Source organism: Callionymus lyra, chromosome 11, assembly GCF_982586985.1.
Source record: "Callionymus lyra chromosome 11, fCalLyr1.hap1.1, whole genome shotgun sequence".
Classification (NCBI taxonomy): Eukaryota; Metazoa; Chordata; class Actinopteri; order Syngnathiformes; family Callionymidae; genus Callionymus; species Callionymus lyra.
The window spans coordinates 12,469,212-12,713,274 of NC_141828.1; the positions used below are offsets into that span (position 1 = coordinate 12,469,212).

The window sequence follows — 244,063 nt, forward strand, 5'->3', positions numbered from 1 at the left end:
TATTTGGGTACAGTGTTCCCACCGTTTATCATGGAGGACATACATTCCAGGACATCCTGCAATAAGTGAAAATCCACAAAGAAGCGCTACTTGTGAGGGTTATGAAGAAGTTTCACGAAGCAGTGTCATCATTTTCAGAGTCCACTAGATGGCGGTCTCTGCACTATTTTCCTTTCTTTTCAACAACTTCCACCTACTGACCTCTGAACAACATGACACTGCTTCATGAAGCTTCATCAGCCCATCACTAATGTTTGGTATTCCACATAAACCTTTGAGAAACTTTCAGAAGCAAACACAACGGAATAGGTAGGAAGCATCTGACAGTGATATACTATATACAGTGATATAGTGATGTACTACTCAGTACATAGGATACATACATGGCATTTTATATGTACAGTACATGGCACATCCCGTAATCATACGATCAAAGCATCCTGAATAGTTAAAGATACAAACATCCCCCAAAGAAAATCTATGAAAGTGGTGAAGCCTTATAGATTAAGTGCAATACAGCGAGGGAACACTGTACTAGTGGATCTGAACTGTTGTTGCGAGAGCTTTGCCTTCTGGCTCAGCTCTTTATCCACACAAACAACAATCACTATGGACCATCTGACAATCTTATCCTTCAACGGTTCTTCCTTATATTGCGCTTTACACAAAGTAAGTGAGTAAGTAATTTGTATTTAAAGAGCGCTTTTCCAGACCACGGTCACAAAGTGCTTAAACAATCGAAACAATACTCAATAAAATATATACTTTAAAAGGTCAAGATAACACTTAGACAAGCACAGGAGTCTCAGAAAATCAAGGAAAAGCCTGCACGAATAAAAGTGTCTTGAGATGTTTCTTGAAGGACTCAGTAAATCCATCAAGCGCAGAGAGAGAGGAAGGTAATCCATTCACACACACTGATGGGAGTAGGCCGCAATGCAACACACCAGTTCAACCTCAGAATCAATCAGCATTCATTTTCGAAATTCATGTACACAATCGTTTCCACAGCTGGAATTGATCCTGCAACTCTACACATGAGTTATGAACACGTGCCCAAAGATACCATTTCAGACCTAAAACCATGGTCTTAGATTCAGGCGACAATTATTTTATACAACAACAGTAGTGGACGATTCATAGCACATGAAAAAAGTAAACAGAACTTAAATACATCTTATTTTTACACGATACATACATTATTGGTCGTCCTTGACAACAACGTGTGTTGTCTTTGCTGGAGGCGTTAAATTATACATATTATGCAAGTGTGCAGTAAATGTATAGATTATCTTCAACACTCAGCAGCCATACAATCGAGATTATCGACGGCAGTACTTTGTGGTAACTAACGCAGAGATAATGGGCTGCCGTCTATGACCATGGCGTGTACTTCTCATGAATAATGATCGGCCACTCGCACGGGCTTAAGCGAGCTAATCAGGTCTGTGGACCACTGGGGGGCTGTCGGTGCCGTGGACCCTGAGCTGCATCGATCTCAGCCCGGCAGCTGTGAGAATTGATACAGAGGCCGGTGTCAGTGCAGAGGATCAAAGCCACACTGATGTGCATGTGTCAGCTCAGGCGGGGATTATTGCGCCTTTAACAGAATAACAAAATAAAAAATCGAAGGACCAGAACAACTGCAGGCGTTTGTCTCTTTTCTATCTCCGGTATTATCAGGTATTGGACGGACTGGCTACAGATATGACTTATTGCAGGGGTGTGAGGATTTCAAACATGTTTTTAATGTCTCGCTTTCAACTATAGGAATCTATTTTCTTGTGTCGTTCACCAGATTTAACACAACAAAAAAGCATTCATCTGCTTCTCCATCTTTAATCAAATTCCCTGTCGTTTGTGGAAAGATTTCAGTTTCAAGAAAATATATTCAGGATCTGGTTCTTAGTGTAATTTATCAGTTTTATCTTGCCCTTTAAAGTATATACTTTGTTGATTGTTTAAGCGCTTTGTGACCCTGGTCTGGAAAAGCGCTATATAAATAAAAATGACTTACTTACTTATATTTTCTTCATCCAAAAAAAAAATTCCACCATTAGACTTGTTTCTGCTAAACACAAACTTAGATAAAGACTTGTTCTATTATTTCGGCAACAGTTTCTCTTGTTCAATAAAAGAGAGACATTACAGTTGAGTAGTAGGAGGTATTTGTGTGTCTAAGTGTGTCTTTTCTGACCATAAAAATACATGTTTTGCTCCCTATAACTCTAAAAAAGAATGTTTTAGTAATAAAAAATAATCCCAAACCTTAGTCAACATGAGCGTGAGTAAAAATTGACCCAAATTTGAATTTTTGGGTGAACTATCACTTAACATAAGCTTATAAAGGTGAAATAAATATAGATATTTAATATATTGTGGGTCACCTTAAATTACTTGCCGGATCAGATTCGGCCCCTGTGTCTTAAGTTTTAAAAATCCACTTCATATGGATACTGAGACATATTCAAAAAACGAGATGAAAGTCTAGACATCCAGGTGAGTTCAAGAAAAAAAAAAGTCTATTTTTATCCTGGTGTAAAAATAAACGCTCCTAAATAAGTTGGGATGAGAGGATAGGCTGCTGCAGCTGGATCAACCTCCTTGGGAGGATCTCAGCTCCACACTCTGGAGGACGACTGCAGACCTTCAAGTACCAGAACCGGACCCGGAATTCGAAGACTTTGACCGGGTCAAAGTGTGACAGCTTTTCTGCGGCAGAAAGACACTCACCTCTGGCGGACATGCCGGGTAGGTGGTCGCTGTGGCGGAGGGTCCTTCAGCCGAGCGGGTTATGGTTGGATGGACGCATGAACTCGTGGACTTTGAAGTTTTCCATTTATTGTCAGCAGGCAGACCACGAGCTGGAGTGTTCGTGTGTGTGTGTGTGTGTGTGTGCAGGAGGCAGCACTTTCCATCCACAGGGCGTGTCCTGGAACACACAGCATCCCTCGTTAGATACAAGTTTTTTTGGGGCTGAACCTGAAATTTGAAGCGAGTTGATCAGGCTGGTAATAATCGACGATTAATAGGGAATTAAGATGTCGATCGGTGTTGGGTTTTTATTTTTAAGTCGCGCGTCACAACGTCTGCAATATTTCTTTAGGTGGTCACTGTATTCGTGTACCTCAGAGGTCCACCCCTATCTGCCATAGCTGGTACTGCATCGACTCAACGTGCCCCGATTATTGATAATATTAATCTCGCTTTTGGATATTGATTTTATTGTCCATAAATTCAAATAATGTATTATTTATACAAGTATAATCTGCGGTGATATTAGTAGCATTTTGCATTTAAGTACAAAAAACTATTCCAGCATATTGTTAATAATATTGGATAACTTTCGTTTTAAGATATTTAAAAATAGATAACTATTGATATTTAAATGTTTTTAGGTTAAAAAACGTTTAAAGTTATAATTTGTTCCCGTTTTGTTTTAACTAGTAAATTTTCCAAGCCAGGTTCATTTAAATTTATTATAAGTCATATTTTTTGCTCAATTATTAATATTCTTCAAATCCCTTAAGAATAGGGTTAAGCATTATACATTACAATCCCAGCATTTATTATTATTATTAATAATAACAATAATCAATATTCATATTTCTTGCTAATTTTTGTCAGACCACCATCTGGTGGTCTCTGAAAATAATGACACTGCTTCAGGAAGCTTCGTCAGACCATCACTATGAATCAGTTGCTACAAAAAGGAAATTATTTAAAATCCTGTACAAATATATGTTTAATCAAAAGGTCTACATACGGCTCATGGATATGTCTTTATTTAACTTACTGTATGGAACTACAGGGATCTAAAACCACAACGGATAAATTACATATCAATGAGTAATACGAATTATAAACAAAGATTTAGAACAAAATAAACTGTAATATTATGATCATGATTCCTAATTTTAAAAACATTCATATATTTAAGTTAATTGGCTTGTTTTATTATAGAGCAAAAACATTTTAAAGCAAAAAATAAGCTTAAAAATGAAAAGAAGATGTTTTTTATTTAAAGGTGCTCAGCTGTGTCAAACAACATACTGTATTTCTTATGTTGAAACATTATGTCATTTATATTTGAAATTAAAATGATGGAAAATATGTAGTTATGTGCAGGAATGTGTTTGTATTTAATATAAAGCAAGACTGAATGTAAAACGAAATTAACAAACTGACCTGAAAATACTATTGCAAAATCTAAGACATTGTGTCAAACAACACACATATCTACTTTAATTAAAACAAGTTGTCTTTAATGGGTTTTGTAGTCATACTTATAACAGCAGTAGTATTTGTAGTCGTTGTTTTTCTTAATTTTTTATAATTGCAAACTTTAAAAATCTCATTATCAAACTAATATTATTTTGTCATTAATACTGCTTGCAAGTAAGCTGTTGTTAATTTTTCCAACTGGTTTTTAGTGTGTTTTAGGGCCATTGGGTCATCTTGACACTGAGATGACACAAGGATTGTTTTTTCTGCTCTGTTTTACCTAATACTTTCTTTTTTACTGATTTATCAGTATACTTCAAATTATGGATGTGATGGTCTGGAGCACGGGAGGGTAAAACAACGACTTAAAATAGGGCTAAAGAAAATAGGGTGAATGTAATAAGTTATCATTTTTTCTGAATAATAAATACACTGTGAGAAAAAAAGTTAAGGGTGTGTGGCTCAGGTGCAAAGGAGGCGAAAGGGAAAAAATCATAAATTGAAACTGGGCTGAAATAAATTGGAACTTTAGTAAATTTGGGAGGATGTGATAAATGAAAGTTAATGCAATACACAGGGAAGTGGATTGCATGTTTTAAATGTGAAGGGAATTTTTGAGAAATACCAAAATCTTTGTCATTACTCACTTACTTACATTATAACCGTTGAGCTGGAGCGCCCCCTGCTGGACAGTCCGGGCGCTGTTTGGCGAATGAAGTGCCACCGTGTCCAGGGGTAGAAAGTGAGGAGGAGAGAGAGAAGGAGAAGGAGGAGGAAGAGGAATACTATCCTTGTTTACAGTGGAGCTGCTCGGCCTGTGACCAACGTGTCAGGAGTGTTTACGACTCTCGCTGATTCTTCTGTTCCAAGGGTCGCTGCATGAAAGCTCCAATCTGGATCGAGGCGGCAACAACAGGAAGACGAGGATAGAGGAATTCTCTCGCTCTTCTCGGGAGAAAATTGTCCAGTCCAAGAACAAAATGTTCTCCAAATTCGCGAATATCATCCAACACGCGGTGGAAGCGGTGAGTTTTTCAACCTGTTTTTGGAACCAGATCTTAAAAGAAACGCGTTTGTTCGTCCGAGACGTCGCAGGTTCTCAAGACAACACAGCATAACGTCAGCATAAGATATGCTAACGGCTAGCATGCTAACAACTAGCATGCTATCAACCCTGGAAATGTTGATCTATATCTACGTTTTCTGATCGTTGGTCGAACACAACCAGTTCTCTACAACTTATAACACATTTATGTAATGTTGTAAACGATTAATAATCAAAAGTTGACAATAACGTATCTTCTCTAGTGGCAGTTTCGCAAGACTTGCTAGTTAGCTGCTAACATTAGCTTAGCCAACGCTGTTGTTAGCAGCCTCGCACAGCTGGAACTTGCCACAACAAACAAACAACGTAGGCTAGTGTTGTCACGCATACATGTTCATTTTAAAGTTTGCGTTTAGAGTTGACATTGAAGATAAACCGCAGGTCTGCTTTTTTGGAACCCGTTTTCCCTAAATAGTTTCTCGCAGAAGTTGTAGAACAGGAAACATTGACTTCAGGCGCAGAATAAACGTTGTTATCTAGAACAAACCATCTATTATCAACAAGTATTGGATTTTAAAAGGAGTGACTAAAGTTTCGCATTGGGTGGTATACCTTAGTTGAAGGTACATTTATTTATGATGCTGTTGGGATGTGTGTCAACAGGTATAATCTTTTGTGTAAATAAAAACATGTATTTAGGAACAGTGTTGACTGATGGAACGTGAACACAGTAGGTATTTCATGAGTGTACCTCTGCGACAATCGACTTAAAAGTGCAACTTCCTGTTAAGGAATTATTTTTTTTAGGTCATACGACACTTATGTGACGTTTCTTTCTTTTTTCAGCTTGCTCCATCGCTGCCTCTTCAGGAGGACTTTGTCTATCACTGGAAGGCTATCACACATTATTACATCGAGGCTTCAGGTAAGGATGCATTTTCTGCCACAAAAAGAAAGATGTATATTAGTTTGATCAGGTTTTTATGATGCTAAATCTTACACGGCTGCACAATTTTGTCTGCACTTGGTGAAAACGTGTCTGAAAAAAATGCACATGGAAGCCGATGTTCTGTGTGGCTATTATCAGTGTCATGTCGAAGATATTTCTAAAGTGGGTGTTGTGTCAGATACTTTAAATATGGATTATTCCAAAATCAATGTAAATAAAACGAGCCGCAGATAGTACTCCCTCAGATGGACATTATAATACAAAACGTTTTTTGGAACCGTTTGTGATCACTTACATATCTTCATTGACAGATGACAAAGCCCCCGTCACCGACACAAACATCCCCTCCCACCTGGACCAGATGCTGGACATCTTGACCCAGGAGGAAGAAGAGCGGGAAACTGGGGAGACTGGTCCGTGTATGGAGTATCTGCTGCATCACAAAATCCTGGAGACTCTCTTCACTTTGGGCAAAGCAGATGTAAGTCAGTCAGCTGTGTGCCTGTAAAGGAGAAAGGGAAGTCATATAGAGTGGACACCTTATATTTTATTCACATATTTTCTCTTCCTTTTAAGTCGATTTATTTCAAGTAACGATGAAGGGGAATATTTAGTTAATTTGTTCTTTTTTTAATTTCAAACCAATCTATATAAAAGGAGCTTTTTTTTTACTAGTTCTGAAGTCGTACAAATGAATGCCAACACCTTTTAAAACCTTTGTATATCCACATAAAACAACAAAACACTACCAAAATTCACAAATAATTAATTCACAACTCATCGGGTTAAGCTGTATACGAAGAAGCAATAGTTCTATGTACCGTCTTAGAAGTTTGTAATCACAATTTGTAATGCTATTCATCGAAACTGATAATATAAATGAAATGCATTTCAACGTCTGTGTATTGTTTTTCCATTAGTGTCCTCCTGGGATGAAGCAGCAGGTTCTCACATTCTACACAAAGCTGCTAGCTCATATCCGACAACCTCTCCTGCCACACATTAATGTCCACAGGCCAGTGCAGGTAAAGCCTTTTTTTTTAGTAGTTTTAATCTTGGTTTTTCGACTCATACAGTCTGCTTCTTTGTAGAAACTGGTCCGTCTATGTGGAGATGTGCTGGCCGCTCCGACAGAAAACGAGGAGATTCAGTTCCTGTGTATCGTCTGTGCCAAACTAAAACAGGACCCATATCTAGTTAACTTCTTCCTGGAGGTCAGTTGACAGCTCAAATATTTCAATAGACGGAAAGAGCGAGTCTGAATGAGTCGTTTCTGTTGCAGACTAAATCGAAAAAGCCGGAAACAAGTCGTCCTCCGAGGGGACAGGGCGTAGCGGACGACGTGTTAACACCTGACACGGGTCAGTCTGGATCAGGGATCGACAGAGCAGAGCAACCACAAGCTGCTGCTGCTGCCGCCGCTACTCCCACCAGTCCAAGCAGCAACAACAATAACAGCAACTATAATCTGGTCACTTCCCTGCTCAACCTCACAAAGAGTCCAGTGAGTGAAACACATGCAGAGACTTAGCGTCAACTAATGCTTTAAGCACATGACTAAGAATTCATACGTGCTCTTTATCTCCACCTCAGGATGGCAGGATTGTTGTGAAGGCGTGCGAGGGTCTGATGCTGCTGGTCAGTTTGCCTGAGCCTGCAGCTGCTAAATGTCTGACTGAAAACACGGAGCTCTGTCAGCTGCTGACGGACCGACTGGTCAGCTTCTATAAAGCTCTTCCACAGTCCATGGACCCTTTAGACATCGAGACAGTGGAGTCCGTCAACTGGGGGTAATTCTTTGTTTTGTGAAAACATATTCTTCATCAACGCCTATTTTAACCCATTCATGCACTGTTTCTACTGAGGGATAGATATTGAAGTGTTCCCGTAGATCCTTATAAAGTCTGAAAAGGCATTACATTCATGAATCTAAAATTGAAGCCTTAATTTTTAGTTAAATACATTTTTCCAAAGTTTGATTTTATGTTGGTTTCTACTCTAAAAATATTTTGGGAAAAAACAGATATAACAAAACAGTGAAGGCTTTTTTTTCCGGGACTACTTCACTGTAGCAAATACAAATAGATGAATATTTTTGGGCAACATAGGGAAGGTGAGAATTAGTTGTTCAACAAACATATTTCTTCATGACTGAGAGCGAAGTAATGCAACGTATATAAGAGGCACAGAGTATTTTTATGCTGATAATCTTTCGAAATTAACATGATTCAAGAAAACTATATTTGTGTTAAAATAAACATTTGTCCTTAATTTCAAACAATATTAAAAGAGTATTTCAAAGACTTGAATTTAACTTGTCTTAAGCTGAAGGAACCCTGTGTTAAAAAGGGGTTGAAGGACTATAATCGTATGATATGACATATTTTTTACAGTTTTTTGTTGACATGTCACTTAAAACAATAGAATAACAAATCTATTTTTTCCCATTAAGAGTAATAACCGCACTTGTTCACTTATATCTAATTGACTTTTGTGGCCAACTGAATTTGTGGCAGACTAAGAATGAAATCAGTTTCTATCCGAGACGTAAATGTGGCTCTACAAAGCAAAACGCATAAAGATGTGTGGTTCAGTCTCTCAGGTACGCCTGTGTCTCCTTCACGGTGACCTAAATACATTTACTTACCACAGATGTGCAGAGATCATTAACGTTGTCATCGCCGCTGCTGCTGCTGCAGGCGATCATCAGCTGTGACCTTTGAAGAGAAAAGTCAAAACAATATTTTTTACTTGTCATCGGTGTCACATAAGAAAAATTAGGCAACTGGTGGTTTTTAATGAATAATTTTAAGCCTGACATCCTCTATTCCACTGACCTATTTACATACTCTCAGCATGTCTCAAAGTGTTCGGAGACCCCTCTGAGGATTTGACACCGAAGTGCAGAACCTATAGAATTAATTAAATCACAACACTCTGAAATAATGTACTTGCTTTCCGCACTATAGAGCTCACCTTAATATAAGCAGCAGCAACTACATTTAAAAAGTGAAGAAAATGGATCTTATAGCTCTCTGTGTTGTAAAATTGAATTTTTTTAAATATTAAACAAATGCATTGGTCCTTTTCAGGTTCCAGCAATCTGCTTTTATTAACTGCCAAATTTAGTCAGTTGTTTACGCTGCCGTCTCCAAGGTTCTCTTTTATACAATAGCCAGTGCAATCGCCCATTACTGCATTACATGCACTTCTCAGTTGTTTTTTTTCATCATGATGCTCTTATACTATTGTCTCACTCTGTGAATTTCTACTTCTGTCTCGCTCTTTGCTTCCTGCTAAAGCGCCTCTATTGTGTGGAAAAAAGTATTGGTTCCGAGATTTATTTTCCCATCTGTGTTCCAGGCTGGATGTATATAATCTGAAGGAGGATGCTGCCGTGTTCACCGGGAAGCGAGCGCTCATCTCCTTCTTGTCTTGGCTGGACTACTTTGACCAACTCATCAAAGAAGCCCATAAGGTCCGGACCATCTCTGACTGGCTGCGTTATGACACATTACTGACAGCCTTGATTGATCTGATGAAAGGAGCTAAACCACACAGTTTTTGTTCTCCTGTCTTTTCAGACGGCGGCTTCGGTTCTAGCCAAAGCTGTCAGAGAGAGATTCTTTGTTCCCGTGATGGAGCCACAGCTAATGCAGACGTAAGTGCCGTCAGGACTCGTCAATCAATCAGCGTCTCCCCTGTCAGCCAGTCGTTGACTGACGGGTGACGCCGGCGGGGCGTGGCTACTTGCAGGTCCGAGGTGGGGATCTTGACCTCCACGGCGCTGCTGAACAGGATTATCAAGCAGGTGACGTCAGAGGCTTTGCTGCGGGAGACGGTTTACTTCCTGCTGGGAGAAGAGAAGAGCTCGGAAAGTCCGACCACCGTCGCCCAGAACCCCCTCAGACACCGACTCATCGAGCACTGCGACCACCTGTCAGACGAGGTCTCTGTCACACTCTTTCGACTGTCCAATCACGAGTCAGATCTGAAAGTAGAATTCTTGGGGGAAAAAAAAGGTTGTTTTTAGTTCTCCCGTGAGCATTCCTTCCTTTTAAGTATTCCCTCTGAGGATAAAAAGAGATCGTTCAAAGACCATATGTGGGTATCTGACATCAAGTCATGAGATTAAACAAACCGTAATCACAACCCAAACCTACAGGATTAATTTTCGCTTTGATGTCTTACCTTCTCTGGCCCTTGAGCAAATCGCTTGACTGGAATCTACCGCCTCCTCTCCGTCCACAGATCAGCATCATGACCCTGAGGCTCTTCGAGCAGCTGATCCAGAAGCCCGAGGAGCACATCCTGCACAGTCTGGTTCTGCGGAACCTGGTGGAGAGAAACTACCTGGAGAACAAGCCGCAGGAGGAGCGGGAGCCGCTGGAGAACGGGCAGCCCCATGACGCCGTGTAAGGAGCCGCCGCAACAGTCCTGATCTAGACGCCGAGAACACACGAATACGTGGCAATAAAATGAATGCATCGACTATTTGTGTGTTTATTTAGGACCAAGATCCTTTTTTGTGTGGTGGTTTTAGGATCTGGATTAAACTTTTGAATTTAACTGGATTTTACTTGTCGGGTAAAAAATATGAAATGAATCAATGCCACGTTTTTAGTCAAAATAACAATTTGATAACAAACTATGTCACTATAAATGTTATTAAAGATAGTTATACGAGATAAAGAAGTAAAACATTTAATTAAAAGGGCAATTTTGAAATGATTATGACATCAAAAAATGTAAAAAATACAGTGTATTTATGTTGGTCAAAAAACATGGACGCTCATGTTGTCGTCTCTTCACATCACAGAGACCTGGAGGAGGATCCGCTATTTGGGGACGAGCTCTCTCCAGAGACTAAACTGTCGGGCTCCGACTGGCTCAGCTCGTCTCCACCAGAGAGTCCAGACCACATGAAGTCTGATGGCAAAACTGAAGTCCACAAGATTGTCAACAGGTGTCTTATCTTGTGTCGAGCGTGAGGTCGTAGTTGTCGCTCACACATCTGCTACTGTCTCCCAGTTTCCTGTGTCTGGTGCCAGATGACGCCAAATCCTCGTATCAGGTGGAGGGGACGGGCTACGACACCTACCTCAGAGACGCACACAGACAGGTGAGCTGAGGGGGTTCCTCTTCTGGTTCCTCTCTGGGGGGGTCACACACACTGATGGGTCTCGCTCCAGTTCAGGGACTTCTGCGGGGTCTGCCAGCGCTGGGACTGGAGAGGGACTCCCAAGCCGTTTGAAAAGTGCGACCTGGATCTGCCGTTCTTCGAAGGCCACTTCCTTAAAGTCCTTTTCGACAGGATGGGCAGAATCCTCGATCAGGTTGGTTCATGACCTGCCAAGTTAATTTTGGCTCATCAGATGTTTATGCTTGTGTTTAAGATAAGATAAGGAACAGAGATCAAGATCGTCAACAATTATACAGAGACAGAAAAGACGAGAAAAACTGACATTTAAGAGAAACAAACTTAACTTGACCCTCCACGATTTTCAATATCGAAATCAGACTCTTACTTCCTGTCACAGACGATTCGAAAATATACAGTTTAAGTAAAGATTAATGAGTTTGACAGGACTGGTCTACAATAGGGGAGTCAACGACTACACGTGTAATCGCCTAAACCTATAAATCATTACTGTTTAGAAAATCAATATCCGTTTACATGTTGTTGTTTTTCCTCCTTGTCTGTATTCATTTGCTGACCAATGAGGCGTGTGTGTTTTTGTCATGTGATGAGGCACTGAGGAGACTGTCGTCAAAGACTTTCTTGACAAGCTTTTGTGAACAACTGTTAAAAGATACGACAATTGTTGACTTATACATTATTATACAGGCTTTTAACTTTTAGTAAGTTATTTAATAAATCTACTTGGGCTTTCGTAGTATTTCTACAGAGGGTGTATTACTGTTGTGCCTTGAATAGTAATACTACACTGACTTGCTGGCTAATACTATGAGAATCGCAGTATCGACGAGAATCTACGAGTAATACTAAAGTGACTAGTTACCCTACAGTGACTCGCAGTGTGTTACTGTGGATCCTCGCGGAGTAATACTTCAAGAGTCGCCTAATAATACTGCGATGATTGGTGGAGCAATACTACTGTGTATTATATGGAGTCTTGCAGAGTAATGCTACAGTGACTTGAGGAGTAATACTGCGTTGATTTCAGTGGCTTCAAGGTTTACATTTCAACCTTTCACAGCAACATCTTGAGAATGGGAAAAAATTAAAGCATTTTAAGTGCTTAACTTAAATACGGTAAAATAAGTTTTGTAATGTAGCCGTTATGTTGGTTGTAATCAAGTACTTATTTGAAGTGGCTCTACAAGAATACACATTATTTTGTCTAACAACTACTACAAGGGCTTTGTTATGCGTGTGATTAGCAGGTTTTAAAATGAGACAGAACCCTGGTGGTTATAAAGTCCAACTGCATGTAACCGATTACACAACGGTTACAAGCCTCGACTACACATGTAGACTAGAGGTGTCAATGTTTACAATATCATTCTACAATACTTGAATTTGGATCAAAGTATTGAAATGCAACATTTTTCAGAAGCAATTTTGTCTGAAAACATTTTTAAATCTCTCCTGCGCAGCCGTACGACGTCAACCTGCAGGTGACGGCCGTCCTCTCCAAACTGTCCTTGCTGCCGCACCCGCACCTGCACGAGTACCTGCTGGACCCGTACATCAACCTGGCGCCGGGCTGCAGGTCCTTGTTCTCGGTCATCGTCAGGGTGAGAATTCTTCGGACTGACGCCGTGAACTTTTAGAATTAATCTGAAACAATAATGATGGTTGCGTGTTCAGGTGGTCGGGAACCCCATGTTGAGGATCCGGAGAATCTCCGACTTCACCCCCAAACTGTTGCTGGTGAGGAAGAGACTCTTGGGTCTGGAGCCGGAAGGGATCAAGTACGTATCTCGTGAGCCGTGGCCTCGGTCACGCCCTGAACTCACCGGCACCGTGTTCTTCCACAGCGTGGATCACGTGACTCTGCTGGAAGGCGTCATCGTCCTGGAGGAGTTCTGCAAGGAGCTCGCCGCCATCGCTTTCGTCAAGTTCCACGCCACCGCCTCGTCCTCGCCGTAGCCCTCACGCCGCTCTTCCATCTGGACGCCCCGGGTGGGGTCGGCAGAGGGCGGGGGCGCCCCGTGGTCGACCGGACTTCACCGCCAGGATCTTGGCTCCTTCACTCAAGGTCGTGAGCGGGGCCCGAGAGCAGCCACTGCCCACAGTCGGCCGGATCTAAACCGACCTCTGTCACTGCCCCCTCTGAACCCCCTCACCCCCCAACACACTTCCTCAGTCCGTCTTTCACCAGCGAGAACATCCCGAGACCATCGTGTCCACGTGAGTATTTATTTTCATCGCCGTCAGTTACACACGAGACTCGCCGTTACCTGGAAAAATCACCACGTGAAGCGTCGACAACGCTTTTCTTTTTAGTGGAAACGTATTTATTTGTCCTTTTTAAAACAGAACAATGTTCCGCCTTCACGCCCCGTTTCTCCGTCGCCCCCCAAAAGACATGTGTCCGTATGTGAACTTGCACATAAACTCGCTGCACTTGTTACATTTGAGATCGTGGGACATTTTCTCAAGAGTGTTTTGACAGCGGCGCCGTTTGAATGATTCCTTTTTAAGTTCTTTAATTCAGTGACTTTAATTGTGGGTTTGATTGCAGTCGGATGAGTGTGTTTTTATGTGCGTTTTTCCCTTTTCGCCTCCATTTTGTCACGTATGCAACGACTTTGCACATTCGTCTTCATCCGTGTTCATAATGTAAATAGATGCAACAAAAAAGCTTTTTGTTTCTCCAAATATTTTTCTTCCACAAACCAAAACTAGGGTGTAAGATTTTGACGAGGATGTCAATCATATGTTCGTTGTCGACGATAGAAACTCACTACCTGCTGTGAACGAGAGAACGTTAGTAAACATCTTTACTATCCTCGGCCTCGAAGATCATCAGGTCGTCTCTACTTTAGGGCCGTTTGTCTTTTATTTTCTACCTTTTTCTCAAGAATTGATTCGTTTCCTCTTCATGCTGCTTCTCAAGTCTGACCGGCGTTCGTTTCTAAACGTTGCCTCCGGATGTTGCCTTTCGTTTCCGAATCTGTTCTTCGTGAAATCATAATGTTTTGCAGTTTTTTTTTTCCTTTCTCGATGGTTTGCATGAGCTCCGGTGACTAGTGGTGCCTTTTATCATCATTTTTAAAATCGCTAAATATCACATTTTACAAGTAAAAAAAAGAAAAAAAGACTCACCAGACTCTCCTGGTCCTCGATCTTGAGCCTCGACTGAAGTGAGAGAAAGTTACAGAAAAAAAAAAAGCTTGTTGCCAATTTATATGGTTCCTCAGCTGCGACCAATCACTGCTGCTTCTTCGTCTCAGTAATAGATGAGCTTCTTTGTTTCGTGTGCAATTCAGACATTTTGTTTCCCAAAAAAAAAGAAAAATAGGTGCATGATGTTCACACTCACCTGTGGAGGTTTATTTATTCTTCATTACCGCTGGTATTCCGATGTGTGGGTTAAAGTTCACCCCCCCCCCCAAAAAAAGAAGTAAAGGAAGTCAGTCTTTCTTTGAACACTGTTTAATCCCATTTTTATTACAAAAAAATGTCAATAAAGCAGAAAATACACCATCTGTGAGTTCATGGATTCAATCTTTTTCGGATCAAATGAATGAATCCGTCGCTAAATTATCTGGATTGTTTTTCGGGTGAAATGAGGTTTTCTAGAGGCACGACGGTGCAGAAAAGAACGTGTGATTCCCATCAAACTAACGCACAAACCCAAAGATGAACAGGTGATTTCATTTTGTTGTTTTTTTTCAAGCTTGGGGTTCGACTCGTCATCGAGTCAAATTGCTGACTCAGCATTTTGGCTGTTGCTTTCATCATGTTTCGCATGTTCCCTTTGGTGGGATCGTGTCCGTTTCTGGTCACAATCCCTTGAATTATCAACGCAAAACAGTAGTGATGGTCTGATGAAGCTTCATGAAGCAGTGTCATTACTTTCAGAGTCCACTAGATGGCGGTCTCTGCACAACTTCCCTTTAGTTCTAATGAAACGTATAAAACTTCACGTCGTTTTTAAACTGATGGCGCCACCTACTGACCTCTAAACAACATGACACTGTTTCGTGAAGCTTCATCAAACCATCACTACCCGTATGACTCGACATTGATTCTTCACAAGGGAATCTTAGGATGAACCGAAAATAACACGACTTGCTGTTCTGAATAAAAACATCTAGAAAAGTTGTTTTAACTTGTTAAAGGTAGTGATGGTTTGATGAAGCTTCATGAAACAGTGTCATTGTTTTCAGAGTCCACTAGATGGTGGTCTCTGCACTATTTTCCTTTGTTATGAACAACTGTTTCAATCACATCATTTTTAAACTGGTGGCGCCACCTACTGACCTCTAAACAACATGACACTGCTTCATGAAGCTTCATCAGACCATCACTAGTTAAAAGTACATCGAGCGTCGTGTTTAAGTTACAAACGTAGGACTTCACGCGTCTAGCAAAATTAAATACAACTTGATCGGCGAAGACGTCGTCTCACAACATAATATTCAAGTCAGGTTCACCTCGTTTACGTGAGACATGTTTTTATTTTAAGGCCGTCGCACAAGACGCAAGTTGTTTCACTTAAAAATGAGAAAAAATTTGGCAAGTTTTAGGGAAAATTCTGAATATTGGCGTCATTTGAAATGACTTGTGCGGTAGCCACGTTTGTTGCTAACAGTTAGCATGACTAGCAGCGAAGAACTGTTAGCAAATCATGTCCTGAACGACAATCTCACGGCAAAGTTTTTTTTAAAGATGATAATTAGTTTTTCGGTAAAGAGAATTTTTCTCCACAGGATCCTGTAAAGGAGTGTCGCTGATTAAACGTTGCTAACGATTAGCATCATTAGCATCGTAAAACACAACAGGTCGACTTTTAAAAAAAAATTACTGCGATGAACATTCGCTTCCGAAAAATAAAAACTGGCTCATAATTGATCCGAAAATTCCCTTTTATGTCGTCCAGCATTCGTCAGACATGAAGAGTCAAGTGTCGCTTTTTCCACGGTGTCGTCACCCTGGTAACGGTGTGTTCGTTTATTGTACATCATTCTGGACTTAACGCAAATTCATTTTTCGCGGACATACAAAAAAAAAAAAAAAACACTACGTAGAAAAACACCAACATGCTGTTTACACAAAACTACTCGTCCTAAAAAATACACTTTTTTTTCTTTTTTTTTACTCCAAAATAAAAGTATGTACAGCTCCGACTCTGGACGGCTGCCTATCTGCAAACCTGTGATATGCAAACACGCGCCTGCTCGGCTCACACTGGAACATTCAGACTCGTGTCTCTTTGGCTGGTGTGAAGCTCCGGCACTTTTACAGTGTGTTTGTTAAAAATCAACAAAAAATAAAATGAAAAACACACACCAAGAGAAGAAAACAACAAAAAAAAACACCACCTAACAGCATAGAAAAGTTTCCACTGACAGCGATGAATATCCTATGCAGTCGAGAATATATATATTTATATATATATTTATTTATATAGTAAAACATCCTGTATAAAGGTCAGACACACGATTGCCCTTGATTGTGTGTAGTTACAGTTGTGCGACGTCTGTAGGAAGGCATCAATAAATAGTCAGTCTGTAGGGTCGGCCTCGGTCAGTCGTTCTTGGAGGTCTGTGCTGCGTCCAGATTGACCACCTGAAGCTCCGTCAGGTTACTGCTGCTGCCGCTCGACTGCGGACCAATCACCATCTGGGAGACGAGAGGCAGGAAGTCAGACGGAGAACTTCCTGCGACGGTTAAACGATGACCAGCAAACGTCACCACATGCTGGTTATGAAGTTACATCAGCGGCTGATGTTAAAGGTTTTTAAAAACTACACACAACGTTTGTTTTGTTAGGAGCAGATCAATAAACACTTAATAATGTTTCTTTATTTCAAAATAAAAGTCAGTAGTTAGTTTTTATAGTTTTTACTTTTGAAAAAGTTTTTAAATTTACAATTGACATACAAATACAGTTTGTTCATGTTGGGGTTGAAATTACACTTCTGACCACTAGATGGCAGTAGTCATCAAGTCCTTCGCCGTTAACAAATTAAAATCGTAAAATACTGCGAGATCCCAGTTATGACTGAGGACGAGAGGATACAGTCGACTCCAGCTGCTTTTAAAGCTGATGTTAGTTATTTTATGGTTTATATTCCAGTGTGTATACAAATTAAAACGGCTTGTTTAAAAATATATATATACATTATCAAATATACAATGACATGCAAATATTAACAAGGTTTGTTCAGTCGTATGTTGAAACTATACTTCTATTAAAGGTGGTACGTTCTCAGCCGCTAAATCAAATATTGAATATTCATCCAGAGATCCTAGCAATGGCTGAGGACGAGAGGATACAGTCGACTCCAGCCGCTTTTAAAGCTAATGTTTGGAAATATTTTGATTTCAAAACAAAAGCAGTTACGACTTCCTCAAGAGTCATGTAGTCTGTAAATTCTGCAACACCAGTGTCAAGTACTCGACAATACTACAAATATATACTCGTTACTACAGTATCGCAATTTATCGTATTAGTTGTCCATGAGTTGAAATTCTTTGTAACGGCCCTGATTTTTTTAAATCATTAAATTACTTTTACTTTTTGAGTGAAAACTATCCTGAGACAGTAAACGTGACTTTCATGCACATGTGCAGTTAAACCTCTGGTGTCGATCACTTGACACGACCTCCCAAACAAAATGGCGGCAGGTCGCGACCTCGGGTGCATTAGTGTCTCGCGTGACATGCTGGTTGCAGAGGGAATATGAGAGTTTCACTTGTAAAATGCAGATCTTGCCGTACTGGGTGAAGCTGCACCGCCGTGACGGGGATCTGCACCGTGCCGGGGGGTGCAGTGAGGAACACCTGAGGGACGGCACCTGAGAACGAAGTGGGGGTTTTGTGAGTCCAGGTTCCAGAACCAAACGGACGTCGTGCTTCATTCGTACCCGAGTCCTGGGCCTGGGGGTGAGACACCTGCATGGCCGACGTGCCCTGGAAGGCGTTGAGCACGGCGAGGCCTCCGTCGGCGAGCGTGGGCGTGGAGGCGTACATCACGGCGTGGGAGCTGGGGTACATCATGTGACCCGACACGGACGTCGGCATGGACGAGGTGACGATGGTGGCCGGGAGACTCACGGTGGCTGAGGGCGAGAGGAGGGACGGGGGAGTGAGTGACGAGTGGTGGCCAGCAGAGGGCGCCCGCATCACTTGTATTCACCTGCTGTCGTTCTCAGCGTTTAACGAAAGATTCTCATTTAATTAAATAACAAATCAATTGTTTTTATCGAAATAAAGACATTTTTATGACCGAACTACATTGAAGAGTTTGAGAAAATGTTTTCTTTTTAACTAATTATCGTTACTAACTAATCGGTTTGTTTTAGACAAAATGTATTTATAACAGGTTTCTTATGAAACGCATAGGAAATTATATACTATAAACTAAATATATTATTTATATTAATTATGGCATTTTATTTAACCAAGATTGTGATTATGATCCAGTATTTCTTTATTTTAAGTCAATTGATGGAATAAAAATGTCACAAACACATGGAACAATATAACAAAACATAATAAATATCCCTCAAATTAGATCTAAATGAAAAATAAATGACTCAATGCTCGACTCAACAAAAACGTAAACTTGTTGTTTCTCCAGTTATTAACTAGTCATTGAAAATAAATAACACTTTGCCAAGAGTAAAGTTTTAGCCATGCCAACATATTACATACATTTTTATAATTTCTTGCACTTTAAATAGAACCAAAAATATAAATTAAAGCACCGTCTCTCTCCGCTTTTGTTTTTTAAAACACAAGGTTGAATTTTAATTAATGATAATTTCGCTTTAAATAAAATTAAAAAAAACCCCCCACAGTTTAGCCATAGTTTTAAATAAATGAATGTGCTCCATTAATTTTTTTTTAGTTTATTAGGGTAACTACAAATAGAATAATACTTAAGTTAACGTTTTAATTCATTTTTTAATAAAGTTATTCTAGCAAAAATTAATCAACATACATTTAACTTCACACTTTTGATGTGTTTTAAAAGTTAAAAGATGGAACTAAACATTTTCTTCTTAGACAGTCGCAGTGGTCAGTGGTCATCAAACCATTAGCTCACGCTATAAATGAATCTCCGGCAATTTGACTTGATCTCGTCTGCCATCACAAATTAAATCGGCGATCATTTAATTTCTGTGCTCTGTGGCGCCCCCCTGCGGCTTCAACTAAAAAAAAAAACGGTAACAGGTGGGACGTACTGGTGGAGTTGCTGGACGAGTGCGACATCTCCGGGCTGCTGTCGCTGCTGGACTGGGTGTTTTGATGGACTTGGATGGCCTGCAACTGCTGCTGCACACCTGCTCCTGCACACACACACACACGGGTTAAACATCACACACACACACACACAGTCGTGGCGATGGTGAGTCGAGATGTTTTTAGTAAAAGCGAGAGGGTGAGGGAGGGTGAGGCGGGGGTGCAGGCGGGGTCACCTGTGAGGGAGACAGCGGCGGGGAAGCGGAAGACAGCCGGCTGGCCCTGCTGAAGCTGGGGGCCGCTGGTCAGCGCCTGAGCGTGCGGGCCCTGCAGGGCCAGAGAGTGATGCTGCAGCTGGCTGAGAGGAATGGTGGGAGTGCCGGGGGGGAGAGCGCTGCCTGCTGGAGAGAGAGAGGCAAACACACAGAGACAGGCGAGGACGTGAGAATAGATGCAGGGAGAAAGTGCAAGAAAAAAAAAAAAAAAAACGGCTTCATTTGGCCGAAGAGGAAGAAAAAAAAAAAAACGAAGCTAATAAGCGACAGCGGTGGCAGCGAGAAGGACCTGCTGGAAGGGAGGACACGTCAAATATCCGATTTACACTTTGAGAAAAGAAAAATATATTCCTTGTTATAGCAAATATTCAGTATTGCATTCCTAGTCACGTGATTACTAGTGATGGTCTGGTGAAGCTTCATGAAACAGTGTCATGTTGTTCAGAGGTCAGTAGGTGGCGCCATCAGTTTAAAAATGATGTTTCATTAGAACAGTTGTTCAAAACAAAAGGAAAATAGTGCAGAGACCGCCATCTAGTGGACTCTGAAGATAATGACGCTGCTTCATGAAGCTTCATCAGACTTGTATCAAGGAAAATATTAATCTTAATTTTAATTCATTTTTAAAGTGAATATTCATATTTCATTATTTAATAGTGATGGTCTGATGAAGCTTCATGAAGCATTGTCATGTTGTTTAGAGGTCAGTAGGTGGCGCCAGCAGTTTAAAAACGATATTTCATTAGAACAGTTGTTCAAAACTAAAGGAAAACAGTGCAGACACCGCCATCTGGTGGACTCTGAATATAATGACCCTGCTTCATGAAGCTTCAGCAGACCATCACTAGTGAATACCTCTGCCAAGGAGGTCATCGAAAAAAAAAAAAATGCAGTTATTTAGAATTCATACGAATTTGGTTGGAGTTTCATTTGGATTAATAAAAGTTTTGTCACTTTCAACCGCTTTTCTCAAGCATTCACATTTATGGCTAATGGCATTTTCTTGCAATTTTTGCAATGCATGATGGGTGCTCAGATTTCAAAAGTATAATGGTTCAAAGTACAGTTGTATCCTTAAAATATCTACTTGAATAAACTGAGTTAAACACAAGTTTTAACTGCTGTGGACTGTAAACGTTTTGTTTATTTTGTCAAATCTTGATAATCATTAAGAGTTTGTCGATTTTATTTTGAAATCCAATTAAAAGTGAATCATTTTCTGGGTTCTCTTCATTTCTCAGAGAAAACAAAAACGTGAAACGACCTGGTCGCGTGGAAAAACAAAGCATCAACCAGGATCTGTTCAGAGGCAGAAGACGACCCGGAGTCACACCCTCACATTTGCTCGGACGGACACAGTTGCTGCAGCATTTCTCTGCACGGACGGCGTGGGAGGGTTTGTTGATGCACCTGCTGCCGCCGGCCAGACAGGTGGTGAGGGGGAGGGAAGGGGGAGGAGCTACGGGGGACAGACGGAGCGAGGGATCGACGGAGGGAGAGAAGACGTCATGACTGTCGCTTCTTCGGAAGAACAGAAGTCGAAACAATCTCTTTGATCCGAGGATTAGGAATAGTTATTGTTGATGAAGCTTCATGAAGCAGTGTCATTATTCTCAGAGTCCACTAGATGGCGGCACTATTTCACTTTGTTTTGAACAACTGTTCTAATGAAACATCAAATCATTTTTGAACCGACAGCGCCACCTACTGACCTCTAAACAACATGACACCGTTTCATGAAGCTTCATAAACCATCACTACAGTAACTTAATTTATTATACCTACACAAAGGAGGTCATGTGACCATCAAACGTGGCATTAAAATCCCTTAAACTTAAAGCTCCAACAACTCTTCTTCGCCTACTTCCCAAAATCTTGATAATCATTAAGAGTTTGTTCATTTTAATTCCCCCCAAAAAAGAAAAATCTAATTAAAAATTAATCATTCTATGGGTTCTCTTCATGTTTCAGTAAAAACAAAAAGGAGGTCATGTGATCAAACTTGGCATTGAAATCCCCTAAACTTAGAGCTGCAACAACTCTTCTTCGCCTACTTTTTCCCCCACATTGCAGTCCATAGCTACGGCTCAAGGATTCTTTTTCAATTCAAATCAATATTGAGATTTTATTGTACGCGGTTTTCAGTTGTAAAAGCTACGATAATAACAATAAAAAATAATTTCGCCGACTCTCCAATAGGTGGCGGTAGAAACAATCAAAAAAACATGTTTTTTTGACTCTAGAAAATGAAAATGTAAATAAATAAAATCACAATACTTAATAAAAACATTAATTCCTACCTGGAAATTAAAGATATTTTAAATCCTAATAATATTAAAATGTAGCTAAAAGTCTAAACCATTTGAATTCTAGTGGAACACGGAGCAGTGAAGGATTTAATCCGCCTCCATGTTTTCACTCCTACTTCATTAAAACCTAATCAACGATGAATAAGAACATTTATCCTCCACCGGGGGGAGCTTCTGTACCTCAGGGGTTCCTCCGGAGAGACGTCTGCTCGTCGAAAAAAAAAAGGTCACGAGGAACTCATCGTACGGTCTTATAATTCGGGCACAAATCATTCATGGAATATTTATTGGCTAATTACCAGCCGTGTTTCTCGGGCCGCGGTTTATTGTCTCTCGTGTAATTATGCGACGACGACGCCTCGCAGCCTGAAGAGCCGTCGAGAGGGTCTGAGGTCGAGTCTCATTCACGTCGTAATCAGATGGAAGAGAAGCAGCGACACGACTGTAACGAACACAAACGGAAGAGACGTCGACGAGGAAGCTGAGGCCGGAGAGGACGTGGATCACGTGGGAATTGAACCGACAACAAAGACGTCTACCTTTTATTCTTTTGTAATCACTTTCTCTCATAATGTGTTCCCAGTGAGCAAAGATCTATGTTAGGGAGAGAGGCGGGGGACACCCTGGACAGCACTTCATATATCAATATAAAAATATTTGAGAAGTTTGAATTGTGAAAGTACAAAACAGGGCCAAAATAATAATTTTCTTGAAATGAAAAAAAAACTAAAAAATATATAGACATATGGATAATTTTACACACTTATCCCCCGAATGGAATCATGCAAAAATAAATAAATGAAAAGAAAAAAAAAAGAACCAAAAATAAGCCGCTTTAAAAAACAAAAAGTCAGAAAACCAGTAATCCTGATCCCCTTTACTGAAAGATGTCTTATTCCAGCTCCTCTAAAAAAAGAAAGAAAATCACCAAAAAACGTTAAGGTTTAAAGACCTTAAACAAAAACCAAAAATATATGCAAAAGAACTAAAGGAAAAAGAAGTAAATGTTAAGCCCTAAAAACAAAAAACTCGCAATCCTCCCCCCTTTATTGAAAAACATTCTCAATTTCTAAAAAAAACTAATAAAAAACTAAAAATAAAACAATAAACAAGCACAAAAAACCTTCAGTCCTTATGTTTCTTCATGCCCCGCCCCCTTTAAACAAACAAAAAACCCCCACAAGAAAAAATGGTCCTAAATAACAAAAATGTAGTAAACTTGTAATCCCTGCCCCCATTTATTGAAAAATGTCTCCCCTTTAAAAATGAAAAAATTTGAACCCCACCCCAAAAAAGTGAAGCCCAAGAAACCCCCCCAAAATAAAGATGTATACAGGTAGTAACAGCGGCCTTTTTTATTGAAATTATTTTTTAAAGTAAAAACCTGTTTGACTTTGAATCCTTCACTCCCCAAACAAAATAAAACTTGTGAACATATTAAAAATTGCCATAAAATAAAATGTAAAATTATAAGGTCAATAAAGGGTCACTTGACACATGGAATGACAAACGATGGCGGAGGAACGACCTGCAGAATCACAGGCTCACCGACAGCAGTTCTTACCGGGCATGAACGTGAATCCACCGGGCAGCTGCATCACCCCCGTGGGAGCGCTGGTGGTCTTCAGGACGGTCCCGTTGGCGCAGACGTTGCCCGGCGCCATGTAGCTGGTCATGGGGAACGAGGCGCCGCTGCTCACCTGCATGGTGGTGGAGGTGGTCGGCACGGTGGACTGGGCGCTGCTGGTGCTGCCCGGCACGCTGGCCACCGTGAACGTGGGTTTCAGGGCGTCCTGTCGAAACCAAAAGAGGATTAATGAGAGCGGACGGGAACCTCGCTGACCCCACCCGAGGTCACCGCAGGGACCCCCTGAAACAACACGTTTAATTGGGCTTCTCCTTTATTTTTCCTTTTGTGAGAAAGCGGCTCGATGCGTTCAAAGTATTTACGGTCGCTTCGGAGTCGAGGAGGCGAACGGAGGCTCCGACCTTCTAATGGCTTCAACATGGTCTCGGCTCTGGCCTGAGAAAATCCTGCCCCTTTATTTACGGAGTCTTGCTCCGAAAAACAGATCGTGCCAGGTCGGTGTCCCAGCTAGCCAGGGTCACATAAACCAACAATTTCTTTTTTGGAATTAACGTTTTTAACCCTTGTGTCGTCTCCAAGTCAAGGTCAACACAAGGGATACCTCAAACAAATTTAACACAACGCTAAATCACCATTATATCAACTCAACTAATTTTTCTTTCCTTCATTTATTCCTTTTGCATTTATTTTGCATTTATTATATCTTTTAAAATAACAAATTCATTTGAGTAAAAAGCATATTCTGTACAAAAGTCATGGCATAACTATACTTAAATAAACGTTAATATCACGATCAAATCTCTTACTTCCATTTTATTTACGCGTTCTAATATGGCGATTTTTCTTCATCCCACGTTTCCTAAGTGTGGACGGACTTCTCACAACAGTCCATAATGAGGGCCCTTGGGAGACGTAATTTCCCAGCCTGCATCATGTGCATACACTTAGCTAGCAGCTAGCATGCTAACCTGTTGCCCAAGTGAAATAAGCACTAAAGGAAATAAAAGATTTTCTCATTGTAAGACTCATATTAAGACATTTTTTCTAGTGATGTAAACAGGACGACTTAAAACGCATGAAGAATAGATTGAATTGTTGCAGTACATGTCGGGACCTGCTTCTTCCGAGAGGCTCGTTAATAAAATACGATTCATAATCATGACAGTTGTTCGATCACAAGACGACAAGCGAAAACGACACAATCCTTCTGCACCAACACCTGAATAAAATCCTGCATCATCAGCGGTCTCCGTCCGAGTTACTATGACAACTTGGACGAGTCTCGCATGACGCCCGTCGACCATAAAAGCCTGTGAAACGCGTTGATATGATCAAATGAGGTGTGCCACTCTGTAGCGTCATTGAAGAGCAGAACGTGCGAGTGGGCCGTGTGATGGTGGGCGACGGTGGGCGACGCCGGGGGGGCGCCGGCCCATTAGTTTCCTCCCACCTTCACATCATGACAAAACACTAATGAGTCGACATGAATAGGGTGGTGTGGCTGAAAAGGCCACAGCGGGAGGCGAGGACCATCTAATGGTGCCTTCAGCTCATTTCATTACCGCGGTCAGTTTAATGACCGGAGAACACAGTTGACTCGATGCGTCAGTGGAATAAAGATGGACGGGAAAGAAAAGCCTGTTTGTACCGACAACAAAAAGTGTGTAATTGAAGAATACGATACATTAACACCTAGTGCTAATAACCGGTCACACGCGGTTGCTGCCTCCGTTCAAACACCTTCTAATACCATTACAACAAAGCCCTTCCGGTAGTTATCAGCGGAAAAGAATCGACAGCGTTCCTTATAAACATTATGCATCGATTCTGGTTTTCTTTATTGACCTTTTTACGTGGTACAAGGTGCTCAAAGATCTGTCAAAAAATGTGGGTAAACTACAAAGTATTACTCTTCAAGTCTTCGTAGTATCACTCAGCACGGGTCCATAGTAATACATCTCAACCACTCTATATTTATTTTTTTAATTTTAAATGTATTAAACCTTATACAAGTACAATAATCACATAAGTATGCATACAATTGTTTATAAAAAATCATTAGTAAAAGCTCCGGAGTGGTCAGAGTCTCAAAACTTTATTGACACCACAATCTAAAGACGCATCACATGAACAATAAACAAACGTCTCAGTGGTGAAAAAAGAACCCGGAGAAGAGAAAGAAAAATGTGTAAACGGTAATTGATTTTGTCAAACATTTATGATACGTTATCGGTTCAACACATGTAGACGTTGACACGATACCATCGAACCATCTATGGGTGCTGAACTGTACAGACCAACTCAAAGATACAACTTCTTCAGTGTCATTTATTTTCGTTTCCCAGTGATTTTCTTTTTTATTTGAGGGGACTTTCCCAGTCGAACTCTCCGGGGACGAGGCCCAGTTTAGCAAACATCTGATTGGTCAGTGGAGGATTGAACTATTTCACAGAGAGCAGGGGAAGTGGAGAAGTCGGTCATCGTGAGACTTGTTAGTTTTTATCGGTGACCGATTACAGGGAACGAGAAGGAGGAACAACAATCGTCAACTTCCAGAAGATCTGATGCAAACTAAAAGGTACAACAACAGTTGCATTATCTAATGTGGCCCCTTTGGGAGCGTGATGTTCCGCCCCCTGTCCTTCTATAAACTCTATTACCTTCCCTTCTGCTGTCCTCAAGAAATCGATATGGAAAAACCGCAGACATGTTTTTTTTTCCTTGATAATGATCCAAAAACAAGCAGCAAAGACAGCGATTCTCCGCGGAGGCCAATGTTTGCCTGAAGTTAAACAGCAGCTGAAGAGCGACGGACATTGACCGGACGACTCCGGAGTGTTTCTGCCTCACAGGTTTCATCACAACAGACCTTCTTAACCCAAGGTTGTTTTTTTGTTTTTTTATCTTTATAAATCAACAAGACCGAACGTGATCGGAGATGAAAGAGATTTTCGGGGTGATACGAGCGTCTTCTCCCGGAGCAGGAAGCGAAACACGGTCGACAACCTCTCGGTGGCGTTGGCTTCGACACCCTCGGTGGAGTGTGAGCGACGCCTAGGTTCAGGAGAGCGAGCGTGCAAACAGCTGAAGGTACCGACAGCTGCTGGGAAACCTGAGAGACATCTGAGAGAGAGGGGGGTTCAACCCCTTCCCCGGAGTCAGCGGAGGCGACAACCACGCCACCTGAAGCCAGAGACACAATGACTAAAAAAAACGCACAAGATGCGACACTTTACTATGGATTTGAGGCGTTAAAAAAAAACACGAGACAGAGTCGTGGGCTGAGAGTCTATGACAGAAAATATATTTTATTTAATGAATATTAAGGGCTAGTTTAAGCAAAGAGCAGCCCAGTGGTTGGAGTAAATGAAGATAAACGATCCTTTTCAACCACCGACTTCACATCTTCACACAAGAAACACAGTATTAATATGAATTACAAATTATGCCAAGCAGCCTGTAGCAAGCAACTTGATAATTATACACCTTTTTTTTTTTCTTGAGTCTGTGTCGACAGTAGCAATTTTGTAGTCATTATTTTATTAAATCTGTATCTATACAGGGTTGTGTATCGTATTATTGAAGAACACCGGGTCAAAGCAAAACACCAATTTGATCGCTGGCTTGTAGGCACATGTCAGTCATTCGACTTGAAAAATGAAAGTTAGCCAAGATACTTGCCGAAGACTACAAAAAAAAAGATACTTTTTTATGACTCAATCAAATGTTCTTGCTCAAGTCTTTTTTTTGCTTTGTTATAATAAGATATGACAGTGGTTGGTTCAATACGATGCGTTTGAACGAGTTTAAAGAAAACATTTCGAAAGGAAAATCTCTACCAGTATAAACTTGGATTACATACACGTGTTAAAAAAAACACGCAACAATGAAACTTTTCAAAGAAATCATCCGCACAAACCATAATCTTTCAGTTGTATAACTTTGTTAAAAACAGTTGCAATCCCAGATGGAAGCCTTCTCTCCCTCTGTTGCTATGAATTCTTCCACAGTCTCTGAAATTTTAAACTACTTTTGGAGTTGATTCCAAGTTCAACCGGCTGCCAGTTTGAAATCCCTTTAAATTGACAGTAATAGTAGATATAAGGAGGCTACATGATATACACTTAACCAACTAGTCAACCTGCTGCTGTGGCGAGGAGGGTATTTGGCTAGTGCTACATCCAAAGTCCACATAATGGTGAGACGACAAGGTTCTGGATCAAGTGCATAGCAAGTACTTCAAAAAGATTTAGTAAAAAAAACATTAAAAGACGTCCCAATAGTAATACCGCTTGGAAAAGAAAGGTAAAAAAAAAATGGCACAATTCAGTCATTACTTTGGCAATAAAACCAGGTGATTCGTCAACAACTCAACCGCCCCCCCGCTGTGACCTAGATAGGGAAGCTACCACTGACCCACTGTTTTGTTTGACCAGCTCACAGTCCAACTGCCTCGTCTATAAACAGTCCTGGCTCTTACTTCCCCGTCATGGCACTTCATAGTAAACACTCTCGGGCTGAAGCCGCATTAATGAATAAAGCCCGTCTCGTTTCCTCCCAGAGCCACCTCCAGCTCTCCAGAACACTGTGATACCGTGTAGGTCTCACACTTGTTGCCAAAACTTCGGGGCCCTTTGTGGAGTGTGTGTCCCCCCCCCAGTGTGCAGCGGCCCTCGAAGGGAAACGCATTCAACTGGTGAGATAAGACTTCTAGGGGGACGTGAAGTTCACAAGAAAATAGGCGGAATCTACTGCTTTTTAGATTACAGTCAGTTAAATTCTTGCAGACGTTCATTTCTGCCACACTGTACAGATCGTAAAACCAGTAAGTAAACAGTTATTAAAAGAAGAAATGCAGCCAGTTGGATGTATATGAAGGTCAGTGTTGGAAAAGCAAGATATAGGAATATTACACTAGTCTCCAAAATGGACGTCTTCATGATGGAAATGACTGTACACTCGGATAATAGCCAATCCCGATGATCTTTTTGAGACGAGTACGTCGATAACATCGATCGCCTTTTCCTCCGAGAAAGATCGTCAAGTCACCTGGAGTTAATGACAACAATTCTGGAGGACACTTTCGTCCGGCCATCATGTGTTCACGGAATTGGCCAACTATCCTACATTATGTGCCATTTGGAGGATTGACTATCGTACAGATGGTCAAACCATCATAAGTCAATAAAATAATTATAGTAAACCTGATAATAATGGTGTAGAAATAAGTCCCGCTTCTTGGATCATCAGAATTTATTTGTCCGTCTGTTGGAAAAATATCTATTAAAAAACGGACCAGCAGCGATACTTTAACTTTCTCTTAAGAGGTGAGTACTGTTCCAAATATGACTCTTAGAAACATGGAGTAGCTACTTAAGTAAGTAATTTGTATTTATATAGTGCTTTTCAAGACCAGGGTCACAAAGTGCTTAAACAAAACAAAATTCAATAAAATATATACTTTAAAGGTCAAGATAATACTGAGAATAACACAGGAGTTCCAGAAAATCAAGGAAAATCCTGCACAAAAAAAAAAGTCTTCAGATGTTTCTTGAAGGAGTCAGTTGATCATCAAGCACAAAGAGAGAGGAAGGTGGTTCGGAAGATTTAGAAAATACTGTAACCTTTACTCTTCTCACCACCGGCGCTTGTGATCCTAGACGTTGTTCAGAACTTGCAGTTAAACCCATCATACACTTAAACAGAGTCAACGTTGATAAAGTGTCAAGAAAGAGCTTGAGCAACTCTTCTTCGCCTACTGTCAACCCATCGTTTTAATACCTAAATTTAATGCGGAATATTGTTGAAAGCCTTTCGAATCATTCTTAAAGATTTCAACATCTCTGCAGACACAATGGTTTTTATTCCTTCACCTCCTCCGGTAGTAACAAGACCCGATCTCACAAATAAAACAAAATAATAAAAAAAAAAATCAAGGTTGTTTTTGAAGAATGCAACCGTGAAGCCCGTGTAGCTCTCAAAAGCACAACCTTAGCTTAATAAATCTATATATGGCGAGGTCCTTCACGGACAGATGATGAGATCCAGGACCCCGGGAAGTGTGAATAATTAAAAGGGGAAACACTTGAGAGACAAATCCTGTTCGCGAGTGATCCATTTTGGTTTGGAATCGAGGGGCGACAACTGTTGCCGGGTCCAGGCGTTGAGTTGGAGAAGCATTGTGTCGTGAGCCGGCGGCCCGGCCCTCTCTCTCTCCTAATCTCCCATTTGCTGGCTCCCATCTCCCCCGTCTGTCACCCCGCCAGCAACATGGTATTCTCAGCTCCATTTGGGACTGCTAAAAAAGGCAAGGCAGCCCAAGTGGAGGAGGTGCAGCCAATGGCGGCTGACCTGTCCAGTTGCTCGCTGTAAAATACAGAAGGGGGGGGGGGGGGGGGGGGGGGGGGGGGGTTGACATAACATAACTTTTCCTCCCCCCTCTACGCCAGGGTGCTCTTCCCCTTCTCTCTCGACCGACTCCCTCACAGACTCAAAACACCAAGAGTGCATATGACAGAATCACAAAAACCTCGAACCATTATTTTCGCATGTCGAAAAATATTTCAGGAAAAGTTTACGCGCGTCGTTTAACCAACGCTTAATAAAGAGAAAATGTCGAGTGGGAGGCGGAAACAAAACTCTTGGGAGCTTTTGTCGTGGCCGAAATTGCAGTGAAGAGCGCGGCGATAAATGTCGGCGTGATTTCAACAGCCTCGGTTCAAGAGAAGAAACAAAGGGGGATGAGGAAGTGGAGGGGATGGAGAGAGGGAGGGAGTAAAAAAAAAAGCCCTCTAGAAATAAGGGAGAAACCATTTAACACATCAGTGGTGAGAAGAAGGAAAACTCCGATGTGAGTTTTTTCCTCCAGATTTGGAGCGTTACTATAGCTACACGTTGACGGGGAAACATCATTTCACACATGAATCGACAGGTGGACGCGAGTAATTGATGAGTCATCAAAACATCGGCGGGGCTAAGACGTGACGGAGAACAGGTGGAAAAAATGTGTCGATTATAGCGAGGGTGTTAAAATGTTCAATCTGCCGTGTCACGTGATGACATCAGCGGGAAAAAAAAGAAGAAAAAAGGGATGATATTGAATTCCTGGCCACGAGAATAAATGTGTGAAGGCGCCAACTCCGGTTGCCATGGTGACGTGAAGAGCTCCCCACCATCCAAAGGTATCTCTCTTGTTGCAACTTCATACGGCGTAAGCTCTTGTTGCTTCATGTCTCTGTCGTCCGGTAACTTTTGTATTTAGACATTTTATTAGGTTAGGTCTTTAGTTAGTCACAGTCTAAATTAAAAAGCTGTTAATTTATGTGAAATTCTTAATTGAAATTTAATAGAATTTTATTTGAAATGTTTTAAAAATGGGCAAACTTAAAGTTCCGTTTGATGTTGTGCCATTTAGTCATTTCATTTCGGTTGCTTATATGCATGTGTTCTAATAAAGTCAAGTGAAATGAGCTCCTTGGCAGAGGTGTGCAACGTTTCAGTGCTTTTGCGGATTCATTATCATCATCATCATCATTTTCTACTGGAATATGTTGATCTAGATCATTTGGTTTTCAAAGGGTGGTATGTATTGCCTGAGCTTTATATATTTCTTATTTAATATAAAAAAATGTTATCATTTCATTTGGGAAAATGGTATTTTTTAATATATAATAATATAACACATTTAATTTAAGGAAAATTAACAGTAAACAATGATATAAAACATAAACCTGATTTATTACCGTTGATAATTTGTAAATGCAAACATTTTTTAACCAAGTGTATTAATTATACAACATATAATTTGATTGGTTTTCTGGAACTCCTGTTATGTTATCAGTTTTATCTTGACCTTTAAAGTATATACTTTATTGAATATTGTTTTGATTGTTTAAGCTTTGTGACCCTGGTCTGGAAAAGCGCTATACAAATAAAAATGACTTGATTACTATATGTTTGAATCCAAAATGTATTTGTTGGTAGTTAATTTATTGATTAATAAAAAGAGTAAGTCTGAAAAAAGATTTCAAACAACTCGTCTTAATCTCTTGAAGTTTTTGTGTAAACGGAGAGTAAATGGACAACCTTTAGCTCCCGTGTGATCGGTCACACATGCATCATCATCTTTGCTCTGCGGCATTATTTTACGAGCGACAATCCGTCCTCGCTCACTTATCTTGTGTTTTTTCTCCCGCTACTCATTCCTGGCCGAACTGTTTAGACTAGTGTGTTCCGTCTGTGTGACATGCTGTTCTCCACGAGTCGAGGAGCTGCAGAGATGCTGGGCTTTTTGCACGCCACAGTCGAGACCGTCGCCACACATCGTTCTCGCTCGGAGCTGCAGGTTCCACCTGTGAGACGCTCTCCCGAAAAAAAAATTAAAAAAAATCCAGCGCCGCACAAGGGGGTCAAGAGGTCATTGAACAGAAACCTAAATAGATGTCATATGAAACGGGGCATAAATTATCTCAAAGTAGCTCAAATGCTGCCCAACTGGCTTCCACGTCCAGAGCCTTCGCCGGACGAGTGGGGGTCTGGCGGGGGGTGGGGGGGGGGATCACAGGACTCGGAGACAGCTGCAGCTTATAAGGAATGTAAGGGGCCTCAGCCGAGGCAGCAAGCAGGGAAACCGGACCATATATGGAGACGGAGGCTGAATCTAAATTTTATCAATGAGCAGAAGCGGCTTCGCATCCACAGGTTCATCGCTCGCCCTCGAACACAGCGCCGCGCACAAACTGTGAGCAACACCCGGTGGGTTGAGCGTCTACAGAGGTCGAGTGAACTCTCTGAACAATGGGGGACGACGGTCGGGTCTGCAGGCTCACGACCTCTTCACCTTCAGTACGATAAAATCACGATATTGGACGACTGGTCCAAGATCTTCTTTTCTTACATTTAATCAAAGTGTTCCATTGAATATCTGGGTGCACACGATAAGAGTGTAGTACACATACTGTAATGTCCTTGGTAGATTATTGAAAGACAATTATCATGCTAACCAAACCTCCTTATGAGTCTTAAAGTTTGCTTTCAATCACAGTAGAATGAATATAATTTGTACAGTAACATGTTTCGATTTAGAGATTACATGTTGGTGTGAAGCAACATTATTTCCATGCAATATCAAGGAATAATCATAAACGTGAAAAGAAAACTACAACTGGAACAAGGTTTAAAAAATAAAAAAAAAGTTGGCAAAGTTTTGTGTGGAAGTTCTGCCAGGGAGAAATCATAAATATGCAGAGTGAAAACTTTACTTTTAAGTGGTTTCACTGTTTGGTGAGACTTTTTCTGCACAAGGCACAGCAAATTTAAATATTTTATACTCTAAAAAAAATTTGGTTCGCAAAACTCCTTAGTAAACAAGTGATTTAGCCTACTCCCATCAGTATGTGTGAATGGTTGTCAAAGCGCTTTGTGACCCTGGTCTAGAAAGGCGCTATATAAATAGAGATTATTATTATTATTATTATTATTATTATTATTTATTCAAAAGGCAGATACATGTCAACACGAAACAGAAGTTAGTGGGAGGCACTCATTACTGAGCCCACCTTACTTAAGGTGCCAAACGAGTAAAGTACCAGGATTCTATTCTGCACATGGCTCTATATGACTGGGCGACAAAGCTTTATTGATGCCGTTAGAGGGACGTTAGGAGGGATGGAGCCTCATATGCAATGATGAGTTTGCAAGTTTAAATAAATGTTGTTAATTTTAAACAAGGGAAAAAAGTAATGGTCACTACTTTGCTCATTTAGAACGTAACCCCCGCAGTAAACGGGGGGCCACAGTACTGGTTTATGACACAACAGTTCCATGTTTAAGGACTTCCTCTCCCTTCTTTTCAGTAGTAAATGTTTACAATTTGATGATGCTCAGGATAACCATCTGGTTCCAGGGATCCTTTAAAGGACTTTTAACACCTTATAAAGCCGTTTCTTTTAGGTTTAATGCTAAAAAAACAAAAATTATATTTACAATTAAGTGTAATTATTTCAATATTCTTTTTAAGAGTCATTTTGATTAAAATATAGATACACAAAAGCAATATTTTTTCGGGGATCCACGTACGACTAGTTACTACCTTCATCTCGATGCTTGAGAGAGAAAATGATCCGTTCTCAACAGCAGCATCCATCAAAATCAATTGATAACAAAAAGGGAATAGAAGCTCCTGCTGTCGGGAAGAAAGGATCAGGAAAAAAAGGAAAAGATGATTCAGGTCAGCGTGTTCTTAACGTCAGCATTAGAAGCTTTGGGTTGTTGTACGAAAAAGTGGGAAAAAAAAATCGATTTAATCGACAGAGAAACAAATGGTGAAGAAAAAAAAAAGAAAAGAAAACCTTCTCCAGAGATGATTTACTTCTACTGAGGGACCTCTTGCGTGAAACACGAGACAAGAGACAAACGACAGAGTCAGTCGTGGAACGGTCGACTTGTTTCTCGCACTAACACAAACCAGACCCGCGGTGATTTACGAGACTCTCCTGGATAAAAGGTCAGAAAGGTAAAGTGAATCTTCTTTTTTTCACGATCGCATCTCGACACGATCGCTCGTCTTCATCTGCGTAGGAGTGTGTAGACTTTTGAAACGGGTCGCACACACACACACACACACACACACACACACACACCAGTTTACATCTTCTCGGTAAACTTGAAAACCCTCTGGCAAGGGTTTTAGACACGGTTCGGCCTTTTTTTGCTTGTTATTCCGACGATTCATGTTCCCCTTGGAAACCACTGTTGCTGAGTCACAGAGATTTCACGCCGAGCACAGACTCAGAGGAGAAGAAAAGAAGAAGAAGAAGAAGAAGAAAAACCACTCGGACTCACCTTGGTGTCGCCCATGCTCTCGGACTCGGACACCTGGTACGTGAGGTCCGTCTCCTCGAAGCCGGTGGCGCTCATGCGCTGGTCGGTGGAGGGGTCCGAGCGCGGCGGGGAGTCCGGCGAGTTGAGGCAGGTCTGGATCAGGGCCTTGCCGGTCTCGCTGGTGATCATGGGCTGGAGTTTGCGCGTGGCAAAGGTGTAGACGTGACCCGTTTCACTGGCCACCAGTAACAGAACCTGGGTTCCCGTCAGAGTGGAGAGTTCGTACGCCTGAAAAAAAACGAGGAAAAAAAAAAAAAGGTTTTAAAAATCAGTTTTTTGATAGAACTGGGAAAAAGAAAAGATGCCAAACCTAGAGTTTAACAAGTTCCTCTTCGAACCATTTTTATTCCGAATTGTTTGACTGCTTTATTTTGTCCAGCAACAAACCACAGAAACATCTCTGGAAACTAAATGTACTGATGCTGCAGACTGTGACTCATAAGACTCTAAACACCTGCTGCCATTACATTGTGAACCATTTTATTTATTTAATGAACAATAAGAAATGACTAGACAACTAAATTAAGACACAAAAATTCCAAAAATAAAGATTTCAATCAAGTCGAAGAAACATCAATTATACTAACAAATAATTTGCAATAAAAAGGCACATACATCTGCCAAGGAGCTGAATTCATACATCTTTATATAAACACAGCAAACACAGATCAATATAAATAAGTGTAAAAAGTGAATTCAGTGAGAAACGTACGCCATCGACAGGTTTTTGAGTCCGAGTGATGATACACACGGTGATGAGGCAACACAACAGTATCTTAGAGACTCAAACTACGAGTGTAGAAGTTGTCATGTGTCGCACAACAGACACACACAAGATAAGAAAGGCTTCCAAGAATAGACGGCGTGATAAAGTGCAACAGATTGCAGAGTGTGCACAGGAAGTGGTCACCGAAGCCAACGTGTGAAACACACCCCCTTTGTGTCGTCGGACAACTACACACTGTCACACACATGCCGAGGCTGCGCTCGCCGTGAACCCCTGAGAAAGTCTTCGACGAGTCATCGCTGATGTGGAGGATGCATCCGACGCTGTGAAGGCTTCGCAACAACAGCTTTACCTCGGTCAACACAAGGAACTCCTCGAGTTGTTACACAACACAACACTCACACACACAGCTCTCGTCCATCGTGACGACTTCATCCACAATCGGCTGCACAATGAAAGACTGTTTTGTCGGGAAGCTTGTCTTTTGTTAGTGTTAACAATTGAATTTATCCTCCTTCCACACAAATCAATCACAAGAAGCAGAACGTTTACAAGACAAGTGAGGCAAAAAAAAAGAGCTGAGCCATTAGCCAGAGGCTGCAGCTTCACCATTATCTTCAGGAAACATGTGATTTGAAGTTACTTGTGTAAAAAAAAGGTTCATAAGGTTTGTCTGAAAAATAAAAAAAAAACACAAGTTACATTCTGTCATTATTAATTTGGGAGCAAAATGATGTCAAATATAACAGACGAAGTTATGTTCTGTGGTACATGTGTGGTGGACATGATGGGCTTTTCCAAGCGTCAGGATTGGTGCCATTATGGTATATTTATTACCATTTTATTCATCATTATGTTCATATATTTGTATTATTCAGTTGACTATTATCGATGACTGTTTTGTTATTATTTTTAATGTGTGCAGTGTGTGTTTTAATATAATGTGAATGCATGCTAAATAGTTTGGTGAACTGCTGCGACTAATTTAATGTGGGAAGAATAAAAGGCGTTTCAATCCATCAAATTATTGTAAAAGTCTAGACGACAACATCACTGAAGCCAATTAACTGAATTTGGTATTTAATGACATTAAGTTACAAGTGATTAAGCGACTATTTAACCGAATGTCACAGACTTCCAGCTGGAAAGACCACACTGTGACGTGAACGTTTGAGTAAACATTGGTTCGTATTTTAGAATTAAACAATGCGTCATATCTGATGATATCATCTCCAGTGTGAAAGTTGATATCACTTCACTTGACTTTCAACATCACGGACGAGAAGATTTCTTGCTCAGAAAATGAGGAAAAATTTGCAAAAAATCCACTGGAGATGTTGGACTGTTTGAACGATCGTGTCCTTGTTTTAAGGGGCAATTCATTTGAAATAAAATAAGTAAATAAATACAAAAAACATTATAGATGCTCTTGAGCAGAAGTCTCTCAGACTGGCACTGCCATTTTTTTCTCACGAGAATATAAATTTCTGCGACAAAAGTTGCATAAAAACTGCGATAAATTTATCAAAAGGAATGATTGGGACGAGGTCAAAAAAAAGTTGCAAATCTGTGAGGTTTTTCAAACATCTCCTACTCTGGCATACATTCATGTAGAAACACCATTAACTTTAAAATGTAGATAAAAGTCCAAATTATCAACGTGAGTTTTGACTCCTTTATAGCTTTAATAGTTTTTTCCGTCAAAGCGCAAAGCGAACAGCCCACTCATGATTTCCCGGCGGGGAATTGTCTAGATTAAATTATTGTATTGATAGTTTATGGTTTAAAATCAAATGAAAGCTGTACGACTTCATCAAGAGTCATGTGGTCTGGGAATTCTGCAACAACAGAGTCAAGTACTAGACAATACTACGAATATATCCTTTTTACTACAGTCACGCAATATATGTACTGTATCGTGATACTTCATATCGCCAGATTCTTGACAATACATCATCTGGACACAACAAAGTGGGTCAGATTTAACACAAAAACACCGTTTACAGTAAAAATAATAAAAGGACCATTATCCAACACTTCAACAAACAACTGTTCGCACCAACATGAAAATGAATTTGACCCTCAAACCTGGACTTAAGTCACAACAGAGTCAAGTACTAGACAATACAACGAATATATCCTTTTTACTACAGTCACGCAATATATGTACCGTTGTCCCTGTATCGTGATACTTATCATATCGCCAGATTCTTGTCGATAAATCATCTGGACACAACATAGTGGGCCAGATTTAACACAAAAACACTGTTTACAGTAAAAATAATAAAAGGACCATTATCCAACACTTCAACAAACGACTGTTCGCACCAACATGAAAATGAATTTGACCCTGAAACCTGGACTTACTACCAATAAAGCCACATTTTGGTCCGGACTCACAAGCTGTTGCTTCGTTGTTCAAACAGACTGGATGCATTTTATCTTCACACGTTCACTACAAAACACATTTTTATCCTCGTTTTCAAAGTATAAACGTCAGTTTGGCGAGACAACCCGGTCGCACTCATGGCTACGTTTAAAAAACAAAGCCGTGTAGAATGCTATGAAAACAAAAGGCGAGAATACAGCTCTGAACTTGAACTGCAAGTAAGGAAGTAAGTAATATTTGTAGAGCGCTTTTCCAGACCAGGGTCACAAAGCGCTTAAACAATCAAAACAATGCCCAATAAAATATATACTTAAAAGATCAAGACACCACCGAGACAAACACAGGAGTCACAGAGAATCAAGGAAAAGCCTGCATGAATAAAAGTGTCTTAAGATGTTTCTTGAAAGAGTCAGTAGATCCATCAACCAAAGTTAGACATATTTACTCCGTCATTCAACAACATCACATGACACCCAGTTTCATTTTTAAATTAGCTTTTTGTCTGTTAAAAATTACACGACTTGAAAAAGTAAAGTTCCTTCATGTCTCTGGAACACACCGGTCATATGTTCAAGATGCTACACAAACACACCGTCAGCTCGACCGGCGCATTAATGCAGCTGCAGAGAATTAAGCCTCCCAGTTATCCGTCAGCGTCCTCCTCCACCTCGTGCCATAATGAGCTCCACCGTGGCCGTCGTAAAGCGAGGCCAACATCCAGGACGCCGGCTAATTTGTCATCGCAAATGTGCGAGGTGGTTAACAAACGTTTGATGAGTTGCCCGCCGCCGGCCTCGGTGTGGCGAGTGTTCGCTGGACGGACAAACCTGCTCCCGTATAATTAGAGCCAATATTTGTCTGAGCCATCGTCGTCCAGCTCCGGCTCAGGAGGTCGAAGCCCGAGATCCCAAAAGAGCGAAACTGGAAGTGGTTAGCGGTCCTCCAGGAGTCTGACCCGCGAGGATGAGAAATCCTGGCGAGTTCTTGGCGAGTGGAATAATGGATTCAGACATTAATCATCCGCGACTGAATCATCAATCAAGCGGGAACAGAGAGAGACTCGCGTCCTGTGCTGGAGTCGGTGCTTGAACTGATGTCAAATGGAGATAAATCTACATATTTTACTGCCTGACATGAGACCTGTAGCCCCGACATTGTTTGAATGATCAGGGACGGATAAAAGTGACTTAAATGTACCTATTAGAGGTGTGTAATGGCAAGAATCGGGCGATATGATTTGCGTCACGAGACATACTATATATGCAGTACTGTAGGAACAAGGATATATTTGTGGTGTTGTCCAGTACTTGACTCTGGTGTTGCAGAATTTACAGACACTTGACGAAGTCGTGACTGTTTTCATTTTGTTTCTAAACCAAAATATGTCCAAACATCAGCTTTAAAAGTGTCCTCAAGTGCAGTCTAGTTCACTGGGATTGTGCAGGATTTTATTGATCCTTTCGCAACAGAGGACTTAATGAACAAATCTAGTGTATATATACATGTTTATTGAAATATTTCAAATTAAATAATTGATTTTACACACACTTCTTTGGAATATAATCCGTGAAATAAATCTGATAAGACCGAAAAATTAAATACAGTGCTGTTGAATATCGATACGGTATCATGAAAGACAATATTGCGGTGTATGGATATTTTACGACACCCCTAGTTCTTAACAGCTCACAGTAAAACACTCATGAGTTTATAAAGCAACAGTGAAATGCCTTGACAACCGACTGTAGAGCGGTAGGAAGAAGAGGCGTCACTTACAGATATCGATCTGCACAAAAGCACCTTCTACTACAGACCAAGACGGAATAAAAGCCCCAAATCAACATTACACTGGCCAAGCATGTCTACATTACAACGTTTTTTTTTTAACAAAAAAGGGAGCAAAAAGAACTTAATTTCAAGAACACAAACAAAAAAATGGAACCAAAAAGACAATAAAAAGTGTAGTCGTCATGATTTTGGAGTGAAAAAAGGATGAACGACTTTAATGGACAAACTTCTCGTTTCATTAGAGCAAGAAAATATATTTAAACTCAACTTTTAGTATGGAGCCTAGTTGTCCTGGTGACTGACGGTTAATCTAGTACACAGTTGATCAACAGTCAATCCTCATGATGGCAGCACTTGTATCATATTTGAATGAAGGCAAGTGATATTTCAACAAGCATGGCAGTTTAAATTACCATTTTAGAACAAGTCACTTATTAAAATGCATTAATGTTTTCACGGATAATAGGCAGAAATGGGCTAGTGATGTCTCTAAAAACATTGATGCATCTCGAGAGGATTGTGGTTTCAAATCAAATGTGGTCTTGACAGTTTAAGTGGCCGATATCTTGGTGAAAACGCAACAACGAATATTATAAGCTTCTCTCAAACATCACGAATCTAAAGCAACTTTTATAGTCAAATGACACCACAGGCTACACACAAACTTCTTTTAATCGTTGTGGTTCGATGCAGCTATAAAAGATTATGATCTGATTATGATGTTTGAACTCCATCATGACTTCCACATAGTCCACATGTTGGGTTCACCTCCACTTTATTCTCCTCCTACAAGGAGGTTAGGATTTCCCCTGTGTTGTGTTGTAAATAGCATAAACATCTGGAAATTTGACATTTATTTAAAGGATTTGTCAATAACATAGACGGTGTTATTGCAAATAAAGCTTTATAGTGTGATTCCAATGTCACTGGTAGTAAGTAAGTAAGTCATTTTTATTTGTGGTTTAGATACCGCACCGTTTTCCTTATTGACTTCATATTTTTGAACGCCTCCGTGCAAATGTATGCAGAGGGAAAGTTTAAACCGAATAAATGTGTTCTCCAAAAACATAAAAAGCCAACCTATAACTCTACTAATAGGGCTTAGAAGGTAAGAGTCAGGGGGCAGCCAAGCAGCGTCTCAGCAGCGGGGGGGCGAGAATCTGCATTGTTTAGCCGTTTAAAAGTGTCCAAACGAAAGTGTTAATGTGTTAAAAACAAGTTGACTTTCTCATTTCAGTGTGAAAAAAAGGGTGCGATGGTGTAGCGCCACATAAAGACGTGAACGATAATAAAATCGTTTTAGTGAATCTTGTCCCTCTGATGAACTTATCAAGCGCTCCTTATTGAAAGACACATGTGTAAAAGAGAGAGAGAAAACTATACATGTCTACGTTTACAACACGCTTCAAGAAAGTCGATGATGATCAGCCGATCTCCAGTTAACCCGACACAACGACGACCAGTCGATCGAGTTACCAAAACACCACCGAACCGACATCTTTTTTTTTTCTAACAACAGCATCCACTCGTCAATCCACGGTGACGGCCGACAACCGTGTAGGCAACATCTCCATCAGCGTGCCAAATAGAGTTGCCAAGAGCCTACACAAAAGACACCTCAGTTTCCACGACAACCGTCAAGGCAACATTCTTGCAACAACAACCAAAAAAAAAAGAAGAAAAAGTGTCGACGAACAGAAAAACACAGAAATAAATAAAAAGTGACAGAAACTTGCTCTCGGAGCAATTAAAGTGAAGCCAAACAGTGACGATGAAGTTCATAACCTTCTAGCGACACCAAGTTATTGCACCGGGGGGGGGTCGAGACGGCGAGAGTGACGACGCCGATCCCGCCAACCCGAACTCTCGGGTTCAGTCAGCTGTTGGCACCGGCGAGCGGCGGCTGTGAACAAACACAAGACCTGCTGTGGCGGCGCGAAGGTGTGTGTGAGTGTGTTTGTGTGTGTGAGTGACACAGCCTCGTGGCTCGTCCAGGAAGTGTGTGTGTGAAGAAGCTGTGTGATAGTTGGGGGGTGGGGTGGGGGGGTCATAAATAGACTCGTCACTTTGCTATTCTTAGATCATGTCATGACTTCCTCACGACGAGTGATTCAGTTGTATTCCGGAGAGAAGCGGAGGAGCTAGAGCGCGGGGTCACGTCAGGTCAAAGAGGTCACGTCGACGACAACAACCTCTTCATTAGCTGAAGTCATTAGTAGGTAGTAGCACTTGGAACTTTGGTTTCATCCCACACTAAATAACAAAACATACAGACAATTAAAGCTTCTTTTTTTTTCCATCTGTCTTTGTGTGTACTGTGATGGACAGCCTTTCCAGGCCCTACCTCTCACCCCGAGTAGCTGGGACAGACTCTTGAAAACGCAAGGATGACAATAATTTGACATTCTCTACAGAGTTTGTTTGTAGTTTAAAATGTGGATAACATGATATATTTGTGTATCTCTAGCTAGACAGTTTTTTTGGTCAGAAAAAAATAGATTTGTAAATGTATATTAATAAATTACATAAAACATTGTCGTTTGTGTTTTAAAACAGCAATGTTTCAAACAATATCCAAACATTTCTTGGAGAATGTAATAAACCCCTGAGTGGATATTTAGATGTATCATGTTAATGAACACTTTTGTTGGGTCAAGTACCCGGAATCTTACATTAAAGATGGATTTAAATATTTAAAACTCTGCAACGAAAGGTCATTTTTCAAGAAACTGGATTTAATTTTTTTTTTTTTTTTTAAATCTGAACGGGAATATCAGACGCATAAAAAATAAGGATGGACAAATGGGAACACTTTACACCTAGAGGTCCAAGAAGACACACATGCAAGTATACATGTCAAGGTGTAGGAAAACATTACTACACTAAAATATTGCGATATTCAAGTGTATAAATATTTAACAGCCCTGCATCAATTTTGATGGCATTTGTTCAGTATTGTGTTGCAATTAAAACCCTCCTTCAAGTTGGCAGTAGTTATCAAGTCCTAGAGGTACAATGGAATCCAGACGTTGACTGAGGACGAGAGGATACAGACAAACTTTGGATTTAAGTTCTATTAATTCAACCAAAAGAGTGGAACAATGACAAGATGTTACTGAGACTCATTGTCCCCTAAAAATCGCTCTAAAAATCATGCAAATATATCGTGATCGGAGTATTTCGTATCAAAGCGTAGGATAAGTGTTTCGCTACGGCAATAACTGCATGTACGATGCGTAAATAAACTGTTTTTGTAATGTTTCCAATTTCTGCATTATTCATTCTCGGCATCATTAATATTCAGGAATGTTTTGTTATTGAATTATTCGAATAAAGTGAGTGTCGCAAGGTTCGCAACTTAACTTTGATCAACACAAGTTGCTTCATTGACTTAATCGTTTGGTTGACATATTCTCACCAACGACATTACTTGATGAAAAAACATTCTAGTCACAGTGGGGTTTTTTTGGGCAGCAATTAAAATTCAAAGTCAGCTGAAAAACCACAGGTGCCTGAAGCAGGTTTTATTTTAATTCCGTGTTGACTAAACTTGCGTCACACATTCCACTTTAATGACACATTATTGGCTCACGGGTGAGCAAACGTTCATCCAACTCAACTGGAAAACAAGAAAACTGATAAGTGACAAAAAGCAGCGAAGGTCAGATCGATTCGTCGCTTCTGAATCTACTGGAAATTATTACTTATTCATTTTATTTCTGTATGAAATCACCAGACCTGGGCAAAGTGCCCTCGTAATGTCAAAGTATGATGACGTATAAATGGTTGTAATGCATTAACAAATGTATTTATTATTCATTTACAGTTCAACATAACACTCATTTACTTTTTGTGTGTAATTTTTCGAGTATATAATCATCCCTCAAAACATTTTTTTTATAAGTGAGTTGAAGAAATATTTGGAAAAAAGTCATATATACAAAAAATAAAATTTAAGCTTATTTTACTTTATAAAAGTCACATCCTAATGACCAATGTCCTTTTTTTTAGAGATTTTTTCATCTTTCTTTTTGCTTGACGGGCCCTAACAACATTCACATAATTGAATGTGGCCCCTTGAAGAATTATAATTGCCCACCCCTGATATAGTAAGGTAAGGTAAGGTAGAACTTTATTGATCCAAATTGTTGTTTTTTTCCAATAGCCACAGCAATTTTTCCTAAAATATAAATCAAAATAAAATAAGAACAAGAACAAAGAGAAATAAAGAGAGAGTGGAACTTTACCAAAGCGAAAACAACAAAAAAATGGAGATTTATACTATGTGTAAATGTCATTTTCATTGTAAAAAACAAAATAATGTTCAGGAACCGGTATCGGTCGTGGATGTATCGGTATCAGAACCGGTAAATGTTTATCAATCGATATTCAGCCCCAACTAAGACAGTTTCTAAGAGAAGATGAGAGGAAGAACTTGTCACTGCTGGAGTTTGCAAAGTTGCCAAACTTAACATACTGTATATCCCCAGATTGTCATGATTCCCCCCCAAAAAAACTCACCTTCTTCATGATGCCGGTCTTCCTCTTGCTGAAGGTGGTGTATCGTCTCAACTTGTTGTCAATAAATTCCATCTTGATCTTGACGCGCCCGCGGGTCTTCTTGCCGGGCTTGGCCCCGGCCACCCCGCCGGGCACCATCCCGTACGCCCCGGGGGCCACGCCGACCACATCCGGCCCACCGACCACCACCGCCTCCATCTCGCCTCGCTCCCGCTTCACGCCTCGCCTGTTGCTGTTGTCCCCCGTGAGCGAACCCCCCACCGGGTCCTCCTCGTCCCCCGAGTCCGAGTCGTTCTCGGAGCCGCTGAAGTGATGCGAATCCGAACCGTCGAACCGGTGGTGGTGGTGGTGGTGGTGGGGCAGCACCACGCCACTGTTCAAGCCCACCATGTTGCCCCCCTGGACGGCGGGGTTCGGGTTCATGACGGACCCGGTCCCGGTCCCGGACCTCACGCCTCTCTGTCGCCCGCCTTCAGCACCAGCAGCGACGACCCCCTGGAGAACTTGCCCCGCGCGGATCAACACGGGACGGATCCCGCCGCCGACAACGTGTCTCCCGGATCCGTTTCCTGGTGGTACCGACCCGACCTGGCTCGGTAACATCCTACGGCGCTACTGGTTCTTTTTTTAAAAACGCCAGCCACGCTTTTTTTTGTATCTTTTACACTAAAAAAAACAAAACAAACTCGAGTAAACATGCGGGTCTGAAGCAGGAAATGAAACCCGGGGTCATGGACCTGGAGGTTCGGGAGCTCCAGGGGGAAAAAAAGAGCGAGAGAAACTTTAAAGTGTCGCCGGACTCTGCGCCCTCCAGCCCCGCCACTATTTTCCAAAACTCCCTGCACTTTCTCAAAAAGGAAAACGCGAATCACACCCCCCCTACGAAATAATATCCTTCCGCTCCACCATATAGCGCCGCGCTTCCGCAACGCACACCACCAAAACACTCACCGCCACCATCAAATCGATTACACATCAACCTTAACCATAACCCGATTAATTTAACCGACTCGATTAATTAACCCCAATCGATTCGATTCGCGATACGTCGTTCATGTAGGGGCGGAGGGATCTGACCGTAAAGGATCTCGCTTCCTCCATATAAAGCGATACGACGCTTCCTTATATGGCGCGGTCGCTCCTTATTTGGTGAGTCACAGCGTCGCCTATCGATTGGCGGAACGTTATCTGAGCGCTGCGGTCATTGGCGGAACTAACTCGCTTCATTAGAATAAATACCAAAATGGTTGCGCTACCGACAACGTCACCGTGAACGGAGCCTCGAGACGCTCAAGTTTATTTATTTGGATGAAGAAGAAAACACGTCGTTGTGTTTAAAAAAAAAAAAAAAAGACGCAACACGTGTTTAGTGTTTTGCTCAACATTTTGTTATAAAAAGTGGTTTAAATGTAAAATAAACTCGCCTGTCGATCCTCAAATAACGTTTGGTGTTTGAAATAAGTGGTTTTTAATAAACATGAAATACTTTTCACAGGCTGATCAACCAATTATTCGGATGCTTTTATTTTAAAATTATATGTTGTGTACTTGCTCTGACGCAAACAACCGCACCCACGTGCTGCTCCAGGCAGGTTAAAACAAATACTGAAACATCACGAGTTTTCTCTCTCAATAATTGGTGGAAACTGACAGTTTGTTTTTTTAATTGATATAAAAAATATCCACAAACTACCTCAGTTAGTTAAAAACGGAGATAGAAGACTGGACTTCTTAAGGTTCAGGCTGCTGCCCCCGCGACATAACGGCAGGTGATAAAATGTAAAAACATTGAAATGAAACTAATTTGTGCTGTTAGTCATTTTAATGCCCGCTTTTGAATAAAAGGTTTATTAACATCAACTGCCTTTTTTGAAAGATTGAGAAATACCACCACCTAGTGGCCGATAATAGAAAGTGATGTTTTCAGGTCTCGCACGTCCTTTCATACCAGCTTTAAAATATATTGATAAAAAAATACCGCCTGCCACTCTGCCAAGGAACTAAACAATACATAACAAAAATAAAACTAATAATGGTTGAAGAATCAGATTGGCTGGTAGCAAACAATCAATAAAAAAAAAGGTTGTTTACCTTACAGGATTTGAACCGACACCCCAGGGGTTTGACCACTTGGTCAGCAGTTGCATTGGATCTGCAGCATTCCAGACTCCTTTATGTATTAAAACCAGAAGTTATATACATGTCGCTAGAATATTTTAGTGTGTGTTGTTTCATAAATATAGATTTTCAACAGTAAGAATCCATATATAAAATATAGAATAAAAAAAAGTTTGATGCAGATTTAATGCAATTGGTAACAAAGTGGTTTAACCCATGAGGTGCAAGTTTGAGTCCCATAAGGGAACTTTGTTTTATTATTTATTTGCTAAATAAAGTAAAAACTGTCTTTGCAGTTTATCTTCCAGAGCTGATTCAACTACATTACTTCTTCTATACGTCAACTTCATGTTGTCGTCCATTGATAAAAAAAAAAAAAATCACCCACGTCGATATGTACTTATTTCCTCTTCGCTCATACCTCGGATTATTTACCAAAACCTGAATCACACCTTGTTCTCTCGCAGGCGTCAGTCGACGCTCGAGACCAGACTTGTCAAAAGATGCCCTGAAGTGGAAATATCTGTCTGATTATCGCATTGTGTGGTTAAGCTTGTCTGGAGTCTTCGGAATTAAAAAAATCCAAACCAAATGTTTATTTAACCACCTGAGGACGTGATGTTCCACCACTGAACAAACAGAGGAGTTAAAAACACTGTGACTTTATTGACAGCAGGATGTATACTTTATAATCCGTGAGTACTGAAGCAGAGTAAAAAAGGTCTAGAAGTCCATAAAAACACTAAAACCACATAAAAAAAACACACATTCGATTAGATGAAAAAAAAAAAAAGGAACATTTTTTTTAGGTAATCCTTCATTTGCCAGGCACTTTAATTGACCAGCTACTGACCACTGCCGCCCTTCAGAGAAGTACCATTTTGTTAAGAAAACAAAAATTACAAAAATTAAATAAAAAAGGGGGCGCAGAGTCCTTCTAACAACGAGGATGGTTTCCTTTAAGTGAAGTTAGTGCATGGCTTCTACGTATGTACACGGTCCAACATGCAGCATTGCACAGTAGAAAACATCAGGTGAGAAGCTGTGATTGGACCTCAGACTACAAGTTTCCTGACCAAGGTTGTGACTGAAAAGCACCTTGAAGTAAAAAAAAGAAAGAAATACAGAAAAAAAGCAACACAAAGACTTCTAATGTTCATTGGAGTGGCGAAGTCTTTGAACACACTCGTGTAACAGTTGACCCTGGACGAAAAAAAAATTGCGGCGAGGGATCCCCAGTGCGCACGCACACACACACAAGCTGAGAAAGTGTGAGTGTGTGTGTGGCGGTGAGGCCCGGAGGGGGGTCTCTCCAGGTGGGTCGATCACATGTTAAGGCAAAACTTCAGGAGTGTGTCCGTGACGGAGAAGTTCTCGCACCCTCGTATTGAAATGCATATTTTTTCTTTTTCTGTAAAATGTCTTCGACCGTCGTCCCTGAAATGTGCTCCAGCTTTCCGCCTGCGCCTCAGACTTTGCTGTCCGACGGAAGCTCGCCCAGCTTCTGGACGATGTCCCCGAAGGAGGGCCGCTCTTTGAGGCTCGGGGCCCAGCAGCTGACCATGAGCTTGGCCATCTTGGACGGGCATCCGTCCGGAATGGGGAGCTTCAGCTTCCCCGACTGCAGACCTGGAAGAGCCGGACGACAACAAAAAAGAGGGGTTAATGCGAGGAGAAGTAACATTAGAAAAGGACCAAGAACGCAGCCTTGGGGTTCTCCACATGGAGACAATTAACATTAAATACAATCAATTTTAAAATGTCTTTATTTATATAAATGTGTTTGTGAGTGGTGTATATATATATATATATATATATATATATACACAGTATATATATACACACACACACACATGTATATACATGTACATACATGAACATACATATAAATATATATATACACATACATACATAAAGACACCATATATATTATCATATTTTATATTTATCGTAACATGCAAGACTTTAATTTATTAAAATTTTTGTGTGTCAATAAAGCTTCCGACCACTAGATGGCCTCAGTCATGCCCACCGCAGCTAAACAAACCGTTAAATCCCGAAAGATCCCGGGCGATACCTGAGTACAGGAGGATACAGTTGACTCCAGCAGCTTTTAAAGTTGATGTTTGGACATATTTTACATTGACTTTATTTGACTGTATTGATTTTAAAAAGGCTAAAGGGACAATTAAATCCTGGCAATGACTGAGGACGAGAGGATACAGAATGCCACAGCAGCTTTTAAAGCTAATGTTGGGACATATTTTGGTTTAAAAACAAAAGCAGTTAAAACTTCGTCAAGAGTCACGTGGTCTGTGAATTCTACAACACTAGAGTACTCGAAAATACTACAAATATATCCTTGCTACTACAGTATCACGATATATCGCAATACATAGTATGGTTGCCCCTGTATCGTGATACTTATCGTATCACCAGATACTTGCCAATACACACCCCCTCGTGGTAACTTGTGACCTCGTGGTGACTTGTAAAACGTGTTGTTCGACTCTCACCCCAGGTAGCTGGGATAGGCTCAACTACTCCTACAGGAAGTGAAAACTGAACTTCCTCCGTCCTCACCTTCCAGCACTTCGTTGTCGCTCAGCTTGGTGTACGGCATCTCGCCGAAACTGAACACCTCCCACATCAGCACCCCGAAGGCCCAGACGTCCGACTTGGTGGAGTAGTCGTCCTCGAAGACCGACTCCGACGGGAGCCAGCGCAGCGGGATCCACGCCTGCCTGTAGTGATAGTACTCGCTGCAGAAGAAGAAGAAGAAGCATGAGAGCAACGTCGTGACTTCCTGTCTCGACTCACGGCTCGTACCTGTTGTAGACGTCCTTGCTGAGGCTGAGCGAGGACACTTTGACGCGCCGGTGTCCGCTGATCAGGCAGTTGCGGGCGGCCAGGTCTTTGTGGACGAAGCGGTGATTGGAAAGATGCTCCATCCCACGAGCCACCTGAGCGCAGATGGAAACCTGCGGAGGCGAGACGAACCCGGTCAGACCGACGTCCTGAAACGACGGCAGGACGTCCATCAAACTTACTTTGGTCTTGGTGCTGATTGGCTGCGGTTTGACCTTGTCGTCTTTGTTTTTGGAAATTCTCAGGAACTGTTTCAAGTCTCCCTGGAAACAACCAGCGAAAAAACAAGATTATTAGCAGAAGGAGTGTGCATGGACCATGATGTTTTTTTTGTTTTTTTAATATCAGTTAAATTTAAATTAAAGACATAATAGAACTAATATTGAACAAAAAACAAAACAATCAATTACAGATTAAGGGCCGATTTTACTCAAATGTATATTTTAACATAAAAATAATCCTGACTTTCAAGTCCACCAAAAGATCCACGACTCCCATCATGCCCATTAAAACAATTTGACAAAATACAGCTTGCTTTGTTTGGATGGTACCACTTGCAGCCATTAAAAAAAAAGGTATATAAAAACGTATTTGTCATGCATTAAATGTTTTTTCCTTAAAAAAATGTGATTAAAAAAATGAAATAATTCCAGTTAAGGTGTTGTCTTTAGATTCATTAATGTCGTGCCTTTTAAGATTCTTCAAGTTGAACCCTGTTTGTGAAATATAAAAATCTTAATGACACATTTCTTTCTTACCTTTTGGATTTTTAATAAATATAATTGATATATATGGCTGTGTTTTACTCAAATTTAGAATTTTAACTTCGTCTATTATATCTATACTTTTCCTTAGTGATGGTCTGATGAAGCTTCATGAAACAGTGTCATGTTGTTTAGAGGTCAGTAGGTGGCGCCATCAGTTTAAAAATGTGATGTGATGTTTCATTAGAACAGTTGTTCAAAACAAAGGAAAGTAGTGCAGACACCGCCATCTAGTGGACTCTGAAAATAATGACACTGCTTCATGAAGCTTCATCAAACCATCACTACTTTTTTATGCTTTTTAAACCGTAAGGATACATTAATGGAAGAATCACAACTTGTTTTGTGTCTTTGATAAAACTGTGGCGCTCACCAGGTCATAGTACTCCAGGATCATGTAGTTGGGCTCGGCCTCCCGGCACAGGCCCAGCAGCCGGGCGATGTTGGGGTGACTCAGTTTGGCGAACATCTCCGCCTCCCGACGGAAGTCCAGCTGCAGCTGCTCGTCTCTGGTCTGCAGGCTCTTCACCAAAACCACCGTCTCCTCCTCGCGCTCCTCCATCCCCTTAGCTTTGGACAGCAGCACGTCGCCAAACTCGCCTTTCCCTGAAATAGAAAGAGTTAGAGGAAGAAAAAAAAAAGCAGAGGTTTTTTTCCGACTCGTTGTCGCCACCTAGCGTCGTGATGGTCTGCAGGTTCGCTCGAGGGAAGTGGAGCTTGTCGCTGTTGATGTTGCTGTTGCGCTTTTCGCTGGTTGCCACGGTGCCCATGTTGGTGAGAGCGACTTCCTCCTGGAGCTCAGTGGTGGGGTGGCCGTTCTGCTGGGGGGGTCCTCCTGAGAAGAAAACATACATTTGTCATCACCCATTAACCCCTTTATGACCTCAGATATCGAGAGGTCAGATTTAAGTTTAGATTTTATGGCGATAGTATTGTTCAAATGTGCTACGAGTGATTACGTATGGCTGTTTTTAAATTTATTTTTTAACAGTATACGACACTAACAGCGTTTCGATCAATATAATAAACAACACTTCAAATAGTCTTTCGACGCAGCGCTGTCTCTTTGTCTCACTACCTCCCAGTGAACTAATCGGGGGGGGGGGGGGGGGGGGGCTTTGGCAGACTTCAACTGGCCCCCAAGAAGACATGGTCAAAATCAATAGTTTCAAGTTTCTTTAAAAAAATTCCTGCTGTCAATAAAGTGTTTTTAACTCCTTTGTTTGTTTTGTTTGTTTAGTTGCAGAAAATCACATCTTCAGGTGGTTAAATATTTGGTTTAGATTTTTTTTTTATTCTGAATACTGAATACTACTTATTATTTATAATAGTTCATGACTATTTATTTTATATTTAAGTATTTATTTGTTATTAAAATCATTTTAATTACTTATATTTAAACAAAGGCTGAATCTCACTTTGATGTTTAATTACCATATCTTTAGCAGTTTCTTTTATAAACACTATTCACCTTAATCATATTATCTTTAATATTTTAAACGAAATATATTTGAATATATATTTGGAGAATCAAATGTCCGCTTTTTTTTTGTTTTACAGAAACCATGTAATCAGTGCAACGTTTATATTCTAAACGCAGAGACTTTATTAACTAAAAGTCAGATTATAGTGAGAAGCGGATGCAGGTTTCAGAGTCAACGCTAGATGGCGGCAGATTCATCTTTCAGCGCTGGTCGTCCTCACCGTTCAGGAACTCCATCTCCGGCTCCTCGCCCTCCTGGCCCTTCGGCCTCTTGCCGTGGCACCTCTTCTTACAGTAGAACATGAGTCCCAGCACCACGATGATGTAGGCCACGGCCGCTCCCACCGACAGCCCGATGGTCTGGATCATCTTGTACGGAGCCTTGTCCAGATCGTCCTCCACGATCAGGGCCGGCTTATCTGCGGGCGACGATTAACCCTTGAGTTGATTGATGAAGGTCACAGAGGTCACGTAGGCTAAACGTCCCTGCTTTATTAGGGCCGGTCGCCATGGTAACGGGGAAAAAAAAAAAACACTTCTGAAGGAGTCTCAGGAACTCGAGTGTAATTTCAAGCTTCAGGTGGCACAAGTTTCAATCACCGTCGCCATGGTGACGGCGTGGTTATTAACGACACGTGGTGACGGACGACGGGGGACTCACCGACCACGTACAGCTGAGCCACGCGGTCTTTGATGCTGCAGCTGTTCCCCGCCACGCAGGTGTACCTGCCCGTGTCGTCCGTGGTCACGTCGGAGATGATCAGGGAACCGTTCGGCATCTTGTGGAACCTGAACGACGCAAAAGACGGTCAAATATGACTCAAAATATGTATTTTTTTGCTAGTTTTTGAACCTTTCGCTCTTGCTGATGTCCAGCGTCTTGTCCTTGACCATCCAGTGGATGTGCGGCTCGGGGTTGCCGGTGGCCTGGCAGTGGAGGACGGCCGTGTGACCCTGGTACACCGTGGTGTTCTCCGGCTCCACCTTGAATCGGATGTAGACTAAAAGAGACAAACGTTCAGTGACACCGAGTGACGCTTCCTGAAAAAAAAAAGTCTGCAGTTTCATACCTGCCACCGTCAGCGCCACCAGCGCCCGGATCTCGCCCTGCAGGTTGGAGGCGACGCAGGTGTAGTTCCCGGCGTCGCTGCGCGTGACTTTGGTGAAGTGAAGCTGACCGTTCCTCTGCTCCACGTGTGGCGGTAGCTCTCCTCCGTCTGTAGGGGGCGACAAAAAGCACGATCAAATTCGGCTTTTTTTTCCAGTTTGAACTTCTTGTTACAAACTTTTACAACGATGTAGCCTTTAAACACAACTAAAAATTGCCACATTACTAATTAATTTAGAATAAATAAAGTGAAATATTTTAAACAAATAGTAGATTTAAGTAAGTAAGTAAGTAATTTGTATTTATATAGCGCTTTTCCAGACCAGGGTCACAAAGCGCTTAAACAATCAAAATATAATTCAATAAAAATATATACTTTTAAAGTCAAGATAATACTGAGAACAAAACAGGAGTTCCAGAAAATCAAGGAAAAGCCTGAACAAATAAAAACGTCTAAAAGATTTTTCTTGAAGGAGTCAGTAGATTCATTCAATTTAAGACACTTAAGTCATATTTCTAATTTAACTGAAAACAACACTGAATAATATACAATGTATTCTTCTTGACATAATTATACCCGTTTTTCTTCAATTTTATTTAATTTCAAGTTTTTCCATCATATAAATTACTTTTTTTGTCCAAACTTTTGGATTGACCAGCCTTTCACACTATATAAAGTGAACTATGAAATCCTGGAAACGTTTGTTGATCTATTTTTTAGTTTGTTCTGCTATCAAAGACGAAGAAGGAAAGACAAATTATGACTACTCGGAATGTGTATCGGCAAGAATCTGGAAATACGCATCACGCTGCGGGGGCAACGATGCGATATATTGTGATACTGTACTAACAAGTATATAGTTGTAGTACTGTCGAGTACTTGACTCTGGTGTTGCAGAATTTACAGACCACATTACTCTTGATGAAGTCGTAACTGCTTTTGTTTTGAAACCAAAATATGTCCAAACATCAGCTTTAAAAGCTGCTGCGGCATTCTGTATCCTCTTGTCCTCAGTCATTGCCAGGATTGAATTGACCCTTTAGCTTTTTTAAATCAATACAGTGAAAACACAGCATTGAAAAAAAACCAATTGCAATATTCAAGCATATCGATATTTTCAACCATATAACCTCCTTGGAGGAGGTGACTATTTCTCTGCGCACCTGCTTTGACCCAGCGGATGGTGGGACTCTCTCGTCCTTTCGCCGAGCACTGGATGACGATCTCCTTATCCAGCTCCAGGCACTGGGCGGGCTGGGGGGTGGGAGTGAACTTGAGCTTCTCTGAAAGTCAAAACAACAACTCATGATTACTCACACACACACACACACACACACACACACCAAGTATCATTCTTACTAATCACACTCCAGGTAAAAGATGTTCAAGACTCACCGAGCACGATGACCCGGGCCTGCCCGGAGAGTCGCCCCCCTTCCGTCCTGGTCTCACAGGCGTACATCTGTCCATCGTACACCTCCACGTTGTTGATCCTCAGCGTGCCGTTCGGGAAGAGCTTGAAGCGCGAGTCCTCTGGCGTGATCTGGTTGAAGTTGCGGATCCAGGTGACCTCTGGTTCCGGGTTGGCCCGAGCCTGACAGTGCAGGAAACCCGGTTTCCCTTCCTCCAGCCGGCTGTCCAGGGGTCTTGTCACCCAGACAGGGGGCGCTGCAGCACGACAGGGGTCAGTAAATGATCAAGGTGACCATGAATGTCTCTGGACTTACTGGCGATGGTGCAGGTGAGTTCCTGAGTCCTGCGCCCGGCCTTGTTCTGAGCCACGCAGGTGTAGACCCCCGAGTCCCCCGACTCCGTCGGGTTGAAGACCAGATAGAGACCGTCCTGGTAGACCCGGCCCTCGGCGGGGATCCTCTGACCCGCCTTTTCCCACCACACCTCGGGCTCGGGCCTCCCCCTCGGGGGGCGACAGGACACCCGCTGCTGCGTGTCCGCGCTGAAGACCTCCTGCATCCTGGGCAGCATGTCGTCGATCTCTGAGGACGTCCATGCAAGAGAGACCACGAGGGTCAGTCGAACCATAAAGTGACATCATAACCTTCAACTGTCAGTAGTGTTGGAGTCAGCTACGACCAGATTTGAGTGAAAGCGAGGTCTGGCGAGGGGGCGGGGGGCTACATAGTTAAACTGGTCCTTAAATACTGAATTGTACTGTGACACAATCCCCGATAATGCCTGCAGAGATTAGCATCAGATTAAGGGAATTAAGGTATTTAAGTGGAGCTGTGGGTTAAAACTGCACAGCCAGTCACAGTTGAAGGGAGTTTAGAATTGTGGTGAGATCTCAGCCTTGAGCTCGGATATCGGACTCGCATGCACTTTCACTTTCACCGACGTATGAATGTATTTGTAAGAGCCTGATGGAGGAGTTGAATCGAGGCGGCAGTAGATGAATCGATGTGACCTTTTCCCAGATGGATGAGCTTTAACTGTCGAGGTACTAATGAACGTGATTTACATTTACGTGAGAACAAAACTTTTATATTAAACTGACAGTAATTTTCACTTGGTTTAATATTGTAAATACTACTTTGTCAATATTTGTTTTTATTAAATACCTTCTTGTTTAACAGGACAGTTCAATTAAAAACATATTAATATTCATTTTCTAATTATTATACATATAAATATTTGATTGTTCTTCCTAAATTTGTTTTTTTTCTGTTGATTTTCTGCAATTATTCAGATACATTTTTTATTTAAATGTATTTGCGTGTATGTGTATTTAACCTTCTATTTATATTAGGAAAAAATTATAATTCGTCCTCTGTGTTTATTTTAAATATTATTTATCATAAATTACATTATATTTAACCTTTTATTTATATTAGAAGGTTAAATTAAAATGAGTCCTTTGTGGTAATTTTATTTAAAATATTATTTATCTTAAATTATATAATATTCTGCATTTATTCAGATTAGAAGGTTAAATTACCATTCGTCCTTTGTGTTTATTTTTTTTTCAAATATTTATCATACATTGTTTTTAACGATAAGAAACAATACGTTTAAAAATAAACCAATATTTCCCTTTTTTTAACCTAATGGATATTAATACAAACCCATGGCTTGGGGGTCAAGTCCAGCCCACCAAGTCAATTTAAGTGGCCCATATTATTATTCCTGTTGATACTGTGATCAATAAAGACGTCAGTGTTTAAGATAAGATAAGTAACAGATATAATGAATGCCAACAATTATAAAGAATCTTCCAATAACAACTAACCTGACGAATTTCAAGGTAAATTAAGACAGTTTAGCTGCTCGTCTGATTGAGTTTTACACCCTTATTTAAGACCTAAACCATTTTATTTTGTGTGAACATTGTAAGTTCTCGCCGTCATTGCCTGGGTTCCTTGGGAGCACTCTGGTTTCCTCCCATAGTCCCAAAAATAATTGACTTTTGAGTCTTATTTAGTCAAAAAACAGTCCAGTATTGTATTAGCAGCCTTGACTTCTTGTTCTTAAGTTTCTCTTAAAGTGTTTTCCTCCTCGTTTATTCTTTCCATCTCACGATTGGCCGTTGCCCTTCATTGCCAACGGGAGAGAAGATTGTCTTGATTGAAATCACACTCTCACACACACACACACACTCACACACACTCACACTCTGGCAGCTGTAACAGCATTCCACAATCTCATTATCACGCAGCGCGTCGGCTATTAGCCTGGCGGAGGTAAACAAGCTAACAGCTGGACTGCTGATGGAGGTAACATGGACGGGAAGCGGGAGGCGGGTGAGGGTGAGGGTGAGGGTGAGGGCAGCTGGTCCAGGCGTCGACGACGAAGGAATGTGTTTGTCGAAGGGTGAGGTGTGGACGTGAAAGATCCAGCAGGAGGAGGAACATGTCGCTTAAACAACTCCAACAATTGTGTTTGTGTCCGTCTGTGTTTACCTGCGATCAGGAGAGACGCCTCCTGCGCGACCTGCGACCCCGTCTGGCTGCGACCCACGCACTTGTACTTCCCCGTGTTTCTGGGTTTGACTTGAGTGATGAGCAGAGAGCCGTTGGAGAGCAGGAAGACCCTGTGGAGGGGAAACATCAGTGAGTAAACTAAGGAGCGGTTCTGGCTCCGTCTGGAAGAAAGAAAGAGTTCTGTGACAGTGATGCATGAGATTAGAAATAATCTGATCTTCAAATCAGCTCCAGGGAAGAGGAATGAGTCGATTAATATCTTGTAACTGTCATTTACAGACATCAGAGGTTGCATAAGAGTCTCAGTTGGAGAGCAAGATGAAGATATTAGATAGTATTGTCAAAGTAAACAAAAAGTAAAATATATTACAATAATACTTTTTAAACAGTACGAAACATTCGAAAAAAAGTACATCTTCCTTTATTTTTTTCATATTAAATGTTATATTTTACATTACTTTCACATATATATAGTTTTTTAATCCGTTAGAATGGCAACACTTTTTTATTTTTAGTCAGTATTTGATATTTTATTTCATTAATGTTATCGAAAAAAATATGTTGTACGTATATTTGCCTGTAATGTAATTAATTTATTATATACATATATATTCCACTGTTCATATTCCATGTGTTTTTATTAACTATATATGATATTATGCATTCATTTAGTACCAAATGGGTTTTATATAAATAAATTGTTGACATGTATGAATAAAATAAATGCTGAACTCTTAAGTTGAATATGGACATTCAATATATAGTTTTATAAAATTTTAATTTAAAAAAAAAGTAACTTATTAAAAATTGAGACACACACTTGAAAGCTTATTACTTACATACTAAGGAGGCCTCATTTCATTGGATTATTTTCGAAAGGTATAAAGCAATAAACATAAAAATCCAATACAAGCATAAAAAAAATACATCATTCAAATGTTTTGATTCCCTTCAAACATCTTCTGAAGCCAGACTATTGTTCCACAGGTTAAATTCCTGAAGAGTTTCCTTGTGAATATGCACCTCTGGAGAGAAGCCAATTTCCAACCTACTCTCATCTGGAGCTGCGAGCTCGTCTGCCGAGCGACTTCATCCCCCCAAAAATAAAAAGGGTTTTCCTTCGCAGCGAGTGTGTTTACAGAGATGCAGACAACGATTGTTTCTACTTCTGGAGTCTGTTGGGCTCACGGGGGGAAGAATTGATTCTGTCTACGAGAATAGCCTTGAGATGGACTGTAGACTTCCCTCCTAACATGGGGGGGTGTTGATGAACAATCGCAGGCAAACACTCGGGGAATATCATCACGTGTGAGCCTCTTTTTTTTTTATTCACCCCAAGTTTAAACAATAAAACATCAAGAAAGAAAAAAAATGCTGAATCGGCAACTGTTTATGTTTGGCCCCCGACTTAAATCACATTTGGCTTCATATTTAAACACAACAGCTTTTTTCCCCTGACTCCATTAAATACATCTATAACCATGAGGTGCTGTGACCTTTGACCCCACGCGTTATTATCCTGTTTTTTTTACGGCGTCTTTGCCGAGAAGCCCGATCGTAGCCGGAGGGTCATTTCCGGCCCCGACGCTCGCCATCGTCCTGTGATTGGACGTGAAGTGCGCAGAGAAAAGTTTACAGCTCTCTGTTTCGTAATAACCTTTCTGTAATGTGCAATTCATCTCGAGCCGGAGCAGTAATGGGGCGCGGTGGAGAAGGTTCCGGCTCAGTGGGTTCCAGGGAATTGTGTGCGGCAAACACAAGAGCTGCTTGAAAAAAATAACAGCAGAGACGCCTCGTCGGGTCTGATCACCGTAGAATGATTTGGGGTTAAATCATCTTGAAACTGTCGCTCGACCTTTATCGTTAAAGCAGGTTTTAAACGGGTGTACGAGCAGACGAGCTCCACAGGTGAGTCACCTGCATGTGAACGTCTGTGACGAAAACCGATTCCTGCGTTAACAGAGTTTAATGACACGGTAATTATGAGTCACCGTAATGAGATTCATTCATGATCTACAACTTATTCGCTGTATGCCCCGGAGGGGACTGGAATGTATCCAGCAACCCGCTAGGTGAGGCGCATTGGGACACCCTGGACAGGCAGCCAGACACATGAATAATAGGGAAATTAAATGTATGTATAAGAAATGTATGAATGCTCCTTAAAGAACAAACAAAAAAAATAAAATGAAACTAAAATTTTGAATCAACAAGTTCATTAGCCTGAGAAGCTACAACAATATTTTTAGCTAAAAGATGCTAACAAATGAACATACATACACTTAAATAAGCTAATGTTTACATAAAGCGTCTTCTGATATGAAGACATTAAGGAGTTGAGGATAATATTTAACTGCTCTTGAAGCCAAATAATAATAATATGCTTGTTCTTATAGACTTTAGAAGCTAAAGCTAAAATCTATCAGATTCATTCATTTGTTAAAGAAGCTAGAGCGTATATGCATTAGCTTGAAAACCTCAAGTTTATATTCATTGGCTTTTGGCACTAAAATTAACAATAACTTAATTCAATACAATAATTCACTTCAGAAACTATAGTTTCTAAGTTTGTAAAGCTCAAGTTATTATTCAGTACATTGTGAAGCTAATGTTAAAAATATTTAGCTTTAGGAGATATAGTTTCTTAGATTGTAAAGCTAAAGTTAATATTCATTAGCTTGTAGTGCTAATGTTAACAATAATTAGCTTTAGGAGATATAGTTTCTAAGATTGTAAAGCTAAAGTTAATATTCATTAGCTGGTGAAGCTAATGCTAAAATTATGAAGTTTTAGGAGCTATAGTTTCTAAGATTGTAAAGCTCAAGTTATAATTCATTAGCTTGTGGAGCTAAATCTAACATGAATTAGCTTTATGATCTATAGTTCCCAGGATGAAGTATACATGAATTAGCTGGTAAAGCTAATGTTAATATTAAATAGCTTCAGGAGCTATAGTTCCCAAAGTTAAAAGCTAAAGCAAATATCTATTAGCCTAAATTAATATGCAAAGATACAGCACTTTAAGCTGATTTCATAGTTTGTTAATGTTGGATTTATTTAGATTTGTACATGTTTTTGTCTCTGCTCTCAGATCACCTGACTCAAACTCAAGTTCTTCCAGGAATCCCCGATATCTAAATTCTACTAGCTTCGCCATTTCAGCGTCTCCTCCTCGTACACGACTAAGAATATTAACAGATTGAAAGAAACAGAACCGCCATCATTACCTCGACTTGTTCAGCAGCAGTTCGTTCTCGTGGTACCACTCCAGCGTGGGCGGCGGCTCGGCGGTGAACTGGCAGTGGAAGACCGCCTCCTCGTTCTTCAGAACCACCTGGTCCTCGGGAGCCACCACGGACCGGGGGAAGCTCTTATCTGCGAGGAGACGAAACATGTGTGAGATTCGCATCTGAAGGCATCGGACCATCAAGTCCCATCTGTGTTATTATTAAAATCCGCCAACAGCCGAGTCGGACCCGGCAGCTACTCAGGTGCTGGAGTGTTGTCAACACCTACGGCGACCGGGCCCGGACTTAATGAGGTCAGTGAACATGTGACTCCGTATTATGAGATCAATCGCCTGGAAGAGGAGATTTGCTTCATTTACGTCATAATAAACAAAAATATATAATTCAAAATACAGATGGTTGAATGAGCTTTTTTTTTTCAAATAAATCTGCTGAAAGAATTCCTCAACTTTGCTCTGACCTCACTTATCCCACAAGCCTCTGTTTGGACCAACCTGCCAAAATGTGAGATTTGTTGCACGGGGGAGACGTAATTACACATTGTAGGACATTGTTAAATCTAAAACCCAGAGACACTGAGCTCAACGGAGAACTTGAAAATTCCCCTTAATCCAGCTTTATGCTTTCAATCGAGAGGGGGGGGGGGGGGCGTGTCGCAGGTGCCAACGGCAGTCCCGGGGATTTGGTTTCTGCTCGGACGGGGGGGGAACAATCGGCCCACCCAGCGAGTAAACTTATATGTTGCGTCTGTGAAAACCAGCCTAAATCTGTCAACTTTTTAAGAAAAAGAAAAAAGAAAAAGGAATTCTTATGGACGTGCAGAAGTGTAACTGGAAACGGGGTAATTATCCATTCTTCTTACACCAGGTGCTAAACTTGTGTTTGAGTTGCAGGTGGATAATTAGGGAGAATGTCGGCGTCAGGTTTCTCACACCGACCTGAGCGGCGGCCACCGGACCCCCCCGCCCCCCCGAAGAGAGTCCAGACGCAGACATGGCAGAATTACATTTGAAACTTGAAATGTATATTAAGTATTCCAGCTTTCACCAGGGGATTACAGAAGCATTCCCACGTTTACATACTGTGAGCTGGTCAGTTACTTTGAGTCTCACCTGGATTGTCATGGCTAACCACAAAATAAAAATATATTCCTACTTTCATGTAGGACAGGGTTCCCTCAGGGGCCACATTATATACTGTTGTAAGGGGCCGTCAAGCCAATAGAAAGAAGGGAGAAAAAAATAATAATACATTTAAAAAAAAAGAAAATTGAAGTCTATATGTCATGACATTTTAACAACAAAAGCAAAAAATATAAATAAAAAAATACATAAATTCAATATATAGCATTTCTTTTAAAAACATATTTCATTTTGAGATAAAGCAAATACTCGCAATAAGGGCCAATAAACAATAATTCATAAAGGTGTTGTTATATGTTGAAATGATGATAAAAATAAAACACAAAATAATATTATCTTCCAAAGTAATTTATACAGGATTATACTTCCTGTCTTCATGTCCAAATAAGGGCTGCATAAAGACAGTGAAAGGGCCCGATTGGGTCCTGGGCTGCACTTTGTCCTGGTCTGAATGTTAAAAGGGGCCGTCAAGCCCATAAGAAATAGGAACAAAAACTAAAGAAATAAATCTTAACCTAAATTTGATAAAAGGCGTGTTTTTACTTCAATTAAGTTCAATGTGATTAAAAGGAAAAAACAAATAAATAAAATAATGTTATATTTTGAAATGTATAATAAAAATAAATTGGTTTAAAAATGGTTAGCCATCAAAATCATTTCTACCTGATCATACGTCACCTCTATAGGTCTGCATAAAATACAGTTGAAGGGCTGCACGTTGGCCAGGTACGGACTAGGACCTCATTTATCTGGTCAGGACCTAAACTCTTGGACCACGGTTGAGAGAAAAAATGGACAGGTCCTTTGGACTTCCTTTTAGTTCAGCTACTTTTACACCACCTATTAACGCATGGGTCTCAAACTTGTACTGTAAAGCGTTATTCTGTGGCCCTTTAACGAGTTTCCATGAGAATACTCATAAACACATTTAATGATGGTATTATATTCACCGAATTGAAGATAAAAGTTGTAAAAAATAAATCATATAGAGTTTGTGTCTCACTTTCACTAGTTTAAAGGTTTATTTTTGGTGTATACTGGACGTCTTGATGTGTCAAAAGTGACAGGCTTAGGTTAAAAAAAGCAATTTTCTCAAAACGCAAAACCTTTCAGACAGTAATAATCAATAAAAAAAAAAACTAAAAATAGACGAAAGCGGAATAAATTCCAAATGAAGGTCAACAAAAAGCCATAAAATATTAAACAAAATATAAATAAAATCTGAATCAAAGACATGCAGACATGCCTCTGGGCCCCCCTGTTGACTGTGAGTCATCATGACCAACACTTACTTGTGAACAATTGTATCTTTCAAATTACCCACTTATCTTTTCTTTCTTACACATCACTGTCAAAGAAGGAATCCTTCATCTTAGCGAATGCTTCCCAAGGCAAGTTGCAGCCGCACAAATGCATCAGCGTCGTGCAAAGAAGCCGCCGCTGTGACACTAATGGCTGAAAGGAAACGACGGCGTACAAAAGGGAGGCGATACGACGGTTCACTTAGCTCAGGAAGCTTTTATGTCGGGAAGCAGGTTTGGAGTCATTTAACTTATAACATTATCCACTTCACTCTCACTTCCTGCTCTCTGGACCATTACTGACTCAGGTTTTTCCTCTCATCCATCATCTCATTATGAAAGGTGAGGGAAACATCACGCGGGGCGATAGTAAATAAACATATCGACCCGAACTCACCGATGATGTTGAGAGTGAAGTTGCTGTTGCTGCAGACGTGGCCGGCGGCGTTCTTGGCGCAGCAGTAGTAGAGGCCGTTGTCGTCCAGGCTGGCGCTCTTGAAGGTGATGGTGCGCTCCTTGTTGTTGATCTGATGGCTCTTTTCCGTCAGTTTGACGCCGTCTTTGAACCACTGACACGTTGGTCTGACGAAACAGAGATAATATTTGGGAGATTAGAAGTTGGACTGAAGTTTTTTTTTCAGGACCCTGAGGCATAGAAACCATTCTACCTGTTGGTCCTTTATCTTGAGCCTGTTTAATATAAACAACCCACTTCTGACACTTTGGCAGCCAATGCAGATTTTTAAGGATCGGGGAAATGCGAGTTCTTCTACTAGAGCGGGTCAGAATTCTCGCTGCAGAGTTTTGTATTAACTGCAGGCTAGACAGCTCCTTCTTGTTTATACACGAAAATAAACTGTTACAATAGTCTAAATGAGAAGACACAAACACATTTTTCTCAGTTGAATGAAACAGTTTTGGTCAGTTTTTTGCAGTGTTGTACTAGAGACATGTCTTTGTCAAATACCACACTTAGGTTTCTCCTTAGGGACGAATCCAAACAGAGACCTGGGAACTTGAGCTTCGAGCTTCCTGGTGTAATAGTACATAACCCCACCTAGTGACCGCCGTCAGTTCTCAAGGTAGCGTACCTTTGGTCGAATACCCGTTTGGCTTAACTCAATGATCATATAGTTGGTTGATAGTTATAATATATATTTGATTTATTTTTAACTTTAAAACAAAAAAGGTTGAGGCTCAATGAGTTATCAGTTATCAGGGAGGCGGCGCACCAGCGTCTCAGTGGGAGGGTGATGATCAGTATTTCTCGGAAGTTTAAACATGCCACATCTGAGTGATAACGGAATCAAAATAAGGGAGTAGACCACCTAGTCTCCTTGCAAATGAGGCATCAGAGACAAAATCGCTAAAATCCACCAATGTTTATTGAGATTTTCCCCCGGCTCGTCTTAACCCTAGTCCACTCAACTCGAGTGCTGCGTTCTCTCCAGCACGGTAGGTTGTACCGGATCACATTTGTAGTACCTGTTCTTCTCTGGCTCCAAGTGAGCCGAGCTGGCACTAAAAATGTGACGCCAACTGCTGGCCAATGATTGGTCAGTGAGTGAATAAAAACAGGGCTAAGTCCAAAATCATGCACTTCTGCACTTACGCTTCGTATTTTGAGTGAACAAGTGCGTCCCAATTAGCAGTGTGCGAAAATGTAGTGCGCAATGAGCCCTAAATTGGCGCACTTACATGGCCAGAAAGTAGAGTGTGGATCGATGGACACTTCCCACCCTCAATGATCGCCATTTTAGTGACGTAGATGACGCTAAACTGAAGGTACGCATCTTCAGAGCAGATACCGGTGTAAATGTCTCAAGAAAACACAAATTTTACCACAAAACAACAAAAATAAGACAATGAAAACCAACTTAATAACTTGTTTAAATTGCTGAAAAGCGCTGTCAAGTTTTGGCAATAGTGTTACAACTTCCAGTTGCGATCTGCATTACAAAGTAGTAGAAGAAGAAGTTGTCGGGTCATTTCCGGTAAGTTTGTAGCGACAGTGTTTGATTTGAGACAGTACTATGCTTTCGAAATTTCGCACTGGCCAAGTACTAAAATATCTTAATGTGTACTATAAACCAGTGCACTGGGAGAAGTGCGTGATTTGAGACACAGCCCAGGACTCCCAACACATAAACAAACCAGCTACTAAAAAATTTAAATTCGTCGGCCCCAAAAATGGGTCCATGGTCAAGATCCAGACCTTTTCGTGCCTAGCAGGAGTTGGACTGGATTTTGTATGTGACAAAAAGACGATTGTGATGACGAGTAGAGCTGGAACTGGGTAGTGGAAAAGTGATCCATGTTCTTGGACAGTTGTTAGGGACAGAAATGAATAACAAGCTTAATATAGAAGAAAAAATAAAAATGATATAACTAGGAGAAATAATATTGAGTTATTTAATTTAATTTATCAACTTTGCTGTGAAGCAAGAAGCCATCTTATTGGGAGGCCGGTCCAAGCACACTTGATCCAATACTAACAGCTATTGTTGATGATGTTCCAGCATGTTGTCACCAAGATGTTCCCCCCCCCTCACTTCTGAGCTTGTAAAGTGAAGAATCACACTCAGACCTTTGACCTTTTTTTTTCTCCTAGGTCGAGAGGGAGTACTCACCGCGGGTGTCCGTCAATGTGACAGCGCAGTGTGACCGGCTCCAGGCTCTCGATCTCGGCCTCCGACGCCGGCTCCTTCAGCGTCACGCCACCGGTCTCCAACCCTGCGTGGGGAGGGAAAAAACAGGAAGTGAGTTCGAGCGAAGACCGAAAAGAAGAGTTGAGGAGAAAGACGCAAGGGGAAAAAAATGGGAGTTAAGTGGATTCCTGTCATTTGTCTTGTCACTGGAGACGTGATGGAAGCAGGCCGGCGGGGATGATGCTAATGGCTGCAGCCGAGATAAAGGCAGAGACGAGCACTTTGACTCGGGAGGAAAGATGACGGAACAGGATATGACAGAACTCTGGGTTCATTTTCTTCACCCAGAGCACTTAATAGAAAGATCTCTGTTGGATACTGACATTTAGAGATGAAAGATAAGACAAATAAATCCCATTTACCTCGTAAAAAAAAGAAGAAAAGTGTGGTGCAGCATCAGAAACAACAACAGAGATACAGCCTTGTATATTGAGTATCGTGAAGCTGATCAATGCTGGTAAAAAGGAAGGCAAACATGTGCAAGTATCACACAGTCACGAGGAAATATGTAGCTAATGGTTGGGGCTTTTACTATAAATGTGTTTCCCAAGGCACAGCATGGGACATACATCAACCACACAGGCTGTAAAAATAACTGTAAATCAATCACACAGTCTTGTAAGAACACAGTCATACCACTCCCCCCCCCCCTCCCTCATTGGCATTCTTTCGACACAATCGAAAGTGGAAGAAATATGTTTCACGATGCAGACGTATGTAATCAATCCCGTCATAAAGAAGCTGCAGCGGGTGGCGCTCGGTTTTTATTTCACAGTAAATTTTATATACGAGGCGGAAATGTGTTTGAAATGAAGGAAGTTTCATCGTGTTGTTGCAAGTTGGTGGATTGAGAATTAAACCACTAAGTTTGGAAGTCATTTGTTTTTGTTCTCATCATTGGCAAATGCCCAAACATGCATAGATAACAATTATTTTTAGAACACAAGGGTAAAGATGGAGGGAAACTACTGTATCTATGAAACTTGGTTACAATCCAACTGCTTTTTAATGTTGCATTGATCCAAGAGGAATGTAAAGCTTTTTATCTTCTCCCATAAAGCTAGTTCATCAATGATTGGGAGGATTAAGCATCTCTACGATACAGATCTTGATCCAATATACTGTAAAGTCAAAATGTAACATGTCGACTGATTCGGTCGGATTTTGAGTCGATTTCAATACAATATTGGGACGTCGTTGACAATATTGCTAAGAAATCAAATGCGTAGAAAGATGTAACCATTGACCATCGACATGGTTATTCTATATTCAGGCCCCTTTTATTGGTCGACCCCGATTCTTACCTTCTCCCAGTGACCCTCGTCTCGCTCAGAGTGTTGATTGCCGATGACTATTTTGACTTGCACTCCCTTGTCAAATAAAATTGCTACGCAATCCTGCTACAAAACATATCAAGACCCAACTTGTCGTTACCCCCTCAGGGTTGTCGCATGATCACTTTGGAAACTGTAACTATACCAACCCCTAGCAACGTCACATCAGGCTGTCAAGGTTGGTATGAAAGACCTAGAACTTCAACAAAAAGGCATTTGACCCAACATAGGAGGACAGAAAAAATCCCTGGAGAAATTGTGGGTCACTTTAAGTAAGTCCCACAGTTGTCACTGTTGCCTGCAGGAATCTCCGAGGTTTCTCCACACACAGAGGATCACAGCAAACTAATGATCAGTTGCGTGATGACACATCGCTCCTGGAGCTGACATGGAAAGACTCTCCGGCCCGACAGTGAGAGTACGTTTGTTTGTGTTATGCACCGGCGTTTACGAGACATTCCCTCTGACTGAGAGTCCTATGGCCGCCGGCTGAATGGCGTTGCTTGTATCATCCATGAAATATGCATGGCATCAACCTGAGACAGCGGTGGAGATGGGGGGGGAAGCAGCGCCTGTGTGAGGTCAGAGGGGGCGCCCGAGGAAGACCTGTCACAACGGATTCCCGGAGAAACTTGGCAGAGATCCGACGCTGGTGGGGTGGGGGGGGTTGCTTTACGGGGAAAAAACCATCACACAACTCTGGTAACCGGGCACTGGGTCCCTCGTGCTTGTATCCCCAAATGGGCCAGACTGAGCTCATTAGCCGGCTCTGAACACACAGACCCCCCCCCCCAGCTCGAAAACATGTGTGTGCAAGAAACAAGTGTTAGATCGTGGGGGGGGTGAACATCGAAGTCCAGATGATGCCGCCGCAGACAGGAAGCCCCTCGGAGCATCGGCGAGGCAGGTATTATTGACGGTTATTTATGCAGATGACCTCAGTCAAGGTCGTTCCAGTCGAAAACATCATCCCGAGCGCAGAGTAGAAACAAGAACGAGAGGATGAAGACCGAACGGGGTCCTCGAGGCCAGACGGACACCGAGGACGGACCAGATGGGAAGATGAGTCACTTGACGGCCGCGATGTTGAATTAAAGGGCATCGAGCGACGACGTTAAGAAGTTATACTTATGTCGTGAGTCAGAGCTGGTGTGTGTGGACGAGATGATCTCGTGAGGTGTGACGGTGAATCATCAACGACGACTCTCTCGGGAAGGATCAGGGACAGAAACCGGGACTTATTATGATCCAACGGAAAACTTAAAAAAAACATTTTTTTATAGAAAATATAACCATATTATATGATATTTTTTCAATTGATTGACCTTTAAAAACCCAGCAAACAAAGATAATTCTTTAAGTATAGTGATCAATATAATAATAAATTGAAAATGTCTTTATTTGCCGAAACAAGGAGCCCAATTAATAACCCAAAAAGTATTTCCCCAAGGGATCAATGAAGTTCTATTTATCAATGATAATTTTAAGTACATGTGTGGGCTAGTATTATTTGTATTTAAATGCAGTAACAATGCAAATGTACCGGAATCTCCTTATCTTTGTTAGCAAAATAGGGAAATGTTTTTCTTACAAATTTGAAAGATTGCATGAAAGTCAATTTAATCGGCGAATCTTGTGGAAGCTCTTTTGCGCCGTTGCCAATTATCACATGTTTTTTTTTGTTTTTTTTTAAACAAGACAAAGGCTCTTTTTGGATCGTTCCCATTTTACCTGCCAACTTTATAAAAGCAGTTTGGTGGGAGACAGTTACAAACTCACATGGCAGGTCACCAAGGCTTAGGTACGTGTTCAAGAATTTCAATAAATAGCTAGTCTTGACGGTTCCAATTAATTGAATAATTAGTAAAAAAAAATCGAAAGTAAAAAAAAAGCCAAAACTTAAAAAACAAAACGTGCCTAAACAAAAGGCATATCAATCGAAAGTGACATTTAATTTTTATTCCACTCTGTAAGCATGCTAGCTAGTAGTTATATTGAGGTATGATTTCCCAAAATGCGACTAAATCTCAAATAACTCGAGACATGTCGGTTGATACGACTTTTGTGAATCCCAGAATCCTATAACCGTCAGCCTGTAGCGCAGGATGAGCAGGAAGTCGGGAGCAGATAAAGAGACAATGGTGAGAAAACGCAAACAATTGACGCACCTCTTGACCTCTGTGAACCCCGTGTCGGACAATGACCGCTCGCGACACTTGTGACAGGCGCTCCACTGTCCTGGACCAGCGCCGGACTCGCTCCGTCGTGTTAAAACCAATTTAGAGAATTAATGTGGTCCCAGTTTGACCTCGATTTCCCGACAGTCGCACATTCCTTTTCTCACCCGACCTTAATACACAGTTCAAGTTTCTGCAGCTGTCCTCGAGACACAGGGGCTTCTTTAATAAACGTGACAGATACTTACCCATAATCCCCCTTAGATTGTACGATAAAGCACTTAATTGTGGAGTTTAATTTTATATTGGAGGCTCTACAGGAAGTTCGCTGGACTAGGAAACATTATTATATTCACGGGAGGAAGTTGTAAAACAGATGCTTACACGAGTCTCGCTTAACAGAACAATCCCGTGTGCGTGATTCTTTCACTCAACGAGCTGATTTGTTGCTATGGAGACACGGATATAAACCAGGCAGTGGTTTTCATCATGGATACAGCTTGAGGGTTTCGTCAGCTGTGAGCTTTCAACGGGCGACGCCGATGAAGACAGAAGAAGAACAGCTGACGGAGGCTCGTCAGACATTGACCATGAGAGTCTAACTGTGGTTTGAGAACTTCCTGCAGGATAAATTGAGGTTGAACATAAGCTGTGAGACGTGTTTAAGGAGTTTCATGTTTCTGAGATCAACGTGTGCTCAACAGTTACATGGATATTTTTAAAATAAGCAACAAATGTAATACAAATAAAGCCTCATATATATATATATATATATATATATATATATACTCCATAATAAGTATTTTAATACCAAAACATTGAACGAAAAAGTTCAAAAAATATAAATATCGCTGTCATTTTAAAGGTGTAATTAAATGATCAACTTATACAAATTATAATGTATTTTCAATCAATGTAAAACGTAAGGTATACATTATGAATATCAAATTGAATCCATTTTTAAATAACATTATATAATTGTAAAGTCATGTGACATTCTAAAAATACTATATTATATTATTATAAATAATAAATTATCAAAACTCTGTTTGCCACAAATGTAATAAAAAAATAAAGCATCAAGTATTTTTATTTAAAAAAATTGAACCAATACCTTTCAAGAATATACATCTCCATAAAAATGATATTATAATGTATTTTCAATCAATATAAAACCTTAGGTAAAAATTAAAGTTTTTAAATTGGATAAATTATATTACAAAAATAATTCCCCTTAAAAATCATCAAAACTATGCCACTAATTTAATATATACTCTGAAGATGCTGTACGTTTACAATCAAAATAAAATATAAATCTCCTTGTCATTAAAAAATTATTTATTTCAATTATAATATATATTTAATCAATATACAACTTTAGGTAGAAATTATAATTGTCAAACTGTGTAAATCAATAAATAAAGTTTATAATTTTTAAATAACCAAATGATATTAAAAAACAAATCTTCTTTATTTGAAGGGCAACACTAATAGAGGAATGGATGAGTCCCTGAGTCTATTAGTTTGTTTGATTCTGAGTTCGGGGGCAGGAGTGAAGTGAAAAGATGATATTCCATGTTCAACTTTTTATCCTTTGTCTTTGTCATTTATACAAATGAATAACTTTAAAAAAAAAAAGCTAAATCCTCCAATTGATGACCTGACATAACCATGATTTAATTTTTCAAAGATAAGATAATCTAACGCTCTTAACGTCGGAGGATGCGACAAGAAGAGGCCTAAAATAAAAAAAGGGTCACTCAAATTATTCAGCGCTAACAAACATGCAGCGGACAATAGCCTGAGCCCGACGCCCTGCGCTGGACGCCGTGGAGACCCACTGACCAGCAATGACAAAGGGATAAGGCAGTAGGGTGAGGGGGGGGTTTAAACCTCTATTAGTGCAAACAGAGGGGGGATAATTACTCAGAATAACTCTGGACTGGCAGGGATCGCCCACCCACCATTGTGATCCAGATAAATTAACTCTCTCCGGGTGTAAGACAGCAGGGGGGGGGGGGGGTGTATAGCAATATACTCCCATACAGTGGATGTACAGTGGAACTCATAAATCCCTCCTCCTTCTTCTCCATCAACCTACATTTGTACGAGGCACGCCAACTGGCACACACATGACTGGACGCACATACGAGATTAAAGCCCGAGGGGCTGGTTTTTGCTCTGAAGCTGCTTTATCGCCTGTTAAATGTATGTTGGGGAAACACGAGCACATCTGTCACAACACGGTGTAAAAGCCGTACAAAGGATGACCCGCCGTGATGCGAGGCTTACGTACACGTGGTCCTCAGATACAGGATGACGAACGACTTGTCGGCCATGTTTAGAGAAGAAGTTCCGAAACAGCTCATCGTGGAACTTACTAATCGGGAACAGACTGAAACCAAGAATTCTGTCAAAACTCATTTTCTGTCGATTAAGGCAGAACAACATCTAGATTAGACGTGACAGGATGAAGTTAAATGTGATATTTTATGAAATAAACAAGTCCCACATAAGACGGTTGAAGCTCTGTCACTGTTGACTTTTGCATACTTCCTGCATCTTGGATCCCATTAAAAGCTTGTGTTTTCTAGACCAGGGGTACCCCAGGATTTTTTGCACCAAGGACCCGTTTAATGTGGGTATTATATTCACGGAGCGACCTTCAGATAAAAATGGCAAAAATAAATAGTATTTAGAGTTTGGGTTTCACTCGTTTTCACTAGATTACAGGTTTATTTTTTGGAGAAAACTTGACTAAAACCACAGGCTAATGTTACCTTAAAGATAATGCTATACATTTTTTTCTCGATAAAACACATTTCAGACAGTAATAATAATAAAAAAAAAATGAATGTTCATTTTTTTCCTAGGGGCCTGTAACAAATGTCTCAATGACTGGTACTGGTACCGGTTCACATCCGTCAGTGGTTCCAAGACCTTGTGACCCGGGTTCCATTTATGACCCCTTGACAGAGTATATGTGGCCCTCATTAGGTCGGAGCTAGAACTACTGAATGGATCACTAAGAAATGTTTATGATCCCTAGGTAGTAAATATTGACATTCATGAAATAAGAAAGTAATGTGTTTTGTGTACGACTTGTATATGTTGGCAATTTAAACTCAACTAATAACCTAAGAGAAATGCTTGTAAATAACCAGCTAAAGAAATGACCTAAAGCTTTTGACAGCTTCTACACCAGGGTAAGAATCAGGCGACACGATACATCTCATGATACAGAGGAAACATCACGATATATATAAAACATTAAAAAAAGACAATATTTTCCAAGTATAAACCACAATAAAACGACGATAAAAAAGAAATACGGTTTGAATTCAAAATAATTTATAAATGAATAAAGTGCTTTTGATCATCGATACGCTATCATTAAATAAATGGGTAAGTGTATCGATATTTTCCAACACGACTCAAGTTCAAACCCACTTGGCTCCTTCCGTTTAGAAACTCAAAATCCCCTATAATAAGTTAACCGGGGTGAATGTTAACGACCCGACGAGAACATCGGTTCAATCGAGGTCACAAACTTTGCGGCAAACTTGAAATTCACGTCCGACATGTCGGTGGTTGCTTCTATCTGTGTCGACATGTCAGCCGAGGTTTTTATTGATGCGCGAGAGCACATGTCGTTTTAACTAGACGGATAACATTTCACTTATGATGGAGTGTTTCTGGAGTTTTAAAAACACATTTTACAAGTTCAGAACCTTCAACGTAATTTTATTATAGATTCTCAAAGTGTGCATCCACGAGGTTTTGTAGTGTTTTTCATCGTCTTACTCCTCCCTCAGTTCTACGGATCATTCGCTTCGTACTTAAAGTAAAGGATTAGTGTATTCTCCGCTTGTTTAACAATATTAATGAAAACTTTTTAACTCTTATATCGTCAGTGTCTCAAATAATCCAGTTGATTGTCGATGTTGTCAAACTTTCTTTGTGAAGTGTGTTTGCTCAGGAAATCTCTGCCTTCTTCGCTAAACCATTTTGGTTAGTTGAGTTTGTACAAATGTTCTTAGTCGATTTTATTTTTCGCTTTATTTTGCCGAAATTGGTCGTCTCTGGGCTTGAAAAACTATTGTCCATCAGGATAAAAAACTAATTTCAGATGTATATTTGGGCTTTGGTTGAGAAAATAGTGACAATTTCCACATAGTAATATGTCTGGGTTTTCTTTGCGATGTAAACTGTGACTTCCAGCGAATACTTTCAAGAAACGACATCTGATTTATAAGACTCTCTTCCCATCACTGCCATCGACAAGGCGTGACAACAAATTTGGGGTAAAAATTTGACTTCACGTCATCTTCAACTTGGCATTCCTGCTCACAGAATCATAAGACAGATACAGACCGAGTTTGCTACTAGGAGGTCTGTTTTTTTGGTAATAAGCCTGTGAACAACAACACCACCACAAAGGGGGTGTGGGGGGTGGGGGGAACCTCCCGGGTCTAAACTGCGAGGCGGGGGTCGGTGATGTGCTCCAGATGGCGACAGTTTCTTAAACATGACAAAATCTGGCAGATTGTTTGGAAGGACTTCTCAACAAGTCCCACCTCAGGGCCAGATACAACACAAAGCAACTCAATTCTACTCCACGTCAAAACAGTGACTTCCTGGTTCTCTGAAGAGGAAACCGAATTAAAAACGGGGTCGTCCTCTACAGGGAGACACAAGTCTACATCTCTTGGAAGAGAAGGGGGCCAGAAGTCTGCCATGAATTAAAAAGAAAGGGGCGTTAATCTAAATGATTATAAAGCTCGGAGGTGAACTGCTGGCGCTCTGTAATTCCCGGACAAAAGAGCTTTTGAAAGTATCTGGGAAAAAGAGAGAGTAACAAAGAAGAAAAGAAAAAAAATGATACATGCAACAAGAAACACATGCTTGGTGGCACATGGATCCCGTTTCCTTTGGAGAGGAAGCCACAAAGAACAAGGAGGAAACATTCCTGCGAATCAATCCGACCGTCACTGGAGACGACTCATTATGAAACCCTGTCAGCTGGCAATTTGAAAAATCGGGTTTTAAGGAAAAAAAAACAAAAAACACTCACACTTGATGTTGAAGGAAGCGTTGGTGGAGCGGAGCTCCTCCCCCGTGGCCGGGTTCCGGGCCACGCACTCGAAGTTCCCGGCGTCCAGGAGCCGATCCACGGCGGTGAACTTGAGGTTGCCGCCCTCCTGGAAGCGCCGCTCGGCGGGTTCCAGCCGCCGGCCGTCGTGGAGCCACTCGTAGGCGATCTGAGCCGGGTCGCTGACCTCGCAGCGGAGCATGGCGCTGCGCCCGTGCAATGCATCCTGGGACTTGGGCTCTTTGGTGAACTGGATGGCGTCGGCGTGGACGGTCAGAGCTGCCGGCGCAAGGAAGAGAAAGGAAACAACAAAAAAGGATTAGAATGCGGCGTCTGTTAACGTTTTACAGCTTTTTTTTTCTTTTTTTTCCGTTCATTAGCGTCTTGGCGACCACTTAGTCCCGGAGAGGTATGCGATGTTTGGACAATGCGAGAGAGCCGTGAATTATTTTGTCGTAAAATTAGAAGAGCGACGGGCGGAGAGGAAGTTTTTGTGAGGCTGTGAAGTCTGTGGGTGATCTCACACACGCTTTAACTCACCGACGTCACGTTTCCCAGATAAGACGTGACGTGTTGCTCATGCGACTTAAATCTTTTATTTCCTCTCGTGATGCGGAGCGCAGGGTCAAGTTTTCTGCTCCATTTCACACACATGCACAAACACAGAATTCACTTTTTACCCATCTATTCATCTTGCAGTGCTTTTACGAGCTGAGGTTGTGGGAGCGGCAGTCGCAGAAAACATGCCCTCAACCCCAAAAAAACTCCAGCTATACTGGAGAGGAGAAGCCAGGGATGCCAACCTAAAGACAAGAGTCTCTACATGGTCTGTCCCGACTCTCGTCCAGAGAGCAACATTTTAAACTTGAGGCCCAAATCCAGCCTTGAAATACCTCAAAAAACATTTTGTTATCGTGACCCAGGGGTTACTTACTGGCCATTAAAAATCTTAAATGTCTAAAACGAATCCAACATTTACGTTCTTTAAACTGAGAAAAACATCCAGTGGGACATCCAGACTGAAAAAGATCAACCTCTCTCATCGTGGACATCTATGCTATTACTCTTAATTCTCTCACCGATGACTGAGCTCCTCACCATCAAATCTAAAGGTGCAATCATTAGTAACATGTCGTTCAATTACTTCTGACCAGCCTCCTTTTAAGTCAATCTCATGGAGGGTCTAATGTTAGAGGAAGGTCAAAAATGGCGGATGACGGATCAAATTTTTCAACTTGATAAAACTGTGACCCGGCACCACGATTGGGTTGCATCCCCTGTTCCCATAGTGTTGTGCAACATGTTGCATGTAATATCACGATCGAGCTAAGATCTTTGCCTTTTAGCTCAGCTCTTTGTCAACCATTGCAGACTAATTTAATTTTTGGATGAGTAGTTGCTGGGAAAAGATAAGGAGTTTTACATTCTGCTTGTCACTTTAAACTAGTGATGGTCTGAAGCTTCATGAAGCAGTGTCATTATTTTCTGAATCCACTAGATGGCGGTCTCTGGACCGTTTTCCTTTGTTTTCAACTGTTCTAAGGAAACATCACATCATTTTTAAACTGAGGGCATCACCTACTGACCTCTAAACAACATGACACTGCTTCACAAAGCTTCATCAGAAAATCAATACTTAACATATATAAACAATGCCTCTTTTCTTTTGGTTTGTGATTACAAAAGTTATAAAATAATGAAGGAACATCAGAGGTAAAAATACCAGGTAAAAGGTAGACAACCAATGACGATGGTGGACGACAGAGAAGACCATCGAGCTGCGTTAAGGTGGATTCACTTGCTGTGCAAAACAAAAGAAGAAAACGCAAGAGTCTAGAAAAGACTTTTCACTTTTCGCCCCAGGACGAGCTCCACCGTTCACCTGCGACACAACCTTATCACACCTGGTGTCAGGTCCTGTTGTGATAAGGAGCGGTCCAGCGCCAGAGCAAGAATAAACACACCTCCGTGTGTACGGAGAGATCAGTTGGGATGCCAAGTGACAAGACGGATCTTTCACTACGGTTAAATCAGAGAGCTTGTCGAAGACGAGTCGACGTAATCCCTTCATCTCTCTGTTCAACAGGATCTCCTTTATTGTGCAGGTGGCTGCAGCTGGACCGAGGAAAAAAGATGCAAAGGTCTTCATGTTTGTTATGAAGTGTCAATCATTCATGATTTTTTAATAATGATGACACTAAACTTGTGTGTGCACCTATAGCATGATGTAGGTCAGTGCCAGCTTTCAAACTCACGGGTCTACTCGGCTGTCTTGTGTGTGAAAACACCTTATCTTCTGGTGCCGTGGCAGGCAGCCACTCGTCCCGAAAGTCTCCCCCTCGCACTCCGACACAAAGCAATAACAGATGCATCCAAATACAAAAAAAAAAAGCGTTGACTGCATTCCTCTGGGCGACGGCGTCTTTCGGAGAAGCTTGCAATATCGCTGGACCGGAACGTCTCGAAAAGGAAAGCTGGCACGCTCGCCGGCTTCCCAGCTGTGAACTTGGCACAGACGTGGCAAACCTGATGGATTTTTTTCTCCCTTTTTTCCGCTGGAGATAAATCATAGGTTTCTTTACAGATGGATCAAAAACCACAGCTTGTGTTTGGACCATTTGGAAGACGTGTGAACAGAACTTCACTCACTTAATCATAGATTTATCGTTTGACCGAAGACTGTCGGCTTCAAACATTATTTCTCAATTTTCCAATCAAAGTAACTCACACTTCTATTAATAGAAACATGAGCCACAAGCTTTTTTTTCCCCTGTGTTTAGGGATGTTACGATTGCTCGTAATAATGGCTATTACCGTGGAAAGTACAACGATAATTATCCCGAATAGTGTCAAACAAAAGTCAAGCATGACGTCGAGAATGAAATTCCACGTGTTGTTACTTTTCAGTGCGACGGAATGAAGTAATTTCTTTCCATCACCTCAGGTAAAACCATTCAATTCTTTCTGCCAAAGTTCGACTAATTTAACATGTGTTTCACAGTAAGTTGACACATTTACGTCAATCATCGCCTTATCATCGTCGAATTATTGGATAATAAATGCAAGTCAATTTCCATCAACTGTTTCAAGAGTAAAACTATATATAAAGTCAACTATTCTTTCTTATGATAATAGTATCGAAGTTATTGTTTCTAAGTCAGTTCTGGCAAATAAACAAATGTAAAAAAAATGGATTTTATTTCCTATTCTTAAACATTTCGCCCAGGATTCATTCAGGTCAGAGACCCTAAATGACCCTGACCGTTGCATCGGTTTCCCGCGGAACTGAGCGACATCAGAGAGGAGCCACCGGCGGGTTGCGATATCACCAAATCAACAAGACATAGAAGTACAAATTGAAAACTTTACAGAACGTGACACTGATTGATCGAAGTGCGCATTTAAGAAATGCTTGATTTATACAATAAAAAATGATAAATTATCGCACATGTTTTCGATATGCATATCGCACGTACCAATCCCACGATATCGATATTTTTTAGATATATCGTGCAGGCGTTTAGAATCTTTGTGAGTGAAAAAGTACCAACATCGTGACAGATTAGGTGACACCATGCATGTGTCACAGTTTACCGTCCAACTACTGCACTGTCGTCATCCCAGTCGACAAGTTTCTTGGCCTCACACTATACAAACGGTCCCTCTCGAGACACCTCAGCTGTATTTACAGCGGCGAGGGAGAAACCACGGAGCCGCGACGTCTCGCACAACGCTTGAAGAAGCTGTCGGACGACCTTTTTACGACAAAACCAACGAGCTGGAAAATCAAACGGCGGAGATGAAGAGCGTCTTTTGTCAACAAAGAGAGCAGCGTGGCAGATATCTGACAAGCTATCTTGTTTTGAGTTCCTCAGAAGTACAGAGGAGGCTTTGTATACGGCAGCTCTCCGTCCTGATGGATTGATTTAGAGAGTGAAGTGCCAACATGACGTGATCTACAGATGGTATCAGTGGATGAATAACAGAGAGTAAAACTCCATTAAAATACCTACAATGAAGAAAGTCATTATGATTTTATATTCTAAAGGTCAGCCCAGGGGAAACATGTTGACCTTCTAGCTAGTATTTAAATAGATAGATGAGATAGTACAGTACAGTATTACCAATGATGTAGAAATAGTTATTTATTACGAGCCATGCTGAATTAATTTGACTGAAAATAAAAATCAATAATTCATCTTGGAACATAATTTTCTTTTACCTTTTATTTTGAGTTCCTGTATTTAATTACCCATACATATACCAACATAATTTTTTCAATGATCCTTTATCTCATCTACCCTCAAACATTGTAATTAAGTGCATTTATGTACACATATTGCAAAAAGTGGTTTCAAATTTAAATTTTATTCTAATGATGACTCTTCATGTATTTTTCATCACATCGAGACCATTTTTCTACCTTCGTTCATTTCTTTTATGACAGTCTCAGGGTTGTTTTGTGTCCCAGCAGGACATTGAATTGGCCACACCTCCTTTTAAGTGGATAAAATACGACTTCCGAGGCTCAGAAGCAGCACTTCAGTTGAAGTCCGACTGAAGAGTTGAGACGTTTACACACATCGATATCGAAAAGGGAAAGCCAGGAAATGACAAACACTGTAATGCATCTCCTCATCAAATATTAAAAGTTGTATTTTGCAAACTCTTATTTGCAGAGGTATTCTAACAGCTCCAGATAGTGAGCGTGGAGGTTGGGTTCGTGGGGGGGGGGGGGGGGGGGACTGCTGAGAGGGCTGGAATGTCTCCACAGAGGGAATCTCCCCTTCAACTTCATGCTCAGACGACCCCATTAAGCCCGGCTCGGCTGTCAGGGATGTCAGGTGGAAGACGCCTGAAAGTCGGCGTGACAGCCAGAACTCCCTCTAACGGGATCTTCACCACCAACCCCCCCCCCAAACACACCCACGTCTCTCTTTCACGACCGCTGGTCCAGTGGGGTCGACATATATATTTGAATAAAAAGAAAGAAGAGAACGACATTTTAATGACATTTCTTACAGTTGAACCACCCAAGGATTTTATTTTATATGTTTTTCGGTCCCTTGGTCTACCAGGGCTGAAGATTACAGAGATTTACATAAACATCTTTAATGATTGTGTGGATGCATCTCTTTGCAATTTTAATTTAAAATAAGATTCCAAAGGTGCCGCAGAATGGCTGCCTCGGTGCTTGGCTCCGTTTTTCTATTGCTTATTTTGTACGTTATCGTACTTCATTTATTAAAATTCTGTACTGACACCAGAAAAAAAAACCTATGCGTTTACAACAATGACAATAAGAGTTTCAGAATAATGAATAAAGCGTTCAAATATTTAAAACATGCCATTGACTTATCAATTTCAAACTAGTTGAAAGTAAAATTAAAATAATTACGTATATGTGATTCTGAAGTTAAAAAAAAAGAAACTTATAAGAACAAGTAAAGTCAAAATAGACCAGACAAACTTATCTTAACATATAATTAAATAAATAACTTAACTATAAGAAAAATATCTCCATTAAAGTTTTACTGGCAAGCTCTGTGAAACTTACAATTAAAATTAAATCTGTGGTAAGTATGATACGAAAAGTGTTTTTTGAAAAATAATTTTAAGCTGAAGTGACACTTTTTGTCAGAATTGCCTAAAATACAAGCAAAATTAAGAAAATTTAGGGCTAAAAATACATAATAAATACAGTAAAGAATTACATTTTTAATGAATACTTGTGCATCTTATTCAATATTACTTTTAAAATACATAAATGTTCTCAAACATAAAGCTGCCGTTCAGAAGCTTTAAATAAAAGTTTCAAACCTACATAAAAAAGAATCTCTAAAATGCTAATTTGTATTTGTTTTAACACTTCAACTAAGAGAAGATCCCCACATCAAAGAGATCACTATCTCATTTATGAGGATCCCTCATTCAGGATCGAGTGTCTCGGGCCACGTTATCTCCGAGACCTCCCCTAAATTAGTGGCTTCGGGGCGATGACAACAAGAGATTCCCAAAGGGGCCCCGGGTCTGACAGAAGGTAAAGACGATGACACCCATGCATTCACAGACACAAACAGCAACACCCACAAACACTTGGCACCGGCCACGCCCTGCCGTGACATCTCAAATGGCCCCCCGTGTGTGTTGAACCGGCCCCTGGAGTGACCGGGACAGCTGCTGTGGAATGTTTCGAGGTGACGGACGGCTGCTGACGGACGGGAGTGGATGTCAACGTCACGAAGATGGACACGTTTAAATCTATGATTTGCAAGTTTCTCCCCTCGATCGATGAGGAACATCAGTGATTTTTGCATTTTCAGATGCTTGTTTTTTAACATGACCCAATTATACCGAGTATTTCTCCTCAAGACACAGACATCAAAGCAGCAGCAGGGGAACGATTAAAAGTTGCTCTGATCGGATCAATTATTTAAGTACAGCGATCCTAAAAAAAAAGAAAAAAAGAAAGAAATTCAGGTCTTGGTGGAACGTCTCACTTTGTTTACGACCCTCAGGGGGTCAGACAGCTGCCAGGAAGTCACTGCGATACATTTTTCAAGACGTTTGCAGGAGGCGCTCTGCCTGTCTCGCTGCATCATCAACTCAATCCTCCAGATGAGGAAGAAAGATGTGGAAAGAAAATTAACAATTTAACTCATTTAACCACCAAAAAGAGGAAATGAGTACAATTGGGAGCAAAAAAGCAGCATGGATTAAATTAACAAAACACAAATCAAACTTTCGTATCTTTTTTGACAGGGCGAGTATAAAACAGAGAATCATTGTAACTTTAAAAATAAGAAATATCTTCATACGTATGTAATGTCTCTCTTGTAAATAAGCCTCGACAGGCGAACTAGTTCAGAAGAAAATTGAAGATTTCTATATGTTTAAGATTGTTTGTAGAAGAAGCTAAAAGGCTAACATGCTTCAAAGACAGGACACTGGATTTTTGTTTTGAATTAGTTTTTTGGGTAAAGAGAATTGAGATCAGTTCATGACCGTCATTTAAATTTGTGCCTTTAATTCTAAAACACACAGATTACTCTGAAACTAATCGCAAAGTCAACATCTGGGTGAGTAGAACATTTTAAAAAATGGAATTTTGGAGAACTATTGCTTATTAATACTAAGATTTTTGTGTAAATACAAGATATACTGTACTTTTAACAACATTTTTGTACTTGCTATTTTTGCCGTTTCTCCAAGCGCCCTCATAATTGTGAAAGTATAACATGCAGTCCTTGAGGATATGTAGAGGATATGTAGCAAACCCTGGGTTTGGAAAGATTCTGAATGATATAACTAATGCAGGGTTAGTTTAGTAGCCCACATTGCTGTTACTGAATAAAGCTATATATTCACAATGATCTACCAATGTCCAGATTCCAAAGTCAATGTAACAATAATCTTCATGTTCTGGTCATGTTTACCTCTTATGCCTCACCAGCACATACATCTTGGAATCATTAATAAGAAGCCCCGACCCCCAAGTAAGCAGATGTTTCAGGCCCAAGATATATTTAAGCAAATAGTTTGATGGACAAATTTAACAACCAAGTTTACTGTAACCTTAATGTATTATCAAGAACTTGATAAACGAATGGTGAGTTTTGAATGTTGTAAAGTCAACCAGAATATCAACAGCACTACGGACATTATGTATATCACTTTTTTTATAAGAATCTACTTAAATAAATAACAAAGTGCTTGTATATAATCATCTATATTTCCTCTACTGCTTACACTAGAAGAGCATCATGATTGAAACGCTTCAGTGAATTAGTCTCGTCAACAGACTCCCCGGGCGAAAGAGATCATGTCAGGACTGTCAGAAACTAAATGGCCGGCTGATAATCAGGAATGCAGATCGCTGCACCTACACGTGCGTCCTGAATAGAAACATGTCAACAGTTACAGGCATCGAGTGAAATATGTTGAATACGTTTCTCAGTTTTTCTGGAGGCTGATGGCCTTTTTCTTTATTAAATTGTCATTTTGTGAACTTGTGGAGATGTGGACTTGGTTCTGAAGAAAATTGATCTTTGCATTTTTTGGTCTTTTAAGAATCTTTCTTTACAGGAACTTTAGAGTTTAAGGGCACATTCCTAATTCATGAACTAGCAACTAAATCTCATATTCCTTGAATAATTTGAGCTCCTTCTCTACGTTTTTGGATAAACCCCCAGGATCTAGCATCGTATCGTTTTATGAACGCAAACGCTGACACCAAAATAAATGGTGATTATTAATCTGAAGGTTCATTTTTATTTTTTTATTTCAAAACAAACAAGCAGGAATGATAGACACTGGTAGACACAGACTAAAGTACTAGTTTATTTAATTAATCTATCCAAGTGAGCGTTTCCACCATAAGTTTAAGTGAAAATATTGATATTAATCTGAACTTTTTTCCATGCGTTTTCAATTCACAATTGATTCAGTGAAGAGGAATAGTGGCTCAGGAATTCAGGAAGAACTATTCAATCTCTCAGTCTCCATTTATTCAGTACACAAAAGCTTTTTTTCTACCACAATCGATCTTAAAGATACTTTCCAGCGTCCATCATTCATCGCCATGTGTGTCTTAACACCGAAAGTAACAGTTGTGTGGAAAATTAATAGTTTCTGGAAAGAGGAAAAAAGGTTCCTACAGTGTGTAAGCAGCTTTTGTAGACTATACAAGTGTGTATTTGCAGACGCATCAATCCACATGTTGGAAGAAGAAATCCTGTTATCTCCATTCTCTGTTGTGTTTCCAGGCCAAGATGTCAGCAAGATAAATTAGACAAGGAATGATGGGTAAAGTCATGGGAAACACTCCATCCCTGACGGGGCTTTCACGGCCTGTCAGGAACTGACAGAGATTTTTTTTTGTGAGTGTGTGCTTTTGTGTGTGTGTGTGTGTGTGTTTTGCTTTAGTCGCTTCTGCTGGCTGGTTTCTTGAAAATTGGTTGGCAGAAGATTTTCCGGCGCAGGGGAGGGAAATATACTTAGGGGGGTCAGGGAAGGCTTGATATTTTTGGTTTTCATGAGTCGAATCTCATGTGCTTACCGTCAACACTGAATTTTTATTAAAGTGGGTTTTTTCTTGCCTCAGCAGGTCTGGTCAGTATTCCTAACAATGGAGAGTTGTCAGCAGCACTTTGGTTTCTCCGGAGTCGAAACACGCAGCCCAGTCACCGGAGCGTGAAGATGATCGGCTTCCAAACAAAGAGGTCAGTCGTCCTTATTTATCTCGACAGCGAAGACGTTAAACGGGACACAGTCGGAGCAGGTACAATGTCTCAGTCGAGGCCATTGTGACAAGAGCGACAGTTTGCCTCGCCGCGGACCGATCTCATTATTGACCTCTCGGGGCCTTTGTCGACTTAACAAGCTTTGTTCGAGTAATTAATGAGGAAGATGGAAGGAAGCACTTACTTTAAATGGATTATTTTGTGCAACAGCGCTGAAAATATTTGATTTCCGTGGACATCAGACAAAGACTTAATTCTTCAGAAACCGGAGAACATTATTAAGTCATTATAAAGCGTGCAACTTAAGCACCTCGCGTTTTTTTTGGATAGCTTCATCTTAACTTAAACGTCTGCGTGTCAGATATATTCACACATCGACGAAGAGATGCGTGACTGGAAGGTCACACGGGTTCAAATGTTACAATTTTTCCACACAGTCTTGCAGCATCCAGAAAACACGCACAATTTGGGGACAGTTCTGAAAACTGGGAAAAAAAATGTCTGGCTCAATTTAATAAAACATTATTTCTGACAATCTAAATCGTTTGTTGTCATTTTGTCAGACGACAAAAAATTGCCAACCGTCCTGGGAAGTGTGAAAAGGCCAAGATGCCTTTCCTAGCCCCTTTCATATGGATGCAAAAGTCCAGAGACAAGTAGGTCAACCACGTTATTCCGCAATCGGGTCTGGGTCTTAGTCATGGGGAGTGTTTTCACATCTTACCAGTTTTCTCTAATAACGCCAAGCTACGTCTTGGGCATGCGATGATCATTTCATCTGGAATACCCCATGACTGGAGAGCCGTCAGAAAAGCTGAAAAGTAGTCTGTGATTGAAAGAAAACACATGTGAATCTAATTACTATGAAGATCTAAATTAAAAGACAATTCTATACTCCTTTCTACCGGCTCGTCTAAGCCTTTCTCTACACGTTTTTTTTTGTTGCATTTCCGCCCCCGACACGCCACGTTGAAGCAAATACTACTTCTAGTATCTGATCCTCTCCGGTGTCCAAGACCCTGTTCTTACTAAGCCTATCTTAACCGGTTGAATAGACTAGAGGTGCTTAACCGCTTGAAATAAGTATGAACGCAAATCAACCGTTTTTTTAAGGGTTTTAACCACTTGAGCAAAAACCACCTTGGTGTGAACACAAGGAACGCATCGAGGTCAGCCACAGACTTCGGCGTAGCTGGATATGTCAAGAGTGTAATGAAAGCAAGAGGTGTTAGCCGGTTGACTTTTCAACTGGTTACGATAGGCTTAGTACGAACGGGGTAAAAGCGAGCCGGCTGTTGGCCACCGATTGGTCAGAGGGTGGCGTCATTAAAGAAAAAAAAATGCAAGAAGTAGGAGTACGGTATAAATTGGTCCAAAAAGTTGTTAAGTGGTCAATGGACAAGGTCCAGACCTTTTTTGTGTCTGGCAAATAAAGCAATGCCTCCAAGTTTTGGGGCGCCAAGATGGCCCAGCCGACCTCGATTAGGTAACAGGGCCAGTAGAAACACAATAGAGTCGAGTAGAGTAGAGTAGGTCTGGACCCGTGTAGTGGAAATGCCCCACTGAAATACAATTTAATTCCGTCCAAGAATGAGCCAATACCACTCTCCATTTCTTACTTATAAACAACAAATCACACATTTCTTATCCTGATATGAAACCACTGAATAATACTGCCGGGTTCACTGCTCTACAGTCTTCATCATCTGCACCCCTTCAACTTGTAGATGTATTGAATAAAAGATTATACCCTTCCAATCCAACTTCTCTGGAAAATACATAGGATGTCATTCCAGTTCTTCTAATTGAAACAACCTCTTTCATGGAAGCAATTTGTCCGTCACACGACCGTCGATGCTTCAGCCACTTTTATTGTACTGCAGTAATTGTACGGAGCTGAGCAGCGGAATTAGAAAGGGGCTCATTAAATCACACCGGAGATCACTATCTTCTTTTTTTTTTCCCCCTCTTCTTTTCTTCATTTCGACGCTGACAGCAGGGAACAAGTGCCGAACCAACAGCACAAAGGTCCTCCCATCGGAAGGGAACATCGTCATGGCAACAGAACTACCTCTCCAGGTGGACTAGGCCGAGATGTCACTTTGCATTCCGCCTTCCATAGTAACGGGTTTGCTCCAGTGAGGTTGACGGAGGAACTACAGATGTGTGTCGGAGAGGCTCTTGAACAGCTCGACAATTTTAAAAATCTAGTCATGGTGTGGCGTGAACTTGCGTCAGCAGGGATGCTTTAATAAGCTCACAGGAAAGTGGTCCAAAAGCATCAAAGTGGAAGGCGTGCCACGCCCAGAGTGTACTTTAATTGGCCGACCCTTCCTGGCCATTACTGCCTCATTTCACATGCTACGACTCCATTGGAAACAAGGGGGATATAAGAGGACCTCCATCACGTCCCCAACAGGGAAAACATTCATCACCATTACATCCTGAAGCTTAAATAAAACCCGCACACAAACACGGGCATTTTGTACTCAAACATTTGACTGAACTGCTTTTGAATTATTCATGTCTACTACATGTACTTTTGCCCATAATGAGTCTCTAAAGACACCTGGCTTCTTTACCACCGGACAAGAATACTAGTAGGAAAGATGTTAATACAGGTTAGCTTGGATAAAGGTGGGTATCTCTTAACATCATTTTTAAAAAAGACAATAAAATAGCAGATTTTGCCTCCGTTTCATGAACACCTAAATGTCAAAATGTATTTAAATAAACCAAAGCTTAGAATTGATTATGCATGTTTCAAAGTTAACACAAATCACACAATAATTTCTCCATATCTAAAAACATACCATCTAGGATTATAGATTGACATCCAAAATTCTCCTCTCCATTTCTTTTTTATTAAGATGTCAGGAATTAACTAGTAAATAGCTTGACAAAATATTTTCTAAAACATTAAATACAATATACAACATCTTATTTTATTAACAATGTCTGTCACAATGTCAGTAATGTTTATAAATAAATTGGTTTATTTTGTAGTCCATTACGGTATTTTAATCAATTTAATCAATTTAATAGTGGGGCTGCTTGTTATAGGAAAATGTATTTACAGATTATATGCATTTTGGTAATTTAAAACATATATATTTTGGAAATTGAATGGCTCTTTGTGACCCACTTGACAAATACTAGAACCCACATTTGATTATGACCTGTATATTATCAAAGTATTTAAAGGTATATTATCATTTTATACTTTAGTGCGTCTTCATTTTATTCAAATTTGTATTTATCAATTCATTTGTTCTTTATTTGACAGCTTTTTTAAGATGATCCATATGAAAATATGTCCTATAATAGAAGAACACTAAACTTTCAGACATGGTTCAGTTTCTTATACAAGTCAACCCCAATCTCACCAAGAGAGAAGTTTATTTTTCCTGTCTTTAGGCGAGTCAAAATAAAACAAATAACATATCGTGGTTAATGGTAATTCCCCGATCGTTACAAATGAAAAGACTTCATGTTGTGACTTTCATTTGTTGTGATGTCAAATCAAGAAGCCACGGTGGTTTTCAAATCTGTGATGAAATGAGACGACGATTGTTGTGACACGTTTCACCGCAGAAATGAAACAAAATCCCCAAAAAAAGGCTTCAATCCAGGAACGGCATCGTGGCAGCTCGCCGTCAAAAAAACCCCTCTTTCTTCTTCTTCTTATTCATTGAGCTGTTGCCGCGGCACGATGATCTACTCTTGACAGTACATGAAGAAGCCTTTTCAGGGCACGATGAGCTGCGTCGCTCATCAGCCTCCCCTTCCTCCCCCCTTTTGTCTCTCCACACCCGGCTTCATAACTGTCAAACAGTATCTAAAATAGAGACGAGTGTTCATGGCCGGCTCTTCACATTTTCAACACCCACTCATAAAAAAGGCTGACGGTTGAAACCAAGCCAGACTCGAGCTGAGATTGAGAGGAGCAGACGCCGACAACGGGGGGGGGGGGGGTAGTCTTAGACATAGAGCGGACTTTAAATAAAAATAGTAGTAAAACAATTCTTGTGCGAGATATACAACAGTTCAAAGCTGGTGTAGCCGTCGCCAGACATGCCGAATGTGGCTGCAATTATTAGATTAGGGGCAGATTCCTTTGCTTCAGGTAAAGCAGGTTTTCTGTGCGAGTCTGTGGTCCTGGGATCTAATCCAGTAATTAGACCACTTCGGAGGGAAAAGTGAAAAAAAAAAGCCGGAGCATAAAAGCGTCCTTTTATCCAACAAAAGACATGAAAGCCCCACACAGACTGTGTACTCGAGGAGTTACTAAAACTAACCGTCGAAATGGCAACATCAGCAGAAATTATTATTGGACGACATAGCTTCAAACATCTGGGGTCACACTTGACAATGTTTTCCAGCCTGACGTGCCAAAGATGGAGGATTAAGTTCCAGTTTGAGGCCCCGGTCCAGAACACAAGAGCCTGATAGATGTTGCAGATGTAAGAGCGAGTTTGTTTAGAGTGGGAGTCGCAGAACCAAGGGGGGCGGGAGGGGGGTTCAATCTTTCCTCGCAGGCGCCGAGAAAAAAAAAAAAGAGCAAAAAAGGCAACGAAGCAGATAAAACTGATGGGAAAGTAAATATTTCCGAGCTTGTCAAGACGAAAAGTCTTGAGAGGCCAACTACATTTCGGGGGTGAGAGCATTATAGAGTGGACAATGAGCCTCCAGAGTGACAGGAAGCTGCTTTTCGCATCAGTGGTAGTAATAAATGATGTTCTCTTGCTGGGTTTGGCAGCAGATGAGTCTTTGGCCGCCGCCGCCGAGGCTCTGTTCTCCACGGGCACTTTGGCCGAGTCCAGACTTCTTGACTTCTCGAACGAGGCACATTGCCACGGCGGATGTGAGTTATTAACGTGCCGTTGACGGGGACGACAAAAGGTGAAGAGCGACTGTAGAGAGCACCAGGAGACGGTCGGCGGCCGCCGCGCACGCCAGATCGCGCCCGCACTGAATCTGAGTAATTACGTCGGGGTCGAAGGTTAATCACAGGGCACATGTGGGTCGAATCATACGGCTTTCAGAACCAATGCTTCCCGTTGAGTTTAACTCAAACACTGGCGGTCTTTGTGTATTACAGCTCAAAACGCTGTTCACGCTGAAAGGAAGTACGATCAATATCTAGTGAATGCCTTGAAAACAAAGATGTTTTTTTTTCCCCCTTCTTCAAATGAAAGACACTTTTAAATGTGTGTTAGTCTCGTCACACAACAAGCCAAAAATATTCAGCGGCAACATTTCTACAGTTGAGAACTGGACCTCAGGACAGGAAGTGGAAATCAAATGTAATATCAATCTTTGTTTATTAAATGAAAGCTAATTTTGGCATAAAGCATCTCTGTGTTTTTTTCCCCACTATAAGAGCGATTTTTAAAATCAAGCATTCCAAAGTTCCTTCAGATAACTTAACAGTCAAATGAATGTATTTATTTGATAAAGAGGCGTCGGGAAATCTTGCACCAAAAGCTAGATCTTTTAACGTATCTTTTTATCACTTATTTCATCAGAATATTTAGGTTTTAGTTGGAATCTTGACTGCTACAAATACACCAACAAGAGTGTTTATCTCCTTTAGAAGCTTAAGAATAGAAGAACCATATATCCATCACAATCTGGTTCTCTGCTGCAACCACAATAGCATAGACGTGAATTAAAATCTGTGATAAACGTCATTATCCTCCCACTTCAATAGAAAACTGTACGTTTACAAGTAGCTGAGGTGTTGCAATTTCATTTTTTTCAATTTATCTATTGTCTAGTTTAAGACAAATTATGAAGAAGCCTTTACACAAAAGGTAAACGTCTTGTCGTCAACCTGCCGACAGTAAATATGGTACTTAAGAGTCATTTTGATTTGATAATAGCTCCAGCAGAGGCTCTGCTACACGCATTCATTTAACCGCCAAGAGAACGGAAAACTAGTTCACGTCACAGTCCAATTCAAGGTCGATCTTGTTTCCAGGCAGCGACATCCACGACAGGCTGCAATTATGACGAGCTTGAAAATAGATTCGCAGTCGTCACGGCTTCAATGAGACAAATTACCACGATTAGAAAAAAAGTGGAAGACTTGATGAAAAGACCGAGGATGATGTTTGTTGCTCAAAAGCTGAAACACTTCGGCGAGTCTCCGGAGAACAATATGGATTACATTAGACCACAATATCGCACAACTTTGGTCTCTGGTTCACTATAAAATTATCATTTTAAAGAACATTAGCGGCCATTTGAGTTCAAGCATTTAGGAAAATGAAACAACACGATCAGAGTTTTAATAAGAATATCCTTTATGGAATTCATTCTAAGTCAATAGAACAAATATTATATGCAGTTGTCAAAACCGAAATACATTCAATGCGTTTTAACTCAATGACTTGTTTGGATTTAATCCTCATTAGTTTTTACAATACAATTCTCCTTGAACGACAAAGGAGTTCTGAATTCTGTACGAAAATACTTTAAGATTGTTGCGATTTTTTTTCTTTTTACTGGCATCTACTGATTTAATTATTGACTTCCTGTTTTCTACACCACATGAAAACTGCCTTGATGCCCCAATAAAGATTGTTTTTGTCCCGTGTATTGTCAAACTACACAGTAGACATGTAAAAAAAACAACATTTCTTTCAGGTAGTTTGTGTTTTTTAAAGGGTAGATAGTGTGAAAAGTTCTGAGAAATCATTTTCTTACCCTGATCTGTGCATTATTTGAGGGGAAAAACTTAAAAGCCTTCCAGGAGAGACTTGAAGACCCCTTATACTAGACAAGGATAAGATACCTTAAAAATCCAAATTTTACCTTAGAATGAAGATCCAACAAGGAGAGAATCAACCATTGACAGAGAAAAACCCCCAGTGAAATGTGTACTCAATGTATTATTTGGCAGAAGTACTTCAACATCCTGGCATTGGGTTTATAATCATCCTCGCAAACAGAATGTTTTTCCTTTGATACGCGGGCCAGGTACAAAAAAAAACAACTACAGCTTCACACAAACACATGGGAGACATGTGTGGTCCAGTGTCCTCTCCCACCGTCTCTCAACATCACCCACGCACAAATATGTGTTGACACTGGCAGAGGGGAATCAAACACACCAGGTAGCGGCGGTTGCCAGTACCATTCAGCTCTGTGACTTTGGAATCCTCTCACCGAGGCGGCTTAGTGTGCTCACGGCGGCGAGCGCAGAAATAGTTCTGGACCAAAGGTCTTCTGCGATTTTTCAGTACGAGTGTTGTTTTGCAGTTTCGAAGATAAAACGAGCTGCGATGGCGTCGCAGTCCCGTTGTCGATATAATAATAATAGCCTGATGAGTTCCTTTCTAAACACTTCCTCTCGCATGTAATTGTTATCAGACGAGGACAGACGGCATCTGTTCTGAAGAACAGACGCAGGAACACAAGGAATTAATCACACGCTTCTCCGGCAAATGTGTCGTCTAAATTTCATCAAAGGCATTTCGTGATGAGAGACTTTAAAGTGAGATATTCCAACAGCTCTTCCTTGTGTGTAGCCTGCAGATGAAGCACCAAATGATTTTCATTAGAATGCAGTGTCTTTTAATTAAGGACGGCACTCATTGTTGTGGTGTTTGCAGGGACCAGCAGGTGGTCCTTTAGCACAGCTATGAGGGGAACAAGAGGGAGTTGGGTGGGGTGGGGGGGTAACCCACTTCTCTACTCTTTAGTTCGTCATACGACAAAATTCATTCACGACCAAAAAGCCGTTAGAACCATTTACACACCACTTTCAAGACACGTTGTATCGTCCAAGATCATTACCTCTCTGTGTCCTAATCTTCAGTTTCTTATGAGGAAAAGTTAAACCAATTCCGTAATGTCCAAAAAATTTTTATGTATGTATAAGTTACAGTACAGATTGGAATCCAGTAGGATCTGGAATTGGAATTCCAATATGTACTAGTAAGGATTGGAATCCTGCTACTGAACTGGGATCTTAAAATTGACACGACATAGGGTTAGATTACATCCAAATTTCTCCTATGAGAATTGTAGACTGTCCTGGTAGAATTCCCATTTGTCCTTGGACGAATTCCAATATTCAGATCCAAATACAGTAGTAGGATTCCAATCTTTTCTCGGATAGAATTCACTAGTAAAATCTGAAATCCACATAGGACAGATTGGAATTCCAATATTCAGATCCCAGTTCAGCAGTAGGATTACCTACTAGTAGAGATTGGAATTCTCTAATAGTAGGATCTGGAATCCTACTGGATTCAAATCTGTACTTTGACATACAAATTCCATGTACGTATACTGGCGAATAAAGCTGATCTTGAATCTTGACAAATACGCACTTTCAATTTAGGAAGTTCAAATCAAAGTCCTTTAACTAAAAATCTGACCAAAGACTTCCAGCAAGACCCTAGTTCAGGATGTAGATACATGAAGACACACACATTCTGTTAGAAACAACTACAATAACTCGACCATTATGTCTTGTCTTGATAGTCATTAGAATCCATCAGAAATCGGCAAGTCAAGCAAGAGAATGGTAAATATTTCAAAACACGGGTAAAAAAAACCCGTCCCAGTATCCAAAACAAATAGAAGAGTACCTCAGCATAGTATTCGGTTTTGTACCCGACCTTCTATCTTTCTCTAACACTACATTCTTTAGTGCTGAAGCTTGTAATCAGTAATCAGCTTGTATCAGTTTCTTCTACTGTTTTTTTTTAATGCCACCAGTGGCTGGTGACATTTGCAACAGCTTTCATTATTTAAATGACAAGCATCTAAACAGGAAGAGGAGCGTCGATGAGGAGTTGATGCAGATTGACTGATTACCTTATTTGCATTTCCATCGCAGTAGAGCTGCCGTTACTTTAAATAGCAAAGGCGTCTATGTAAACATATTTCTAGAAATTGTCGTTTCTGCCATAACTAGTTGCATTATGTGGAGGTTGATGTAGCGAAATTCTAAGAGACAAAGCAAAAATAATAATGAAAGACAACAGGAACGATCCATTCGGATCATCCATTGGTTCCCAAAATAGTTTCCAAATTCCTTTAGTTGCCCAGTCTGCCCTGCTTCACTCCAGCCACTGTTGTGGAGCCACCATCACAAAAACCACTTACCGACGGCGTTACCTGGCAACACGCGGCACTTGTCGTGTTTTTCAACCCCCTTCAGAGTCGACCGAACAAGTGTTTATTTTTCGGCTTCGGCGAATGCATTACACCTCGATCGGAGCGGCGTCATGTTCAACGTATTGTTGGAACACAGTTTCTCGGATTAGACAGGAAATTAGATGTTTTATTTATACTAACGCTGGAATGCCAAAAGCTCCGAAAAAGCTGACGGTGGTGCAGAGAGATTGAGACAGAAAAGGCGACTGAAGCAATAGTTCTGGGTTTGACGTGAAACGTAACAAGCTACACAGACGTTAGAATTATTAAAAAAAATATCATTCTAGATTCTATTCAACAGTTTGTCCACTTCCCAGTTTACCAATAAACTTGATGGATGCATTTTATTAGTACATTTATTGTTTTTTTACACATAAATTGATGGATGGATAGAACTTTATTGATCCCTTAATGACGCAACTAGGGCTGCACGATATTGGAAATAAGTGCGATATTCAATATTTTGGTGTCGTCAAATCAATAATTAATCCCACCTCCTTGTAGACGCACAAGAACAGTTTATAAATTACAAGACGCTAACAACTTACGGCGAAGACGGACAGGTTTACACTTGTTTTGGAAGTTCCACGATCTTATAAAAACGCTATAAGATGAGTGAGACGAGATGTAAAGAACTTACAATATGTTGCTTTAGCAAAGGTGGTTGAAAGAGATGAGTGACTGGATCACTAGTGTTTGAGTAGCGCTCATAAGTTAGCCTTACTTCCGTGTATATACTGAGCCGCACTACCCGAGAATAGACACGTCGTTGACGTAAACAACAACAAGACATAGAAGTACAAATTGACAACTTTACAGAACGTGAGACTGATTGTTCAAAGTGCGCATTTAAGAAATGCTTGACGTGCTTATGTTTTTCGATATGCATATTATCGCGATATCGATATTTTTCCAATATATATTGCAGCCCTAAACGCAACCAATCTTTTCTAGAATAAAAGGTTTAGACCCAGTTAACAAATAAAAAGCCATTTAAATACCATAAATGTACACCATGTACAGGTATGCTTTGAAGTAGAAGCTTAGCGATGTTAGGACTCAGAGCAATATTCTGATTATGGATTGCTCACGAGTTGCATTACATGCGAAAATTACTACAAAATTGAAACGTTATTTACCAGGTAATGGATGATTCGGAGGATGTTACTTTTATAACCGTGTTCATCAATAATAAACACATGTATGCAAGTAAGTAATTTATATTTATAGAGCGCTTTTCTAGACCAGGATCACAAAGCGGTTAAACAATCAAAAAAATACTCCAAAAATATATACTAAAAAGATAAAGATAACACCGAGAAAAACACAGGTGTCCCAGAAAATCAGGGAAAAAGATGAAAGTACAACACGTCTTATTTAAGCAGGAGAAAGTTATTTAAGATCAGAACTTGGCATCACTGGAAAAAAAAAAGTTGACGACCCCTACTGTACGGTTTTATTTCATTCCGTGTTAAGCCTCAGGTAGGATGTTTAAGGCCCGTCTGGAACGCATCACAGGCATCATGAAAGCACCACTTTTAGTCCGGCTTGTCTGGTTTGTGTAAAGATTTTTTTTTTTTCTCAAAACTCTTTAAAGATCAAGCAGCCAAAAAATATATACTCAGTACATCTGATGATTATAAAGCCACAAAGAAAGTCATGAGGTTTTTTGTCTTGGATCTCCATTCATCTTAGGACAAAAAGACAGAATCCTTTGGCTGAACTCAAACAATAATTTTAATTTGCATAATCCCAGTGTTAATTTGTCAGAGCACTCGAAACACCATCGCTTTTGGTTTCCCGTCGCCTACAAGTAAACAGCATTTGTGAGGCGTCGATGCTTGACTGACAGGTTGCCCCCTCGCCCTCTGAGCGAACTGTCAATCACACTCGAGGGGACGAGACTCCTCACAACAGGAGGTGGCGCGGCCCCCTGAGACGTCACAAAATTGCACCTCCACAAAACACACAAAAAGTCACAGACACACAACTGACGCGCACACAATAACGTGTACTACCGCCGCCACTAATTGGCTCGCATGGCTGTGTGGGAAATACCGACTGGGTGAGGGGCAGCGGTTGCTGGTGCCATCGCTCTCTCGAAAAAGGTGAAGAGGCGCAAGAATCGTGTGCATGTGTGCGTCGTGGTGGACTCACACACTGTGTTGTCCCTCAGCTGACAGCCAATTACCTGAAGCCAAATCCCCCTTTTTTTTCTGCCAGAAAAGCCCCTTTTTCGTACGCGTTATTGAACAATGCAGTTTCCTGTTTAGCTTACAAATTTCCTCGGAGACTGAAGGGATAGCCGTTGTGATTAAAATTCTTTCAGAAGCCACGCTGGCGTCCCCTGACTTTTGACGAGGAAATAACTGTGTGTGGTAGAATTCACGATGGAATAAAAAAAAGCTCCTTTACTTGTTCAATTCAGGTCAAGGGACCGGATTGGTTGGCGTTATGGTCTATAATTCCAATATTTCTCCACGGGGGGAACTTCAAATATGAATCTTGTCAAGACGAGGATGATGAGACCGAGCCATGTGTCTTGCCATGTGTGTGATATGAATCCTTTTTTTTTAAAGGGCGACAATCGAGAATAGCCAATTGTAAGTAAGTAAGAAAGTCATTTTTATTTATATAGTACTTTTCCAGACCAGGGTCACAAAGCGCTTAAACAATCAAAACAATATTCAATAAAGTATATACTTTAAAGGTCAAGATAAAACTGATAAAACAGGAGTTCCAAAAAAAATCAAGGAAAAGCCTGAACAAATAAAAACATCATAAGACGTTTCTTAAAGGAGTCAGTAGACTCCATCAAGCGCAAAGAGAGAGGAATTGTCTTCGGTAAGCTAGGACGCTAGCAAGGACAGAAGCCAGATATTCATCATATATAATTTTTAAGAGACTCCTCAAAGAGGACGGTGGTATCGTCTACCATCTCTGTGTTTCATCCTGACGAATATAGAAAGTTCAAACACATGGAACGCTTTAATACGCTTCCTTTATGTTGGTGGAGTAAGTGATGCATCAAACGCATCAAAATTCACAAAAGCTGCTTTTGTTTGGAAACATTTGCATCCGTTTTTCATTCACCAGACAAGCTATGAATACGATTAGTCCACAGAAAAAAAAGGCAGGAGACATTATTTTTCGAGAACATGCTTAAAACAACATGTCAGAATCGTTTCATGGGATTGTGTTTTTCGCCTGAAAAGAGGTAGAAAATCTCTTACCTTTGTGCGGGAAAAGTAGAGTGGTCACATCGGCGAAGACATGAGGAGAAAGAGATGGAGAACAAGAGAGTTAGCCAGAGGCTCAGCAGATGTAACAAGCTAAAAGCCAAAGTGCATTATCCCCTTTTAAAATGACCTTTCAGTCTTGAAACGTTTTTTTTTTTCTTCCATCCCTTCAACAACAGGATGCCTTCTAGCATAGTTCATGGAGCAATCGATAAAGTCAGGTACCAGACTACCTATTGATTTTATATACTACGATTCCCGAAAAATCAACCCGTGGAGGATTTATGGGGGCATCCTCAGCTGTGCTATGAGAGTTGGTTAGAGTACTGTCAAAAGGTGGTGCTCCAGGGTACCACCGACTGAGAGGAGGCCAGGAAATAGGTTGTGCCTTATGAAAAGTAAGTTTACCAAAAAATAGTCGCCTTTTAAATGTCTGTTACGGAGCGCTTAAAGAAGCAGGAAAAGGTCGCCACCGTCTCAACTGCACAATCTTTCGCTACCAAGGGAGACCCCTTTTGCTCTCCTGCCAACCTGCCGAACCTTTAGCGACAAGCTCAGAACTCATTGCTCTATTGCCTGTAAAATAGACACAGTGGCCTATTTATAAGAGGATTAGGCAAAGAAAGGAAGCCAGCAGGAGGCTGTTCTGTCTCAGCCAATCCTCCTGGCCTGAGGGGGGCCGAAGCCATTACAAGCTCAATATATGTAACCTGACGTGATCTGCGCCTCAACTAAGTTTGTCCACATTTAATGACATCATGTGTACGTTTCGCAGAGACAAAGGCTTATAGGAAGGTAACTGTATCTTTCTGCGTTCGAGCTGCTGGGCAGTGAAGTCATACGGATGGACTTGTGAACTGCATTAAGACTGAAGTCTGGGTTATTTACCTCAGCCGAGCAAACACACAAAATGGTGAAGAAAACAATCTATTTTAGAATTTGTAAACACCGACCTTTGGGCTGCTCAACCCTTTAGAAGACGAAACAACAATTAAAAAAAAATCCATCTCACCCCAGAATTTCGATTTCAATAATGTCTAACAAATCCTCCCTCTTAATAAAGGTGTAAAACTATATCTGGCTGTTGGACGAGGGGCTGAAACACCCCCTCCTCCCTTCAGAGTATCAGTAGCACAAAGAGCAGATCCTCCCTTCTAGTGACCGCTGCCTTCAGACCAAGGTGATTTAACGATTTTCCCGGGGTATCAGAGTTCGTCGGTAAGATAACCTGGGTTTATAATTGAGTCTCTACTTTAAAACAACAGCTGTGGTTCAACATAACTGATCAGGTGACACTGCTTATAAATGCATGCCACGTTCTACCCCTCATTCCCAAATCCTTGAGTATCCATACATTAAAAACCACGTTGGACATACTAAATAATAAAGCAAATAAAAAGCATAAATCCACACTTCAACTGATAAACTTCCAAGAAAACTTCCTGCCTAAACATCAACACATAATTTCAATATACCTGCCATCAGTCGGCATATTCACAAATAAAAATGCAGACTCTTATTGAAGAGTTTACTGTCGTCGTCTTGTTGCCGTTAATAAAAGTACACATTGTCCCTAGAAACCTGTCTGGAGTAGCAACGGTAGTTAAGCAATTTCTGATGCCAAAAAAAACAAATGCAGAATCCCGTCTGTACTTTCATGAAATCACACTGTGGCAGTAGTTGAACATTGGAGCAGTTGAGTGAACACAGGCCATAAGAAGTGATGACCTAACTTGTTATTTATAGCACTTTTGTTACAACATTTGATTCGACTGATTGTAAAACACCATAGTTTAGCGTTCATTGTTTTTCGTGACTCAAGTGGGAACAAGTTACTTTATATGCCAAATATTAATAAAAAAAACGTGCACATTTTAGGCATAACCCGGACCCATTTCAGAGTTCATGTTGCAGGGTTAAACAACTGTGGCGATGGAGTTGAATGGCTGGGGTGAGGGATGGACTGCGGTGCGGAATAATGTACCGACTTCTAACTCATTTCGGGCCAGTACGTACGCGTCGGGATGGGAGTGAAGAAGGAAGGTAAAGCACTAAAGCCGGGAATCGATCGTTCCTTGTAGGCTTCTACACATAAAACTGTTTGTTACCATTGTTCACGTTTGACGCGATATTGATCCGACACTCAAAGCTGCTCCGGGTCTTGTCTGAGGAGGATCCAGACATGCCCTCTTCAGGAACCGATAAGCTTACATGAGAAGGGGTTGTGAGCAGCATTGTAAATAGAAAAGGAGCCGTTCGGATGGCACTTCCAACGGTGGATAAATCTTGATTTACAAGAGGTAAAAATCATCATTTTGTCATCCATTAAGATGGTAGATGGGTAACAATTCCAGTCGACAGAGAAGCATCTTCACACAGACAGGGTATTTCCTTCAGGCATTTCCATGGCAACAAACGGCAGGACGGCGATTCTCTGAGGAGTGCATAAACTCCCCCAAGGGTCAAAGGTCAATTAAGGGTAATTTATTTGCGCCGTGTGAGGTGATGATCCTGCTATCTTCAAGCCGCCTTCTGCTATCCTTCTTGAAAGCAAAAATAATAAATGCCCAGTCTCCTGAAACTGACAGCGTTTTTAAAATATGTAAAATGCTAATATTTTTTGATGAAATGGTGATTTCTGCCCGAAAAGCAAATTAAAAATATTTTCTGTGAACAGTGTGACCCAATTATTCACAAAAGAATCTCCATGCCTTTAACTCCTAGGTTGATGGCAGCAATTAAAGGATGATCTTCCTCGGGAAGAAACGTTTTGATGACCCGAATAAGCCTGCACGCAAGTTAGTGACCCCCCTGGGCCATTTCCGTGCAGAATCTTAAGTAATATCGAGTTCCAGTATTGGCCCAACCAGACGGTATTCTTGCAGGGTTGAAAGGCGATGGGTGTCACTAAGGGCCAACGGTGAGAAGGTCCGATGCCACTTGAATGTTTAAGAATGTTTGACAAAGCTGCTGCACTGAATTGACCTAAGCCCCTGGGCCAAGCGGGCCGGAGTAAGATCCACTCAGGAGGTTAACAGTCCCCCCCATGCCTTATTAAACTGCTGCACTTAAGTGCACAAGGAAGGGAATCAAAACAGGCACAAACATTTCTGTAAAACGCACAATGTGATCCATTGGCATCGGGAGATACTATACCACTAATCAGGCAAATGACATTTACTGAAGAGTTATTTAGATGCTATCGATGGCATGGCTCTTTGTACCGACGGGGATTAGCGCCACCATGCCCAGCGTTGAATGGCGTCTTTGTGGCAGAGGTCTTTTTTCGCAGAATGCTTGAGAGGTTCAGATGCCTGGGTGGAAGGGTGTCAGTTATCAGGGATCCTGCCATGCCTTGGTAATCTCTGGCGCAGCAGAGTTCCTGAACCTTAGCCAGCAGGTCCTACGCAAGCCTCTAGAGTTCCCTCAAAAATAAAAAGGGACAATGATAGGTATTCAGAGGGAGGGTGGGGGTGTGGGCATTGGAGCGTCATCTACTTGAGAGCAGAGGAAGGGCAAGGTGAAGAGCCAGGGTACTGGCAAGTGTGCCACGATCACTACTTGGATGTTTGTTCCCGTTTTATACGTTATTTAATCTGTCTAGTTTCACTTTCTAGTCCTATTGCATTTTCTACGTACAAGTTGTTGGCAAAGCTCGCTTGTTTGAATCAGAAAGAAATAACCGACAACAGATGCCGCAGCAAATCATCTAGAATTTGTAACGTCAAGGATACCAAATGTCGCTAAATTTAAAAGGTCACCTAATGTAAAAACCTAACTCTCCTGACTTATTCACATTTTGCAAATGTTGAAGTTGTCCTCTTCAAAATGCAGTAGGTCATTCATCATGATGTTGCCCCGTTTTGAAGTTATTACTTAATAAAGTTGTCTCCCGTCTGAAATCTCGCTTAACGATATTACGGTTTAAATTAAACATTCTGACGTCACTCTGGTGAAGGTGTCCTCCCCTAGAAGCTCTTGATCGGTTAAGTAACTACATGTTAATCGGGATACAAAATAAATATTTATGTGTTGAGAGTTACTTCTGCCTTAAGGTGTGTTTGTAATGTGTACATTAGGCAGCAAACCTTATTATTATTATTATTATTTTCACTTTGCCTTCGTGAAGCTAAAAAAAAAGAGACATTATATAGAGACATAATAATTAAAAAATTCTGTAAATACCAATAAAGCCAATTCCTTAGATGTGTATTAGAACCAGTGTATTGATTTACCTTGACCTACTTTGTTTAAAAAAAATAATATTTTGGTGTCCGAACACAAGGCAAAGAACCCCATTTGAGTGTGCCACACATTTCCTCCCAAGTAACAGCTTAATCGGTTTTGTGCCAACAATATCCAATTGTGTTGTGAAGTTGCTGGTACACTGGTTCCTAAAGAAGAAGTGGGTCAGAGAAATATAGTGCCATATGTTCCTCAACCATCAGCAGTCTTTCACTCGTCAGAATTCTCTCTGATGCTTCAATTAAATGCGGTGAAAAGGGGAAAATATTTGCAACGCGGTTGAAAAACGTTCTCAGAAGTGTGCAGAAGAGGGTGAGTGAGGAGCGACAAGCTTCAGCTAAATGAAGTGATGATTCATTGATATGTTAAATTAATTTGGAGGCTGTCAGATTCCTTTTCACAGGGGAGTGTGAAGCGAGAGAGGGGCGCTTCCTCCCTCCCTTTTTACTTCCACCGAGCAACGCCTGGTCTTCCTCAACATAGCCTGGCCTTTCTTTCCACCTCATTGGGAAGCAGACATGCAACAAGCCCGTCGTAAATGCTCGGCTGCAGGACTTCACAGAGCACCGTGTCATTGCCTCCCTCTGGTCAAGCATTGTTCTTGAAACTAGGTTTTTTACTGTCTGGTCTTAAACTTTCTGATACTTCCTTGGTCTTGACACAGGCTGGACGTAATACAACACTATATTTTTAATATAGATTTTTATGCGTGTATGTAATGGGGATTTGATTTGAATCTCACGCTACATATATTATCATTTGATGATATGTGCTAGTTCTTGCCATTTCTTACATTATGTTGTCTCAAATAATCCATCTTCAGTCGCCCTTAGATATTAAACACAAGGGATGTTGATCTTTATAGTAAGGCGTGTTCCCTCTGGCGTACATCCGATTGTTTTTCGCAGTTCCGGGAAATGAAATTTGGGCCATGAGCCAATAACCATGTAGTAGAACGCACAACAAACTAGTAAAAAAAAAAAAAGCAGTACTTATTAAATCACTGTGCCACATGGGTCAAACTGTATTAGTCCCAAAAGCAACAGGAAAAAATGGATGTCTTACTTACTGAGTGAACATCGGGGACGCGACACGGTTGGTCAATATGTGGCGTCCCAACAACAACGATCGCCCCTGGACAACACATTCTTTTTACCACCACTGTGGCGTGCGGCCGCTAACGGCTCCGTCTCATCGCGGCGCTTTTGTACGATGCGTCTTTTTCAAAGGAGACGCCGAGATGAAAGAAGTCGAGTTAATTGCCTCGGCAACAATAGGAAAACCTCCCAGCGAGGACGTCCCATTTCCCCCCGGCAATTAGGGCTCACTTTCCGACAGGTACTTACGAACGAGACGCGGGGGTCACAAAAACCGTGATGGAGCCGAGGCACGAACGCAAACAGTTTTTAACCTATACAGCAATATTATCGACATATATGACAACCTACAGCATTTTAAAGTGACGTCATGACGTTTAGGAACGACCATTATAGTTAAAAAGTAGACCGTCATGAGTTGGGGTTCAGAGACGTGGGTGTTCTCACACAACCATACCATTTCCAAGCAGGATTCCATGCCAGTTCTGGTGAGACCGTGCACTCACTGTCAAACAGGCTTAAAGCTTGGTATGGATGGTTGGATCACATGCGCTTAAAGCTTCCGTCTTGTGTTGGGACCCCCCTTTTTTTGAGTTACATTCATGACTCTGACCTATAGAAACAATGAACTTAAACGGGGCCCATTCTCCGCCGTGTAATGATCTTCATTCTGTGGCTTCTGCTTTCATGAAGTGAAGGTAGTTTCGTGCTTCCATTGCTTCTTTGTTAGACAAGCAAGAGGACAACATATATCAGATGGGGCTCTCCTTTATCTTGTCTCCATGGGAACAGTACATGTTTCGCTATTTATAAGCATTGTGTTTCACCACGAAAACAGATATAAGGTTAAGATATAAAGTAGAAAAGGATGGTAGTTAAACGACAAAGACAATAAAAAGAAGAGCCACCTACAGGTGAAGCCAGTGAGAAAACCAAGGTTACATTTCCTTGATAGTTACTGGGAAGTTTCTTAATAAATATAGAAATAATAAATGTGCAACTAGATAATACTTACTATAATGTCTCTGCAATAGAAATTTTACTTGAAATAAAACAGCACATTTTTGGTAGATATGTAATCTGGGGACAAATAAAGCAATAAAACATCTCATGAATCCTTGAAAAAAGATCATATCTTCCTATAGCAAGGCAAATAATAAATATTAGATATAGTATAATAAAAGTACATCATTTTAGTTCAAAGCATTTCTGGTAACTGCCACCATGAGTCAGATTTTCAGATCATTGTGGGACAGTGTTCAACCCCCACTATGAAAAAAGCTGGACCAATAATTACATGGGAAGATCTTTGCTACCGAATAAACACAGTGAGAGCGCAGACAGTGAGCTTTTTTTTTGTGACGATTAAAGCAGAATAATTAGATCTAACTACATCCTGTTTTACACTCCTGCGGGTTACGCACGCCAAGACCGAACGAACGTTTAGCTTTTTCCCAGCATTGAAGCCAGGGGCAGGAAAGGGGATAAGGAGGGGTTAAGTCTTCTAAAATATGGATGTTTGAAATACGCTTGTACACACATGGATGCAGACACGGTTTGTTGCCCGAGATTAAACTAAGAAGGACTTGAGTGACAAAACCACCTATTATGGGCTCATTTGTATGTACATCACTGCCTCCCCTTTGTAGAGGAGTAAGATGTGTTGAGGCGTGCTCTTCTTTTGCACAATAAAAGAGTGACAGTTCTGCTAAACCCACCTCCCCAACCCCCCCACTCCTCTGCTGGCTCTTGAATGAGCTTTCAACAGAGCTGGTTAAAACCCTGGTCAGCATTGACGACCAGCTCCTTCAGACTGTACAGGAGACGGTACCGGAGTTGTTGGCCAGAATGCTTACCAAGTGCTTTGGTTCAGGAAACAGAACCTGGTTTGTCATCATGTTTTTGAAACGATCCATTACTAGTGAAGCAAGATAGACTACCTGAACCCTAATGTTAGGAGGACATCATTACAGATATCGATGTACATTATGAATATTTAAACCATTTATAAAAGGCCACTCAGGCTTGAAGTATTGTTAGCCAAGACTGTATACTCACTGCAGCGGAGAAGGGACTTCTGTGTTGTCTTGACCTTTAAAGGTCATATATTTTTTTAAAGGTCATATATTTTATTGATTATTGTTTTGATCGTTGAAAGCGCTTTGTGACCCTCGTCTGGAAAAGCGCTCTACAAATATAAATTACTTACTTACTAATATGTCTTTTAAAAAAGCATCTAAAATATTGGAAAAAAAGACGACAAACTAAAATTAAAAGTAAGTTTTACGTTGAGAAAAGAGTGCATCGTTTTCCGCTAACGTCAGTCATGACTATTATTGTATTGACTCGCAAATTATTGACCGTTCGTTAACACAAGTACATTTAAAACTTTGTGAACACTACGGGGTCCCGGTTCTCACGTCTGTAGAAGCTACCAGGTTTTGGCTAGTTTGAAAATTAACCAATTGGTCACCATCTTTGTCATGTGATCCGCCAAATAAGTCCAAGTTAACCGGATCAATCCAGCTGTCAATTTAAAACAGCCGATTAGGCTTTTTTTTTCAAATGTGTCTTGGCCCACTAGGGATTGTCCGGTACTCCCGTTTCCCACGAGTCAAATGTGACTCGTTCGAAAAAGCTAAACCTCATCATTGGTTCATGTTTCAAAATATATATTTTTAACCTACTCGTCATATTTGTGTTTTCATTTGGTTAACATATACAGTTGTGGTCAAAAGTTGACATGCACTTATAAAGAACATAATGTCATGGCTCTCGAGTTTCCAGTTATTTCTAGAACTCTGATTTTTCTCTGATGGAGCGATTGAAACAGATTCTTTGTCACAAAAAACATTCATGAAAAAAAAGATTTGATTTAAAACTAAACACATGGAGAAGCCCCGAGTAATCAATTCCAAATTTTTCCTGTGTAGTCGGGGACAAGATAAAGTACTGGTCTTTTTTTTTTCTACCAATTTCCTTCTACTTACTGGAAACCCTCAGTGAATAACGGCACAACTGTGGAGCTGGAGGACTCATGTTGACCCCCCGTTGGTCTCGGCGCCTGATCAAAGTCTCCTGAAACTGTGTATTCCGCAGACATCCTGAGTAATATTAACAAGCCTTTGGAAACCACACTCCCACTGGTTTGGAATGTCTGGAGCGTTCTCATGCCACAGGTTAATAGAGAGGAAAAAAACATCCTCGGAGAGCAAGTCTGCCAACTCCTGGAGTATTTTTTCCCAAACAATGACGACGACGCATCCGGCATGTGATTAGTCAAGACGCAAACCAAAGTCAGTACATGTACATGCAAGCAGGACGGCCAGAGCGGTGACCCCATTCAAACCCCTCTCCAGTTATCCATCACAGATACTGTAGCTCCGACAACATCCATCACAGCTTCAGGCGTGGTACCAGTGTAACCGCGAGTTTCTCTTCCTTGTGATTTTTATCTGACCGTTTGTGGTTAACTTGTAAAAAAAAAAAAAAGGAGAGACGGTACAGCTGCAGACACAGCAGGGATGAAGAAACGTGCCGGAGGGATCTCGGGAAGTGAGATGCACGACCCGGAGAACCGGTGCCGAGCGGGCAGACTTCACGCTGTGGGCAAATGCCCGAATGGTACCACCTGGCACAAGACAACACAAGCACCTGGACACGCTGGGTGCAGATGAAAAAGATAAACAGGAAGAAATGTTGAAGACATGAGGTCACTGTAACTCTGAGTATTAAATAAAAGGTGGAAGAAGGAATGTTTGACAAGATCGAGACAGCCGGTGATGACGTGGACCGTGAAATAAATAGACAAACCATCCGCTCGAATAATCGTTTCACACTTCAACTGGAAGCCGCGCATTCATGAACACTTATTTCCAGCCTGGCAGAGAAACATTTGCGACACACTCAATCTGTCGCCGAGCATGTGTGTGGTTGGAGAAAAGCTTGGGCAGCATTTATTTTTTCATCGAAATCTGCAATCTGGGTAGAAAATCTGTTGAACAATAGCCAAGAGACATTCGTTTTTTAAGCCACGATGCATCCGTAAGAACACAATATTTCGTCCCTTTATCTAAGATTATTTCACGTTTTAAAAGGCTTGCAGCAATTCTTTACAATTCTGACTAAATTTTAAATATTTACCGGGTACTTGTGTTGAACTACAATCCAAAAAGACTGGATAAATAAAACTTAAATTTGGATTATTAAGATTAAAATGGATAAACTTTCAACCTTCTTGTTCCTCTATGTCAAGCTTCAAAGAAAGACAAAAAAAAAAAAAGATAAATTAAATACAAGTTACCTTTAACATCGTCTCCTCTCTGTAATTTGTGCCACATGTTTGATTGATCACTTAAATTGGGACTTTACCGCTCGTGTTAAGAACAATAAAACTCCATCTTAAAAGAAAAGGGAATTTTCTGCTTCCCAGCATTAAAAGGTTCTACCCTGTAAGTTGGATGAACCACAGATCAAAATCTTGTCACCCGTGTTGAAATCCAGGGGCCGTTTATAGGTTGTGTGTTGACAGAAAAGTCTTTGCAGACGATGTACCAACTAGAACCATGGGTTATGATTATAAACTATTGTCATTTTTGGGAACTTTTGAATCCCCCCTTAAAAGAGACCCCGCGGCACCTTTCGGTGAAATAAATCTTCCCCCTGGTCCCGCCTCTTCCTCTGAGAGTCTGAGCCTTTAAGAAGATGATAGTGGCAGGAGGGGGGCTCACATTACCAGAAAAAAAAGCATGACCCTCCGTCAGAAAGGAGACACTTTCCAAAATGGGTCTACCATTCATCACTGGAAACCTGTTTTTCTGCCCGACGCCTGACTCACCCAGCCTTGCTCAAAAGGTACCGGACAAAGAGGATCAGCACAGTTTTGGTTTACAGTTACAATACACTTCGCTGAACACAACATTGTACCTTTATTATTTTTAAATAAAAGTTTTACTTCATTGGTCACAAGGGTATTTCCCGAAAGATTCACATATATTCCCAAGCAACAGGGGTGGAATTAACTAGATTAACTAGAGCTTTTAAAGTATATATTTTATTGGGTTGTTTTGATGGTTTAAGCGCTTTGTGACCCTGGTATGGAAACTGCTCTACAAATATAAATGACTTACTTATTCAATTCAAATACCGTCAAAGTGCGGCCCAGGTGCCGGATGAAGACTTTTGACTGCATTTAAACAAACATTAATGAAAGTTATGACAAATATTAATTCGTAGTATGTCTTCTTTTGATCCATGTTGTTTAAACTTCCCTTGCACTTGTTCTTTTTATTGCACTTTGTTCTCGTTTTTATGAATCTATCTTTTATGTCCAGATGGATTAATAAGGTTTATCCATCACCGTCAAAATAAATGTATGGAAAATGCTTAATATATTTTAAAATTGAGCTTTTCGTCACTTGATTGTTTCTTTGCCTTTTTATCCTTTTCTTAACCTCCTCTTTCTTTTGGCACCTAACATCTGGGCATCATTGGGAAATATAGTTGTCCACCTCTACCATAATGTATTATTCTCCTTCTCAGCATTTCTTCTTCTCCTTTTTTTCCCTGGCATCTCCATCATTCTTGGCCCAACACAGTCTCTCTTCTCCATGTTTCCATAATACTTGGCCATCCTTATTTTGCCTCCAAACTTCTCGACATGACACAATATATTCTTGTTTATCTTTGGTCTTCTACTGAATCCCAATGACGACCTTAGTAACTTAACCATTGTTCCTTAATCCACACTCTTTAACCAACACCTCAGACTTCCCTCAGAAATGTAGAAAAACAGAAAACGGCATTATTGTTTCAGATAAAGGCTAAACCTTGAAAATAAATTCTTTCAAACTAAACTCTTCTACAACCTTAGATTGATGCACTTGTTGACCACAAGCGTCCATTACGCCGTACAAAAGGTATGCAAGGTGACACAGTCTGTGTTTGAGTTTCTCGCAAACAAAGCTAGGTTGTGAGAAGACCCTGAGCGGCGCCGACTCATCTCGGAGTTCATTAACTTTAAAAGAGATAAACTGTATTTTTCCTGAGAAACTTTACAACAAAGGGATCCGACAACCTCGAGAGTTCTAAACATCACGGCGGTGAATCTTTGTCCGAGTAAACAGACGACGAAAAAAGAGCCGAGTCTGTTTGGAGACAAGTGACAATTTGTCAGGATTTAGAGCCTTGTAAAATACACAACCCGTCTGCGAACGGCTAAATTGCAGTTTCCTGTGTGAAATTGCGGAGGGAGGGGATGTGTAATCAGATAATAGGCGCATAAGGAGATTTGCCTTGTTTAAGGGGTGAGAGGTCGTATCATACAGAAGGGCCAGTGTTCCAGCGCCGTGGGTTAAAACATGTGTCCTGACATTCGATCATAAAAGGCCCATTTTGGCTCGGGTCAACTCGGCACCCCCGCTGGGTCTGTTATTAACGCGCAGACAAAGAGGCACTTTCAGCCACCTTTACTTTTAGAGGTATGCAGGTACGCCCAAGATCCACATCAGCAATCAATCCTGAACTTCACCTTCAACTTGCACTTTAACAAAGAGAAACGTACGGCAGCTCAAAGCCAGAAAGTGACGAGACAAAAGAGGTTTTAGTAAGTAATGTGAACGTATCTACATTTGTGCAGTCATGGAGTTTTTACAACGGTGACGGTTACACATTAAATACAAACATAAGTGTCATGTTTGGAAGCCAATTTTATTTTCTAGTTAAGCACATACTGGCCCGCCATAGTCCACTGCCATACACCTTGGTCGACTTAAGTTGTAACCAAATATACTCATGTAAAAAACATGACAATGTAAAGAATGCAAGATGCAGCACAGAAGAATAAAAACAAACTTTTACTGAATAAAAACTATGCAAAAATAATTTATAAAGAGACTTTATAAAATTTTCTTTAAAGAGCAACTAATGTGTTGATTTAAGTGCCTCATAAATAGATGTTAAGGTAAGGTAAAACTTTATTGATGTTGGACTCTATTGTATCATCAGTAGGTGTCTGTTTGTACAAAACTATCTTTAATTGAAATATTTATATTAGAAAATTATCTTAAGCCCTGCCCACTGTAAACACTGTTTTTTTGCAGATTAAATCTCGATTAACCATAACCACGCCCAATCTGCTGTGATTGGTCAAACATTTGACTTGTTGTAAAAACAAAGTGGGGCATGATTACAGCTGACTGGAGGATAAGTTCAGCCATGATTTATCATAATGAACTGCACTCTCATAACCCTTTATTCGCAGAGATTTCAGAAGGGGGAGAACTTTATAAAGTTACAACTTCAAACCATGGTCATGATGAGAGACTTTAAACATTTAAAACACATGAGCCAGAGTCAAGAGAGTTGGGTTTTTAACGTTAGTTACCCTTCAATAAAGCGTAATCGACATCAGATTGACTGCGGCAAATTCAATAATGTAGCAATTATGGTGCATTCCAATTGCATTTGAACAAATAAAATGAACAGAATATAATTTTACATAACGAAATTGACCAAATACATTTAGTGCACCAGTGGCTGTAATTGAAACACAGTTTTATTGTATCCATAAGGAGACAACAATAGAATAAGAAAACTATTTTTTCAGTAAATAGTTATCGTAATGTTAAAACAAAAGAAAACACCAATACTGTCCCACTCCTACAGACACCAACCAACAGCTCCTTCCATTTATCCTCATAGCCTTGAGTGTGACAAATCATTTCATCCTGAGAACTCATAACTCTTCTCCATACTGTTCCCTTAGTTCAGTTAAAAGTGTGCCGGGGTACGTTTGATCACCGACATATGTACGGCGGTCAGACCAGTGCAGAGCGGCCGCTTTCATCAGTGGATTCACAGAGAAAATCCAATCAACATCACAGGATCTGGCTCGAAAAAAAAAGAGGTCAGATGTGGGGAAAGACCCGTCCCTCAATTTCTCTACGAGACATTTCTGTGTTCTAAACACCGTCTTTCTTCACATGTGCTTTCTCTTAGCGACTTAATGAAATTAGCCTCCCTCACAGCTTTAATGAGCAGAGGTTTTTTTTTTGCTGGCGGACACTTCTCGAGCTCAAGTAAACGAGAACAAATGTGGTTGCGGGAAATCTCGGAATAAATCAAACTCAAGCACCTTTTGAGCTCGTGGGAAAGTGAACTGAGAGACGACGTACAAATGGATGCTTGGTGCGGCCCTGACCTATAACCATTCACCAGACCTTTTTAAAGCTGACATGGTTCTACTGGGAGAGTCAAACTCATCTTCAGTGGCTGAAAAATGGCTTTTCCAGTCTGGTGTGAATCAGGTTAGAGTCCATCTGTACCGAAACCTGAGAAGGTCTTTTGGGGGCTGACCTCAGATCCTCCTCAGTAGACCACCCTCCCCCCTTCTTGTTGTCTGATGTCCCCCAGCTGTGGGGAGGACCAACACTCTCAAGCGAATATCTTTGTTTCATCTCCTTCATGGATGAACGCCCAGAGCTTGGGAACTAAAAAAAAACATCCACTGAGGAACACTGGATATAGTACATTAGTATCACGTCTATCATGTCTTGTTTTTGGGTTTCACATTAATCAAAGGCATTGATGATTTTATTTTTATTTTATTTATCTTTAATTCTGTGAGTTTGAGGCAAACTAATCTGACAACTTGGGGACAAATCTGGCCCCACAGTTGTATGTGGCTATCAAGAGTTGAAAATAAATATATATATTTATATATATAAAACTGAAAAAATAAAAAGTTTTGATAAAGGATGAGAAGTAAAATTGTGTTTTTTGTGTTCATGGTGGAGGAAGAAAACTGAGCTTGGATTGTTTGTTTATGTTCAAGAAAGTATATAATAATGATTTTAAAGTTTAAAGGGAGGTGAAGAAGAGATTGCTAACAGGGTGGAATAAAATGATATCAGTCTCAGTTTGAATCTTAAATGCTTATTCTAGCATAAAGCACTTGTGGTTTGTGTCACAACACATACATTGTTGTATTTTAAAACGCACTCGGTTTTAAAATGAAAGTTTTATTACTACATCTTCCTTCCCATCTTTTATTTACTTCCCTTCCATCTGAATCCATTTTCCAGATTCATTTCAACCTTTAGCTTAACTGTTTAATAAGTAAAGATGCTAAACACTGAAATCCTTGTGTGCATCGGCCTGCTTTGGAACTGTCCAGCTTAAAATACTATTCAATTCATTTTTAGACATTTTAACATGGATTTTCATCCCTTTCATCTGCATAAAAGAGGGTTTGTGTTCTGGGCCTCGAGTTCAAGACTCAACTAGTATTTTTAGAATAGTAGGTGATAAAGATAGAAAATGTTTTCATTGGCTGTGACTAGAAAGTAAACATTCATAAATAAGTATATCAAAGAAACCTGTAGAAATGTTTAAAGACCGAGTTGGACCAAGTATTTTGGAAACAGAAACAAAAAGGAGTCAGATGAGGTTCATGGATATTTAAAGAGCTGCATGTCGAGGAGAAGTGTGATAAGAAAAGATATGACCTTATAGTTTGTGTTTTCAACAATTTAGGTCACAATAATCACATTGAAGTAAGGAAGGCTTGAAAAAGAAAAAGTGTTTAAGAGAAATTGTTGCCAAGAAAAGCTCTGAGTGCACTAAATACTTTCCTTCCCTCCATAAACTTTAACACAAACACTTAACTTCCAAAGTAAATCTGCCATTTACCAAAAAACAAGGGAAAAAAACTACTTCCCAGATGGCAATGGAAGACATTTCCTTCAGAAACAAAGTCGATTTGAGTGCATTTACAGAGGGGTTTGGGGTGCAAGAGCTCCGAGAGAACTGCATCGCTTTCGTGGAGTTTGAACTCCCTCTCGGCATGTTCGTGAAAGACTCTTCGCCGTTTCCTTGCACCAGGGTAGTCGCTCATGTTTAATGCCTTTTGAAGAGGCCCAGCGTTTTAGTAAGAGTGCCAGAAAGTGAGATCAAACAGCAGAGTAGGGCTGCGGGACATCCCTACTTTACTCGGGATAGAAAAAAAAAACTTGTCGGCTTTGTTTATTTTGTGAGTGCGATCACATGACGCATGACATTTTTCCTTTGAGAACCACGAAATAAAAGACACTCTTCTTGGAGTTTGACACTTATTTCCGCTCGATTCCTTCCACATGTGACGGCGGATTTTTAACGTTCTCAGCCCAGGAGAAGATGCTCGAGATGCTCAAAGGGTTTTCGACGAAAAGGAATGACGAGTGCGGATCCAAAGGGTAGAGAAGTGAACGCCGGGGCTCATGTGTCACCTGACCTCATTTTCAAATGAACCCACGAGGTAGCGGAGGAGGCAGAGGTGTACCTTTCACTCGGGTCTTTTCTCCGCTTCCTCTGAAATGACAGAAGAGGAGGACGAACACAAAGGCAACGCAAGACGTTTGCCTGGAAACCATCCGCAGGGACTTGAAAGAGCGGCGGTGAAGTCACGGAGCAGGAACGCACAAGTGGTCATCGAGACTTTCTTTTTTTTCACGACCAAACATGAAGATGAACTTGAAAACAACAACAAACATGTTGTGGTAGTAATGGAGTCATTACAAAAACAACCAAGTAAAAGAACATTGACTGTTACAGCTCTCGAGTTTCATCATTTTGACTGGAACATGCTTCATGTATTAAAAAAACATTACATCATATTTGGAGAAACTATATAGACATGAAGTGTCATTTTAGGCACTAGAAAATGTAATTGACTTGTTGAGTAAGCAGATATCTTGAGTTTAGTTACAGAGCTATAACAAATACTCAAGAGAAAACTACAATTCACTTCATAATGTATGGCCAACGGGTTTTCTTTCACATATAGACAGTTTCAGTAAATAAAATGAATACATTTTTTTTAAATGGACACTGTAGCCTCAAGGCAACTTCTTCAAGTTTTTAATGACAGAAATATGGCGTGAAGAGGATTTTAAGACATATACCAAGTATCAAATGAAAGAAAACAACAGTAGTTTCGCTTAAAAGCTTTTATCTTATATCCATATTTGTACTTAATATTGAAATATATTGTTGCAAACTGCAGTCAGAAATGGAAAAACTCCCCACAACCACGTTAGTTATGGTGACAACAAAACATTTAAGTCCTATGATGCCTTTCTACACATGGCTTTGTCTAGTGACAGCCGATTGGTCACCAAATAATACAATATTTAAATCCTACGTCTATGTTGCAATGTCAAAAACGGTCGACAGCAATTTTTGGTTTTCCAAAAATCAAATAAAGGAAGTCAAATTTAACTTTAAGTTAAACATGAAATGGCTTATCCTTAGCAGATTTATTTTAATGCATTGGTTTATTGAAACGTAACCCCTGCAATAAACACAATGTAAGTAAGTAGTGTAAAGTACATCATTGGTGGTAGCTTATCATTTCCAAAAATATTAGCGCCAGGTGCACACAATTTTCACTTCATCAAAATTCCCCACATGTTCACGCCAAAAAAGAATTCCAGAGGCAGAAAATGTGAACTATGTGACGCAGGACCCACACCTGCATCACAGGAAAGGCCTCGTCTGTCGACGGCTGTTGTTTCGGACCCTGAGGGAGACCCCTCATCTGACCACCCACAAACACAGCCAGGAAGAGAAGACCTTGACTCTTCCTAACCTGGATGAGGAAACTGATCCGAGGGTGAAGAAGATCACCAAGAGGGAGATCCTTCATCCCCCGTGACGCTGCACCGGGAGGAAGTCACCACAAAAGAAAGATCTACTTCCTGTTACTATGTGGCAGCTGGTGGGTTCGGTTTGGGGGGGGGACCATTGTGGATTGTCAGACACAACAATTTGATGTCCTTCGTCGCTCAGGCAGATAAGGACAGGAAACACAGCGCTGGACTCGCTCTCCGACTGCACCGGCACAGTGGAGCCATTGTGAGGGAAATATTGTGTTTGTCCACATTTGGAATCAATTTGAAGTTTGGTTGAACCACAGCGCTGACTGAGGGGGGGTCTGAAGAACGAGTCCATATCATGTCAGGAGGAACTTTATCTGAACCTGAATGACATCTTTAGCTTTGCTGTCGCTTTATTAAGGACAAAATAATGTTAATAAAAAATAAACATTGAATATGTCCATTCCATTTTAATTCAATGATTCATTTTTTACCACTTGAGTGTTTTTTTTTTTTTAATCGTTTATTCTTTATTTCGTTTTTTCCTTCATTGACATCTGGTTTAAGTGGGTCTAGAAATAAGTAACCAAGCAACAACTGAAGCTCCACCAAGAGCCTCTCACAAATGACAAAGCTCCTCACCTCTAAACCCGGGTCCATCAAAAATGTTTCTTATGGCTCAGCCAAGACTGGACAGTGCATACCTCTGCCAAGGAGCCAAATTTTTACTGATTGTTAAAAGACAAAAATATTAGAAATTATATTTAAATCGATTTAACCCAGAGATACAGTAAGTCACTGCATTTTCTGAAAATTCCTTTAATATAGCATTTTGTTTTCATTCAAGTCATTTTCCAGGATAGACAGAAACAAACAGTCCATCTAACCTCTCTGAAGAAGGTACAATAAGTTAGTTTTATTAAAGACAAAGAAACAAATGACTTGTATAAGGTAGATTTCATACGAGAAAGATAATTTGTAAGGATCACAATGAGTCCAGTTTCTTCGTCAAAATAAGCTTCTACCTCGACGCAAGGCCAGGAGAAACGGGTCGATACCGAAAGAAGTGGGTTTGTCAGAAAGGTCAGCAGCCTCAGACGGTCTTCTGAGAGCTCCACTTCATGATTCACAGGAGCGAGTGGAACTGAAATGCGTAGAATAACAAAAAACACAAAAAGCCTCCTCTTTTTCTTTTTTTTTTAACCCCAAACACCTTGTAGGAAAAGATTTAGGGTTTAGATGTGAATGCTTCAAAAGGGAACCGTGGCTATGAACCTCGTCTGCCGTGCCATCCCACTGAAGTCTGGCTTGAAAGAGGGATACGCATGAGGTTCAGATGGAGGACAGCCGAGAGGAGGCCGGGGGTTTAAAGGGAATCACTCAGATGGCACAGTTTGTGAAGCTGCAGTGATCGAGCTAAAGGGAGCAGACGGAGGTGAAATTAAGTGCAAATAGAGCCGCTTGAAAAAAAAAAAAAACTGTATTGGAAACACAGCGATTCCCCTGCTGCTGTAACTACCGTCAGGTAATTACTGTCGACTAATGTAGAACGACGACGATGACCACAGTCGACAAGACACGCGTGCGAGTAAACAAGCTCCAGGGACGGCGTAGTCAGTGAATCATTAACGGCCTCTAAAAAAAACAAACCATCCGATGAAATTCAATCGTCTCAAATCATTAAAAAAAAAAAAATCCATATCCCAAAGGTGTCGGCTTCCATATCCAGAGATTATGGGCTTCAATCATCGCCTCGTTTGTGCAGATAGAGATATCAGATTTTACAGACGACAGCTGCGGCGTAGCGGAACAAACATGACACATGTGGCCGTTCTGACTGCAGCTGTGATTGTCATCGACACCGACCAGGCATCCCAGAAAAAAAAATTGAAATTGAACTGTGCTCGGACCAGGAGATCGCCCGCAAAAAATACCTAGTCAGGATTTTTTTATAATCCTATAACACTATGAAGGGACTTTGTTTTTAACCTGGTGATTTATTTTATGAGGAATTTAGTGGACCTTTCCAGTGACTACTTTTTGTTTGGGGTTGAACGATGATTTACATGTTCAGACTCAAAAGAAAAACTTTAAAGCCGCTATTCTCGAGACTTAATTGATGATCTTGTCAGCGCCTAACAGTTGTGATGCTCATTTGAAAAGGCTTAGAAGTTTATTTTCTCTAGGAAACGCCATCAGATAAACAGCTCATTACGGTTCCCCCCCCGAGCACTCCTGTAATTGGAAAACACAAACCAAGGAACAAAAACAATCATCAAATGTGTAGAAGTTCATGCTGTCTTATGAGTACGAAAGGTTCTGAACTTTCAAAGCCATTAAACAAGAAGAAAAGATTTCCAACGATGGCTTGTTGCAGAGATTTGTTCATTATGAAACAAAGCGGGACGTTGAAGTCCAGATAAAAGGTTGTTTCCACATTGTTGTTGTAAGGGATGTAGAGTTCATCGGCCAGATAACCATCTGAGAAATGATCACGATATTCCTACCAGGCTATCTTCAAGGTCCATCTCTGGGGGGGACTATAGAAAAGTTACGACTATTGCGTAACTTTGTTAATGTTCTTTTTTTAAATGCTCTTCGCAATATTCTTCCGCTGGCCTACTATTTTTAATGTTAACCTTATTCAGGAAACATTCCATAGACATTCAAAAGTACCACTTGTCGTCACAAAAGGTTGTGATATTGGGTTGTTGATCATTTATAGACACAAATATTTCCAGAAAAACATGCACATTAGTTAAAAAAACAACAACTGGACATTCCACTCATCAACTCACAAATGAAAGTACGATTTTTATTGAAAATAAAACAATGATTTGGAATATAAAATCGTCATCTTAGTTTACTTATTCATTTCTTTATGAGAGTTCTTGTTTAAGTTTAAAAACTGATAGTTTTCTGTTAATTAAAATCCCAGAAAAGGGTTACGATAATGTTGAATAACAGCAGATTTCAAAGTTGTGATCAACACATTTCATCTGTATATACAATTATATGAGTAAAGCAGTCGTAATATACAGGCCCACACAAGACCAGAACCAGGAGTAAAACGCTGCAGAGACACGACTTTAAAACACAGGGAACATCAAGCCAAACAAACTCCTCAATCAACAACCGGGTCAACAAAGGTCAGTCGTGGGCTGCTGACCCCCCCCCCGTTTTTATCCGGAGACGCAAGTCGAGTCCAAGACCGGGTTCTGGTTTTTAACTCATTCAGCCTGTTTAAAATCCTGCAGGGTGGCGGGTCGGAGGGTCTGATTGAGAGCTGCCGAGTGTCACGATGCCTGTGGCCCCGTTGCTATGATGAGTTCATTCAGCCTCGGGGCACAAAGAGTTAATGGCGGCTCGGATTATGCAACGGCATGCCAGACGGCTTTCTCTTCTTCTGCTGCTGCTGCCGTCCTTTTCTTTCCCTCCGCCTCCTTCCCCGAGCGGGCCGACGCTAAATTAGGCATTCCTGCACGTTTTAGATCAGATGCTTCTGAACAGAGCGGCGAAGCTTGGCTGGCTGTGGCGTCGTCGCGGGGGAACAAAAACAGGCTTTTCTTGTGTCCCTGAGAAAAAAGGGCCTCACACCTGCCCTGCAGGGAACAGCAGTCGCTTCGGATTCAATGGAGGCGAAGATATCTTTATCGAGCATGTATAAATACTGTTAAATTATAAATCACAGCTGGGCTTTTTGAGAAGTCTTCGTACAGTAGGTCGCCAAACCTTTCTCTGAAATGGATTGTTTTTTTTTTAAAGAGGCCATTGTTTAACTGTTGAGCCGAAATTCAAACAGGACAGACAAGAAAACAAATGTCAAGTACATCATAAAACACATCACGATAACAATCACGCCTGATAAGTTTATTTCAAATCAATTTTTCAACAGTTTGTAGGCCATTTTTTACTATCAACACATCATGACCTGCGTCGAGACCATCAATACAACATAGACGTGTGTCAATATATGTTGAAGATATTTGTATAAGATATATTCATATTACGGAGTAATAGAAGTAGAAAATCAAACATGTATAAATGGACAAGAACCAGTATGTAAGTAAGTAAGTCAATTATATTTGTAGAGCGCTTTTCCAAACCAGGGTCAACAAAGCGATTTAACAATCAAAACTTAATAAAATATATACTTAAAAGATCAAGATAACACAGAGAACAACACAGTACGATTCCAATCGGGGAAGTCCAACCACCAGTTTATTTAACGTTTTTTAAAGTTTAAGTAGAAGAACCTCCTTATTCTTTAGGAAAAATGGATTGTTTGAGACAGTATCACCATTTTATATTCAACCATCAAGTCCATACTGTATATTCTATCGACAGTTTATCAGATTTAAAATAAAAGCACCTAAAAGAAACATTTTTTTGGTACAAAAGAAGAATTTTCTTCAAGTAAAACCAACATGTCGTCAGCATACAAGTACATAAAGTCATGTTTCTAGAAAAAGACTTTCATTTTATCATGTATTTTTATTATTCATATGCCACCCAGTCACAAAACTAGAAAGACCGGTTCTGGTCCATTGCCCTGTGGTCGGGGTCCACTGATTTGTAGAATGTAAAGCGGCATAATTTCACTTTGGCAATACCGAGCGTTGGTCTTTTTTGATGACTGGAGCATAACCAGGGGTAATTGAAAACATGGTGGGAAGACAGAAAATGCACTCAAGAGTTGAGTGAAAAACAAAAAGTCAAAGAGGCTGTTGTGGGTTTCGGGGTCTCACGCTGGCTCCCTTTTCATCCTCCGAAAAACCAGAAGGGGAGACGAGAGTCGTGCATGCGAGTCGGTAAACAACACAGATCCTTCCAGACGAGACCGGCGGCCGCACGAGCTCGAGAAGGGAAACCGGTTGGAATAGTGAGGATCTCTACAAAAGGATCCCAATCACGACCACAAGAGTACCGGAGCCAGCGTGGAACCGCACAACAACACCGGAGCCAAGGAGACATGCACACCCTCGCACCGGGGTCATTAGACGCCGTAATCATGGTTCAGAGCGAGGGGCTCGGTTTTCAAACCTTATTTATGTGGCTTTATTGATCCGGACCAGTCGAGGGGAAAGGAAGAGACGCGAGGTGGGCTTGTTGTCTCGGAACGGAAAACAGGTTTTGATAGAATTCTAAATATTGCCACGATCAATAAGGCTTAGCTGACAATGATTGCAGGAAAATGAAGAAAACATTTGTGATTATTTGTTCAGAACATTCAATCATTCATTCATTTTCTGCCGCTTTATCCCTTATGGGGGTGACGGGGGGAGACTGGAGCCTATCCCAGTTTCATTAGGCGAAAAGAACTTTATCTCAATCACACAAGGGCCAAACAGCAATCAGAGCCTAAGTGTGTCAACTGTTGTAGTGCATTTTGGGACAATTTTATGAAAAATGAAATTACGTTGATAGAATTCTAAATAGTACCGCAACAAATAAGGCTTTAGCTGACAATGACTGCAGGAAAACATTTGTGATTATTGGTTCAGAACATTTATTCATTCATTCATTTTCTACCGCTTTATCCCTTATGGGGGTCACAAGGGGGAGACTGGAGCCTATCCCAGTTTCATAGGGCGAAAGGCAGGGGATACACTGGACAGGACGCCAGTCTGGCACAAAGCTGTTCACAACATGTTTTTCTAATAAAATCCAAAAGTGAACGAGGATTCCACAGACAGTACCGTGCGTTTTTTTCCCCAATTTGGAGAACTGGCCCCCGAAAACCACTTAAATCAACCCAAACCACTTAAACCAAGTTCATTCTCAAAGATAGCGGACCTGGATGGATTTCGGGGTCATGGCCTGGAGGACGTGGCTGCCAAGAAGAAAAAAAAGGGGGGAAGACAAGAGGGCGCATCCATTTCCAAATGACAAGAAACCTAAATCTGCCAGAGCGGGGGCAGCCATGATTGCACCGACCGAGCCGGTTGCAAGAAGATCCTCCTCGGGGAGGGGAGAACGCCGCATACCAGCCCGTGTGAAAAAACTGGACCCTCAAGTTCAAAAGGTTTCGCCCAATCCTGAATAAACAAAGTCTGATAAATGAGCAGAAAGAAGAGCCGGAGAAAAGGGAGAAAGAGAGAGAGAGAGAGAGAGAGAACTCCTTACCCGTCTCTTCACTTCCACTGGAAGTTTGGGAAGCGCACATGAGAACCACTTTGGATTATTCGGGGTCTATTCAGGAGGGTTTTCGCTGCCCCGGGCTTTGTTTTGTTGTCACGCTCGCGCTCTTCAAGTGCAGCAGCCTCGGCGGCCGAGCTCGGGCCGGTCATTATAGTGACCGCCTTCCCCGCGAGATGCACTCTGACGCAACCACTTACATCATCTCTGAAAAGAACTTTATCTCAATCACACAAGGGCCAAAATAGAAATCAGAGCCTAAATGTGTCGACTGTTGTAGTGCAATTTGGGACTTGACACCATTATTCAAAAAATGAAATTACGTTTAAGACTGGGTGAGACTGTGTTAAGCAATGCAAATCCCTTAAAACTATACAAGTATCTATCAGTACCAAGTACAGTATATTCTAGAAACCAATAGTACATTCTTGATTTCTTGAAAGATATTGCAAAGATGATGCTACAGGGATCATTTAAACTTTGAAAAGAAAAACACTAGACCACAGGGTTAAGTTTTAAAAGTAAGTTTTTGAGATGTTATGAACATTAAATCCATGCAAAGAAAAAAAAGGGGCTTTTATGAAGAACAAAATACTTTTCTGGGCATCATTCTTGAGAAAAATACTACTGCCATTTTAGCCATGTTTTGTACGTCCATCTTGAGGAGGAATACAAGGAGAGGAAAATATCTGAATTATGCGGTTTTGTGTGAACAATGTAAACATTTAAATCATCCAAAAATCCACTTCCGTTTCTTGGAGTTGGTTCAACGGGACGGCTCAATGTAAACCTCCTGCATTTAGCTACAAACTCGGGGTATCAGAAGAGGATCAGAGGCAGGACGAAGGCAGAAAATTCAATTTTAGCGTGATTCAAGAATTGAAGGAGCAAGGAAAAAAAATGGGGGAATATCATCATTTGAATACAAAACTACATTCCATTTTAAGAAAGGATGTGTGTCTGCATTGTATATATTAACATGTTGAACATTCATGTTTTGTACCTGCAGAAAATTACTTAAAGTGCAAAAGCAATTCTGTCTCTACAGTCTTCACACAAGATTCATAAGTCTCTGGAATTGCAATTTTAGTGAAATATGTGCGAGAAGGCATTTGATATATTTGGTCGAACTCCTTTAAAAGTTTCAAAAAGCCATCATTTCATTCTGAATTGAATAAAAGAGTGCATTTTTTCAATATAATGCGTAGCAGCGGTTAGCACTTTGAATTTTTTTTTTTTATATACAGAGCGACAGAAGCAACTGATTCATTCATAGTAGTTTGTGAGGTTGTCTTTCACTTTCCCATCTTTACCAGAATCTCCTGTGCAGTTGTCGACTGATATATGATGCATAAAGGTCCTGTGGTGGTTCTTAAGGTTTCTGTGTAGATTCGCAGCGTTGCCCCCCCGACAGAGAACATGTGTTTGGGGGATTCGTCGTCTCTATTGAAACAGAAATAATTCCAACTCCCTGAGGTACCTTGTCTTCTTGGTACAAGTTTCTGTCTTCAGCCATGTTTGTTTACTACACACGCCCTCCGAGTGTGTGCTGGTTCTGGCCAATGGCGAAGCTGCATCTAGGGACCACGTGCACTTAAGGTCGCGCCTGATTGGTCGAAGTGCGCATCTTAGAAATGCTTGATTTATACAATAAATAAATCGTACATGTTTCCGATATGCATATCGCACGTGCCAACGTCACGATATCGATATATTGCTCAGCCTTAATTTATTTAAATCTTAAATAAAGACTTTCCAACGCAAGAAAAATGGCCTCCATTCAGTGAACCAGAACAAGCTTAGACCGAGGCTACGATGCATCCAACAAAAGCAAAAACAATGAGATCATGATGAAGCATATTTAAAAAAAAACAATACAGCCAAAAGTTTGTATACTTGGAATACCATAGTAAGGTACTGTGTACCACAAGATTGAATTTTTGTGTGTTCAAGCTTTCGTCTCCCATCACAGCTGGAACTACTCACTCATGTTTCAGTCAATATTTCACATTCTTTGTTCCCTTTGTTATTCTGTGTTCGCACCATTTAAAAAGCTATTTGCAAAAGAGACGGGGGGACACGGGGGGGTCGGATCGGCCAATCAGAAGTATGCGTCTGAGCAGGTTGATGGATGGTGGCCTCGATGGTCAAACATGGCAACGATAGACGCGAGACTCGAGGCAGAAAAAGAGATTTAAAACAATAATATTCAGATGATCCAGCTTGAAGATAAAGTTTAACACGAGCCACATTGTGAGATTTCCTGCCTGGACGTCAGCTCCGGTGAATTATGGACGTGCGAGAGAGAAGCCGATGTGTTGACGGACCGTGAAGAAAAAAAAAGAACTTCAAAGATGAAGGTTTTGCAAGGACATGAGTGAGCGAGGGATGTTACATAAACATCTCAAACGCATCTCCTCGATAACCAAAGTTTCTTTCACGAGACGTCAGCGCCTGAAGGTGAAGGAGACGAGATGGAGAGAGTGAGTGAACGACGACTAAAAAAAAAAAAAAAGAAAATCTAACAGAGTCTCATCCACGAGCTGCTTTAAACAGTCGACGTTTTCAGAAAAATAAAAAAGATCCCGGTCAATATTTATCCGGCAGATTTCGCGGCCGCTTCGACAAACACGGCATGTTTGGTGTGGAAAATGAAAACCTCCTTTATTTAAAACCGTCTTTTTCCCCCCAAATACGACCCGTGAAGGAAGAAAGGCCCGGCTGTAGCGACACTACCTGCATCTCATAAACACAAAACCCACAAACCCGCCCGGCGTCTCTCGCACAGAGGAAAGCATTCATACGAAAAAGTGGGCACCGTGGTGAGGAGACAGAAAAAGGGGGTTGCCAGACACACTTCGGCCATTTCCCCCCCAAAGGTGCGAGAGAAATCGTAGAGATTTTTTTTAAAAAATGGACTCGGTTACAGCTCCGGAAGGTCAATGATGCTGATCTGTTGCGGGATAAGAACCCATTCCTCAAACACCCCCAAAAGAGGACGTTCGAACGGATTTTACACCCGGATCTCCCCTGCCAAGGCGGGGGGTCGTGAACTTTGTGCAAGAGAGGAGGGGGGGCGAGAGCATGTTTCAGTCAAAACAGAACGACTGCATGTATAGAAACATTCATAGATGGCGTCTGGAGAAAAAAGAATTTAAGGCAGGATGAGATTCAACTGTTCAAAATAAAAATGGCGGACGATGCACGAGGATCGGGAAGTGTAGTATCGGTGACGCGTGATGGCGTGGAAACTCTTTTGTTCGCCATCGTGTCTGGCAACGCGTTTTTTTAACGTTAACACGAGCAAAACTGATACTTTATATATACTATACTGAATATACTAGTTTCACTGTGATACTGTGTGAAAAGTATGAAGTATTTGGTTGAACACGTATCGTGTGACGACCTGGTTTTGACCCGAATTGTATCGACTTTTTTTGACACATAAATGTGCTTTTTATGTTTAATTATTGTCCTCGGGAGACACGTACATTCTAAGATAAGATATTCCTTTATAATTCACACATTGGACATTAAGAAACACTTAAAGATGAGGAATTAAAATGTTTAAATGAAACATTAGTTTGTAAAAATGTATACAGTACATGTGTGTAAAGGCAAATACTCATTTTTTTATCCTTTTATTTTCAAATAATATACTCATAATTAATATATACATCTAAAATCGTAAATAAAAATGGATTCATCAGGAATAAGCACTGAATTCACCTCAATATTTTCAAAATATTATAATTTATGAATGAAAACTGGACGTAACGAAGTATATATAATAGTTTTGAATAAGAACTGATGTTCCCAGTCAAAGTGGGGGTCTACAGGGGGGAAGGGGGGACACCCACCCACCCATCCCCCTGCCATTAAAACCCAAAACAAAAATCACACTTAACTCATAAAACTACTTCTATGATGTTAGATTTATTTATTTTTGTTTGCGCTTTTCACTCATATTTACGGTCACGCACTGATGCTGCAAAAGTGTCCTGGAGCGTCTACTAGAGAAGTTACAGTAATGGAAGACATGTGTAAAAGTGAACCGACCTTGGATCAGGAGCAAACAGGCGATGAGTGGAGCTGGTTGTTGGTTCGAAACCCCGCGGTTCCTCCACCGTGTCTCCGGTAGATCCATGACGGCTCCTCGGTGCTCGTGTCCCGGGTCCAAAAAAAAAACAACACCCGGGTGCCTCGTGCGAGCGGTACAGGTAAGAAAAAAAGTCGTCACCTGTTTGGACCTTCGGAACCCGCGGGTTCGGGTGTGTTTATAGTTCTCGGGCCGGGGCGGAACAAATGTGCTCGGCTGGAGTTTGACGGATAAAACCCGCCGAAAGTTTCTTTTTTTTTGTAGTTTTTTGTAGCTTCCTGTTTGAGTTGTTCTAGTGGCGCGAGAGGAGGCGCAGAGAGGTTCGGTTCATGGCAGCCCCTCGGGATGTGAACCTGGTCCGGAACCACCGCGGCACCGGTTCTTCTCTCCAGACTGACTGACGAGAGAGTTGAGGCTCGTGCGCTCTTGTTTCCTCCCACTGCTGCTCCCGCTGGAGCGGTCAAGTTAGCGGGAACCATGGCAGCGCTTCCTGGTTTTCCACAATAAAATCAGAGATCGCGTTAAAAAAAAAAAAAAGCAACTGGTGCGCAAAAAAAATTGCAGGTACACGCAGTGTTGCCACTGTTGCTATGAAAAAGTAATCTGATTACTCACTTAAAAAAGTAGGTCCTTTATTTTATTATCTTATTTTATTTATTGCTGTGTTTTTTCTCTTTCTCTCTCTCTCTATATATATTGATTGTTTAAGTGCTTAAAAAGTAAAGTAGGTCCTTTATTTTATTATTTTATTATCTTATTTATTGTTGAGTTTTTCCTGGTGTAATCTTGATCTTTTTTGGTACATCTATATCTATCTATACATATTGATTGTTTAAGCGCTTAAAAAATAAAGTAGGTCCTTTATTTTATTTTACTAGTCTATTTTATTTTATTTATTGCTACGTTTTTCGGTGTTATCTTGATCTTTTTAGTATATATACAAATTAATAATACATATTATACGAGAATTTAAACACACATTTTCCAAAATAAATGTGTTTAAAAACTTGAAAGTAAAACAATTTAGCGTTTCTTCGACTTCAAATAACAAATAAAGATGGTATTTCTTGATTTAACATGAGGTTTTGTTTTGACACATGCGACTATTTCGATTGAACTGACAAAAACTTTCCTTTTCATTGCATTAATTTTTGGCTGAAATAATTTGACGAAGAATAAATAAGTTGTGTTATAAGATAACCAGGTGCAATGTTGCATAAAATATATGAAAACAAAAAGGAAATGTAATGAACTTTTATTTTTTAACTAATAATAAAAGCATGGACATTTATAACTTCCGTATATTAATTGGTATCTTCAGTTTAAATTAAAGTGATAAAGATACAAATCATTACCGTAATATTCTTGAAAATTGTATTAAATGATCTCACCATGTGACCATCGTGACCAAATACAAGTTATATTTTGGCTTCTATTTTTTATTTTAACCCTTCACTTACATTTCTTTTGCACGATTCAATAAGGATGTTTCAAATTGACACTTTAAAATGGGGAATTTATCTATTGATTAGTAGGTGCGCCAACGAGTGACAAGTAGCCAGAATTTTATTTTGAAAATACCAACGCACTCACCTGATATGAGCGACTCCAGGCAGTACAGGGTTGTCATGCGGGATACAACACTGCCCTCTACCGGTAAACATTTCACATTGAGGATAGTTATTTTGGTAATTAAACAAATATTACAGAACACACAGATTCAGGACAGCGAACGTTGAGAATAGAATATTTTTATTTTTCAATCAAGTTTGATATTATATGTACAGACGTTGGATCGATCTAGATTTTCTACAATTTAAAAACATCACCAGAGGATTGAAAGAGAGAAGAAAAAAAAAGATTCCAGTTCTTGATGAAAATCGATCTGCAAAAAGCTTTGAATCCCTGATGATTTTTCTTGGCACTTCAGGAGGAACAAGATTCAGTTTAAGAGCCGACAGTTCAATCATTTCTTAGTTCCATACGTCACTGGTTTGGCAAAGTTTGCAGCGTTAAAAATTAGCAGCGGGGAAAAAAAAAACACATCAAGGTTCAGAAGGTTAATCAGTAGCATTTTGTTTCACCCTGTACCCCAAAATATTCTTCCCCCGAAAATCTCACCAGGCGAACGATCAACCGATAAAAAATAGAAACTAAGAAAAATAACTTTCTACGTTTAGGGAGAAACAATTTTACAAATATAAACATTAAAAAGGAGGACGATGGCACGAGGAGTGATCGATCACGGCAACAAAACCTCAAAAGAGTTTTGGATTATTATTGCGATATTTACAAAAAAAAAAGCGTCAAGTACGACAACTTTGGGTTCAAGTCTTTGGGGGGGGAGGGCGGACAATCTTTGGGTCGGATGCGGGAGTGTGTTCAGTTTCCAGAGTAGAGGTCGACGGTGCTGGAGCTCATGCCTCGGCTCTCCCTCAAGTTCCCGCTCCTGCGACCCTGGAGGAATAGAAAAAAAAATACGATTTCGATGAGAATCGGTTTAATTTTCTTCAGACGTTCGTGTGGCTTCACTCGCCTGGTAGGGGTCGTCGCTGGTCTTGTTGAGATAGTTCAAGGAAGCAGCTCTTTTCATACTGAGGGAAGCGAAAAGATTCAGTCACTAATGGGTTTCAATGAGTCGGTTTAGAGAGTTTAAAGTCTCACTTGGTGCTGCGAGGTTCTGGAGGTCCGTTGCCCTGAAGTTTCTTCACCAGCAGCTCGCTGCTGCGACGCAGGACGTCCCGGAGCTTCCCGAGGGAGCCGCTGCGCTGGAGCGCGCCGCTGCCGTCCTGAGGACGAGCGAACACTTCAACACCTCATCCCACACTTTACACTGAAAACTATAGGAGAGTCGGATTTACGACACATTTTTAACCGTTCATTTCAATGAAACTAAATCTTCATTAAGCATTGAAAAAACGTTCATCACTTCCAAAAAGCTCAAATTCAATTTTATTTGTATTAAGAACGTTACATAAAAAATGTAATTACCAAAGATATCAGCTTGGAAATGTGAATAAGTAAGAAAAAATAAAAAAAATACGGATCATATTTCTGGCATTTTCAGTTGACGAGTGTTAATAAATTAAACTATTTAAACATCTTCAGTGAGGCACAAGATAAGAGTTGAAACTAGTGATGAAGCTTCGTGAAGCAGTGTCATGTTGTTTAGCGGTCAGTAGGTGGCGCCATCAGTTTAAAAAATGACGTGAAGAGTTGTTCAAAACAAAGGAAAATAGCACAGAGACCACCATCTAGTGGACTCTGAAAATAATGACACTGCTTCATGAAGCTTCATCAAACCATCAATAATAAAACACTTGAATACAACATGACTTGTGTTGGCACATGGACACATGTTCAGAGCAGACTCTCATCAAGTACCTTCAACCATCCATACTTACTTTGAATGTGTTTTTATATCCACTTCTTGCATGAATAAACGTTCAGTGTAGATAAATACTTTTTGGGAAAATTGGTAATTAAAATGTACATCGTACATATTCACCGTTCCTCACCTCAGTGGTCCACATTTTATTGATGATTGACCAGAGAAACATCTAAGCCTTCGTACCTGCAGATTTGTTTTTATTTATCTATGATAAAGCAACGCAGTGCGACCTTGTCACCAGCAGGGGGAGCAACCAGCCTAAAGAATAATCACTTACTAAATTCATTCATTAATTCATTTTCTACCGCTTTATCCCTTAGCGGGGTCGCGGGGAGACTGGAGCCTATCCCAGTATCATAGGGCGAGAGGCAGGGGACACCCTGGACAGGACGCCAGTCTGTCACAGGGCACACAAAGACAGACAACCATTCACACACACTTTCATACCTACGGACAATTTCCCAAAGTTCTGAATCAACCATGACAGATTTATTTCTCATACCTGGCACTACCCAAGGAATTTTATATGATACGATATTTTGTAAGTTACGCGTTAAGTATTTTAATGTGTTTTATCATCTTCACGTGAACGGATGCCTCGCAGATTCCGAAAACTGACCCGGAAGCTGCTAAGATAGGCCAAACATCTTTGGAGGTATTTCGACTTTTAAAAGGCAGTAACTTGCTAAAGATTTAAGCTACAGAGATTCAATTTAGTTTCTCAATGCATTTACTAATAATAAGGGAGAAGTTAGCGCTAAACTATCTTTAGCCTTTGTGGACAAACAAGTCCAAAAATGAAAGATCAAATTAGTCCAGACAGAGAAGTTCATGAAGGTGATTTTGAGCCTAAGAAGATCCCTGTAGGACCCCCGTACCACCCGTGAGAGGGTAACCAAGCCGACTCAAGTGCCCTTTTAATGGATGTAGAAACTCCTGCCGGGACAGATGGGACGCCTCGGTAAAAAACAAACAAATGAAGAACAACAGACGTCACAAATGAAAAACTTTATTTGAGAATACCAACAAGTGTTGATCACAATGCATAATGGTAGAGATAATGCAGTTCTACTAATCTAAGATGGTGCTTATAGACCACTCACGTACGTGAACTCAAGTCAACACTATATATGTCGCGCGTAGACGAGTCAATAAATAGGCATTCCACTAACACAACATTATTGTGATGAACACGTCGTATTTTTGTTCGCTGTCGAGCATCTGGGGCTGAAGAGGAATGAAGAGTCAAGGCAGGTAAAGCGGAGCGAGAAGCTGTACACTTTAAATACACTAAAGCCCACTGAACTAGACCACTGTACGCTCATTATTAGTCGCCAACCTTCTCCAGAAACCACCAGGTGTGTAGTGAGGTGCGCCTGTTACGGCTGTGTGTGTGCGTGTGCGTGAGAAACTGTACCACACACTACGCTACTTGCTTTGAGGAAGAAAAAAAAAAAAACGCTTCCAATCCGACACCTGTGGCGTTTCAAAATCATGCTCGATAGAAAGACGTAGACGAGTCTTCTTTCTTTAAATAGAAGCTCGATCAAGCCGAGGACGCGGGAGAGAGCGGCGTCCTTCAGGATCGCCATGGCGACCGTCGGGACCGTCATACGTGCATGGCCTTAGTTAAAAAATAACACTGCCTCAATATTCAGCCATAAATGAATGAATAAAAAAATGTAAACAAATCATACAAAAAAAACACATATAAAAACCGCAATGTTGCTTAAAACTATGAAACAATGCAGAACACGCCACGACGGATGCTCTCGCAGTTTTTAAGTCGAGTTACCAACAGTACCTAATGACAACAGAGGCGTTTGATCTCAGGAAAAAAAAAAAAAGGCTAAATACAGGCACTGGGTTTGAAGCCCGCGGTAAAGACGTGTTTTGTAGTTGAATGGTGAAGGCAACAGAGAGACCTAAGTGACGACGATGAATTACTTGACTAGAGAAATCAGTTGCTACACTCACATGGACGTGAAATGTATCTTTTCAACTGTCACAGGCAGGTTCAGACTTTCATTTCAACACTTCTCTCCTTCAGTCCAGTGGTCTCCAACCACCAGGCAAAGAAAGTAAATATAATGTATATCCTGTATTGATCATTACTCTCTTTATTACTTAAATTAACTTATTAAAAGACTGGATTTTCTTCGCTCGTTTCTCTTGACATGTGAAGATGCTCGTTTCAGGTATTTGAAAAATAAGCCTACATAGTAGCAAAACAAATATAGGGTCCATCTTGTTGAAGAGACACTACTTGAGAGCTTGGTTTGCTTTTATTTTTCCAGTTGTTCCATTTTTATCTGCCACACCCTAAATGCCAGTCCAGGAAAATAATGCAACCATTAAAATCTGTCTGCAGTTGAGGACACCTACTTTATTCCATGTCACGTTCCAAACATTAATGACAAGACAATAAGAAATATTTTATGAATTCAACTGCACATGTCGACTTGATCCTTACATTCTACACTCTACCAACCAGTTTGTGAGACAGTATCCGTATAAATAATAAACAATTTGTAATTTTTGTGTCTCTGAAAGGCAATTTATTTTAACCAAGGACCAGATCTTCTCAAATGCGTCATGCTAGTCTCGGTCTGACGACACGTTGCTCAAAAATACTACAGGTGTTATTGTCTTCCATCACCTCTAGATGGGAGCAAAAAAACAAGCCCAACGCTCCTGATTCACCGTTATTTTATCTTTACGTCATCCTGTCTTGAACTTGGAACATAAATGTCTCCAATGATCGAACCAGAAGCAGTCACTTCGTCGACAACATTATTTGTTTTTACAATCCAAACAGTCCATGTGAACGCAGCAACTTAAAAACCCCAAAAACTCTTCCCCCTAAACCTTCTTCCCCCGAAACAGATCTACGATGCATCTACATTTGTGTGCGCGTGAACGATGAGTGTCTTCCTCGGGTCGACCGACGACGACGTTTTTTAAAGAGGGTGTAAAGATCTACAAACTGGTGTCGAGTTAGTGGAGCGGAAAAAGAGGAAGATAGAGAGAGAGAATCACACTGAATGGAAGAGCGAGAAGATCAGAAGACCAAACGTCCCGGGCAGCTTTCACTTGAAGAGGGAACAGAGAGGAAGGACGTCCTCTGCCAGCAGGAGCAGCTGATTTGATGTGACAGAGGAAAACCAGAGGGAACGACTACAACACATCCGACTGAGATTTTGTTTGGGAAGGAGAGAAGGATGGAGGAATAATCTTGATGGCTTAGGCCTGATGAAAGAGAGAGAACAGACAAAACAGACAATAACACATATTGTAAGATTAAGAGTGTTGAATCTCAGTGTATCCCCATAACAGACTAAACTTCTTCTAACCATGTTTAGAAATAAACTGCTGTACTTTTCAATTTTCAATTAATTAAATTGGTATACAGGGTATCTGCAGGTTATAACACATGTTAAGTGCAAGTTAATAAGACTAAATATATTTGAATTGATGTCCTATAAAATGTAGACATGTGCAGAATGTGATTTTGACCTAATCGTGCCTTAGAAGATATACTTTTACACAAAGTTATACTTCCATAATCCATTTATGTTATCAATTGAAAAAAATGTGACTGTATTGTTTGAATTTTCTGTGAATATTGTCAGTAGAACTCCAACTATTATTTTAAAGATGCTCTTCACTACACTTATTTGTCTTGGACAGTGTGGGTCTATGTGAGCCCTAGACTGCTTTAAAACAGTGGGTTACAGACAGTGTTTTCATATGAAGTTCTACTCCTAGGCTAAGAAGAAGAAGAAACTACAAAAAAAAAAAAAAAAAAATTGATCTTGTTTTGTAAACAAATGCAAAAGTTGTATATGTCAAGATATCTTTCACGACATTGGATTAAACCGCACTGACACTGTAGGGTGACAACAACAGTGCATACATTCTACTGTCTACACTGGAAGCGCTTGTTATATTACCCAGAGTACTTCCCATTTATACCGCTATTTTTCTTATTGAAATGAAAGTACATTTTAGCCTAGAACTCTAAAAGGAAAATATTATAATCCCAACCCTCAGTCAACATGAGGGTGAGTAGAAAATGAGTTCAAATTTTAAATATAACATGCACTTATATTTACATGCAGGGTCTTGTTTATATTTGATAATGATATTCGTTATAAATATGTAAACCTGCACGATGAAGATTGTGACATTGTTATTCCGAGTCAGTGAATCAGTAATTCACATCTACTAAAGTGTTAACTTTCATCGTGACAATTAAAAGCGATGCATATAAAGGAGATGTTGGTGTGCGAGCACTGTGCTGGCAGATACCCTGTTACCAGCTGCTATAATAAGAGAGCCAATGACGCAGTTACAACGACTCTGTGACTCGGCTGTTTCCTCTCTGGGTACCAGAAATACTGAATCACCCAGCAACAGCACAGTTCCCGATCCACAGGCCACCGCAGTGAATATATTGTTTCTATATAGAACATCTTCTACACTATCATTCTCCTAGACTGTGTTGTTCAACCCACTTCATCACAGCCCACCCAACTTTGTCATGTGAAAGGTCAAGAGGGAAGGGTACAATCCACGGAGTCAAGAGAGGAAATCTGATTGGTTGTCATGGCAAGAGGAATCATCAAGGTTAGTGAGGAGGAGCAGGACGACATGGAAGCATGTTGATGTGCGAGGCAAAGGCAGGCGTTCAAGCACATGTGATCATGCGTGTTCGACGACACCGAGGCACGTACAGTACGATGAAGCAAACTTGTATGATAAAAATGCATTCAGATGATGAGATTACAAATGAAATATGGAAGAAATCCAAGAGGAAATATCTGCATGAGTTTCAAGGGAGGTTTAAAAAGGATAAACAACTCTATTTACCAAGTTAGAAACTGAAAACTACTGTTCAAATGACCAAACATTAAAAGCAAAAGAGCCTTAGTACTAAATTCCCACATGTTTTTCCCCTCCATGGTATTACCACTAAAGTAACGCCCAACAATCAATTGCATGCCATCACATGTTTCAAGACACACAGATGAACACACATGCTGCTGCGTTTTGCACGGTTATATTTACGGCGTTATGGGTTACAACATATGAGGAGCGAAGCGATCACAATCACACATGGAGACGAGGACATCCACAAAACTACTACTTGAAGGGTTTCTTATCCAGGACTTTTGAGTCGTGTGCGACCAATATTTAACTTGTTATTAAAATGTTATCTGTACAAATAAAACAAGTCTGTCCAAATAAATAAATTAAAATAATATAAATAATTAAATGACTTAATGTAAACTGTGTTTTTGATTGTAAAGCTTCAAATACAATGGGATATTTAATTAATCAGTGCTTACAGGATTTAAAAAAAGTTCTGGGTGTACTGACTGGTAGATTGTGATGAATGCTTATGTCTACAGTGTGACCTACACACCCTCAGCATACACAACTTCCCTGTTTGATTATATAACTATTCACGGCCACTGTGAGGTTTTAAGACTCCAGATAAAGGTCAAAACAGAAGGTCAAGGCTGACAAAGCTCTTAGCTTTACATACATATGGCTTGTGACTGCATCTCTGTTCACAGTCTAACTTGAACTTGACAACTGTAATCATCATCCTCAAGATGGTTTCCAAGCTAACTCTTAGAGGTAATGATATAGTAGCGTGAATGTGAGGCACGCAGACAGCACACATGGTACATTAGTTTGCATGTCTGGATCCTGCAGGCTGGCATTGCTGCATGCATGAGCAGGTCGGGGCTGAAGAAGGGTGTGGTGGAAAAAGGCACAAGCGGAGACTTGGCATGCCAGCTAGCACAGTGCTGCAGTTGAAGTTATATAATGGTCCGACAGAGAACGCCACTGCTGTCGGCCTCTCTTCAAATATATACTTCAGATTAAACCTTTTGAACCTAAGGAGTTTTTCAAAAGTACTTTGCGTCAATAACTCAATTAAAAATATAGATAAATCTGCCTTTTAATTTAATATTAACTATATTGATTGAATATGAATTGAACATCAATGATGGCTAGCATGCCTAAGGATGCGCTTGTGCCTTGTGTAGCTCTGCTGCATGTATGCAGAAGCATTGCAGGGAAACACACTCACATATTAAAAGAAAAAAAACAGTCACGCTTGCAAAAAAAAAGCGAGATGCTGAAAAAAAAAACACTGTCCATGTGCCAAGACAATAAATCAGCTTCCAGAAATTTAGCTGCATCACAGACAGAGCAAGGACAGAAAAACAAAAATCTATATTATATTGAATTTTTAAACCCAATTATTTCAAGAAAACTGAGTAAGTATTGACTCGAGCTTTCAAATTTAGCAGCAGGGCAAAAGGTTTTTTGGTATGACTTAAAAGTTACAAAAAAAAACACTTTTACTTCCCCTTCTGTCAAACTACTACCATAAAACATGATATAATAAAAACCTGCTGCTCTGATTATCAGCTGAACATACTTTTGTTTTACGACTTAAGTGGTCGTTAACCAAACATTTGTCGAAAACAGCTGAGTCACACTGCCTCATAGGATAGACTATCGCTGCAAACACTCCCGCCCTTGCTCGTTCCGTGATGCTGATTTTTAGGTCAACCACTGTGGATTTGTACTCACCCCGTTCCACTCCACGCCCATACTCACTTCCTCGCCGGTCTCGGAGCCGCTTTCGTACTTAACACTGGACAGGCTGTCGCGGCTCCTTCGCCTGTCGCCGTCTGTATCCTTCAAGATCTCCACCACGCGGGTCTGGTGAATTGGGTCGATGCCCTAATGGGGGAGAAGCCAAAACATATTAGTAACTAGCAGTGACAGATGAAGAGAAACTAGCCGAGTGTCATGGGTAAGCGTGCACGTTTGATGGGAATGTTAAGGTGAATCCATGTTGAGGAGTAATATCACAAAAAAAAGAACTTAAAGACACGGTGCATGACTGTGAGATGGTAGTGATGTTAGTGAGAATTAATTCTAGCTACAGAGACAAAACACTTACTGTGTTGCTCTGGATCCAAAGCAATGTAGAGAGAGAGGGGGAGAAGATACCATCAGATTGGACTCTGGTATATATTTCAATATTTCGGGAGATATATCTGCACGATCACGCTGCTAAGTGGAGTCGGAAATAGAGCTGACCTGCTTGCGTGACCTGACGGCGCACTCCTCCAGAGTCTCAGCGGCTTCCAGTTTGCCCTGGCGGCGGTAGAGGGCGCCCAAGTTCCTCAGGGTGGTGTTCACTGTAGGGCTAAAGGATGAAAAAGTAGGTGAATAAGTTACAATTTCAAACGCTTATCATCAACCAGCAAGTCAGGTAAATGTATAGAACCGCCATGTTGTAAACTCAAAGCCAGGGGGCCAAATCTGATTGGAATTTTTAAGTGTCTTAAAATCAAAGTATATGAATCTTCCTATGGATCATGGTGACCTTTAAAGAGATGTCAGTGTCTGAGATAAGATAAGGAACAGAGAATATGGATGTCAATAATTAATACAGAGACTTCCATTAACAGTAAAAGTGGTGTTGAGACTATTTCATGGATTGATTCCAATGTTTGGTGAAGAAAAACAAGATTAGAAATAGGATAGATCAACTCCGAGAACGAATAAAAACAAATCTGTCCAATAGTTCTTGTTAAAGGCAGTTTAGTGAGTAAAAATATAAAGTTAATTTAGCTCACAACTAAGACTGTGAGACGAAAAACTGCTTCGTATTCCCAGTTACAAGACAGTTTGATAAATACACATTTTGTTCACCCCATGATTAAAGGTGCTTAAAATATTTGTGGTCGAGTTTGACTTGATTCAAGATCGAAGAGATGGATCCTGTCCTTCATTTTCTCTCACCTGTTCACTTTGCAGGCCTTGTACCAGCCGCCATACTCTCCGTAGGGCGTGTTGTCTCTGTGTTTGCCCTGGAAGTAATAAGGGAGAAAGAGGTGAGAAGGGAGGTGCTGCTTCAAAACTGGTTTAACTACTGTGTTTACTTAAAACCAATATTCCTCCCCAGGGAGTCATTTTGTTCGAGAAGAAGAAGCGTGACTATCACCTTTCACTTTCCGGGACAGTTTTCAGATCAATAATCTCACCCATCAATCTCACTCATCTCATAATTTATTCATCGCACCCAGTACGAGTTTCACTTTGTTCAAGATGGCGACATAAAAACACCACTCACCTTGCTCATCTCCTCCCTCTCCTCTGCATGCATCCAGATGGGCTTGTTTTCAGCTGCAGACAAACACATAGCAGAGCATTGTTCCACGAGCATCACAACAGGAAAACAACAAAACACTTGATCTCTGGGGGGTTTATTCTATCCTTGGAAACGTTTTTTTCCATCGAGCAGAGGAGGCCGACCTCCCCGGAGGGAGAGAGAATATGTTGATTTTGCCTTTTGCTAACATCACAGAGCGTTTGAGTCACTCTTTCAAATACTCTCGGAGACACAAAACAACACAGGAAGGTTGAACTGGAAAGAATAATGGTTATTTATTTAGATAAAATAAACATTTTATTCAAATAGCAGCAGGTACATATGTACATATTTTCTACAGATAATGTACCTTTGTGAATCATCAGAATCATCAAGAGTTATTTAATAGTTGCAGAATATTGCAAAATCTTAGAAGCAATTTAATAACAGAAACTCCAACCACCAAAACAAAGTTAGACCAAAAAAACATTTTCTTCTGGACACTCCGCAGATCGCCGCCATCATTCTTAATTTAGTTTTGACACGATCAAAGTTGCTTTTTTTTTCAAAGAAATTGTGTCTGAATGATGGTGGTTGCCCCAGTGCTTAGGACATGATCCAGTTACAGACTCAGCTTGCTGGAGACAAACGTAGGTTAACGGTGGAGGGAAAAATAATAGGTGGAAAAGAATCCTTACCATCAACGGATCCAAACTCCTTCTCATGAGCTCGGGTCAGAATTTCTTTATACAGAATTTCTGCTTCCTTGTATTTCCCTTGTTTGAGAAAGCATGAGGCCTTAAGAAGAGAGAAGAGGATTAGCGGTAGAATAGCACTAGAGAGCAGAACTTAATAAATATGTTTTTCTCTACTTTTTGAGCGATATTTTACGAAAACCATAATAACACAACTTCCCAATTGAACTTCTATAGTGAATTTCCTTAAATTTAATATTTCCATCAACATATTGTTCAATATCCTTCCTAATATTTTCTTGACTGTCTCACCAGATTGTTCTTTGTTTTGGCCACGTTGGGATCATCAGGACCAAGTCTGCATTCATAGATCTCCAGAGCCCGGCAGTAGTAGTACTCCACCTCCTCGTATTTGCCTTGATTCTGACACAGCAGAGCCAGGTTGTTCAGCTGCTTGGCCACGTCTGGGTGGTCTTTCCCCAGGACCTGGAAGGATAAATAAACAAGTCACCTTAAAAAAAAAAAAAAAAAGTTCTCTGGTATACGCTTACACTAAACAGTCTCACTGTGCTAATGCATTCATTCAATGAAATAAAATCTTGATCGATATCAGAACAGTGAGCTTTTAGAAAAGACTCCCACCATGTGCAGTGCGGTAGAGTTTCTCTCCTGGGATTCATGTGATCCACTTAAAGCTGTGATCTCAATTATACTCTCTAATTGTGCGCTGACCTCCGCGGGAAACATCACATTCGACGGAACAATTTGATCTATTGTCTAAATATAGACGCAGCGGATCCATTGGTGACATTTGTGAACCATTGTTCGAAAGACTTTTGTCTATTGAAACCGTCGTCCGGGGATGTGACCCACCTTCTCTCTGATCTCCAGAGCCCTCTTGCACAGCGGCTCAGCCTCCTTGTACTTGCCCCTCTTTCCATACAGCACAGCCAGGTTGTTCAGTGTCGCCGCCACCTGGAAAAAAAAGTTAAATCAAAATGCAATTTACTGAATGGGCAGTTTAGAATCACAAGAGTGATCACAAGTGCCGCCCATCGCCGTTCATCAAAAACCCCAATTGAATTAGACGTCCAAAGTGAATTACAGTCTGAAAAGCCATGTTCCTGAATCATTACTCATGGTGGAGTTGGTTTGTGTAAGAGGTAAACTGCGGAGCTGTGCAGATCGCAACAACAACTCATGACTTCTGTTCAGAGAAAACATTGGTTAAGCCATAGTTGTACATTTTAACGCAGCTTAACTAGCGATCTAGGGTTTAAATTTATTCATGTAAACACTGCAGTGCTTTTTGTCTGTGGCAACACAATTTAATCATGATACTCGAGCCACCAAATGGCAGATTTTTGAACCCAATCTTTACACATGAATAATAGATGAAAAGACGATGACTGAGTCTTACAGCTGGATGGTCTTTGCCGAGAGTTTTCTCCCGGATAGACAGAGCGTCATTGAGAAGATGAGCAGCCTCTTTGTACTTATTTTGATCCCTAAAACAAAAGACAAAAACAAGGCTTAGAACATTTGTCATTTGATCACAGTATTGAGTGTTTTGTCTTCACCTGTACACCAAAGCCAGGATGTTGAGCATGGTGGCCACATCAGGATGGTCATGTCCAGAAGTCTTCTCCAGGTCCTCCAGGGCCTGTTTGCAGAGGGGCACGGCTACTTCGTACCTTCCCTGCGAAGCGTACTGGATCACCAGGTTGTGCAGAGTTCTCAGCCGGGCTGGGATCTCGTAGCCCCCTTGCTGAGCTGCTGCCACTGCTGCACTGTTGTGTTGGTGCTGCACTGTAGGGACAGTGAGGAAAATCCATATAGTTTAGTAAGTGACTGGAAGGAATCGATTGTTCATAACTGAGCTAACATTTAATTGGACCATATTTCAAACTCAAGGCTTGCGAGCCAACCAAGTTAGTTAACTACGGCAACACGTTTTGATAATTTGGGAAAAAGAAAATCAAGATTAAATAGTAACCATAGCTTGTGAACTCATCAAAGGCGTATCTAAAAAGGTATCTAATGCTAAAATTGTGGACCTTTGCAAAGGTGAGTTTGAATCGTAAATGGTGCAGAACTACACTTCTTTTGAGGGCAAATGGAAAAGATGGTGGTTTACGACTTACTTCCTTGTCCATGTTCCTCCTCATCATTGGGGAAAAGATCATCAAGAGAGTCTTTTGAGGTTTCCTTATCTTTTTCCTCCTGCTGAGAGATAATTCCACTTTGTTTACGTTATGATCTCAAGACAAGACATTCAATTAAAAGAGTAGAGATGCGTTTCTCTCGGTTTTCTGATAACCAGGGATGGGAAATTACTCTGTGGTACTTACAGTGGGTGAGATGTCCTCGTCATATTTCTTGAGCTGGTTCATGAACTCCAAGTGTTTCTTCTCTTCCTCCAGCTGAGCAACATTCTGCTCACTCTTCTGCAGTTTCTGCTGGGTGTTGGCCAACTCGTCCCGCAGCCACTGGTTCTCCTGGCAGAGCCTCCTCACCTGGGCGCGCAGCTTCTGCTTCTCTGACTCCACAGCATTCAGGTGGTTGGACAGCGCCATCATAACCTTGAATGGAGACAACTTGTTTTAACACGATACAAAAATCACTTCCTACTAGCGAAGCAGAAGCTTTAAAAAAGGTATTTTTCCAATGAGTCACAATCATCACACCAGTAATGCTTGAAAAAAAAATGGAAGTTGTGCAAAAACCACCCCAGAGTTCCAACAAAAACAGTGAAGCCACGTTACCTGAGCTTCGCCGAGACCCAGCTCAATCATCTCCACCGACTTGCGCAGCAGGTTGGATTTCTCGTGCACCAAGTTGGCCTCCTCATCCTTCTTTAAGCACTTGATGGTTTCCAACAGGCTGTGGAGGATGGAGTTGTGCTCATTCTTAAGCGCCTCTAGGCCCTGGATCACCAGCTTTGTATTGGAGATGATTTCTTCTTGAGTGAGCTTCTCAAGCTTCTCTTCTCGAGGGTAAACCATTGTGGACATTGTTTCTGGAGCTCAGGGAAACCTGAAACGAGTAAAAGGAAAATATGTTTAAAAAAGAAGCTAAAATTAAAGGCAAATCTCTACAACATTCATCGTCTTGTTTTAATGTAAATGCTTCATACTAAGTATTCTCTAGTTTCTTATATGAATTATCAGGTTGTTTATTTCTACTACATAGTCACTATAACACATACAGATGGTAGAATTACTAGTGTTGCTTGGCAGCAGTCATGGTGATCTAATGATTAGATAGTTCCAGTAATGAATTGATTTTCTGTTCTAAATGACATCAAGATACTGCAGTATGATGAAAGCTCTGTGTTGATACAAGACATTTCAAAAACCAGATGATAAGCCTGAAAAAGATCACTTGATTGACAGAGACATTTCATATCTATTCCAGGGAGATACTACTGCAGGTGCTGGACTTGTGTCAGTTCCCCTATACACCATTTGTGATTCACTGAGCAACAATGTTTTGTTGTCATCAAACAAGTATAACAACAAGCTCTGCCTTCTTTTAAATGTGATCCAAGCTGTGATGAGTAATAAACATTAAAATAGGGGGTAAACTATCAGCAATGAGTTTGATGAAAATTGACAAAATACACAATTTATTTTTTATAAATGTATAAAAATGCAAACCAGACCCGGGTCGTGGGCAGACTGGAGCCTATCCCAGTACCCATGCAAAGCAAATTATTTTATATTAGGCACCACAACCTTTACCTGTCCCCCAATTTCATTCCCTTCTATTATTGACAAGTGTTCAGAATCATCTAGTATCGACACATGTGGGCCAAAATTAACTTCGACGTTCGACTTTAAAATTAATATTAGATAAGTGGAATCAATAATTGCCTCTTTTGAGTCAGCGCAGTGAGATCATGCTAAAAAAAACAATGGCCATTGGGGTTTAGTATTAAATTATGTCTAATGTCTGTTCTATTTGGGACCAAGTTAAACAGAAACTATTAAGCAAAGTACCAAATCAACAACAATGAATCTGAAAATGTTTCCCCCTTTTTATTTTATAAAAAAGAAAATCCAACGGTTACCGCTATCAAGTCTGATTTTCAGTGCCTCATCACAGACACTGTGATTTGATTTGTCAATGAAAAAGCTCTGATCCAGACTTCATGGGCTGTTGTTTGAAGATAAGAGTAAAAGAAGATCAAGCTCAAGTGAATCCTTTCAAGCAGACATATCTGCAACAGATTCACTTTGGTAAAACACTTTTTTTCCTTCAATACGAAGTGTATGAAAGACAATATTAAGAGCAACAGGCAGTGAGTAAAGGAAACCCCTGTTTAAATTGAGAACCATAACGTTCTACATCTCTCGTGCTCTTTAGCCTAAACAACAATCACAACAGTAACCTCAGGACAAGTTTAATAAAGAAACATATCTTCTCTGGCTCAAAAGTTAAGACGCAGTATTGTAAGGGTTGAGGCATGTGACATTCAGGACATAAACAACCCTAAGGGATAAACAGACTTGTCCGCCTCTAAATCTACAGTTGCTTTGTTTGTAACGATGCGTCACAACCCTCTACTTACACTTGGTCTGTTTCCGATTAGTGTATTTTCGAAATAACTAGACAACAGAAATGGTTTAACACAATAAAAAAAATTGTGTACACCATTTAATTTAAGGCGTATTGAATTCCGGACAACATTGTAAAAGATTTAACAAGCAACCTTCTAGTCAATGTTTACTTTAGAGAGTTTACTAAACCAGAAAATGTAACCTCAGCGTGGTTCATCAATGTATCATGGTTAGAAGGAGAGGTCGAAACAACATCCATCCATAAAGGTCCTTGAAAATACGCCCAAATTATTCCAAATCGATTCGTCCTCAGAAAAAAACCTTTTGGTCTCAAATAGAATTACCAGAGAGGAATGAAGAATGAAAACAAAGAAAAATACAGAGCTTCCAGCAGGAGGATGATGATCTTCCCAGACGTTCAAAACCACCCAGCAGTGCAAAGAGCAGCAAAGAGAGAGACTGGCCCCGCCCACAGAAGGAGGAGAGAGATGTATGGCCAAGGAGAGCAGGTTGGATGGGGGAGGGAGATGCAGCTTCTTTCAATGAACTCAATGACTTGATGCCAAAAAGCCTTAACAAGGATTTGATTCGAATGATATCATCATCATATGAGAGAATTGCTACTGTATCGTTTGTGGATTACCATAATATTGATCCAAGGCATTTGCCCAGGGATGACTAAAACATTTACTGTGAAAAATGCAACTGACTCAGCATATCTGATCAGCCACGAAAGCTGCACCACTACTTTTGTGACTTTCACCTAGAAAATAAAAAGCAATTAAGAGAGAAACTGATTGGCCTCGATCGTATTCTTTTGATTATCAGTTCAAGACGTTGTAGTCAATTCAATGTACAACCATGTCAACAACAATTATGACATGCAGTTACATCATATCTCTCTTCCAGTATGACCAGACCCTATATTTTACTGTCAGACGGTGTCTTATCTTTCTTTGACACCAGTAAAATAGTAGCCTGACCTATGTAGACACGTTACTTGTATTGAATTTAATGAAAAGGATAAACATGATATTAAATATTAAAGATCATACTGGCAAACTCAAATTAATCATATCACATTCTCCCAATTTAAACGTGACTCATCAAGCATTAGAATTCCTCAAAATGTATTTATTTTTATTTAACTTATGTTTTACTTTGTAGGTTATTTCTCACAGATTGTTTTATTTTATTGTCCGCCCAGGTTTGACGAAAGTATTCAGTTAACCAAGATTACCAGAGCAATCATATGACTCTGGTATGCAAGATGATCAAAGGTCAAAAACATTGCAGTCAAGTAAAACAGTGCAAGTCCGAGAAAACAAACAAGATGTAATTGACATTATGCTTTAAATAACTTCATCCAATTGTCATCTGTATCAATCATGTCAATCCGTAGGGGTTACAAATAAACCACCAGAGTATAAAAGTGATTTTCCTAGTTTGACACTTTCAATGAGGGATATAGTTCAGTTTTTGCAGTAAAAATAAAGTAATGATTTATGAGCTGAAGATCAACAAAAAACATGTTTTACCTAAAGTAAGAATATAACTAGTTAACTTTGAGTGTTGGATTGGTTTTACGAATTTGTAAATAGCCATGCTAATCTTCTTTTCTGAGGAAAAGCTGAGCTGTATTTAAAAGTACTGACTGAAGGCATGCATACCAGAAGAATGGCGTGCTAGTGTTCCTGCTCAACAATACATGGTCATTGTAAAACAGGATCGTAAGAAGTAGACAAAAGGTTATATTAAATTGACAATTAACTCAGTGATGCCATAAACTGTAGGTGTTACAAGAAAACGGCAAACCTAATTTTAGATTAGTTGATTTAAATCCCAATGTAAAGCATATGAGCATATAAGAGCATATAAGCAGATGAAGGCAACTGTTACATTTTTATGTCATTTCAGAGATGACAAAAATTAGGACTTAAATAAAATAAAACTCTTATTAAATGTCCTGTTTTGCTTCATTTTTTCTCCCAGACAACATTTTAACGCACTAATCTATACTATTCTTCTAGTATAGTAAACATTATAATCCATGTCAACAAGACCCACTAGTGACATCTAAATAATGATAAAATATTTTCTACGATCCTAAAATAACGGTTTGAGAAACATTCAATATACAAAATTTCAAAAGCAACACAGCCTTTGATATTAATTCAAAACATGTTGCAACGTTGATCAATAATCTCTTGTTTTTGTCTATGGAAGACTGCGCACAAATGTCTATAAATAAAGATGGTTCTCAACCAAATCTAACTGGTCTTTGTTTAATGATTTGCTCTAAATAACCGGCACTATGTCATCTATTTATGCCTGAAGAGTTTGGATCGTAGCTAATTGTTAAACGAGGGGAATTTTTGAAAGAAACCCATCCTTCACATCAACATCCGACACAAAGAGGAGGCAGCATTCAGGGAGGGTGTGGCAGGACTTGTGGAAACCAGGAGGGAAGGAGTCCAGAGAGCAGTCATCCATTACATCACGATGACCAGAACTCTATAAAAAAAGCTAGACATGAAGCTTTTTATTTATTCTTGGAAACATTGCATCTGTCAAACTTATGACACCTGTTTGTTTAGAGATTTCAGTTTGTTTTCCTTCAGTGCACTTCCCCGTGATGACGTTGGATGGAAGCAAAACAACTGTTTAATTCAATATGATAAAGAAATATACGGTATTAAAACACGAAATTTCCGAACTTAATTTTAGAAATGAGACTTTAGGGTGGAGTTTAAAACCACAGCGTCATTCATTGAATGAGTATATAACCTTCATTGCCTCAATATCAATTGGATTATTATTGTCTGCATTCACCAGTGTCGCCCGAAGAGAACATGTTCTGTTTGAAAAATAAATATTGAGCCACATCGATATGCAGTTTCTTCCGCCTGACCGACGAGCTAGCTCCAGCTAACCCGTTAGCATCACCACTCCCTGTTTGTTGTCAGCCTCGTCTTTTAAAAAAAAAACTTGAGCTTTCAATTCTGATATTGTTTTTTTGGAAAACTATCTTATAATTACCACAAGAAATACACACACAATGCCGTTATTGATAAATATTGAAAATGCAATCGCTTACCGAGAGCTAGGACTGACGGCTAGTTCAGCCCCTTTAAATCCAAAATGTCTGCGGCACCGCAGGATTCTCCCGTCAGCCACTGCGGCAAGCTATGGGATGACGTCATGTTTTGTTTTCGTTGGACAAAAGTTGTTCATGACTTTTTGTTTAAACTTTTTTTTGGTGATTATTTTACCTCTTTACGAAATAAAAAGAAACTTGATGAATTAATGACCATTTTTAAAGTGGTTTTAAATATCGCCGTTTTGAGACATTTCTTCAAAGTCTGTTCAAATATTTTATTTCTATCAGTTACACAATGATTCAGAGTAATTTTCTAATCGGTGTACTTTTATTTCGTGACTCTGCCGAGGAACCTTGTGGATGTTATCAAAAGAAAAAACATTAAAATTACCTTCATTGGTATGGATTTTAAAATCAAAAGACAAAGATCATTTAAGGAGCAACAGCACCTTCTACTGGGAAAGGTCGACATTACATATCAATCACACCATAAACTTTTATTGCCAGTGTTGTAAACACAACATGGGATTTTGTATGTGGTGTCAGTACAGAATGAAATAATACAACACATAAAATAAGCAACAGAAAAAAACAGAATCAAGCACCATTATCAAATAATCTGACAATGTATTTAAATTTTCAATTAATTTAGAAGTCAATTATTAATCAAATATTTCCCCATTTGGTCATTGTCCCTAAATTCCAAATCCCCGTAGATCAGTGAGTCCATCAGCCGGGTGTGGTGGCGCACACCTGTAATCCAGGTGACTGGGAGGCTGAGACTGGAGGATGGTTTGAGTTCAGGAGATCTGAGCTGCAGTGGACTGTGTTGATCAGGTGTCCACACTAAGGTCCGTGTCCATATGGTGCTTCTGGGGGAGCTCAGAACCAGCAGGTGGTCTAAGGAGGGGTGCACCGGCCCAGGTCGGAAACGGAGCAGGTCAAAGCCCCCGCGCTGATCAGTAGTGGGATCACACCTGTGAGCAGACACTGTAGTGCAGCCTGAGTGACACAGCAAGACTTCATCTTTTCACTCTCTCTGCTGACTTTAATATCACAAACTCATGTTTGTTTCTTCACTGATCAACATTCATTTATTCATCTTACATTATAATCCCAACAAACCCATTATTGTCATCACTGTAACACTGACCCCTCCTGTACAGGTGCAGTATTACAATTACTCACACAGACAAACAATAAAGACATTCATTTATTTCATTTTTTAAATGGATTAGAATGTAATGACTATGAAATAAGCTGATTATAAATATGTAAACAAAAAGTAAAAATACATTAAAACAGTTCATTATTAAAATGTTAATTTAATAATTATTAACATATAATCACTGTTTTTATTTGAGTTAAACATGTAGTAAAATGATCAATTGTTTTCTGATCTACTGCTCAAGTCTTGACATTATGAGTGACACAGAGACTTTATCTTTTCAATTTCTCTGGATCATCACTAACTTTATCTGATCACGTCAGAGAAGATGCTTCTTACCTCTCTTCTTCCTTCTGTCAAAATCAAACAGTGCACGACTATTTCACGAGCAACAGCGCCTTCTCCTGGACAACGCAAAGTTTAGATAGTTATAAAGTGTAATCTTGTGACGTTGAATGTTGCAAATATGTTGCTTTTTTGCCTTTTATAACATCAAGACTTGAGCAATCGATAAGAAAAAAAGTAAAACTTTTAAGTGGACTAAAACTTAGTTACTTGTGGTAAAATAAATATAATTAATTTAACGTTTTCTACATATGGTGAATTCTTTTTAATGATTTCATTACTTTTTATTTACATATTAAGAATCAACTAATTGAATAGTCAATACATTTTAATCTTTGAAAAAGAGAAAACAAATTAATGTGTTTATTAATAGTTTGCTGGTGTGAGTCATCGTAATACCGTACCTGTCCAGGTGGGGTCAGTGTTACATCGATGACAATAATGAGTTTGTTGATATTATAATGTAAGATTAATAAATGTTGATCAGTGAAGAAACAAACATGAGTTTGTGATATTAAAGTCAGCAGAGAGAGAGAAAAGATGAAGTATTGCTGTGTCACTCAGGCTGCACTACAGTGTCTGCTCACAGGTGTGATCCCACTACTGATCAGCACGGGGGCTTTGACCTGCTCCGTTTCCGACCTGGGCCGGTGCACCCCTCCTTAGACCACCTGCTGGTTCTGAGCTCCCCCAGAAGCACCATATGGACACGGACCTTAGTGTGGACACCTGATCAACACAGTCCACTGCAGCTCAGATCTCCTGAACTCAAACCATCCTCCAGTCTCAGCCTCCCAGTCACCTGGATTACAGGTGTGAGCCACCACACCCGGCTGATGGACTCACTGATCTGATGGTGTTTGTAACTCAGGGTTCATGACGTTGCTGTTCATATTTGGATCCTGAGGACAGCATTCATTTGAAAAAAATGTTCATTTTTTTATTATCGATCAATTCTTGAGTTCACTTTCAGACACGTACAATACATTTTAAATTTTAAAATAAATTCAATATTGTATGTTTTTTTTCCACTTAGAGATCAATTCAGTTTTAATTAACTATCTTCGTCTGTCTGTCTATCAGCTGCTGTATTCAGATCTTCTGGGATTTAGAATCGAGTGAACAACAGATCATATATATTTATTTATTAATTTCAAAATTCTTACATTTGAAATGTTCCATACTTCTCTCTGGACATTTGAATCTTAATAAATACTTTTACCAATACATAATAAATAAATGTACAATTTACTAAGTTTACTAAAGATACTTTTTTTTTCAAATCAATGCCGTCCTCTGGATCCAGTGACATCATGGACCCTCAACTCCAAACAGCATCAGATCAGTGAGTCCATCAGCCGGGTGTGGTGGCGCACACCTGTAATCCAGGTGACTGGGAGGCTGAGACTGGAGGATGGTTTGAGTTCAGGAGATCTGAGCTGCAGTGGACTGTGTTGATCAGGTGTCCACACTAAGGTCCGTGTCCATATGGTGCTTCTGGGGGAGCTCAGAACCAGCAGGTGGTCTAAGGAGGGGTGCACCGGCCCAGGTCGGAAACGGAGCAGGTCAAAGCCCCCGTGCTGATCAGTAGTGGGATCACACCTGTGAGCAGACACTGTAGTGCAGCCTGAGTGACACAGCAAGACTTCATCTTTTCACTCTCTCTGCTGACTTTAATATCACAAACTCATGTTTGTTTCTTCACTGATCAACTTTCATTTATTAATCTTACATTATAATCCCAACAAACCCATTATTGTCATCACTGTAACACTGACCCCACCTGGACAGGTACAGGATTACAATTACTCACACAGACAAACAATAAAGACATTCATTTATTTCATTTTTTAAATGGACGAGAATGTAATGACTATGAAATAAGCTGATTATAAATATGTAAATAAAAAGTAAAAATACGTTAAAACAGTTCATTATTAAAATGTTAATTTAATAATTATTAACATATAATCACTGTTTTTATTTGAGTTAAACATGTAGTAAAATGATCAATTGTTTTCTGATCTACTGCTCAAGTCTTGACATTATGAGTGACACAGAGAGACTTTATCTTTTCACTTTCTCTGGATCATCACTAACTTTAGTTTATCACCTGAGAGAAGATTCTTCTTACCTCTCTTCTTCCTTCCGTCAAAATCAAACAGTGCACGACTATTTCACGAGCAACAGCGCCTCCTCCTGGACAACGCAACGTTTAGATAGTTATAAAGTGTAGTCTTGTGACGTTGAATGTTGCAAATATGTTGCTTTATGCTTTTTATAACATCAAGACTTGAGCAATCGATAAGAAAAAAAAGTAAAACTTTTAAATGGACTACAAACAGATAATTTGTTGTGGGTAAAATAATAACAATGAATTTAACATTTTCTACCTATGGTGATTTGTTTAAATGATTGTATTACTTTTTATTTACATATTAAGAATCAACTCATTTAATAGTCAATACATTTTAATCTTTGAAAAAGATAAAACAAATTAATGTGTTTATTAATAGTTTGCTGGTGTGAGTCATCATAATACCGTACCTGTCCAGGTGGTGTCAGTGTTACATCGATGACAATAATGAGTTTGTTGATATTATAATGTAAGATTAATAAATGTTGATCAGTGAAGAAACAAAGATGAGTTTGTGATATTAAAGTCAGCAGAGAGAGTGAAAAGATGAAGTCTTGCTGTGTCACTCAGGCTGCACTACAGTGTCTGCTCACAGGTGTGATCCCACTACTGATCAGCACGGGGGCTTTGACCTGCTCCGTTTCCGACCTGGGCCGGTGCACCCCTCCTTAGACCACCTGCTGGTTCTGAGCTCCCCCAGAAGCACCATATGGACACGGACCTTAGTGTGGACACCTGATCAACACAGTCCACTGCAGCTCAGATCTCCTGAACTCAAACCATCCTCCAGTCTCAGCCTCCCAGTCACCTGGATTACAGGTGTGCGCCACCACACCCGGCTGATGGACTCACTGATCTGATGCTGTTTGTAACTCAGGGTTCATGACGTCACTTCATATTTGTGTACTGAGGACAGCATTGATTTTTTAAAAAGTTAGTTTTTTTTCTTATCGATAAGTTCTTGAGTTCACTTTCAGACACTAAATAAATTCTAAATTTTAAACAATAAATTCCTTATTGTATGTTTTTTTCAACTTAGGGATCAATTCAGTTTTATTTAACTAGCTTCGTCTGTCTGTCTATCAACTGCTGTATTCAGATCTTCAGGGATTTAGAATCGAGTGAACAACAGATCATATATATTTACTTATTAATTTCAAAATTCTTACACTTCAAATGTTCCATACTTCTACTCTCTGGACATTTGAATCTTAATAAATACTTTTACAAATACATAATAAATAAATGTACAATTTACTAAGTTTACTGAAAAATACTTTTTTTTTCAGATAGTGTCCATCCTCTGGATCCATGATCATCATGGACCCTCAACGTTAAACACCATCAGATCAGTGAGTCCATCAGCAGGGTGTGGTGGCGCACACCTGTAATCCAGGTGACTGGGAGGCTGAGACTGGAGGATGGTTTGAGTTCAGGAGATCTGAGCTGCAGTGGACTTTGTTGATCAGGTGTCCACACTAAGGTCCGTGTCCATATGGTGCTTCTGGGGGAGCTCAGAACCAGCAGGTGGTCTAAGGAGGGGTGCACCGGCCCAGGTCGGAAACGGAGCAGGTCAAAGCCCCCGTGCTGATCAGTAGTGGGATCACACCTGTGAGCAGACACTGTAGTGCAGCCTGAGTGACACAGCAAGACTTCATCTTTTCACTCTCTCTGCTGACTTTAATATCACAAACTCATGTGTGTTTCTTCACTGATCAACATTCATTTATTCATCTTACATTATAATCCCAACAAACACATTATTGTCATCACTGTAACACTGACCCCACCTGGACAGGAATGGTATTACAATTACTATGTATATATAAATATTATTTTTTTAAGTAAACAATAAACATTTAGTTGCAAGAAATAAAAAAAGTCAATATAATGCGTTCTGGTGGGATCATGTATTCTAAAAACGAGATGATCGATTACTCCACTAGCCGGGTGTGTTTAAAATGTTTTATTTCTGTTACAGAAAATATTTTATTTCAGTTTGTATCTTAACTTCTTTATTACTTTAAATTTAAAGCGACCAGGATTAGTTTTGTACCAACACCGCCATCATCTGGATACAATTAGAATTGCTACCATAACACTCCATTAAAATGATTTTAAAAATATTTTTATAAAACTTTGCCTTCAGTAGCATTTATACATAATCATTAATCCAAATATATGTTCGAATAAAAGTTATTTCTCTCATTTCCTCTTGCGGTCTTCGCCGACGTCATCAGTCCGCGACACGGCGTGTTAACATTAACAGTGAAGGACGAAGGGAAAGAACTGGGATGAAATCTCTTCTTTAAGGTTTGGAATTTAACTTTCGATCGTGCCGTTTGTTTAGTGCAACATGTTTTAAAAAACAATCAAACATAGCTTTAATTATAACATTTAAATCGAGCTAAAGCCAAAGAACCGGCTCATGTTTATCCGGATGCTAAGTACAGGTTTTAAAAACATTTCCTCTGCAAACTTAAACAAATACATGCGACCATTATTCAAGTATATTTCGTGAACATTGTTTCCGGATAAACAGCTACGACTGTGTTCAACCATGTCTGTATTAGAAACAGAAAACGTTAATAGCCAGGACTGTAAACACAGCACAGGATTATGTTGTCGTGTTCACAGTATGTATTAATAAAATTCAATAAAATACCGTTTAATGTGCAATATAAATACGCCGTTATAAGTATAAATTTAATTGAAAGGACTGTACATAAAGTGTATTTTAATCTCTCCTTAATGTTAGATAAAATAGTTTAATATTTTGTATCTTTATGTAATATTATAGCAGCAAATGTGATACTTATCTCATTTGATAGCGACACAAATGTATCTGATTATCTTTTACTATAAGAAACCAACATGTTTAGTCATTAATCCAGAAACTTCCACGTTCTTCAATGTCGTTGGACAGGAAACCCCTGATGACGTTGTCGTGTCTGACCAGAGCGCTCCGCTCGCTCACCGTCTCCCAGCATGCACCTGTCCTGTCTCAGGTAAGTGGAGCAGTTGTCCGGGGCGAGAGCGTCCGTCATGCATCTTTACACCTCAACGTTTCGTGTGTTCAGGCGGTGGTGCAGTCGCAGCCGACACCGTGGGCAGGTGTGTCGGGCGCAGCCGGAGCGAGCAGAGGCTTCTTCACCACGACCCACCTGGACCAGAACAGGACGTTCTGGAATATCAGGGAGAAATACACCATCAGACCCATCGGCGTGAAGAAGACGGGCGGGAGAGATCACACAGGTCGGTTTGCTGCTGTGGATGTAGAAATAGAAATGGCACTTTGTCAATGAATTCATGTTGATTATAAGGTGTGTGTATATGTAAGAATCTAACGATACGATTTGTCTCACGATACAGGGGCAACGATAAATTGCGATACTTTAGTAACAAGCATATAACCCTAGTAGTGTCGAGTACTTGACTCTGGCATTGCAGTATTTACAAACCAGTTGACTCTTGATGAGTTTTCTTTGCTTTCATTCGTTTTATAACCAAAATATGTCCAAACATCAGTTTTAAAAGCTGCTGGAGTCCACTGTATCCTCTCGTCCTCAGTCATCGCTGGGATCTTGTGGGATTTGTTCTTTTAGCTGCATAGGATGTAACGAGGCAAAACCTAATTAAGAATTACCGTATTTACTGCACTATTAGGCGCACCGGATTATAAGACGCATAGAATAAAAGATACATTCAAACGTTTGACTGGGGTTGCGTTATGCATCCACTAGATAAAGCTGTGCTAAAGGGAATGTCAACAAAACAGTCAGATAAAGTCAAACTTTATTAAGCGTTCTGACAACTCCGTTCACTCACATGGTAACGATGTTCAAATGATGTTTAAAAGGCTTCAAGCAGCAGCGTGTGAGACAGGTGTTGTGAGCAGATAAATGTTGAGTGAGCAGCAGAGAAGTTGAGCGCGTGTATGACAGCTAGAGCGCATTGTGTACAACAACCAAGACGCACTCGCGTAAAACGGTGGCGGTAATCTTACTCCATAGACGTCCGCAATGATGTGACGTGCGCCGTGATGATGCAATGACGTAATCCCGCCCACGGCGTGTCGGCACGGTCGGCTCAGTCAGTGCAGAGTCATGAAAGTGTTTGTAAACAAGTCACCCACCAGTTAATGTTCAAATATAAGGTGCTCCGGATTATAAGGCGCACTTTTTTTGAGAAATGATAGTGCGGAAAATACGGTTAATGACTAGAAAGTTGATATTTCTCTATAAATATGGATACAGTTCTGTCGAATATTGATACAGGATAGTGAAAAGAAATGGCTATATTTAATGTCAAAAATATTTTGGCTCCTGGTGGGACTGAGTTTGACCCCACCCCCCCTGAGCTAAAGATGGATTCAGTGTGAAGTACGTTGACTAGAGTTTATCTTCAACTCCAGGAAAAATCAAAACCCACGGCATCGGCGGGGGCCACAAACAGAGATACAGGATGATCGATTTCCAACGGCTGCGCTACGAACCCCAGAAGGAGGGCCTGGACTTCGAAGAGAAGGTCGTCGAAGTGCGCTATGATCCGTGCAGGTCAGTCCAGCCGTCTCTCTCACACACACACACACACACACACATTTGAGTCGATTGCTGAAAGAGTTGATGCTGTTATGCAGGTCGGCCGACATCGCCCTCATCGCCGGGGGAAACCGTAAAAGATGGATCATAGCGACGGAGAACATGCAGGCTGGAGACGTCATCAAGACGTCTGGAACGATCGGACGCATGGCAGGTGTGAAGATGTTTTTTTTAACACTGTTAAACTGATGTCAGTTTTGTTCGATGTTCGTATCGATGAAGCGTCACACTCTTGGCGTGAGAGTCGAGCACTTTTAACCTTACACCACACGACACACTTCATTCCTCACACTTATATTTTCCAATCTATCACTCTGTATTAATGTTTTAAATGACAAAATGATCCTTTCTGAGTAAAACTGGCCAATCACAGAAGGCACCACGCAATGTCAACCAATCAGGAGCAACATAAGGCGGGTCTATCTTTCATTACAGCATCACTACTTACACATATAGAGACAAATGATCCGCCAAGCAGAACCTTTTCCTTCTGCCTTGAAAACTTTTCATTATCACAGTCATACGAGGCCAGGGGTGGGCAATTATAATTCTTCAAGGGGCCACATTCAATTCTGTGAATGTTGTAAGGGGCCGTCAAGCAAAAAGAGACGAAAAAATCCCCCCAAAAAAGACATTCGTCATTAGGATGTGACTTTTATTAAGCTAAATAAGCTGCAATTTTATTCTTGTATATATATATATATATATATATATATATATATGAGTTTCTTTCAAAGCATTTCTTCAACTAACTAAAAATGTTTTGAGGGATTAATATTTATTCATAAAATTACACACAAAAAGTAAATAAGTGTTATGTTGAAATGTAAATGAATAGTAAATACATTTGTTAATGCATTAGAACCATTTATACATGATCATACTTTGACATTAGGAGGGCCGCATAAATACTGTCAAAGGGCCGCACTTTGCCCAGGTCTGTACTAGGCCCTGTTTAAAATCCACGATTTAATATATATTTTAAAATTATTTATTAGATTTGTTTGCCATATCTATCAAAAAAAATGTCAGGTTTAAGTTTGAATGTAGAATTTTGGAGAAATGTATAATTGATATTTTAGTTGTCTTTGACAGGTTTATGACGCTACAAATCAATTATCAAATATTATTAATTATATTCATTTTAATTTAATTATATTAAATATTTTCAAATTTGAGACCAAGAAAAAAAAGTTGTTTTGATTGATAATTTTTCACCTGGTTGTCAACCAAGAAGGTATTAGATAATTTCCCGAATGAGACTCCATTTATGATTTACTATGAAAAATGTAATGGTTTTGAATAATGTCCAACAATTCCTCAACTCTGTCCCGTAGTGATTTACAATTTATCTAATTTAATTATACGTAACTGGGATCCCTGTGAACGGCACCGTCAACACCACAGAAAATCCTATGTTGCGTTTATAATACTTGCAATTAACACCATCTGATCTGATCGGCTCCAGTCTTGGCCAACGAAGGAGACGCCTACCCTCTGGGGGCTCTTCCCGTGGGATCACTGGTCAACAACCTGGAGCTCCAGCCTGGAAACGGCTCCAAATACATCAGAGCAGCAGGTCAGTAACGTGGAAATTTTTATTTCGGATGCAGTTACAACGTAGTCCAGGATTGACTTATGATCGATGTTTTCAGGAACTAGTGGAGTTCTGCTGCGCAAAGTGAACGGAGCGGCGATCGTCCAACTCCCGTCCAAACTGCAGGTTCAGGTGAGCGCACGAGTTTAATTGAAAGAGTTGTTTAAAACTTTAATGATACGTTTGTATCATATTATGAGTAAAACATGATTCGATTTAATTATTTAACTAGTGATGGTCTGATGAAGCTTCATGAAGCAGTGTCATTATTTTCAGAGTCCACTAGATGGCGGTCTCTGCACTATTTTCCTTTGTCTTGAACAACTGGTCCAATGAAACGTCACATCATTTTTAAACTGATGGCGCCACCTACTGACCTCTAAACAACATGACACTACTCCAAACATTACATTTGAAACTCGAGGGGTTGAGGAAAAAAAAAATGAAATACTGACTGTAGTCAGGGTTTAAAGGAAAGAAAAAAACATCATAGAAAATACATTTAAATGACACAGAATGATATAAAAAATACATTTGAAAAGTCTGAAGATGGTAAATTCAGGTGGATTATTATGGACAGCATATATACATATATATATATATACACACACACACACCTAACTATACCAGGTATGTCAGGTAGTTGGGTTTGAAAAGTATGAAAGAAAAGAGGAAAAAAAAACATAAATAAAAATTACATTTGAATGACTACGAATGCGATAAAAAATACGTTAATTAAAAAAAATATGAAGAGATTATTATGGGCAATGAAACGGTGTCTTTATTTTCAGAGTCCACTAGATGGCGGTCTCTGCACTATTTTTCCCTTGGTCTTGAACAACTGTTCTAATGAAACATCACATAATTTTTAAACTGATGGCGCCACCTACTGACCTCTAAACAACATGACACTACTCCAAACATTACATTTGAAACTCGAGGTTGAAAATAAAATGAAATACTGACTGTAGTCAGGGTTTAAAGGAAAGAAAAAAACATAATGGAAAATACATTAAAATTACAAAGAATGATGTAAAAAATACATTTGAAAAGTCTAAAAATTGTAAATTCAGTAAGATTATTATGGACGGCATATATACACACACACACACACACACACGCACAGCTAACTATACCAGGTATGTCAGGTAGTTGGGTTTAAAAAGTATGGGTCCAAAGAAAAGAGGAAAAAAACACACAAATATAAATTACATTTGAATGACTACGAATGAGATAAATATACGTTAATTTAGAAAAATCTGAAGATTATTATTATTATGGGCAATGAAGCACTGTCATTATTTTCAGAGTCCACTAGATGGCGGTATCTGCACTATTTTCCCTTTGTTTTGAACAACTGTTCTAATGAAACATCACATCATTTTTAAACTGATGGCGCCACCTACTGACCTCTAAACAACATGACACTGCTTCATGAAGCTTCTTCAGACCATCACTAGTTTCCAGTCAGTTTTGTAGGACGGTCTCTAAGACATTAAGACTCTGCTGGAGACCGTTAGACCTTCACTGGAGCAGCTAATCGAGCTCAGTGTTCTCACCCCCTCAGGTCCAGGAGACCTGCGTGGTCACCGTGGGCCGCGTGTCCAACATCGACCACAACAAGCGGATCATCGGGAAAGCCGGGCGGAACCGCTGGCTGGGCAAGCGGCCCTCGAGCGGCCTGTTCCAGAGGAAGGGCGGCTGGGCCGGACGCAAGATCAGACCCCTCCCCCCCATGAAGAACTTCGTCAACATCCCCTCGGTCGTCGGCAAATGAGTGACGCTGTGAATAAAATAAAAAAAGTCGCTTTCTACAGAAGATTAAAAATTTTATTTAACACAACTGCTTGTGAGAGCATGGAAAGAAAAAAACAATATAAAAATCCCAAACATATTTACAACTATAATAAAACATGCAGAGTTAACCCATAGTTTAGTGGTAGATTTAAAAATACTGTCATGTTTCTTTTTTTGTTTGTTTTTGTGTTGGTTTTTTTTAGTTGTGCAAAGACACCGGGCGGCGTTTTTTTTTTTTTTTTTTTTAAGCGTCAGGGGCGACCAGTGTTTGTCAAGCCCGGCTCGTGAAACGCCCCCCATGCTACCTCTAGATTCAGGGCAGAACAGAATGAGGTCTAATACATTGAAATACACTTTTTTTTTTCATTTTTTTTTTTAAAGAGGCCGATTCCCAGACGGCTGCGGGTTCGACATCATCTGGCAAAAAAAACAAAGTAACAGACAGCCACGATGTCCCCCCCCTCCCCCACCCCACCAAACACACCCAACGATGAGAACCCCCTCTTTAGGTAGTGGTTTCATTTCGTCGTCACTTCAACTCCAAACATTATCCCAATTTGAGCAATGTGTAAAAAGTGCATCATAAATACGAGGGCGGCGTTTATAGGTCGTTTATATTTGGCATCTAGAAATAAAGATTTGTGCTTTTTTTATTTTTATTTGAGTGGAAGGGCGAGTCTAAATGGACAAGAATACATTTTTTTTTGTATATAGATTTCTATACAGTTCTACAAAAGCCAGCCTATCAAAGCTTGTATGTCTCCACTTTAGATATAAAAAGAAGCGACAAAAACGAAGGCCCTTTTGTCTGAAGGTTTTTCCTATTGCAAAAAAAGGTTCACGTCAACACTATTCAAGGAGTACCATCAAACATGTAACGCACACACACACACACACACACACACAGGCAGTGACTCAGATGTCTGGCAAAAAAAAAAACACCTTGTCAATATTTCTACAATAGTTTTTGTTTCAAGTCGGACTTTCAAATACTGAACAACATTTTTGCTATTTTTTTCAAAAACGACAACGATGTTTAATTGTTGGTTACACTGTGAACGATCAGTCACGTTAATACTGGGGAGACACGCATACACTATATGCATCTTTTTTTTTCTTTTTTTTCCTTTTTCACGCCGGTGTGGTCGGGCTGAAGAACAAGCTTTGGCACGTCAAAGCACATCTGGGGGGGGGGGGGGGGGGGGGGGGCGAGAGGGCGGCCATGTTGAAATGAAAAGATGGCGCGAGAGAGTGGATTAGAAACGGTACTTCCTCATCACCTTCCTACACACCGTCTAAATGGATCCATGTGTTGACCTGCTCCCCGAGGAGCAACGGGGGGGTTTTGACCTTGACACAAGTGCTGAAGGTGACATGACATCAACCCCGATTTTCAAAGACGGCGTCCAGTTGGGATGGTTGACCCTTAACGTGTGATGTCGAGGTGAGAAACTGACCCCGATATGTTCAGGCGAAAGGAAGAGAAAACGCTCCAGAGACGTGGAGAAGAACCACGAGGAGCAGGAGAAGACTTTCTACGCAACTGGTGCCTTTAGTGTCCAATTCCTGAGCTCTCTTGAACTTAAGGAAAAACAATTCAAATGGTTTTAATTACATGTTTAATTTAAAATATAAATTCATTTTTCAAGTTACCATAAAAGGATTAGCCAAAAAGCCTTTCATAGAACTAGCAAATAAAATAAAAAATATATATATTTTGTTAAATCCAAACTTTTATTTACTTAATTTAATTATACTGTAACTGTTTGACCTTTTTTTTTTGCAAAGACACTGTTTCAAACACTTGCAGGAGCCAAGGTCTCAAGCCGGCTAAAAACTAGTGATGGTCTGATGAAGCTTCAGGAAGCAGTGTCATGTTTTTCAGAGGCCAGTAGAGGCAATCAGTTGAAATAGTAAGAGACCGCCATCTAGTGGACTCTGACAATAATGACACTGCTTCATGAAGCTTCATCAGACCATCACCACTAATTACCGCCTCGTTTTATGTTATTTATTTGCTCTTTTTGTTGGTCTTTCAAGCTTATTGTTACACATCTGTATCACATAGTAGGTTGAGCGACTGAAAATATATTAAATATATTTGTACTGTATTGTTAAGTGAAGTACATTTTAAACAAAATAGTGTAGTTGCTTGCTAAGCTAGTAGACAAAAGTGCCAGCAGCAGTAACTCTGAGGTGAAATTGAACCTCCATTAAACAGTTTGTTGATGGAAATTATACATTTTGGAAATATCAAATTAAATAACAAAACTATAGATTCTCATAAATATTTGAGAAAAATGTTACAACAGGGAAACATGATTTAGAATCTATTTTTGCATTTGTTATGTGGTGGTAAAAATGACGATAACTAAGGAGGAAAATACAGAATGTTTTTTAGACAACATTCATTTCTCAAAATAACATTTTCTTGCAGGATTAAACAAAAAAAAATGGCACCAGTTTTGTAGAATGACCCTCGAGGTCAAAGGTGACTTGCAGGCCAAACTAAAAATGCATGTTTACCAACAGGACAGGCCAGATTTAGAGTTCCACACGCGTGTTTCTTAATAAGGCTACCTGTCTTCCTCCTGTCGTCCCGCTGCAAGACGTTACATCTCAGGCTCCGCTCGTCAAATCTGGATGAAGTGAAGTCTGAACTGACAAACTGTTACCTGGCGACAGGTAAAAAAAAACAACATCTTAGTGACACTGATCTGACTCTTGGTGTGCAAAACTTAAATTTAAAGTTGAAGCAACATTATTAATGTATCACAGCTACATTCCTGGAGTTGTTTACCTGCTGCTTCTGAAGCAACAAGGCGATCGTTTCCCACCTGTTTAAGTAAAGGGGGCGAAGTGAGTCTGGATTCACAGCAATTGTCCACCAACACAGTCTTCAGTCTCGCACACAAACACACGGCACTGCACGTCACCACCACACGCGTCCATTGTCTATAGTCACAATAAATGTAGGATTTCACAGAAATAATAAAAAAAATGTCGACAAAAACAAAGTGCAAACACAGCTGCCGTTATAGAAATGTGGCAAATAGTTGAAAACCTCAAATAACCTCCAAGGCGGCAGCACAAATCTTACAAAATAGTACTTGTTCTGTTCGTAGTGTGTAAAAAAAAAAAAGAGAGTAGAGAGAGAGAAACAACAGCCGACGACATCGAAAAACAACAAACATGAAATTTGTGTCTTGAAAACACATTTGTGGTTGTGAGTCAGAAAGGTTTCCACAGGAAAACTATTTCTGCCCCCCCGGGGCTCGTCCTCGGACCCTCAGGAGCCTCCGGGTGAGAGACAAGTGCAGTGGAGAGTCGGGTCGGTTCCTCCGCGGAGAGGGGTCACATGGGCTTCGTGTAACCAAAGATTCCTACTGGGAAGTGCTTGACGTGTGTCGGCCACTGGGCGGCGAGCTGGAAAAACTTGACGTCGTTCCACTCCACGCCATCGATAGTGACTGGAGAAGATACGTGGAGATTAAATTAGATTAAATAGTCATTTTAAATACATTTTGAAGCCTTCTAATCTTCTAAACTTATTAACTTAATTTATAGATTAATCATTTTGTATTTAGACATAAATACTTCGCATCATATTGCATCAAAGTTTCACCTTAATGCTACATTATTTTGAAATACAAGGTTTCATTCTCATATTATCATAATAATTATTAGCATTCATCATGTAAATATATACATAAGGAGAGTAAAAAAAACTACAGATAGAAATAAGCATTTTGCTTGCATCTGCTGCAGCCATCTTTTTAATGCAACTACACATTGTCCTTTAAAATAAATTAACTAAACTAGATTAAGTAAGTAAGTAAGTAAGTAACTTTTATTTGAATAGCGCTTTTCCAGACCAGGGTCACAAAGCGCTTAAACAATCAAAACAATATTCATTAAGGAAATAAACTAAATGCAAAAACGTTTTAATTTAATTGCTAAAACACATTTTGGCTTCCTATGACACCAAAATAATACCAAGCATCAGAATTTGTTTAAACTAATTACTGTATTTTTGGTGTAAAACCGACAAAAAGTGAAGTTTATTTCCAAAAAAAACCCCGAGACGCTGGTTTAATCTTCACCAGCAGATGGCAGCAGAGCGTCGTCCGGCCTCACCTCTCAGCATCGTGTGCTGGTGCTTGGCAGTGCAGATCAACCTGCTGATCCCATCGATCACTTGGCTCTTAGAGTCCAGCTCCTTCTCCTTGGGCTTCTTGCTGAGGAAAATAACTGCGGAGGAGAAGAAGAAGTCAGAACGTCAGCGTCTTCCGCCCCCATCTGGCGCTGACGGACGGGCGAGGCCCACCTTTCTTGTTCTTCTCTTTGGTGACCACGGTCATGGCCATGCTGGGCGGCGGCGTCAGCTCCCCGCCGCAGGGCAGACGGCTGACCTGGAGCGAGCGGAAGTTGCTCTTCAGCGTGTTCTTCAGCCCCACGTCTCTCTTCTCGCCCTCCTTCTTCTTCTCGGGACCCTGCCACGTCCAGTAGTCCACCTGCAGACCCATGACCTCGCTGCCCGAACACGGAGAACTGCGAAGAACGAGGGGGTTAGCGACGATGCTAATGTGCGGGGCGAGCGTCTTAAGAGAGTCGTACCCGGCTCCGGAGAGGGCAGTGGACACCGAGGGCGACTGCGGCGGCGTGCTGCCGATCTCTTTCCCGTACGGACCAGCCGACGTGGGCGTAGTTGAGGAGAGGATGCTGGTGTTGACGCCCATCGCATCGTCCGAGTCCACTGTTGGGGGAGGGTCACACAAAGAGCTCAGACGCACTCGACTAAAACTTGTGTAAACAACTATCACGACATGAACGATCCAGATCTCTTTTCACGACCTTGACATTTCTATTGACCGTATCAGTTTCCAAACACAGAGCAGATCCAGCTCATGAGTCAAGAGTCACGCAGGCTTCTCCGCTCAACAAACTCCTGAGCAGTTCAAAAGCAGAAAAATCAAGAGCTTCCTAATGATGTACAGCATGCGTTAAGACTCTTAAATCCACTTGATACAGACAGCTGTATTGATGGGTTCACTGAGAGGGAGTGAGACATGTAATAGCGTGAGTTGAAGCTCAAACAAGTTGAAAATTGGGGGGATGTTCGTGGCAGTCAGGGATTGTCGAGGCCGCTCAGTCCCAGTTGTGCGATTAAGAAAGATGAAGGAAAAAAAGAGCACTTTGTAATGATGCAAGACACACCAAAAATAACAACTACATTGAGGCTGGAGTGATGGGTTCACTGAGAGGGAGTGAGTGGAATGAAAAAGAGCTGTATAAACAAGTTGAGTTCATCAAGTCAGAAAGTGATTTCGAATCCATTAGTTTTACTTTCAGTTCAGGGACTTGTGAGTTCCATTTTGAAAGAGATCTTGATCTCAATTGGTGTTTTTATCTGGTTAAATAAAGTTAAATATATTTTATGTCCTGTCACTGATGCCCTGCAGTGAAGTTTGAAAATCAAAAACAAAAGTGGATAATCCATTAAAACAGTAGTAAATAAACAATGACGTTCAAAAACTTTCATATCTTGTAAAAACATACAATTCACATTTTAATAATAAATCAAATAACTCAAAATCAAAACAAACCTGGCGACCACTTCATAGTTTTACATGTATTAATTAATAAATTAATCTAAAATGATGAACACAAGTGACAAATGTTCTAACAGAGGATCGACTCTTACCTGAGGTCGACAGGCTTTGTTCAACAATCCCAACTTTAACAACCTGCACAAAAGAAAACAAGCTTTAATTGTAAAGCAACACAAACGCATCTCGACGTCTTTAACCCCAGAGAGGCTGAACAGGATCCTCACCCCAATGAACGGCACAAACTTCTGGCAGGAGTCCTCGTCGGGGCTGTGAGGAGAGAGAGGGAGAGAAGCTGTGAGTGAGTCCATGTGTTAGCTCGGAACAAAGCAACACTCCAGAGGTGAAAGTCAATTATAATGGTCCTGGAGGGGGGGAGATGGCGGGTCGCAGCCTGTGCCATGTCCCTGTAGGGGGCAGAGATGGCACAGGACTGGGTCCGGTGGGTGGACACGGTGGGTCATCTTGGAAGGGGTCAGGGGGGGTCGGGGTATGATGAGATGAATGAAGGGAATCGCTCCTTACAACCAAAGTGTTCCAGATGACGGAAGGTGATCGATAAAAACAACTAGTTTAACACGATAGCAAATCTTGTTTATCTTCCGTTTCCTTCTACAGCTGCTGCTGTGTTTCTATAGAAGACAATGTTTGGAAAGACAACCCTTGAAATAATTACTAACAACAACGACAACTACTTAAAAAAAAAAGAATAAAGTGAGAACAAATATTTCTAGATTAGAAAGACGTATAGAGAAATGATCACCACCTCTACACAACTGCTTCTACAACTAAAGTTACTTATAGACACGCAATAAAGTTTTTATCTATCTATCTATCTATCTATCTATCTATCTATCTATCTATCTATCTATCTATCCATCTATCCATCTATCAAGACAATGATTAAAATAAAAGAGGTCACTAAAAAACCACAACAGCTGCTACTAATATTGATGGATTTATTTAGTATTTAGAGTTCACACATGTTTGCACCAACTAATGCAATTCCAACTGACAAGCTGTGGGAAAAAAAATTAAATCTAAAAATTTAAGTATTTTTCTTTTAATATCTTCAAATATTTTGAAAGAGAAAAACGAGACTGGAATTGAAATAGGATGAGGAAAAACATGCGTGTTTAGTTTCATCTATTAAGACTTAATTCTTGGATTCAAACTTTATAAGATTTATTTTCTTAGACCAATTGCAAATGTTGTTTTTCTAAATGTTTGTATTTTATTTTAATATTTTATTGTTTTTGTTTCAATAAAGTGTGTGTAAAATAAAATTATATTTATTTACAATAAAAAGTATAGTATTGTTATACAAATGCGTTTTTTAATTTTGTGTCATGCAATTCATCTAGATGCAGCTAGATGGCAGCAGTCCACAGTTTAAGAAACAATGAAATTATGCAAGATTCAGGCGATGACTGAGGGCGAGAGGATACAGTCAACTCCAGCAGATTTTAAAGCTGCTTTTTGGACATATATTGCTTTGAAAGAAAATTAAAGCAGTTATGACTTCGTCAAGAATCATGTCGTCTGTAAATTCTGAAAATCCAGAGTCGAAGTATACAATCGACAATACTACAAATATATGCTTGTTACTACACTATCAAAATATATATCGTTTTGTCCTAATAAACAAGCAATATTTGTTATATCTTTAAACAAGACCATCGTCTGGTTAAAATAGCTCATTATTAAGTCAAATAAGAAAAAATATCAACCTAAATTAAGACATAAACAGTTTAATTTTAGTTTTTTTTGTGGGAACACTTGCAGAAAATGAGTAGATGAATGTGACTATTATCTTTTTAGCAAATGTCTTTTTTTTCCTTTCCTGAATTGAACATCAACATTATGCCGGAATAATATAATTAGATCGCTGGATCTGTTTTGACACCAACACAACACATGCTTTTTGTGAAACGATTCCTCTCAGCCACAGTCGAGGTGAGAGGCGGAACAAAAGAGTCAACAGGGCTCCAGATTGTGATTTACCAAACATTTCACTCATCAGTCGGTGTTAAAGAGGCTTCTACAGTTAAAGTCCACCAGAAAACACAGAGATCCATTCCACTCTGCAGGGTTACTTTGAAAAGGTTGTTAGGCAGATCACGGCAACAACAACAACAACAACAGCGGAGGGGTCAGTGTTTAAGTCGCACAAACACACAGAAAAATAGACACAGGTCCAGAAGACAAGAGTGGAGTCACGGTGAGTGTGAAAAGGAAAATGTTAGACACATTAAGGAGCTCAAGCCAGATGGTGAAGAGTTTCAAAAACAAAAACAAAAAAGTTGAATTCGATACCTGATGTAAAAATCAAAATACAAACTTCTTTTCCTTGAATGCAAATAAAAAAGGGGGAAAGGGAGGAGAAGGAAGCGCAACAGTGTTAAAACGTGTCGTCTTTATATCCTGGTGACCAGCAGGACGAAGGTCATCCGGTCGCACATCAAGAGAGACACAAGCAGACGGTCGAGGGGAAACAAGCAGCACCTCTCTCTCTCCAGAACACCTTTTGTACCACACGTCCGGTCCGGACACGGGGATGCTGCATGCTCAAGAATCAAATCTTCTTCTAACATTAAAAAAAACTGCACTGAAAGTCATTCCGACACTGACATGCATATGGTGCAGCAGAAGCACACGAAACGAATGCAAAACATGATGTTGTTTTTGGTTTAGAGACGTACCTCTTCTGCTTGTACGTCAGCATGGCCTCTGAGATGGGGAACTGGTGCGAGACGTTGGCACCTGCCAGGTACTGAACGACACGTCCTGCTACATCGATGTTATCTGCGAGGAGAGAGGAAAAACGATGTGAGGATAATGAAGGGTTTTCTATTCAGTCCACGGCAGGGAAAGAGTTCATACATCTCACACCGAATTAGGCAGAAAGGGGCCACCAGAGAGAAAAAAAAAAGGTCATTAAAACCTGTGTGAAGTCGACCTTGTAGCGCACAAGATGGATCGTCTGCCGAATAAAAATACTCTTGGGCGAAATGCAATTTATAGATAGAGAGTTAGCTGGAGCAGAAAACAGGCTGTAGATGCGTGGAACGTTTGGGGAAATCTCTTCTCTTCCTCCATCCATCAGCTCGTGATCTGAAGCTCATTACTCTTCGTATCCGACTTGATCGGAACCAGAGGTGCAAGGGGGGGCGCCGTCGTACCTGAGGTGGGCCGCTCCGTCCTGCAGAACAGCTCCCTCCAAGCCGTGTCCATAAAGATGCTGTTGAACTTGCTGTCGAAAGAGGCCAGGTACTTGGCCAGCGGGTGAGAACCTGCGAGCGAGCGGTTGGTTTTAGAACAAGAAAAAAAAAAGTTCTAAAGCATATAGACGTGAGCTCACCGATCGGGATGACGAGGAAGCGGATGTAGCTGAGCCAGTCTGGTGTTTTGTTGGCGAGCTGCTCCACGAAGAACCTCAGGATGGTGCTGAGGTAGCACTGGTCGCCTGCTACTGCCACCTTCATGGTGGGGGGTGTCTGTGCGTTGCAGTTGCAGCTAAAATAGGAAAAAATAGAAAAACACTTGAGAAATTAGTAGTTTGAGGGTCTCATGCAGCCTTATGATGGTGTCCAGCCATCTTTAGAAGTCAAAGTATAACTTATTTTTATTCTGATAAAAAATAAAATAATCATCACTAATGAATTTACTCATGAATTTACAAATCGAAGCAAATAGCAGCAATATATAAATATATATACATCTTTAGAATAAAATAAAAACTGAGCACACACAAACTAAAATAAATATAACTTGCAAAATCAGTCATATCAAGATGCAAATAACAAAACTTAATGAGAGTAATACATTTAAAAATCCTCTAGTTAATTAAAATGCTTCTGGCTTCCACACAACCAATATCATTAAGCTCTACAAAAAAATACATAAAATAAACCATATATTTTCTGCTCATCAAAGCTACAAATGTTTGTGAACAATTCAGATATATTTTATGGTGTTATTTGTTTCTTATTCCTCACTGAGGATTATGTTTTAATGGCGTTCATCTGTTCGCCAACTCACTCAAAGGAAGATTTCAATGACGTTTTCGGGAAATGTCGGTAATACTTAGGTGCTGATGTGAAGCTACATGTGGATTTGTGTAGGTTTTAAAGGTTTCAACGCTTATTCACGACTTTACGTTTCGCTACCTGCTTCCCCATTGAGCTAAATGCTATCAATGACGTATAAAAAAGCATCAAATGATGACGATAAGTGAAATACTTATGTGTTAAAAGAAGATATCTGTGATTATTTAAGTCTTGTATTCACACGTTGTGATGGACGTGAGTGACTTACAATCGCTGGATGCGGGTGACGATGGTGTTGAAGGCGGCCTGGATGTCCGCCGCGGAGCAGGTGGAGACGATGGGCTGACTCTGCTCGTGGAGCAACTCGGCTACGTACTGCACAGACACACATGATCTTGAATGATCCGGTCAAATAATTGTTTCCCGCTCTTAATAAAAGGGACAAAAGCGCATCATTTGCACCTGCCGTGCGAGTAAAAACGGATCTGTGCGAAGGCAGAGAGACTGAAACACACACCTGTCCCTGCCACTCTGTGGTGTTGATGAGAATGATGCTCTCTGGCAGGCGCTCGTCTGAGATGAGGATCTGGTTCAGCTGGTCGTACACAGACTTCCTGGGCACCTTGGGGATACATCATTAGCACAGAGAGCGAGTGTGAGCCGGCGCCTCTTTCATTTGTGAAGGACAAACATGCTGCTGGAGATTTCTCCCGTGGCTGAGGCTTGTTTACCTGTGCTATGAGCCGTGAATCTGGCGAGCACTCGCTTTCCATGCTGCTGGTTCTGTCGCTCTGGGCCTTGGAATTCTGTCTGTCTTTCATGGAGGTGCTGCGTGGACGCCTCTGCAACCTGTTCTCCACTTTGCTAATGAGGAGAGGAGGAACAACAGAGGCTTCACATGCATGACCTTTCGCCCCAATAACCGGCGCATTAGTCGCCCCGGCCGTCCTTAATCCACGTGCTGTGCTCAGCTGGGTACCTGGGAGACATGTGGTTCTGGGACTCTGTCTTGCAGAGCTTGCCAACCGTGCTGGTCATTCGTTCGGTGTTGACATCCCAGCTGCTCACCTCCCCTGGCACCGGCCTGCTGTCATCGGTCTCCGGCTCCTGTGCCAAACAGAGGGGAGCCAAGGATTGAGCCGGGGGGGCTTTAGTGGACAATACCGTTGTTCATCACAACACAGGTGCTGTCATGTCACGACCCGAGAGCATCGCTTCTCTTTCACGCTCCAGCAGCTCCGGGCACCACACTCATTATTTTCATGTTAGGAGAAAAAAAATGTGGACTTTGTGTTGGCAACACAACTTTAATTCTAATAACCAACCCGTAATTGACAAGAATATTTCCATTTGCTGCAACTACACACGTGATCGATGACGTTTCATGAAGCAGCGGATTAGGTATCATGATACAGTGGCTTCAAAATCCACTAGATGGCACCCTCTGCTTAATGAGATTTGGATCAGAATAGTGATGGGTTGTTGATGCATGGGGAAGACACTGTATCATGACACTATTTTTAAAACACCACCAGACGGCACTCCAACTTTAAAAATAATGTTGGGTTTAATTAAATTTGATTAGAGCCAACTATATATATATATATATATATATATATATATATATATATATATATATATATATATATATATATAAATAAAGCAGAGAGTGTCATCTGGTGGCCTTTTAAAATGAAGACACTGCATCATTATAAAGGGTCTTCTCAACATGACTGTTTCATGAGGCCTCAGCAACACATCACTAGTTCTGAACTGCCAACCTCACATCTTTTGAGACCTTCTAAGTTCTAAAAATTACAAAATGAAGCCTCATCAACCCATCCCTAGTTTATTCCATCGAACCATTGCAAAGCAATCATTTAAACCATATCTTGAAGCACATGCAGGATGATAATAAAATCTGCTAAACAGACTCAGCTGCAGTGATGATTTCACTGAGAGGGCATGTGACTAACAGTGTGGTGTCGAAAGTTAGAACACAAGTTTATTGAGTTAGAAATTATGTTGGAGAGTGATTTTAATGTTATTTTAGAGGGAAATTCTTATGGGCAGTGTTTCTATTTTTGAGTCTCGCCCAAAATAACGCATGATTGTTCCAGTTAGAATACATCTCTAAACCAATCATATATGAAGATTAATATTAAAAAAATCTAATTTATGTATGTGTCATTTTAGAGTTCTTTCAAGGTAATAAAGTTGAAAAATCCCGTTTAATCTACAGCCATACAGATAAAATAAACCCGAGCAGGTAGATATATGTGAAATACTGTGACATTAAAAATAAATGAATAACCTGCCAGACATTTGTAGCTGAGTGTAAAAAACAAAAAAGTGCGAGGTGGTGGTGTTTGTTCAGGGGACGTGCTGTGACAGCAGAGTTACAAAGTCGTGATCTTTGAGTCGGTGGTTGGAGGTTCACTCCTGCTGCAGCTTCCACACTCACTTTGAACCGGGTTAGTGAAACGAAGCGAGACTAGGAGGGGAGTGAAGGGGGGGGGAACCAGTGGGACACCGCCAAGGTTAGACTGACCTGACAGCACGGAAGCAACAACAAACACAAACAAAGCCGTTTCTCGACGGTCATCAGTCAGGAACCAGCACGGGGTCTGGTCTAGTCTGGTCGGCTGATTTATAATGAATGACTCTGCTGTTTGCTCCGTGTGTGTTTACTTGACCTCTTTCAAAATGGATTTGACAGAAAGGAAGATGCTAACGGGAGGTAGAAATAACACTTCCGCGGGTCTGAAACGTACCCCGATGGTCGTGTCTGCGACGCCGTCGTCTTGGTAGCGGGACCCTTGAACCTTGCATCTCTCCACGGTGAGGAAGTCTCCGCTCTGGAGGCCGAAAACACAGAGAACACTTCAGTTATGCAATTCCTTGAGAAACAAAAGCTGTCAAGATGAAATGAGAAAAAACACCTGTTTATTACCTTTAACAAATTTTGTTTTAATAACTAGCATGAGACAATGAGAGAGACAAAGTTCTCCACATAATAATGAACATTTAAACAATTACTCGTGTTAGTTTTGAGAACATTTTTCAAAAAGCGAAATACTTTGTGGGTACTTTTGGGACAAAAGTCACAAAAACATAAATGGAGTTGTGTGCCACAGAGATTTTCACAATAAGGGCTTGAAAAGATTTTATTCTGAAAACCCACTTCCTTTAAATCAGGTGCAGTTTGACTTGAACTAAGTTGTGTTAAAAATAAAAATATTAAAATGTGTTTAAACTGTATATATATAGGTTATTTAAGTGTTTAAAAATCCGACACTAAATTTTTACCTTCAGTCTCTATTTCGTCATCGTGCTTCAGATGACAAAAACCTAATATATCGATCAGTGTAACTGATTTTATTGTTATAAAATAAAGTGTGATATTTGTGACACCTCGATGTCGTAATATATTTCGTCACAATTCTGTGTCGATATTTAACAGCACTGCATCATTTTTTTCTTCTTAAATGTTTTTTATTTTTTTATCCCTGAGACCCCATTTATGACTGAGAACAAGAGGATACAGTTGACTCAACAGCTTTTGATGTTTGGACATATTAGCTACTCAGGCAATACTACAAATACAGGTATATCAATTTTCCAACAGAGACGACACAGGGGCAACAATATGATATTACGATATCGTATTGTTGCCCCTGTGTCGTGATACGCATTGTATCGCCAGATTCATGTCAAAACACACCGCTATGTGTGACTATCTTAGTTAAACATGTACACTATGTTTGCCATTTAGAGCCACTTCTATTTATTTTGAGCGTAATTTAAATGTATAATATATTATTCTGTAATCTAAAAGTATTTAATGAAAGTAATCAATTCAATTGTTTGTGTATTCAATGTAAACCCGGTTGCAAATATGTCTTTTTATGTCACAACTTCTTAAAATTGAGTGTTTTCTGTGTATAATTCAGACAAATCCATTCACTTTTCTTACATAAGCTTCAGATGGAACTTTTTCCTTCACCCAAACCGACTTAATTTTTTCGTCTACGCAGGAAAGATTCTTCTCTGCTTCCCGAGCCTCTGGCCAGAGACCAAACATTCACCACCAACTTCAGTTAAATATCCTTCTTTCATGTCCTCGGATTTACACAATAGTCACTCTCACGACGTTCATTTATCTGATAAACCAATCAACTATTTCCATTTCAGAGGCTTTTTAAAATGTGAGCGGAGACATTAAGAGAGTGAAGCAGAGGACTACATCAGCCTGAAAGCCACTCAGCTGTTTTATTACGGACTGGAATGGATTCCCTGATATCTATAAACGGCTCTGTCTCACTCCACATTTCTGTGCCCTTGTTGTTTCCTATGGCCCATAAATCTGGGAGGAGGAATTCAAGGACCGCTCCGGCCTTTTTTTTTTTTTTTTTCACAGAGCTCGGGAGCATATTTAAGTCCGAGTGTGTGTTGCTGGTAGTGGAGGGGTCAGTCTGTGTCACTGCCTATAAATACTGGAGGGATGTGGGGGTGAAGAGGGTAAGGGCCACGGGGCTCTGTCCTGTTTAAGAGGAGATGGAGTTGTTGTGCTACATTTCCATCATTCCCAGAATGTTTTTCCCATGTAGTACTTGAGTCTTTGGGAATGCCCAGTCTGAGCTCCGAAAGACTGCCAGACATTGAAACTGTGCCCATGGGTTCACGCGTTGCGTAAGAGTGTTTACAAAAAAGAGGCTCTTGAGAGACAAAACAGCAGAGGTTTATGGGTAAACAGAGAGACTGGAGGGGATCACAGGGGTTTGTTGGTGATCTACTTACGGGACATGACAGCTCTCTCTGTTGGCTTTTATGGCTGTGGATGCTGCCGATCTCAGTCTGGGAACTGGAGTGAGACATCCCTTCGAAAAAAGGCCTGGAAAAAAAAAAGAAATGTGACAAAGGCAAATTAAAAAAAAAGTTTTTATATTATAAACTTCATAAAACAACTATCATGGGACTGTGGAGACAAAATGTTTTCTTTTACGCTTAAAGTAAGAAAGTCATGTCGCTGGTGAGAGGATTAGCATAATTTTATTTTTATACAGGTCGTTTTATCCCTTTTCATTATAGGCTGTTTAATCACTATGAATTGTTTTAATATCACCTATATTATTATTATCAGTTTTTGGCAATGCTATTTTTTTGTTTTCATTACAACTTTATTAAATTTACCTTTAAATCACATATGAGTATTTTGTGAAGCAACTTCAGATCCAAAGATTATTTATTAAACTTTTCAGAAGCCTTGTTTAATAAAAGAAGTGCTAACACTTTATATTAGAGAACATATAATTGCCATAATAAAACTAATTTACTTAATAATTGTGGTGATATATCGAGTTAACTCGACCCTGTGGTGGGTCTATGGTGATGTGGATAAAATGCTAAAAAGGAATCTTAAAAAAAATATAGATTATTTATGGCAATATGTGTTCCCTAACCTACAGCTTAAGTTAAATAAAATACTTTTAAATACCATTTGAAATTAAACTTAAGACAACTCTACAACCAACCAAAATGGATTTTTTAAAAGTAGGGTTTGGGACAATTTTATCGAAATGTTAATTTTAATATAAAATAAACATAAGTTTTTAGTTCACTGAAAAAGTTTCTTTAAATCCCATCGTGCCGTTTTTTTAAAAAAAAATGTACACGTTGCCTGATAAGGCTTTGAGGAAGTTCAATTCTCAATGAATTCTATTCTTTAATTCTAATCTATTAATTTTTAATACAAAATCTTACTTAAAATTAAATTACAGACATTTAATGCCAGTTGAGGCCTCATTTTTGGATTCTTTAAACGGTTTTAAGGCTACACAGGAACCCTATAAATAGGTACCAAGTGGTGAATGCAAAATCCAGATCCATTCACATGTGATCTATGGACACGAGAACATACTTGAGTTTGGGTTTGGGCGTGCTCAGGACGCTCTCGTTGTCCTCCATCTCCGGCCCGCTGTCACTCTGGTTATAAACCTCCAAACTGTCGTAGAGCAAGTCCAGGTCCTCCTCCACTTCCTGTGTCTGGTCTACAGGGTCAGAGTCCAGAACCTTGCAGCGGAACATCAGAATATTAACAGGGTTAATGTGAAAATAAAAACAGCGACGTTTTGAATGCATTAGCCCGAAAGAGACCTTTTTTAATATTACGTCTCGTCTGGTTGAGATTCAGACCAATTAAAGGCTCAGCGAGTGGTGGAGGGCAGCTGAGGCCGGAGGAGCTGGCAGGGTGTATATCATAAGAAGTGCACACAGACGGACGCTGGGACTAATCAGGTGATTAATGCCACTCCATAAGTGCAGGAGCTGGCAGGGAGCAGATAAACACGCTCGGCTTTCTCCCCTCCTGGCTACGTATTTACACAGTCCTGGCAGACGACGCCGCCTCGCCACAAGATAAGAGAGCAGAGATAAGAGATCACCTGGAGCTTCTTGACGCGTCAATCCCGGACAGGATGACCCACAGTCAGGTGAGGACGTCACTAGGCTAAAACTTTCACCCACATCTGCTGCTCAGGCGAGCGGAGACACTTTAAAAATCTTTGATGCCGACAGAGATGATAACCACTGTAGCTTCAGCTCAACATTAAATAATGAATAATTCATCCAAAATGTGTAGTCATTTCTTTATATTTATCATTTGCTTTGATTTCTGACAAGAGAACTTAAAATGAATTGTATAATTTGTATTGATGCTGTTATTGTCTCAGGTTAAAATAAACAAACTGCTGAAAAGCACTCAGAGAGTGCATACCTCCATCAATGACTGATGAAATAAAGAAGTACACCGATTAGAAATCTGGGCCAAATGCGATAAATGTGCTGACTCTAAAAAAAAACAAGCCACAACTGACGCTAACTTAACCGCAATCCAGAGTTGTTAATAGCGATTGTATCTAGCAACCGTAAATCAAAGTCCAATGACCAATCATCAAAGGAATTTATCACTGAAATGATGTTTCATTTTCGTTTCATGATCAGGGTTTAATTTTGCTTTCTGTTTTGTTTTTTTTGTTAGTGACGGATAAAACAGGAACAGGGCGGCAGTTAAAGCCACACAAGTGAAAGACAAATCTTTTTACGGAAGTGAAATAATCCGTTCCTTATCTCGTAATCAACATTTGATCATTTTTACTGAACATTTTATTAAAAATCATCGTTATTTTGAAAAGAGACAGGCATTCAGGTAGATAAGTGGCAAGAACCACATGACCTCACTGGCACTGTCAAGGCGCAACTATAATAACAGATAAAAAAAATAATCACCTAAATAAAATATGAGCCTGATTGTTTGCTCTTTTTAAATAATGAATAATTGTTGTTTTTATGTTAATAAAACAAAACAAATATCCTGATGCTTTCATATTGAATTGTACTTATCTTGCTATTTATTCTATATTATCTATTTGTCCCAACTACTCTCTCCATCATTACCTACTGCTCAACAAGAATTGCCGTCTGGTTCTCTGAAGGTTTCTGCCAAAGAATCTGCTCTTGTTGCTGCGTGTGGCAAATACATTGAAATAGTTTCTTTGAATAAAAGACTATTAACTACGTTGAAAGAAAGATATTTAGTGTGGAAATGTCTGAGTGTAAATAAATCAAGTTAAATGTGGATTCAATATATTGTGACACACTGTTGCGGTCCACGTTTTACAGCAAATCATTATCATAAGAATGCACAGCACTCAGGGCAGTGCAGCAGAAATGCACTCAGGCGGACACGTCTTGCTGCTGACCTAATCACTCGTTCTTATATAGAAACCACAATAGGCATCGGTCAAGGACAAATGGGAAAAAAACACATCTGAATAAGATAAGTATCCAATCTGCCCACATTCGTCATTTCGATTAAGTGGTACAGAACAAAAGCCTAGGAAGGATATGAATAGTCGCTAATGGCGATGTATAAATCATCCAAGAGAGCAGCTGTGATTCAACATCTGAATAATTGTCTCTGAGCCCCGTCAGAAATATAAAAGCTATTAAAATGTTTGGACAGTCGATGCCGAGATCAGGTGGTTGCCTCATTACTGAATAACTGAGGATTCGAGGATTTCGAAAAGTGAGTGCGGAAGAGAGTTCTTTTCATCGCGCCGCTCACCTCGTCTGTGACTTTGAACCTCTTCAGCAAGGCGACAAACTTCTGCTTGAAGTTGGGTTGCTGGAACAGACAGAAAGCATGCAATTAGGGGAGACGAACACATTCAAAAGAGCAGAGCCGTGGCGATTAAGTGAGTGTGACAGCTGGATTCTGGCTTATCAGTTCTCCCAGTTACTGTCCAGTGGATTATTCATTCACGGCCACTCTATGTAAAGACCATTAGAGTCAGTCCAGTGAACCCACAGTATTCATTTACATGCTCATCCACATCGTCCTAATGGCTCCTGCAAATGGAACACATTGTGTGCTTTCCCCTAAAAGCTCGGGCGACAGCAAACTTGGGTCAACTCTCACAGTTAGGTGATTAGCGGGGCAGAAACTCACTGGGCCGGAAACCCACCCTTGTCATGGACGTGGTACGGATCATTTTCCTCCTGGCTTTCTTCGGCTTCCGCACCTCGTCGTCTTCGTCGTAAAGATCCTAATAAGCAAAAAAATATTGAATACATTTCCTACATCTAAGCATGAAACTCTGTTTTCCCAAAATGACTGACCGGTCCATGAGCAGCATCATCACTGGCTTCCTGTTCTGAAGAGTAACTGTCATCGTCCTCCTCTGAATAGTTATCCATGTCTGGAGAGCGGTCTGGAAAATACAGAAAAAAAGGAAAAGAAAAATGGGATTATCATCAACCTTTTATGTAGGCCAGGGAAATCATGAATCATAAAAGTACGTCTGGACAAATTTTTAAAGGTTATTAATCCCACCGGAAATGAAAATTGCAGCGAGATAAAATCCACTTAGGAGTAAAGAAGACTAATCCTAAGCTTTACAAGAGTGGGAATTAAGCTTCTAAAATGCTCCATGCTTAACCAGACGGTTTATAGTCCAGCAAGAATTCAACTTTCTATAGATTACAACATACAGAAAGGTATACAAACTCTGTATCGGATTGAGGTCATTCATATGCACTTCATTAGGCTGTTTTTTTTAGGTGTCACTACACTACAAAAATAAATAAATAAATAAAGGAATAATAAGGTATATATTCTCATATTTGGCAATTTATTATTGATTTTAGCAAAAAGTGAATAAATCCATAAATCTTGGTAAGTTGTGATACAAATAACATTTTAAACTGAGAAGGTATTGAAGTCGTATAAATATTAGAATAAAGGAAGTAATCTACTGTTGTTGCTTGTTTTAAGCAAATGGTGCTTAATATTAGCAACTATATCTTGCTAATAAAGAGATATGTTTTCCTAAAATATGTATGATTTGCTTCTCATTATTTTTAGGTGAACTATTTAAAAATATATACATAAGTTATAAGTTTGTCACTTCAGGTTCAGATTTTACTACTCGTGTCTTTCTAGTTAAGTATTACTTTACATAGTGTAACTAAATATTAATTATTATAGCACAAATGGATGTTTTTAAACCCCGATAAATCTTGTATCTTGGATTGTTTTGAAAATCTAAACGTTCATACAGCAATATCATTATAAATATAAAATGAGACCATTTATAAAGACAAAAATAAGCAGCTTTTATATGCAGGAAAAAAATAATATTAAAGTAATATTGAAGACTCAAACACATTTTGACAAAGCTGTGGATCCCTGAATGGGAAAAGCTATTTAAGATTAAAAGCTTGACTTTGAATAATATTTTTGTAATGCAGTCAGGAGCCAGCTCAACATGGGTTCTTCCCCGATTCTTTTAGATTTTTCATTTGAGTTTCTTTTTCTTAATTCTCTCTGTGAAACACATTTTAGCCGTCGAAATTAACCTTTTGATTAACAGATAAATGAACAGTCTGACATTTAAAAACCTAATAATACATTTGAAATACATTTAAAATTTCTCTTCATATGTATTTTAAACGAATATTTGGTGAAACTATAATTTAATAAGGAAGTAAAATATGTAAATCAAAGACCTGTGTCATAGATTTACTTCAAAAGACAGGGAACAAATAAAAAAAACCCAACTATATCTGCATCAGATTATTCCAACTATTTAACCACTAATTTGATCAAAAACATAACGCGTTCCGACGCACTGTATGTTCAGTCACAGTTGAAAATACAAAAAAAACAGCTGTTTTTTCCCCACTTAACCACGAAAAAGTCATGTTTTTTTTCTTAAATTTCTGGCAATGAAGCTGCATCTGATTTCTTTCTGTTGTAGGCCCAACGACTCAAATCTCACGTGTATAATTCCGTTTGATGTTTGTTGACTCCCCATACAGTCGCGGGGACATGAGAGCATAAAACGGGATGAAATCATCAATGATTAAATGTCAACTCTGCTTGATGGAAAGAAAATTAATAAACTACATGAGCAACGGCTTATTTTCTAGCCTCAAATTAACTTGAATGTCATTTCTTCTTGAAGCTGCTCTTTTATTATACACAGCTTTAGCAGAGGACTATTTTAAAAGACTTTATAGGTATAAATAGATGCATTAAAATAACCCTGGCTTCTTTCTATGAAACATCCTGAGCAAGATCAGGTGGATATTATTAAATACGACTGTGCAGATGAGAAAGATAAACAGCCTGCTTCCCTTCAGAGTCCCACAAACTTAATACCCGCGGTGTGAGCTCATCTGTTATGTTTGAGCGACCTCTCTAATAACATCCAGAACGGTGACGGATCAGCATTGCCAGGCGAAGGCGTGGAGTCCGAGCAGGAGCACCAAATTTCCCCCACGTCCAGAATTAGAGCGGTATAAGGTATCCACCCCTACATCTGTTCGTTCCTCAAATCCACATTACAAGCATAGCCGTCGTGAGTTACAGATTCTTGGCCGCGAGCTGGTCTGGGATTGATAGACTTTATTTCATATATGGCGGGGAAATAGAAGCCATGTGGAAGGGGGGGCCGGCAGCGAGGACTGAAGTTACAGTGAGTGTGCCAGCTAGTTCCAGTGGAGGAGAGATGGACGAACACACACCTGAGGTCTTGGTTTTTCGGCCGGGCTGTCCACTGCCGTCCTCGTGGTCGATGGGCTGACTGGAGAGGGAGAAGACGCTGATCTCTGCCACTCGCACAGGTGCATCTTTCACGTTGCTATGGAGACCCAAAATCTGACCACCATCGGTTGGGTGTTGCATCACCTGGAATGTAATAGATGAAAAATAGAGATGTCATTTTAACTCTTCAAATACATTTTTTTCTCGATTATATGGCTGTAAAATGAAATATACAATAGATTTCAATATCTGTACTTATTCAACATTACTGTGAGTTATTGACTGTGTAATTATCACTGGTGACAGTTGCAGATAGAAGATCACTGGACACACTACTGTCCATCATGGATGATGACAGTCATCCTCTCAACACTGTCATCAGTGAGCAGAGAAGCAAATAGAGCACGAATGCTTCTCCCATGATGCAATACTAATAGACTTAGGGACTCATTCATTCCTCGTGCTATTACAATGTAACTGAATTTTGGGGGCAGTAGCGAGTGAAAGTATTTTGTATTGCATTTTATTTTAATCTTTGTATCCTTTTTCTTTGAGTCATTTCCTTTTGATCTATGTTCTTTATTTTGATCTATGTACTTTATACTACCAATTACTTTGTTTGCACTTTGTTATTGTTCTGTTTTTATGAAACTTGCTGGTTACGTTCCAGTTCACAAACCTAACTCTAATCTCCAGAGGGAATAATAATAATTATCAGATACTTTCGTAACTTATTTTATTTTGTTTTTGTTTTTAAACATGTATTGTTTTTCTGTGCAATGTCGGATGGTAGAAAAAAAAGATTGATGCGGTCATACTTCTCAAACAGAGAACAACAGTGGGAATTTAAAAAAATGGAACTGATAATATATCATAAACATTATATTGCCAAAGTTTCTGTGATCTTGTCTGTTAAAGGAAGGCGTTGGGTAAAATACTAATTCAGCCTCATTGCTGCATCAAACGCGGGGAAAAAAGTAGTATACTTGAAGTTCATTTTATCAAGTATAGCAAGTAAACTAAGGTATATGTACTTGTAGTATACAATAATACTAACTTTACACTTCCCCGGACTAATTTGGAACATTTTAAGTTACTTCTGTCTATACTAACAGTGTACTAGGTACTAGGTACTAGAAATACACTCAGGGTCTATAATTTAGTTCACAGAAGTGTACTTAAAGTATTATCAAAGTACACTATTCTCTATCCTACCATTGTGTTGACAAGCTTTATGCGAGTTCACTATGCCACCGTATAGATTCCCGCATTTGCACAAAGAGATTTTTTGGGCACATTTCAGATTTTGAAGCCCGTCAATTGCTTCGCAATACGAAACAGTTCAATGTTTGTATCTAACAATGACACCAAATCTCTGTATTCTACTAGCCATCACCCACTCCCATAACCCTTTGCCATAAACTTCTGGATCAACACAATAATACAGTTGTATTATACTGTACTTAGAGTACATTTCATATAGTACAAGTATACATCGGTATGCTATTTTGAAGTATAGTATGCCAAAAGTAAACTTCAAGAAAACAACTTAAATGTTAGTATAAAATAAGTACACTCATAGTACACAAGTTTTATGCTCAGCTGCCACATCTTTTTCAGACTTTATGTTGCACGGTTGATATCACTCCTAGTTTTATCCATCCATCTATCTTCCTACTACTTGGGCATTCCGAACAAGGCGCTGCTGGGTAGAAGTCTGGAATGGACTGTTTGTTTAGTAATGCTTACAGTGGAGACCTTTTGGATTCAGACCGATACTAGCCAATTCTGTATTTGGTGCAAATATCAGACTGATTTTTTTTTTTTATACTAGTGAAAAGTGACAATTTTTAAATTAAGATAAAAAAAATTGTGCTGCAGAAACGACAAGTTCAGGAGTCAAACTCGGCTGCAAACTAATCAAAAGGAGATTAAACCGACAGCTAAAAAGGCTCTGGGTTGTCTTTGACAACATTTTCTACTCCTGGTGCCATTAGACCACTACCACACTATTCAAACACTGGAGCCCTGCTAACATTCCCTGTTATGAAATCTAATGGAATCCGTTTGAAAGCCATCCAGGGAAACCTGTCCAATATAACACTTGATGAATTCCTTAACGGGGAGTAAACTCATTTGCCTAAACACAACAGGGGTGTGTTTGAGCACTGGAGGCAAAGTGCAATAAGTGACTTCTTTCGCTGCAATGCCCCGGCAGAGTCGGCATGATGGCACTTGAGGGTTCGAACTGACGTTGTAATTACAGAACAGGACCCAATAATGGCCACTCGTGCTTCATTCACTTTAAAGTGTGGGTTGTGTACAAAACCTAGCAACAAAACAAGAGTGACTGTAGGGGTGGCGGCTTAAATTGAAGAAACATATTAGACGTGTTTTATTTTTTTCAGATGCGAGTCAATCCACGACCTGCAGCTTAAGCTGAAAAGTTCAAACACCAAAAAACTCACTGGACTAATGCATTTTTAATTGACCTGAATTTGGTGCGCACAGCCATGTTTCCAATTACTCAATATCCCGCGTTACAGAGCCGGAGCATATTTGTTTTACAGAGGATTGAGAGCGAACGACCCAGAGAATGTCACAATTACCAGCATGCTCTTTCAATTTATCATTCTCAAGCTGTCAGTGAGCAGAATAACTCTTTTTGATCCGACAGCATGGCCGTCCTGCAGTCTGTTTATTTTTTATTTTTTGTGAACGTTATTTCCGATTGGACGGGACATGGAGCGGGGCCAAAAAAACAACTTAATCAGATAATACATCCACATTAAACAAATACCCACAAGAGGCCGAGTCCATTATTTCTACATGCCACAATAGAGTCATTTCAGTACACAGCATATCTCCAGATGGCTGATAATCTTGTATGGCTGTATGTGTGAAGCACATGAATCATTTAAAATGATGAAGCCCTTTCACCCTCCCCCCCTTCTCTCAGTGTAAACCAGACTTGGATGAAGAGCGACTCGCAGACCTCATGCGGCCCTTTGCCTGTATTTAAGTGCGTAGAACCCATCATTGAGCGGAACAGAAACTATTAAATCAAACTTCTTATTTTGTTTCTTAAAGGATTTGATTTTCTCTTTCTCGTTTATTGTCAATCCATCTTATCCCAGAGCTATAATTTACAATATTATATTAATTTAATAATATCCGTCTCTGAAAATAAATAAAAAACAAAGTGTGCCTCGAGGAATGTCCATTTTTTTCCACATATTTATCCCAACATCTTCACACAAATAAATACAAATAATAATAATGTGGTTCTATGATTACATAAGAATAGAAACCAGAGCAGAGCTGGAGGTTTCGTTTATGGCATCAAACTATTCTCAGATCAGCTCCACTTTACCTCCGCCATATTGATTATTCCCACAGCCAGAGTCTTGTAGCCCAGGATTGTTCGATTCTTGTAACGTTTCCTCCTCTGCAGCATTATCTGCAGTCGATTGGCGTCCCTCTTTATAAAGTGGGGGTACTGTTTGAAAGGAAAACAAGAGAGGAATTTAACAACATTTCACCCAAAAAACTATTACGTTTAGGTTATTTTTAGCCTTAACTTTTGCCAAAAGTGCATCTGCAGTGTAATACCCAACACTTTTGTTCAAATGCTTCCATGACATGGAACATTACACAACTCTGTTGGATAACGATTCCTAATCAGATCAGTTGAATGTAAGAAGAGTTCATGCTGGCAAAATAGTCATTTGACCTGTGAATTTGAAAACATTAAAAGCTAAATGTGGATTTAAATTTACTTTCAACTCTCCTAGTTAATGCTGATAGAAACGACAGTCTACCTTCATGCTCTAACAGTCGTCTTCATATACAGTATAAAAAAATATATTATTCTATTATTTTAAAAAACATTATATATTATTAGTCATATATTAAACATTTTCCCAAAGGAGACCTCCTGAGGGATCAATAAAGTTATTTCTTTCTATCTATCTATCTATCTATCTATCTATCTATCTATCTATCTATCTATATATATATGGATTAGGACCAATAACACAAATGACTGCACACATTTCCCTCTAAATGTCAGTTTGAAAATTTCCAATTTCATATTCTTTATCAATATATACATTAAATGCAGCAAGATCAAACAGATAATAGCCCGGGTTCCCAGATTCAAACAAGTAAGAAGGCTCTTAAGAAGGGGGTGTTTCCCAATATGTGTTCTTAACTGCCTTCTTAGGACAATCTTTAGATCGGGCCATAGAACCTTAGTAAGAAACTCTTAGTGAGTGTTGGCAACGCCTTCATAAAGTGGACCCTTTCAGAGTTGAACTACATCTGATTAACTGATATCTGTGAAATGCCACAGACTTGTTGATGCTTTTTAATGTGTTTTTAGCAAATCAATACACTTTATAAGTTTTATTCAGTTTACTGGAGTGAAAACTTTTAAGTATTTTCTCATTTGGTTAAAAATTCATACACCCTTGATTGCATCATTGGCGTATGATGATCCGAGCAGTAAAAATGTATTTCTTCCAGTCTCATATCCGTTTACATTTATTTATGCATAAACACAAAAGGGTGAGTTTAATGTTGCTTTACAGATTCATTAGCCCGACAAAAAATGTTTTCTTACAGTTTAGCCATAATAGTACCATTACCTCTATTATATATGCAGTTGTGTGAGGAAAACTTAAATGTGTATTTCAATAAAACATTTATTTTCTTTACTGAGCATTGTTTTATTATTTGGTAAAGTAGAGGATATACATATATATTTATATATTTCACTGACTATGTTCACTGAGCATTTGGTTGCTAAGAAAGCTGTGGGTCAGCTTGATTAAAATTGTCCTTCTTGGTGAAAGAAGCTAGAACTCTTAGACGCACATCTTTTAAAGCAATCTAAAGAGCGCTCCAAATAAGATCTTTGCACCTAAGAGCTTCTTAACCAATCTAGGAAACCCAGCCAATTTAAGTTTTGCATCAAAATAAAAACAAAGAGAGCGTCTTTGGTATGGGTACTAGGTTTCTCTATATGCGTCTTAAAAACTAAAAGCTATGTCTAAATAAATAATAAAGTTAAGAATATGCTTTTCTTAAACATCCATGCACGGAAATGAGGGAAACTCAAATCACATAATGAAGGACGACATTTCCACATCATTTCAGTTTCCTCATTCCAGATGAATTCTCTGTGGAAACGTTGCCATTTCACCCACCACTGTCTATTTTTATCTGCCTCGTCTATTTAACCTGAGGCTAAATGCTTTTTCTGACAGAGGTGTGAAACAAATAAAATAATCCTCTGCTGCTTTAGTGTACGACCGGTTTCAACTCGCTAGTAAACCGCAGCGAATGTAAACAGTATTCAATTAATCCTCGTAAAGTTTTAAGATCTCACACCAGGGTGGGAAAAAAGGATGCAAAAGAGACTGGCTGAAGATCCGAACACAATCCTGGCCCCCACGAGTAGGTGTCATATCAATGTGAGAATTCGCAGCACGACGACAAAGTGCTTGCCTGGAGTGAGAATGTGAGTTCCAGATCCGTCTCCATCAGTCCGCTGGGCGGGAGGACGTACTCATTTGATCTCAGAAGACGCTTGGAGCCCTGGAAGCAAAGTCAAACAGTTCACATTAGCACATCCATAGATTTCTGCTCGAACAAAAAAAAAAAAGTGCTAGATCTGAGAGATTTTACATTTAGGGGACAGTTCAAAGTGAATATTAATCATGCCTGATGGGAAAAGTATTATTCTGCTTAGCCAAATATCAGGGCGTTCTAGGTTGGCTTGATAGTTCCCCCGTCATTGAAATTGTCTTTTGGAAGTTGCTCGTACCACTTTACGAGAAGAATGATATACATGAGGGGTTTATTTAAATGTTATGGCTTTAGAATTAAAAAAAGAAAAGTGCTGTGAATATGTACTTCTGTCCAAGATTAGTGGGAGTTTTCAAAAGTTTAAAAAGAAGAAGAAGAAAACCCCCCACAAGTGGACGGGTTGAAGAATTAAATCAAATTTTAAATAATGATGATTTGGGGTTCCACCATTACAACTCTGATGTCTGCCTTCATTACATTTTAAAAACTTCTTTACCGCAATCTAATCATTAACTGGTTCTAACAGTAATTTAAATGCGGAAGTTGCACCCTTTATGAAAGCATATTCATTCAGTTGGTTATTAAATTATTATTATTCTTTATTGTACATTTTTTTGGATTGAAATCTTTTTTTGTAATGCAGGTGTTTTCATTCTTTGAGGCTCAATTTACCCTAATTAAACTCAGAGTATATTCTCTTTGACTAAACAAATTCATAATCTAGTCACTTATCTTATATTTAACACTGACATATTAACAGTACACAATATCAATATGAACAATAATCTACTTTTCTTTTGAAAACCCTCTAGCGGGCAACATAAGTGGAAGAGTTTGACACCTGTTGTAATGCACTTCAAAACCTGTTCCCAAATATTATGTATAACCATCATTACAGCGTTGCTAAAAAATAATCTGGATTATAATTTCGCCCGTAAATATGTAGTCATACAACAGAATTTTGAACAGCCACAGTTCGTCTTTCGTTTGGACAGGATTAGAAAATCACCTTTATGAGATGAACAATTGTAAATAAAATGTTGTTGTGATTCCTGTCAACTTTATATATTCAAACACTGATTATTGCACATTCATTGAGAGGCTAACTGCCTGAAACTGGTTCCATTACGTGCTCCACACTTGTACATTAATGCAGACACACAACTTCCTCCTCATTCTAACAACGCTAAAACATTCTGTCCTGCTGAAAAACAAGTGGAAAGGTCAGGCAGCGCGTCTGAGGACATGTAAAGAGCTGTTTTGAAAGAAGCATTTCTGGCTTGTCTTCAGCCGAGCCCTCGGTCCGGAACTGAAGTCAGTGTGTAGGAAAAACACTGATCCTCCTCAAACAAGCTCACTTTTAAGTACATTTACATTTAATGTAAGATGGTTCCTGCCCCTAATCTAGTGTGACTTGCAGCATCTCAATGAGGTATTTTGCTATATCACGCTGCAAATTGCGTATCAGTGGAAGAATGAACGACAGCAGGCGAGAGCTGGACCAGCACCGTTGACCATTATTATGGCACTTTTATTCCATGCTGCTATAATGGATTCATTCTCACAGATGCTATAACCATGTTCGAACAATGTCACGCTGCAAGCCACTCCCAAGTGGACAGGTTGGTTTTGACAGGTATTGGTGGTCAATGTCAGATGGAAGGACAAAGTAACATTAGCACACGCTTGATGTCGCTGTGAATTTAAAGTCATGCATTTCTCAACAGTTAAGAATAAATATCATTAAGTGATACGCCACAGTTAACCCGGGGATGATGGCTATCACTTCAGGCACATATCACGTTAATAACAGGCTCAAATTTTGTCCAAAATCCAAAACGGTCTGAGTGCCACAAGCGTTTGGCAGTGTTTGTACAGCGGCAACACATTGTTGATGTCTCCGGGGATCGTAATTAACGATTTATTTTTAAATTTCCATCACATAACCATAACCTCCACCCAAAAAACTCTCTCATGTCAGATTTCTGTAGGCAGAAGTGTGAAGGTGAGAACAGAAACGGCTCGTCAAGTTCTCGGTTCGCAGCTTAATGTCACCATTGGAGTGAGGGAGACCAGCATCTGTTGTGTAATATTTGGCACCTCTGTGGCTGTGGTAAAATTTCAGAACTGTGCAGAGATTAACTGAGGAATCTGAAAACGCGGCCAAAAGCATTATGGTTAAGGGCACGGGTCAAAGACGATATCTGCTACTAGTTAAATACCTCAACTACTGTATTCTTTTATTTCTTTTAAGTTAAAATCCTCGTTTTTTAGTTTGCTTCCTCTTACAAAACATGCGTTAACCTTTTTGTATCTTGATTTTTTTAGCTGTAGAAATGTAAAAGAAAATTCTTGTATGTACATGTACAAGGGTAGAAAATGGAGATAGGAATGGTGCTAGAGTTAAAGGTAAGGTAAGGTAAGGTAGAACTTTATTGATCCTCAGGAGGTCTCCTTCGGGAAATTGTTTTTTTCTAATTAGCCACAGCAAATACAGCAATTTTTCATAAAAAATAAATAAAAATAAAATAAGAACACTGTTTTAAGAGCACAAGTTTCACTGCATGTCTAAGTATCTGTTAATAATCAAAATCTCCCCATGGTCAAGATAGTCCCCATAAATGCTCGTCATCTTGGATAAAACCAGACAAATATCATTTTTTTCAATAATTAAATGTCGTTTTATAAATAATTCAAATCCCTGATCTGCTGAAAACGTCATTAACCCAATCACATTAGCAGGCAGAATAAAACATGCTGAATGTTTTTCTCCTTCTTTCTTTTCCCATCCTGCATTTCGCTCTCATGATTGTCACGGCGTCAATACCTCGGTGGAAGTTGCGTAACGATCAAAAGAAGAAGAAGAAAAGAGCCAGTAGATCTCTCTCTCTGTGCCCGACCTTGTCACTGACTGCAGCGCTACAAAGAAGCCTTGTATGTGCTCTTTCTCATGCTCAGTGGCTGCTACAATGAATCACGGCACAAAAGCTGAGCACTTTCAAACTGCCTGGCATGCATTTACAATACAGAGCTCTGGCGAGAGAAGCTTGGACTCCATGGTCTTTGCCCCCCCTCGCCCTCCCTCTCTCTCTCTCTCTCTCTGACCCCCATGCTCTCTGCTAAAAGCTTCTCCACCGTCTATCGGAGGCCAGATGGGGGAATCAGACCATGCCTGGACTTCACAGACCAGTTTGGAAATCAACTTAAAAAAGTATGAAATTGTCCGAAACTTTCTTTGCACAATGCAGCGATAACAGGACGTTTTAAAATGTCTATTTGCACAAGTGGTTATTTAGCAGTAAAGCTTGTGCTTGCAGCGAGAGTCGTAGACAAGCGTAATTGGCTCATGTCACAATTGGATTCCTTTTAGACAGAAGCAGAGATGGTCTTTCTTTGTACTGGAAACTCATCCGGGCGGACTGAAGAAAAAGCTGCGATATGAATAATCATTCCAGGCGTGACAATCGAGAAGGATAATGAAAGGCTAATGTGTACAGATTGTTGCAGAACTCCATGTGCAGCGAACTGATGGACATTTAGTGACCCGGCGGTTTCCAGGGTGAGAGCCGGGGGCCCATAGAGACGCGGCGGAACCCGCCAATCGCCGAGCCCTCGCAACACTGTCCACACGATGACTTCTGACTGAATATGCAAGCTAATGCCAATTCAATTCCAGCACCATGAATCAATGACATGCAGCAGCACGACTCTGTTGTGCCTCGTCTGAAAACAAAGCCTCTAATTCTGCCGTTGGATGCGTCAACTGCCTGTTTATCCATTCAGTGTCTCTCGATTCTGGCCAAACCTGTTGGAAATGGCATTAAATGCTCCACTTTCAGAGTTGTGGCGAACACGGCTTTGCTCTGCTGTCCTGTGGGCGTCTCAGCAGAAATGGAAGATTTCACGCCTCAGAGACGCCGCCGCTCATGGATAAAGTCACACTTGAATGACTGTGAACGCTTTCAGAATGACTTGAAAGTGGACGGGTTTGATTCCTTGGACACAAATTGTAACCGTTAATTACTCTCGAAACTATTAAACTACCATTGGCTTGGTTATTAAGTTACAGAAAAGATTCTCATACTTTATATTAAAACATTTAGCCAAATATGACACTAGAGTGATAACACAGCACTCAAGATAACTATGATAAATGTCAGCGCTTATTACTCAGTTACTGCCTTAAATTTAATTGTACAAATAATTAGCATAACACGTTTTTGTCTTTGTTTCAGTTTTGGTTTCGACCTTAGTAACCTCAATTTTGAAATTTCCTTGCATCTCTTGCTCAAACGACTAATAATAAAACTACTACATACACTTGTATTTGGTCTGTTTACACAGCAGTGGTCAAAGGAAATGGGAAAAGGGAATCAAAAGAAATGCTCGTAATAAAATAACCTGACATATATGACAACATAAATGGTTTTACAAAGGCATGGACTGTGGAAAAAATCTTCCGTCAGAGTCAAGTTGTGGAGGTCTTGGAATGGTTTAAAATTGGCTCTCTTTCTTTGGTGGTTTTTCTAGAAGAGGCCAAATACTTCCCGCTGAGTCATTTATGTGGTCCACGCGAACTTGAAATTCCCTTGTGCTATGAGTAACTGGCGTAAAGAACCATTTATATTTTTAAGACAACATAACATACTTCTCAAACTTATACTCGGAGTGGCTCCAGTTCACTGCTTGATAAATGTAGTTGTTTTTTTTTTGGCCAGCAAAACCTTGAAATGCTTAGTATGAAAGCCAGAAGGACAACCCAGGACCAGAGGGTGGTTTTAGGAATTACATTTTTTTTGTTATTTAATCTTATGTTCAACCCTCTATTATTTAAGCATTATAATACAATTATTAACAGTGGTTTTGAGACTAAACAACAGGTGTCAAGGAAACATGAGCAACCAATGCAACAAGCAAAACCCTTGTGTAGGTGTTAATACACCAGCTTAATAGTAATTCTAGCTCTTCATTTAAAGCACCTGGTTGACTTTACTCGCCGAAACGTTCAGTGCTGCTAAGACGGCTTTCTATCGTTCGGCAGGATTAGCATCATGTCTCGTATTTGTTCGGGACTTAAGTCATTGTTTCGTGCCGACCGACGACGACGAGTCGATGCAAATTTTAACCTCCGACACGACATCTAGTGAAGAACTGTTGACTAGCAGGCGATCCTACCGACCTGAATCTTCACAGCGATGGACAGCGAGTTGAGCTCCTTATCCAGCTCCTTGAGAACCACCAGCTTTTTCAGTGTGAGGCTGCACAGCCTGTCGAGAGAGAGAAAACAGAGGAAAAAGCTCAGTGATGACAATTGTAGGCAAACATTTTCAGTTATATTTAGATTTTGTCAATGAAATCAGTAAGATTAACCCCCACATTTCACTGGACGTGCGTTTGTCATATCGATGTAGCCGATCGATGACAGTTTAAAAAAGAAACAGAACCAAAATATTATTGTCACTTCCAAGTAAAATGGAAACAACATCTATCTTTGTTCTTTATTTTCAGTCATTTAGGGGACAACATTAAGGTGAGCAACTATTGGGGCGGTTTGTAAGCAACACTCTTTCTTAAGGTAAATCCCCATAAAAGCATCGATTAACCGAACAAAAGAAAGAGAATCAATTGTTGTCGAGTGTTTTTAACGTTTGTGAATTAAAACTAACATGTTGCAACCGAGGCAGCCGTGTTCTCCACAGTGACGCAATAAAACAACATATAACTTAAACTGAAAAACAACAAAGACCACTAGTTCTGAGTGAAAAGATGCACAATATCTTGCGGGTTCATGCCACTATACCAAGGTCTGACGGAGTTGAGCCAATACACAGCAGAACCGATAAGTAACGTATGTGCATCCAGTGTAATTCAGGAGTTAGGAACAGAATTTCTTGGAAAAAAGGGGCCAGTTTAGTCCATCAACCACTGTACTAATGACTGACGGGCTGTAAATGTCAGCGTCCATGTGATTCAATTATCTACCGGCAGCCCAGATACCATTCACAAAGGAGCTGAAAAGCTCCTCTGAAGCAATTGTCAAGCCAAAGCTATAATTAACAGCTGTGTCTTGGGTAAAACTGTCATCAAGGAGAGATCCATCACTCCGTAAGCGGGGCGATGTGCTGCGGAGATATTGCATCAAGGTTTGCAGTCAGCTCCGAATGCCTCAATCCTTCACCAGAATTGACGAGGCACAGATGCTCTGGACAAGCGATGGAGCAGCAAAACATCTTGGCTCAGCCCCGTTCGGCATGTTCCTACTCAATAAAAACGGTGAACACGGCCCTTCTTTTTTTTGTGACTCACCGCCATCTGCTTACCATCGAATCATAGGATGAGATCCATGTCATAGAAATGTATGTTCGGGAACACCTGAGTTATAGCAGAGGAAATGAAATCTTATCTACGCGACTTATCCGGACAATATTTATGACCTGGAGAAAATCCCTGTTTCCCTGTGATGGCTAACAACATCTCAGGAAAACCCTCAATCATAGGCAAAACATAGCTGGAGAAGGAGAAACAACGTTCTAGCCAAGTTTGCAAAAAAACTTCCTCTTGACCTACTTTCCACCTCCATCAGTCGTGCTGCATTCGAGTGCAATCACTCAGAGTCGAAAAGGGAAACAAATACACATCCAGCCACACACTTTCTGCATCATTCCCCGACTTCATTCAGGCACTCCTTTCACTGGCGTATGATTCACAAAGACTGCGATGGCAGAAGACAAAGAGCTCCGACATCACAGACTCGAGGAGTGTCACGGAATAAAGACAACATATTCTTGGCTTTTCGGCGACCGACTTTTGCTTCTGAAATGAATGCGTGAGCTTAACAACATTAGTCTCGACGACAACCATGCACATATTCACAGAAACTATTTGTGTGCAGCATTATCTCAGTTCATTATTTGCAAAGGATAACAGATCTATTTCGAGGCTGGAGTAATTAAATGTTAAACCTAGGGAAGGAGCGTCTGGACGTTGCCTTATGGTGAAGATGAGTCATCGGGAAGGAGCAGCTTTTCTGCGAGAGGGGGAAGGGAAGGATACAGAAACCCGGAGTGATGGTTGACCAGCATCTCTTTCCCGTTACTACCTCTCCTTCGCCTCGCCTGTAATTAAACTTCCTGCGAGAGCTGAAGGTGTCACCAAGGGAACCGAGACTTCACTCCGGTGAGACGGAGTGTTATAGCGGCGGATTAAAATAGAGGCCAGCATGTTCTCCAACGCGATACCGATTCGCTTCATTCCGGTAAGAGATGCTCAAAAGCCTCGGGAGAGTCACGTTACCGAAAAAGGGACCACAACAGTTTTATCTGTACAAGCGACGTGTGTGAGCAGGCGAGCGGTGAGTCTATACAGGAGTCGACCGCTCAATGAAAGGCAAAGATAACGACACACTTTCTGTCTGTGTTCGGCTGATAAGAGAGAGACTCGAGGAAAACCCTTTTTTCTTTCTATCAGCGAGTATACCTCAATGTAAACATGACATTTCCAAGCCTTTCTCAAGAGCGATGTATTCCAAACTTTGTGAATATACTGTCATGAAGCACTCCTTTTAGATTTGCCGAATACACAAATCAAAGGTATATTTTGTACAATCAGAAGATAGCTTAACAAATAAACATTTGAAAGGTACAATTTATTTGCTATACATTCATCCCCAATACCATGTATTAACGTTAAATACATTTTGTTCTTTAATTTCAAATATATTTATTTAAAAGATAGCATTCAAATTAAATTGTATAATATGTTTCAAAGTTTATGAATGTACCTTGTGTGTATATGTTTATCTTAAACAAATAGTTAAGAAAAAATAAAAAAGATTTCAAAAAATATGATGGCACAAATACGGTTCCATGGTTAAGTGACAAAATGATTGCTAGATACATAAAATATACTTTTGCGATTGTAAGGTAAGGTAAGGTAAAACTTTATTGATCCCTCAGGAGGTCTCCTTTGGGAAATTGTTTTTTACCAATAGCCAGCAATTTTTCATAAACAATAAAAAATAATACATAAAAAATAAAGTAAGAAGAACATAAAAGGATTCCAGAGGATTGGCTTAGGATGTGACTGCTTCCAACAAATAGTATCTACGCTAGTTTCCTATATGCTATTGTATACATCAAAATAAAAAAAGAAACATCCATGTGTGATGATGCGATATATTGCTTTACTGTAGGAAAAACAATATATTGTTTCCTGTAACACTTTTTCTGGCTTTTACAACAAAGACAAATATTTTCTCTAATGAAATGTGAAGGTGTTTGTAGGAAAGTGCAAAAAATGTAAACTTATATCCATTATCTGAGTTATAAATTGTAACTTTAAACATTGTTTAAAAGCCAAAATTAGTCCAAACATCAGCTTTAAAAGAAGCTGGATCCTTTTTTTTTCAGTCATTTGGCCGGTTTTGTCGTTGCCAACTAGTGGCCAGGGGTTTCATTGCAGCACACAAATTAATAAACCCTGAAATATTTAAGTGTCAATTGTAAATTAAAACATTAAATCACTGTCTTTTATACACACACTAATGAAATTAAACAATAACATAACTTTAAATTAAAATAAAACGTTATTTCAAATGTAAACAAAAAAAAAAAAAAAAAAATTGTTTTCAGCATCTTGGTAAAAACATTGCGATATATCAGTATATATTTTTTTTCTTACACCCCTAACTTTTGATACATTCTCAAAACCACGGCTGGACTGTTTTACAGCTGAACTGACACCTGATTAAATTGGTGTTGAAAGCTTGCAGGCGTTCAGCTAACCAGAACTGGCTGCTTTAGAGCTAATTAATTTATAGATTTACCATTACTCACGGCCGGATGAGACATCAAGCACCATCCTGGTCCATTAGTGCAGAAAAGTCACCATCACTGACCCTCTCTGTGCCTCAAAAGCATCAACCATGGCACACTTTTAGGCTCTCTCAGAAGGTAGACGTCATCGAGCTACCTAAGCGTTTTACCGATCCTTCGCCCGACTCATCTTCATTAGTCAAACCGTAAAGCAGATCAGTGACAGAATAAAAGGCCTGAAGGGAGCTACTGGGTTAGCAATAAAACAGCCACCGTGTTACCGAGCCGGGAAACAATCGCTCCCTGAGAGGCAGTCACGTAACTTTAACATTACCTAGCAACACAAACGTGGAGCTCTCAATAATGATGGGACTCAAAAATGGTAAATAACAAGTCTGTAGTTGTAATAATGTGATTATAAATGTAGGAATATTAGACAAATGCACAAGTAAATCAACGCATTCTCATTTTTACAGTTATATGTATCATATATAATCAATAATGGCTATTTTCAAGCAAAAAATAATCTAGTTTAGTTTTAAGGGGTTGGAAAGTCCTCAGTTTGGAGATGATATCAATCCCAAGGTGGAGTAATAAAAGTACCTTGGAGTCTTAAAAGAGGGAAGGTTTGGTCGTGGGTCGATCGGTCATTAAATAGAGCAAAAGCAAAAGACAAAGCTTTTGACTTTACTGGTCACTTTATGATCCATACTCTCATAAAGAAAAGCTTTAGACGTGAGTATTTCTCTGCTCAGTAGCTACCTAGAATGTCACTAATGTACATCCACTTTGCATTGAGAAATGCTGGTTGAGGTGCGTCATGTATCTTGTAACATCCTAGACGACTCCCAAGAGAGAGTTTTACGGTTAGTCCAATAGGGAGGAGGCCCTTGGGGAAGAACCTTGAAGTGTTGAAATCTTGTCTCTGGGAACACCTCTGTATTCCCTAAGAAGAACTGGAGAATGGTTTTGGTGAAATGTACCCCCAACTTTGAAAAAAAAAAAGCATATAGAATCCTTACAAAATCATTTTAAATTGAGACAAGTGGCAACAAGTGAGGAAGTTGACAACAGGACTAACAAATGTAATACGTTTGTCAGGAGCTTAGATTATAAAAGTCAACAATAACTGTGGAAACTTTCCATGAAAGTTTGTTTTTTATTTTAGGAGAACTTTTATGAGTCGGTGATGGAGGTGGACAAAAGTAATTTATTTTGAAATTAAAGATAAGCAAGAATGCAAACTGAGATGTTCCCCTTTGACCTTCAATGAATTTGAATTACGACATCCAACGAACTATAAATATTTTTCAGTCAATGAAAAAGCAATTGGAAGTAAAACGGAAGACAACATCAAATGGTGTTTTCAGCTTCGCATAAAGAATTCCTGACTATCAGCGCTGAACAAACAAAACCAATAATCAGGCAGCCACCTCAAACAGCAGCAGTCAAATATTTGGTTTGAGATAAGAAGCCTGTGATTGCAGGTTATACTGCGCAAGGGTGTTCTCTTATCTTCGCTGCTGCGTCCATGTCGAGTGCTGCAAACGAAGGCCTCTCACCAAAGCAAAGAATTCAAATTAAGTTGGACATGAGAAATGTGAGGCACGAGTGTGAAACTGCTGCGTGTCATTCCCCTGCTTCATCTTTCTCCTCAGTCAGCTCGCAGTGTGCTTTTGCTGGAGCCAAGTCAGAACTTCACTGGAAACCAAATCAAGAGCTGAATATAAGCCAGGTTGCTAGAGACCCACAGGTTTAACTCGGCGAATAATCCCTTGTGTTAGCCCCGCTGTGACCTTCCCCTGAGTCGGACTGGATTGGAGTCGAGTCTCAAAGAAAACTTCTGGCTTTGGACCAGACTTCAATCTCGAGGGCAGCTCTTTGGTATAATGATACTTCTATCCTGAGACATCCGTTAAGATTGATAGCCCTCTCATTTTTGCAACAAGAAAGAGGTAATGACAGTGGATGCAACATTAACAAGTGCAACTTGCAGCAATTCATTTTGGGGTTAACCGATGGTTGAGCTGAGATTTTCAGGTTTGATTTTTGTTATTGGAAGACTTTTGTTTGAGCTTCATTTTCACACACTTGCTGAAACTTGAGTTATTATTCAAATATTAAAAACACTTATTTAATAACGCCATAAAATGTAGCCCATGTAGTTTATAGTAAATATTTTCTGCGTATTGTTTTTAATTGTTTAAGCGTTTTGTGACCCTGGTCTAGAAAAGCGCTTTACAAATAACCTTTACCTACTTTCCCTCTACTAATATAACTTGTATATTGCCGTTATATATTTACAGTATAACACCACTTATGACATCAAATACTTCCTGTAGAAAAGTAATTCACTTCGAGTCGTTAAATTACCAAAGGCGAAATAAGAACACCCATATAAAATACAGCCTCAACAAAGAGATTCTTAAGTGATTCCTCTTGGTCGACACGATGTCCTCTGGTCCCATGTCCTCGCTTCACTGCCCACCATTCGAATTAAATGTGTGGCTGTTTGTGCATGGAAAAAAAAAGAAGCTTTTAGTCCTTTCAATGTATTCTTCGCTTGTACTCTGCAAGTAATGTGGTCGTGGTCTTTAACGAGAGCGTGCCTGAACACATCACAGTCTGTATATCAAGATGCAGGAGAAGAAACTCATTTTCCTTAGAGTCACCCACCGTGACAGAAGCCACAGAAGCCTGTTTCTCAAGACCAAGTTGCATAACTTCCGAATAGAAAGCACTGCAGTAGAACTTATTTTGGTTACATTTCATTCTATAGAAAAGGGCTCAGACAGTGAATAACTTTGCCAAAGAAGTAATTTTAACATGACTTGTTAAAAATACAGAATCTAATCATGTCAATAGTGAAACATTGGAAAAAATACAAATTTCACCAAACTTTAATTTAGAATGTGATATTGTGTGAATTTATAATATAATATTGTGTAAGAAAAATACGATTATTATTCCTGTACTATATGAGATCATTGATAACCCATTACACTGTTTTTTGTTGAATTTTTTTCAGACATGACCATCCAATAAAGTTTTAAAGTATTTCAAGAAGCAACATAGATAGTTGAGGATATAAAATGGACAGTGCCAGGTACATGCAGTTGTTTTGGGACCATCAAGTACATTTTTATGTATTCTTTAAAGAAAAAAGCAAGGTAAAGGTGCACCTAAAATTAAACTTGGCTGTATTTCTCATTTTAAGAAACTTGAGTTTGTAAAACCAGAGACGTCAAGAATCTTGTTATGTCAACTCGCAAAACTTGAGTAAAAACTTTACTGTTTTTATCAGAGGGCCAGTCAAAATATTGCCTATATTAAATTGGTGTGTGGGGCAAAAATGGTTGATATACATGATACACACGAATATGTTTTACAGTGCTCCTATATTTATGTATTGTAAGTATATTTTTGATTCCATTGTTTTATATCTACACTTTTCTTCTTTGTATTCCGACCGGATTGAACACTGGGCATTGGATAAAAAAACAAAAGAAACAAACATCGGAATGTTTCCTCTAATGTTAAGTTATTGGATTACCTATATCTTTTTTTTTACTTTGTAAACAAATGGAAAAACAAGCATCGTCTTTGCATATGTCATTGATTTGATTTAAAAAAAAAAAAGCAGATTCATTCTAGATTCCTACATAGGGATTAATGATGAAAAAGACTCATATAGATGTCAGCGCTTGGGATGATGAGAAGAGAAAGTGGTGCGAGGGTGACATGTAGGTGGTCGCTTTGAAGATCAAATGGAAAGAGTGAAGGTTAATCTACATCGGCAGCAGATGGAGGTTGAAGACTAAAAGGACACATTAAATAATTGCATTTATCTTTACTGTTAATTCTGCAGGTTATGTAAAATGTCATACTTTGGGACTAATAATGGACTATCTTAAGAGAATTAATACTCTCTAAAACTAGAAGTCAATGGTAGTGAATTACTAGTATATTATTAAGTTCATAACAACAAATATGGGATGTTCAGGTGCATAAAAATGTTCTAGGTTATAACCTAAAATCGGTGCTTAACGCCAAGGTTTCTTTTGGCGAGTATTAATATTTTTGATCTGAATTGAAAAAGAAGGATGTTCTTCTAAGTGTGAGGTCTCATCTGTAGGGCACTATTAATGTGGGCGGTCTGGCAGGACATCAAAAACAAGAGAAGAAGAAGAAGTGTGTCTGCAACACAAGATCTTTCAAAATAATGCTAGTGTTTGTGATAAATAGTCAAAGTGCTGACGGTTCAACTATACATCCTACAGCTTGCTCATTAACAATGTAAAGGGTCACAATTCTATCGAAACACTTTCAGGGAGACATTGAGAGCGGCTGTTGTGTCGTTTCTGCCAAGCTCGACAAATGTTTTGTTCAACTTTGTTCTCAGAGGGGATGAGGTCAGCTGTTTTGTGTTTGAATGTGCACCAGCAGCAGCGTGTTTACAGTCCAAACCGAAACCGAGCAGTCCTCGGTCGACCAAATAGTCAACACTCGATAACAGCATAACTGAAGTTACTTAAAATCAAGATCATTAAATATATACTAAATCAACACTAAAAAATACATACATTTATTACATTAATTACATTAGACTTACTTAAAGATTCCTTCTACTTTTAACACTTTTGCTTTATATCTTCGAGAATAAATAAAGGTTCACGTTGTACCTCCGGAGCTAGTGAAATATTAAAACCAAAGTTCCTGTGCCAGTATGTCAGCATTGTGTCTAGGGTCACTGGTTCTAAAGATAGAACGACTCAGAGTGATTGAAAGGTAATGACTGAGCTTTAAAATCCTATTAAGGAAGATGGTCAGTCTGACAGGTTGGATATTTCCAAAGGTCGAAGGTCGAAAAAGAAGCTGTATGAGAGTAGTAGATCATATATTTATTCATAAACTGAATTGCTGAATATTTAATAAGCCTGAGAAGCATTTGTTAGAAGCTCACACATAAATATTAATACGTTTAAATAATTTGCATTACATTGATAATTAAAGAAATACTTTTGTTGTAAAATAATAATATAAAGCAGACTGTGGTGTCATCCTAAATAATTCAAAAAAGGGAAAGGGAAGAGGAAATGACACAGGTATTGTAGAATTATCCTAACAAATATCAGGTCTTGAGCCTTTCAAGATCATTTTCCAACCAAGGTATTTATCAGGTAGCTTGAAGCATTTTGTTATTATGGAAACGCACATGCAGTGTCTTCTAAATGACCTCATATTAAAAAAAAACAGTGTCATAAGGGCCATGCACACCGTGGGAATATTGATTTGTGTTTATGCATAAAAAGTTAATGAGATTCCCTAAGAGATTAAAGCGTGCCCTGCAGAATCACACCTCCACCAAATCCTGTCTATTATTGTCAGTCTCTCCTTGGTGGATCAACAAACAATAGAACAACATACCTCTTGGCGATGCAACATATCAAACACACACACAGGCGATATCAAAGCATGCAGCATTTACAGCTCGCAAAGATTATATAAGCCCTTTTAAAACTCGGTGAACGCTATTCATCTTTCAAAAACCCAGATGGATTGTGTAAGCATGACTCTAAAAGCAAAAGGGATGAAGAGGGAGGCCTGCCAGACATCTGCACTGACCTCAAGGGATTTTACACATCTGCACATCTGGAGCCCATGAGAAGTTACAGCAAACCTGAGTTTTGATTGATTAATACAGAATTGAGGTACTTTTATCTGTCAACATTTGGCACATTAAACAAACCTTTCGCTCGCTTGCTGTAGTTGTTCTTCAAAGTATGAAAAGTAAATGAACCGCAAGACATATAGAGAAAACAACAAAGACATAGGGTTCAATCGATTTACTGCCAGACTTATTCCGCCTGCGTAGCATTCTTTCTCAGCTATAAACCACTAAATGAAATCATACATGTTCCCTTGACTACATGTCTTATCGTCCCAGAGATCAACGCTTGATCACAGATAGTATTAGAACCATGCATGCTAGTACATGTCAAAAATGAATCTTCTCTTCTCTAACAAGAAGTATTTACTTTGTCCTGGATTAAATACCAGAAAGATTGACAGTGCTGTCTGGTTATCTTTTGGTTTCTGCCAAGAATACGTCAGGTTTTTGACAATAGTTTTCTGGTCAAACTCAGATAAGATCAAATCCAAGAGAACTGGCAGGGATGCTACAACATTTAATTGAATATGTGATGTTAACAATTTATTTACTTGTGTAACTATGATGACGATTAGGGGACAAATATGAAAAGACATGCCAAGTAGTAAAAAATAAATTTTAAGTTGAACAGATAAAGGTTTTTAACTTGGTGGAAACATAAACTGCAACTTGAATGAATAATGCTTCATTAAAGGGCTAATGTCAAAATCCAACTTTCCTAACTTCAAATATTGAAGTTATTAGAGGTCCAAGATACATTTAAAAGACACTCAAATAAACTAGTTGGCCTTAATTGTACTCTGTTGAAATTGAACCAGAATAAATGGTAGAAAATCCCCCAAAACATGTAAAATTGAGTTGAGTGGCCTTTAAGAAACATTTTATTACACATGCATTCTGGGTTTACAGCGTATTGTATATGCGTTGCATTGTGGGTCTGAGAGGACTACTATTTCATCTATGCTGCATGTCTGGCACACATGTATATTTGACAATAAAATAACTTGAACTTGTATTGTTACATACTTTTGTCTGCTAACATCTTAACTGATCTGGATCATATATTTCACAGTGGAAACAGGTTGGCAGTGGAACCAGACTTATCTTTAAAACAATATATTTTCATATAAGGATTTGCCTGACTCTCTAAAAAAACATAAGGGGAAACAACCAACAACACAACGCATGAGGAGGTGCTACATTTATGACATTGTTTCAGACGACATAGACATGTAATGGGAAAGGCATGGGCGTCAGAGGTGAGATTTGACAGAGCTGATCACAACTAGAGCATGTAATTTTATGTTTTCATCATAACAGGAAAGGGATGATGCCAAGTCGAAAATGCTTTCCCAGCGCTCCCCACAGTCATCCCTGGCTTAATGTGTCGAGATGACAAATGAGTGGAGTCGGCCATCCAAAAACTGACATTGACAGTTTTTTGTGTGTATACAGCATCATTTTTTTGCAAGACATGGCACTATTTAAATAAAAGGAAATTGTGCAAAGTAAGCTAAAATCTACAAAATGTAAATCTAAAACATTCCATAATATAACGGTAGAATAATCGCCTGAGACCAATCTGTACATGACTAACGCAACCTTTCCATATAATGCACGACAGGCTTGTTCAATTTTAAAAAAAACATGCTCGTCCAATATGATTTGTGCACATGCTTGGATGCAAGAGGGGTCAGAGTGGAGCAAATCTAAGCCACATGCGAGGTTTGCATGGTAATATATATCACACTGAGCCAATATGAAGCTCATGAACTTGGAATACGCAGTGTCACAGGATAAAAATAAAAAGTTATAACCAGAAGCGGTCCTTTGTTCCCATGTAATTACTATTACAGCGCTGTGCTGCAACTGTCTTTTTTCAAAGATAGAGTCCCATGGTAATCAATATCAAACAAAGACGTGACACAATGACAGGCTGTTTTTGAGGATTAACCCCAATCTACGGCTATGGACAAAAGATATGCTTCATTAGGTGAGAACAGCCTTACATTACAGCGATAACAAACGGATTTCAATGGAATTATGTATATATGTATGTATAACAGAGTGAGCAAACTATTCACTATAACACTTTAGGAATTTATCATACTTAACAGTACATTACTCTGATACATCCGATGGAGCTTAAATGTCAATATATTTTTGGTTCAATTGTAATTAAACTGAGCCTTTAGATGTTGATGTTTTCCGCCGCATTAACGGGTTTCTACTACAGATTGTCAATAGAAAGAAGCTTTGTAGTTGACCTTGTTTGTTGACCCCCCTACACCCCCCCCCAACCCTTCTATGTTGTTGTTAAACAGTGTTAATCCTGTCACCCATCTCTGCTTTTAAACGTGATACACTCAAGCTAATACTGGTTTGTCAGCACCCCCCATAAATCTTAGGTTGAGATATATTACATTTCTGTCCCGGAAGCCGGTGTTTTTTTGTTGCCCAGTCAAGCTTACTGGAATACAACTCGCCGTGCAGGCTGTGTAGAAGGCAAAAGACCAGGAAGGGGACGAGCAGACAGTTCAGACGGCTTAATCTGTGATTAGACAACTGGGCCGGGCACGAAGCTAAATGCTATTAAAGAGTTGAAACTGTCAGCAAGTCATGCCCTCAGTTAAACTGACATTATACAAACTTCCTGAGCTACTGACCGATTGACATTTAAAAAACTGTGTGATAATAATTTAAAAAACAATCAAAATGCCTTAATTTAAATTCAGATTAACTTCATATTTTACCCAACAAAACAAAATTACAAACAAAAGGGGTATTGACAAGCGTCACTCTATTAAAGCATAAAATAATTAAAATCTTCCATTTCAGTTTAAAATATCCAGGGAACCAGAGATGATATGGAGACCTTTTTTTTTTTTTAAGATTTTAGCAGAACTAACATGCTCTCATGAATGTACCAAAATAAACATTTAAATCAGATGAATACTCATACACATTGTTAAAAAACCTGATTTTCATAATGTTTTTGGCATAACTTCTCGACATTGTATTTTGGGGTTCTCTTCTGTCTTAAAGTTACTGTATAATAACAATGAGTTATGCTCTCCAATACATTGTCAGGTGTTTTTTATCAAATCAAAGAACTTGGGAAAAAAAAAGCTAGAAATAACTTGATGGGAAATAGTTTCAAGTATCATTTCAACAGCCCTGTTTGAGCTTACTTTATCCTCCCCTCTCCGTCGAAAATCTAATTTCTTGGCTTGTGAAGTTGAGCAGAGACCCCAGTATCGACTCGCACAATGCTCTGGCTCGACTCCAGCTTTGAGGTCCAGGCAGGGGAAGAAATGTTTTCCCTTCAGGACGAATTCAATACGAGTGTGACCATCCTCTGCAAAGCTCTTAGCCAGTTTACTAAAACTTTTAATCTCCTCGGTCCACCCAGGTCAGGCCGCCTGAGTGCGGCATGTTGTTGGTCAACAAAGCGTAAAAAAAAAAAAAAATAGAGGTGGAGTTTAAGGGCAGCGTAGATTGAGCTGCAAAAGAATGTGAAACCTCCCCAAGGAAATTCCTACTCCAGGAAGGCAGGGGAAGGAAACCAAGAGATTTTTTTTGACACATTTCAGGCAGTGGGAGTGAGTACGAAAAGAAAAAAAAAAAAAAACACGACAGAAGGTGCAGATTAGTGAAACCTTGTGAACAGCTTGCTGCATGCAAAAGAGACAAGTAATGGGTGCAACAGCAATTTATTTCAGTGTCACAATTACGAGGCAGGACAAAGCGTATGAGTTTATGATTCCAAAAAGGAAGCAGGGGATTATGCCGTCAGTGTCTGTGTGCAGTATCTGATTACTCTCTGCGACGTCGGCTTTGTTTCCTGTTGTTCCGTGAAAACAGATCATTGCCGGTACCATGACACCAAATCGACCGTCTATGAAGTACTCGGTCAATCAAGGATGAGAAGACGAAGAGCACATCGAAATAAAAATGATCTACCGTGGCTCATAACAGAAGGTGGAAGAAAAAAGATTTGAACATTTAGGGTGGAATATCTGCAGAGGTCATGTCGGGACTCAAATTGACAGGAAGATAAACACCAGGGACGAGGGAAGATATGACGTTTATGGGTTTTTCTTTAATACCCGGATTACACTGAGCCCGTGAGCCACATTGGGAGACGAATTTAGCTAAATACCCTTGTATTGAGAATGAGATGAAATGTAACTACATTTACAAATCTTGCTATTCCTCTACTCTCCCAAAATAACCTAGAAAATGTTGTTGCGCAACGATACGGCACTAAACATTACCTCAATTAACGTCTACAGCTAGTGTTTGTTTTCAATGTACAATTAGGTTGGGAAGCTCAGTAACACCAATGTATTTCAAATTTATGTGAATACTATAATACAGATTTTGGTGTCATTTGATATTTTCTTTGTTTTATTTACCATCAACATGAACAATAACTCCTTTTTAGAAAGTCCTGCATGGAACATAGAAAATACATTTGATTTTTTCAAACCTAATTTCCATTTATTAAAAAAAATACTTTGTTTTTCCTGAACTTTTTGGGGAAAAACAAAGTATTTTTAGTTAGTTGTCTGTTCTGGCTTTTACAGATAAACAGTATTAAGAGAGATAAAAACTTTCAAGGCAAATATAAAATAATATTACTTGCTAGCTAGTCAAGAGAGAATTGTAGAAAAAGTACCCATGTCTGTTATGGAGTGCATATTGCTCATTATGGGGCAGTAAAGACACATTTACATTTAACTTGACTTTTATTAATGTAAGTATTAATGGATTCATATCTGAGGTAGGGAAATATTTGTCGAGAACCTTCTGAAAATGGATCGTCCTTGATGATTTGTGACCACTTCATTGAATGACCCTGTAAGACGAAAAGTCAAGTGAAACACTTTTATGGGCCTCATCAGTCGGTCGTATAATGGTATATTATCCACTGGGGTAATAAAAATAACTAAATAATTTATCACAGAATTGTAATGGACAATGCATGGTGTAAAATATTCAGTGGCTTTACACCAGCGACACCCACCCCGACAATAATTTGTTGGAATTTCTCACACCGTCTTCCCACTCTCTTTGCTGTATTACAAGAACATTCTTCTTAGCAACATATCATTTCAGTTCCACAACCAAAAACTATATGTTATACACCAGTGTACCCACGCTTTGAAAGAGGTCAGTATGTCAATGGAGCAGTTGCACATTCATAACAGACTCATCAAGTCTAATCACTCGAGGACTTTATCAAGAGGAGCGGACCCTTTACATAAGCCTTCAGAAATATAATTGGAGTGAATGGTCTGAGTACTTTTGAAGATAATTAGGTCTTGGTTATTATGTCGTAATCAAGTATTAGGGAAAAGAAAAAAAAAATCTCATTTCAGAATCTACCAAAAACCATAAAAAACAGGCCAGGATTTCCCAGCTCAATATGTCAACTGTACACAGTGAAAAGCCACATGGGTTTAAAGAACTAGTGGCCAAAAGAAACAGCTGCTTACTAAAGGGCCCAGCCCCTGAAGGAATGCCCATGCTGGGATACCTAAATCAGGCAGTGGTCTTGGCTGCATGAGCAGGACCCCTCACACCAGCCAACAGTACGCTATTTAAAAAAAAAAATGACAGAGGGCACCAGGGGGTCAGCGATAGAATCGGCAAATTACCGCATTCAAGCAACACAACATGTTGAAGAAGGGAGAGCAAGACTGGACGCGTTCGTGGACTTTTATTAAAACAAATGACGCAGGTATGTTATTCCACACTCTTGTCTCGCGCTTACACGAAGGAACTATTTTATTCAACACCCAGGACTCATTTATAATCCATTCACAGCCTTATTCATCTTTCATACGCCGTTGTATGTCAAGCACAAGTGAAAGATGTGTCTTGCACAGTAATGCTTCCATCACTTCCTTCCTCGTCAATTTGAAGCACTATGAACGAAGCGACCGATAGCGAGCGCACTGCAGCATATAACCAAGTTTGAAGATAACACGACCATACATTAGTGTCATCCTGCTGTGACGGAACGAGATAAAATCGAATTAGGGTTAAATGGAAACATAATGCTAATATGAGTCCCTGAAGGTTCCATGCAACCGTTAAATGTGTTATCGGGAATACAGAGAATTAGTTCAGGCAAGACACAGTCAGAAGCTTTGAGTAACCATTATAAAAAGTTAAATATAAAATTAAAAAATTGAGTAGTTTTATCCAATAGAGCTTTACAATAGACATGTTATTGCATGTATTACAATTCATCTTTTTTTAGTTATTGGTAGAAAAAGATCTTCAATACACCATTATCAAACCATAAATATAATTGTTTTATTATGTACATGGAATGTATAGTTGTTTTTTTTTAATTGGGTTTGTTTACTATTTCTATTACTATTTCTACTATTTGTGACATGTCTGAAATGTGCAATATAAACAAAATTATCATTGTTATTAGAAGACACACAGCAAAACAAGACCCCTATTGCACAGCAGTCTCAGAGCAGTAAAGGTTTGGGATAAAATATGAAAGCAAATCTGGATTTGGGGTGACCTGGTTTCCCCATTCTGCAGTGAGATCATTGTTTTTCTCTCTCATAGTTGGACCAAGGTGTTGACGTGCAATTTAAAATTCAAACAGGAATCAAACTATAACTGAATAACGTAGTTTTCTCAGGACATCTGAAGCCTCAGACATGGTCAAATAAACACCAACATACATTTTACTAAATTAAAAGTTTATGTTATCAGTATCTGGAGGAAAATGTAAACTAAATCTTGCTCAAATAGATCTCACATCTTCTCTCATAAAACAAGACTGTAAACATCCTTGAGAACACTTTACGGGAGTGCGCTTCTAAATCAACATTCAATCACGGGCAGATAGACAGCGAAAGAATAATTGCATAATGTTTTTCACATGCAATGTTTCGTTCACACACACACACACACACAGCAGTCAACACATGCACTGACTGGAGGAAGCAGCCCTCCCCCCTGCAGGCCCACTTCTCTCCCAGTGTGTGGAGCAGATCTAGGTCAAAGCTGATTAATGTACCCACAGCTCCCGAGAGCTCTCTGGTCAGTTGGCAGCGATGCACACAGAAAATACTACCGTTTTCAGTCAACATTGAAACATTACAACATGGTTGACTTTCAGCAAATATATGCACACGTGAGGTTGTGTCAACACACTTGCCTATACTCACAAGGTCAGATTTGTTGATAGACAGTGTCTGAACATCCCTCGTCGAAAGTTAGTATACTTGAATTTCATTTTATCGAGTATACTCAAATATAAGTGTAAGTTTAGTAAGTATACCAAGGTAAATGGTATACTTGAAGTGTACTAAAAGTATACCAATTTGATACTTATTTTATAAACCGAACTAAGTTTACTTTTGTGTATAATACTAGTGCACTAGGTATACACTCTTGAGTCTATAGTTTGGTTTACAAAATTATACTTATAGTACACTATTCTCTATACAACCGACGTACTAGGTGTATACCTCACCTCCATTCAAACGTGTGTATCTAACAATAACACTAAAAGCCAGTTTTCTGCAACCCATCCCACAATCCTTTGCACAGTTTACTTCTGGTTCACCATAATAGTATAGTAACTCAAAACAATAAATAAATAGATGCACTTAAGGTAAATTTCATACCACTAAAAAAAAAAACATATTTGTGTTTGTGACACTGGCAACTTTCGTATTCTGATGAAGTATACTTGTTGGTATACTTTAAGTATACTACTTCAATTGTATTTGTATACAGCAAGTATACTCATAGAACACTTAAATATACTTGTTTTGCTAAGGGATGCCAAACGTAAACCACAAGTATACTGCTTCAATTGTATTTGTATACAGCAAGTATACTCATAGAACACTTAATTATACTTATTTTTGCTAAGGGATGCCAAAAGTAAACCATAAGTATACTGCTTCAATTGTATTCGTATACAGAAAGTATACTCATAGAACACTCAAATATACTTAAACGTAAACTATAAGTATACAACTTAAATTGTATTTTATACAGAAAGTATACTCATAGAACACTTAAATATACTTAAACGTAAACTATAAGTATACTGCTTCGATATTAGTACATAATATGTACACTTGAATATACTTATTTTTGTTCGGGGATGTCAGAACTAAACTTTAAGTATACAGCTTCAATTTCAGTACATAATATGTATACTTATAGTACACTTGAATATACATATTTGTCTTTCTGTTGAAGGAGGCAGGTAAAGCTTCTAAAATGAGCTGCTTAACCAGAAGTGCTAGCAGCAGGATGACACTTGTATTTATAGACAGTAGTTGCTTTTTGGGTGACATGCATTCCATAAATCGATGCAAGCTCGGGCCTGTTTGGACTTTTTTTTTTGATAACCGGATTTTAAAAAGGTTAAAACACAAGCAATGACATGGTTGTTAGCAACAACTTATTCCCAAGAGCTAGTTGTCATAACGTTTGGTTGACATATAATACGTCCTAAACAACCCCAAAAAACGTAGAAATGTCAACAATATTTTGGGAGTTTGAGAATGGAAGATGACTATTTATTTATTTAAATAGTAAAAAAAAAAATGCTTTAACGTGACATTATTGTAGTGTTTTGTTTTTAAAAGGTAGCTTAGCATTAGCCACTTAGCTAGTTAGCTCCCCAGTTAGCCGAAGCGACAGACATGCAGCCAAGATCCCTGTCGCTCCGCCAGAGCGAGGGCGTTGTTTACCGGGAGAAGAAGAACAACTTTAACCGCGAGAGACAACAACAACCACCAGCACCCACCTCGGAACGCAGCTCGGAGACGATCGGTCCACCTCCCATGTCGCGAACAGATTCATGGGCACGGGCATGCTGCCGGAGCTCGATCCCAGGACCACAGCCCCGGCGAGGGCTCCGGTAGGCAGAGCCGCCGGTGCTGGTCCTCCACCCGAGCCGCCGCCGCCGCCGCCGCCGCCGATGCCTCCGACGCTGCCGCCACCGCCGCTGCTCGGGTTCAGGAAAGCGGCCCGGACGCCTCCTCGCTCTACAGCCGCCGCCATCATCACCTCCACCGCCGAGGGAGCAGCTCTAGCTAAGTGTCGGTCTAAGGCGGGTGCCGCTGCGCTCTTCCCCGACTGCTCCTCCAGACTCCCGGCTCCTCGACACCGAGCGGAGATGCTGATGGAAGGGGCGGGGCCTGTGGCTGCCGGTGGGGGGTAGCACCGCCCCGACAATATGGGGCAACTCAGTAAAGCGAACATATATATATATTTATATATAATAATAATCTAAACTAATCCGAATCTAAGACGAGGTGTTACAGCTGCGAGAAAAGACATGAGAGTGAATCTGGGAATCACAGGGTGACACTGAAGTAGTCATCGAGTGAGTCATGGCGGGACGAACCTGATCCAAAAACCTTTTATACTTTCGTCTTTAATATGGTTTAAGAAACAGTTACATTAAAGTGACTTCTTTGATTTAGGACTGACCTTAAAGTAATGCTGCTGCTATATACAGGTATATATGCGATTTATAACAACGAAGAGAACCAAACGACATAAAAGTAAAAATGAACTTGTAATTATTTCACTTTAAATACATCTATGAGATTCAGACACTTTTATTGTCAGTGTTCTAAACACAATATAGCATTTTTTTTGTGGTGGCAGTACATAATAAAATAATGCAATAACATAACACACAAAATAAGCAATAGAAACACATATATAACACAATAATAACACAACGTTCACAATAAACACGCTGAGAAAAAGTTTCTAATAATATAATAATTAAAAATAGCCTGGATAGTCATGAATACAGTTGAAACCTTCTTATTATTGGTTAAACGAGTCATATTACCTTTAGCAAAATATATATTTTTGTGTAAAATATAGAAATGAAAGAAATCCGTTGATCCAAAAAAATGGCAAAGTTTAAGCATAAACCATCCAGTCAGTAAGTATGGAGCGGAAATCTTTACTGAAGCCTGGTAACTACAACATAACTTTCCTACTCAAATTTGTAATAATATAATGTACGAATGCCCAAATACTAACTAAACCAAATAAAGTCTTTTGATTGCCAGTGTTGTAAACAACACAAAATAAAATAATGAAATAAGATAACACACAAAATAAGCAATAGAAAAAACATATATAATACAATAATAACACAACGTTCACAATAAACACACTGAGAAAATGTTTCCCCTACAACTAATAAAATGATACTTAAAAATAGCCTGGATAGTCATGAATACAGTGGAAACATTCTTATCCTGTGTTTGTCTCGGTGTTATCTTGACCTTTAAAGTATATATTTTATTGAGTATTTTGATTGTTTAAGCACTTTGTGACACTGGAAAAGCTCTATATAAATACAAATTACTTACTTACTTATAACTGGTTAAACGATTCATATTACCTGTAGCACAATATATATTTTATTGTAAAATATAGAAATGAAAGTAATCCGTTGTTCCAAAAAAAAGGGCAAATTTTAAGCATAAACTTTAACAATCCAGTCAGTAATTTATTTTTAGTATTTACAACATAACTTTCCTACTCAAATTTTGAATAATATAATGTACGTATAGAAAAATACAAACTAAACCAAATAAAGTAATTTTATTGCCAGTGTTGTAAACAACACAAATTAAAAGAATGAAATAAGATAACACACAAAATAATCAATAGAAAAACCAACACCCAGAAAATGTATAAATAATAAAAATAGTACAAAATAATGCCAAAAGTATCAATATTTAATTTAATCAGAACCACTTAAATCGTATCTTTTACTGTCTTTCCCTTTTTCGTTCTTACTGACTAACATTGGTTTTTGACGACAAATATGTATATCTGCTTTAGCTTATTTAAACATAGGAGCTTTATTCTGTTTTGTTACTAATGGAAATAATGATGAATTATTAATTAAATATCAACCCATCTTGGATATTTATGGCTCGAACAATCTTTACAAACAAGAAGCAGTCGCTCTAAGATCATTGAGTTCACATTCCGTCACCTGGTGGGAAAGAAAGTGATGAAAGCCTTTCATGTGATTAAACCCTCAGTCACTGCTGTGTTGTGAAACGGTGACGAACATTTTGTGCAGGTGACCTGACTCGACATGCTTGGAGGGTTGGGTAATATGCACGTTCGTCTAACAGGAATTAAAAAAGACTGTTTCCTTTAGAACAACATGAGGTAATGGAATGTCCCACACACTTGAACTTACAAAGAGAAAGCACTAGATAAAGGTCATTCGACAAATTAAACTATAAACAGTAAGAAGAAGATGTTTTATTTTTCTTCTCTTCAAATCCCCCTAGAGACACTAGTTTTGTGATAATTATAATACAAGTAAAAATAAAAGCATTTTGTTGCTGTTTATTGCTATTTAAAAAGGTTTTAATGGAGATAAGTGAGTAAGTAAGTAAGTCATTTATATTTGTAGAGCGCTTTTCCAGACCAGGGTCACAAAGGGCTTAAACAATCAAAACAAAACTCAATAAAATATATACTTAAAAGATCAAGATAACACAGAAAACAAGGAAACAAAGAAAATGGGTCTTAATAGAAGTGATTATGAATACTTAATTTAATCTAGGTTATAGGTTAAAAACAAACAAACAACCCAAAACATTATCCAATTAAACTGAAAACAATTAATGAGAAATGAAAAATATATGAGAAAACTCATTAAAATATTAAACAAATACAAAAAAAATATGAAATACAAAATATAAGTTATCAGCACCAAATTGGTTTACAATTGGTACATGAAATTGGATTTAATTGTATTCTCTATTACAAAGAAAAAGGCATTTTTTATAAACTGAACCGTAATAATTAGTAATACATTTAAATTGTATTATTATTTTACTTAAAATTGAAGACACATTCAGGGGGAAAAACAATCATAGCAAATAGTAAATTACAAGTAAATAGCAAAGATTATGTATAGTATATTTTGAGACTAGAACTTTAGAATGTGATTTTGAAAAATGAAATACATGTAAATGCAAATAATACTAGAAACAAAAATATATTATTTACTTTTTATTTTGTTTCTTAATCTTTGTGTCAAAAGAAATGATTAAAAGTATAACTTGGTGAGCAGCGCCATCTGGTGTTTTTATTTAAGCAAGCAACGATAACGCTATAGTCCGCTAGGTGGCGCGCTAATTTAATTTCTGTGGGAATAGCTTTGCATTCCTGTCTCGCTCACAGGTTCTCCTCTGAAGAGTTAGTAGGCGCTGATAGGATCCCATTCAGACGGCAATGATGTTTTCGTAGCACGATCACTGCAGGGAAGCAGCAACAATATCCAGCTGGCATCAGGAAATCTAAAAAGCTTCTTTCTACCTCTGAAAAAAGACATGGATCGAATTCCATCTCACATAGCAACTTGACTTAAGCAAGACAAGGTCATTGAGTACAACCGATTGAACATCATTGCCTTATAAAAAAAAGTTTATGAGTAGTTTTTTTTATATTAGAGTATAGACATGTGGTGTCTAGGGTTATAAAGTTTCTTACAACTGTAAGTAGATTCAGAAAGTTTTCCTAAAAGTTCTCCTAAATGAAGTCATTAATAATTAGAGATATGTAATGAGTTACACATTATTAATTATTATTTACGATGATTTATTACTATATTCATTTAGTCATTATTATATACATACTTTATTAAATGTATTTTTTCAATTCCATTTAACATTTGTTTCTGGCAATTGTCCTAACTTAGATCATATAGCCTCTCCTAACTAAAGGCAATTCATAGAAAAATGTGTCTAATTTCCTCTTCCGAAAAAGCTTTTTTTTAATCCAATGTTATTTGTGGATTCAAATCATGACTTGGTCCTTATTCTGTTCCTTTTTTTTTCAATGTTCTCATTCTGTATTTACTAATCATTTTCTAGAATTTTCTAATGCATTCAATTTTCATATAAATATATATATTTAAACTAGCTCACAATGGATATTTACTGTCTCATGGACATTTTATTGTTGTACATAACTTAACCTTTTCATTCAAACTATTGCATTGTTTTTTCTTTCACTGCCGTGTTTTACTTTTAAATGTTTGATATTTTTTGTGAATTCTGTTACATTTTCATGTAGATGACTTTGTGAATTAAGTCAAAAAGATGTGAAATACATGAAGAATCTTGACTTATTATTTCCATTTTTTTAATTCATTATAATTATCATTGTGATACTAATATGTAATGATGGACTGATGAAACAGTGTCATGTTGTTTAGAGGTCAGTAGGTGGCGCCATCAGTTTCAAAAAGTGATGTGATGTTTCATTAGAACAGTTATTCAAAACAAAGTAAAATAGTGCAGATACCGCCATCTAGTGGAATCAATATCAAAATATGGGTTTTAACAATATTAGAAACCACATATATACCAATGTACTTGCTTGTAGTGGGTTGATGAGGTTTCATGATACAGTGTCTAGAAGGAGGCACTGTCAGTAGTGATGGTCTGATGAAGCTTCATGAAACAGTGTCATTATTTTCAGAGTCCACCAGATGGCGGGCTCTGCACTATTTTCCTTTTGTTTTGAACAACTCTTCTAATGAAACATCACTTTTCATCATTTTTAAAACTGATGGCGCCACCTACTGACCTCTAAACAACATGACACTGCTTCATGAAACCTCATCAACCCGCACCGAGCACCTCCCTGAGTGAATTTGCTTTCAGCCCGGTGAGCTTCTATGTGAAACAGGAAAGCGTTTGATCGTGCGGGAGGTGCAGAGCTACTGGAGTCAGTTCTTCTGCACACTCCTCTGGAATACTGGAGGCGTTTTTTCTGGTGGTACCGCCGACTTTGAAGACTTCTGAACGGGATGTGGATGAGAGGAACATGGTGGTTGTCGTTGCTGGAGGAAGTGTTGAATACAGCATCCAGGAGGCTGCAGTGGGGGTGAAATGTAAGGGTGTTTGATGGGAGCTTTGAAAGGTGGGTTGGAAGTCTACTCCTACCTTGAGGGCTGAGGAGACACGGGGAAGGCGGCGGATGCTGGTGCCTAAGATTTTCCTTTCATTTTCAAGGGGAGTCTATGAGGTGATATTTCAACCACTGGGTGGCAGTGCCAGTGAATCTAGGCATTCCTATTTTCACAAGTTAAGGATGAAGAGAATCTAACGCTGAACTGATGACGAGCGATGAAGAGTCAGTCCTTGGATCTGATCCATGAGCGAAAGGAACTCGCGCATCGACGACTTCCTTCACTGCTTCAGAGAGAAACGTTTATCATTAATACAAAAACAACCTATAATATGTGAAATATCCTTCCCTGAAATATTTTTTCCCTGTAATTACATTTGTTTTTCTCATCTTTGACATTAAGACAAAAATGAGCTTTTTCCTGTCTGTGTGGATTTGAATAGCAATAAATGTCAAATCTAATAATCCTTCAGGTGTTTCTTACATGATTATTTTCAAATTGTGAGCATAATGGTTATTTCCGGAACATCTTTGTGTTTCTGTAGAAAAAATGAAGCTTTTTCAAGTCCTGCACATATTCAAACTGGTTCCTTTTAATGTTGTGCATTTAAAGCCGGTGAGTCAGGTCTTATAACATGTTCATCATTTGTTCTTTGGCACTTAAAGCCTATTCATTCCAGGTCTTCCGCAGAATGAACAAGTCCTTATGTATGAAAAACTACATGTATCAGTGACTCACTCTTCTGGATCCTGTGATGGTGAGTCCCAATGGTTCAAAAGGTTTTGCTCAAAGGAAGTTCTTCCTGTTTTTTTCTCTCTGATCTTGTATCCTAAAGCATCTTCGCTCCCTTCACAAAGGACCATCCCTTCCACATGTATGACGACTGCTTACATCAGAACTGGAGTCATTATAGCAAACCTGGTGCAACGTGCGGATCTGTGACAATATTATGTTGGTCCTTATGAAGTGAAACATTAAAGATATAATTTTAAAATGTTTCTGATGGATAACCAAACAAACCTGTTGCAATTTTTGTCATATGGTTGAAGATACTATTGTCGTGAGAATGTATAGCCACTTGAAACACTTTTTTTAAGGTTCATTTGAATTGTTTTATGCTAAAATGATATATAAAATTAATTAATTAATAATCAAACAACACATTTTATGATGACATATTCATTGAAAGCATTTAAGTTCATTATGTTTCCTATATAAAAAGCCTCAATATGTTAGATGATAAATATTGTTTCTGGCTCCACCTAGTGTCGGTACAGTGTAACACCAAAGTCGGTGCTTCTCTGTTGTGCATGTTCATATGTTTAAAACACAGCATAAACGTTCTTGTTGTGTCAGCTTGTCTTTTAATCTCCCTAGGAACTATTTCAGTACTTGATATGACCATTATATGAAAACTGTCTGGCCTCCTGCTGTAAAGAGCTTTTTTTTTCCATGACGTGCAAAAAAACATTGACCCAATACCAAGTCTAGAAATTCTGAACATAATCAGTGACAAAGTAAGCCTTGGTTGAGTCCAACTTCACTGGGAACTTGTTTTCCTCAAGGATCCTACCAAAGGTCTGGAATAATACATAATGTTAGATGTTTCGTATTGTTGTTTTTTTTCCGATATTTCTTTCTGTATTTCATCTTGACAGCACCAGGGAAACTGAAAAACTGAATTCCTCCACCCCTGTAGTCTTGGTAACACCTTATCACAACATCAAGGACAACCAGGAGCTATTTTTTTTTAAAGATTATAAAATTGATTTCTTATTCAGGTACATGTTGTTTATACGACAAAGCATTATTCCGATCTACATATCAAAGATGTACTTTCGTCACGGGGGGAAACGATGCTCAGGTATGTTAATAGGAAAAACACTATGGGGCTGCAGCCAAAGAGTTACTATTCTGGTTGAACCTAAGCCAATTCCATTTAACTGCAGTTTAAAGGCCCTCTCATTCATCACCAGAACTGTGCACACCGTCGCTGTTATGTTTCTCATTTCACACACACATATTAGACTCCACTTTCAGCTCTGAGCGATTGGTCTCCAGCGAGCAGTCAGGCACAATTTCAACGTCCTGCCTGTGTATTTGTAATCTGCTGGAAAGATTGCCACATGCCCTGATGCAGAAGAACAGATCAATCCAAGGTAAATCTCTGTCTCTGTCATAAGATCCCGGCGGTCTCATCACGCCTGAAATCACCGAGGGTCGCAGATATACGATGCAGAGCCTATTAAGGTTTTTGCAGTTCTGGCAAATTAGAGGGAGCTTTGTCTGTTGGACTGTGGCTTAAATCAATGAACAATTTCCTACTTGAATCATCTCGTCTTAGTTGTGGTTTGAATTTTGACGTAACTAATCAAACAGGAAGGAGATCATTAAACAACAGGTTCAGTCCAGATCTTAAAAGTATTTGTCTTCATGACCTCTTTTCTTCCTCTTTTCTCTGGTATGCTCTTTTTTTAAAATCTCAACTAAAAAACGAATCAATTGCTATTCCTTTGATGTGTAAAAGCAGAAAAATGATCATTGGAAAATGTGAATACCACAAAAACAGTGTGACTAGATCCCCTTCAAAATTGAAAAAAATTGATATTTTTCAAAATTAAAAAATATCTAATAAACTTGGAAGTTAATTTATTTGCCAATCTTGTTATATGCGTATATTGCAAAAGCACATTGGAAACAGTAACTATTATAACTAAAATGAATGGAATATTTCTGAATATTTAAACGATTTAAACTATTTGTATGAGATTTATTACAAATGCTAAATAGAAACACACTTTTCAAGTCACAGAACGAGACACATTTAGTCATAAAGGCGAGCTTCGTCATCTTAATCAAGACCTTTCTAATCATTTTACTTGTGAAAAAATATCCCTGTTAATGACACAAGGATTTGAATGTTAATTTCACAAGCTGAGATAGTGTAAGATTATGCAATTTGCAATTCCAGAATTTTTAGAAATGTATTTTAATTCGGGAAAAACTGTCACGGAAGTCAGCCAATGATGGAGGAAGAATTTAGCTTTGGAGAAAGAGGAAGCGATCAATGAGGTTAAAGTCAAAAGCATTACAAACCTTCTAGTTTGTTGAAATGTTGCGTTCACTTTGCAACAAATCTATAATAAAAAACACTGTTTCCATATTAACTTTTGTGATACATTTGAGTACCAAAACGGAAAATGGAATCTTTCATGAATTAGAAAGGGATTCCTTTAGCCTCTTAAATAGCACATTTGAGACAACTTTTTAACTTTTAGGATTTCAATAGGGATACTTAATTAAATTTAACAATGACACCCTCACATCTCAAGTGCGCTCAGATGAAAAAAAAAACTCTCTGAAGACCAGCTCCAGACAAGGACAAAAAAAAAGAGATAAAATCACATGCCAGATTGTTTAAAAAGTCTCAGCGTCTTAGTCCAACTTATTAATTACTTCGACTGTATCAAAACTCTCTCACACTCTGGCGCTCGAGTAGCATTCGTTCAATCACCACAGAAGGCAAGTTGTAGTGGAAACATCTTGTTGCTATTGAGCTCTGCATCCTGATAAGCAAGTGCATACCCAAAGTAGAAAGTATGCCTCTTCAAACGTCTTATCAGACAGACTCTCATGCGTTTGTCCATGAATCCCTTTGTGCTCAATAAACCTTTAACTTCCAGAAATAGCTTGAAAGACTGCACGCTTGCTGTTTGGAGAGGATAAAGGATCAGAGGCAGCCACGGGAGATAATGAACTTCTATGAAGTCAGAGTTAACCTTTGATTTTGATCTCTCAGACCATGAGCGAAGCAAAGCACACATATAACGTCTATCCTTTTCATAGTGTCGCGATTGATGTCTGCAATATGTTTCTTTCAGTTCCAATGAAAGAGATTTGACGGTTGAGGAAATACATTTTCATAAAAAATCATTTCTCCCGCAGGAATACCAAAGACCTCCAGCTTCAACCTCTGAGCGAGGAGCTGGCTTGACTGCCTCACAAAAGACAACACTGGACCAGATCCAGCACATAAATTGAAGCGTTCCCTTAAATATTAAAACTCCCATTATGTTAGAAGCAGGGGATCCACCTGCCAGCTTTACGTCTCCTCCGTTCCCCCTAATATGCTCATAGACTGTTGAGAGGAATCGTTTCTTATATACGGAGCAACAAGGGGCTCAGACGGAGGGATCTAATGAATCCTGGTAAAGTGTCTGATTATTTTTATCCATTAATTGCAAGAGCATGTTTACTCCTCTATTAACCTAGATATTCAAAATGGCAGCCCCCGGGTATGTTTGTTTACTCCTCCACAATCCTTTGAACTCAACAGAAATCACTCAACCCAAAATGTTTTTTTTTTCTGTTGTACCCTGGGACTGAGAAGGTATCTCTCTATCACAGTTTACCCCCACAGTTGTCCTTTAGAGAAACAAAACTTTTGTCCCGGAGCCACGACTTTGAACTGTGTTGCCAGGGGGAGTGAGCGACAACACTTTCTGCTGCTCTCCCTCCGTCTCCCAGGACGCATATTAGTTGCACATCATTAATTCCGGAGAAAATATTTGAAGAACATCCCATGCTTTGGTTTAACTTCCTGATGTTTTACAAATGCCTCAATGAGAAATTTGAAGTTGACAACTAACTATTTCATTTAATGATGTAAAGAACTCTCTTTAGATTTACTTTTTTGAAAATCTTTGCAATTAATTCTCAGCCGTTTTAAAATACACAACAACAGGAAGAAGGTACAAATCCTACCATGAGATTACACCAGACAACATGTTATTGGATTCACATTGACGCTTATTTATTTGAAGGTCTGTTTGCACCTATTCATCTTTGGTTTTCTTATCTTTCTGTCATTTTGTACCATCCAGCAGAAAAAAGATGCCATTAGTACAACGCCACTATCTATAACGAGACGTGTGACATTGTACAGTGCCTGACCGAGTTAGTGTTGAGTACATTGGGTAGAGTAGAGGTTGTTCATGGAAGCAAAGACATTTTTTTAAAACCATGTTGTCCCTTTTCCTTTTTTTTTCTTCTTTTTTCCTACCGTCTATTTGCGCCCCTGAAGCTGCTACATAAGCCTTCTGGTTCCAGTCCGTGGTGTCAGATCATCGTATCTTGTGCAAAATAAATTTTCTCTTTTCTTGTGATTTTCTTTTGTGCTGGATGGATGGATGGATGGATGGATGGATGGATGGATGGATGGATGGATGGATGGATGGATGGATGGGTAGGTAGGTAGGTAGGTAGGTAGGTAGGTAAGTGGGTAGGTTGGTTGGTAGGTAGGTAAGTGGGTAGGTAGGTAGGTAGGTAGGTAGGTAGGTAGGTAGGTAGGTAGGTAGGTAGGTAGGTAGGTAGGTAGGTAGGTAGGTAGGTAGGTTGGTTGGTAGGTAGGTAAGTGGGTAGGTAGGTAGGTAGGTAGGTAGGTAGGTAGGTAGGTAGGTAGGTAGGTAGGTAGGTAGGTAGGTAGGTAGGTAGGTAGGTAGGTAGGTAGGTAGGTTGGTTGGTTGGTAGGTAGGTAGGTAGGTAGGTAGGTAGGTAGGTAGGTAGGTAGGTAGGTAGGTAGGTAGGTAGGTAGGTAGGTAGACAGATAGATATAACTTTATTGGTCCCTCAGGAGGTCACCTTCGGGAAATTAGGTCTCGTAATAAAATAGTTTAGGTGAGGCTCTTATCAAGTACATTTCCCTGCCTATACCATTGAAAGTGAAAATGAGTTCTATATTAATATTAGACAAAAATAATAATTAATAATAAATAAAAGATGACAAATGACGACACTAACCAAGCTTATAATCAGAACGTATATTAATGCAAATATAGTTTATCAAAATGAAGAATTCTACAAACACATAACATGATGAATGTTGATAATTATTTGGAAACTAAAAAGGATAAATTGTAATAAACATTTGAAATCAAGTAAAATATAGCGCCCTCTATGGGCTAGACGCCACTGCCACTCTGAACGCTTGTGTTTACAGCTACGTTATTTTTGGTGTGTCTTTCAATAGACACAAGGGGGAGCCAGAAACTACATTTTCTATCTAATTCATTAACATAGTAAACATAATTAACTGACAATTATGTCCTTGTGATTTCTTCCATGAATGTTCAGATTTTGGGTTCATCTCTATATCATGTATATCCCTCACTCCTCGTCTGTTTTATTGTTTTGTATGAGTGTAAATAAATCTTAAACTTGCTTCCTGTCTACAGTCACACCGTGTGTTTGGGTTCAGTTGATTCCAATTGCCTGAGAGGAATGTTTGGATTTTATGGTTGTCCATGAGTTTGTCAATAGATTCACAGCAATTAATTAAAGCGACAGGTCACCCAAAATTCAAACTTCACTTATTTTCTCCTCTCTGCCTCATCTCAACTAAGGGTTGGGATTATTTTCAGAGTAACTGTTCCTTTTTAGAGTTATAAACTAAAATGTATGAATCCTTTATATTTTCTGTGAGCTGCAACACTCTGTTTGAATCCTCCTTAAATCCCAGTGTGACACATTCCATCATTTCTGATTTGAAACAGCTTTGTCTGTCACATACCGGGACGTCTTCCTCCTCTGGAAAGTGCTGCGTTTGCTTTTTTCGCAACACAGCGTCACAGTGTAATAATCCATGAACGAGACTTCCTGGAATCGATGGGGTTATATGAGGACAGTAAACCAGGAAGCCTTTCCCAGCTACTTATGGAGAAATCCAGGACATTTTACAATCACATCACTAGGTAAATATTCACAACCAATGTCTCTCACAATTTAGTATTTTGCAAAAAAATGTGGACAGTGGTTCAACTGAAACACGAAATGAAGGAGCCACCGAACACGTGACGCATTAAAATAACAATCCATATTAACTGTAAACAAGTTTTTTCCCCATTTAATCTTAACCTCTGGTGGGATCTGTCAAGCGTATCTTCAAAGAAATTACTACATTTAACTTTCTTGCACGAATGCCGCCTCTTAATTTATCCGTCCACACTTATTGAGCCGTGACGGGACAATGGATGGGCATCTGAGAGAAAACAGCATTTCCTCAAAGTTTGACAGGAGGTTTTCTCACTACCTCCCACACTGCGCTGTCAAAATAATACATTCATCACAACTGTCAGCTATAAAGAAAGAGTCAACAGCACGCAACTGGAATGCGTGTGCAGCCTGATAAAGTTTACATTTATTCGCTCGTCCTTGCATCGGGATGTCAGCGAGCGCTCAGATGTGACAAAGGAAGCGCCCGCGGCGTCTGCTCTGAATGTCAGCGAGATGTGCCTTGACCTCACCTTTATACATATGTTGTCACAAGTGTCTCTCGCTCCTCGGTGAGTGCTATGTCATCACAGAGAGTGTTGAGAGAAAAAACACTATATGGAAACTAGGCACTAGAAAAAAGCATTATGTTTTCTGAGAAGAAGGTTAAAGGTCATTGGAATTATTCTCTCACACTTGTGTATATTTCTTGCAGGGAATGACACCCAGCCCCCGACTTGAAACAATCAGTAGTCAACATTACCTAACACTACGTATTTCTACTAGTTCCATGCTGTGTGTATTTGTCAATTGTTGTTTTTATTTTATTTTTATTTTAACTTTGTTTTGTCAAGTCTACCTGTTCTCCAGTCACCACACACACCTGTATCCAGTTAGTCAAATTTGGAAGATAATTAATTCAGTGTTTTTGTTGTCTATATTAGCGAGAATTCTGACCTGCTCTAGTAGAAGAACTCACATTTCCCGGATCCTTAAAACTCTTCACTTGCTGCCAGTTTCTTTCAGGATCAACTTCAAAATTCTGGTTCTTCCTTTCAGATCTATTCATGGTCAGGCTCCTCCTTACATCAGTGATCTGATCCAGCCTTACACCCCAGATTGGGTTCTGAGGTCTGTGGATCAGAATCTACTGATGGTTCCTGAACACGGTTCAGGACCAGAGGAGAGAAATCCTTCCAGACTGTTGCTCCTAAGCTTTGGAACGATCTTCCTCTCTCTCTGTGTTTGATGATCTACTGACTCCTTCAAGAAACATCTTAAGATGACATTTTTATTCATGCAGGCTTTTCCTTAAATCTCTGAGACTCCTGTGTTTGTCTCGGTGGTGTCTTGGCCTTTTAAGCTTATATTTTATTGGGTATTGTTTTTATTGTTTAAGCGCTTTGTGACCCTGGTCTGGAAAAGCTTACTTACTATATCCAACATAGCTGTAAAAAGATGATTACGGTGTGTCAATGAAATATTCATGGAGTTACAGTAAGTTACTTATAGTCGAATAATGGTAACATCAAAGTTCTTACCTACCTTATTATCCTGGATTACATTTAAAAGAGCTTAGTCATGTAACTCAGAGGATTCGTGTTTGACTCATTAGCTTCATCCTATAATCCAGAAGTGTTTAGTTCCTACTACACCTCCGCTTTGAGACAGGGTAAGAAAATAAGTTGGCAAGTGCAGTGTAAGGAGGGAAATCAGCCTAATAACTGCAGAAATGATATTACTTTTACTATAGATCCACAACTGTTAATTAATGTGAATAGAAGGAAGTAGGGGAAAAAAAGCTACTTTTCAACAGTGCGTCTCCCATTTTATATAATAGCTCATATCCTTAGAACAAACTGTAAGAACTGCTTCTTCTTTAATAAGATGAGATAAGATAAATAATCCTGAAATCCCTTTAAAATGAGAAAAAAACCCACAGCTGCACATTTGTCACCGTTACAATAACTCCAGAAATATCTTCCTGCTTTATAAAGAAAAATCAAACGGATTATGGATGATTTATGACTTGCCCATTCTTGATGGTGGTAACAATCTGCTTTATCAAGCAGTGTTTAGTTCAGTGAGAGGGAGACGACAGAAATTTTGGACAACAGGTAATTCGTTGGACATGTTAAACATTGCTTGTGTTTCAAAACAATACTTGTTACCAGTTCAAAAACACTACCTTCTTTACTCGAATAAGACATTAAGGAAATAAAACTAACCTCTTAATGCTTCACCAAGACCAGTGATGTGTCCCAAATCGTGCACTTCTGCACTTACACTTAATAATTTGAGTACACAAGTGCATTCACACTGATGCAAAATGTAGTGCGGTATGTGCTCTCAATGGGTGCACTAAAACGGACAGAAAATTGAGTGTGGATCAATGGACACTGTCCACCCTTAACTGCCGCCATCTCAGTGGCGTAGATATTGCTAAACCGAAAATACGTCACTGACGACACGTCTTCGGAACAGATACTGGTGTAAACGCCTCGAGAAAACACTAATTTTACAACAAAAAATGTAACAACAACAATAGCACAATGAAGCACAACTGGATAACTTGTTTTTCCATTGGTGAAAAGTACTGTCAAGTGTCGACGATAAGGTTCCAACGGCCAGTTGTAATCAATGTTAAAAAGTAGTTAATGTTAATGTTAAAAAGCTGTCAAGTCATTTCTGGTAGGTATGTAGCAGCAGTGTTTGATTTGAGACAGTACTACCCTGTAGAAATGTGTGCACTGCTCGAGTTAGTGCCCTGTCTTACTGTAAAGCAGGGCACTTAGAGAAGTGCACAATTTAAGACACAGCATAGATCTCATTTTTTCCAGTCTGTGTTTTTCCAGTTTTAACTTTGCTCGTGCCTCTCGGATAATAAGAACTTACAATGGACTATAAAGATGTGACCCAAACAGTTCTTACTAAAGAGTGAAATCGGAAGATTCTGTATTAAACTCTCCTCATAGAGAGTAAAATTGTTGTGATTTTAAACCAAATCTGATGTCTCCTCTTTGTCTAAGTTCACAGCCTTAAGTCAGATTCATAACCTGACAACTACTCACAGTCTGGTTCAATCCTACCTTTGGAGACCAATAGATCCAAATCTAGACTTCAGCTCCTACAAGGCTAGTATGAGATCTATGATATAGGATGATGGTAGACTATGCACAGCATGGGTTAGGAGGAGGAGCTCAACTTGCACGCTTGAGACTGGTGGAGACACCCTGGACATCTCAGGGTTATCAATCAACCTCTGTGTGACTTTGGACCGTGTAAGAAAATTGGAGCCGTGGAAAAGCCACATGACGAGAACTGAACTTGCCTTACAGGAACATAACCCTTTGATTTTCCAGCTGTTTCCATCATGATGGGGAAGATCAGGTCAAGGAGGTCCAGAAGAGAGGACAGAGGATGCTAGATGAAAAAGGAGAAACATAATTAGAGGAGGAGGTTGCCAAGGGCAGAGAGGAGGAGAAGATCAAGAGGCCAATATTCGCTCCAATAGAAAAGTCTAAGAGGCTCGTCATAAGTAGCTATAATGATGCCTGTGTGAACATTTCCCTTCTTAAATTATTGAAGGATAATAAAAGGAAGCTTGCTTAAATAACTAACTGTCTTTTAATACGTTTTAAAAAAAACGCAATCGGAGAAGAATTAATTTTCAATTGAGATCAGCTCAATGGGTGAAGCCTGGGAAGCTGGATGACACACACTCCTCGAAAGCATAGCCAATTATCAAAGCCGTTTAAGCTCCGACTGAGTATGCATTTCTACAATCTGTGATCTATATTTGCTATGCTATGATCTCGTGTATGAAAAGCACGATCTAGTTCATCATCGACGCTCTTGTTTTGACCCATACATTAAAGTTTAAATCCTGACACCATTGCCTAAAAATAGCACAGTGATCCTTATCCCAGGGTTGCGATGCTGTAGGTAAGATTCCCAGCGGGGTATTTGACCTACATGTGTGTGGAGCACACGTCAATCACACGAACCTATCTCACTGTGTATTATTCATTTAAAAAAAAAAAGGTTCATCATCAGATGGCGCAGAGACTCTCTGGCTGAGGGCTCCACTCTCATCCTATCAAGTGAAACAATCTTTTTCTCGATTTTGTTTCTCGTCAAGGGGGCGCAAGTAAACATCACAATCCACCACGAAGTTCACCTCCAAGACTTTTGCAGCATTCTGTCTTGTTTACTTTTAAAACGCGGTTCCATCCCACGAGTGGCGGCCCCTCCTGAAGCCGACGCTTTAATAAAACAGACGTTAGTTTTGAGACGGTTGCAGTAATTACACGAGACAAGAGGTCATTAAGTCTGATGGGAGCGTAATGTAGAAAAAAAAAAAACATGAATACTGATGAACAATTTAGAGCGCAGTCTTAGCGCGCCGGTAAATTCAGGTCATAGCAAGCTTGGAAACATCTGCGAGCGCCGATAGGAAAAGCAGGCCTTGCTCAATTTTTTCTCAAGTTTTGGTAACAGAAGATTAAGAGTTTTATTTATATGTGGCTGCGGAGATGATTACAGGAATGACTTTCATGGCGGCAGCTCGGGGATTAGAAAAAACTTAAGTCACTGTGATGTAAAATAGTGCCGGAGAGGAGTGTTGCGACCAGATGTTATCTTTTTGTTGGTAATGACTTATCACATCTCGGGGGCTCAGATTACAGATTCATTGTCCTTCTCTTCCCTTTATTACATCTGGAGCAGCATCCTGTCCGCACACTGTCGGTTAGTCAGCCTCTTTCTCCTCAGCCTGACGCATCACAAAGCGGCTTAGTTGCCGTCACCTCAGACGACCCGGCACGCTCAGCATTTTAATAAACTCTATCAGCAATAACACATCACTGGATTTCAGCAACTAGTGACTTCAGTTATAAAGCAATGGGCAGTTTTCTTTTTCATGCAATTGTATGTAATAAGTAACAGTCTTTGAAATCAATTTGAGGAGAAAACATTATTTTATTGTACATTTTTATTAATGTTTAATATGTTGCTGAATTTTAAACAGTTATGAGTTTGTCGTGATTTTTTTTTTTTATGGTAAATCTGTGGATACTGAATAGTATCAGAGCAGATCATGTTAAAAAAGAAAGGACAAAGTGAGTTTTCAAGAAAGCCAGCGATCTCGCTGCAATGTATTTGCAATTTAGGACATTAAAGACCCAAATTATTTTTTAGAAATATAGATTTTGGCCTTTTTATTGTTTTGACTGTTTAAGCGCTTTGTGACCCTGGTCTGGAAAAGCGCTATATAAATAACAATTACTTACTTACTTCTGGTGTTAGTACAGTGTAACGGAAATGTCAAAATTATTTAGCCGTTGCTATTACACTGTGTTTTCATTTGCCTATACAATGTACAAAAGGCACTCTTTCTAGTAGTTTCTTGTTTTCTCTTCCATGTAACTTCAAAAAGTACTGTAGTACTTAGGGGCAAAAGATCTGTCTCTGACCCACTGTTTTACGGTCGCAATCTCAGACCGTTTTGAAACATTTTTGCTTTAGCAATGCCGTTTACATGGAACGTAATTTATCAAGCTTTTGCATTCAATAATTGCATCTTTATTTCTAAAGGTACTACTACATGTTATTATGGAAATTTGGACCAGTGATTGCAATCATGCTTTCACCTGATATTCCCGGCAAACTTTAAATAACCTTCATCAGAAATAGAAAATCACTTAACAAATTAGTGAATGTGGCGGACGGTGGTTAGCGTGATCACCTCACAGGAAGAAGGTTGCCCGTTCGTATCCAGGTCGAGAGGAAGCACCTCTATGTGGAATTTACCTTTCTATGTGGAATTTGTAAGTTCTCCTCGTGTTGCGTGGGTTTACTCCGGGCACTCCGGTTTCCCCCCACATTCCAAAACATGAGTTTGGAGGAAACTTGTCCATGAGAATGAGTGTGTGATAATGGTTGCCTGTCTTTGTTTGCGTTAAGACAGGACCTCAGGATTAAATGGTAAAGATAATGAATTTTGAAACTGACTTAGTGGAACATTAGAATAGATGGAATCAAGTTCAAGTGCTCAACCGTCTGTCTCATGCATTGTACAACATGGGAAATTTTCCGTCTCCGTCAAATAGAATATAGAGCACATATGATTGGCTGTTTATCTTTTAATGTCTTGATCTCAATGGAGCAGACATGTGGTAAAATAAATGCCCTTCAAAGACTTTATTTAAACCCCTCAAACCTGACTTGACCCCTGATCCCTAATGTAAAAAGGCATCTCCATCTCTCTCTCTTCTTTTTATCGTTTATTGCTTTGGTCGCCAACCTTTTCCAACTCAAGGCCCACTTTTAAGTCTCATAAACCGCTACTTTGCGGCCCACCTGCGACCCCATCAATACGAAGGCATTATAATGCGTTCTCAGACCAGAATTTTTTTTTCATTGATGATTGAACATAAAGGACTGAAATCAATAAAGGAGAAACATATTGGAAGCTACACAGTCACTAGCAGAGCATCTGTAACATGTTGCAACACCTTCAGTATTTAACATCTCGCACACACACTCGCACGCATACACACAGGCACACACACACACAAAAACAATATAATAAAATGAATATTTGAAAATGTTTAATATCCTTCTAAACTTAATAAGTTTTAACCATTAAAACATTATTATGTGTATTATTATTTTTATATAATTACATCCACCCTCCCACAAAAAAATGATACCATTTTTGGAAACAATTTTTTGGCCCACTTGCAATACCTGCAATGCCCACAGGTTGGGAATCACTGGTTTATTGAACAGTGAAACTGAAGGTGGCGCACGGTGTTTAGTGCTGGGTTCAAACCAGGATCTTTTGAAAGGTATTTTAGATTAAAAGAAATTAATTAAAAGTTGGTCACACAATTTTAAAAAAATTAAGAGAAATCCAATACTCAATATTCAGGCTTGCTTGTTTTATTTCAATCATTATCATTGAGTTTGTCTCTTCAGTTGTTTAATTGTGATGCAAATGATGCTATTAATCTTTGGTTGCGGGGAGAGAAACAAGCTGAAAAAAAGCAAATAATTGACTATGACATGAATGTAGACAAACTTGCTAAAGGCCTTTTTTTTTCAACGTCAAACTTTGTTGCTTTCCCTGGATCTCGCCTAAAGGGGAACACCAGGGGAATTAGCTGAGATTAAAATATGCTGCGTGAGCTGTCACTTTATCGTGCAGAGGCATAAATGGGATCATGTCAAAACAGAGGAGAGTTTGATTTCCCCCGTTATGCAAGCTTCCCCCCAAAAAGTCTGGGGAATGATTGCATAACTGAGAAGTGATTATAGGATTCCTTTTAAAATTGAAATGTGCGTGTCAAACGATAAATGTGTCAATGTCTGTTTGTAAACATGCTGGAAGTTTTGGTGCCGAATCAAAAACGTGTTGGTAAAGAACATTTTTTTCAGATAGACCGCGGTTCAGTGCAGGATAAATGTGTCCATCACTGTCAATAAAAAAATGAAATTAACAGCAAGAGTTTTTGGACGGGATCTAACATACAGCATCTCTCGTTCCCAAAGATCCAACAGATGCAGAATGACTTATTGATCCTGTGTCTGCTCCCTCCCTGCTGTCTGACCCTCTGTCAGCACCCCTGCCAGCACACCCTCACTGACATTTATTATTGATGGGCGCACCCCCATAATCTTTGAGGCTGGCCAACTGATCACTTCAAGTCCTCCACATGATCATCTCCTCCTGCAATTATGTTGGATTGAACTTTTGCTTAGAGGGCAAAATGGAGATTATTGATCATCGCGAGGAGTCTTGAGGAAGCATGTTGGTCTTCACTGAGCTTTAATCTCAGTATTAACAAGATTAAGCAACAGTTGTATCATGTTAAAAGCTAAGTTATTGTTATGAAGAACTAAAATGATATACTTTTATTTTGTTTCCTTTTTCCCATTTTTTTGTTCAAGCTATAGGCAGAATGGGACACACAGGGACATGGTTACCGAGTCCTGACAATAGATTTAAAGCCAGCAACACCCAACAATGTGCATCAATTCCTGTGTTGATTGGCTTTGGCTCATTTTTAAAAGGTACTGTTGGATATTCTTGGACAGCTTGTCGATCGATTTCCTTTTCTCTCCCTTGATTTTTCAAAGCCCACTTTGTTATGTGAGTGTTGAAAGCTAAGTTTTTTTGTTTTTTTTTACAGGAAGTTCTGCCTGCCAATGTTTTATTTTGCTCCAGTATGGTGACTTGTTTTTTTTTTGGGACTTTTAAATCTGTATTTACACCACCTTTTTTTCGGTTACTGCATCTTCGAGAAACATTTGAAACAAAGTAGAGTTTTCACATTAGTTTCTCTTTAGAGGACAAGTTCTACCACACATAAAACATTTATATTATTATATTTGTCTGATGACAAATAAATCTTTGTCAATCAGATTATTTAAGCTTTATTCTGTTGTGGAAAAAAGTATTTATTTGTCATTTAAAATGCAGTGACAGTGCGATGGATGGATACTAATTATTAGCTAGTTATCAGTAAAGTGTCTTCACTTAATTTCTGATGTTCACAAAAATTATTATTGTGGTCAATACTAGTTATGTTCTGAGTCCACTAGATGGCGATCTCTGCACTATTTTCCTTTGTTTTGAACAACTATTCTAATGAAACATCATTTTTAAACTGATGGCGCCACCTACTGACCTCTAAACAACATGACACTGTTTCATGAAGCTTCATCAGACCATCACTACTAAATCATCAAATATGAATATTCACTTTAGAAATGAATTACAAATTAAGATTAATGTTTTCCTTGATACAACTAGTGATGGTCTGATGAAGCTTCATGAAGCAGTGTCATTATTTTCAGAGTCCACTAGATGGCCGTATATGCACTATTTTCCTTTGTTTTGAACAACTGTTCTAATGAAACATCACATCATTTTTAAACTGAGGGCGCCACCTATTGACCTCTTAACAACATGACACTGCTTCATGTAGCTTCATCAGACCATCACTAGAGCCCTCTGAACTTGGTGTCAAAAGGATTTATATAGATAAAAGAAAGATTAGAAAGGAACCAAAACTCTAAAGAAATAATTGGCAGTTGGAAGATGTTGCTAGGTAACTCAAGCAGGCAGTGGTTAGACTTTCCAGAAGTTTCACATAAAGTCAACCAGCATTGCAAAACAATACATGAAAAGTCAAAGTTATATGTCTTGTGTGGGCTGCCTTGCCCACACTGAAATTTGAAATGACTTTTTTAATGATCGATGCTTTCTTTTTTTTCTCCTTCTTTTTGCTCTGTCAAACATGCACCCACAGTTTCAATATTACCTTAGAGATAACCAATAAGTATGTCATCATGTTCAACAGTTCACCCACTTTTTATTTACCTAATTTAAAATAGAAGCACTAAAGACACTTAAATATGCAACATTCTCCCTTTTCAATGAAACATTCTTCTCATTTATTTATCATGTCCTTTGTCTACTTAGGTACATTTGACTCATCACTCACTTGGCAACCCTTGACTGTAGTTCATGTGAATTTAATGGGTCACAAACAAACTTTTATGATTCACTCTATGTCATTCTTACGTAATCTTTCACACCAACCGCCTTCCACAAATAAAGCATCATTTCTGTGACTCATTTCAAAATAAATACTTCTTATTTTTGCAGTCTACTTTGTATTTCCCACACATATGCTCCATTTTTCATCCTCGATCCTGAGAAGGCTGTGAAGAAAACACTCCATAAATACCTGAATCGATATCAATGGGCCGGTATTAGATGTGACGCGGTTGTTTGAGGATATTTCAGTAATTGGATATTTTCCTCCCACAACACAACAGAACAATCGATGTGCAACCATCATTGCGGCGCGGTGAGACAATTTTTCATCTCTTTTCTCATTCGTGGTCTCAACAATAGAATATTCTGAAACCACCCTTGCAGAGGAAACTTTCGCTTGTACAAAGAAACAGAAACTCTTGAGTTTGACAGTGGAAATCCTCTGTGAAGTCAAATCTCGATGTGTTGCTCACCTGTTCGACGCACCCAGCTGTCTAGATGGGACGTTATCTGGCATTAGTCCTGTGAATGTTTTCCTGTCAAACTGTGGCAGGTGTTTTGGGCTCCCATTTGTTTCCCCACCCTCCGTGATATCAATGCATTTGTGCCGCATATTAAAGACGCGGCACCCGAACTGTCATAAAGATAGATACTGTCTAAGGCTATAATAGTTGCCGTGACTGCAACGCGTCAGTGTGCCCGCTCTGTACGGAGACAAATGGAAGAGCGAGGAAATTACACAAGCCTCTCCTGTGAGACTTTATGCAGAAATATTGTTCCGGGCGAAGCATTTCTTTTTGCCTGACAGTCCTGACCGATCCTTAAATCATACTGTGGAACATAGACGATTTGTTGCGGTGGTCCCTGACCACCCACTACAGGTGCCAAAAGAGGTGATTTGTGACTCTGCAAAGGTAGGATGATGCAAATTGTTTGTTCCTCCAGGAATAGAGCAGAGGCTTTGGACTGGATTACCCCTTTTAATCCACTGATTTTTGTTGACGAGGCACCATTGCTACGTCGAGCTTCTGGCCCGACACCAAGACCGTTTCAGAGTTGAGTGTTGTTGAGAGTCCTGAGAGTTAAATAGCAATGTTTTTGTTTTTATATTTGTTGCATTTTTTGCAAATTTAATTTGAATTCTGCACTGTTCTCTTGATTAAATAGGTGGAAATTAGATGGAAATTAAACCAGAACTAAAACAGTTTTTGTCTAAAGTGTTGCAGGTTGAATGTGTGCCATTGAAAGAGAGGGCGTCGGGTGGCGGGGGAATGTAAGTGTTCAGTTAAATGGTGGAAAAAGTTCAATGATTATAAAAAGGATTAAAGACGTATCACCACTCGCCGCTTATCACAGCTGTGATTTCGGATATTCCTGTGAAAAACCAGCATGCTCAGACCTTTTTTTAAATATTATAATTGGGTTGAAAATGCACAGCAATTAAAAGCGTGCTAATTTAGGGAAAACAATTCACCAGCAACACTTTCTCCTTTTCTGGGGCTTTTATTTTGTACAGTTCTTTTCTGGGTTTCCTGTGTGTTGTTGCTCTCTTGACAGTTTGTGAGAGCGGTGCTTAGCAAGATCCACGGCTGTCGACTCTAAGGGCAATTATCTGTGCTGCATTAGGAGTCTGCTCCTGGCCCGAGTCGATATCAGCGCGGTTTCTATGGTACCATCGGTAAAACGAAAAGTTGTTTGCCTAGTGAAACCAACATTACATCTTGGACGCAAACCTCCAACACACGACAGTTTTTTCCCTTTAGCGCTTTTTGTTTCCTTTGGTGAGTTCTGGATTTAATTTCTACCTTTGGTGGATCTCGCGCCTTGCAGCCACCCTTGCCTTGTTTCCTTGGACTTCTGGTTTTTAATTGGACTTGTAAAGACTGAGATATGGACTATGTGAATTTTTGACGCCATCTTGTGGACCTTTTGTGTATTTCTTCGTGTTTTGTTTGATTATTAAACTTTCTTTTGTGAACCTCCCGCCTGGTAACTTATTATCCTCCGCTTCTGAGTCATCTTGCTAACCAAACCGTCACATGTGTAACACTGTTGCATGGGATTACTCAAGTTAAATAGAAATAAATATGGAAGAACAAACAAGATCATGAGGATTTGTGATAAAGATTCTGACGGGGCACAAAATGAGGCGCAATGTCAGTAACATACGGAACTTCAGAAAGAGTTTTGAAATTTTCTCTACAGGTTAATAATACATAGTATTTATTCTTTGTCTGAGTAACTTCCTTTCAGTATCGATGTGCCTAATTTAGTCAATTGTAAAATAACTAGTCAGTATAAATCTGTTAAACATGTGTGAGGGATGTGTTCTAATGCGAGAGTGCTAGGTATCATCATTATGATATTTTTATATTATGTTGAATGTTTTTATTTAAAAAAAAAACCCTGAATGAAAATGTAACCAAAAATAAAATGTCACAAATATCTAAACTAACATCCATTATGGCACCTACTATTAGTGTAATTACCACAAGTGGGAGGGGTCAGTCCACTTATGTTTCTAATCCATCGGGATCATTATACCCGTGGGAGGAACATGAATCCAATTGAAATTTTCTTTAACCGCTTTAGAAAATTAGTCTTTTTTTTTAAGGAAGCTGTAAGTAGATCAGCTCACCCTAAATTAAAATGTCAGTAATTCTATACTAACCCTCATGTCCACTAAGGATTGGGATTCTTTTTTCAGAACAAGTCATGTCTTTTTAGAGTTACGGGCAGAAATATATGTTACTGACTTACTTGATACGACTGTCACGACCATCGCTCACCTTTTCTTTCCTCCCCCTCGTCAAAAAACACACTTAAAAACACCCAAATTCCTCCATACTGCTGCTAGACTTAATGTTCCTTTTGCATTCATGCCGAGACATGAGGAATTGTTCAGAATTCAGTTTGAAAATAAATCCATATTTCAAGCTTGTTTTCAGATACAAAGCTATCATGCATGTGCAATGTAAGACATTGGGACCTTCCTCTACTAACAAGCTTAAAATAAATGATTTAACTTTTTTTTCCTGAATAAGGGTCTCATGCCAGGGCTTTAATACAAGATGGATACTAGCCGTATATAGAAGTATTAGGATGGAGCAGGAGGACGAAGAAAAGAGCTCCGGTCATGACAGTCACATGGAAACACATGCAAATACAGAACACACTCAGAAAGGACGTGTTGTCTTTTTAAAAGTACGACGGATGATATTAGCATCTAAGAACAAAGGAATTCTGTAGCTACAAGTGTCATATCATATCATATCATCAGCGTCTTCTTTTTCCATACAGAAATAACAAGGATGATTTGTGCCTTAAAGCCATGGCTGTAGATCCTCACAGTCACTTTAAAAGCTCCATAAAAGTTGAGGGTTGTGTCATAAAAAATAAATCACATCCCTCTTTAACCTGAGTTTCCTTTTTTGAGAGAGAGTTAGTAGCCGTCCTGAATAAATGTGACATTTTGAAGGTAGCCAGAGTGACTCGTTTATTATTAAAGTCGCTCCGTTTACCGTAAATTCATACCATTTTCTGCAACTTTAACACAACAGTGACTTTTTTTACCTTTTCAAACTTATGTTTAATTGAGTTTTTTACCGGTATAAAAATACCAAAACAAACCCACAGATTGCTTCTCCCTCTCTCCCCGGACTATCTGCTCCTGGTTTCAGAAGTCTGTTGCACTTCTTCCGATGCCAAGTCTGCAAAATTTTCACCGACTGGCTGACACATCCTGGCTTCCGACAGCGAGCATCTGTAGATCAACACATCTGACACAAATGCAGGCAGGGGGTTCTGGAGGAATCATGGAAAAATACAGATCCTTTATAAGCTCAACTCACTCTGGAGGTCAAACATTCAGCAAATCTATCTTAAAAAAAGAGTATTTTTAAAAGGAGCTGTTTTTGTTTTGAGCTGACTTAGGATTTGACATGGTTGACTTTTTTGGTTAAATATTTGATAAATCCTCCATTTATCCCTCGTCTCACTTATTCCTATTCCTCTTAAGACTTCAACTCTTGCTCCTTTTAGAATTCTTCTCAGAACATCACTTTATTCCTTTAAACTAAGGCACGCTTTTTACAAACTGAGAAAATAAGCAGAGTCAGAAATGTGATAGATCTCGTAATGATTTAACTTAATAATTGTCAACAAAGCAAAACAACTGACAACATCTGCATGTATCTGGTGGCTCGTGTTGACCAGGCTGTTGTGTTCGTTTACGGGCCTTCGGGTCACATTGACCCTGAGATAACACAAGGGTTAAAGCGAAAGTCTGCAGATGATAACAATAAAGGTCTGAATCAACCAAGTTAATTTGTCATTTTGATTTATAATTTAGGTTCTTTTTACAGTAGTGTGTGATGACTCAGCATCAAAATACCACCAAATAACATCTTTAAATTAATTAAATTAATTATATTCTTTAAATATAAAGATAATTAAATTGTACTAAATAGTATAGTGAAGCTACTTTGCTAGCTGAACTCATTCTTAAATAGATTTAAAACGCTTTTTTGTTGTTCATTCTTTCTAGATATTAATCTAAAATTGGTAAATCTCAAATTAAATCATTTAATTTCAGGAAAACACTACATGGTTATAGATAAATGTCACAAACTTAAGTTGTAAGCTCTTTAAAAATAACACCTGCATCACATTCATAATAAAGAAATGAACTATTATTGATAGACATTAATGCCTGATGCCCTATATTTTTTATTTTATATTATATTATTATTTTATCATCTAGGAAAGTGGAAAAAAAAATATGAGTGCAGCATGCATCAATGGACAACTAGAACGGTTCTTTACACTTTGACTTTTCATCAAAAATATAAACCAGGAGCTGAGATGGATATATTGGATTAAAAAAGGGCAATCACTCAGTCGCCCGGTGCGTTAGAATACGTATAAGTGTTGGCACAGGCCATCAGTCGCCTATGATATAAAGGCGTGATCTCGAGGTTTAAGTGCCTGAACCGAGCGCGGGAGTCAGCACTTTTTCCAGTCGTCCTCCCATGATGGAGGAGCTTTTAAGGACATTGTTTTATTTGAAAGGTTAAACCACTGCTCTGACAATCTGGCCCCTGGTAAGGAGCGCAGACATATTGGAAAACGGTTCCAAAACTCAATATGTTTGTTGTTGCCCCCGGCTGCCACGGCATTTAACAGAAGAAAAAAAAAGTTCCTTGCGGTGGAGTGTTTTTGTGCCGTGTTTATTCTGAAACACAAGTTTACACTTGGCAGTAAAACAACAGCTATTGGAATTATTTGGCACCGAAACATGTGGACAAACTTTTTATTGTCGAGATGGTGAAGTAACAACGCTGGGAGGTGAGCCATTATAAGATTACCTGAATGTTTTCACACCCTGTTAGACACTACAAGGATGCACGCCAGACCATAACACTAAGAAGAAAAAACCACATTAGCATCAATAGAACAAACGTTTCTACACACTGTGCTTGAAACCAAGATGTATATTTAAACTGGTTTTGAACCCCGGAACTTCCATGTTGTCAAATTATAGAAGACCCTGAAACCATAAAATCCAAAATTCTTTGCAAACCATAACTATCTGAGTTCTTGTAAAAGCTTCTCCAGAAGATAGCTGGGGAATAAATCTGTACAGTAAAGTTATTTAACATGTCCCATAAGTTTAATTAAAACTTTTGACGGGGTTACCAATGATGCAACTATACAGTACCTACATCCAGACTAAGTCAATTTCTTTTCCATGTTGTATTTAAATATAAATTCAGATAAGAAAAGGGCATTTCACGCAAATTTTCTTTTCTTATCACTTCGTTATCAGTCTTACAGCTCTATAGACCAGTTGCTCCATAAAGTCGACACTTCCTGAATACAGATTCCGCAGCTTACATGAACTATTGATCGGCTGATGAAGCTTCATGAAGCAGTGTCATGTTGTTTAAAGGTCAGTAGGTGGCGCCGTCGGTTTAAAAATGATGTATGTTTCATTAGAACAGTAGTGATGATGTGGTGCACATTGTCCTTTTCTAACCCGCTCAAGTAGAAGAACTCACATTTCTACGATCCTTAAAACTCTTCACTGGCTTCCAGTTTCTTTCAGGATCAACTTTAAAATTATGGGTCTTACTTTCAGATCTATTCATGGTCAGACTCCTCCTTACATAACTGATCTGATCCAGCCTTACACCCCAGCCTGGGCTCTGAGGTCTGTGGATCAGAATCTACTTATGGTTCCTGAACACGGCTCAGGACCAGAGGAGAGAAATCTTTTCAGGCTGTTGCTCCTAAGCTTTGGAACGATCTTCCTCTCTCTTTGCGCTTGATGGATCTACTGACTCCTTTAAGAAACATCTTAAGACGTTTCTATTTGTTCAGACTTTTCATTGATTTTCTGGAACTCCTGTGTTGTTCTCAGTATTATCTTGATCTTTAAAGTATGTACTTTTTTGAGTATTGTTTTGATTGTTTAAGCGCTTTGTGACCCTGGCCTCGAAAAGCGCTATATAAATAAATATTACTTACTTACTTACTTACTTTTAAAATAAACTGAACTGAACTGATGAAACTTCATGAAACAGTGTCATTATTTCCTCTAGATGGCGGTCTCTGCATATTTTCCTTTGTTTTGAACAACTGTTCTAATGAAACGTCACATAATTTTTGAACTGATGGCGCCACCTACTGCCCTAATAACAACATGACACTACTTCTTGAAGCTTCACTAGCCCATCACGATAGAACAGTTCAAAACAAAGGAAAATAGTGCAGAGACCGCCATCTAGTGGACTCTTAAAATAATGACACTGCTTCATGAAGCTTCATCAGACCATCACTAGAGCTACGAGAGGATCATCAACCAAAGCAAAAATACATTCATCTGTTAATTTACACACATTGTTTGGTAAAGTATTTCAACAATGATTATAGAATTACATCATTTTTTAAAGCCTTTGTTGGAATAATATTGTCAAGTCTGAAAGATTTTCGAGATGATTTTGTTGTTACTGAATCTAAGCTATTGCTAGTTAGCAACATAGCTAATGCTGAACGAAACAGTCATGTGATATAATGGTTAAACTTTCACGTTGAGCTAATAGCTGGATTGTTTTTATAACCGTTTCCAACCGGGAGGAATCTCTTGTCTGGACTCAATGATTTGTTTTTTTAAACCGTCTATTATTCCTCTCCCTGGAAAAAGAAAATATTAATATTTTTAGGGTAAGTGATGCCTTAATTTAATCTGTAACTTGCTGTTCACTGCTGTCTTTAAAGGGACTGTAAATCGAACCTACTCTTCTCTAACTGTAGCCACAGTGAAGCCAATCATAAGACACAGAACAGTCTCTCTTTGCATCTTTTTTGCCACTTACTGTAGTGAATGAACAATTAAGATTTAGTCAAGTACTGCAGAAAAAAAGGATGTTCCACCGGGTCACGCGTCATGGTACGGCGTTCCCCGTGGGGGGGGTTGGCACGCCCCAATATTTGATTTGAACTGATTTAAAGGAACTTAGACTTCACTCTCTGTGCCAACCTTCAAGGAAATGTTGTCAACTGAACTGGAAAAAATGTGCGACAGCATCGAATATTCATGCTACGGGCAGTATAGTGTGCATGCATTAAAGAAGAACAAAGAAACACTTAAGATGTTTTTCCACGAGGTGAAGTGGCCCGAGAACAGTAAAAGCTGTGTTCTGGCATTTCAGAGGTGATGTATGATCGTGTGTGTGTGAAGCGACGGCAGGGTTTATATTTCCTTTTATTCAAATGTTATTATCTTTTATTATTAACTGTGAAAAACACATCGATGGTCTCTATCCCTCAGATGACTGACTTTACTCGATGCTTGTTCACATATCTCTACTGATTAGTGTAAAATATGTCATAATCCTTGAAGACATCAGCAAGAGGGAGTTGAAGTTTTGTACCAAACGGCTGCTTTTTTTTAAAGAAAGTGCCTCAAGTACAGCATGATCTATTCTCCCTCGATTTCATCGACTGTTGCCTCCGGTGCAAGGCGTCCCTTCGCTGGGCTGACGTGAATGAATACATAATGGTGAGTAGAGCTCACTATCACTCATTAAATTAGGAGCTAAACAACGAGGATGGAAACTCATCTGCCACACAGCACTTAACCTTCTGAAAGGGATCTGTTTTATAATTCATTCAGGAGTCTTACAAAAGACCTCGGGTGCTTAAAAACTTCATGTCTTGTTGTCGTTTTCATGTTATAAAACACCCTTGGACAATAGTGCTGTATCCCCGCCCTTGTCTGCTGCACTTGGCAGTTGATGAAGCAGTTGTGTGGGTAATGGACTTCAATAAAAGTGCTACATAAACTTTGTGATCCCGTTTACGTTTGCTTGCTGCTTTCAAAGCTTAAGAGGGCACCGGGAGCCCGAGGTAAAACATTTTAGATCCAGTATTTTGACTGGTTGTCTTCAGAAGAAACTTTTTGAACTTGGCTTGATTTTCGAAAAGCAGGGACTGACACTTCAAGATGGCCATCTCACCCTCCCCGTCACGCCGACGCCTGAGGGCCGAGACGTTAAACGCTTGTGTCTGCTTAAATCACTTAAAGGCCCCTGCGCTTGAAGCCTGGAAGCTCAAAGTGTGGGCTGCTCGTCGGGGTCCCAGGGTATGCATTCGAAAGCACCTCCTGTCTTTGCTCCGGAGCGCTGACAGGTTACTGTTCTACTTCTGAGCCAGAAGGCGGAACACAAAAGGCTCTGATCTCTTGTGACACTGTACGTTCCATTTTGTCTCACGCGAAGCACCTTTTCACCTCACCCCTACCAGGCGTACGGTAATTCCGCCTTCTTTTTTTTTTTCCCCGTTTCACACTTTTACAAGTACTGCAGTCAAATTCAAAGCTTCTCCTCTGACCTTTGTCTTGGAGCATAAACACTACAGGACGCTCGCAGCACTTCACAACTGTGTGTAGCACATACTTATATACTAAGGAAAAGTTTTGGTTGAGCTTGTGTTAACCACGACGCTCGTTGATTGCCTGGGTTAAGTTCTGAATAAAGAGTTCGCAAAAGAGAGTCATAACCCCTCCTTTCCCAGATTCTAATTAACATTTTTAACATAAATTTAACCCCTGTGTTATCTCTGGGTCAATGTGACCCGGAAAGCCTGAAAACAAATGTGTTTGAGGTATCCCTTGTGTTGCCTCTGGGTCAACTTGAACAACCTTCTTGGCTTTCAGAAATACTTATGCAGTGGCACAAGTAAATTTGTTTTCGGGCCACTGGGTCACATTGACCCAGAGACCACACAAGGGTTATATTAAATTCTTGAAGTGACACCAGCAATTCAGTGATATTTTACTCACCCTCATGTCAACTAAGGTTTGGGATTATTTGTTAGAGTAATCTGTTCCTTCTTAGAGTAGCGACTGGAGCTCAGTTGTCTTCGTCTCTATCTCCTTCCAAAATACTTCTAAAAAAGACATCCAAATACCTACGTGGTGCTTGTCTGTAACGACTGTCTTATATTGAAGCCTGTGTTTGTTACATGTTTTTCCTTATTTTTTAATATATCAAACTGAAGATGTATTTATTTTCTAGTGGTTAAGTTGAGGGATTTACGTAGGTCAGTGAAGGTGTCATGAGTCTGAGCAACTTGGAATTGAAAGAAGGGTGTTTTTGGTGATATGCGTAAGGTGTATCACGATATGGCAAGGGATATTTAAGTGACCAATTTAGGTACAATTTAACCCTTGTGTTATCCCAAGGTCAAGATGACCCTAACGGCCAAAAACAAATGCGTCCAAGGTATCCCTTGTGTTGCCTCTGGGTCATGGTGAACAACCTCCTTGACTTTCAGAAATACTTATGCAGTGGCACAAGTAAATTTGTTTTCGGGCCACTGGGTCACATTGACCCAGAGACCACACAAGGGTTATATTAAATTCTTGAAGTGACACCAACAATTCAGTGATATTTTACTCACCCTCATGTCGACTAAGGTTTAGGATTATTTGTTAGAGTAATCTGTTCCTTCTTAGAGTAGCGACTGGAAGTCAGTTGTCTTCGTCTCTATCTTCGTCCAAAATACTTCTAAAAAAGACATCCAAATACCTATGTGGTACTTGTCTGTAACGACCGTCTTATATTGAAGCCTGTGTTTGTTACATGTTTATCCTTCTTTTTTAATATATCAAACTGAAGATGTATTTATTTTCTAGTGGTTAAGTTGAGGGATTTACGAAGGTCAGTGAAGGTGTCATGAGACTGAGCGTTTTGGTGATATATTTTGAATGCGTAAGGTGTATTGCGATATGGCGAGGGATATTTAAGTGACCAATTTAGGTACAATTTAACCCTTGTGTTATCCCAAGGTCAAGGTGACCCTCAAGGTATCACTTGTGTTGTCTCTGTCGTCAAGGTGAACGAACTTCCTGTCTTCCAGAAATACATACGCATTGTTGGAGGTCGTTCACCTTGATCCAGAGGCAACGCAATAACAAAAAAGGAATTTGTTTCCGGGCCTCCGGGTCACCTTGACCCAGACAAAAGGGTTAAGTATTTTAGTAAGCAACTTTCAAGCACAACAGGTCTTCTCTTGTCTAATGCTATGGTTATGTACAGTAACTTGAGAGACCTTTTTGCTGCCTTCTGCCTCACGCCCGAGTAGCTAGCTCTCGTGTAATCCAGGCTGGCTGAAAAACGAAAGAACATAAAGTGATTTCTTGTCAGCGATGGTGAAAACCACATTACATGCCTTGCATCTGGTGGATGGTAGACAGTTGGTAAAGGAAGAAGTTGATCAAAAATCTTCTCAGAAAATCACATTACGTGTTGACACCTGGAGAGCAAATGATCTTTCACTGGAGCTCCACGTACTAGATTTAATCTTCTTCAATTTGCCAACGTTCCACATCGACTGCATTACAATTTTCTTTCTCTATTAGGAATCCTGACACACAAAATGCCCTTTTCAAGATGAAATGTGAAACAGCATATGTACCATTTTGTAAGGGCAACTTGTTCCAGCTAACACAATGATCAAAGCAGAACAAACCCGTTGACACAGAAAAAGACGTGTTACACAAACACATTCGACTTCGTGGGATCGCTGTGTGCCTCACATGCCTTTGATCAAACAACGAGATGGACGGTTGTAACAAGGAATGGAACAACACGTCATTACACGGTTTATAGAGGCGAGAAAATGTGAATTTATTGAATTTTCTCTCATGTTTTCTAAGCTATTATTTTTTTTTAGGTTTCGATTCTGTTTAAATTATAGGTCGCATCAGAAGATTTGACATTGTACGGCCAACAAACCGCAGGTAATTATAAGTTCTTCATCTGTGATTTCTCTGATGCAATTCCATTTCTCACTCTTCACATGTATTATTTATTTGCTTTCAGTTCGTTCCTCATTGAACGCGCTGTACAGCAATGGTTCGACCTCAACTCTGAAACACTTGCAAATGCTGAGCATTGATTTATCTAGGGTTTTTTTTAAATGTGAAATATTGCAGAACTAAACTCGTTTATTTTTCAAGCTACAAATAGTGTTTTGAGTGGTTAACAAAGAGAATTTAGACACATACTATGCAATTATCAAAGGACTACGTTTCTATTTTTCTGCCTTACTTATACGTGTGTTTGAATACAAATGTGCTCAGTGATTTGTTTGTGTTCACTTATTCATTTATTTTCTTTACTGCTTAATCGATTATGGGGGTCGTAGAGCTTATCCCAGTGTCTTCAGGCGTGAGGCATGGGACACCCTGGACAGGACACCAGTCTGTCGCAGGGCACACAAACACACACAACCATTCACACACACACTCATAGCTACGGACAATTTCCCTAAGTTCCCGATCAACCTCATGTCCCCAATCGTGCACTTCTCCAAGTGCACTGGTTTACAGTACACATTAAGACACAACGCAAAATTTTTGTCAGGCTAGTACTGTCTCAAATCAAACACTGTTGCTACAGATTTACCGAAAATGACTCGAAAGCTTCTTCTTCTACTATTCTACACATTTACGCCGATATATTCTCCGAAGACGCGTCGCCAGTGACGTAGCTTTCGTTTAGCGCCATCTACGTCAAGATAAGATACTAAGATGGCGGCCGTTTAGGGTGGAAAGTGTCCATCGATCCACACTAAATTGCTCATGCGCACTTCATTTTCGCACACTGCTCTTTGGGACACACTTATGCGCTCAAAATATGAATTGTCAGTGCAGAAGTGCACCATTTGGGACAAACCCTGTATGTTTCTGGACTGCAGGAGGGAACCCTGATGCTTGACCAATACCAGCAGAGTGGGCGCGGTTACATTAAATAACATTACAATTTTCAGTGGGCGGGGCTTAAGTACATTTTCTAATGTCAATATTTCAATGAAAAGAGAGTTTTGTACAAACAGACACATACTGATGATACAATAGAGGTCCTAGATTTTTTCAAGACACACTTAAGCTGCCCTTTAAACATTTAAAACAATGAACTTTGAACTAGTTCACATAGAAAGTGAACTCTCCCAACATTGTGCAAAAATATGATGAGAATTGTTAATTTGTTTAATTGTAAACGGAAGTTGGAAAATCTCAAAATCTCAGACTCAACAACTTTCTTTCAAAAGTTTCTTTATTAGTTTAGAAACGAATACAATTTTCAACAGACACAAATGAAATTATCCCTCTCCAGTCCGAACAAGTGAGTCTCTTGTTTTTGCTCATTAATTCCTCATTATTTTTTTTTTTACAGAACACTCTAACAACGCTAAACTCTCCCGCTCCCACATCCCGCTGCAAGGATAATAAATTTTCATTTGCATGGAAAGGTAAACAGCAATCAAAGCTAATGAGGTCTTTCAGCGTATTTACATAATTCCACAGATATAGAGAAATTAAATTATGTGTTGTGTTTTCACATGACCCCGTTTAATGATGCAGCACAACGGAAACACTGTGAGGATCTCTAACGGCTTCTGATGGTGCAATAAATGACTTCAATCAATGAAGGGCACTTTTTGGATGGACTCCAGCACTCAGCTACCCCGCTTGGCTCAAGAGACGAACTTAAAAAAAAAAGAGAAAAAGAAGCAGCCGTCAGCGAGTCTGCGAGAGAAGCTGAGGTCATGCCCTGTAAACGGTGAGTTGGCTCTAACCTGCGGTCCGCTGACGTGGACAGATGAAGATCGCACAGTTCGATATACGAGTGGCCACGACAATTCACGGAGCAGGTTCAAAGAAATCATCCCGAGGGGGCTCAAAAACATAAATAAAAAAACAAAAATAAAAACACGTGTATCTCAGACGGCTGCTGAGAGGCCGGCGAAGCGTGAAACACTTGTAATGAATGGTAATTCCAGTATCTGTTTTGCAGCCAGTTGTAAAGTCTGACAACTATTAGCATTTAAGTAGGAAAATACACTGATCACCGCTGTCAAACGGGCCGGGATGGATGAGGTGTCGGCATGTTAATGGAGGCGCGGGAGACGATGAATAATTAAAGGGGGCGACATTACATAATGAATGAACATCCTTTAATGGGAGTCTTGGAGGAAGATAAGGCTGATGTGGTGGAACTTTTCAGGACAACTAATGGGAGAACGTGCAGCATTATCTCGAAAACACTTGTCAGGATCTCAAACTTTTATGTTGACTTGGCACCTTGGGTTTAGTGACACGATGGCAGATGAATGGATTGAAATGAAAGGATTAAGTGTCAATTAATCTGAAATATATTTCTTATACAATCAAGTCTAGGAGTAGTGATGGTCTGATGACGCTTCATGAAGCAGTGTCATTATTTTCAGAGTCCACTAGATGGCGGTCTCTGCACTATTTTCCTTTGTTTTGAACAACTTTTCTAATGAAACATCGCATCATTTTTAAACTGATGGCGCCACCTACTGACCTCTAAACAACATGACACTGCTTCATGAAGCTTCATCAGACCATCTCTACCTAAGATTAACAGATCACAAGTTTTTGACTTCTGTAATTTTAGATATATAGGACGGTTTCAAGGTTTTAAGGCAAGTTTTTAGAGTGGTTTAATTGATTTTCATAGAGTTTTGTGTTTTCTTATAGCCACAAGAAAAATAAGATAACATGCAAAATAGAAAAACAGAAGCAGCAGCCATTCGGTTGTCATACTTCCACATTAAATTTATTCAATAAATATAATAACTTTATCTGATTTTGCTTAAGTTCATGACGACACAATGTTTTGCATTTACTTTTTCTTGTTGTAAAAAAAAAAAAATTAAACATAAAATATTAAAATAAAATGAATAAAACGTTATATAATATTCCATCAAATTACAGTTTAGGCTTATTTATGATTTAAGAATATAATATTATTCAATTTCCCCATCATATCATACTGTCCTCTTTTTACTTTCTTTTGGCTTGTCGACCCCTCTCAACAGTCACTGTATATAATGTGGCCCCTGAGTTAATCTAATTTCTCCCCCTGAGGTTGCTATTAAATCCTTATTTTTATTTCAAATGACTCCTAAACTGAAGTATTATTATTCCCCAACAATCATTAACAAACACACCTACTGACAATTTCGAGTCATAAATCAATCTCAATATACTTTTGGATTATAAATAAATAAATAAAACCCAATTTGGTCAAGGACTAAGATGAAAAACACAATAAAAACTAGTGATGGTCTGACGAAGCTTCATGAAACAGTGTCATGTTGTTTAGAGGTCAGTAGGTGGCGCCACCAGTTTAAAAATGATGTGAGGTTTCATTAAAACCGTTGTTTAAAACATAGGGAAATAGTGCAGAGACCGCCATCTAGTGGACTCTGAAAACAATGACACTGCTTCATGAAGCTTCATCAGACCATCACTAAGAAACATACATACAACTGTTAAAACTATACTATAAGGTAAAATTAGTTGGAGTTGCTCTTACAAATGGAGTTGGGGAAATAAATGAATCATAGAAATAAAATATCTTGCAGTTCAACAAAGTGACGCTTAAATGACTAAAACATTCCAACGTCAAATTAAAAACATTCCTTACCACGGATTTTACCGGTTTCTCCCTCTTTCTCGTCACACGAACAAACCCAACCCAAGGACAGAAACTGATTCAAGACTAGAGGAGAAGAAAACATTGCCTTAAAAAGAATTTACCAGGAACTCGTTTCCTTTTGATCCGTCGGCCTTCATGCTTCAAGGCAACAATGTGTCGCTGTTTATGTGGGAGAGAGATCCTGCTGGTTTGTGTGAAGGTTGATGGGTCAGATCTCTCGCAAGCGGTGCCGCCACATGGGAACGCGAGTGGAATGTTGAAAAAACCCCGGCTCGCATTCAGCGAGAGAATTGTCAGAAGCAGAAGAGCCGGTTGAGTCGGAGGAGACAAAACAACAGATTTTGAATCTTCTTCCTTCACCGTTTCATCAGCAACTCGCTAATGAGATTTAGAAGACGTTCATTTTCCCAACGTTTGGTTATCATTGTGTTTATGCAGATGTTCGTGTATCTCAACTCGTCATCTGTATATTCATTTAATTTATTTTATTGTTTTATTAGTTATTAATTCTTAATTTATATGCCATTTTATTGGGAAGTCTCTTATTTTATTCTAATGTATTGGATTTTAGTTTAATGATCTCTTTTTATTTCATTCATGTTATTTCATTTTTATGTTCTGTAACAGCAACACAACAACAAATTATATATTTTCTTTGTTATTATGTTTTGTAAAATTATAAAAAGAATATTAGTCTCCATTTTTTCTAGCATGGAAAAAAAAAAAAAATTTCACTCCTGCTTTGGCCTCGAATCTTGTGAATCTCACAATCTTTTCCGTTCTTCTTCTTCTTTTTCATTGTTATCTTGTATTAATCTTTGTATCTTTTCGCCCAGAGGTCAGAGTTTCAAGTTGTGGAGGCACATTTAAATGATTCCTTTCTTTATCTTGTTAGTTTTGTATTTTATTTGGCAGTTTCAAGGCAGAATATCTGTTTTTTTCCTACAATAGCTTTTGTTTTTTCCTTTGTACAAATCACTTTCAATATATAAAATAATATTTAAATAATCGACAGTTGCAGAGAGGAGAAATCAATTTCCCAAAGGAGACCTCCAGAGGGATCCATCCATCCATCCATCCATCCATCCATCCATCCATCATCCATCATCCATCATCCATCCATCCATCCATCCATCCATCCATGTCCATTATTTGTTTTACACCTAAAGGTTTGTAAATTCTCTGGTAAATTGTTAATATGTTTCTTTCCCATTTTCAAAAACTAAAGAATAAAATCAGCTGCAGGTTGTTTAACATTTGAGTCTAAAAGTAATTGCATTTTAATTCCAAAAAAAACCCCCAATTTAATCACAGATTGGAATAACAACTTCTTACTTATTTTAACAATAATTCCCAAAAGACAGCAGATTAGTTAGAAAAGGATCGAAGGAACATATATGGTTTTTAAACTTAGATGAATGAATGGATTCAATTAAAGATCAGTTTAGTAATCTCCATCACTTTGAATTCAAATCTTCTTGTTTTTCTTCTGATCACATCCTTCCCAAATAAAAATTACTTACTTACTTTCTCACGTCAAATAATATGAAATATTATTTTTGAAGTTAATGTCCGAGTTCTGCTTTGAAAGCACTTTTTCAGTGTGAGCGATGGTTTCCTTTCTTCCTTTTAATTTCCCCACATTCACACCTTGAAATTTAATTCGATAAATCATTTCATTATTACGTGTAATTTACTCTCACCTCTGCAATGTCGCGTTAACCTTCATGTTCACAAATGCCTCCATTAATCCTCCGTCCTCTCAATGCCAACGCTGCCCGACTCAAGCCAAGAGAGATTGTGGCAGCAGTTCATTTTCGCCGGCCTTCGTCTGAGACTTGTGCCAGTGTCTCTGAGCTTAAAGCTTCATTTATATGGCAGCGAGTCGACCGAGGAGAATGAATCCACGTCTCACGCTGGTGCTGCCGATGAACTCCCGGGCCTCAAGTTGGTTATCGTAGACGATAGTTTGAGATGTAGTTGTGATATCATTTTTACACACAAGCCAAACACTCATTATTTCTGAATCAACATTTTAGACAGTGTCATATATCAGAGTGTAATATTTGTTTATTATCATATTGTTTGTCTCCCATCAAATTACTTTACGTCGATAAAAGTTGTACTTTTATTAAAGGTCACTGTCTATTCTGTTCCTTAGCTTATCTTTAACACTATCACATTTATACTAGTGATGGTCTGATGAAGCTTCATGAAGCAGTGTCATCCACTAGATGGCGTCTATTTTCCTTTGTTTTGAACAACTGTTCTAATGAAACATCACATCATTTTTAAACTGATGGCGCCACCTACTGACCTCGAAACAACACAACACTGTTTCATGAAGCTTCATCAGACCATCACTTATTTATAGGTCCTGATATCAACATGGAGTTTAATCGCCTTCAATTTTGAGACAACTTTCTGTTAAGTTTGACTCGTGATCTAGAACCCTACGTTGAAAGTGAAGGTTCCCTCTCAGATCAGATTCAAGCTCACCAGGCAGAAGCTCGGCAACAAAGCTTGAAATAAAAAACTGAAATAACAAAAAGTTTTGATCTGGAATCTTAAATCATACTACATTGATTTCTTTGGATCTCAAATGTCTTCATCAGAGCTGCCAAGTGTCTCGCTTTAGGTGTGAAGATGAAAAGTTCATGTTGCTATAAATCAATAATGCTCTCAAGCTACGATCAATGACTGCCATAGATCTCATCTAGAAGATGTAGACTACTATCCCAGACAATATTTTTTAGCAATTCAATATCGAGTTTTAGAGAAAATCCAAAATTAAATCGTCATATTTTAAACTTTTAGTATTGTTAAAGATCAGAGGTATATGCTATAGCTGGCATGGTGGTAAGTAAGTAAGTAAGTAAGTAATTTGTATTTATATAGCGCTTTTCCAGACCAGCGTCACAAAGCGCTTAAACAATCAAAACAATATTCAATAAAATATATACTTTAAGTGAAGACATCGGTCTTTTAAAATAGTTTGTATCGAAATTTAATATCACTCCTGCTTTTTTTTAATGGCATTTTCATTTTATTTGATTTAACATTAACGTAACTAGTGGTGATAAAATTCATTTGTTGGATTAAATTCAAGATAGATTAAAACCAAAATTATCAATTAAAATACAAAAACTCACCGAGCAGTAGTGATGTTCTGATGAAGCTTCATGAAGCAGTGTCATTATTTTCAGATGGCGGTCTCACAAACATTTCCTTTGTTTTGAACAAGTGTTCTAATGAAACATCACATCATTTTTAAACTGATGGCGCCACCTACTGACCTCTAAACAACATGACACTGTTTCATGAAGCTTCATCAGACCATCACTACCAATCAGACAGAGTGTAGAGTATTCAACTTCACCAAACTGAATGACTTTTTGTTCCAACTAACTATCTGGGTCAGGTGTCTTGGTCTGAGGTTGCAGCGAGCTGGGATTGAGGGGAATCCTTCGGGGTGCAAAGTGATTGAAGCGGGTCCATGGTGCAGCAGGATTACTGGAAAATGGGCCAGGGCTTAGGTGATTTAGTTGCCAGTATGATGGTTGAGCCTCGAAGCAAAGGCAGAGCAGAGGTTACACGTAATGTGCCTGAATTGACAAACAATGAGAAACGGGAAAAGTAGTATACAGACAAATAAAAATGTTCTTAAAAGATAAACCAAAAAAAACCTACCGTTGACTGAGACTTATCACTGAGAACGATCAGTAGTGGGAAGGTCGAACTAACCTTTTCCACTCAGATGGTGTGAACAAAAGTTTAAGCCAGCTTAAAGCATCAACGTATGGTGAAAAGTTTTCCCATTACTTTTCCCTTAGGACGGAGAATCCCCTGCAGTTTAGATCTTGAAGGACCGTGGAGAATCAGCGTGGCATGACAGGGAGCTGAACTGCTGAGCGAAAACACAACATGTTGCTTTTTAATTTTCTCTCCTTTTACTTCTTCTGGGTTGGAGTCTGAACCGTAGTCACTGAGCGGGAAGACTGTGTTAAGACTCACAAACCTGAATTGAACTTGAACACATGCCATCAAACCGGTGTTTGAC

The 244,063-nt window shown here is 39.6% G+C and overlaps 6 protein-coding genes and 5 non-coding genes across 20 annotated transcripts; 5 read left to right on the top strand and 6 right to left on the bottom strand.

The window, feature by feature from the left end:
* The first annotated feature begins 4,975 nt into the window (after positions 1 to 4,975).
* Positions 4,976 to 14,897, top strand: fhip2a (FHF complex subunit HOOK interacting protein 2). Its single transcript, XM_087803318.1, has 17 exons — positions 4,976 to 5,249; positions 6,116 to 6,194; positions 6,530 to 6,699; positions 7,139 to 7,243; positions 7,310 to 7,432; positions 7,501 to 7,722; positions 7,812 to 8,008; positions 9,582 to 9,696; positions 9,803 to 9,879; positions 9,975 to 10,167; positions 10,470 to 10,633; positions 11,038 to 11,184; positions 11,250 to 11,340; positions 11,411 to 11,554; positions 12,840 to 12,980; positions 13,054 to 13,157; positions 13,224 to 14,897. Exons 1-17 carry the CDS (start codon positions 5,205 to 5,207, stop codon positions 13,333 to 13,335), a joined length of 2,229 nt encoding a protein of 742 aa, XP_087659444.1. The 5' UTR covers positions 4,976 to 5,204; the 3' UTR covers positions 13,336 to 14,897.
* On the bottom strand, positions 14,829 to 44,925 carry srfb (serum response factor b). 4 transcript variants are annotated; one of them, XM_087803322.1, is made up of 8 exons: positions 44,084 to 44,925; positions 34,620 to 34,886; positions 23,754 to 23,982; positions 19,842 to 20,006; positions 19,608 to 19,712; positions 18,285 to 18,479; positions 18,114 to 18,215; positions 14,829 to 17,037 (listed from the first exon to the last, which is right to left on the bottom strand). In XM_087803322.1, the coding sequence occupies exons 1-8, from the start codon at positions 44,684 to 44,686 to the stop codon at positions 17,000 to 17,002; spliced, it is 1,704 nt and encodes a 567-aa protein (XP_087659448.1). In that variant the 5' UTR covers positions 44,687 to 44,925; the 3' UTR covers positions 14,829 to 16,999. The 4 variants fall into 4 exon arrangements, with proteins under 4 accessions (XP_087659448.1, XP_087659446.1, XP_087659445.1 ...); XM_087803320.1 differs by having other exon boundaries at positions 18,139 to 18,215; positions 19,842 to 20,003; positions 44,084 to 44,924; XM_087803319.1 differs by having other exon boundaries at positions 18,139 to 18,215; positions 44,084 to 44,924.
* A 1,922-nt stretch (positions 44,926 to 46,847) lies between these two features.
* ptk7b (protein tyrosine kinase 7b) lies at positions 46,848 to 122,635 on the bottom strand. Its single transcript, XM_087803315.1, has 19 exons — positions 122,190 to 122,635; positions 73,345 to 73,641; positions 64,682 to 64,784; positions 62,449 to 62,633; positions 59,588 to 59,735; positions 56,340 to 56,470; positions 54,153 to 54,419; positions 53,821 to 54,093; positions 53,589 to 53,708; positions 52,387 to 52,533; positions 52,170 to 52,317; positions 51,978 to 52,105; positions 51,538 to 51,735; positions 50,507 to 50,668; positions 50,207 to 50,439; positions 49,252 to 49,332; positions 49,031 to 49,182; positions 48,785 to 48,963; positions 46,848 to 47,830 (listed from the first exon to the last, which is right to left on the bottom strand). Exons 1-19 carry the CDS (start codon positions 122,275 to 122,277, stop codon positions 47,670 to 47,672), a joined length of 3,201 nt encoding a protein of 1,066 aa, XP_087659441.1. The 5' UTR covers positions 122,278 to 122,635; the 3' UTR covers positions 46,848 to 47,669.
* Positions 122,636 to 123,964: 1,329 nt separating this feature from the next.
* On the bottom strand, positions 123,965 to 142,256 carry klc1b (kinesin light chain 1b). 4 transcript variants are annotated; one of them, XM_087802037.1, is made up of 16 exons: positions 142,163 to 142,256; positions 137,269 to 137,539; positions 136,855 to 137,085; positions 136,648 to 136,726; positions 136,084 to 136,312; positions 135,924 to 136,011; positions 135,377 to 135,478; positions 134,816 to 134,989; positions 134,507 to 134,606; positions 133,791 to 133,843; positions 133,460 to 133,527; positions 132,752 to 132,860; positions 132,236 to 132,388; positions 124,894 to 125,018; positions 124,766 to 124,823; positions 123,965 to 124,686 (listed from the first exon to the last, which is right to left on the bottom strand). In XM_087802037.1, exons 2-16 carry the CDS (start codon positions 137,515 to 137,517, stop codon positions 124,612 to 124,614), a joined length of 1,893 nt encoding a protein of 630 aa, XP_087658163.1. In that variant the 5' UTR covers positions 137,518 to 137,539; positions 142,163 to 142,256; the 3' UTR covers positions 123,965 to 124,611. The 4 variants fall into 4 exon arrangements, with proteins under 4 accessions (XP_087658163.1, XP_087658162.1, XP_087658165.1 ...); XM_087802036.1 differs by having other exon boundaries at positions 136,648 to 136,729; XM_087802039.1 differs by lacking the exons at positions 123,965 to 124,686; positions 124,766 to 124,823; positions 124,894 to 125,018 and adding an exon at positions 126,614 to 128,869 and having other exon boundaries at positions 132,263 to 132,388; positions 136,648 to 136,729.
* A 641-nt stretch (positions 142,257 to 142,897) lies between these two features.
* LOC148069302 (signal recognition particle RNA) lies at positions 142,898 to 143,196 on the top strand. The gene has a single exon (XR_015713076.1).
* Positions 143,197 to 144,213: 1,017 nt separating this feature from the next.
* On the bottom strand, positions 144,214 to 144,512 carry LOC148069303 (signal recognition particle RNA). The gene has a single exon (XR_015713089.1).
* Positions 144,513 to 145,035: 523 nt separating this feature from the next.
* On the top strand, positions 145,036 to 145,334 carry LOC148069304 (signal recognition particle RNA). Its single transcript, XR_015713083.1, has one exon.
* Positions 145,335 to 146,356: 1,022 nt separating this feature from the next.
* LOC148069305 (signal recognition particle RNA) lies at positions 146,357 to 146,655 on the bottom strand. Its single transcript, XR_015713085.1, has one exon.
* A 524-nt stretch (positions 146,656 to 147,179) lies between these two features.
* On the top strand, positions 147,180 to 147,478 carry LOC148069306 (signal recognition particle RNA). Its single transcript, XR_015713092.1, has one exon.
* A 571-nt stretch (positions 147,479 to 148,049) lies between these two features.
* mrpl2 (mitochondrial ribosomal protein L2) lies at positions 148,050 to 154,580 on the top strand. Of its 2 annotated transcripts, XM_087802771.1 has the most exons (8): positions 148,050 to 148,128; positions 148,742 to 148,823; positions 148,896 to 149,070; positions 150,230 to 150,371; positions 150,455 to 150,570; positions 151,885 to 151,995; positions 152,072 to 152,145; positions 153,581 to 154,580. In XM_087802771.1, the coding sequence occupies exons 2-8, from the start codon at positions 148,752 to 148,754 to the stop codon at positions 153,788 to 153,790; spliced, it is 900 nt and encodes a 299-aa protein (XP_087658897.1). In that variant the 5' UTR covers positions 148,050 to 148,128; positions 148,742 to 148,751; the 3' UTR covers positions 153,791 to 154,580. The 2 variants fall into 2 exon arrangements, with proteins under 2 accessions (XP_087658897.1, XP_087658896.1); XM_087802770.1 differs by having other exon boundaries at positions 148,742 to 149,070.
* On the bottom strand, positions 153,822 to 203,915 carry LOC148069308 (phosphofurin acidic cluster sorting protein 2). Of its 3 annotated transcripts, XR_015713001.1 has the most exons (26): positions 203,458 to 203,915; positions 185,347 to 185,434; positions 180,087 to 180,176; positions 177,949 to 178,074; positions 174,557 to 174,719; positions 172,148 to 172,239; positions 171,994 to 172,074; positions 171,594 to 171,653; positions 169,389 to 169,540; positions 168,269 to 168,362; positions 166,243 to 166,326; positions 164,448 to 164,575; positions 164,200 to 164,332; positions 163,986 to 164,090; positions 163,737 to 163,843; positions 162,781 to 162,935; positions 162,602 to 162,712; positions 162,122 to 162,224; positions 161,736 to 161,768; positions 159,647 to 159,689; positions 159,515 to 159,557; positions 158,428 to 158,566; positions 158,138 to 158,361; positions 157,948 to 158,061; positions 156,611 to 157,280; positions 153,822 to 156,485 (listed from the first exon to the last, which is right to left on the bottom strand). XR_015713001.1 is itself a non-coding variant. In XM_087802756.1 (25 exons), exons 1-25 carry the CDS (start codon positions 203,913 to 203,915, stop codon positions 157,165 to 157,167), a joined length of 3,042 nt encoding a protein of 1,013 aa, XP_087658882.1. In that variant the 3' UTR covers positions 153,822 to 157,164. The 3 variants fall into 3 exon arrangements, 2 of the variants coding, with proteins under 2 accessions (XP_087658882.1, XP_087658883.1); XM_087802756.1 differs by having other exon boundaries at positions 153,822 to 157,280; XM_087802757.1 differs by lacking the exon at positions 161,736 to 161,768 and having other exon boundaries at positions 153,822 to 157,280; positions 203,458 to 203,841.
* Positions 203,916 to 244,063: the final 40,148 nt, after the last annotated feature.

Coding starts and splice junctions, on each gene's coding strand:
- srfb (XM_087803319.1), bottom strand. CDS start 44,686: ATGTTACCGAGCCAGGTCGGGTCGGTACCACCAGGAAACGGATCCGGG. Junction 34,887..44,083: donor AGACCGGCATCATGAAGAAG/GTGAGTTTTTTT, acceptor GTTTTTTTTCAG/GCGTACGAACTCTCCACTCT. Junction 23,983..34,619: donor AGAGCATGGGCGACACCAAG/GTGAGTCCGAGT, acceptor TGGTTTCGACAG/GACGCCCTGAAACCCACGTT.
- klc1b (XM_087802036.1), bottom strand. CDS start 137,517: ATGTCCACAATGGTTTACCCTCGAGAAGAGAAGCTTGAGAAGCTCACT. Junction 135,479..135,923: donor TCGGCAAAGACCATCCAGCT/GTAAGACTCAGT, acceptor TTTTTTTTCCAG/GTGGCGGCGACACTGAACAA. Junction 125,019..132,235: donor TGGGCGTGGAGTGGAACGGG/GTGAGTACAAAT, acceptor GCTCGTCCTCAG/GACGGCAGCGGCGCGCTCCA.
- fhip2a (XM_087803318.1), top strand. CDS start 5,205: ATGTTCTCCAAATTCGCGAATATCATCCAACACGCGGTGGAAGCG. Junction 7,244..7,309: donor ATGTCCACAGGCCAGTGCAG/GTAAAGCCTTTT, acceptor GCTTCTTTGTAG/AAACTGGTCCGTCTATGTGG. Junction 7,723..7,811: donor TCAACCTCACAAAGAGTCCA/GTGAGTGAAACA, acceptor TCTCCACCTCAG/GATGGCAGGATTGTTGTGAA.
- LOC148069308 (XM_087802756.1), bottom strand. CDS start 203,915: ATGTTCGCTTTACTGAGTTGCCCCATATTGTCGGGGCGGTGCTACCCC. Junction 163,844..163,985: donor CCACAGAGTGGCAGGGACAG/GTGTGTGTTTCA, acceptor GTGTCTGTGCAG/TACGTAGCCGAGTTGCTCCA. Junction 161,769..162,121: donor CTGACGTACAAGCAGAAGAG/GTACGTCTCTAA, acceptor TTTGCATTCAAG/GAAAAGAAGTTTGTATTTTG.
- ptk7b (XM_087803315.1), bottom strand. CDS start 122,277: ATGGATCTACCGGAGACACGGTGGAGGAACCGCGGGGTTTCGAACCAA. Junction 56,471..59,587: donor CTGCTGCTGAACAAGTCGAG/GTAATGATGGCG, acceptor TCCCCTCCACAG/GGTCTTCCTGCTCTCCAACG. Junction 49,183..49,251: donor CAATCAGCACCAAGACCAAA/GTAAGTTTGATG, acceptor TCGCCTCCGCAG/GTTTCCATCTGCGCTCAGGT.
- mrpl2 (XM_087802770.1), top strand. CDS start 148,752: ATGACGTTGTCGTGTCTGACCAGAGCGCTCCGCTCGCTCACCGTCTCC. Junction 150,372..150,454: donor GTGCGCTATGATCCGTGCAG/GTCAGTCCAGCC, acceptor GCTGTTATGCAG/GTCGGCCGACATCGCCCTCA. Junction 151,996..152,071: donor CAAATACATCAGAGCAGCAG/GTCAGTAACGTG, acceptor CGATGTTTTCAG/GAACTAGTGGAGTTCTGCTG.